Source organism: Canis lupus, chromosome 16 (genome assembly GCF_003254725.2).
Source record: "Canis lupus dingo isolate Sandy chromosome 16, ASM325472v2, whole genome shotgun sequence".
NCBI lineage: Eukaryota > Metazoa > Chordata > Mammalia > Carnivora > Canidae > Canis > Canis lupus.
Window position 1 is genome coordinate 14,626,277 of NC_064258.1, and position 211,224 is coordinate 14,837,500.

At 42.3% G+C, this 211,224-nt stretch overlaps 2 protein-coding genes and 1 pseudogene across 4 annotated transcripts; 1 reads left to right on the forward strand and 2 right to left on the reverse strand.

Annotated features, from left to right (window-relative positions):
* Nucleotides 1-378: 378 nt before the first annotated feature.
* CREB3L2 (cAMP responsive element binding protein 3 like 2) lies at nt 379-120,378 on the reverse strand. Its single transcript, XM_025464118.3, has 12 exons — nt 119,888-120,378; nt 52,583-52,799; nt 37,289-37,464; nt 35,788-35,875; nt 31,537-31,721; nt 29,227-29,373; nt 28,184-28,242; nt 26,804-26,872; nt 9,377-9,476; nt 8,970-9,096; nt 7,422-7,638; nt 379-5,765 (listed from the first exon to the last, which is right to left on the reverse strand). The coding sequence occupies exons 1-12, from the start codon at nt 119,987-119,989 to the stop codon at nt 5,690-5,692; spliced, it is 1,563 nt and encodes a 520-aa protein (XP_025319903.1). The 5' UTR covers nt 119,990-120,378; the 3' UTR covers nt 379-5,689.
* Nucleotides 24,159-24,634, forward strand: LOC112670437 (60S ribosomal protein L17-like; annotated as a pseudogene).
* Nucleotides 120,379-121,262: 884 nt separating the features above from the next.
* LOC112670435 (ral guanine nucleotide dissociation stimulator-like) lies at nt 121,263-129,969 on the reverse strand. 3 transcript variants are annotated; one of them, XM_025464115.3, is made up of 6 exons: nt 129,775-129,969; nt 129,268-129,396; nt 127,534-127,727; nt 126,885-126,941; nt 125,984-126,177; nt 125,540-125,751 (listed from the first exon to the last, which is right to left on the reverse strand). In XM_025464115.3, exons 1-6 carry the CDS (start codon nt 129,904-129,906, stop codon nt 125,594-125,596), a joined length of 864 nt encoding a protein of 287 aa, XP_025319900.1. In that variant the 5' UTR covers nt 129,907-129,969; the 3' UTR covers nt 125,540-125,593. The 3 variants fall into 3 exon arrangements, with proteins under 3 accessions (XP_025319901.3, XP_048951003.1, XP_025319900.1); XM_025464116.3 differs by lacking the exons at nt 125,540-125,751; nt 129,775-129,969 and adding an exon at nt 121,263-121,393 and having other exon boundaries at nt 129,268-129,738; XM_049095046.1 differs by lacking the exon at nt 129,775-129,969 and having other exon boundaries at nt 125,538-125,751; nt 129,268-129,737.
* Between the last annotated feature and the right edge of the window lie 81,255 nt (nt 129,970-211,224).

Below are 211,224 nucleotides of genomic sequence, written 5' to 3' on the forward strand. Positions count from 1 at the left end.
CTCCTGGCTCAAGCCCAGATCATCATTCCCCAGCATCCGAGACGGGGGAAGCAGAATCAAATTCGAAGAATTCCGTAATCTAGTTAGTGAATAGTTGTAGTAGACAATGAACACAGCAGTCGGGCGGCAAAAATCTCTAGAGAATGCTGTTTCTCTTCCTGTGACTGAAAAAACAATTAGGTTTCTCAATATTCCTCCAGCGAAGGCTTGGATTTCAGGGCTAAGATATCAGACAAACTGCCGGTTGGAGGTTCGTCTGTCAGTTCAACTAGATAATCAGAAAAGAATGGTTAGGTACACATGTATAAAAGCCGTGCTCATAAGAAAAGCAAAATGCTTTTAGAACCATATGACCAGGATTTTAAAGACGGGACCACATTTTACTATTTAAGAAAAAAATATTTTTATTTGCAAGAAATGGAAATACAAAAGCGTAACAATTTCAATTCATTTTTTTCCCAAACTAAGTACAAGTATCCTACAAAGCCTTTTTTTTTTTTTTTTTGAAATTTTTGGTATTTCCTTAGCTATAATAAAAAATAAAAAGCCATTAAAAAAAAAAAAACCCAAGCACAATACAACAGATGATAGACTCACAATCTATTAAACACTGCTGGTCTATAGAACTATTACAAGAGAGAAAGCAGTCCAGCCTGTCAGCATAGACATTAAAGCTCATGGTTGATTATAGTCTAGGGTCTGCTCAGCGTTGTTTAAACAGGGTCCCTCATGCTTTGTCAAGGTGTGCTGGTGTTTTCCATAGACTTGTAAAGCATTTTATCTGGAAGGGAGAGGTTCTAAGCAGTGTAGACAATGGGTTCATGGTGCAAAAAGTTCATGTTGTCACCTAGCTGGTGAGCAAAGGACAGGAGCAGAGGAATGGAGCTAAAACCCCTGGTTTTTCTTTTCCAGGATGCAAAGCCTGCTAGCTGGAATTCACAGAACATTGGATGCACAAGACCGGAGAGGAACATCTGGTGGATACTTCCAGCAGGAAGCACAGAACCGAAGGTTGCACGGCGGGGCCAGCATAGGGAGCAGACACTGTGTTTCCTGCCCAGAGAACCTTACAAGTTCATAGAGAGGAATCTGCCCAGCTGAACCCACGAACTGTACTTCCTTGTATCCCTCAGGGGTTGATCTATCTCCTGGTAACTAGTTGCCATTTTCTCTGTCCATAAAATTAAAAGTCAATTTATGACGCACAATACCCAGCACTGAATAAGGGCTCAAGAAATATTATTTCCCACTCTTCTCAAAACACAGACAAAAATAAAGCTTTCCTGAATTATGATGCCCAAAATGACAAAATGAACCCACACCTCGATTTTTTCCTGCACTAAGTATAGGCTCTGTGGCCACCATGAGATTGGGCATTAATCATCAAATGGGCCAGGTTCCTTGGCCCTGAGAAAATATTCTGCTGTGATGATTTATGATAACTTTGATCCAAGCTTGCTGTTGTTTTGATGTGACTGCAGCTTTGCAGAGTGGGATTTTCCTGATGGACCGAACCCTATTTCTTTCCCCCTGATGTGCAAATCTGACCATGGCTCACTTTTAGGAAACCATTTTTGGGCCTTTGGAAAAAGTCCTGTCCCCACGCTCACTTCAGTCTAATACTGCAAGGCTAGCTGTAAAATCTCCCAGGGATGAAGGAGGCCTCGGTCATCCTGGAGGATACGCATAAAGTACATGTAAGACAGGGTTTAGAGCCACAGGGGGACTGTGCGTATGTGTCAGGAGGGGAAGAGAGAGACCCGGTATTTTGTCTTTGGAATAGCTAATGATTGATGAAATCTCCTCAGCCCCCTTAACTCCCCAACAATCGCTAGGGCTCCAGACAGCACTCTTGCCTCAGTAAACTGAAAAGTCCTACGACTGACTAGCTGACTGCGTGGGAAACCTGAAATCCGCTCCGGCTGCTCCACTCAGTCTCTCCTGTAACTGGCCTCCCAGAGGGGCTCAGGCTATCACCCTTCCCCTAATTGCCTCAGCTGAAAAGCATGCAAAGGCAATAGCTCTGAAAGCCTTCTCCTCCATCTCCCCATGTCAGCAAGACCAGCACCGATGGTCCATTGATTCAGCCAAGAGCGGGATGTCTCAATTTGTACGTCATGCTCAAGTACACACCCTACAGGACATGTGTGTTCCAGAGCCGTCCCCAAGAGGCCTCTGATTCTCTCTTTGTGGTTTTGCTTGATCTGAGGACATGGAAGAAAGGAGCCATGAAGTGTTGACAAATTTTAATGAAACACATGTGACCAGAATTCTGGACACCGCCTTGTTGCCAGAATAAGGATGAATCACTTCAACACTCCTGCTCTATGGGCGCATGAGCTTCACCGCCCTCCTTTGGCATTCAGGCTCAACTGTGAGATTTAGGAAGGAAGAAAAACGTGGTAATTATAGTTGGTTTGTAAATAAGTTGAGCTACAAGCTTCTTTCACAACCTACAAATTAGTTCTCCGAATCAATATCATTTTTATTAGTGAAAAAGTTATCTAATTTTGCCTACGCTGGTGTCAAACCTCACCTCCCCACCCCCACCCCACCCCCACGCACACAAAAGGAGCAACCTAGTTCAGCTGTCAGATTTTTACATAACACTCTCTTTATGTGATCGAGGCTCTAGAGTCCTCACACTTCACAGAAATTCCTTCTTAAATTGGCACTGGGGCCTTTCATCTCCAGCATCCATTTTTAAGTATAGGGTCAAGAGCTGGGGAAAGGGCCAAGCTGGGGGGGCTTGGCTTATTGGGGCTCAGCCAGTGAAAAGGTGCTTGTTCTTTGAATGTTTGCAAGACACCTCCTTCACCGGGGTAATCAAAGAGAGGCAAGAGGAAACGCTGTTCACATGACAGAAAATATAATTAATGTATTAATGAGTAACCTATTTATTATTTATGGTTCATAGTGATGCTAACAGTCTCATGCCTTTCAAAACTCGAGTCTGAAAGTCTGCTTGAACTCTTCAGGGCTAACCAGGTATTGCCGACTGGTCTATTGCAGGGCTTCACCCCAGAAAAGCCAACGAGCACACAGCCCTTAATCACTTGGCATTATCTGATTCCTCTACATCGTCCTGACCCCATGGCATCCTCCTAAAGGTAAATCTTTAGTTCCCTTGATTTGCCGAAGCAGGGAGTGCAGGGCAGAGGTTTTTCTCAAAACAGAGCAGGGTTGGCTCTTGGAACCCCCTGAACATGGCCATCTGAGCACCCAAGTGGATGTCTCCTGTCTCTAGATACAGATTCAGTCCTGGAAGAACGGCTTCCCAGAGAGAACACCCTGCCGTGTGGAGGTCTGCAGAAGGGGACGACAAGGAAAGGTAGGTGGGGCAGAAAATAAAATCCTCAGGACACTAAGGGCAGAGACTGGAGGTTGGCCAGCCTTTCCCTTCTCCGGCCTCATTCGGAAGAGCAGCTCTCCCACCCTGGCTGATCCAGGAGCCTTCAAAGCCTGATCTGGTTCCCTTGCAGCAGGTGGGTAGGATGACCCATTCTCACATGTCTGCCCTTACTTATAAAACCTTTCCTTTCTCGTTGACCAAATACTACTTGAGTTCATTCTTTTTACCTTCTTAGGGCCCCACAGGCTGCCTTTGCCTGGTAATTATATGGTATTTTAAAGAGAGGGATGGGTCGGCAGCAGCCCATGGCTACCTGACAGCAGCCAGGCCCAGTAAGATCTAGAGCAGAAGAGAAGGAGGGAATGGAAAGGAGAGAGCCAGGGGTGGGGGGCACGCTGGTAACCCCCCTTCCCGCACAGCTCAGATGGCCTCTGCTCTCCGTGGCCAAGGTAAGGGGTTGTGAGACTGCAGACAGCTGCCCCAATCCAGCTTTACACACGGCCAAGAAGACACAGTTGGCATCTCCCCTGGTCTGGAACCCTCTCTACCACAGCAGAAAAAGAGAGAGCGCAGAACCACTCCCAGGGAGCCCCAGGTGTACCAAGGCAGACAAAGCAGGGATCTGCTTATGAGGTATGATGGCAAATGCTTAATGACACCAAATCCTGCATCTGATATGGAATGGAAGGCCCAGGTAAGGGCTTAATCCTGTGTAAATGCAGGTTTCAATGACAGTGTAGACCAAACACAGAGTGAGAGAGAGCAAGCGAGGAGTTAAAGCTAAAGGACCTTCAGCTACTACTAAAAATAAAATACAAAATAATAAGCAAAGATAAAATAAGCAAAAAAAGATTACACAAAATCTTTCACAAGCTAGGGGAAAACACTGAAAGGGAATCTTCTACACTATACAATAAAAAGGCAATTTCCATTTCTTATTTGTATGAAAGAGGAAAGAATTCTTTTTTAGCTACAAAAGTTACTTTTAATCATTACAAAAAAAAAAAAAAAAAGTAGGTTGGGGGGTTTAGGTTGTATCTCTTTGGGTAAGCTGCAAAGTAGCCAAACCTGACCACAAAAGGTAAGACTGTGACTAAACAAAGTCACCTGCTCCCACCCCAGGCCTCAGACCCACCCCCTGTGTTGAGGCAGAAGGAGGGTAAAGCAGAAGTGTAGGGGGCTGGGGAGGAGGGCACTAGGAGCAGGTGTGGAGAGGCAAGCCAGCCAGGTTGTCCAAATCGCCTATTATCAGGGACAAGGATTCCCTTCTCTTATGGGAAGATGACAGAAAAAGCATCTGACCCTAGAGCCACAGACCTGATTAAGGCATCCCTCCATCTTTCCCTCTGACTCCATTCTGTAGGAGGACAAGAGCTTAAGGGGATTTCCCAACTAGAATTATAGGCCTCCAGCTGTAGAAGGGGGAGGAGGAGGAGGGAGGAACAGGAGGAAGAGGGGAAAAAAAGGCATCTGGAGGATTGGGGATCCCAGGGCTTAGGGTACCCTCCAAGGTCCCAAGGCCAACAGAACACTGCCAGTTTGGAGGGAGGCGTCAGATCTTTTCAGCGTGGCTGCTAGCAGGAAGCCTCAGCGAGCTAATAAATACTATTTACAAATGGGGAGGAGAAGCTGGGGAGGCAGACCTATGGGTGTGTGGGGACGCAGGTTGTGGGGATGTCCTACAAGCAACAAGATGGGGCAGGTTCGCCTGGAGTAGAGAAGCCTGATTCCTTCAGGCATTGCACTTGCGGCCTGAGAATGGGGAGGGGAGCCCTCGCTCCAGTGCGGGGAGGACGATGTGCGAGGGCTCGGGAGGGGCCCAGTGGCAGGGGTACTCACTGAAGGGGCTGTGGGGGGCAGACACATGGGAGATCAAGGCCAAGAAGGCAGGACGTCAGTCAGTGCTTTGCCAGATCCCAGCAGGTATCCTGGTGTTTTTGTGGCTGGAGTCTGGGGTCTCATAGAAACAAGAGTCATCTCATCTTCAGAGAGGTGGTCACAACCCACAGTGAAAATCAGGCTGTATATTTTTGGCACTATTGGTAGAAATGAGCCTGCTCGTCCCATCCCAGCCTCGATCCTAAAATAATTTCCTATGTCAGTAAGCAAGAGGGAGGGAGGGATGCCACGGGCTCCCCTGTTCAGGGGGGCATGTGATGGAGGGGAAGGAGCTCTCTCACTGCAGGTGGAAATCCCAGGCTATCCTCTCATCCAAAGCCATGACTGCTCGTCCATGTCTTCGTCCAGATAAAAGGCAAAAAGGGAAAGCTTATGACAAAGGTGATTTGGGGATGTGAAAGCAGAGTGAAGAGAAAGAGGGAGGTGGAGACAGCCTCCTCAGAAGGTGGCGTTCACTCTTCTGTCGAGTTCTACAACTTTTAGTGTCTCATTCCCCTCCAGTTTGGCGCTGACCCTGGAAAGATACCAAAAGGAGAAAAGAATCTCAGTCACCAACTAACAACTCTGATTCTCACGCTTGGGCATATGACACAATCATTCCATGACTACAACTTTGCGGGCGAGCCCAAGTGGGTTCTCCTCTTTTTCCCACCAACTAGCAACCCTCTGTTCCCAGTCTCCAGCTACCAGCCCATGCGCTCGGTCGTGTTCCTCCCTTTATCCCAACCCAAGAGGAGACATCCCAACCCAGAAGATAAGCATTGTGGCTTGATGCTGATTTGCCACAAATTGCTTTAAGTGAATGTATCTACTGATGATGGCGAGCCCTATGCTAGGCTCTGGAAAGAAGAAAATAAAAGGATAGAGTCCAATTCCTGGTCTAGAATACTAATAATTCAGATAATTTTTTTTTTAAAAAGCTAACCTGAAATAATACTAAACATGTAACAGAAAATAAATGTAATCAAATTGTACAACAGCCTAGAAAGTCTCTAGGTACTCAGAAGAGGGCTATGAGGGCTTTGGTATCCGGGAGACACCCCAGAACAAGTGAGATTTTCAGTGGGCCCCTGAATATTGAGCCAAGAGGGGAGAAGACTTGTGGTATGAGCCATGTAATCAAGCAGCTAAGTCTTCTACAGCTCCCAGTGGCATCTCTACAAATTTCTCTGTGATGGAAATAAATAATAATGCCTAGACTCTTACAGTATTTAAAAGGATTTATATATCACGTCGGTACAGTACTTAAGGGAGTAAGTGCTGGTAAATGTTAAATATGCATGTATAATGTAAACATATAAAAGTACATGCAATTATAAACCTTCCCCACAGCTTTAGGGGAAAAAAGCTGAGGAATCCAAAGTAGAATCTTCAAGCGGGGGAGCACTTGCTTTGGAATAGCATCATTTCTGGGAAGCACAAGGGGGAATTAAGCTTGATCAGCAACCACAGCATGTGAAACCAGGAGTGTGCATGCAGACCCTCCTTCCCATGCTGTTTGGCATTTTCAGGAACCTCCCCCAGCACAATAACAATATCTGGCCATCCTATAAGCCTTTATGTTTACAAAAAGACTCCCCCCGACCCTGCAACTACCTAAAGAAACAACTCATGGAGAATTGGAGCCCAGTCTTATTTTCAACATGGAAACATGTTTATGCGCAATGCCTCTCAAAGGATGCCCCTCAATAAAAATATATAATTAATACATGTTATTTATATATGTCATAAAACTGTATATGAACATATAGCATAACATATATGTATCTCTAGTTCGAAGGAAGGTAGGGAAGGTGTCCTAAGGCTGTACCTGCATAGCAAGCACACTGCTAAGGTGGGCTCTGTGTTTACTTATGAGGCTTTATGGGGAGGAAGGTGGGAGTCAAGCCCTTTGCCACTCCTTGCAGGCACCACGGCCAGCTCCCCAGTGACAAAGCAGACATGGGGGCAGCTCACCCTAGGTTTTTCCCCTCACCCCCACCCCATGTCTACTAAGAGCAGCTGTTGGCAAGTAGTAAACTCTTCAGAGTCCCAGGTCCTGAAAATAGGTCCTGAAAGAACCCAGGGTTTGGACTGGGCCTATGGGAAAGTCTACACCCCACATTCCGGGTTGCTGACTCACAACCCATCATCATTAGAGGAGTTGCATCTGTGTGTGTTCTTGACTCACAAGTGCTGCTGTAGCTCCAACAGCACCGATTTCTCCAGGCTGGTCTCATTTGAGATAATGAAATGGGGAAGATCCACATCAGGCCTGGTCTCCAACCCTGATGCCCTGAGCAGGGAGGACCCTCTGTCCCAATGCCCAAGTTCCCCAGCCGAGGCTGGGCTCAACGGCTCCTCCAGGGGAGAATGTTCCTCATAGATCAGCAGATTCCTGGATCTCACTGAGGACAGAGCAAAATAAGAGGTGTTAGGGAGAGACCACAGGGTTTATCACATCCCCTCACTCAATGCCTAGGGCTGGAAGCAGATGACAATTTGTGGGTCCTTTTGCCCAGAACTGAGGGTGCCAGCTAGAGTTGACTTTCCATAAAGGCTTCAGGGTTTCAGAGTTTTGTGCATTGAAAAATTATACCAATTATACAGTGCTGGAAGAACAATAGAAAAGCAAACAAACATGAAGCAAACTGCCACCCCCATTGCTTTGAAAATAAAACTCCCCTCCTTGTCCACCCATAACCATCTGGGGGAAACAATTCATGAAGAATGGAGTCAAATACTTGGAGATGTCCAGACCAGCTAAAATAAGAAACATTTCTAATGAGTTGGTCTTGCATGGAGAGAAGGTACAAGGGCGGAAAACTGCATTTTCATTTAGAAACCGGAGAGAAGCCACAAAACCAAAGCCATAAATCAAATGACAGAGACAGTTTCTTTGTTTTATAGTATAGTTGCATAGCTAGATGGCTCTGTAGCAAATTTTCTACAACACAGAAACTCTGCTCTCATTGGCTTCCATCTAAATTTACAGATACATTCCCTTAGGGAAAAAAGAATTTCCCAAGAGATCACTGAAATTATTTGGTTGAAATGCTAGCATTTCTGTCATAAACCTGGCAGGGCTACAACCACCTGGTGAAGACCAGAGACCTTTCAGAACTGTAAAAAGTGTGCCAGTATCCCCAATCCCACACTCATTATTATTAGTGGATATGTGTATTCGCGTATATATAATGGTCCCCAGAGGCCACTTCATTATTTCCTGCACGCTTGGATCATCGATCTAGGTGAGGCTATCACACACTTCTTCTCTAACACCTGAGTCTGTAAATCTTGGCCATACTGTTGTGTAAGACGGACAGATTCATTTCACGAATTCTTACTACGGTAACATATAATTCCACTGAGTGGAAGTAGAAATACAGGAGGTCCTTTAAAATGTCATGGAGAGCTTAATGTCCCCCTCTATTTACTCATCCCCAAATTCACATCCCTCCCCCTTATCAGAGCTCAAAAAGGACACCTCAGAATTTGCTAGGGAACATAGAGCAAGAGTTTGTGAAGTGACTCTGCCAAGCTCTAGAGAATTCCCACTGGTGCCTTAGGGACCCCGAAGCCTGGGCACCAGACCCCACCCCTTCAATGGAGAAGCTACGCTTTGACCACTTTTTAAAGATTAGACTTTCTCCTCAGACTTCCTTCAGAATGTTGAGCTTTCAGAAAGCTCCAGAGAAATTCAGCATGGTACTTTACGAGTTGCTGAGTGCTATCTTACCAACAGAGGCTGTATACGGCTCCTGCACAGAGTGCTGGCTGGGCAGAGCCATCTTGGTGGCAGAAGGATAGGGCCCGTAGCCCTGAAAGAAGCTGCCAAATGCAACAGCAAAGCATAGCACAACCACCTGCAGGGGGAGGAGAGAACACAGGGAGCTGTCAATTCCAGGATCCTCAGAGCAAACCTCTAGCCCCGCAACACCCAGGAGGTCCAGGGAGACAGGCTCCCCTTCACCAGGCTGGACTAAGCCAACAGGTAAACCTCGGGAACGTCACAGCAAAGAAACTTCCTCTCAGAGTGAGGTGCACGACTCCTCCAACCTCGCCTGGACTAGGCAAGCTGGGGACAGACTGGAGACTAGGAGGTAGGCCAGGGCATGCGTGGTGCTGTCCCTTTGGGAAACTCACCATGAGGCACGTGCCAGTCTGTGTGCCGGCCAACTTGCAGGTGCGCGAAACCTTGCCCATCACCAAAGTCTGAAGCTTTTGCAGCTGCTGCAGGAGGGTTCTGCATACATGACAAATCAAAGCCATGAAGAGAATTGAGATGGAGGTGAATGCTTTTAGGTGACCTCTGCCCCCATGCTCCAGTGAAGCTGCCATAGCTTCGTGTCTGAATTTGAACACAGTACCGAGGGGAAAGTCTCATTTGGAGGGAGATACGGACACCAGTGCCTTTGGGCCCCCATGTTGCAGAGCTTCCCAGAGCTTGGAATGAGCCCACTTTAACAGCCTGGCCAATTCTTGTGCTGTTCTGAATAAGAGGTCAATGCCCTGAATTATCCCTGACATGCTGCAACTTGTCTGTCAGCCACTGAGAAAGAAAAACCAAAAAGAACATTTTGATGGACAGGTAATGGTGGTACAAGGAGAACTCATTTACCCACTAGACATAAGAAGATGTAAGAAAAGGAAAAAGCAAAGAGAAGAAAACGCCCCAGAGACCTGAAGGAGTGGCCACAGGTGGTGGCCATCATTGGAAATGGAAGCAGTATCAGTGAGCAACAGTCACTCAGATGGCAAATCTGAGGAGAAAGAGAGGGAAAACAAGAATGGCAGGGAGGCACAGCCAGAGGCACCTCAAGCCCCGGGTCCTTGAAGGCTCACAGCATTGCTACAGTTAGAAATGAAGCCCAATAAATGCAACAGAGCAAAGAAGCCTGCTCAACTGGATTTATGCTTGGAGCCAGGGAGCTCGGCAACCATCCTCCCATACAGACTCTGATCCTTCTCCAGAAAGAGATGAGGAGCAGGAGGAAAAAAAGAGTTATCCTCTCCCTAAAATTGGACAACCGTGCATACCCTTAAAAGGAAAGGGTTTGGGATGAGAGTACGATATTCTGGTCTGTATGACATCAGGTCACAGAGAGAGCAGATGGTGACATTCTTTGCAAATTCTGAACACTCCAAGCCGTAGAATAGGATCTTACAGCCTCCTGAATCAGAGGCTCAGGGATAAATCGTTGTGAGCAGCCTAGAGCTGAAGCTTCTCCTTGCCTCACCCCTTTTCCCAAGCCCTATGCACATAGCAAAGTGGAAAGATTTTATAAGCAGATGCTTCTTCTTGAGTCTCAGAAATTTTCAAAAAATTCATGCTGTGATGTCACATCAGAAAGCCAGACAAGTTCATTGGGAAACATCAGCAAATCACTCATTTGCAGAGTTCTGGGCTCTTCCAGAGAACCTGCCTCTTGATACAATCTACCTCCTGAAGAGCCTTCAAGCGCTAGAAGGACAAGCTGGTCTTCCAGAGTTTGCAACTTGCAACCTGACAAGTGCCAATGAAAAGAATTGTCCCGGGGTGTAAGCGAAGCAGGGACGGCTTTGCCATAGGATGACACTGCTTTCAACAGCTAGCTGGCTAAGACTGGGGGCAGAATTTGGGGCAGTCCACAGCACATGGGGCAGAGGCCTTCTGAACTCAAAAGCAAAATAAAACAAAACCAAAAAACCCCCTTGTGGTCCTGGTGAATTTAATTTAAACAAAACAAAACCTTTCATCCCATTAACCAATATTATTAATTTAAATTCTATTAAAATGAAGGTCTTTTTAGTACCTTGTTCATTTTTTGTTGTTGTTCTTTTATTATTATTATTATTGATTTATGATAGTCACACACAGAGAGAGAGAGAGGCAGAGACACAGGCAGAGGGAGAAGCAGGCTCCATGCACCGGGAGCCTGACATGGGATTCGATCCCGGGTCTCCAGGATCGCGCCCTGGGCCAAAGGCAGGCGCCAAACCGCTGCGCCACCCAGGGATCCCTGTTGTTGTTCATTATTATCTAGAAGTATAACCACATGTAGTTTGGACCTGGTTTATATATATTCAGGGAACATGTTCTCTAAAGGTGTTCTGTATATTACTCAAGGCTGAGACATATGGAGAGTATGATTATTTTAAATTCCTCTTACATGCCTGTCATTTGTGAAAATATGGGTGATGAATCTGGAGGGCACTGTGCTAAGTGAAATAAGCCAGAGGGGGAAAAAAAAACACCGTATGGAATCACTTGTACATGGAACCTTAAAAAAATTATTATTATTATTATTTAAAGATTTATTTATTCATGAGAGACACACAGAGAGAAAGAGGCAGAGACACAGGCAGAGGGAGAAGCAGGCTCCATGCAGGGAGCCCAACGTGGGACTCAATCCGGGGTCTCCAGGGTCACGCCCTGGGCTGATGGTGGCGCTAAACTGCCGAGCCACCTGGGCTGCCCCCCCAAAATTATTTTTAAGTTGAAACAGAATAGAAAAGTAGGTACCAAGGGCTAGGGGTTGGGAGAACTAGGGAGAGGTTGGTAAAAGGATACAGACTTTCAGCTATGAGATGAATAAGGTCTGAGGATCTAATGTACAACATAATAACTATGCTCTGTAACACCGTAATGGATGACTGAAATTTGCTAAGAGAGTTGAACTAAAATGCACTCACTAGAAAATTAAAAGCAAAAAAGGTAAATATGTGAGATGACGGATGCATTAATTAACTCGATGCGAGGAATACTTTCACAATGCATGCATATATCAAATCATCATGTATACTTTATAAATAACAGATTTGTCAATTATACTTCGACGAAGCTGAGAAAAAAAAAGGGAAAAAAAGAGCTCATAACTAAATGATCACATAACGCAGCAAGTTTTTTCCTCTTCTCCCACCACTTCTCCCCCATTCTTATTTGCTAGCATAAGACTTCCAAGACTGGGTGCTAAGTGACCTCATGCATGCACCCACTTCCTGGGTGAGCATTCATGCTTGTAGACCTAAGAGGGGGCTGGCAGTAGCTTGTATTTTATTGACCACCATCTGTGGTGCTGTCCCCAAAGCCTTCACTGGGTTCTCCTTGCTGTCTTCTGGGATTCCCAGAGCAGATATACAGGTGAGCCCACAGAGAAGACTTGTACTTGACCAATGGGCCTAAACCCTTTTCTCTCACCATCTGGCCTCCTCCTGTGGCACTGATTAATGTTTTTACTGCCTGCCACACTATGGAAAGGGGCCTCCCAGTTTCCTAGCTTGCTGCTGAGAAGTCATGTCTTGAAGCAACAGCTGCCACTTTGGGTGGGAGGGTGGTGCACCTCAACTCCCACGGGACACTCCTGCAGCCTGAGCTAGCAGCCCGAGGTATTCAAGCCCAGCTGGGCTCTGTGCACCTCTCCATCCAGGCTTCGGTTAGACAGCAGCTTTCCAGATGTTAGCAAAGCTATCTCCCTTTGCTCCCAAGTCCTAAGGTGATTTTTTTTTTAATTTTTATTTATTTATGATAGTCACACACAGAGAGAGAGAGAGAGAGAGAGAGGGAGAGACACAGGCAGAGGGAGAAGCAGGCTCCATGCACCGGGAGCCCGATGTGGGATTCGATCCCGGGTCTCCAGGATCGTGCCCTGGGCCAAAGGCAGGTGCCAAACTGCTGCGCCACCCAGGGATCCCCTAAGGTGACTTTTAAAGTGAAACCATTTCCATATTTTACCAACCAACCTTATTCACCCATGACCATCCTACACTTCCTCCCTGCCTGTTCTGGCTGCTTGCCCTGCCTTTACAGTGCAAAACACCAAACCAAACCAAACCAAAACACCACCACCACCACCAACAACAAAACAAACAAATTACTTGGAATCACTCCTTCCTTTAAATTTCTGGCTGAGAACACTAGGCCTGATACTCCCTTCCCTAGGCTGAAAAGTCTCCCAGAAGGCTCCTTTGCATCCCCTGAAAGCAGACCTTTAACATAACAGACACACTGAAACACCAGTGATAAAGTGTCTGAGCCTCAAGTTGAGATCTCTTGCTACCGGGACAAAGTGCTATGGGTTCGGAAGAAGAGCTGCTTAAGTCTGGCTGGGGGAGAAGGAAGGCTTGATGTTTTCCAGTTGTATGCGTTTACTTGGCATTCAGCAGCACATCTTCTCCAAACTCAAGATAATTATATTCTGAATCTACTGCAAATGAAAATAGTTGTTTAGGGCAGCTCTGGTGGCGCAGCGGTTTAGCACCGCCTACAGCCCAGGGTGTGATCCTGGAGACCCTGGATCGAGTCCCGCATTGGGCTCCCTGCATGGAGCCTGCTTCTCCCTCTGCTTCTCTCTCTCTCTGTGTCTCTCATGAATACATAAATAAAATCTTTAAAAAATTTTTTTAAAAAGAAAGAAAATAGTTGTTTAATGGTCCCTGATTTCTAACAGTTTATAATCCAACTCTTTGAGATGAGCAAACATGTAGTTTAAAAATATAATTTTTAGGGACACCTGGGTGGCTCAGCGGTTGAGTGTCTGCCTTTGGCTCAGGGTGTGATCCCCAAGTCCCGGGATCGAGTCCCACATCAGGCTTCCTGCATGGAGCCTGCTTCTCTCTCTGCCTATGTCTCTGTCTCTGTCTCTCTCTCTGTGTCTATCATGAATAAATAAATAAAACCTTTAATAATAAAAATAGAAATTTTAGCTTGAAATTTTGGTGGAAAGGAATAGTGACATAATGTGCTATTTGCTGCTGCTTCTCCTACTCAGATCAGTGAAGGTGAACTGAACTGATGGTGGAAATGATGACACTCTGAAGCCCATCAATCAGCAACTCCGAGTGACTTCACCCAAGGAAGGTGATTGAACTCATCCATCCCCAAATCTAAACAGATTTCTATGATCCAATCAAGTCTGGGACATTCATATATATTCATTCATTCAAGAGAAACACTCATTTTTGTCATAAGGAAAGGAAATTAACAGTAACTGAACATCCACTGATTGAGCTCTAGGAACTCTATACACTGAGATACTAAAAAACTGTCTCAAAGACATGTAACTAATACAAGCATCCATTCAAAAACTGGAAAGAACTCAAATACAGAAGCTAACCTTACACATAAAGGAGCTAGAGAAAAAACAACAAATAGATCCTACACCCAGCAGAAGAAGAGAGTTAATAAAGATTTGAGTAGAACTCAATGAAATCGAGACCAGAAGAACTGTGGAACAGATCAACAGAACCAGGAGTTGGTTCTTTGAAAGAATTAAGATAGATAAACCATTAGCCAGCCTTATTAAAAAGAAGAGAGAGAAGACTCAAATTAATAAAATCATGAATGAGAAAGGAGAGATCACTACCAACACCAAGGAAATACAAACAATTTTAAAAACATATTATGAACAGCTATATGCCAATAAATTAGGCAATCTAGAAGAAATGGATGCATTCCTGGAAAGCCACAAACTACCAAAACTGGAACAGGAAGAAATAGAAAACCTGAACAGGCCAATAACCAGGGAGGAAATTGAAGCAGTCATCAAAAACCTCCCAAGACACAAAAGTCCAGGGCCAGATGGCTTCCCAGGGGAATTCTATCAAACGTTTAAAGAAGAAATCATACCTATTCTACTAAAACTGTTTGGAAAGATAGAAAGAGATGGAGTACTTCCAAATTCGTTCTATGAGGCCAGCATCACCTTAATTCCAAAACCAGACAAAGACCCCACCCAAAAGGAGAATTATAGACCAATATCCCTGATGAACATGGATGCAAAAATTCTCAACAAGATACTAGCCAATAGGATCCAACAGTACATTAAGAAAATTATTCACCACGACCAAGTAGGATTTATCCCTGGGACACAAGGCTGGTTCAACACTCATAAAACAATCAGTGTGATTCATCATATCAGCAAGAGAAAAACCAAGAACCAGATGATCCTCTCATTAGATGCAGAGAAAGCATTTGACAAAATACAGCATCCATTCCTGATCAAAACTCTTCAGAGTGTAGGGATAGAGGGAACATTCCTCGACATCTTAAAAGCCATCTATGAAAAGCCCACAGCAAATATCATTCTCAATGGGGAAGCACTGGGAGCCTTTCCCCTAAGATCAGGAACAAGACAGGCATGTCCACTCTCACCACTGCTATTCAACATAGTACTGGAAGTCCTAGCCTCAGCAATCAGACAACAAAAAGACATTAAAGGCATTCAAATTGGCAAAGAAGAAGTCAAACTCTCCCTCTTCACCGATGACATGATACTCTACATAGAAAACCCAAAAGCCTCTACCCCAAGATTGCTAGAACTCATGCAGCAATTTGGCAGCATGGCAGGATACCAAATCAATGCCCAGAAGTCAGTGACCTCTCTATACACTAACAATGAGACTGAAGAAAGAGAAATTAAGGAGTCAATCCCATTTACAATTGCACCCAAAAGCATAAGATACCTAGGAATAAACCTAACCAAAGAGGTAAAAGATCTATACCCTAAAAACTATAGAACACTTCTGAAAGAAACTGAGGAAGACACAAAGAGATGGAAAAATATTCCATGCTCATAGATTGGCAGAATTAATATTGTGAAAATGTCAATGTTACCCGGGGCAATTTACACGTTTAATGCAATCCCTATCAAAATACCATGGACTTTCTTCAGAGAGTTAGAACAAATTATTTTAAAATTTGTGTGGAATCAGAAAAGACCCCGAATAGCCAGGGGAATTTTAAAAAAGAAAACCATATCTGGGGGCATCACAATGCCAGATTTCAGGTTGTACTACAAAGCTGTGGTCATCAAGACAGTGTGGTACTGGCACAAAAACAGACACATAGATCAATGGAACAGAATAGAGAACCCTTAAGTGAACCCTGAACTTTATGGTCAACTAATATTCGATAAGGAGGAAAGACTATCCACTGGAAGAAAGACAGTCTCTTCAATAAATGGTGCTGGGAAAATTGGACATCCACATGCAGAAGAATGAAACTAGACCACTCTCTTTCACCATACACAAAGATAAACTCAAAATGGATGAAAAATCTAAATGTGAGACAAGATTCCATCAAAATCCTAGAGGAGAACACAGGTAACACCCTTTTTTAACTCGGCCACAGTAACTTCTTGCAAGATACATCCACAAAGGTAAAAGAAACAAAAGCAAAAATGAACTATTGGGACTTCATCAAGATAAGAAGCTTTTGCACAGCAAAGGATACAGTCAACAAAACTAAAAGACAACCTACAGAATGGGAGAAGATGTTTGCAAATGACGTATCAGATAAAGGGCTAGTTTCCAAGATCTATAAATAACTTCTTAAAGTCAACACCAAAGAAACAAACAATCCAATCATGAAATGGGCAAAAGACATGAACAGAAATCTCACAGAGGAAGACATAGACATGGCCAACATGCACATGAGAAAATGCTCTGCATCACTTGCCATCAGGGAAATACAAATCAAAACCACAATGAGATACCACCTCACACCAGTGAGAATGGGGCAAATTAACAAGGCAGGAAACCACAAATGTTGGAGAGGATGCGGAGAAAAGGGAACCCTCTTACACTGTTGGTGGGAATGTGAACTGGTGCAGCCACTCTGGAAAACTGTGTGGAGGTTCCTCAAAGAGTTAAAAATAGACCTGCCCTACGACCCAGCAATTGCACTGTTGGGGATTTACCCCAAAGATACAGATGCACTGAAACGCTGGGACACCTGCACCCCGGTGTTTGTAGCAGCAATGTCCATAATAGCTAAACTGTGGAAGGAGCCTCGGTGTCCATCGAAAGATGAATGGATAAAGAAGATGTGGTTTATGTATACAATGGAATATTCCTCAGCCATTAGAAACAAGAAATACCCACCATTTGCTTCAACGTGGATGGAACTGGAGGGTATTATGCTGAGTGAAGCAAGTCAGTCGGAGAAGGACAAACATTATATGTTCTCATTCATTTGGGGAATATAAATAATAGTGAAAGGGAATAGAAGGGAAGGGAGAAGAAATGTGTGGGAAATATCAGAAAGGGAGACAGAACATAAAGACTCCTAACTCTGGGAAACGAACTAGGGGTGGTAGAAGGGGAGGGTGGTGGGGGGTGGGTGTGACTCGGTGACGGGCACTGAGGGGGGCACTTGATGGGATGAGCACTGGGTGTTATTCTGTATGTTGGTAAATTGAACACCAATAAAAAATAAATTTATTAAAAAAAATGACATGTAACTAGTAGGTTGAAAACCTATTACGTAAATAAAACCTGATTCTGTAGTTTCTGTGCTTTCCAATGCTCTACATCATGGTACCCAAGTTTATAACCTAATAGAATCAATAACCAAAATACCTCTTAGGTAGATTTCCCTTAAACCCAGTGAATTAACATCATATCAACAACAGCTCGATGGAGAGATACATCCACCATTAGATAAGAAAAGGTTACTATGAGGGTGCCTGGGTGGCTCCGTTCGTTGAGCATCTGATTCTTGATTTCTGCTCAGGTCATGACCTCAGGGTCATGAGATCAAGCCTCACATTGGGCTCCATGCTAAGCTTAAGATTCTCTTTCTCTCTCTCTCCTTTCCCCTCTGTCCCTCCCCACCACACTGATTCTCAAGCTCTCTAAAAAGGAAGGAAGGAAGGAAGGAAGGAAGGAAGGAAGGAAGGAAGGAAGGAAGGAAGGAAGGAAGGAAGGAAGGAAGGAAGGAAGGGAAGGAGGGAGGGAGGGAGGGAGGGAGGGAGGGAGGGAGGGAGGGAGGGAGGGAAAGGAAGGGAAGGGAGGGAGGGAGGGAGGGAGGGAAAAGAGAAAAAAGAAAAAGAAAAAGAAAAAGAAAAAGAAAAAGAAAAGAAAAGAAAAGAAAAGAAAAGAAACAAGAAGAGAAGGAGAAAAGAGAAGGTTACTATCAACAGGGGCCAAGCCACAGATGGCAGAGCCACAATAAAAATCAGCCCAATGGCAAAGACATACATACTATAACAAAGTTTCCATGATAATGATACAAATAAAAACAATAAGGGCAAATGAATATTTATTTCCTGACACACCTCCAGGTATGCCAAAGATAAACTGCTACGTGACAGGTAAAAGAATCAAGGGTGCTCCTTGTGCCATGTCAGGTGTCTGAAGTCAAATCTGCACTTTGTTTAGGAAAGTGGAAACTATAAGACCTGTCGCTCTGTGAGACAGTAGAAGAGCAGACAGGATGGCTTAGGACTGGTGCATCTGCACCAGCGCAGGAGATTGGCTGAGTTCAGATCTTGATACCACTGTTGCATTACTTTAACCCAGTTATTTTGGTCCTGAGTTTAGGCGGCTAATCAAAGTTTATTCCTTTGACCTCATCAGCTCACAAAATAGTGAGAGAATCCCCCCCTCTTGGTGTCCTCTGGGCTTCTTAGAAGCAAAGCCACCTTTAGAGAGTGCTTGCTGTCTCTTTCCACTGATGACGGATGAAGCCAGCCCTTTCCAGGGCAGCCTGGGACCTCCTAACTGAAACACTGGTCAGAGATGATGTGCGATTCTCCCTGGAGCCACTGGGACAGATGCCACGGCCTGCAGCAGTGGGAGTGTGGATGACAGCTGTTACCCTGCTTGCACGAAGGGCTGGCTGAAGAAGAGACAGGCATCAGAAGAAATGGAAGAATTATTTTAAAACTACAGCTATAAAAAGCCACCCATAGGACAGACCCAACAGTGCATTCAAAGCCCAGTATAAACTTTCCCTTTATTACTGTATTTTAAATCATCAGTGACCGTGGCTAATTATGGCTTAATGAATTCGTGGGCTTCCGGGAGCAAGGTCTCAATTTAGAGAAAGGAGTACTCTTAGCAAACATTTATCTGGGCCAAGAGATTTTTCACAACTTGTTAAATTGGAGTATCCAATTCTTGATTGAAAATGTGGATTTTCTCTTGTGGTGAGATGTAAAAATAAACTTAGTGGCTGTCCTCATACACTTTCTTGCAAAAGAGCAGTCAAAGGCAGCTGCCAGCCTTGCCCAAAATAAAGTATCACCCTGGATCTCGGGAGGCATATCAAGAGAAATTGGGCAAAACATTCAAAAGTAGCCAGGAGGCCAAGACATACTCTTATAATAACTGGGAAATACATCAACAGCCTCATGGTTTTCTTTGTCTTTCACTTAATTTTGTATTCTACTGTTCCCTTTCTTTATGAGAGATGGCGGGGGGGTAGTGGGAAAAGGTCATAGAGTATTGCATGTTATACTTTTCAGGTATCTAATTTCCCACTGGAGTGACAAACCAGAACCCAGGAAAAATAATAAAGTGAGGGTTCCCAAATACTTGCTGTGCCAGAAGCTCCAAACCAGGAATTCAATAGACATACTTTCCATGAAATCTTATAACACGCCTTACTGAGAAATGGAACTAGCCAGGCTACAGTGTGTGGTGCACGTGTGTGTGTGTGTGTGTGTGTGTGTGTGTGTGCACATGTGTATGTGTGTATAAAGCACTCTCTGGATAAGTCAGACTCTTACAGAGATGCAGGAACTTTTTTTCATATCCTTACGTTACTTTCCTTTTTTTTTTTTTTTTTTTTTCTTACGTTACTTTCCAAAGTAACATAATATTTTCCAAATTCTCCATGATGAACCATGTGAACCATGATGAACCATGAGCTGTAAAGACACTTGGATTGCCACTGGTATACTTTTTTTTTAAGATTTTATTTATCTATTCATGAGAGAGATAGAGGTAGAGAGAAGCAGACACACAGGCAGAGGGAGAAGCAGACTCCATGCAGGAGCCCAACGTGGAACTCGATCCTGGGACTCCAGGATCACGTCCTGAGCCAGAGGCAGATGCTCAACCACTGAGCTACCCAGGCGTCCCTGCACTGGTGTATTTTTTAATGAAACAATCAACTAGAACACATGGTATCAGAGGACATCATGCATAGTATATAAGCATTCATTTGTGAAACATTCATACTAGTTATGCATGTGATGTACACGTTCCTGTGGTATGTCTGGGTTACTACATAAAATGCAAAATGATTACAATCAAAAAAGTCTAAGTTTGGGCAGCCCGGGTGGCTCAGCAGTTTAGCGCTGCCTTCAGCCCAGGGCATGATCCTGGGGTCCCGGGATCGAGTCCCACACTGGGCTCCCTGCATGGAGCCTGCTTCTCCCTCTGCCTGTGTCTCTGCCCCTCTCTCTCTCTCACTCTCTCTCTCTCTTTCTTTCTGTATCTCATGAATAAATAAATAAAATCTTAAAAAAAAAAAAGTCTAAGTGTCACTTAGCTAGTGCACACGTGGAAAGCAGGTGGCTTTGTGATGGAAGAGCTAAGCATCCGTGTGCTTCTGAAGAAAAAAAAAAATATCCCACTTGAATCCCTTCCCACCCCATCTTGGTCTTTTAGAGTTTAGAGAAACTCTGAGGGTTAGGTCTTTTAGAAATTTAGAGAAATTTCTGAGGGTTAGAACAAGGGTGACCAGAAGCTAAAATATCTACCACAAAGTCCTGGGGTGGAGGTGGAGAGGTCCTGGGATACAGGGAATACAATTCAGAGTTCCACACGCTGCATAACAATAGTAAAGAGACTCACCAACCATCTCCAAGACTTTTCAAAACTGAAGTGTCACATACGCAAATAAATGACAGTCGCACTGTGCTAAAATACTAATTTTTGAATAGATCATTCAAAAATGATCTATTTGTCATCTTTTACTTAAGCTTTGAGGGTTGTTCATGGGGCTTTGGCTTAAATGGGGAAAAAAAAAAAAAAAAAAACAAGGATGAATTTTCTCCTCCTTCTTCCTGTGTAATCGCTGTGTCACAAAGGGTTGGTTTTGCAGGGACCAGAGGATACTTCTGAAATATTCTATTATCTCCTTGCCCAGGAACAGGAACAAGAGAGCTCTAGAATGTTCTCTGGGGCTGAGGAATGGCTGACTTAACCACAAAATTATATTAAAATGCCCTTCCAGTCTCTCTGGGGAACTTTGTCTAGTACCCAAAGATCCACTGAAGTCTGAAATATGTTCACGTAAAAAGAAAGCTTGTACTCTTCACACAACCAGAAGTTACAGAAAATGGAGAGATGAAAGTGAATTAAAGCCAGATAAAGTTCTGCAGAGGGGTAAGCTGCATCTTTTGCCAGTACTCTAGTGGCTTCTCTGTGGATGGCAGCAAGCAGGATCGGCAGCTACAGTCAGTCCACAGAGTAAAGGGGAACCTGTGGGAGAGGGTAATAGTGTATAGGGCAAATGGGCACAGCCTCAGGGGTCACGTGAACAAATGAGGAGAGGCAGAAAAAGGTGAAAGCCCAGGGCACTCAGCTGGAAAGACCTCTACCAGGAACTGTATATAGATTCAAAGAACAAGAAGAGTGGAGTTAGAGATTAGAGCTGAGAGGACCTGATACACCATGGAGGATTTCAGACACACACCAGCCAAGGTTCACAGTCCTGACACATCCCATCAGCTTAGGCCCTCTGGTGGCTTGGTGTACTTTTTGGAGAAGACGGGGTAGAGATCCACACAGGCCCTGGAGATAGGCCCAGGTGGTTGGGGCAGGGAATTCCAGAATCCCAGGTACCAGGGTGGGGTCTGGTGGGGTCTGAAGGGGTCCAGTGAGAGCACCACATGCAAGCATCGCGTTGGGCCTGCTGACTACTCTTCTCTTGGAGAGACATGTGGCCAGAAGGGAGCCAGAGCAGGGTCCTTGGAAACACAGGTCCAAAGCAAGGCCCTCTTCAGCAGGTTTAAGTTAGCCCCAAGCTGGGAAAAGGCAGTGGTCCTCGAGAGAGAAAGGGGCACAGCAAAAGAAAAATTAAGGTTTGGACCAATTTAAAAATTAAGTGGCTAAGGTCTAGTCCCTGTTCTAGCTCTAGATATCTGAATGACCTGAACCTCACTGGGGCTCAGTTTCCCCTTCTATAAAAGAAAGTGAGTAGAAGGCAAATTAGATGGTCTCTGCTAAGGAGCAATTCAAGTCGAAGCTCCCCCGGCTCCACACATCAGGGTGGGAGGAGAGGACCTGCAGCTCACAGCCCTACAGATGCAATAGAGCAAAATATGGAACAAGAGGAGCCAACTGAACTGCCAGCACTCAAAACTGCCGGGCTGGGCAGTGTGCGTGTGTCACCTGCACAGGATTTCTCTGGAATGGGACAAGGGCAGGCCTGTCCAGAGAGCCTGCAGCTTAGAGGGGTGAATGATGAGCACAGAAGAGCCAGCACAATCTTCTAGCAGCCACACACACACAATACACACACATACACACACACACACACACACACACACACACACACACGGACCTCGCCCAGACTTTGTAAGTGAAAATGTATTTCCTGATCGAGCGCAGGAAGACAGGCCCCCTGGGAAACTCTCATCTCTCATCTCACACATTTCTTGATGGCACGCAATTAGTGGATCACCTTAGCAGAGCAAGAGCGAAGGTGCTTTCACACTGCTTGGCTCTGCCCCAAGAGGCTCCCGGGTGAGCCTACAGAAGTGTTAGCAGCATTCTCTCCCATCCTCATCCTCTTGTAGCTTCCTGAGCTCAGATAAAAGGGTCTCTATACCTAGAAACCAACAATAAGCTCTGCTAGGTGGCTGCTGCTAAGTCTAGTGTAAACCAAAAGAGTCAGGATTGACTCATAATCTGAGAGCTCATTTTCATCTAGAGAGATGGAAAACTCCCCCGAGGGGCAGGGGGAGTAAAAATAGTCTTCCTTTAATTTGGCCAATGAGGATATATCCACTCACTTTTCCCACCCTGTCATGTCATAGGACACAATGGCTTCCAAAGGGCTCCCACCCCACTCTAGTGACACAGGATCCTGTTCATGTACAGCTGTCCTATGTCTGTCCAGCCTCCTCCAAAGGATAATAAATGCTTATTTTTATTTGCATTTATTCTATGCAGAATTTACTCCCGGGCCATAAGTTTTTGTTTCTTCAGTTTCTCTAAGAAGCATGACCAGGAACACAAACAGAGGTGTGTGTTCACCAGGCCTAGTCTGTATTTAGTTCAAACACTGTGTCACTTACGCAATGTTATGTGACCAAAGGGACCAAAAGTTTCCCCTTGTGACATGGCCAAACCACCAACACCTTATGACAGGTGCAGGGTGGGAGATTACCAAGTTTACATTAGAGTCACTGCAGTTGGTGCCTTGTCCTCTGAGCAAGGTGAGGCCCTTGAGATGGGGTAGGCGCTGGAGGGAATGCAGACCCACCTTCCCCGCCTCAATGAGAACAGCACTGCTTTTATTTCTTGATCTCTCAGGCTAAAACATATTAAAAATTGCTTAGAAATTATGACCCCACGAGTCCCCTGATACGATCATCTGTGGGAAGACTAAGATCAGTCAAGTATCAGCCATCAGCACCATGAAAGAAGGGCTGTCTGCCAGGAGAGGTAAGTTTTGAAGAGGGAACACACACACAGGGTGGGCAAGGGGCAGCAAGGCACCAATATCATGAGGTAGGTTGTTTCTTCAGTGGAGGTTTCACTAGGCTAGATGCTGGAAAAAACTTCCACATGGTCCATGAAGAAGAAAAGAGGAAAATCATCATTGACTCTCTCAGGGAAGAACATATCTCTCAGATATGCTGACCCCAAGCTCAAATATGCCATATGTTCCCATAACTCATATCCTATAATAACAAATAGTGGGTTGAAATCACCATGGCCATTATTTATAAAGATGAAAATAACTGGCAAAACACAGATTGTTGTTACACAGAATCAGATGTACCTTATGTCAGTGTTCCTCACATGATAGCTCTTCATTAGAATCTGATAGAAATAAAGATTCTGTAGAAATACACAGGTACAGGAGTGGGCTGAGGTAACCTCCAAAAATGGTTCTCTACTGCTGGACCCAGAAAACCCTACAAAATCATACAAGTCAAGAGGTTCAAATCTTCGTGTTCACTTTAAGAACACACATCAAACAGCCCAGGCCATCAAGGGTATGCATATCTGAAAAGCCACCACGTATCAGAAAGATGTCACTTTGCAGAAGCAGTGTGTGCCATTCCATCGCTACAATGGTGGAGTTGGTAGGTGCACAGGCCAAACAGTGGGGCTGGACACAGGGTCGGTGTCCCAAGAAGAGTGCTGAATTTTTACTGCACATGCTTAAAAATGCAGAGAGTAATGCTGAACTTAAGGGTTTAGATGTAGATTCTCTGGTCATTGAGCACATCCAGGTGAGCAAAGCCCCCAAGATGCAACGTAGAATTTACAGGGCTCATGGCCGGATTAACCCATACATGAGCCACATCGAGATGATTCTTACTGAAAAAAAGCAGATTGTTCCTAAACCAGAAGAGGAGGTTGCACAGAAGAAAATGATATCCCAGAAGAAACTGAAGAAACAAAAACTTATGGCTCAGGAGTAAATTCTGCATAGAATAAATGCAAATAAAAATAAAAACAACAACAAAAAGAAAAACACAGATACGGAAATATGTCCAGAGTATTCTGTTAAGCAGAGAAAGTTCCTAACAAAAGAAGATGCATATATGCACAAATACATATGTATAAAATATTACAAAGTATAAACATTTCTGAGTGAAAAGATTGCAATTTTTTTCTTTTTTAACTGTAGTTTCTGATTTTTTTTTCTGCAATGAAAAATATATTACATATGTGGGGTTCTTTTAAGTTAAAAAGTATAGGGGTTCCTGGGTGGCTCATTTGGTTAAGCGCCTGCCTTGGGCTCAGGTCATGACCCCAGGGTCCTGGGATCCAGCCCCATGTATGGCTCCCTGCTCCAAAGGAGTTGATTCCCCCCCCCCCCCCCCGCTCCTACCCCCTCTCTGCTTGTCCTCACTCTCTGTCTCTTAAATAAATCAATAAAATCTTAAAAAAAAATAAAAAAAGATACAGCACAGTCAGCCTAGAGAGGGGAGGAGAGGCCTTTCTCAGGATGGGGGCAGCAGAACCCTTCTAATGCCAAGCACCCTGCTCCCCAGCACAGCCTGTACTGCACCTCTGCTGCCCCCGTGCGGTTTGGGGAAGACCTGGCACCCAGAGCCTAAGGAGGAAACCTGAACCAGACTCCAAGGTTATCTTGGACAAATTCTTCTTTCCCCTTTCACCACTTCATGGTGCGCATTTGTCCCACTCATGAACATGGGACATGGGGCTTCTGCAGCAGCACGTGCCAAGGTGGGCATTCAGGATGCTAACAAGATGGATACAGACTCTGGCAGGGGTTCAGGACCCAGAGATCCACTATGGCAGGAGAGAAGGTGGAGGTAAGACGGGGCCCAGCCTCTGGAGTCGAATATCCACAGGCAACCATGAAACCAGAATCCTAAGGCGGTACTGGAAACTGTCTCCTTTGCCGCAGAGGCTTGAGGTGCGAGCACACAGAGCTGGTAGTTGCACTTATTTCTGCCACCTGTCTGTGGAGCACCTCAGGTGACCGCCCTCGGCCTGCTATTTGAGCATAGACATTCCCAGAAATGCAGAGGGAAGCCCAGTGGGCTTGTCCAGTGTTCCCAACGACGGTAGTTTTAACTTATGAGTAGGAAAGCCTGCTGCCTGGGAATCAAACCGTGAAGATGGGAGCCAAATTTAATGTTATTATCAAATGACAGGCAAGTGGACTTAACCTTAATAACTGCAAAATCATTATTAAGCATTAACGCTAAGCCTTAAATGAACAATATTTTTCTTATCTAAAAATCTATTCTTCTCTACTTGAATTGTCAGCTCTATAACAACTAAGGGCGACAGGATCCCTTGACTAATGAACATTTTAATTTTTAAAGTATAAGTAGGCACTGTGTACACACACACACACACACACACACACACATTCTGGATTAAATTCCCCACCCTTTAACCCTGTATCTTAACTCCTTTTTCCTAACTCTATGCCTCAACCTCTCTTGCATATGATGCAGGATAACGTTCATTATGCTTCTCCTATTCTAAGGCTGCAGAGCCAGATGGCCTGCATGACCTTGGGCAAACCACCTACCATTCTGAGTCTCAGTGATCTCCTCTATAGAATGAGGATATTAATAGGACCTCTTCCTAGGGCTGTTGGAAGGTTAAATGAGTTAATATCTGTGATGTGCTGAAAACAGTACCTGGCAAGAAAGTGCTAGAAGAGCCCATTAACTCACTCTGTCCCATAGTTATTTTTAAAAGTAGCCTTGAAATGTAATTAATTAATTTTTATAAAGAGTAATTTAAAAAACAAACCTGGTTTCTTCTTTTCTTCTCACTAATAGCCACCATTTGTTACCAAAGTTGGGTGACGATGAAGTGGCCAGTCCCTCCCTGCCCACCTCTAAAGTTGAGTGTCATTTTCAGGAGAATCAAACTTATCAGCCTTATTCTCCAAGCTTTCTCCCATCTATTTGAGGAAAAGTAAAGAGAACACACATGCGTGTGTGAGTGTGTGTACAAGGGCATGTGTGTGGATAAGGTAAGTGGATCACAGTCGCCCAGAGCCCCTGGGCACAACCATACTTTCAGTGTGATCTCTTCCACTTCCCTCCCGCTCTGGTCCTGGACCTGCCCCCTCTTGTCCCCACCTTCCATCAGGCAGTTTGAGCAGCATCTCACTCTAGCGACACTCACCTGTTGGTATTCTCCAGAACCTCTACTTTCTTCCGAAGCTCCAAGTTCTCCGTTGAACAAGACTCCACCCTATAGGGGAGTGAGAAAGAAGAAAATTAGTTGTATTTTGAGCAAATGCCAAGCTGGGAGCTAGAGTGGAGGAAGATGGGGCTCACAGAAGGAGGACTGGGCATCAGCTACTCTAGAGAGGTGAGAGAGAGAGCCTAGCCAGCCTAGGTCAGGAAGAAGGGTAAAAAGACAAAAGAAAAAAAAAAAAAAAGAGATGAGTAACACATGCCTCAGGTACAGAAAATGAATAGGGATGGGACACAATGTAAAGCCTCCTAGAGTGTTCCAAACTTGATTCCTCTCACCTGCCCTATTGCTCTCAATGCCCATCATTCACCTCCCTCATACTATAGGAGCCTGGATGCTGCCAGTTGGATTCACGCCCAGAAAGACTAACAGGAGACTTGCTTGGGGCAAGAGGGGAAGACAAAAACCCAGCCCCTCAAGACAAGGAATCCAGCTGCAGGAGCGTGCATGCCCGGAAGAGGCAAGAGAGGCCATCTTGACCCTGGAAGCCTACAGCAAATAATGGAATAGAGTGGGACCACTTAATGGAAAATTATCAGTATCGAAAGTAGGATGCAGAGACACCAATTTTCAATAGCAAAGTCAAGAGCCAGCCAGAATGTTCCAGAATGTTCTGTTCTTCTCTGCAGACCCACAGGAAGATTCATTTCTGGACTCCATTTCCATCTTAAGTGATACTCCTTTGTCAGCTGGAGAACTATATTCTAAGGCCAATATGGAAATTGTATTTCAATCATGTTTTTTTAACAGCCCTCCTGAGATTTTGGGCTATTTAGAAGAACAAAAGGTGCCTTCCAGTGTTTTTGTGGGAAGTCACTAGCCAGTGGCGTGAATTATAGTGGCTAGAAAGTAAGTAATGCCAGCCCGACTTTCTGCACTGCCTACGTGCTTTCTCTAGGATGTGAGGGATGTGGCCAAAGAGACTGATTAATCAGCCCCGGTCCTTTCAGCCGAAACAGTGCCTCTCCTCTGAGGAAAGCTCCAGGAATGTGAACGAATGTTAATATTTGCACTTGTTTGAAAGGAGACCTTCAAGGACTTGCTTCCGTTAGAAACGGTGTGGTCCAAATGCCTAAGATTGAGTGTACTTTTTACTTCTGGCCCTATTTATAAAGCTTCCCCCCACCCCAGCCCCGCCCCCAAAAGCCACTAGGTGGCAGGCAGCACACAGCTGATGAACCAACGGGCTCTGACGGTGGCCAGAATGAACTTCACTGGCTTCTCGGGGAAAGCAGATGCTTTGCGCACACCCATTTCCCTATGTCTATCACCCAATAAACACACCCAGTTTCGCAGGAGGCTTACTTTTTCTCCAAGCTGTCCATGTATTCTTTCTTCTTTCTTCTACTCTCCTGGGCAGAAATCTGAGATATAAGGGGAGAAAGAGAGATTAACCTCCTGCTCTGTCAGTATGTCAGTTACGAGTAAATGGAAGAGAGGAGTCTGTTGGTGCAGAAATCACCAGAGCTCCCCCTCATTTTTGTGGCCCCTCTTCATTTACTTAACCTGCTGGCTCATCTGTGAGTCACTTCTTCTGACCTCCCTGGTTTCAACCAGCCTGTGTTGTCACCAGGTCCCATCAAACTGGGCCCCGTGTGGGAAGCATGGCAGGCCTGAGTCAGAACAGAACATGTGGTTCACAAGCCATCTATATGGTCTTAGATAAATGATTTCAACTCCATGGGGCTCAGTTGGCTCAACTTAACATATAAACGAAGATAGTTGGGCTCAGTCATACATAATCCTCTACTGCTTCTGTACATGGGCCAAGAGTCATAACTGACCTCTTTTTCTTCCTTTTCCTGCCACCTTCCTTCTGGTCTGCCTGTGCCCGAGCCATGCCCTGGGGCCTCACCAGCTCTGATCTGCACTGTAGGGGCCTAGGGCTAAAGAGACTCCTCAATCCAGGCATAGAACAGTGGACAATAGAATTTTTTTTTTAATAAAAAAAACCCAGTGAAAAGTTAAACAAGCACCCATACTGCATTTATATTTATTTATAAATTATATACACACTCACTAGAAGGAAATAATGTATATATTATAAAACAGAAACTAAAAAGGCTAAGATTAAAAAAAATTAATGAGAGTTCTGATGTTTTCCTCTCAGCCCCAAATGGATCCCCTCAGGCACCAAGGAGTATGCACACCCAGTTTGGGATCCACTGACCCAGAGGATGGGCAAAGGGACCAGAGAAACACAGCGATCAGTGTTCCAGTTCCCTGCTGGGGAGCTCTCCATGGCTCCATGGGACGGGCCAGTGTTGGCCACAGGGAAGGGGGCAGTGGGAGCACACAGCCTGGTCATGGTCTCTGCTCCTAGAAGCACCTAGATTTGAAGGGGTCACCTTGTTCTTGATTTTCCTCCGAATTTTCTTCAGAGCCTTCTCCTCTGATTTTGTTAGAGGCAATTTGGTGGGGATGGGATAGCCCTCGGCGATCAGGGTCCTCTTCTCCTCTTCAGTCAGAACCAGTGGGCCTGATCCTTGCAGTTTCTGTGCCGAACAAGGAGCAGTAAAGGGTCAAAGCGGGGCAACTGGGCACACTGAAGAAACTTGCAAACATCTGAGAGAAAATGATGCTCACCTGCTTTGGGTGAGAAACGAGTAGTTGGAAATGGAAGCAAAGATGGAGAACACTCATGTGTTCTCATGTGTTACACCCGAGGATTATCACTCAAGGGAAAGGGTAAAGAAACCTCCACCCCTCAGTTCTCAGAAAGTACACCACTGGCTAACACATCAAAGGTAAAATTACAGGAGTCATTTCCCACATCTCCCAAGATTGCATGGCCTTGGAGTGATGGCGGATTCACTTGGAGCTCTGTTTGTGAAAGAGTTTCCTTGTTCTCCTGAAAACACAACTTTGCAAGATGCTCGCCTCACACCAAGGGTCACTTCTTTCCCCCACTGACAGCTCAGGGGCCAGGGTTCCCAGAAATACACCTGCAGGTACATCCCATGGAGGTCTCTGGCTTGAGGACAGTCCTGGATTGTTCATCATCAGTGAAGATGAGAACTGTAGCTCATCCCATTCAGCCCATAAAAAAATGATGTATTTATGTAGTCAAACAAGCTGAGTGCCAACTGTGTATGAGGCCCATGTTAAATGTCAAACACTCAAAACAAACTGCCTCTCTCAAGCTATAGCTTGTGATCAAGACTAAGACTGAATTAACACCTATTAAAAGCTGAGGGCAATTACGTGCTACGCTGTAATATCAACTCACGGTGCACTCAAAATCCAGGGAAAGAGACACACGAGTGTGTGTGACAAGCAAAGCCTTAGGGTAGGAGAGGAGAATTGCACTGGGCCTTTTGAAAAGACGGGGATGACTTACATAGAGGAGGGCATTCCACGCAAAAGGCAGTATTCTGAAAAGCACTTAAAGATGCTACTCTGCCTAGAATGTAGAAGAAGTTCTTGAAACAGTGAAGAGTCAGGGCACCTAATACAGAGTAGAAGCATTAGGGCTTGATACTAAGAGCCAATTGAGCAACACAACACGCTGTGGAGGTGTGATATTGGGAGGATTTCCTCCATAAATATGTAGACTGGACTGATTGTAGGAGGACTCACAGATAATAAGGATGAAAGCTATTCTAGTTACCAAAGGGGTAAGGAGTTGAGTTAGAGTTAATTCCCTCATCCTTGGTAATGGTGAAAGAAACAAACATGGTCACAGATCGAGAACTTTGTGAGACACACTGAATTTAAATTGCCAAAAATATATTAATTGAGAGATGGTTCTTACGGAACTCTTAAACATCTCACCTCATTCAAATTTTCTCTATGTGATATAAATTCAATAAGGATGATTATAATTTTATCATTTTTCAGATTTCACAGAAATCAACGAACACCTCAGAACAGTAAAATGTTAAGTATCTGTCCCTATTTTTATCTGGGAATAGGTGCCCTTATATACGTGAGGGATGAATGATGACTCATGCTTTCTAACCTGAGTCTCTGGATTAGGAGTTGGACCACAGACAAAAAAAGTTTAAACTATATTGTTGAGCTTTTGACCTCAAAACATTTGATCTCAAAGTTTAAAGATCATCAAATATTGTCTATTTGAAAAATAAGCTATTTCCTGTTGTAGGCCATAGGACCATCCAAACTGCTGGTAATATTTGTGACATGACTTTGAGGAGGAAGGGAACACAACATTTTTACTATTTGTGCTTCTGGTGATGTCAGAGAAACATAGGAGTAATAACTGAAGGAGGAAAAGGAGGAGAATTGTGTTAGCATGGTAAGGTTATAGGCAAGTCTTAAAAAATGTTCTTTAAGGAGAGCCTGGGTGGCTCAAGGGTTAAGTGTCTGCCCTTGGCTCAGGTCATGATCCTGGGGTCCTGGGATGGAGTCCCGCATTAGGCTCCCCGCAGAGAGCTTGCTTCTCCCTCTGCCTATGCCTTTGCCTCTCTCTCTCTCTCTCTCTGTGTCTCTCATGAATAAATAAATAAACATTTTTTAAAAAGAAAAAAAAAGTTCTTTAAGATGGTTATCACTGGTTTTAGCAATTAAGCCTACAATTGTCTTCCAAGAACAGAAGTCCAGCAGCCTTGAAGAGCACCTATTCCTAGTGAAGTTCCAAGTGACCAGAGGGAAAGGACTGGTGTCCAGAGCTGCAGATGGGGTTCTAGAATACTCACGTGAGGCGCTGTGAGGAGAGGAGAGTTGGACAGGGCAGAGGGGGCCCGTGCCACAGCTCTGGCCGGGCTGTGGGTCTGAGGCAGGCTGAAGGGGTGCAGGCGGGGGTTGGGGCTCAGGCTGCCCTCTGAGTCACTGCTGTGGCTGCTGGGAGGGGTGGGAGGTAAGTGCAGGTGTTCCACGGAGGCTGAGGGAAAGAAAGTGGATGGCATCTATCAGACAGCAACGAAGCAGAACTTGGGGGTGACTCAACAACTGTACATCCACATAGCGCAACTCAGGTCAGCTGAACAAAGAAAGGGATGAGGGTTCTGCGTGTGCAGATATGGAAAGATCTCCAACATCTATTGCTCAGGGCGGGGGCATCCAAGTGCAGACCAGCGTATAAAGTAGCCTTCCTTTTGTATGAAAAAGGAGAGGAGGACAATACAGACTCATATTTGATTGTCTCTGCATAAAGAAACACTGGGAAATATATAAGATACTGATAAAATCATGACCTCATGGGAGTTGGGGTGGGGAATTAGAGTAGACGGTGGTAGTGCCAGCACAGCTTCTCACTGTGTTCACTTCGTATCATTTATATAGCTTGACTCATCAGCAATGTTCATGTATTAGGTCCTTGAAAAAAAAATCAGCAGAACCTGGGGCCCACGAGGTTTCCCCATGGCTGCTTTGAGAAAAGCTCATTTGTTTCCAAAGGAATGTGCATGGTAGGGCCTGCGGGCAAGATGCCAGGCATTCTTCCTTCAGAAAATACTAAAGCCATCTGTAGATAGGTAGGTAGGCACTGGAAAAGAAATCTGTGTGTGTGTGTGTGTGTGTGTGTGTGTGTGTGTGTGTGTGTGTTGGGGGCCTTTCTGCTCCATAGTCCCCTAGCATCTGAAAGCCCACCTCTTGCCTCTCCTCGGGGGGTCCCAGACATGCTGTCTGCTGGAGCGTGGGCCTCAGTTGGTGTGACCAATCACACATCTCCAGGGCAGCAGGGATGGGCTCCAGAAGGGAGAATTCACTGAGTTCGACCTTTCTGACAAAAGAACTCTGCTTTCTCTGGTCTCCGTTCTATTCCCACCAAGCCCAAATGCCTTGAGAGCCGGCCACTGCCAGTGAGCCAAGGGGCGTAAACTTTGGGTAAGCCTTTCTCCCCACACCCTTCCGGGGACCCAGAACAACAGAGCCCTCAGTGGCACAGCTCAGCCAGAGAAGTGCTATGAGTGGGGAGGGCCTTCTGAGGTACCACTGACCTATGAGATACCACCCAGAGCTGCCTTTGGTGGTGACAAGCGGTAACTAGGTGGCTCTCTCTCTCTCTTGAAATACCTGAATATCCAAGATAACAGGTAATGTGCCTCTCAGCCACCCTTCCTGCCACCCTCCCCGCTATTCACAGCAGAGTTCTTCTCTCTTTCTTTTCTCTCTCTCTAACTATAACCTTCTCTTTCTCTTTTTCTAACATAGTGCCTTGCACTATGCTACCCTTTATCTCTGGCAAAGTCTTGCCAGAGAGCTCCCTAGGTTTTTTAGTGTCTCTGGGTACTCTCAAAGCTGAAGAATATTCTAGAATAATCCTGCATCTCCCCACTGCCAACATCCCTGCCGGCAGTCCTGGGGCCTCACATATGTGTCCACCTAGAAAGACTCCTGAGAGTGTCAACCAAAGAGTCCAATGACTTAAACGAAGAGGCTGTTGGACCGAGGTGGCTCTAATGCCGTGTGGCCTACGTGAGCAAACCAAAATCTACGCCTCTAGATGCATCAAGGTTACCAAATTGAAACCTAAGGACAACCAATTACAAAGAGCCAACAAGGCTTTACACCTTGGCCAATCAATAATTTCCTGACTTTGCTTTGGCAAAGTAGAAAAGTCTCTCCCTGAGCTTCCCGTTGGTGAAACACTCCTAACACCAATCTGCTTTGGCACTGTCAACGTGAATACATTTTCACTCAAATAAACTCCTAAAACAAAATTTTAATATGTCTCCGCTTATCTTTTAACAATGGTGGAAAAAAAAAAAAAAACCCAAAAGCAAAATGTATTAGGGGCTCCCACTGTCCGCCACACTATGCTGTTCAATTCCAGAGAACCAGCCAAGTGTGCCTAGAGCTTACTCGTCCCGTTCACATAGCACCGTCCAAATTAACCTAATATTTTTCTCCTTTCCAGGTAGAAGGTGCTCCACAAAAAAAAACAGAAATGGCATGACAGGAAAGGTGAGGGAAACTCAAGTCCCCTCTTTCCTACTTATTAAGAGCTACTGACCTGGCTCTCAATGGCTCAGTGTCAGATTTCTAAATATCATTTGAAATGCCAGTTTCAGATTACTTAAAAGGTCTGGGAACAACAAGCTACTTTGCCTAGAAGCTCCACTGCATACAAGGATATTGAATTTCCCCCTCTCTGTTTATCTAGGATAACGAGGAAGGACTGCCCGCCACTTACTTTACTGTGAATGTTTCTCCTCCAGTGATCCCAGCATCTGAGGCCACTAGGGGCTTCATTGTTATAGTTGGGACACTTTCTGAAGCATATTGCAACATAAACTAAAAGACTAATATGTGTAGCTTTCATGAAAATGAAAGGAATTACTTTAGAACAGTATATAAACTGAAAGACACCAATGGAGAACACTCAGTGGAAAGAAATATTGTCTCTATATATGGATTCTAGTCAACATTGTTCATTTTAAGAATGTAATCATTTCTTACTGATAATAAAGGCAAATACTAACCCTGATTAAATTGTCACAGACAAAACCCTGAATTTGTTTCTAGTGGAATGAAGAAGGTTATGCTTTCATGAGAACTATTCATTTGTAACACCCATAGATTAAGTATACACAGAAGCCTTTTCTATGACAATTGCACAGACGAATTTCTTATTTGTTGACCACACTAATGAACTGTCCTTCTAACCTTGTCCCAAAGACATAGATGAAAAGGAAGATGATGGCAGGTCCAAAGGCACAGAATTAAAAGCACAAGGCCCCTGCAGGGATGTCTCAGTTAAAAAAAAGGCAAAGAAAGCTTCCTTCGACTCTATGACATTTGACGGTCAGTGTTCAGGATTCCTAATTATGGGCTTTGTTCAAGAACAGGAGGGAGAAGTCAGAAAGAAACTGACATAGAGGGGCACTTGGGTGGCTCAATGGTTGAGCATCTGCCTTCAGCTCAGTTGAGATCCAGGGTCCTGGGATCCAGTCCCACACTGGGCTCCACACGGGGAGCCTGCTTCCCCCTCTGCCTATGTCCGTCCCTCCCTCCCTCCCTCCCTCCCTCCCTCCCTTCCTTCCTTCCTTTCTTTTTTTCACTTCCTTTCTCTGGATGTCTCTCGTGAATAAATAAATCAATTCTTAAGAAAGAGAGAAAGGAAGAGAAGGAGAAAGAAAGAAAGAGAGAGAGAGAGAGAGAGAGAGAGAGAGAGAGAAAGAAAGAAAGAAAGAAAGAAAGAAAGAAAGAAAGAAAGAAAGAGAAAGAAAGAAAGAAAGAAAGAAAGAAAGAAAGAAAGAAAGAAGAGAGAGAGAGAGAGAGAGAAAGAAAGAAAGAAAGAAAGAAAGAAAGAAAGAAAGAAAGAAAGAAAGAAAGAAACTGACACAGAGAAGGAAAAGCGAAAAGTGTGACAACTTTGAATATGACATTACTTTGTTATAAATGGATGGCAAGACACCCAGTGAGATGCATGAACTAATTATAAATAATGAAGAGTCTCCTTACAACTACTGTCATCTAAAATTAACATTTAAAAACTCTGAACGACCAAATTGTGAATTTACAAAGAGTTTAGACTAGAGTTGCTTCAAACAGGCAAGGCAAAGTGCCTCTATGCATGTTTGTTTATCTGCCTCTACTGATCACCACCGCAGCACAGGGAACCAGGCTTGATTCACACGTTCACACCCAGAAGGGCAGCACTTGCCTTGTGCATCAGCAACCAAGTCATAGCTGACTATGAAGGTTTTGGAAACAAAACAAAACAAAACAAAACAAAAAAAACCCACCTCTGCTAGGAGTAAAAGTAAAACAAAAGATTTAGCATAAAAGCCTGAAGCATAGACATATTTAGAGAAAAGATTTAAGCATATACATATACGGGAAATTAAAATTTAGCTTTCAAAATGTGTCTTTAGAATCAAGGTTTTAAAGAGCAGACTTCTTGCAGAAAGCAAGCTCTAATCCCGACACTTTCTCCCACATTCGCTTTCTCTGTGCCCTGACATCTGGTCACCTGAAGGAAGGCAGGGAGAGAGTAAACAGACCTTCTCTAGGAGAGAAGTTTAGGAACTGATCCACTTCATGAGGCTCCAGCTTAATCTTAGGAATAATTGTCTGGCACGAGGAATCAACCTGGAGGAAGAATTTCAAACACAGTTTTTAAAACCCAGTAACAAAACTTTAGGGACACCAGGGGAGTTATTTGTCATCAAACTATGTGTCTTCCTGTCCTGGCAGCTCCACTTCTCTCCGCTGGCAGAGGCAGGCTCCTTCTTTGACGGGGAGGTGGCTTTGTTCTTGACCTTTCTCTCCCTGCCAAACCCAGCACTACAGCTGATGGAACACTCAGGATGCCAAAGCCAAAAAACCAAGACTCATCTTTCTATTGTTTTCATGATCATATAAGGCCTTTTATCATGAAATAATCTAGTAAATTTGTAAAGGGCCACAGGCCTCCACTAGTTTGTCCTATAGCAGGAACTAAACAAACCCTCCAGGCTTCCTCGGGACCCACAGCATTTAATAATAAAACTTTCAGTGCAGGAAGGACAAAAGCTCTCTGGCCTATGAGTGGAGCAAGGCTGTGACTGATTTTTCTTAGTTACATACTAAAAAAATCAACTGACCTAACATCTCATGGAACAAGGAGACTAATATACACTCCAGGAGCCCAGTGCCATGAAAAGATCTAGGCAGAGAATGAGAAACGAATTCTACAGGACAGCTGCCGAGGTGCTCTGTCCAGAGTCCCCCATCTTTTCCAAGATGGACTGTAAAGAGCAATAAGCACAAGTACACACCGAAGCTTTGGTGACTCTGCTGCTTCTAGGTGACCTCTTCCTTAACACGTTTGGGTAGATATGACACTTTGCTCAGAGGAGACCTGACTTAGCATCAACAGAGTCAGTGTTTATATGTAACCTCTGGACATTGGAAATGCCGGGAGAGAAGGTGAAATAGGCATGTAGGCATGGAATCAAACAAGGAAGAAATGCCCAATTTTGTATGTTTTTCCATGCATAATACAATAAAACTTGGTTGGTGGGAGATCCCTGAATTGGGTCAGGGCACCTCAACATTGTACTAGGAAAGTAAAACGTCACACGGGAAACAACACTTCCATCAGCCCCAGCATGCAAGCCAAGGATCGCATCATTAGTTACTTCCTCTCTTTCCACTGGTCTAAAAGGCAATCCCATGGAGAGTTTGGCATTTTTTAACTGTGGATATCCATCTATTTATCATAATTTTGTAACAGCAATCATTGGAAAAATAAAATAAATTAATCAAAAAATAAAAAATAAAAAATAAAAAATAAAATCAGACTTGCTACCAATTTTCTGAACATAAACTTCCTATAAAGGAAGTAGTATAATCAATGCTGATCCCAGGTCAACATATCCTTACTATACACCTACATATAGGCAATTATATATCTTGAAACACATATAGGCACTAGCTCCTTAATAGGTTAAATGCCGTATTTGAGAATGAGAATCCATGTCTTTTGAGTCATGTGTGTGTATAGAAGAAAAGAGAGCGTACCCCAGGATTCATTTCCAGAGGGGGTTCCTCCTTTTCACAAGGGGTGGAGATGGCTGTGATGGTCAGAGTGACAGAGGGAACAAGTCCTGGGGGCGGCTCCTCTGTAATCGGCTCTGTCTTGATGGTTGTTGATGGAAAGTCTGTAGACAGGTACCATTTCTCACTTTCCACTTCATCTATGGGAAAAAGACAAGCAGACGTATGAATCTGTTCACAGTATCGGACAGAAGTAAAACAAATGACCACTGATCTTGCTCCTCAAAAAAATAGCTCCAACAATAAGCTACTGAGAGTAGAATAAGAGGAAATAAAGTAAGCGTGTGAGAGAGGAGATAAATGGATAAAGAAATGAATGGTGAAGTAAGAATCTATACTTGTGTTCGCTTGAGTGTAAGTAAGTATGCCTACGGAAACCTCGAGAATACACATAAAAGAAAGAAACCTGCCTTTCCTGGTCAGAGTAGGAAGGAGACTAGGTGGATGGGAACAGAACAGGAAGGAGAATCTCAACGTGTGACGTTTTACACTTTTCGGTTTTCAAACCAAGTGACTGGGTTATCTATTTAAAAATAAATAAGTACATTTTTAAAAAAGATTTCTTTATTTACTTGAGAGAGAGTGAGAGAGTGGGGGGAGGGGAGAGGCAGAGGGAGAAGGAAAGAGAATCTCAAGCAGACTCCCCACTAAGCATGGAGCCCTACACAGGCCTGGATCTTACAAGCCTGAAATCATGATCCAAGCCAAAATCAAGAGTCAGATGCTTAATCAACTGAGCCACCCAGGTGCCCCAATAAGTACATTTAAAATTAAGAAACAGGGGCGCCTGGGTGGCTCAGTGGTTGAGCATCTGCCTTTGGCTCAGGACGTAATCCCAGGGTCTTGGGATTGAGTCCCACATCTGGCTCCCTGTGGGGAGCCTGCTTCTCCCTCTGTCTATGTCTCTGCCTTTCTCTGTGTCTCTCATGAATAAATACCTAAAATCTTTATTTATAAATAAATCTAAAAATAAATAAATAAACTAATTAATTAATTAAAAAATTAAGAAACAAATGGCATGTAACCAGAGTCTCAGGAGAGAGGACTGAGGACCATGGTTAGGTGGGCGCTACTCTTCTGTCAGTGGACAGTTATTTGTTCTCTTTCTTTTTTCTTCTCACTCCCTGTTTTTGTACTCTGGCTTCCCTACAACCCCACTTATGCCTTAAGCCTGACCTAGACTTCCAGAACTTGACCGAGCCCTCTGCAAAATTTCAGAGTTTGTAACAAACATCAGCCTTTGCTGAAATGGACCAAAGGTCTAGAGAAAAGGGCTGGATCTTGGCAAGTGTGGATCTTGGCTCACTACTGGTTTTCATGATTATTACTGGGGGTTGTGACAAAGGAATAACAGACAGACGCACCTCTACATTCTTCTAGAAGCTTACATCCACCTGTTTCTTGCCAAACTACTTCAGAGCTACTAGCAGAACACAGACCTGAAAAGGAGGGAGATGGGCAGGATAGGAAAAGACCAGGAGATTGCAAACAGGTGCAGAACAAGAAAACAGAGATTCCCAAAGTCAGCATTCCTTACCTGAAGCCATGTTTACTGGTGAGACTAAAATAAAGCAAAGATATGTTCCTTGCTTTATGAAAATGTTTAAACACACGTGCACACCCCGCATGCTTAGGGAACCCTGTGTACAGAAGAGCAAAGTTGTTCCCATTAGGAAATGATTTTACCCTCAAGAATTGGACTCAAGCTTTCTTAAGAAAAGGTACATGAAGATCGTTTAGAACTGTTAGAGGCGGGGAAAGAGCAGGCACAGAAGCTAAAAACTAAATTTCACAATAATTAAAATTGTGTTTCCTAAACAACTTCCTCAAAACCCAAGAAAACGTTAGATTCGCATTTACAAAGAAAATGATTCCCCCTTTCCCAAATCCAGTTTATAATTGACTTGATTAATTATCCCAGCCCTGAGTTCTTTCCTAAGGCAAAGTAAAGATGGGCAAAACTTCTGTGGGTTGAAGATGTTTTGCTTTTGGAACTGGTTCTATAAAGCTGCTGAGTGCAATGGTGTGATGGGAGAATTTCCATCATTCATGGGGTGCACACCACATCCTGGCCGAGGGGGAAGGGTAGGAAACAAAGGGCCTTTTGATGGCGGCCAGGGGAGGGAGACCACACTGTACTTGACACCGAATTCTGCTGGCCAGATGGGCGCCTGGCTCAACTTAGGGAAGCAAATGGTTGAAGAGCCAATAGACGAGTCTAATACCTCCCTCAAAATAAGCTTAAGAACTAGAAAATTCTATCACCAGCAAGGAAGACACACTCAGGACAGATCTGAGGAGGAGCTGGAGAGATAGAGTACACAGATCACATTTTCTCTATTCAGCAATGACATATGGATGCCTTTGCTTTGTGAAGGCAACACTTGCAGCCTGTCCACACTGCATGGTATTTATCCCTGCCAGAGGCTGGAAGTGAGATAGTAAGATGCAATACTGCCTCAGTGTATTTAAAAATCAACAGTAAGGAGGCATTGCTGAGAAAAGGTCCCACCAGGAAGTTGTGAGATAAGGCCAGATCCCCTGGCCATGCGCTTATGACTACTTTAATGAAGCTTAATTCTTGGGGGGAGGGGGAGCGGGGACGGGTGAGCAAAAATAAAAACACAAAGCAATACAAAACTATAAGACAAAATGAAGACAGGTAATGCAATCAGTTCTTCCAGTGTAGCTAAGCCAACCTCAAATATAGGTCAAGATAGTTTATATTCTTTTTTTTTTTTCTTAAAGATTTCATTTATTTATTCATGACACAGAGAGAGAGAGAGAGAGAGGCAGAGACATAGGCAGAGAGAGAAGCAGGCTCCATGCAAGAAGCACGATGTGGGATTCGATCCCTGGACCTCAGGATTACGCCCTGAGCTGAAGTCAGACACTCAACCACTGAGATACCCAGGTGTCCTGATAGTTGATATTCTAAATGCTCAGTGTCCTATAAGCCTATTTTAAAATCATATATATATATGTGTATATATATATATATATATGATTATGTATACATACATACATATAAAATTATGTGTATATATATACACATTTATATTTATACTAGATACAATTTATATGATCATATATATACTATATATGTGTGTATATATATAATCATTACTGTGTCAGGAATGGAGACTGAAGGACAAACAATGATACTTGAATTCTGAAGCAAAACCTCCTCTCTCAAAGACGACTGAACTCTTCCAAGTGAGAAGCCCAAGGAAGTTGCCTGTCTTCCCATGAACTTTGTTGAGGACAAAATACCAGCATTGCCTTTATGCTTCCACTTCAATAAAGTGACTTATTACTCCAACTTAAAGATGATTTTGTTTAAAGATTTTATTTATTTACTCATGAGATACACAGAGAGAAGGAGAGAGGCAGAGACACAGGCAGAGGGAGAAGCAGGCTCCATGCTGGGAGCCTGATGTGGGACCCCATCTTGGGTCTCCAGGATCATGCCCTGGGATGAAGGCAGATGCTAAACCGCTGAGCCACCCAGGGATCCCCATGATTTTGTGTGTGTGTGTCTGTGTGTGTTTAGAACACAAAGTTTGCTTTAAATATTTTTTTAAGTGAAGGGATACCAACCATACTCCTACTCAATTAAGAGAAACACTTTTACAATCCTGAGGTCTTTTATTCTCTTTACAGTTACCATGCCATGAATTCATAGGGAATGGGTTCCAGCAGTTCAGGCTCCCTTCCATTGGTTCTCACAAAGTGTGCTTCTTTGGTGGGGACCCAAGTACCTTGCTTCAGTTGGACCCAGGTACCTTTCTCTTTGGCTTCCTTCTTTTTCTGATCATTTTCTTTCACACACTTCAGGAAGCTATCTCAGCTCTTTGAGTGTTTAATATGCTCAATGTGGACATTAATTCTCTTGGCAAGAATCTTGCCCTTAACTTGTTTGTTTACAACAATGCCAACAGCATGCTGAGTAACATTTAGACTCTTCCAGTTTTGCCATGGTAACATTTGAGGGGCATTCCTTTTTCAATAGTGCCCATTCCCTTGATGTCCACAATATCACCTTTCTTATAGACTCGCATGTATATGGCCAAAGGAACAACTCCATGTTTTCTAAAAGGCCTAGAGAACATATAGCGGGTACCTCTCCTCTTTCCCTTTGTGTTGGTCCTTTTGGCAAATTACTGAAAGATGGTGGTTCCGGCCGAAAGGTCCCCATGGTTTTTGAATTGGAAAGAGGTTTAAGGTCATGAAGCTCAAATACATCAATTTTATTATGAGGAAATTGACATGCAGGTCCAGATCACACAGTGAACAAGCGGCAGATCCATATCTCTGCACTCCTGTAGTCTTTCCATTAAAAAAACAACTAAAAATGTAAATAAATATTTGTGCACAGATATGCTTACCGTACCATTATTTATAATCACAAAACACTGAAAATAACCAAAACAGTAAAGAACAAAGGCCAGTTGAATGAACTATGATGCATCTACACATGGAACATTTATATATACAGTAATAGTATATATACAAAGTCTTTTTAATAACACGTCAAAGAAAGATTTATTGTAGAATATTTTTAAAATCTGGATATAAATTTATATACTATTAATGAAGAAAGTGACAGGAAAAAAAGACGGAAAGGAAGTATGTCAAAATAGTAAAAATGGGATCCCTGGGTGGCTCAGTGGTTTAGCGCTTGCCTTTGGGCCTGGGCATAGTCCTGGAATCCCAGGATCGAGTCCCGCATCAGGCTCCTGGCATGGAGCCTGCTTCTCCCTCTGCCTGTGTCTCTGCCTCTCTCTCCCCCCACCACCCCCCTCTCTATCATGAATATATAAATAAAAAAATCTTTTAAAAAATAGTAAAAATAACTCTGGAGAAGAATTCAGAATATGAATGACTTTTTTTTTCTTTAGATTTTATACTATTTTAAAATTTCCTGTACTGGGAATACACTGTCCCTGGATAATCACACATGGTCATGGCCTGTTTCTACCTGCTGTATTTTACAATGCCTTATGATGGTAATTATTAAACAGAAGCCCCGGTTGCTCAAGGGGGTCCCTTTAGAGTCCCTTGACTCAAGAAAAGTCAATGAGTACTTTCATATTTGTTCTAAATTGCATAATTGGCTTCAGGTCTATACTCATCCCTCTATCATGTCCATTTTGCCATGTAATTTCTCAGTGCCCTCCCGCTGTGGACTAATCCTCACCTTGGATTAGCTACATGACTTGCTTTGGCCAAAAGGATATTAGCTTCCTAACACAGGTAGTGTCTTAAAATGTACTTGTACAACTGGACTTACAAAACTTATAATTTTGCTATCCTAATTAAAAGGATATGCCAGGACAATCCAGTGACCCCAGGAAAAGGAAGGCAGCCATGTAAAACAGATTTTGTCCCCCAATGAGCCTGACCAAGATCAGCCAACTCCCATCCTTAAACATGTGAGTAAATCTGGTTGAAACTAGGAAAATCACTCAACTGGGGTATCTAGAGTAGTCAAGCTCTGGCAAGGCAGAGACATATGAACTGTAAGAGCAAATGATTATTGTTAAAGCTAAAGAGTTTTGGGGTGATTTGTGACATAGCAATATAGCTAGCTTATACAATATAGCTGAACGTATATACAGGAAATTAAATCCATTACATCAGAACCCACTGCAACAAAATAGCTGTACCTATTTGCCATAATTCCTCTAAACTATCATTTGTGAACCATACCAATAAATCTGTAGATCAACTGATTAGATCTACCAGTTACATCATAAAAGAAATGACATGATATGAACAAAGTCAGCCAGTACAAAGTTTGGTGAAAATAACATTCCAGTGGCAGTTGACAGTAGAGTTTTCATCCTAAAAACTACTTAAGGGCTTGTACTCTCTCTCTCTCACTGGAAATAAATATCAAATCAGAGAAAACAAAAGGACATATGTAACCTATGAGGCAGGGAATTAGCAAAGGGCAGAGTGAAAGGGAGTAAGTAGAACATATATCACAATTTTCCACATAGACTTATTTTTGTAGTTTTATTTTATTAGAAAAAGATCAGTAACGCCACCCGGGCTCAGAGCTGAATTATCCTCAGATGTTTGAATAAAAACAAGAATCAGTACACTCTACACCCACTAATTTCTAAAACCTGAAGCTCAGATATGGAGGAGAAAAAAACCCTTTTTTTCCTAAATTATGCTTACACGCCTTTTAGGTTTCATTTCAGAAGGAAAACATCACCCAATAGGGTCAGTAGTACATACCACCAGGCATAAGAACAACCCCCATATCATCTGATTTTATTTATAAACAGCTTCCTGTCAAAGGTCAAACTCAACTGGCACATTTCCTCAGCATCCCCTTTTAGTTATCAGCAAGGAAATAAAAACAAGCCAGTGTCTCCTAGTGGTGAGCAAGTCCTTCCCCTCCAAGGACAAAATGGAGCTGCTGTGAGAAATGGGGCTAGACTCTAAATAAGATGACTCACACCGCAGGGTGCACGGGAAGGCCAGGAAAGACAAAATTGAAGCCAACGTGGAAGCAACACCACAGTGCACATCCTCAATCACTTCCATATGCAATGCATAAATAACTTCATCGAATAGATCCTGATTCCTTGGGAAGGAGGGGAGGAGATTAAACTCTAAATTAGCAGGAGCCAGGATCTTTGCAAATATGTTACACACATACTTATATATGTATGTGCACATATGTATATAGTGTGTGTGAGTATGTATTCTTAAAAAGAGAAATCACATGGGGGCAAATACCACTTATATGATACATACACCCATATATATCCATTTGCTATTTATACAACAGGACTAACGTGAAAAGGAAATTTTTGTAAAGTATGCCTCATCTAAATACCTCAGCATTTGATAACTATGTTTGCTCTTTGAAATTTTTCAAAGGAGTTGGCAAATCGGGAGTGAGTTTTGCTGCAAACAGCTCTTAAAGGAAGAAATGCTACTAAAGCTGGGTTCTGGAGCCTGGGAGAAGGGCAAGAACTCAGCTGAATGTGTCAAAATCCTATTAAACTAGAGCCCACCACATGTTGGAATGGAAGTTAGAGGCCAGTCTGTCCATGGTCCCCTCCCCGAGAGCCTTCACCCTGAAGTAACCTTCGGTCATGAGTGACATGATGAAGTGTGGAAAACAGTAAAAATAGCAAATGCTCCACTGTGAGTGTTTACTATGCGCCAAGTATTGTTCTAAGAGGTTTACATGTATTAACCGAATCTTAAGAGCAGCTCTGTAAGGCAGGCAGGCACTACTGCTACCCACATTTTCTAGACAAGGAATCTGAGACTAAATAACTCATCCCAAGTTACCCAGCTGGTGTGGGGCAGATCTGGGATTCACAGCTGGTTCTCTTTGCCACTTCAGTATACCGTTTTTCAACAGACCAATAATTAAATAGGTCTCTAGCCAAAAGTGATTTTATTCAGTTCATGTGTTTTAAGACCATAATTAGCCCCTACAAAAGGTGCAATATTGGTTCTTGCTGTCTTCTCAGCTTGGTTTATATAGAATCCAATGCTCCCGAAGATCCACAGATTAAGATCAATGAATAATAGCTAAAATGTTTTGAGTGTTCGCTACATGCCAGGCACGTTCACTACTGTTCTCAATGTTTTTGTAGATCAGATGGACCTCTGTGATCAGCACAATTTCTCTCAGATGCCTCCCTGACTCCGTGTCCTTTCAGTGCCTGTATGGAGAACCTCTTTCCCTTACTCTGGTCATTCCTACTGTGGCCAGCTGGTGCGTTATAAATTTAATTCTGCAGTAATCTGCTTAAAGACAATAATATTTATTTAGTGCTTACTAATTGACTTGCCCTGTTGTGAATATTTAATACACATTAATTCATGTAATCCCTACCACAGCAGTATGAGGTAGGTACTATATCATTATTTTCATTTTAAAGATCAGGTAAGTGAGCAACTTGCCTAAACTCACCCTATTAGTAAGTGGCAGGGTCCAGGGTCAAATCTGAACAATCTGACTCTAGAGATTAGCAAGTGTTCTGCACTCAGCCTCTCAGGTCCTCCTATAGGATAACATGTTTAGAGTATGAATTAAATACCTATAGAACAAATGGTTGACTTCGAAAGATTTATTTAATACACACAAAAAAATCTCTCCTGTATACTTCTTTTCCTTAAGCAAAGTTATGTCTCTCATGCATGAATATCCAAAGTAACTTCAATTGCCAGATAGATGTGCACATTGTTTTCTTCTGCTATTCTAACATTGTAATGGTTGGGCAGACAAAGAAGTCATTCATTCTTTTTTTTTTTTTTTAAAGATTTTTTTTAAAGGGGAAGCATCATTATTCTTTTTGCCTATTATAAAAAGAAAGTAAAGGTGATACCAAGAAAGGAGGTGAGTAGCAAAAGAGCATCTATCATAAACCCAGGCATCTGACTCAGAGAGGACAAATGCTCCTCTGCTTGTCCAACCCACCTCTGTGGCTCCAGCCCACCCACGTCAGAGGATGGGTTCTATCCTTGCAGATGACTTAGGAACTATCTACCTTTCCTACCTTTTCCACCCCCCCTCTATAATGGCTCTGACCAACTGATGTTCTTGTCACCAGCTCAAATGAAATGTGATGAAGATTCAGCTGTTTATTGTCTCTCTGTGACTTTCTGTCCAGTCTCACCTCCTTGGAACATCTCAACATCACGATGTCTTCAACATGTCACACTGCAAACTCAAGTCACCTATGACTCATCTCTACCTTTTACTCCACATACTGGATCATGGGCTATTCGTGCTACGGGTTTCATCTAATTATTTCAAAACCCATTATTTCTTTGCCATGCATGCTACACACCCTCCCTTTCCTCCCTGTATTACTGATCTATGTCCAGACACACCTTCCATGCCCTGGCATCATCAGCCATGCAACATTATTTTCTTCTAGTCTTCCCCAAAACACCATCGTATTTTCCTAAAAATCTGTTTCCCCAAAAGCCGTGAGTCTTGGCTCCTGCCAGGCTTCTCATTTACCAGCAGCATTGCTCATCTTTAGCTCACAGTCTATAGTTTTCAGTCCAACCTGTGACAATAGCTCCATAAATTTAGGGTCTCCATACCAAGCAAGACTACCCAGCCATCCCTCACCCTTGTTACTACTAAAAGCCCAACTGGCTTAATCAGAAGGAAGATGATTATTATTTACGTCCCTGGTCCCACCTTCTCTAGAACCTGAAACAGCCATAGTTACAATCCCTTATTTCATCCAAAATAAAATTACTTTGGCTTGTGCATCATAGAAATATTATATCAGATCACTTCAGTACTTGTATATTTTATGCTGGGTCTGTTGGTATTTTATATATGTTCTAATTTTGTTCCTAAGTCATCTGCAAGGATAGTGGCCATGTCTAGTTCTCTCTGAACAGACTTAACTCCAGTACGAAGTTTCTTCTTTAGGAAGAAGACTGAAATTGAAGAACAAAGCAAATGAATACCTAGTGTCCCAATTTAATTACAAAGGAACATGACTAAAATAGAGTAATTCATGAAGATACCTACCATGTGGTAAGGCACAAGACTTGGACATCCAAATATAAGCTTTTTTCCCCCCTAAATCAGAGTATAAAAATATCCACAGACATTTTACTTGAATGTTTCTGCTTATCTCTTTATAACCTTCTCTTTCTCTCTCTTCCTCTCTGTTTTTGTAGACAGAAAACCCTGCTTGGCGTATGGTTAACTGCCTTAATCATGGGGAGAAATCAATGAACTGGATGCAGGATGTCTTTCTGGTGGTTTGGAAGGCCAAGCCCACATTCTAAGGGCTGGCTCTTGTGGATGCTGAGCCCACATGAAATTCTGTAGCTCTAGTGTTTCACAGAAGTCTATAGTCAAATTCAGCCCTGAAGATAGATGACTCCTATGTAATCTTAGATCAGATTTTCTCAACCTCTTTTTTTGGAGGGGAGAGGGTGTGCAGGCTCTTCTGAGGATCTAAAAAAAGGTGTAAATGTTCTCAGCAGAAAAATCGACAAATGTAGATAGCCCAAAATGTTATATACAATTTTAGGGGTCTACAACCCACCTGGCTCCATGATAAGTTAATAGGATAAGAGCACCTACATATACCCTATATATCTGGCGTGGGGTTCAAGGAGGGGGGAAGGGGAGAAAAGAGGAGGGAGAGAACAAGGAAGGAGAAGATTAAGGAAGAATTGGAAGATGGAAGAGGAGAGGTTTTTAAAAGGGAAGAAACAGGGACAAAAAGAAAGAGAAAAATCCTAATAAACTAGGACAGGGTCTATTCAAACTATTTATCACTTTCTTTTAGGCTTAGGAGCAACTACAGAAGAACTCCACTTAATCTGAGTAAAATTGGACAAGGAGGGATCCCTGGGTGGCGCAGCAGTTTAGCGCCTGCCTTTGGCCCAGGGCGCGATCCTGGAGACCCGGGATCGAATCCCACTCGGGCTCCCGGTGCATGGAGCCTGCTTCTCCCTCTGCCTATGTCTCTGCCTCTCTCTCTCTCTCTCTCTTTTTCTCTCTCTCTCTCTCTGTGACTATCATAAATAAATAAAAATTTTTAAAAAATTTTAAAAATTGGACAAAGAGATCTGAATTACTGGCTTTTCCAGGTATAATGAAATAATTAACTCACTATCCATCACTAGAAACTGGGACTCCTAGTTCTGCTTAAGCTCTTTTCCCAATGCAAGAGAAAAAGAATATAAAATTTAACGTGAACAGCAATTATTAAATACGTATGCATTGCCCAAAGAGCAGGTCCCCTTCTCCAACAGGGAGGGGACCTGCTTGACAGAGCACATGGTATAAGAGGGATCCTTGGAATTGATCCTCCCTCAAGGCAGATGCAAAATCGGGGTTCAAATGAATAAAATAATTCTGCGCCCATTCACACAAAACTCAGGAAAATACTAAAAGTTCCCCATCTACTCATGTCCACTGTCTTAACTTTGATTTCAAAGTCCCAGTGGTTACTCTCCTTGTTCATGATTCCCTATTTATTGTACAAGTGTTTTTTCTGGCATAGGAAAGTGGCTTTAATTCAGAAAAATACCAGTATTTGAATATAGACTGTGGATCAGAAACCCTTTGCAAAATATATTTGATCCACACTACCTGTCCCCAGCATATCATTAGCACATCCCCTATTGCAGCACAGGATCTATAAATAGAACAAGGCCCGAGGTGAGGGAACTGAAAGGTGTGTGCTTTGGCCTAATGCTAAGAAAGGCTTCCTGTAAGATTCATGGGTTCTTTTTTCTCCAATACTCAACTACTGGCAGAGGTGGCACTCAGGAGTTCCCCTATGCTGCATTTCTATCGATTACAATTAAAATACAAAGAAATCGTTTCATCATGGAAGAGAAAGAGACCTTGAACTTTTGGAAACCTGCTTATTTGGAATTATTCCACTAGAGATCTTGTTTTAGAGAAATCCATGACCTCACCCTCGGAACATCAGCTTCCACACAGCCAATGCCACTGTCCCAGCTCTACTCAAGGCTTTAAGATTTCAAGATTCCCCGCGCCCCACTGAACCTCCCCTCTCCCCCCACCAACCAAGTTCTGCCTCATTCATGCAACATTTCCTATGATCTTCCTTGGGCATGCTCCCTCTGCTCTGAACTTCTACAGTTTAACTCCCCTTGAGACATTGTTTATATTCCATCTGGGAAAGTATTGGAGTATGTGGCATTTTCACCAGACTCTGAGTTACTTAGAGGTGGGATCCAAGTTTCACTACCATGTCCTTTAAGTATGACACACAGCAGGTGTCCAACAAACACACATGGAATTGAAGAGGAAAGTCAAACTGCCTAGACTATTTAGGCCTTCTCTACCTGCATATTCTAGAACAGCAAGGCTGCAGAATGGCTGATGACTGCACAGATGCTAATGGTCTCAATGGAGACTAGCACTCCAGCCACACAGCCTGTGCCCTGGGCTCTTGCTGTTTCCTCTGCCTAGAAGCCTCTTTCTGAGACATCTAGCTCTTTCCCTCATCTCCTGCTGACCTTTGTTCAGATGTTACCTTCAAAGAAGGGCCTTTTCTGTCTATCCTATTTTTTTATAAATTTATTTTTTATTGGTGTTCAATTTGCCAACATATAGAATAACACCCAGTGCTCATCCCGTCAAGTGCCCCTCTCAGTGCCCGTCACCCAGTCATCCCTACCCCCCGCCCACCTCCCCTTCTACCACCCCTAGTTCGTTTCCAGAGTTAGGAGTCTTTCATGTTCTGTCTATTCTATTTAAGATTTCAATTCCTTGGACAGCCCAGGTGGCTCAGCGGTTTAGCGCCACCTACAGCCCAGGGCCTGATCGTGGAGACCTGGGATCAAGTCCCTCGTGGGGCTCCCTGCATAGAGTCTGCTTCTCCCTCTGCCTGTGTCTCTGCCTCTCTCTCTCTCTCTGTGTGTTCTCATGAATAAATAAAATATTTTTTAAAAAAGATTTCAATTCCTCCTCTCCTATTAGGATGTGAATGTTTATGCTCCCCCCAAATTCTGATGTCCTATATGATGATATCAGGAGGAGACCCTATGAGAGGGTCTGAAGTAATGAGGGTGGAGCCTGCATGAATGGAAACAGTGCCATTATTAAAGAGACCCCAGTGAGCTCCCTCACCCCTTCCACCATGTAAGGGTACAACAGAGGTCTGAGACCAGAGAGGGCTCTCACCCAACCGTGCTGGACTTCCAGGCTCCAGAACTATAAGAAAGAAATTTTCTGTTGTTTATAAGCTACCTAGTCTGTGGTATTTTTGTTCAAGCAGACTAAATAGGCTATGACCCCTGCCCATCTTCTCCAGCAATTCCCTATCCATTTTTCTGATTTTTTTTTTCTGTGTATCACTCATCACCATCTAATAAACCATGTATTTTACCTCTTTCCTTTTCTTATTTTCTACTCTACCCCCATCTCCTAGAATGTAACCTCCACAAGGGCAGAAATCTTTGTTCATTGTGTTCACTCTTTCACTCTCAAGGACTATGCTTAGGATAGTCCCTGGCAGGTTAAGTACAAGGTAGTGACTCAAGATATTGCTATGAAGTGAATTTTAAGGGTGAATCATAAAGCCTTTATAAAATATCTACTTCTCCTTGGTACTGTTTGCTTCTATACAAGACTGCTACTAGAAGCCAAGAAATACCACCTGATCTAATGCACAAAGCCTAGTGTATCTGCATCATTAGAGAGCTAGCAACGCATGGAAGAGCAGAACAGGTGTCTCCCCTGATGCCAGCACCAGAGAGATTAGGAAAGTGCTTCACTTCCATACCTTCTCCCTTAACAACTTGCTGCACAATTAATTCAATGAAATAACTGTTTAACAGATACCTTCAAAGTGCCGAACACAATACTAGGTGTTGGGAACACATAATCACACTTGCTCACAGCCAGCTCAAAGTAGAGAACAGAAAAGAGAACAACAAAATAAATAGTGACTGAACTATAAGGACAAGTGTAAGAGTCTCCACAAAAATGGCAAAAACAAAACAAAGAAACAAGCAGAAACATGTTTTATATGAAAACATATAGGGTGACAACTTCCAGATGGGAGAACCAGACATTGGATGACGCTGAGTTGAATCTTGAGGGATGAGTGGGAATTTGACTAGTAGAGTTGACAGGAGTGTGAGAGGAAGTAACAAAAACTCAGAGTAATGAAAGCACTGTAAGGCATGGGGTGGAAAAGTCAATGGCAGAGCCATGCAGACAGGGAGCGATGGGAAAGGGAGGTAGGATCAGCCCACAAAGGGCCACAAAAGCCATGCTGTGAGGTTGGCTTCCTTCTACAGAACAATAGAAGACTATTTGAGATTTTGCAACAGGGAGTGAATATGAACAAAAGTGAATATCTAACATTCTTCTTGAATCTTTTAATATCTTCATCCCATATAATTCCTTGGAGTCCTAACTTTATGAGTATCCTAACCACCATCCAAAGAAAGATTTCCTTCCCTTAGTCCTAAGCAACCATCTCCATCAGATTTATAGTTTATTCCTACCCTCTTAAAGATTATCATCTAAAGCAAATTCACTGAATCAACAGAAATATGAAGAATAAACAATAAAAAACAAAATAATCCAATAGTAAGTTTGATGGGTAGGAACCCACTATCGTATTTCATTGTGGTATAGGGCCTGGAAGTTGAGAAATCCTCCACAAAACCTTCCCGATCACCTAAGGTCCTGCCATCCTCTCATAGTTCCTGGTTTGGAATAATAATGATTGCAACAGCAGCTAAGAACAATCACCTTACTATGAGTCAGGTCCTGGGCTAGGCACTGGCATAGATTCTCTTGTTTAATCTTCACAACAGGACATGAAGTAAATGCTGTTTTTATCCTATTTTAACACATGAGGAACTTGAGGCTTGACAGAATTAAGTAGTTTGCCCCTAACTAGTCACCGACATAAATCTTAAACCGAGGTCGGACTACAGAGCACATAACCTTAACCACCACCCTTAGTACATGTTCGACATTTTTATTCTCCATTGTATACATTTCTAATGTTCCCCACATGGGTAAGTTCTAGGAGACAAATGTGCACATTTTTTTCTTTATATATCCTTCAATGTATCACCTGTGAACTGGAGAACCACTAGTGAATGAATGGCTACACTTTAAGGCACTGATAATATATGATAAAGGAGTTCAGACATCGAAGACAGTCACTTTACAGACAAGTGGTCATACAGCTTAATACTCTAAGGCCAAGAAAACTAGACCATCAACAAATACCATTCTGATGGCATGGATGATGGGCAAGAATCACCAAGAAAGCTAGGGGACCTAGGAATGCTCACCAAGATCTCATCTATGTGTGGTCAAGGGAACATGCTGAATATGGGTTAAGAGAATGCCTAAGAAGCTTCTGTGGAGAAGAGTGGTCATAAAAATTCTTTCTCAGAAAAAAATGACATGACCTCTTAAAACAACAGACTTAGTGGAATTATCAACCAGATGGGCCAACCTGATTTGCAAAAGGATGCTCTGCCCAATCCTTAGGGGCAAAGAAACCAATTACTACCATTCTGTTATAACAAGCTCCCAGAGCACCCAGCCAGGGGTGAAAAAAATGTGTCCGATGCCCCTTTCCATTTCCCCACAGCCCAAACTCTAGGCTTTACATGGAGTAGATATGTGGTTAAGTGGGTGCTGACAATAGTGTAACGTACTCCACACCCTCGAGAGGTTCAGAAGCAAAGGTGTCACAATCCCAGCTGCTGCCCCTGCTCTGGGCTTACCGTCATTGACACTGTCACTGGTGGTAACATGGGTAAATGGTGACTGGGCCCGAGGCTCCTCACACAGGGAGTAGCTGTGTTCAGCCTGGATGAGAGGTGCTGGGGATGTTGGGGATGGCTCCACCTCCATCGACACGCTCTTCTCTGAGAGGAAAGGGTCATTCAGGAGCTGACCCAACACGTTCTGGGAAAACTCATCCAGGAGTTCTGAGAAGTGCTACAAGAAACAAAGGAGGAAGAACTTTAAACCATAATCTGAAATTTACACATTATCCTGAGGCAAATACATCATCTAATGCCTCAGATGGAGTCACTTACATACAATGTCCAGTTATCTATTGCTATGTAGCAAACTACCCCAAAGTTTAGTGGCTTAAAATAACTACAATTTATTATTCCTTATTACTCTGTGGGTTGGCTGGGCAGACACGCTTATTTCATGTGAGTTCACGGAGCTGCTTCACCATCTCCCTCTGCCCACTGACTTATGCTCTTTCTTTCACTCTATCTCAAATTTTTAAAAATCTACCATTACAGACTACATTAAAAATAATAAAAACAAAATTTAAAAAAAATTGAAAGTCCATTTTGGCACCAGCTGCTAGAGCCATTTCTTTCCTCTTAACATTCCTGAGTCACAGACTAATAGGTGTCATCCTTACTGATTTAAATTTCGGGATATTTCTGGTATAGAAAGAAAGTTACAAAAGCAGATACGGCAATAAGAAGAACTGATCACAAATGGTGATGCTTAGGGTAAGCAAAGAAAATTCTTGAGATCCACATGGATACTAAGTTCTACCACTGAAGTGTCAATATCACACTCTGAACATGAATTCACTTTGGGGATGGGGAGGCAGGAGGTTAGAGTTCTAAGATTATGCTAGTCATAGGACAGAACTTCTTCTTTAATAAAGGAGAGAAGTAGACAAAAGGGAAGAAGCCCTTGTAGGTTAGGTCCTCAAAGTAGAGTTGAGATTGTGGTTTCGCCAACATCACCAACATGAGAAGTGGCTGCACCTCATCAGGATAAAATAGAGGGAAGCAACAGGCATTGGGCATGGCCTGATAAGCATCAGCCATCTACAAGAATAAGAGAGGTGCTTGGGGAGAGAGAGTTCTCTGCACACAAATATGTTTAGAACTAAGTCCTTAGGAGCATCTAAGGCAAGAATTACAAAGAATTACAAAGGTGTGTCTACATCACAATTACCAGGAGAGTTTTGTTTTAGTCATTTTATAATGAAATGTTTTAAACATTTTTGTTTGTTTGTTTGTTTGTTTTAAACATTCAGAGAAATTATAGAAATGGTACCATGAATAAGTATGTATTCATTCCTTTGGGGAAAAAATCTCATTTTTCCATGTTTGCTGTTGCAACCTTTTTTCTTTACTCTTTCCCTTTTAAGAAATAAAACATGAAGGGATTTTTTTAAATAAATTTATTTTTTATTGGTGTTCAATTTGTCAACATACAGAATAACACCCAGTGCTCATCCCATCAAGTGCCCTTTCAGTGCCCGCCACCCAGTCACCCCCACTCCCCGCCCACCTCCCCTTCCACCACCCCTAGTTCATTTCCCAGAGTTAGGAGTCCTTCATGTTCTGTCTCCCTTTCTGGTATTTCCCACTTATTTTTTTCTCCTTTCCCCTTTATTCCCTTTCACTATTTTTTATATTCCCCAAATGAATGAGACCATATAATGTTTGTCCTTTGATTGACTTATTCATGAAGGGATTATTAAAGCTCTCACCCATTTCCCTTCCTCCTTCCCAAAGCTAACCAATACCCTGGACTTGGTTAACATCCCCATTCAGGTCTACATTCTTATTATATATGCATATTTCCATTACATACTTGGTATGAACTTGGTAAACTTTAAATAAATAGTACCATCCCTCACACATCCTTCTGCAACTTTATTGTCTCCAAAAACATTCTTTTAGATTTCTTTATGTTTATAAATAAATAAAAGGCAGCTCAATTTCATTCATTTGAACTTCTGGCTTGTATTCCATTGTATTTATCTTTTTCTTCCTGAGAGATATTTAAAGATTTTATTATTATATGTGTGATATTATAATTAACATTCTTAAGTATGATGGGAAATTAAAAAATGTATATATAAACCTTGTGACTCACTTTCAAAGGGTTCTGAGATGTTCAAAAGCGTCTGTATGAAAACCATCACCACCACCTGTACTTCTAATGCTCATTTCAGTTTTTCAACCACTGAAGATCAACCCCATCCCCAGTCACTTCCCCCACGCCCTCACACCCCACTCTACACCCCCAGTTACAATTAGTTCCCTAGAAGCTTACAATGTCCCTAGAGGTTGAGATATGCCCAAGTCTTCCAACTCATAAACATTGCAGGCACCATGTGTTAAACCTGAAATAGGTAGTGGGGACATGAGATAATATAGAAGAAAAGAGACACGCCTGTGCCTTTCCTGAGCTTGCTGTTTAGAGAAACCAGTGGTTCTCACACTCTGGTGTCTGTATGAATCCCCTTAAGACCCAGATGGTGACTCGCAAGGCCAGGTGGGCCTGGGGATCTGCATTTCTAACCAGCTCCCAGATAATACTGCTGGCCCCCAGACCACATGCTGCATAGCAAGGAGAACACCTGCAAAGCTAAGATTAGGATACAGGTTTCCAGACTGTAAGACAACCTGAAGTCAGGAGTTGACTCCCTAAGCAGGTCCTCAAAGACAAATTCACTGGTTGCCTGAGGGTGGATATTCCGCAAGTATCTACCAGAGTTCCTCTCAAGACCAACATTCAGACAACAAAAAGAGAAATAAGTAACAGATAATTAAAATGCAAACTCAAGAGCTGAACGCACAGTCCCTGTATTTCCCAGCCACGATTCTGTCCCCTGTGCTGTAATATCAACTCTGGCCAGCTGTGCTGACCCTGCTAAACCTCTGGAATCCTGTTCTACCCTGAGGCAAGACTCTCTTTGATTGTCCTGCTTTCCCAAGGAAGCTGCCAGGTTGGGTTAGTCCGCTGACACCATTTTCTTTCTCCTGAGCAGCACTAATGAATGTTTTCATGAATGTCCCCCCAAATAACCAATAATAAACCTTCTCTAACTCTGCTAATCATCTCTAAACTCCCCCTACTTTGGGTTTTGTAGTAATTATCATGTTGCCAAACAACGTAGCCCTAAATGATAGGCGGTCCTGGGGAACTCGCAGTTGTTACTGAACGCATTATGAACCTCCTCAGAAGAAGGGACCATCTGTACCCGACCTCCACCCATACCTAGGAACTTGGCAAGGTGGTGAGCACTGAATAGGTCCCAGGGGGATACTTGTGATTGAAAAGATATTGTCCCAACTTGTCCCAACAGATGCTGTGACTCAGCCCAGCAGATCAGCTTTAGCTCAGTCTCCTTGGCAGCTGTGGGTTCAGGCACTCGGCATACAAGTCAACATCCTATTGCTGGTGCAGGGATGTGGCCCGAACTGGTCCATCATTACTGGCAGCCAGTGAGGGGAGATGGTATATGGTCTTGGAGACCAAAATCCAGACGAAGGGACAAAGTGAACCTCCTCAAAGAGAGAGCCTTCCCGGATCCTGCAAACACTCTAGCAAAGGACTATGCATGTGAATCTAAGGATTATGAAATTCTAGTTGACATGGCATCATAGCACTTTATCATTCTGCCTAATAGTCTAGTCAAGGTCTCTGGGTTTGTAAAGTATTTTCATAGCTTTCCACTCAATCTACGCTCAGAAGACCTCAGTCACCTACTGCTCGAGCTAGGGCTGGAACTAAGGTCCTCTTATTTCAAACTGACTTAACTTTCCCACAGTATTTCTCCTAGGAAAGAGGTGTTTGAGCTTCATGATCCAACTGCATGGTGAAGTTCCATCAAGTATAACACCAGGAAGCTGCTGATGATCATGGATGATGATGGTGATAAGACCAGGTCATCTGGTGGAGAAGCGCTTCACATATTAGACTTGCAGGAAGTGAGGGAGATGCTCTCCCCTAAAAGGCAGACACATGCCCATTTGCCAGTAAGAAAATGGGGGTTTGGGACAGGCAGGCACATTGCCCAGGGTTGGAGTCACAGATTCCAAAGTCCATGCACTTTCTACTATAGAATGCTGCCTTATTTAAGTCTATCTCCAAAACTGACACATAGTGGGGGCTGGAGTTTCAAAATTATTTATATAGATTTCACCAACAGCCCGCCCACTTGTCTACCACAAACACAGTCTTCCATATTCAGTGTAGAAACGTGCCAGGGAGTCATCAGACGGGGAGGCTCCTCGCATCACTTCCAAGGGACACCAGCAGTATCGATGATATAGACATGTGGCTGCCCTTAGTACATGGTTCTTCTGCCAAAGGTTTCACGCTTCCAACATAGAATCTCCGAATGGGAACAAACCTCCTGACAGGATTGAACCCCTGCCTCGTGACAGGAGGGTTCCTCACCCACCTCAGTGAAGAAGACCCTCGGTAACTTGCTTTAAGAACTCATGTCAAGGTCTCATCTCCTCCTTATCTAAGACCCAACATTTAATATCCTCCAGCCTGGCCCCAGCTGTCCTGCAAAGTCTTGCCTCTTTATTCTAACACATGAAACTCTCATTCCAATCCTAATCATTTCCTCATGACATTGGGTGATATGGCGTTAGAGCCAGACAGCTCTGAATTTGAATCCTGACTCCTAGCTGTAGGGGCCTGTGTAAGAAGACCTCAAATCTCTACATTCCAGTTTGCTGCTCCGGTACCAGCTTCCTGTTGTGAGGATTGAGATAAATAATGTATGCACTACACCCAACACTTCATTGGCATCACAATCAATTTTTTAAAAGGCTCTTTAGGGGGAAAAAAAACCTATAAAAATGAAAACAATAAAATGTCACCATTTGCACTTGCACCTAGCTTCTCACATTGTTATTTCTAGAATATCCTTTCATTTTCCTGTCCATTAGAAAACTACATAAAAAAAAAAAAGAATCCATTTCTTGTGCAGTTAGCTAGACAGACATGGCTTGCAAGAGATGTTTTACTTCCCCGACCAACTTCAGCCCTTGGGAATAAGTATCTCCTAATTTGACACCTTTTTACTCGTCCTTGATGTACCTCTCATTGCCAAGTTACTTAAATCCTTTGCCCTTGTGCCTTACAAACTCCATAACCAAGATATAAACATTTTTTTGCCAGCCCTGAGCCCAATACAGACCACAGATCATATGCACTAACAACTGTCTGGTCTCAGTTTATTACCATTCTACAATTTCCCAGCCAAACAGTAAACAAATCTCAATTAAAGCCAGGGCCTCCCTACAATTATAAAGAAGTGCTATCAAATGTTTAAAACATATATCCATGTGTACAAATCAGATAAACTGAGAGAAATTCTTAACCTTCCATAAATTTATTTTTTAAAAATTGACCATGGTTCTAAAGCACTGGCACTGTGTTTGTAGGTCATTTACCAGTTGTCAAAGGAGTGAGCAAGGAAAGAGTGGTTTATAGTCTGGGCTGCTCCTGCTGCTAACAATTGCCCCAAGAACTGAGGTCATGGGGCTGAGGAAAAGGGAGGAGGAGAAAAACAAAGGATTCATAATTCTTGAGCTCAAATAACTAGTCACATAAAGCTACTGAGCTATTTTCCTTGTACTAAGTTTCAATCTTTCTTTTTTTTTTTTAAGATTTATTTTTATTTATTAGAGAGAGAGAGAGAGAGAGAGAGAGATCATGAGCAGGGGGAAGGGCAGAGGGGAAGGGAGAAGCAGACTCCCCTGCTGAGCAGGGAGCCCAACGTGGGGCTCGATCCCAGGACTCTGGGATCATGAGCTGAGCTGAAGGAAGATGCTTAATTGACTCAGCCACTCAGGCACATCAAAGTTTCACTCTTTCAACAAAATATAGTGAGTGGCTACTCTGAGAACAGTACTGTAGTACTGGCCTTAGTTATAGGATGAATAAGGGTCGTTTTACAAAGAGATCGCTGTCCTGAGATGCCAGATGAGTTCCCCAAATGGATGTCCTGTGCCCCTATGGACCAACATGTTCAGAGAGCGTGTTCAAAGCAGCTTTGCCCTCCCGAGGTGGGCCTGACAGGCATCTTTTGTGCTCCAGCTAACAGGAGTAACCAGTCCCAGCCCTGGGCTTCTCTGGCTGGCACACTAGCTCTTCTGGATTCAGTTTCCTTGTCAGTAAACTCTGTGTGTGTATGTTTAGGGGGTGGGAAGAGTGAATGGACTTTGGTCTTGATTTCAAGACTTTGAAATCTCTCCTATTTTGAGCTCTGGACCCCATGGGGAATCTCATGAAAGCTTCCTACAAAAACATGCCCACAAATGCAGATTCCTGGTGGCTCTCCATTTCCTCAAGCCTGTCCAAGGACAGGAAAGGAGGATTCCATGGATCTCCAGTTTAAAAAAACAAAACAAAACAAAACACCCTAGTAGAGATAATGCTAACACAAATAGTTATAGGTCATTGAAATCAACCTATTCAGCTCTAATACCCTATAATTTTCTGAAATGTTGCAGGCAAGACAAAATGCAAAAGCTTTTCAAAACTTTGGAAAAGGAGGGAAATGCCCCCTTTCTGCTTCTTGGGTTTGTTTGCCCCCTTTTATCCTGAGGAGCCACAGGAGGTACCCACTGGACAGCAGTACCCAGCAGCTCCCTCAAGAGGCAGGGATCCCCAAGGCCTGCCACGGATCCAGCAAATGTGCCCAACAAAGATTCCATTTTCCAGGCCTACTGCCTGGAATGGGGCTGCCTTTGCTGCTGCATCTGGCTCAAGGCTAGCTCTCAGGCTGGGGAAGAAGGGTTTTTAGTGAAAAATTGCAGCTAGGAGCCTTGCCCAGAGCACAGAAGGCTTCAAAGACTTGGAGCCACGGACAGACAGAGGGGACATGGTAGGGGCAAGTTGACAACTCCCAAAGCCTGAAAGAAATACAGAGAAATAATTTTGAGAGCACACCTCAAATTCACTTTAGAAACCAAGGTTTCCCTCCTGCAAAACACACAGTTGGCCAGTATCCCACAGGAGGGAGAGAGGGGGGAGGGAGGAGAAAAGAAGGGTGGAGAAAGGTGGAGAAGGGAGGGAAGAGGAAGGTGGGGAGGAATGAGGGGGGGTAGGGAGGAGATGCCCTTCCCTCTCCACTCTCCCAGGGGCCCCCTCGGAGGAGAGCATTCCTTAGACCCCAGTGGCTCTTGCCCTGCCAATGTGCCCTGGGCATACACCACACAGGACACAGCCAGACGCCTAGTGGAAGAGAAAAAGACTATTCTGTCAAAATCGCTAGGAAAAAAATGGCTCACAAATCAAACATTCATACAGTGAAACTTCAAGGGAACTCAATTTTTTGCTGGAACCAATATTTAGGTATAATACATACTTCTCTAAATAAAGAAATGTGGGGTTGAGCTTTAGAATCCCTTATTATACAGGCAACTGGAAAGTTTTTTTGGGGGGAGTGGGGGGCATTTTTGGTAAAGTAATACATGCTGCACTGAAATTTCACAAGCAGTAGCAGAAATTGTTTCTTAAAGAACCCAAACATCCAACCATTGGTTTGTAGTATCCAGATATGCCTTTCTTTGTAAAAATTAAAAGGTATATGAAATAGGTTAATCAGATTGTAAAGGCACTGGGGGGTGTGTATGTAAAGAAAGCCTTATAAATCCATTGGTAGGATGTATTTTGTTTTTTTTTTTAAAAAAAGAGTCACCCGTAACTTATTTATTAGGCAAATATGAAGTTTTATGTGGTATTTGTTTCCAGGGAGACACACCAATACTAATTCCTTTTAAAAGACATGATTTTTCATCATCAAAACAAGTAATGGTGCATTTTTTCCAAATGCAATACAGTCTCGACAGTCTGTCGCAGGTGTTCTTGCTCAATGATTGAGGTGAAAAAATTCACTATTTTATACAAACAAATCAGCTAATGAGATGAAGGGAGATACACCCCGTGGGCGGCTCCTGCTGGGGAAGGATTGCTCAGAGATTCAGAGTTAACCGGCACAAAGAAAAATTCAATCTGCCTATTTTTTGGTTCATTTATAAGTATAGCTGCAAACGCCCCAAAATGTGCTTCTTAGTTCTCCTAGAATCCAGCCTTGTAGCTGGTAGAAGGCCTCTCTTTCCATGGCTTACCAGTATCTAACCAGTCCTCACAGGAATCAAATATGATGAGAAAACATGACAATAGTAGTAATAATGCGCCATGTTGGATGCACAGTGCTCACAGGACAAACACTTCCACGTCATTACGGTTCCTGATCCCCACAAGATTAAGAAATATCTAGAAGGTGGGGACAGAAACTATAGAGACTCCTGTCAAGGTCAGGAATCCTGGTTTTCACCAACACAGAGAACTCAGCAACCAGATTCCTGATTGTCAAAGGCTTTTTGATTTGTAATTTGGGCCTTAGACCAGGACATCCCCTCCTACTGTGGGAGGAAATTCTTAGGATCCTTTTAGAGCAAGCAGAGCTGTTCCAGAAATAACATATAATACATGTCAGATGGAGTAGTCCTCTTTGATTTGTTTTAAGAAACTCAAACCATCCCCCTTGCCTCTTCCTTCTGCCACAACAGGCCGCTGAATCTCCCCAACACCAACTTCAAGATCATGGTCAAGCCAACCATCCAAGGTGGAGGGCAGTATAGAACCTGCCATTCTGTTCTCTCCAGCCTCAGTGGAGCCACCGACCTGGGACGTTGAGCTGCAGCCATCTTGACAACCATTTTGTCTGTCAGTCGGTCCCTATGTCCAGATTCCGTCTTCACATCGCAGTGGGAGCACTGGTGACCCAGCAAGGGCTCTCTCCCTCATCTATACCACACGCCAAAGCCAACAGGTTTACTTTTAACCTTCCCTAACTTAAAATCCCCACCATAACTCCCTCTAAGTCCAAACTCCCCACAGAGTTAAAGCAAATTTAACTTTCTTATTTGCCATCTCCCAAACCTCTGAAGTTTTTTCCTAATTGATGTTTTGTCCCTTGTTGATAATTCTCCTTCTGTGTTTTACCTTCAATTTGCAGTTTTTATCCTTTTACATTCTCATTACGTAAGCCAGGTGGGAGGCTTGTTTTGGCCAGGCTCTTCTGTGTCTCCTGCCTCCTCCAAAGGCATAACCTCCTCCTCTTCTCACTGCCTTCCCCGTCTCCCTGCCCCATCATATACCTTCCCGTCTTCACCAGGAAATACTCCGGGCGTTCCCTCATGGGAATGGCATAAGCTCTAAGGAAGGCATAAGCTAAGATACTCATTGTTTCTATTCTCTTCGGTCCTACCCTAAAACAACTAAAATCTGGTATTTTGCTGTTCCAGAAAAACTCCTGGTTATGATAACAGGCTCCAGATCATAGACTGATGAAGCTTGAAGAAGTATTGGGGATCATCTGGGCCTACCTGGTCATTTTAATTTGACAAAATTGAGGTTCAGGGCAAGATGTGAAATCTTTATCCTGTTGGTTTTGGAACCAGAAAGATGGTGATTCCCACAGGGATCACCAAACAAATGCCCGAAGAGTCTCACAGACTTCCTTCACAGAAGTCTTTGAATAGGACAAATGTTTTGCAATGGAGACAATTCCATCTCAAGTTAAGAGCCAATGCCAAGGATGTCAGGTGTGAAAAATTAAAGGAGCCATAAAGTTTTCACAAAAAAAAAATGGCATACTCCTTTGAACTCTACTTATTTATAAGCCAGATATGTCATCAGATTACCAAGATCACTTTATCCCTAGAATGCCACACTAGAAAAAGGAAAGTGCTTCAAGAGTATACATTACTATCTGCCTTGTTGTTCAAATGCACAGGGAGTGACTCACTGCCAGGAGGTACCCCTTCACCCCCAGATAAGAGCAACAGGAATCCCACGTGTTGCCAAACTAGGAAACCCAGACAAGTTCTGGCTTAAAACCACTTAGACTTTTACTCTGTTAGATCTCACCTAAGTGCCCCACCTCCCTGGAATGCTGGCCTGCTGAAACATACCGGAGGCTCTTGACCATGCAAAGGAGTGTTCCATCCACTGGACTTATGAGTCAGAACACATATATTCTAGGTCAGCTCTGCCATTTTTAGCAGTAACCTTGAGCAAATCACTCAGGCTTTCTACTCCATCTGAAATTAGGAAAAATACAATCTGCCTCTCAAAATTGTCACAAAGATAAAATAAATTCATAGATAGTCTGATCCAGATATAATATGGCACTATGGCAGATAAAAATTGGCTGAGAGGGGCAGCCCCGGTGGCGCAGTGGTTTAGCGCTGCCTGCAGCCCAGGGCGTGATCCTGGAGACCCTGGATCGAGTCCCATGTCAGGCTCTCTGCATGGAGCCTGCTTCTCTCTCTGCCTGTGTCTCTGCCTCTCTCTCTCTCTACAGCTCTATGAATAAATAAATAAAATCTTTAAAAAAAAAAATTGGCTGAGAACCATTAATGGGCTATGACCATGAAAGCTACAGTCACCAACATAGTTATTTCTTATTCCTCTTGACCGGCCAGTTAACAACTGCAAATATTGGGAGCATGACACCTATTGGATATCTGTTCCTGCATGTTCCTTCCTCTTCTGAAACCCAACCAGCTGAGATAATAAACTTCCTTCTATTTCCAAATGCTTTTAGAATCCGAGAGTTCAACAGCTTGGTCAGAACAGAAATCTTAGGATTGTGAGGAGAAAAGAACCACCAGTTAGTTAGCTCCCTGTTAACTGGAGGAATTGGAGGGAGATTGGAAAGGTAAGCTCTATTATTTTTTTTAAGATTATTTATTTCTTGGGCAGCCCTGGTGGCTCAGCTGTTTAGCGCTGCCATCAGCCTAGGGCCTGATCCTGGAGACCTGGGATCGAGTCCCACATCGGGCTCCCTGCAGGGGCCTGCTTCTCCCTCTGCCTGTGTCTCTGCTCTCTTTCTCTCTCTCTCTCTCTCTCTCTCTCTCTCTCTCCATGTGTGTGTCTCATGAATAAATAAATAAAATCTTTTTTAAAAAGATTTTATTTATTGGAAAGAGAGAGTAAGAGAGAGAGCACGTGCAGAGGGGAGGAGCAAAGAGAAAGGGAGAGTCTTAAGCAGACTCCAAGTTGAGAGCAGAACCCCTATGAAGGGCTCAATTTCACCCTGAGGTCAAACCAGAGCCAAAACCAAGAATCAGACACTAACTAACTACATCACCCAGATGCTCCAAGCTCCATTATATTATTCACTTAACTTTTAAAGATTTTATTTATCTATTTGAGGGAGACAGAGAATATGAGCAGGGGAGAAGCAGAGGGAGGAGGACAAGCAGACTCTGCACTGAGTGCAGAGCCTGGTGCAGGACTTGATCACAGGACCTTGAGATCATGACCTGTGCCAAAATCAAGAGTTGGAGGCTTAACCAACTGAGCAACCCAGGTGCCCCAAGTTCCATTATTTTAAATGAAGAAGCTAAAGTTAAGAGACACCAAGGCACACCCTTAGAAGCAAAACGTGATTTTTATTCACTCTGAACAGTTTCTTTCACTAATAAGAGCTCAATAAGACCTGTTTTGTTATCACTACTACAAACTTTGCCGAAATTGGGAAAAATTACTAAGCATTTCTCTGCTCTATCAGCCTATTAACACAATAAGAGATTGTGAGGCTTATTTATTCCTGGTGATCTCATACTAGATTCTAGTTTGTTCTTTCGGTTACCAAGGGGCTCAGTATTCAGTTTATCAATTCCTAATTGATAAATTTTCCTCTTCCCCTTTTGAAAACCAGGTCCACATCTCCAGTCTTAAACCCCGATAGTCCTCCATAGATCATCACCTCAATTACATCCATGTTTCTTAAAGTGCTTTTTCATTGTATCCAGCAAATTTTTATGGAAACTCTCCACTCAAACTTTTATGACTCTGGTCACAGCCAAACTGGATTATCAAGTGCTCACTTGGTGGCACACCTGACAAAAAAGGCCCAGAAAACCCAAAGTAAGCTGATGAGAAGAAAGAGATCATCACCTAGGGGGTTACTGAGAATCCAAGACAGAGGCAGCAGAAAGTGAGAAATATAGAGCAAGTTGGTTGTGAAAAAATGTCCTGGACATGTTCAAAGATACCTGGCCCTGACAGTGAATAGCAGCCGGCCAAAGCTTCCCCAAGATGGCTGTTTTCAGATTCTCAAGTCTTGCTCTGGAAGTGGAGTTCAGGGGTTCCAAGAGGTATTCATCTGTGTGCTTTGGTCACCAGGCTGATACTCCCAGTCACATAGCTACAACCCTGCCTTTCCTCTTCATTTGACCTCGGAGGGCTTGGACGATGTCTAAAGAAGGTGAAAAAGGAGAGGCTGCATTCTCTTTCTAAGAAAGACCATGCATGGAATGTAACAATCTCAGGGTTGTCATGAGAATAAGCAAACTGAAGATATTTTGCAGTCCCTCTGGAAAACAATGTGCAAACACCATATTTGAAAAGTTAAACATCTTAATTGTGTATTTTCCTCCCAAAAGACAATGCAGAACAATGCTTCTACAGTCTTTCCATTATTTAACGGGAGTGGATACTTGCTTCCTGAGTCACAAAGAGGGAGCAGTTGCTCTCTGGTCATAAAAGGTGCTTTTCCCTTATGCCTGAAGCCAACGGTCTCAGAAATTACATAAGGTTTGACTGTAATAATGATGCAATGCTTCTGTGGGGGCAGGGAATGTTTTGGAAAGAAAGTCAGCAAAGTTTCATTAATAAATAAAATAAGTCAAAAGGGCAGCTGCTGGTGTAGCAGAAGGAACTCTCTATTTGGAATCAAAAGGTCTGGGTTTAGACCTAGCTCTGTCACAACCTGGCTCTGTAACTTCAGGCAAGTATTTAACCTCTTGGGTCTCTTTTCTTAGAATACAAAATAAAAGAGTAAAACCAGCTGGTCTCCCAGGCCTCCTGCAGCTCTGACATTCTGAGATCGGTTATGATGTAGGCGGCCTCTGCTTCCCCTCACCAAGGGGAATAAAACAGTCTGAAAACAAATCTTAAGCCTGAGTCAGTGTTCCCTGCAACTCCTTCTCTCTGGCCTTTTCTGAGGCTCTTTTGGCAAAGAATTCGTACCCCTGAGGATGACTGAGCTAACAGCTGGATGGTACTTGGCTAATTTCTGCCTTTGAACAGCTGGCCTAGGAGACAAACAACCAGACAGGATTTTAGTAGAATAAAATGACTCAACTTTTGCAGGCCAAGTACAGATGGACAGAAATATCCAACCTAAAAAGTGCTATACTGCTTTTCCCTGGCCCACAATCCCTCGCCTGGACCAATATCCTTCCAGCCTTAGCTATGCAGAACCACTATGAGAAATGGGGGAGAGAAAAAGGGTTAGACAACTTCTAGGAAGCCCCAGAAAAATTCACGGCTGTAAGTTTCATGTTTTCTGCTCTGTCCCTTAGAAGAAACCAAATATTGTGAAGTGTTTAGAAGTTCTCAACCAGACCATGTTGTTATTTTAGGTAAAAAGAATCTTTGATTGGCATTGTCCTGCATGTACCGGGGGGCCCCCAGACACTAGATGCTAGTAGCTTCTCACCCCCCATCACAAAGACAGTCCAAAATCTACCATGTGTGTCAAAAAGCCAAAGAAGAACACTTCTGATATGTAGACTCAGCTGGATCACACGGATGTTTATGTTAATTTGGGTTCTTCCATGGGTCTGTTTTCATTATTCACGAGAAATGCAGCAAGAGGTCAACAAGTTCTCTGGATGGCTGTCTGGGTCACTGAATTGTTTTCCCTCCGCTGCGTAACCACCCACCAATATCTGAGGGCCCCTCTACCCGAGAAGCCTAATATACTCAACATTTGTGAAGCTTGGTTTTCTAAGAGGCTCAATCTCGCAGTAACTTTTAAAGTCTGATCCTTTGCTCACCTTTGTTTAAACAGATTTTTGCCACCAGCAGGGAGAGAAACAGAGCAGCTCACAAAACCGCACACAGAGTCTCTGTGTGGAACCAAGGGGCCGCTGGGGCACGTCACTGGCTCGTGATGTCTGCAACGTGCGGTAAAATTAGTAAATCGTGCCGGTGCTAATACCCCAGTCTCAACAAAGTGGTTTGTTTATTAGGGCTTCTTGCTCACAAAAGAGGTATTTAAAAACTTTTACAAGGAAACTTGGGGATGGACTAGGGGAAAACTAAACATAAAGCACAAGTTCTGCTTTTGCAAGCAGCCAGCGCTCTGTCAGTGACACTGGAGCACCCAACACCCACAGATGGATGAAGCAAGCACTGGGTGGCATCACCAGAATCACAACCACTAAGACAGATTTACTGCTTAAAGGTGGATAATCCTGACTTGATATTTGCCATCCATATGAAATGTAAAATAGCCCATATGAGATTGTTTTCATAAACGAAGGTAAGTAAAGAATCTAAGTTAAGTAGACTCAAATTTGAAACCTAAGTAAATAGATTTCAAATGCTATTGTAGAAAGCTGTTTGTGAACATATTAAAGTGTAAATATATATATAATATATATAATGACATATTAAAGTGTAAATATATAAATAATATATATTATATATATATATATATAATCTCAAAGAGAAAACATTACAACAGCTGAATTCCCTCTACATTTCAATTGTAGAGAATTACATACAAATGCTATAACGTACAGGGAGATATCTGACAAAATGTTGACAAGTTTCTGCTTCATAACAGATGTGTAACTAGTCATAGGGTGCAACAGATGCGGGGTTGTAATTCCTATTTATATTTTCGACACTGAAAATCTAGGAGTTACAATGGGGGGAAAACTGTTTTTAAAAACAGACTCCGGAAAAAACAAAAAACAAAAAACAAACAAACAAACAAAAAAACCAGACCGTTTAATCAAATTAAGTGAGACCTGGATTAAATAGGCCTCAGGGAACAAAGAACAGCGAGGAGAGCTGACTAGAAATAGCATTGTCTGCCCAGAAGGCAGATTTTCTATATTTTGTTCCTGATAAAAAAAATAAAATAAATAACCCATTGGTAGGCACAGGCTTACAAGACAATAGGACAATAATAACCCAACTCACAGAGCTGGGTCCCCGTCCACCCTCCCACCAGCACTTTAAATGTTAACACACAGAAAGCTCTTCCCGACGGGGCCTTTCTCCAGTGAGCGTGGCTACCACAAATGAACAGGAAGGGTTTGTTTTCAAAAACGGTTTCAGTGGGGGGACCCGTAAGCAACAGAATCTCTAACACTGGAAATGAGTTCCCTTTTATTTACCATCCCCTCACTAGGGTGGGCCTCAGAACATCTCTGGACTATGGCCCCAACAATAACACTTTTGTAAATCAAATTTTCCTCCCTGAGCCACTACAATTAAGCTTTTATCCTTAGATTGTAGTTTCTCTTCTCTCGTGAGTTAGGGCCACCAGCCATAAATCCCTAAAATAATATCTTCCATCCTTTCTTTCGAACTCCACTTCCCAAATTATAGAGAAAACAGACCAGCACTGGCCACTCACTCTCTCTTAGCCACTGTGGGAGGCTGAATTCTAAGATGACTCTAAGACTTCTGCTCCCCAGTGTATACACCCTATAAGATCCCCTTCCCCTGAGTGTGGCCTGTATGACCTGGGAAAATGATGGTGCTCCGGTGAGGGCCAGGTTATATTATGGTGAAGGCAATTTTGCAGATATAATTAAGGTCCTAATTCAGCTGACTTTGAGTTGATCAAAAGAGAGATTATTCTGAGTGGGTCTGACGTAATCAGGCAAGCCATTACAAAGAAGTTCTAGAAGTCAGAAAGAAAGAGATTTTGCTACCGGCCTGGAAGAAGCAGACCACCGAGAGTCCTACAGATACAAGAAACTGAACTCTGTCAACAACCACATAAGCCTGAAAGAAGACCCCAAATTCAGAGGAGACTGTAGTCCCACTTCACACCTGACTACCGTTTGGTGAGACCTTGAGCAGGGGACCCAGCTAAATCACAGCCAGACTCCTGACCAAGGGAAATTGTGAAGAATATATTGTACTGCTCTAAGCCAGGAAGTTTGTGGTAATTTGTTACATAGCAATAGAAAACTACTACTCCCACAAACTGGCCACGCGTCTCTCTATTCCCTCACCCACACTCTTCTTGTCCACATCTCCAAAGATGTTTTTGTGGAGGAAAAGTCAATCCTGAGGACAAATGTGGAGGCTGGAGACTCTATGTGCCTTGTCGTCAGCCTCAAACTGAAGAGTGTGGCCCTGCCCCTTACTTGTCCAAAGCACTCCACCCCTATTTCTTGAACCTGATGCTTTGCCTCACCTCCCTCTGTTCACTCCTTTTGGGAAGTCTGGCCAAGATGGCGGCTATGACTTCATACCTGGCCTCCTAGACCACAGATCTGGGTTTGGATAAGTCTCTTTTTCCTGGCCAAGACGAAATTGACTTTTTCCTTTTAAAAAAAACTTTTACAATAACACCAAGAGGGGGAAGGAGAAAGAATTTTTGAAATTAAAAAAAAAAAAAGACACATTTACTTAGGACCATTAACTTGCTCTATGTTAACTAAAGGCTAGTCATAGCCTGGGTTGGCTGGTATAGCTTCTGGAATATTAATCACCACATCCGCTTCCCTCCCCTGCCCTGTCATTGCAGGAGGTTTACAACTGTGCCAGTTTCCCTCTGGCCCGACTTGCATTTGAGTTGGCACCTTGACTAGCTCCAGGGCCCTTCCACCCTGCGGCTTCCCTCCCAGGTCCTCCTGCTCTGGTTTCTGGCTCCGTGGATAACCAGGTACCACCCATCTGATTTCAACAATTCCTCTGTTAGGCCTCCTACTGGGGACCTCACAAGATAACACTTTTGTGTCACTCACTGCCTTTAGGTCTCTTTGCTCCTATTCTTACCCTTTTCTCTGAACTCTTCAAACTCAGCTAAAATATATTAAGAATTCACTGTGTCAGGCAACTGTGCTGAATGCTGGAGATACAGAAATGCTGTCATGCAGCTCAAGGCCTACTAGGATTGCCTAAAACATGCTCAATAGTCCATGATTGAGGCTGGTGCTATACTATGCCAAAACTCAATTCATGGTCAAACTATTTTTCTTGGTTAGTGCCTAAGCTTTGTCTTTTTTTTTTTTTTTAAAGATTTATTTATTTATGATAGACAGAGAGAGAGAGAGAGAGAGAGAGGCAGAGACACAGGAGGAGGGAGAAGCAGGCTCCATGCCGGGAGCCTGACGTGGGACTCGATCCCGGGACTCCAGGATCGCGCCCTGGGCCAAAGGCAGGCGCTAAACCGCTGTGCCATCCAGGGATCCCAGCTTTGTCTTGCTAATAGCCAGAAAAGCAGCATGGTGGCAACCGAAACTTACCTGCAGCTTCTCTGTCTCCTATAAATATACACTTTAGAATTGGGGGGGAAAATGTAATAGGATTTCAGTGTCTAAGGTCCCTAATGGACTTCTCACTACTAGACTGTCTACTTGTAGGTGATCATTACCAATAACAGAAGGAAATACAATACTGACTCGCCTTGGGGCAATATGAACCAGTACAGGTAAATATTACCTCTAAGAGGGTTCTCTTGACTATTCAAATGTGTGCTGGGCTCAACACAAGAATTCCTTAGTTTGAATTTTCCTATTGAATCCACAGGCATGAATATTAGCATATTACTGAAAAATAACTTCATGAAAACAAGCTGAACATTTACCAACCATGTATCTGTCTTAGACTGTCAGCTCCTAGAAGGTATATCACGTGCATTTTGTTGTCTTTGTTCTGTGACCTGCACAACATGAGGAGGAAGTGGCCATTCACATGAGTTCTACAGAAGACAATGAAAACCAGCCTGATCCTGGGAAATTGCCCATGTCAGCTTTGTTACTCTGTCCCAGGCTTAAGCATGACTGTGTATGAGTCATCAGAAATATAATGAGACATTCACACAAGAATGGGAAAAATCTCAAACCAATTATACAAGAAGGTATCCCTCTATCTAGCTGAGAAATCAGTCAATAGCTCACATCAGTGTCCAAAGATCACTGGTCTCAAGCTGATCTCAAAGGCCAAGCCAGCAAAAACAAATGTTTTCCTCAAGGGAGATACCTGATGTCAAAGTTCAGAAAGAAATAGCCAACTTGCACCAGTAGTTTAAAATTCAGATTGCTGACCCAATCACCCCTACCGTTGTCACACAGGAGTTAAAAAAATAATACCAGAAATGTACACCTGTACTATACAGGTGTGAAACTAGATCTCAAACATTTTATTGGACTCAGACATTCTCATGAATCGTAAAATTATCAGGATAAAGGGAATTTTTTTAGACTACCCTCTAACCCTAGTGAAATTAACTCACAGGCTGGCTGCTTAGGAACACCTTATCTAGTTTTGGGGATCTTATTGTGCAAGTCACTTATTTATATTTCACTTTTCCCATCAACAAAATGGGTGCCTGTGTTGCATTAATCTCTTCCCACACCACTTATTTTACCTTATGCAAGCCTCTTCTATCACTTCAGCTCATTCAACAGTCTACACACACATAAAGCTTGTCAACATCCCAGTCAAGATTAGGAAGAAAATCTAAGGAAGACTTCATTGTTTATTTTGAAACATTTATATTTCTTATATGAGGGGAAAGTCATGAGTTACAGGAGATTAAAACTAAATAGCTATGTGAACTTAGACACTTATTGATGCAGAATCCAATGTACACTGTTTATTTGATAATGGTGCTGGTGAAGGTGGTGATCTCCAGGCAGAGTTGCCAGGAAGCAAAGGTCACTGTCAAGATTATTTATTGAAATAAATCTTAAAAAAAAAAAAAAAAAAAAGGGATCCCTGGGTGGCTCAGGGGTTTAGTGCCTGCCTGCCTTTGGCCCAGGGCGCGATCCTGGAGTCCCGGGATCGAGTCCCACGTTGGGCTCCCAGCATGGAGCCTGCTTCTCCCTCCTCCTGTGTCTATGCCTCTCTCTCTGTGTGTCTATCATTAATAAGTAAATAAATAAATCTTTAAAAAAAAAGATTATTTATTGATTTTCTCTAAGGATCTATCTCCTTGTCAACACAGTTCTTTTTTTTTTTTTTTCAACACAGTTCTCATCATCGGAGGCATAATGAGGAGAGTGGCTAAATACATTATTTTGTTAAATCTTCACAACAAACATATGGGTTACATGATATCATTATCCTCATTTTACCAATGAAAACATGAAAGCTAAAAAAAAAAAAAAGAAAAGAAAAGAAAACATGAAAGCTCAGGGGGGTTCTGTAACTTGGCCAAGGTTGCACAGTTGAGGAAGGGGCAGAGTAGGAAACCAAAATCAGTTTCTCTGTGAAAACCACATTTTTTTTCCAACATGCCTCTTGATCTTCCATGGTAAAAATGTGAGTGGACGGTGTCATGCATTTATGGGCCTTATGACTACTACCGTCTTTTCCAATGGGGATATCGACTCTCACCAAGCAGGCAGCATTCACAGAAAGGAACAAAACTCATTACCTGGGCCTCTACTGAAGGCAAAACACCTGATAGTCATTTCAGAAAGACCAGGTAAGGTTAAGTGTGCTTACCATCAATTCACATTGGTCTTTTTCTGGGAAAACTAAGGTAACAATTCCATCTCCGTCTGTGGGACATTGTAAAGATCAAATTACATACACAACATCAAAGAACTGCGCAAATACAAAAGCCCTTATAAATGGAAGGTGGAATTATCTCCCTTATCCCCTACTGAGACTCAGAGGGCTATTTCCTACTGCATGCTTCTGAGCTACTCCCTCGTGGCACTTGTTTCAGGATTTGGTTTGTTTGGGGTAGGGAGTGAGGAAGGATTATGAAGATTTCACAAACACCAGAGAAGCATGTTGGTACCTTTCCAAAGTGAGTCATTTAGGGTTCAGTTAATCACAGCAAAGCCAGTCAGTACAATAGTGTACACAGCCAATCCTCATTATAGACAGATTCCCTATTTGCAGATTCGCCTACTTGCCAACATTTATTTGTAACCCCTAAATCAATACTTGTGGTACTTTCACGATCATTCACAAATATGCACAGAGAGGCGACACTCTGGGTTTCCTGAAGTGCACATTCTCAGCTGAGCCTGAAGCTCTGCCTTTTTGTTCCAGCTGTCATACCATAAGCAAGTATCTTTTTCATGGGCTATTTACTGCCACATTTTTCACATTTTTGTGCCCTTTGTTGGTGATTTTGTTGTTTAAAATGGCCCCCAGGGCAGCCCCGGTGGCACATCGGTTTGCCGCCTGAAGCCGGGGGGGTGTGATCCAGGAGACCAGGGATCGAGTCCCCCGTCGGGCTCCCAGCATGGAGCCTGCTTCTCCCTCTCCCTCTGCCTGTGCCTCTGCCTCTGTGTGTGTGTGTCTCTCATGAATAAATAAATAAAATTCTAAAAAAATTAAAATGAAAATAAAAAAAATAAAATGGCCCCCAAAGACGGTGCTAAAGCACTGGCTAGTGTTTCTAAGTGCAAGGGAGCCGTGATGTGCCCTATGGAAAAAAATATGTGTTAGGTAAGCTTCGTTCAGGCATGACTTACAGTAAGGTTGGCATGAGCTCAATGTTAATGAATTTTTAAAATATATTAAATAAGGTGTATTTATACAGAAACACACATAAAACAAAGTTACATATTAATCAGTTAATGAAAATATTGTGACCTGAGGCTCACAGGAAACTAACCCTGTCTTTCCTCCAGGGGCAATGACTTAGTCCCCATTGACTCAGTGCTCAGAGCAACTTTATAGAACATAACTACCCCCCAAATAAGAATGGGCTGTATTTAGTCATTAAAATTTGTAGGCACAGAATATAAACATGAGGAGGTGTGGGAAACTGCCTGCTATGCATTTAGAGAGCCACATATTAACTATCTAAAATAATATATTACATAAAAAAGATTGGAGGGGAATATACAAAGTAGGTAATGGTGCCTCTAGGTTAAGAGAATTAGAGATTTGTTTTTATTTCTCCAGCTTCGCTTAAAAATAAAATTCTAAATGCAAAATAATTCCCACCATTAATATCAGTGAGAAAAATACGGAAATCCTCCTCGTCAATTCTGATTAATCCGACATTAGGCAACACTTCCAAATGTAATTAAAACCATCTGAGGGACTGGGGAGGTTTGATTCACTTTTCTGAGAAATTTGAAAATGATCTTCCTAACATGGATCAGACTTACTGTCCAGCATCATCGAAGATTCTTTGTGGTCTGAGTTCTATCCCTACCATCTATTCAGCCTCCTGCCCTACTTTCCAAGGGCTGATAAGACACGGCTTCAAGGCCCTCAGATTCTCAGCCCCTCACCTCAAATGTCAGCTCAGATGGGCAGTGCCTGTGCCGCTCATTGTAGTCACAGACCCTATTTTATCATCTTCATGGCATTTACTATTCTCTTAAGTTATCTTATGTATTCATCTGGTCCAGCTTTTATTGCCTGATCCCTGCCCCCTCCCTAGAACGAAGTGTCTGTGTCTGTGTGGCTCACTGTTTCCAGTCACCTCACCCCACCCACCCCCCCGGAAGGGCCAGCCAGGAGGAGCTCAATAAATATTTGCTGACTGACTCTCAGGTTTTCCTGATTTCTTTTTCTCCTTTGACCCCAAACCAGTGTTTATCATTTATTGACCCGTTATCTTATCCCAGGGGTCTGGGAATATGTCGGTCTTTTCGATGTACATTCCTCTGTGTCCCTTGACTCTGTCCCAACTAATTTCCTGTGAGACAGCAGGGTTCAGAGCTAGAGATTTAGTCTGAACTCAATACAGTCAACTTAAGGTGGGATTGGCCACTGGTGGTGTTTGGTTGAAGACCTGCTTATCACTTAGCTGATTAATTGCTACTCCACATCACACATTCCTTCTTCATGACTAAATTCCTGCGACAGCCTCCTAACCTCTCTGCACACACGCCAATCTGGCTGAGGTTGAGGGGCTGATGGAAGAGCAATAGCACATGAGACTCACCTGTTGGTTTAGTAACGTTTTTCCATGAGGGCCAACAATCCCCAACACATGACCCTCCTGAAAGGGAGGTGGGAGTGAGCTTGTGGAGGAGGGAGATTTGGGCTGGTGCTGAGCCCCTGCAAATATGACTATGGAAAAATCATTTTCTCTCTATTGAGAAATCCTTTTCTCACTCATCTGTGTCTTAAAACCGCAAAGGTGTATATACACTGAGCTATTTGTAACATAGCATCTTAATTAGAAAGCAGCTGTAATAGAGAAAAAATTCTTTACCTAATCCTGTTTTCATGATGGTTTCCAGGCAACTGCCTGATGCTCAGTATGATCCTGGGCTTTCACACAGCCCGGTAACATCACATAGTCATGTAACTTCGCCAGGAGGAGAAAGAAGCAGTGGTTTGTGAAGAATAAATGAATAAAGAATAAAGCACCCATGGAAGAATAAATGGAACTTTCTTGATGAATCATAAGGAGCAAAAAAACCCAGTCACTCTTAATGGAAAGAAGATCAGACTCTTCAGAGGCCCCCTGCACGGGCTTCTGTCTGGGATTCTGAGGTTCCACGAGCATAATGAGAACTGCCCTTGGATCTTGAGATACAAGCTGTGTGTGTTCTGCTGATGCAGGAGGGATAGCTAAAATGATAACTAAAATTATGAAATGACTTGCAGCATTGAATAACTTCTGGGGACAAAAGTAGAGGGTGTCAGAGTTTACTTAATTTGCTCCAATTGTATATTAGTTTCCTGGGGGAGGAGGGGAGACCAGCAAACTAAGCTAATCCCAAGGACACAATCCACAGCTTACAAGGACAGCTCCTTTCCAGGTGGGGGCAGCCATAGCACTCAGGAAGAAATAGAAGTGCCAATGGGAAGGGTCATCTCAGGGGGGGTGCCTGTGTGCTGCACCCCACAGAGGGGACCTTGCAATGGCCTCCACCTGCAAGTTTCATAAATGTTCAGGAAAAGCAATGCAAACAATCAGGACATTGCAGGGTGGTATCACCCTCTATAAAGATAGTAAGTCATATTTCAGTCTGAACTATTTCAGGAGCACCTCTGTTTTAAAAGAGATTGTTCTGTTTTGCCCAGCTCCCCATGCCTACCGTGTGTGAAGTTCACCTAGAATGCTGCGGAAAGGTGTTTGGGATGCTCAGTGTTCTGTGTGGCAGGGAGAGGAGGCAGCAGAGAGAGAGAGACAGGCAGAGAGCCAGAGGGAAGGTGACCAAGTGCCCCAGTTTGCTCCAAACTTCCCTGGTTTTAGCACTGCAAGTCCTACATCTTGAAAAACTCCTCAGTCCCAGGCAAATCGGGACCATTGCTAAACCTACAAAGGAATAGAAAGGAAACTGCAGACATTGTCTAAACACAGGCATACTTAGTCATTCAACACCCTGAGTCATGAGGAACCCAGACTCAGGAAACCCTGCTCTGCATGTCCCTGCTCTAAAATTGCAGTGAGCCAGCGTCTGTGACGCTGGCATTCCCCTAGCCTGATCTCCGAGCCTGGGTTCTTCTTTGACATCAAATAAACTCTAAAGGGCAGCATTCCTCTGACAGCCACCAGCAGAGACACCAGTCCTCCACCTCTTCACCCTCCATTCGGAGGTTAATTAATGGATGGCCATGGTAAACCAGTTACTTTCTTGACCTGTAATTCTTGCCAGGTGAGCCTTTTGTAAGTAGTGAGTACATACACAGCCACTCTATCATTAGAAGCCCTTGCTCATTTTCCATTTTCATAGAGGAAGCCATTAAATGGAAAAAGCATGCATTCTAGACATTTCCTTTAAGAAGCAAGCAGCAAGGGATCCCTGGGTGGTACAGTGGTTTATCGCCTGCCTTTGGCCCAGGGCGCGATCCTGGAGACCCAGGATCAAATCCCACGTCGGGCTCCCAGTACATGGAGCCTGCTTCTCCCTCTGCCTATGTCTCTGCCACTCTCTCTCTCTCTCTCTCTCTCTCTATCAAAAAAAAAAAAAAAAAAGAAGCAAGCAGCAAGGGCATGATGGACAGAAGCAAGTCACATCCTCGTTTGCTAAGAGCCACAGGAGAAGAGTGACAGTTTAGCAACTTTAGGATTCCTTCTTCAGGGCTGCCGCCTCAAGCCAACATAAACATCCAAATTCTTAATGAACCTAAAAATACGTGAGAGCACCTAGCCCTTTCTCTTACAATTTGTGATTAAAATTCTCTTCTAATTAGGAAATAATGTGAAATAAAGAGAAATTCAGACAACAATGTGGCAAAAACCCCTGAATCTGCCACCCAGACTTTTTTGAATGTAACTCTGCAACATTGGTCTTAGATTTTCACAAAAAATGAACTGAACTGTTACAGATAAAATTCAAAGAGGCAGATACCACAAGAAGATGGCAATTGAAGCTCAGTAAGATTAAATCACTTCCCAAAGCTGCATCGGGAGTGTCTATGGACCATTCAAATCTCCGTCTTCCTTGCTCCAAGTAAAATTTCTCTTCTCTCATTGGGTACCTTTCAGTGCACCGAAAATGATTCTTAATTTGATGCTTAAAAAAGAACATGAGCCAAAGCACTTGATTCCAGGACTCAAATTGTGCTGCCACCAAGTGCTCGTAGATGGTGCACGTTTAGAGAACAGTCAAGTCTCCAGAGGAATGTAAAACTTCAAATCAGAAAAAAAAAAAAAAATCCACAAAAAAAAAAACTTTAAAAGTCTCTATAATTGCTTATAAATAGTTGTTCCCTGCTTAGAAGTATAAATGGAAATGAAATAAAAAAGCAGCAATTATATGAAGTGCATAAGATATAACTAGAAATGTACAATTTCAATATAGTTGAACATTTTCAATTATAAAACATCAGATCAAAACAGAGCACCGGGATCCCTGGGTGGCGCAGTGGTTTGGCACCTGCCTTTGGCCCAGGGCGCGATCCTGGAGACCCGGGATCGAATCCCACGTCGGGCTCCCGGTGCATGGAGCCTGCTTCTCCCTCTGCCTGTGTCTCTGCCTCTCTCTCTCTCTCTCTCTGTGACTATCATAAATAAATAAATAAATAAATAAATAAATAAATAAATAAATAAGTAAATAAATAAACAAAAAAAAATTAAAAAAAACAAAACAAAACAGAGCACCTTCCTATTCACATAAGCACTCAAGACCACCTCAGCCCCTTTCAGACTGTAACTTCCTTCTATACTTTCCGTCTTCGGGGCCTTAACAATCTATCCGCGTGCCAGGCTGAGTGCTTCTAGAGAAGCCAAGGCTCAGAAATGCCAGATTGAAACAGCACAAAATCACAATGACAATTATTTTTATTTGTATTTCACAGTCCAGGTTCTAAATGTTATGATCAGTGCAGAGAATGCAGTGCTTTGCCTGAAAAGTCAAACCATTCTGAAGTTGAAAGAACATTCCCCAGGCTAAATGAACCTTGTAACCTTTTTTCTAGGAAGAGATCTGCCACTTGCAGGAAAGTGGCAAAATTTAATTAACCCAGTCGTTGAATATGGTGCTTTTAGAGAAGAACGGGTTCCATTTTATAAAATGGAGGCCTTTCTAAAACCAGTGTGTATTTAATCTCCCACTGGTATACTTTCAAATTCTCAGAATGTGTGTCTTCCTATCTTCCTGCCTGCACACTCACTCGGCTGCTGCTCTGGTCTAGCCAGACATAACCACATGGATTTCCCCAAATATGCAACTTTCATCACTCCTCCCTGCCTCTGGACACAAGGTCTAGCATCTGGGATTCCCTCCCTCCCTCCCCACTTCATAATCCAGTCTCTTCCCACTCACCCCGACAGTCAGGTTGCTATGCACTCAATGCACACTTGGAGTCATGAGATGTTCTCCTCCAACTGCATTTATCACTTTCTTTGTGCATTTTTTATCTATTTCCCACTCTTCAAGGAAGTGACCACAGGATCTCACCCAGTGCCTAGATATGCCAGGAGCCAAATAAATGTTTGATAAATCAGTGAAAGCCATGGCCTTGTTGCCTTCCCTGTCCTCCTGCACCACATCCTGACAGTCCACGGGACTGCCTGGTCACACCATTCTGTGGTCACTCTTCCCACTGAAATTTTCAATTCAGTTCTGACTATCTCCCATGAGGTAGATAAATAACCAGGCCATTCCTTCAACTAATAAAGAAGGCTTAAACCCAAGAGAAGACAGATAATTTTTATTTTTATAAAGTGAAGAAGATTTTGATAGCCTAAAGAATTCCTACTCCCTCCACTCAATTTACCCACTTTGGGAGTTTCCTAAAGGAACATGCCTAGAGTAAGATGACTGGGTATAAAAGGAGAATGGTAAATGCAATGACCTTTACCTGTTTCCTCTGCCAAGGTAATAACTGATTCATAAGTCAAAACACTTCAGCTCTTACTAATTTTTGCTGTAACACAGGGTAAAATAATGATCATGATGCACCATCTCCTCTCATAAAGTGAAAGCATCACGTCTGGCAAGCTCTGGAGTAGGCCTGACCCATTGGCATCTTAAGGAGCTGAAACCAAACCAGTCACTTGCCAGTTTTCTCCTAAATCCACGTTATCACTGTGCCTAACTTCCATGGTCACTGAGAAGCAGGCAGCTTCCGGACCCTTTTTTTTTCTTCCCTAATCATGCAGTTCCCCAGGATCAGTGGGAATATAGGTGAGTTTAAAATTCATAAGCCAGAAGACAATTCAGAAAGTTCCTGTTACCCAAGGCATACAGACCAAGATGATGGCTAACACACTTTATGATCTAACAGAGATCAGAAGAGCATTCATATTTTAAAAAAGGATCCCATTAAGTTTAGGACTTATAGAGAAACCATGGAGATCTCTGGTGTCTGTGGAAGATGACTAGAATTTCTAGTCCCTGAAAAAAAATCAGAAAATGAATCCTTAGCTACTTAAACCCAGCCACTTGAGATCATCAGATAGATTAAAAAGAGTTCAAATAACTTTATTTAAGGAACTACCTTATCTGCCTAGCTTTTGCTGCAATACAATGTCTAAACGTTCCAAGAGATCCAGTTAATTAAGTGGAAAGGCTCATTTTCTCATTCCATACCTTCTGTATCAAAGGACGATGAATAAGCTGCTCTTGAGCCATGGCCTCAAACTTGAGCTCTGACTGAAATATAAGGGAAGTACTAACTTAAGCATCTCTTTTCAGTCTGGAAAATACCCATTTATAAAAAAACAAAACACAAGAAGGATGAAAATTAAAGCCTAAGAGAAAGAATCTGTTGACTCCAAGGAATTACAATTAACTAATCAATGAGGATCCTAGAGTCCTCACCTGGAAAGGGTTGTAAAATGTTCTCCATATTGTGCAGTTCCTTACATTGAGAGGTGGTCTCTATTTCCCTGCTTGTTGATTCTGGAATAGCCTTTTGAGTTGTTTTGGCCAATGGATCGTGGGGAAAGTGGCACTGTCCAAGTTCTGAAGCTGGGCAGAACCTGACCTAAGAGTCTCACAGAAATGAGCTGCCATGGGAATAAGCCAAGGCTAGCCTATCGAGGATAAGAGATCTGAGGTCCTGCATCCCCACCATTTCCTTCCTCCTCTGCTCCAGCTGAACACCAGCCAACCTCAGGAACAACTAGCTGACCAGCAGCTGACCACAGACTCATGGGTAAGCTCAGCTGACATCAGCAGAAGAACTACCCATGTGAGCCAAGTCCAAATTGTTGGTCCACACAATTGTGGTTGTATGTTTTGAGTCACTAATCTGTTATGCAGTAAAAAGTCATACATCATCCTCTAAAACTTTCTGAAAGAGAAAAGATAATCATATGTCTGAACGGCTTTCAACTCTTGAAGACAGAAAACCAGGCCAATAATTTCACAGATATTCTTCAAAGTAGGGCAAGTGAATTCATGATGAAAAACCAAAGTCCTAAAGACCAAATGAAATTATCATTTGATAAATTTCATCCTTTACCACTCGATGAGGGAAGTGGGTACCATATATAAAAATTAATTTTATTACTGAGCTTACCAGTGCAACAGAAAATAGAATATAAAATCCTTGCCCCAATAACTTTCACTTCCACTCTCTTGCCTTTCTTAGAAGAGACTACTTGCCCATGTTGCAGGGTCCTAATTATTATAATTCCCATTACTTTGTATCCCCATTGTAGTCCTCTAACAAAACAACAGAACAGCAGTAACTTCTGCTGATAGAGACCCTTTACTAGGTCCTTTATACATTATACTGTGAATTTTCACAATCACCCCCATTAGATGAGATGATTAGACCCATTTTATAGAGCAGTAAACCAGGGCTCAGGGAGGTTAAGTAACTTGCCCTGGTCACATGGTTTGAATGTGCTGGAAACAGAATTTAAACCACCACCTGTGTGATTTCACAGCTCATGAATTTTCCATTATGTAACAGCCTCTATGGAGTAGTAAGTGCTGAGCTCCTGACATAGACTTCTCATGAGAACACAAGCTTAAAATACAGTGACTATAAATAAGTAAATAAATAAATAAATACACACACACACACACACACACACACACACAGAGGGTGGAGAGAGAAAAAGATTCAGCTGTAACTCTGCCCCAAAAGTTGGAACTTTATTGACTTTGGCCAAAGCCTCCCCAAGACTTAGAGTGAGAGAGAGAAAGAAAGAGAGAGAACAGCAAAAATGTAAGATGGTAAGGATTAGCTTGTTATTTAATTATCTAATAAAAGACATCACTGGAACAATGGTCTTGGAACCTAAAGAAGACACTTGTGAAGGCATCAGGAGGGGAACTATCTGAAATTCACAGAAATGCAACCTAGGCTAATTGTGTATATCTATGAACAGTTTTGCCATAACACAACCACTACTAAAGTCAAAGATGGGTTTTATTTAAACGAACAAATAAATGTAATCTTATTCATCGATTACTTTAAACTCAGAAGTAAACTATTATTTGACTTTTAATTAAAAAAGAAACGGAGCCATAAGAAGTACACTTACTGTTTTCGTAAGAAACTTACATTTTCAAATTAAATCTTTATGCTTTTCACGAAATTCATTTCCTTCTTCTAAATTATTTATAAACCAGAGGAGAGAGAGAAAAATTTTTAAATTTCAACTGCCCTTAATTGTTTTGATTTCAATTAATTCATCCAGTGTCCCTGAGATCTAGATATAATTAGGCAGCAGTTCAGGCAAAAGTGTGTTAAGTCCCCTGAATCAAAACTGGGGAAAGAACACATCCATTTTTTGCCAAAGCAAAGCAAAGTCTGATTCCCTCTGATTGGGTCACTCTCCGCACCCAAGAGCCCCAGAACTGGGGGACTGTGTGTGTTGGGGCAGGGGGCGGGGGTGTCTCTCAGCCTTTTCGTATTTGCCCTCTCTGAAGGAGATCCTTTCTTCCCACCTTTGCAATAATGGGACATTCAGATACTGGGGCTAGACCTCACCTCTGGCTGTGTGGCATTCTAGAATCACTCACCTGTCATGTCACCCCTCCACCCTCCATTTCTACACTAGGGGTCCTGCCTTTCTCTCTGGTGAGCTGGTCCCTGGAGAATTGATGCTTTTCCTTATCTTGCCCCGGGGCACACCTCACAAGACTCTGGATTGCCACCTTGACTGCAGTCTCTAGGCTCTGTGCCTGGAAATTCTCAAGCCCATCCTTCACTCTTTCCCCCTGCCCCCCCATTGCCTACCCGCCAATACACTGTCCAGGCCTCTGTCCCTTGATCTCAGGATGACATCCTCCTCAGGCTCGCCACTGCCAGCCGCTCATCCCCCAAGGTCAGGCTCCCTCACTTTTCTGGGTGCTTTCCTCCAGACTCAGATTGTTTTCAGTCTTCCTCGTGTCTCCATGAACCTATAGCCAGCCCTTTGTTTCTCCTTCCCATTACCCCCTCTCACCGTGATGCCCCTGCCTGGCTTCCCCATGAGCCATCCCACTGAAACTCCAGGCCAAAGTCAGGAGACTCTTGTTCTCCAAAGGGGAAGAAGCAGAATGTTCACACTGAAAGGGATGCTGGAGATTTTTAAATTTACACCTGTCCCAGTGCATGGATGCTGCCTACAGCACCTCTGAAGGTAAAGACCACACCCCATAGCTCAGACCACTGCCTAGCAGCTTGATCACTAAGCTGTCATACGCTGAGCCAAAAGCTGCCTGCTTTGTAACTTTTGCTCGATGGTTGTGGTTTGGACTTTGGAACTTATTTGAAGACTGTCAGTAAGGACTCTTGAGTGTTTACTCTCAGATCTTGTTGCTCATTTGGATGAACAGCTGGCTCCCAGCCTCTCCTTCATGGGCCTTCCACCCTCCATCTCCTCCAGCATCATTATCCCCTCTTCCCCTCCACTCACTCAACTCCAGGCACACCTGGTTCCACGGGGCTCCCTCAGGACCAACTTTCCCCAACTTCCTTGGGCTGAGTGCTGCCTTTAGGCTCAAATGCCATAATATGTGAGGTCTTCCCTGACACCCCAGGTAAACGAGCCACCCTACCTGTTTTACTCCCCATCACACTATCACCTCCTGAGAAATTACCAATGTGTTTGCTTTCTCCCTCACTAGCATGGCAGCTCTAGGAAGGCTGGACCTTTGTCTGCTTCATTCCCTGCTGCATCCCCAGCACCCAGAATATAGCACCTGGCACCAAATAAGTGCTTGATAAATATTTAGTCAGGAAATGATTTCCTACGTCTTTCATGCTCACCATCCCCGTAACTCACGTGCTTGCCAGCCCTACACTGGCCTGCATGTCCTACTCACAGGGTGATTTTGAACATGAATTCTGACAAGATTAGTCCCTTTCTGCCTTGATTCTTTGGGTTTTCAGCCCTCCACCTTCCTTTCCTTACTTCCCTTCCTCACACCAGCCCCCTCTTTCCTTCCCCTTCCCACTCCAGAAACTTCTACCCTAAAAAAGCCTGGATAAGTACATGGCATATGCCATCTTCTAATATGCTGATAAGAAAGATGAACAGAGATAACCAAAGACTCCACTCTTCTTCAGTTTTAAGCTAGAATATACATTCTCTTGACTACCTCTTAGCAAACCCATGCTACCACTAGGCCAGTACTGCTCTCTTCCTATTCACAAAGAATCTATTCCATAATAAGCTCTAGATGCTTTCCAGACATGAATGTCAAGCTTTTCACTTTTCAAAAATCTATACTGTACTCACTTATCTCTAGTTTTCTTGGAATACACGCTTCACTTTGGAAATCCTTATACTGTGTTTTTTAAAGATTGATTGATTTGAGAGAGAGAGAGAGAGAGTTAGGAGGAGGAGCAGAGGGAGAGGGACAAGCAGACTCTGTGCTGAGCACAGAGCCCAACGTGGGGCTCGATCCTATGACCCTGGGATCATGACCTGAACCAAAATCAAGAGTTGGATGTGCAACCAACTGAGCCACCCGGGCACCCCCATATGCTGATTTTTTACATCACACACAACTTTTATATTTATCTTCCAATAGACACCAATCCATCTTCTGGATACATTCTTTTGTTTCATTGTTCATGTATTTTTATAGGTTGGATTTATATTCTTTTCTAACTTCATCAACTACATTTATAGTAGACTCCTTGCTCATAAAGCATATCTAATTTTTTTCCCAGGATCTAAATCTTTCTCCCCAAATTTCTGGTCCAGGGATAATTATGTTCAGGTGTTACTAGGTTTGTTTTGATAACCTTAAAATAGAAATGGTCATTCCCCTCTTGGTTTTGGTAGGGTTTTTTTTAAGCCTATTTTTTTGTGTGTGGCACATCTGTTGAAGAAAGAAAGAAAAAATAAATATGAATCAATGATGGCAGCACCTAAGTAAATTTACCACAATCTGCTTTCAGCAGAAATAGATCCCGAGAAAATGTAAATGTCCCCTATCCCCTTTAAACTTACCATGTTAAAGGAACCCTCACCTAGTCTACCAGGCTCCCAAAGTACTTGTCACAACCAAATCCATCATGTATGTCAACAGGGGAATGTTTTCCTCGGGTATTTATTCTTCCCACCACAAACACAAGAATTCTAAGTCATCCAGAAAAACCAGATCATTGGAAAGAGGGGAAGGGGGTTCAGCGGTGATATGCAAGGTAGTTGGACACTGAATTATCTGGACAAACTGCTCCCAATTCATTGAAGGCTACACTTCCCTTGAGATTATAGCAATTCGCAAACCAGTAGTGAGTAAAATCTAGTTCCACCACAGGGATTACCCACTAGGGGAAAAAAAATCAATAAGGAAAAGACCTTTGTGAAGACACTGGAAATGCAATGGTCTCCAAAATCAGAGGCAGATCAGGGGGCACTGCCATGCCCGGTGCCCCACAAGAGTTCAGACTGTTGCTGACTCCACCAAGGACACCCTCTTCAGATAACTCAGTTTCCCTATGAACAGAAGCTTCGTTCTCCTTCCTCTCTCTCAACACATATCATATACACACAGCACACAAATACATTTATATTCATTACAGGAAAGCAAAAGCCATAAAAAAAAATATGTGGAACTGTGCTAGTGTAAGCAATTGGGGTTTTTTCCTCTAGAATATCTAAATGAAATCAGTGACAAAAGCTACATGATTCTGAGGCTTTGGAGTCCACACTTGCATTATTAGAATATTACTAATATTAAAATATTAGGAGAATCCACAAGTGATTAGGCCAATTCAAGTGGCTATTCCAAGAATATTTCCTCAGGCCATCTTACAAAGAATCCTCTTTTCAGAAGGCAGTGATTAAACAGTCTTTAGAGAAGGAACATGGCTCATGTCAGGAACAAGTTGCCCAGAATAGGAAGCCCCAGTCTCCCATCTGAATGATGTACTCTCTGCAGAGCTTTGGCATAGGCCACGAGCTCTCTTCTATGGGGAAGTGAAGTCACCAGAATGACCTTTAAAGTCTCACTCCACCAGCCCTGTCTGATTCTACATCTGAGGAAGAGCAAAATCAAAGTCCTGTTACTTAAGCCAAAATCAGCAATTGGGAGATAAATCCACCCAATCTAGAAACCTAGCCTACAGCAGAAATTCTGCATTTAGCCATTTCAGGTCACTATAACAAAATACTGCAGACTGGCTGGCTTACCAATATCAGAAATTTATTTTCCAAAGGCTGAGAAGTCCAAGATCCAGGTGCCAGCAGACTCAGTGAGTGGTGAGACCCAGTTCCTCACAGACTACAACTTATCACTGCATCCTTACAGGGCAGAAGGGGCAAAGGAACTCTCTGGTGTCTCTTTTATGTGGGTGCTAGATCTTTTTTTTTTTTAATCTTACTTACTTATTCATTTTAGAAAAACCCACACAGGAGGGGCTGAGGGAGAGGGAGAGAGAATCTCAAGCAGACTCCACACAGAGCACAGAGCTGGACACCTGGTCGATCTCATGACCCTGAGATCATGACCCAAGAGGTAACCAAGAGTTGGATGCTCAACAAACTATGCCACCCAGGAGCTAAATAGCACATGGGTGCTAAATCTTCTTGACCTCTGGAAGGCTCCACCTCCAAATACCATTACATTGGGGGTTATGATTTTCACATATGAATTTTGGGTAGACATAAATATTCAGTCCATTGCAAGTATCTATCGGAATCACCTGGAGGGTCAATTAAGACCCAGACACCTGGGACTCACCCCTGGAGTTTCTAATTCAGTTGGCCTGGGATGAGGCCAAGAAATATGCATTTATAACCAGTTGTCAGATGTTGTTGTTGTCTATGGAGCATATGTTATGAACCACCGGTTGCTAGGAAAGGCACATGATGTTCTCTGATGGGAATGGAGACTTAGGGAGCTGAGGTTGAGAGGGGTATAAGCCAACCAAGGCAAAGGAGCCAAAGGAGACACAGAACAGAGAAAGGTACAGCCATGAAATTCTTCCAGAAAGTGAAGACACAGGGCTAGTTGCATCTTCTTAAGTTCTATCCTAATATATATTACCTTATAATTTGTAAAAATATGTTATTTTCATTGTATGTCTTATTTAAGTATTAAAAAAAAAAAAAAACTCAAAATCATGTCCTAATAAGATTAGGTTGTAATTTGATGCTCTTTCAGAAAGCACGAAAAAACAAAAGTAAATTTGATCAACAAAAAAAACCCGGAAATTCCCTGAGGCTCAGTCAGTGCACAGAAGAAAGGAGGGGCTATGTACTTGGTTTGAATGTCAATATTTAAGAGGTGTATGTTGATTCTAGTTCCTGCTCAGATAGAGAAGAGAAAGCTTGGAACAAGCTAATCTCTTGGACAGAAGAGGGAAAATGTCTCATTTCTAACAGAAAGTTCAATGTGGAGATTTCACAAAGAGCAATAACATATTTTGCCTCAGTTTCATGCCTCTAGAGTAAAAAGTAAGAAAAGGAAAAAGAAAGATTGGAGGCAAAAGGGAAGCACCTATGTAATATGACAGTTAATTAGAGCTCCCCTGAAAAAGCTTTTCATTGACAAGCTGCAAGAACTATGGCTTAGTGTCATTTTCCTGCTTCTAGATACTACATGTGAGCAGCACTCTCTTCGAGGTGACACCTCTCCTTACATACAGACTCTTAAGTGTCTGGGAATGGGAGCATGGAAAGAGGTTGTCATGAACTGAATATCTATATCCCTATAAATTCCTATGGTAAAGCCCTAACCCCCAGTGTGTTGGTATCTGGAGGTGGGGCCTTTGGGAAGGGCTTAGGTTCAGATGAGGTAACGAGGGTGTAGTCATCCTGATGGGATTAGTGTCCTGCTGAGAAGAGACCAGAGAGCTCCCTCATGGGTGCATGGAGCATGCACTTTCTCTCTCTTCCTCTCTCTCCCTCTCCCTTGACCTATCTCTTTTTCCCTCCCTTTCTCTCTCCCTCCCACCATGTCCACCTCCGGCTCTCTTTTCCTCCCTCCTTTCATCTTGATCTCTCTCTCCTTCTCTCTCTCCTCATCCCTCCTCCTCTCCCTCCCTGCCTCTCTCCCTCTCTGTCTCCCACCCTCTCCACCTCCCCGCATCCAATTGGGAGAAATGAGTTTCTGTGGTTTAAGCCATCAGTCTACATATTTTGTTATGGCAACTGGAGCTCAATCAGAAGGGGAGTGAATGTAGGTCAGCTCAGCAGTTTGGGGCTCTGAACTCATAATCAAGGTGTAATCACCTACCTAGTGACAATTTATCTAACTTCAGGCCAAGTATCCAAGAAGAAAAGAGCCTTTTTAGGTACACCTGGGTGACTCAGTGGTTGACCATCTGCCTTTGGCTCAGGGCATGATCCTGGGGTCCCTGGATCGAGTCCCTCATCAAGTTCTCTGCAGGAAGCTTGCTTCTTCCTCTGCCTGTGTCTCTGATGAATATTTTTTTTTTAAAAAGAGCCTTTTTCATATAATAATGTCATCACACCAATAGCAGATCTAAGACAGAATAAATGCCAGACTTGGTTGGAGTCCCAGCTCTCCTCCCACTCCCTACCTGTAGTTCCTCCCTAATGCTGATATCAAACAAGAGATACTCTCTACTTGGCTCAGCAGCAAGTCACCCTTGCCATTGACTTGAACCTGATGGGACTGTTTGGTTCTGGCACCTGGATTCTCTTCAGATCCCAAACACCATAGCTTCTAACTGGAGTCTGGCTTCTGATCAGTTAGCTGCCTACAAGTTCCCAGTAACAGGAGGCCTGCCTGAACTTCATTCCAAAGGACCTTCTTCCACTGACAGATCAGCCTCATGCTGGCCACCTGCATGAGCTCACCACTGTCAACTACCTGTGATTCCCATCCATTTGTTGCAAGACCATGTGAATACCTAATGGCTACTGTTGATTGAGCACCAACTGTGTTGAAACAAAGGATTTTTGTTTTAACATGCATTACACCTAATCTTCAACACAATACTGCAACATAGATATTACTCTTCCCAGTTGTAGGTGAAGAACCTAAGACTTAAGTTAAATAACTCAACTATACTAAAAAATAAATACATAAAACAAAAACCAAACAAACCAAAGTTAAATAATCTTACCAAAATCATACAGTCATTAAATACTTGCCAAGTCCTAATCTTCCCACTATGCCATAGGGGCATTTTCCCTACATCTTGGTACATTTCTTCCTTTCCCTATCCTCCATGGCTGATGTTTCCCTGGACCAGAGCTGGACATTCCTATATCCATCCTCTTAGCCTCATGCAGTGCCATCTCAGCCTCCTCCAATAAGGTCCACAACTAGGTCAGTGCCCCCCTCCATATTCCCCATACAGCCCCTTAATCTCATCACCTGTTCCAACCTATAAGTGAATCCAGTTTGGCAGCGCCCACCCTCCACACCCCCAATTTCCAAGCTGGAGCATAACATCATCATCATGCATAAGACCAAGTCTTGTATATATCATATGGGGTGGGGGAAAAGGAAGAATAAAGGAGAGGAAGAGAAAAAAGAAAGGAAGGAGACGAGAGAATTAAAGAAAAATAGTGCTGGAGAGAGAAAAGGAAGAAAAAAGAAAGCAGACGACGTGGTGCCCAATAAAACAACACATGTCAAATAAGGACATTGGTGAGGCTGCTTAGTCAGGAGGGATGGGAAAGTCTGGACCTGCAGCACAGTCCCTGGTCTTCCCAGTTCAGCCAAAGCAAACTGTTCCTAGTCTGAGAAGGGAATGTGCCTCATATCAAGAATTACAAATCATAAAAGCAAGGTTTGATCTTTCATCACATCCTGGGTAAGAAAAGAATCCAGCTAGAAAAGACACTTGGGGGCAACCAGGGTGATCTGAACACCGACATATTAGAAAACTCAATTGTTCTGATAGGAAGTTGTTCAGGAGCATGTCTTTGTTCCTCAAAGAGCACCTGCTAAAGTACTTCAAGATGAAATGGTTATAACATCTCAACTGACTTTTAAAGGGTGAGAAACAAAACAACACATACAGACACACACACAGAAGGACAGAGAGAGGCTAATATGGGAAAATGTTAACAGTTGGTGAATTTAGTTGGAGGATATATGTATTCACTGCACTATTTTTACAACTTTACTCAGGTCTAAAAGTTTTCTAAATAAGTTTAGGGGAAAAAAAATATAAATTAGCCCAACCAAAGAAACAAAATTTCCATTAGCCTCAGGACATTTCCATTGACCCAATAAGTTCCTCCCACTGATATTGGAGGTTGTTATGTGAGGATTAAGGTCACTTGGAGCTCTGGATTCAGGCTGCCTGTGTGGAGACGCCATCTACCATGGATGAGCAGTACAAGTTCCTTTACCTCCTCAAACCTCAGTCTCCTCACCTGTAAAATGGGGAGAAAAATAATACCTAACTCAAGGGGTTAAAGAGTTAAATGAGATAATTCAAGCAATTATGAAAGATAATTCATCAGCATCATCATAATATTATTACTGATTTGAGAAAGGACAAAATAACACTATCCTCACTTAGACTGCCCAAATAGAATCCCAATGGATAGACCAATTATTTTGTTTTAGTTTTTTTTTCTTTCTTCCTCCTATGTAAAACACAGAGAAGCAATTTCAGAAAGATGGCATGTGCCAAAACCCACAGATACTGGAATGGATCCATATGTCACATCTGTAATGGGAGAACAGGGTGATGCCTCTCTACCAAACAAAGCTTCCTATAAAGGCTGTTTTTAACTTTACATTCAGGCTAAAGCACTTGCAGTGAAGCAACCAGAACTGTAAGAGAGAAAAATGAGCCTCCTTCTGTAAGCAGGGCAGTTCATGGAGCAGGGGCAGGGGCTAGGTGGGAAGCCCAAAGTCAAACCAGATTCCTCCTTTTGGCAAGAAAAGCTCAGGCCAACGACCTGGAGGGCTGGCTTCTCCCCTCCCCACAGTAACTGCCCTTGATGCCTGGGAGTGTGGCCCAGACACAGCACATTCCTTGGGGCTGGAGAGCGGGCGTGGGGCCAGCAGCCGTTAAACACCACTCTTGTATCCTCCAGCAAGAATGTCTGGAACCAACAGCATATGCCTTGTTCTAAGAACACATTTCTCCTCTAGCTATTTCTTCAGCTTACAGAAGAAGTGTTATACAGCGCACATCCACCTATACTGCACTTACTTGGAAACTGTGGGCCTCAGTTTGAGCTACTTCAGAATATCCGTGTTTTGGAAAAGCCGAGAATATGACATGCTTCCAACATCGGCAGGAACGTTGTCCCTGAATTAAGTTAGCAGGAATACCGAAATACACAAATTGAAAAGAAAACAATTAAGTCTACACAGAGACCCACAGATGCCCGTAGATTCCTGGAATTTGAGTTATATGTTAAAAAAAAGTTTTAGAAGACATATAGGCAAAAAAAAAGAAAAAAAAAGAAAACATATAGGCTGTTATGTGGGACGCCAATGGGAAGCCAAGGGGGAGCTTCAGACACTGCAGAACCCAAATTCGCTCCCTGTGGGGCAAAGCTCTGAAGTGTGGGTGCACACAAAACCAAAAGCCTTATGCTGTGCATTCAGAATACCCGGGCCTCCTTCCCCATTGCAAGCCACTTGGTCATGTTCTTCTGACCTGACTCATGGATTTCTCTCGATAGTCACAGAAATCCATGAAATGTTTATGTATATCCTGGCTCTTCTCACCTTTCTAATATCATTAAGTAAAAATTAAGTAAACAAACAAAAAAAAAATTTAAGTAAACCTGGGGCACCTGGGTTAAGCATCTACCTTCCACTGGGGTCATGATCCCAGGATCCTGGGATCAGGCTCCTTGCTCAGTGGGGAGCCTGCTTCTCCTTCTTCTCCCTGCTTGTGCTCTCTCTCACTATCTCTGCCACTCTCTCCCGAATAAAAAAATAAAATCTTTATTAAAAAATTTAAGCAAACTATTTAAAAGAGGGGGGAAAAAAAGGAGGAAAGATACACCAAAATTCTAACATTTGAATATTAAGAAATACATAACACATGTACAGTGAATACTACCTAGGCATTAAAAAGTGATAGGTATGAAATACAAAGAATAAACAAGTGGTTGCCAGAAGGGAGGTGGGTGGGAAGATGGGTGAAAAGGGGATGAAGGATACATTTATCATGATGAGCACTGAGTAATGGATGGAATTGCTGAATCGCTATAATGTACACCTGAAACTAATATGACACTATGTTATTTATAGTGGAATTTTTAAAAAATAGGTAAATGTTTAAAAAAGAAAAAAAAGTCTATCATTGGATGTAAGAGTATGACACAAAAGTTATATGAAGAATATAATTACAGCTATGTAAAAGAAATATTCACAGAAAAATGTCTGAATGCAAATGCAATAGAAACTTACAGCAGTTTGAGGGGGATATAATGAGTTTTTGAGAGATGTACTCTTCAGTTTCTGTAACGGGGTAATATTCTTTTTGTAATAAACAATAATAAAAGTTATTCTTGATTTTAAAAAAGGAAAATAATGAATCTAGAATAACAGCAAAGTTCTGATTATGAACCTATAGTTATCTAAGGGAATTAAATACTTATAAATTAAATTAAATTAAATAACATTTAATACAATCAATAAATACACTGTGCATCAACCCACACTTGTTAGTGTGAAAATATGCACAACCTGGCAACAAAGTTCTCTTATTTGCTTTGGGGAGTGTCCCCACTTACCAACACAAGGATAGAGGCTTGAGGGTCTCTGCAAAATATTTATGTATGAGAATATATGCCTGCATGTGCGTGCGTGCACACGTATACTCACACCAGAAAGTTAAAGAAATATCCTATATGAAAGACTAAAATGATTTGAAATTCCCCAGCTAAAGGTGGATATAGTCACAGAGAGGCCTATTACCATTTTTTGCCTTGTGTAAATGTGGGTCCTCAGGGATAGAGATCCTGGGTGTTTTCTAAACCCACAAGCTCACAGTGAGTGTGCTCTCAAAGTTGATAAGATTTTAACTAAATCAGCTTAGTACTACAGCAAGGAACACACAACACAGTTTCCTAGACAGTGACGCATGGGTACCCATTCTCTTTGAACACAGTGGAGATCCACGTGGCCCTGGGAAGCCAGAAGAATGTACAGCTAGGGCAAGTTAGTCTCCTGTGTTCCTCAGAAGGAGTAAGCAGCCAAATGTAATAGGAGATGTCTTATGGCCAAGAGCATAGTAGCATAGGAGAACATCTGGCACAGATATGTCATTATATTTGTCATTTCTAATGGCTGAGTAATATTCCATTGTATACATAGACCACATCTTCTTTATCCATTCATCTTTCGATGGACACCGAGGCTCCTTCCACAGTTTGGCTATTGTGGACATTGCTGCTAGAATACCCACCATTTGCTTCAACGTGGATGGAACTGGAGGGTATTATGCTAAGTGAAGTAAGTCAATCAGAGAAGGACAAACATTATATGTTCTCATTTATTTGGGGAATATAAATAATAGTGAAAGGGAATAGAAGGGAAGGGAGAAGAAGTATGTGGGAAATATCAGAAAGGGAGACAGAACATAAAGACTCCTAACTCTGGGAAACAAACTAGATGTGGTGGAAGGGGAGGGGAGCGGGGGGTAGGGGTGAATGGGTGACGGGTACTGAGGGGGGCACTTGACAGGATGAGCACTGGGTGTTATTCTGTAAGTTGGCAAATTGAACACCAATAAAAAATAAATTTATTATAAAAAAAAAAGAAATAAAATAAAACCTAAACTCAACCACAAAAAAAAAAAAAAAAAGATATGTCATTATACCCAAACACTATAAGAAATACCATAGGAGACAGGTTATTTTTCTAATGCCGTGCAGGTGAAAAGTGAGAATGGCAAGAGGGTCTCAGTCAGCTGTGGATTTATCATTCAGTCTCAAAATCTTCCCCTTGGAAACCCATTTCATTGTTTAATTATCCATACAGAGCTTCTAATTAATGACTCTCCTATCCATATTCACAGTTTAGTTCTCCAGTAGTTAATTATGCAAGTTTCCATAAGATTACTAGCAATCTAAAAACATTTTATGAATTGGCATTGTATGTTCTACAGAGCACTTCCAGGCCAATGATTGCTCATCATTGACTCTACTGGAGCAATGATAGAATCAGCTAGGAATGAGAAATGATAGCAGAAGGAACTGATGAGAGGCAGAAATACCCATATCAAAGAATTAAAAATAAAAGAGAAGAAATAAAGAAATGGAAGTAATTAGAAAGAAAAGTAAAAGGCTGAGCATCTACGTTAAAAAATCCTCTTGTGTTAAAAAAAGAAAAAGTGAATAAAAAGACCTGTTCTATCTACCCCATTGGGTTCATCCACTGAACAAATATTTCTGCATGCTGGGTATGTAGCAGAGTATAATGGTGATGAGAAAAAAATAGATCTTTGCTCTACTGAAACTTATACTACTGGGTGAGAAGGTGTCCATCAATCAAAATAATGAAAAGAAAATATAAGGCACCGGGGTGGCTCAGTCAGTTACGCATCTGACTTTGGCTCAGGTCATGATCTCAGGGTCCTGGGACTGAGCCCTACATCAGGCTCCACTCTCAGTAGGGAGTCTACTTGTCCCTCTCCCTCTGCTCCTCCCCTTGTTCATGCTCTCTCTCCATCTCTCTCTCAAATAAATAAATAAAATCTTAAAAAAAAAAGGAAATATAAAAATGTCCTAATACCTCTGAAATAAAGGGAACCAGATCTCCAAAAGCAGGGAGTTTCCATAAGGTTCAAGCTGAATCTAACAGATAAGCAGCAGTTAACTGGGCAAAGGGTGAGGGGAAGAGTGTTCCAGATAGAGGAATAGTATGTATAAAGGCCTTTTGATAGAAATAAATAGATTTTAAACACTTAAAACAGGGAATGGCATTCTTAGGGCTGTAGCACAGATTGCCAGGGAAAAGTCACATAGAAGTCAAACCACAAGGAGATGCAGGATTTTTTGTTAAGATTTTTTTTAAATCAGGGATCCCTGGGTGGCGCAGCGGTTTAGCGCCTGCCTTTGGCCCAGGGCGCGATCCTGGAGACCCGGGATCGAATCCCACATCGGGCTCCCGGTGCATGGAGCCTGCTTCTCCCTCTGCCTGTGTCTCTGCCTCTCTCTCTCTCTCTCTCTCTCTCTCTGTGACTATCATAAATAAATAAAAATTAAAAAAAAAAAAAATTTAAGATTTTTTTTAAATCATAACAGCAATATAAAGCCATTGAGGGGCTTAAGGAATGACAATGACCCAGTTAGATTTGTGTTTTGAAAACATTTCTCCTAGATTTGGAGATAATGGGAAGGAGAAGACAAAATAGATGTGAGGAGAGTGATTGATAGGTTATGCAATAGGTCCTGGCAAAAGATGGGGGGCAGCTTTGTCCTAATGAGGTAGCCAAGGAGACAGGGAGTGGAGGGAGTCAAGACATTTAGGAAGGTCCGCAGGAGACTGAGTGACAGGCTGAATATGAGGATTTAGGGAAAGGATGTCAAGGATGGCTCATAGGTACCTGGCCTGCCTGAGCGATGAGTGCCTGTACCCATCACTGAGACAGAGAACAGGCTTTAGGTAGAGCCCAAGGGAAAGAAGCATCACAAGTTCAGTGTTTGACATATTTCATTGAGAAATCTTTGAGATAGCCCAGTGGAGAGACAAGCTGGCAACAGGACAATCAGGTCTTAGAGAGAGATCCAGGCACAAGATATAAATTATAGGCCTATTGTAATGTAGATGGTAATTGAAGCAACAGAAGTTGCTCTAGGAAAGGTTATAGAGTGAGAAGAGACATTTAGGCATCATGCCCTGAGATGCTCAAGCCCTTTCAGAAGATCATCTGACTCAAAGAAGAGAATTATAACAACGTATTTTATAAACCGTAAAGCATTAGTTGCTATAAAAGCTGAAAGGCTTGGAGACTAATATTTCTCAGTATTTTATAGGTGTAGAAACTAAAAGAAAAGTTATATATCAGGCTCAACATGGCAATTGGTTGTGCAGACAGATTGGGCAAGAGTTTAATTCATATCAAAGCTTCAAAAAGTCCAGGAGAACAGACTGTCTGAGTTCTCTGTGAGCCCCAGAGGCTCTGGGAAGGGGGCTGAGTGTGACTCATAATTGGCAGGGCATTTCTTTTCGGGAACCCACAAACGAGTCCCATACTTTGGCCTCTGCAACAGGCTGGCTGCAGCTCCCAGGGGGCTGGCTGACACACTGTAACCTCACATCTGCAGGACTCTTGCCCCATCTCCCTCCCTTAAAGGGCCTTTGTTGATTGTTCCTCGACCCCACAGGCGAGACAGAAGGGTCTTTGCTTCTGCACTCTTTAAAAGCAGCGAAAATGTGTGGGAAATATCAGAAAGGGAGACAGAACATAAAGACTCCTAACTCTGGGAAACGAACTAGGGGTGGTGGAAGGGGAGGAGGGCGGGGGGTGGGGGTGAATGGGTGACGGGCACTGAGGGGGGCACTTGACGGGATGAGCACTGGGTGTTATTCTGTATGTTGGTTAATTGAACACCAATAAAAAATAAATTTATTATAAAAAAATAAAAATAATAAAAGCAGCGAAAAGTTTGGGAAGCAAGGAAATAAGAAAGAGACCTCATTCTGCACATTTCAGGGAGGACCAGGACTCATGCATGACTCAGCGGGGAGTAAAACACAGGCAGCACACAGCACGCCCTCCTTGAGGCACTGTTCTTCTCCCACAGCCTCAACACCCAATTGTAAAATAGCAGGAAAGAGAGAAGCGATCAAGCCTTGCACATAACAGCTTTTATTTTTCTCTTAGGAAAGCTGTTTTAAACTATATCCATTTACCAGAATTAAAAGTGATGTCACCCTCAAAACAGGGACCTTAGAATCACTCTGCCCAGCTGCACAAATCAAATGTAATTCAGCTCAAGCCATTGAGAAAGACACAGAGTGGGAGGCTGGACCAGATGACCCTCAATGGCTTCTCAACTCCAAGATGATTTGGCTCACACGTGGAAGAACCAGATGTTCTTACAAAAGAATCAGCATCTTTCAAAAACATCTATTTTTTTTCTCTGCTAATAAATGAATTAATGGCACTCAGAATATCAATTAATCAAGTCTGGGTTCAATATGGATGTTTTATCAGACAGGAGATTGCTCTCATCTACTTTCTGCGGCATTCCTGGGGTCCCTTTCCTAAAAATACAATGGTCACCCAGACACCAGGCCTTTGCTCAGAGCTGGTGACCCAACACTCTTTTCCCAGAGCAGATGCAGTCTCTCTCCACACAGCTCAAACATCAGGCTTTGGGTGGCATCGACCCCAAATTAATCATCTGGAGAAGTGTGGGAGGTTTGGTTTCTTTTCCTTCAACATTCTAATTTGAAAAATGTCAATCAGAGCAAAGTTGAAAGAATTCTATACTGAACACTATATGCCTACCTCCTAGATCCTACCATTAACATTTTATTTTTCTTGCCTTATCAAAAATCTATCCACCAGTATATTCATCCATCACCCCATTTTACTTTTTAGGTGTTATATAATAAATTGCAGACCCCAGTATAAATACAAATCTGATCCGGGGACTATTTTAAAAACTCCAATGCTCTATCTTCAAAATATTTGACTCAGTGAGTCTTGAAGTAAGGCTCAGTCATCTGTGATTTTTAAAAATCTCTTCAAGTAATTCAAATATGTAGGCAAAGGGATAGGCAAGAATGCAACTGCTTGCCATGAGCACTGACCAGTGGGAGTGGGACAGGCCAGAGGGTGGAGACAAAAGAATTCCACAAGCTATGCAGCTTGCAGTGCTCAGCCTTCCTATACGCGCACACCAATACACACAACAAACACGAAGGGCAAAAGTGCAGAGGTGGGTGTTGGAAAGATTTGCTTTTACTCCCTTAGAACCAAGGCCACAGCAGGAGGTGGAAGGGGCTGAGGGGGAGAATTCATGTCTAAAGCCACTCCTTGAACTTGCTTACATACTGGTTCATCAACCCTGTCTCCCTCCATCCTTGCCACTGCCTCCTTACACTGCCTCTTATCTAGAGCAAAAGGCTGCATGGAAAGGGGGTTGCAAGTCTTCTCAAAATCTAGCAAAAAGAAGAGGATTAGCAATGAATCCTGCCTAGGTTTCTCAGTCCAGACAATCCAGAAGGAGAATGCTTTGGTGGAAGCAGCTACTGAAGCACCAATATCTCCCTTTTTGCTCAGAGAGTCAGAGTGCACATATGAGGTGATTATGCAATAATTTCAAGATAAAATTGTGAGGAAAAATAATACCCATAGGAGTTGAGAAAAGGGAATAATAAATAGTGATTAAGAGAAGAACCTTGGTATAAACCATTGGGCATCTAATCAAATAATTAGTGGCAATATCATAAAAGACCAGATATTAATTTCATGTTGAGACAATAGATAAATCAATCATATGCAGCAACACCAATAAACCTTCTTGTGTTTTAAGAGATGTAGAAGCAGTATCCTGCAGTGCCTTTTAGTTGAAACTTAATACTTTACAATCAAGGAGCACTCTTAACATTTTCTAAAGTGATTTCACATTTTTAAAAATCTCATTTATTCCTCATACTAACCCTGTGAAGTCAATGGTTTGTTTTTTTCCTTTTTTTTTTTTTTTTTGTCAATGGGTATTATCATTCTACTTTACAAATGAAGCAAATGAGGCCAAGATAAATAAAATTAAATCAGAGATTACTGAGCTCCACAAACCCAGAATGTAATTACCTGACTTCTAGCCACATTTTTGTAATCTAAAAGTACTTTACAGAAAAACTGAAATCAAGGTCAGATAGAATAATCTCTCTTAAAACAGACTGAGCAATGGAAAAGATGAGCTTGAAGCAGTCAGGACATAGCAAATAAAATGTCCTATTGCCATTTCTGGTTCTAATTCCAGCAGCATTTCAGATGGATGTAGAAACAGCACTCTTTTTATGAAATACATATAAACCAGAATGCCATGCCTTGATCAGGACAATCTCAGCACAGTTGATGTGGGTTGGAGCATTTGCTAGATTTCTGTGGATTTGGAGAGTCTACGATTTGTCTCTGAATGGCTTATAAAGACATCTACTTTGGGAGCATCTCTCTATTTGCTAGATGGAATGCTGCCTCAGTCATGAATCACTTAATAAAGCCAATTAGATCTTAAAAAAAAAAAAAGACATCTACTTCACCTTTTTTGCTTTAACTCATTGGTAGGACATGGGAGTGATTTTTAAAAAGCAAGAGATTCACTCGAAAGTCTATTATCTCTGGCTTCTTTTAAAGCCGGGTACCTGCGAACTTTGGGTCTAAATTCCTGTCAGTCTGTTGGGGCTGAGTGACAGCTGCTTCCTGTGAACAGGTTCTGAGTTCTCACAGTCTCTCTAGTCCCTCCTGCTCACTATGACCCCCCTGGACCAGCTTCACTCCTTGACAACTTTCCTATCCACCTACTTGACCCCTGAGCTCAAGTCAACATGAAGGCTGATGGTCCAAGAAGGTATTAAGGGTCAGCCCTGATACTATATGAAGTTTACTAAGTCAGGTCACATTGTTTTCCAAGCAGGGAATAGGCAATGAATGGAGGACACTGGTCAGGCCTTAATACTGGGAAGCAGGAAGCCAAAGGACCCCATGCACTGCTAGTCCCACCAAATGACAAGGAATGACAGGAAATGAGGCTGTCTGAGGAGGGCTGCAGGGGTGATGCACTGGCTGGGTCCCCAGTAATCTGTGCTTCCCTAAGTCCCAGCCCATTGCAGTACTGGCACAGAGTGCTGCTTGAGAAAGACATGTGGAATGGAGACATGGATGAAAATCTCAGAGACATGTGCATTTGGCTGACCAGTTGCCTGTGAGGGCCTAGAAAGGGGCAAAATGAGGAGAGAGGTGCTGGTGGTATTTCAGAGGTTACTGAGAACTCAGAAGGTGTGCAATGAAAATGAAGAGTGAAAATAGAAGTAGTAACTGATACTACTCTGGGAAAATGGAAATTCAGAATAGTTGTATCTTAAGTGCAAAATCTGAGGAATCGGCAATGTCTGCCTGGAATGCCCTTTTGAGAAGGGCTAGGACCAAGTGCGAGCTGGGAAGGGAGTACAGTGAGGTTCAAAACAGGTGTCTGCTGCAGGTAAGCAGGGGGAAGACCACCATGGGTGCTGTGCACCCATCATCTCTGGTCCAGTGCTAGCTCTAGTGTGTTTTATTCATTATCTCAAAACTTCAGTTTTTATTCTCTTACTTCCACCCCAGGGTTAGGGCAGGGCAAACTCTGCCAAGGAGACTAGGCAAAGAGGTCAAGCCCTCAGGCCAAGAGCCCCCAAAGCACAGATTGCAGCCAGTCCCGTTGGACCTTAACTTCAGAATAGGATTACTGCCCAGACCCTTGTACCCAGGTGTAGAACTGACCCCCAAGGGGCACGTGGGGCGGGGGGGAGCCAAATCAGTTTCTTGGGCTCTATCTTGTTTGACCTGGCATCAGCACTTGATGTGGTTTGGCAAGGTCGGGGTCCAACCAGCCTCCCAGGAAGGGCGGCAGGACACCTCCTCACCTGTGGTTCTCAAACTATAATGTACATGAGAATCATCTGAGGAGCAATAGATCTTCAGCATATCATCCAGAAAGTCTAGAGTAGGGGCAGAGATAATGGGTCAGTGACAAAGTCCCAGGGATGCTGATGCTGCTGGTCTATGGACCACACTTTGAGTAGCAAAGCTCTAAGCCAGCAGTTCTCAACCTTCATTTCATTTTGGAATCACTAGGGAAAGCTATTAAAATTTCCTGATGCCCAAACCTCATCCCAGAACCAATCAGATCAGAATCTCTTGGGCTAGGATGCACACATCAGTATTTTTTAAACTATCAGGTAATTATAACATGTAGCCAAGATTTAAAAAAAAAAAAAAAAAAAGCATTGCCATAGGCAGTGGGTTGGTCACAGCTGGAGGCTCATAGTTCCAGGATATTCATCTGGCCTGAAGCAACTTGAGGGTGGGGTCAGCCACAGAAGTGACCAGAGGCCTAGTTAAAGTCTCAGCCTAGAGGCCACACCCCTAGGCCCTAAAAAACACAACTGGAGAAAGGGTTGGGAGGGGTTCCTGGTGCCTAGGGCTTCCACCAAGCTTTACAGACACTTGAAAATAGAAAACCTAGATCCAGACTTCCCAAACAATGGATCAGCTTCTAAATTAAAATACATAACTGGCTAGCTCATGTTTGCTCCAAAACTGGTAGAGCTATGGGCTAGAAGTCTTCAGTATTTCAACTGCAGGGACAGGAGACAAGAAAGCGTAGAAATTTTCCACTATTTACCAAAACAATTAATTCCTCAGGGACATGTAAGAGTGACCAGATCGTCTTTTTTCTTTTTTAAAAAGTTATTATTTATTTATTTGAGAGAGAGCACAAGCAGGAGGAAGGGCAGAGAGGGAGAAGCAGCTGAGCAGGGAGCCAGACATGGGGCTCAGTCCGAAGACCCTGAGATCATGACTTAAGCTGAAGGCCAGATGCTTAACCAACTGAGCCACCCAGGCTCCCCATGACTGGCTCTTCTCTTGGCTACTCCTGCTCTTTAGTTATACATTAGCCTGGTTACTCCACGTTGTAACCTTTCCAGGGTCCCTAGCCACCCCATACATTTGGAAAGTCAATTCTGAAGTTTCCAATCCCCGTCAAAGACCCTACACAATGTACAGCATTATTGTGACCACCTCCTGAATGCCATCATCGGCCAGAGCCCACAAGTCCTTGCCATGAGGCAGGAGAATCTGAGATTCTAAACCCTGTATGGGTCCTCTTGGCAGTCAGGACTGAGCAAAGCTGTAGGAACAGTGGCAGAGTCAGAACACAGAGTCAGAGAAGAAGGGAAGAGCCCAGAAAAGAGAAGGAAAGAAGGACAGCAAAAGACACTAGAATGGAAAAAGAGAGAAACAGGAAGGAGAAAAGAGGATGCCTGGATGGGGAAAAAGAGGAAATGCCTCTGAGGCTTCAGGGACTGTGCCCAGGTCAGGAGCAAGCCAGCCTTAGGCTAAGCCCAGTTTCTAGGAAGGTCTGTGCTTCCAAAATTTCCCCATGTTTACCACGTTTCAAAAATGATTTCAATCGCCTAAAGGAAACCTATAACATTAGGCCAAATAAAATTCTAAATGGACGTAGAGAAGAATTTATGATGTGGGAAAACTAGGAAGTGGAGAACAAAGTAGGGGTGAGCTAGCTTTAGCCCTGGGTGCTATGAATGAATAGGTGGGCAAGAACCCTCCATTTATGGTCAGAAAAGACAGCTTCAACTTTTGTCTGCTTTGAGTCAGTATCTTGAGAATCCTACAAAATCTTTAAAAAGTAAGATTTTTTTTTCGTATGATGTAAACCGCTCATTTTTCATGCATTCTCCAAAAAAGTGTTGGGAGGTGGAGGGGGGAGTTTGTTTCCAAAAAGACAAAGACAAAGGGTTAGGTTTAAGAGACAAACAGTGGTGCTTGCAGGTAAAGCTCTCTTTAGGGCTTGGGTGGTAAGCTCACCTGTCAGCGATCAGGGTCTAATTAGTGCACAACAGCAAGAGGGAGCAGGGCTTCCTTGGAACATTCTGAGGAATGGAGAGCAGCACAGCAATGGTTCTCCGTCATGCACACAGGATGCTGGCGATAGGCACCACTATGCACAGACCCGATCCCTTTCAGCCTCCACAATCTCCAGGACACTAGCTCTTAACATCTGGAGAGTCATAAATAACTTTTGAAAATGTGATGAAAAACACACATTGGCACTACACCTCAATATCCTGGAGAGCATCTCAGGAGGTTCCCAGACCCACCTGGGTCTAGGATTCAGCTTTAGAACCGCCCACCACTCGACAGGTACTCACTTCTCACAGATGTCTTCCAGCTGAAAGCACATTGCTCTGGTCACCACCACTTGTCACATGGGAGCCTCATGAAGCTCTAGTGAACCCTCATTGCCATGGACTGTGTCACCCCAAAACTCATATGTTGATGTCCTAAATACCCAATGTGATGGTAACTAGATGTGGTTATAAGGGTGGGACCCCTCCCATGATAGGATTAATATTCTTTTTTTTCCAATATTTTATTTATTTATTTGAGAGAGACCATGAGCAGGAGAAAGAGGCAGAGCCCCATGTAGGGCTCAATTCCAGGACCTTGAGATCATGACCTGAGTCAAAGGTAGACACTTAACTGACTGAGACACCCAGGTGCCCAAGAATTAATGTTCTTTGAAAATGAAACACCCAGAGCACTCTCTCTCCACCAGGTGAGGACACAGCGTAAAGAAAGCCAGGAAGAATTTGCTTCAACGTGGATGGAACTGGAGGGTATTATGCTGAGTGAAGTAAGTCAATCAGAGAAGGACAAACATTATATGTTCTCATTCATTTGGGGAATATAAATAATAGTGAAAGGGAATATAAGGGAAGGGAGAAGAAATGTGTGGGAAATATCAGAAAGGGAGACAGAACATAGAGACTCCTAACTCTGGGAAACGAACTAGGGGTGGTGGAAGGGGAGGAGGGCGGGGGGTGGGGGTGAATGGGTGACGGGCACTGAGGGGGGCACTTGACGGGATGAGCACTGGGTGTTATTCTGTATGTTGGCAAAGTGAACACCAATAAAAAATAAATTTATTATAAAAAAAAAAAAGAAAAAAAAATACTGGTCTAAAACAAAAAAAAAAAAAAGAAAGAAAGCCAGGAAGAAGGCCATCACAAGCAAGAATTTGCTAATCCCTTGATCTTGGACTTCCCAGCCTCCAAACTGTAGAAAATAAATGTCCATTGTTTCAGCCACCCAGTCTATGGTATTTTGTGATAGCAGCCCCAGCTAAGATACCTAGAGACTCTCAATGCCAAACACTGTCCATCTGATCCATACGGGACATAAGAGCCTAAGACACCTGTCCCCTCATTTTTGCCTCCTCTGCCACATGGCCCAAGGGTGGAGAATGCCCTCCAGAGCACTAGCAGGCACAGACCCAGCACTGAGGAAACAGACTGGCCCCCAAAGAAGTCGGGGGGGGGCTCTCAATTCACAGCCCACTCACATTCCAGGCACAGGAGAAATAAGGGCAGAAATGAAATGTCAGGGCTCCCAGGCATTCCTAGGAGGTGGGGGAAGGGAAAAGGACCAACACTGAAAAATCAAAGGGAAAGCTGGTACAGAGCTAGTGGTCCTTCAGATATGTTCCAGTAAATCTGGCTAACTTCACACTCCCTCTGTAAGGAAGGAATCCATAAACAAAGTCACCTTCAGCCGCTCTTCTAAGAAAACACACCAGGCTTCAGGCAGCTGTTAGTAAAGGCATCCAACCAGGCAAACTGCTTACTCTCAGACCACTGTTTTTTACACCATTGGTCTCCACCAAATAATAAGTCTTTACAAATCCCTGCTCATGGCCACTTCCTGAAGCCACCTTCCTGGCCTGGCTACTCGGTCTGCCAGGGATTGTCTTCATCGTCAGCCTGCGTCTCTGCTTGGTCTTACACATGTGACTGTTCTGGAGGCCTTGTTAGGCTTCGCTCCTCAAGGGCAGGGCTGAGCTTCTATTTTTTTGTGACCATTCCAGGAGGCTAGGTTCCAGGTTCTGTACTCAGAGGCACCCATAATTTCTGTTGGCCAGTGGCTTTTCCTGAGAAAGCATAATCAGACCTTTTGATTCCCATATACAAACCGCCTGTGTCCCTGCCACTCTATTCCCTGGTGAAAGGCACTTCACAGCCCACTCACATTCTGGGTGCAGTTTAGTAGGGTGAGCAGCTCAGCCCAGGAGTGCCAGAAAGTGCAACTGGGAGTTTTGGGCACACTGAGCAGAGAAGTAGAAAGGAAATAAAGCAGTTCCCTTATCTGTGAGGTGAAGGGGTTGTGCTCAGCCATTTTCAAAGGTCCCTATGAGATCCATGACCCTAATAAGTTTGGGAAAATGTTATTTCGTAGTGAGGCAGACACTGCTGCTTGGCCACTTAATATCCATCCTGCCCTCTGTCCTCACCATCAGGTATGTCCACCTTGTTCAGAGTGGCAAGGTATCCGACTAAACCATTCACCTTCCTGGACACTCTGTGACAGTGAGGGATAGCCAGAGAAACCTAAAAGGAATTCTGATTGGGACCTCAGGGCAAGCCTTGGCTTTTCCAATACAGCTTTGCCCTCTGCTTTGCCCTCCCAGAAGGTGATGTCTTGCTGGAGGTGATGTAGTTGTCTTGGAGTCATGAGGCAATGCCCAAAAGGACAAAGGTCTACCTGCTATAGATGGCAGGATGAAAATGTGAGACAGCCCGGGGACCCACTGTCCAACCACTACACCAGTCCTGGAAAGCCTAGCTCAGGACTTCTTGGTTCATAAAGCTAAATAGACCCATGCATGTTTAAATCAGTGTATTTTAAAGCTAAGTGACATATATAGTTCCACCCCTCAAACTTTGGTTCTTGTTCTTTTTTTTTTTTTTTTTTTTTTTTCTAGAAGCAAATTTGGCACAGGTAATAGTTTTTCAAAAGGGCAATGAGGAAAAATAAATCTACCTACCAGGATATTTTTCTTTTGGTTGGCAAATACCAAAGAACAAACTTGTCATGAAAGCCATCTGCATCTCACGAAAAACCAGCAAAGGGCTAACCAGTCCCCGAAACCGCCAGCTGCTTCGCAGTAGTGCAGCTCCACAAAGGAGAACCATAAGGTAACTCATTAAAATTTGTTAGCCTCCATAGCAAAGGATTTTCTCTCACTGGCATTCAGCCCCATTTCCAGCAACTTGTTGTTGTTCTTATTTAAAACAAAGATGTATGCCTTCCAGAGAGGGTGGAGATTTGGGCACAGGTTTCTAGCAGCAACCCCACCAAAGCCTTATGGAAATTGCCAAAATAATAACAAGGCATTATGGGAGTAGGTCCTTTCACTTGACAAAACCTCTGTGGAGCTTCTACTGGATGGGATGCTGGTTTAGTCCAGATAAAAGGCAGGCAGAGAAGACCTATATTAGTGTGCATCAGAAGCTGAAAATTATACTCCCAATGATCAACATATTTTCTTTTTTCTTCTTTTTAAATCATTGAGGCCTTTTATAGAGCAGCAAATTCCCAACGTGGAGTATTTTTCTGCCAAGCGAATCTTTTAAAATCTAGCTCTGTGGTTGTTTAGATGTCCTGGAATCTGAGAGTTCCAGATTTGGGGTTTTTTCAGGTGCTTAGAACCTGCTCCCCAAGAAGGAAGACTCAGGGCAGGTTCTCTCACTCAATTGTCTTTACATCAACTACTTTGGAAGATCAAAGGGTGAATGCGGTCAGGCCCTGGATCAGAAAGAGAGCCTGTAGTTTATATGCCAGGTGATGCAGCTTATCAACAGCATTCAGGGGCACCTGGGTGGCTCAGTGGTTGAACATTTGCCTTTGGCCCAGGGCGTGACCCCGGGATCCCGGGATCGAGTCCCGCGTCGGGCTCCCTGCGTGGAGCCTGCTTCTCCCTCTGCCTGTGTCTCTGCCTCTCTCTCTCTGTGTGTCTCTATGAATAAATAAATAAAATCTTTAAAAAAAAAAGAGCATTCAAAATTGCTCTGGTGGGGAAGGTCCAGGGGACAAGCAGAGAGCCCTTCAGGCTTCTCCCTGATGCTACAGCAGGGCCCCACAGGGCTGCTCCACCATGCTTCCACTTCCTTTCCCACTCTCATGCTAATGGATTCCTCAGCATATCACAATCAGCTCCAGAAATCTGATTCATATTAGATAAACACTGTAAATGATCTAAATGCCCACTCAAATCGTCGTTTCAGGGGACAGCAGGGACAGAGAATAAGCCACACCCCCTCTTGCCTTCCTTCTTGAGACTGGAAGAATGTTAACACCTGCCACCAACCCAGCCCTCAAAACCTCCAAACAATTTCAGTTTTGTAGAAGCAGGTGCCTGAAAAATCCAAGCACGAATTTAGTCATGCAAATCGATACCAGGCATTAGGGCTAAAAAGATTCAGGTAGGAACTAAAAAAAAAAAAAAAACTTTAAGATTCCTGCCACCCTCCAAATGTCTGGTCACAACCAATCAGGCCACATTAGGGTGAAGGGGGTCAAAGGTACAAATTTCCAGTTATAAGAGAAATTAGGTTTTGCAGATGTGATATACAACATGATGACTATAGTTAACAATATTGTGTTACATATTTGGAAGTGGCTACGAGAGAGTAGATCTTAAAAGTTCTCATCACAAGAAAAAGAATCTGTCACTGTGTGAGATGACAGGATGTTAATTAAATGTATTGTGGCATCATTTTGAATATATACACAAACCACATCATTATGTTGTATGTCTTAAACCTATACAAGGTTAGATGCCAATTATATTTCAATAAACCTGGAGAAAATAGATAAATGAATACATACATGCATTTATTTAGGTCACATTAGAAAGGCTTTGTTCTATTTATATTTTTTTTCCCCTGAAGTTTACAACTCAGCAAGGTTTTTCTTCCTACACATTCCTGAAATTACTGAAGCAAAAAAAAAAAAACAAAAAACAAAAAAAGGATCACAGGAAACTAATATCTCCAAGGCAGTGGCCACACACCAGGCAGACAGATAGACACATTATTCATATCATGTCACTCATCCTCTCTCATGGCCTTGTGAAATAGCCTCAGAAGGATACCCAGAGTAGGGAGGGCTAGCACCAGGCTGTATGCCCAGAGTCACTGATTCACCCACTCAAGCATCAGGTATTTCTTTGATTACCTGTGCTGTGCTCAGCACTGTTCTGGTAGCTTCCCAACCAGTGTGCCTAAGGAGTGCCAGAGGCTGGAGCTGAGGGCCCCTGGGGCTGTGAGCAGCCTCACCCACAGCTTCAGTGCACCCAGCAGATAACAGCAATGCCTACGAGTGCCATGCCAACAAGGCTTGGAAGCACTGAATGAAATAATTGCTTGCTGGTGACAAGGGCTATGAAGTTTGTGCTGACTCCGAACCCCTGCCTTTTCTACCGACCCCCTGCTCCCAGTGGTTGAGCCATCAACGGACATGGGGACATGTCCCATGCTCAGAGTCCCACACCGGAAACAAGAAGGGTAGGAATAAGAAAGCTGAACATTGGTCGGGCTCCATCTACTCAACCATCCCATCTCTCAGCTGGGCCAGGCTTAATTTCAGTTTCCTCCTATAAGTGTGTATTTAAATCAGAAGGAAACACTGGGTTTCGACCCACCTCATGTTCCGACTATGTAAACACAGCTGAAACACCAAATGGTTTTCTGGCTGCTATTTTTCTGCTTCTCTTTTTGATCGCACACGAGCAAATGCCCACGTTAAAGACTGCTGGGGCTGGTGGGCGCCTTCAGTTACAACGTGATGCCCTGGAGCCCAAGGGGAGCAGGGTGGTGTCCATCGAGGTTCAGTCCTCCTCCACCTCCTCAGTCCAGAGCACCAGGCCTTCCAGCTGCTCCCAAATGTGGGTCATGGGCTGCCCAGAGCCCTGGAAAGAAAACTTGCAAATCCAGAGCAGAACCAGAAAAACAACTCCTGGCAGTGCCTCAAAAATGAATGCCATCTCAGGGTAAGAAGTTAAAAGTCACAGCTATGAAGATGGGCTTGGGCGCTTTGGTTACTAAAAATATGGTATTTCCCCCACTCGATCCCACCCTGCTTTCCAAAGGATGGAGGCATCTAGTGCCTATGCCATTCGTAAATGGAAGGTTGGAGGTGGGGGTACCATATTTTAACTTCATCATTATATTCCACTGAAATCCATAGGTCTGCTCCCAAATTGTTTGAAGTAAGTTTTTATTACAACAAAAAAAACTGCCTACACACACATATATTTAAGGCTCTTGAGGACCAATTTGGCCTCTTGCTGGACTACAAAGGAAGCTTGTCTGTGACCAATTTTATTTTTTTAAGCTCAATTAGCCAACATATTTTTAAAAAAGAAAAAAATGTTAAAAGCAAAAGCTGCCACAGGTAACCCCAGCTTACAAATCCATATTCCAAAGGTAGTAGCAGTGGGATGTGGGCAGTGGGGGTCGGCTGGGTGTGGTGCGGGGAGTGGAATTCCAGGGGGTGTCCAGGAATTCCTTGCACATTCTGTTCCATTTTACTGTGAACCTAAAGCTATTCTAGAACATTAAGTCTTTTTTTTTTTTTTTTTTTTTTTTTTAAGTTTCTAAATGTAGGTGCTTCCATCGAAATAATGGGGAAAAAAAGAAAGCATCCATTTCCTGGTCAGCTGAGAGACCACTCAACCCACACAGTAGCTGAAATTTGGGGTGGCTCCTAAATTTTGCATCTCCTCACAGGTGTCTGCTCTGCTGCAGGCTGAGAAGCACCAGGTGCCTGCTTCCTGCTTACCCCCACCCCCTCTTCTTTTGCCCCCTGGGCCTCAGCCCACAGGCCTGTAGACCTGGCTACCAAGCCCCCCTACTCCCATGCCTACTCCTCATCTCCGGAGGGCCAGAGGGCCGAGGGCCCCAGCAGCCAGGCAAAGAACATAGGGAGGAGCCAGCCTCAGCAAGCAGGGGATACACAGAGGATCTGGGGATGACCACAGGATGTCCCACCAGACTCCCTGCTCATTTTCTTTGAAGTGGCATCATTTATTTTAATGTTCCTTCCTCTGGAAAACCCTTGGGCTCATATTCTTATAATAAAACCATTTGTCCTTATCTGCTCCTATTATCATATCATACAAAACTGGAGCCAATTAGGTGTCTTTTTTTTTTTTTTTTTGCCTACTGAATATTGTTGATGTATCTGTGATCAAACCCATCTTTGGCCATCGGTGGGTCTACTTGATATTTTTTCATGGGAAGAGTCAGAAGAAATAAAGGAAAAGCCTCAACCCTTACAGGCATTTGGTAAACCCAACACTCTCCTACAGGGGTCAGAATCCAGAGACCAGCCTTTTGCATGCCTGAAGGCCGGAAAGGACATATGCCCAAAGGAACCCAAGCTCAAACTCCGGGTGGCCAACCAGAAGGACATCCAGGGACAGATGAACTCAGCCTGGAGAGAAGAATGAACAAAGTACCCTCATAAAAGTGCAAAGGCGCTGTGACCATCTCCAAGGCCAATTTTAAGGATTGCTTTTGGGTTTGTACTAAAACACAGGAAAGAAAGAGGCAGTGTTGTCTACATGCCCCACCATGCATCTTTACCCCTAGTTTCTGTCCGTCTGCCCTCCACTCCGGAAGCCAGGCCTCCACGCCCTGGGCGCAATGCTGCCTAGCATGCCTCATGCTCAGACCACAGGTCCTGCACTGAGCTGACATACACACGGTCCTTGAAGCCAGGTGAAGTGCAAACTCAGCCTTTATTTATCTTAAGCACTGTGTAGCAACTCTCTCTTCTCTTGGAACCTGTGATGGGATTTTCCTGGATTTTCTCCACATTTTCCTGCCTTGTCTTTCCGAGTTCCATCTGCAGATTCCTCCTCCCTGGCCAACCCCTCTAGGGCCCCCAAGGCTCTATCCTTAGCCTTCCTCTCACTCTTCACTCTCATCTAACCTCCCTGGACCAGCTTCTGTGGGCTATGGGCTTCACTGATCCCCACAGACTTGCAACATCCAAGTCTACACCTCCAGACCAGACTTTTCTCCAAACTCCAAACACAAGTTCCCAAATGCCTTTTAAGCAGAGCTCCTGGATGTTCCATGAATGCATCAGACTCACTATGTCTCAAACTGAACTCATTATTTTCCCCACCACTCTTCTAAATATCCCCTTTCGGGGGCACCTGAGCAGTTGTCAATGAAGCATCTGCCTTCAGCTCAGGTCATGATCTCAGGGTTCTGGGTTTGGGTCCCAAGTGGGGCTCTCTGCTCAGCAGGGAGTCTGCTTCTCCCTCCCTCCCTCCCATCATGAATGAATGAATGAATGAATGAATGAATAAATAAATAAATAAATAAATAAATCTATCTTTTAAAAAATTGTTTTTTAATATCCCCTTTCAGATCACTGGAAGCATCACCAACTCAGTCTGCCATCAGAAAACAGGAGGTCTCCCACCCCCCACCCCACCCCACAAAGTCACTAAGTCTCCCAGTCTAGCTCCTAGCCCTTGCTGATTGATGTGCTCCTCTCTGTCAGGTTCAAGGCTCTCATGGTATCTTGTTTAACCTCAGCGATGAAAAAGCCAGCCACAGATCATCTTGCCACCATTAATTCTACCCTCCAATCCATCCTTCACAACCACTAGGGTTTCCTTTCTACAAGACATTTTTGCTCCTGTCCCTTTCTCGTTAAAAGCCCTCCCACTCTACTACCCACAAAAGAACATCTGAATGGTTAACAAGGCATGCAGACTTTTTTTTTAAGATTTTATTTATTTATTCATGACAGGCACACAGAGAGGCAGAGACACAGGCAGAGGGAGAAGCAGGCTCCATGCAGGGAGCCCAACCTGGGACTTAATCCCGGGTCTCCAGGATCAGGCCCTGGGCTGAAGGTGGTGCTAAACCACTGAGCCACTCAGGCTGTCTGGCATGCAGACTTTTTATGATCTTGTCATATCTCCCAATACTCCCCATAGAGTACTCTCAAAGTACCTGAAACTATTTGGGATTCCTAGAATCAACCATGACATTTAACACATTTCTACTCTATACCTGCCACTCCTACTGCCTAGAGAATTCCTATTTATACATCAGGACCCGTTGTGAATATCATCTGCTTTGTGATCTCCTTTGGAATTGTGGTTCCATCCTCTGTGCTCCAGGAATATCTTGAATACAGCTCTGGTGCAAAATGTACATCAGGTATTTAATGACTTGTTTATATATCTTCTTTCCCACTCTACTGGGAGAGCCACAAGGTCAAGATAATGTACATCCTCCTGCCTAGAACATGCACAGGTTTAGAAAAGCAGTTCATTAAGTTCCTCAAATTGGAGGAAGGACCAGCTGTGAGATATGCTTCCCCAGGATGCATGGACAGGAAGCCAAGGGAAGGAAGGAGTTAATAGTTCAACCTTTACAATGCTATGATTGGTAACCTTGGATTTGAATTTCTGTTTAACACAATTGGCCAGTGAGAACGCATTTTCATCACAAATCCTCATTTCCTCCAAGTTTTCTAAAAACATCACCCTATCAGTTTGAATCCTGCAGTCTCTTTCTCAGCCAAAAGGAATTTCCCTTTAAACAAAAACTATTCAGACATTTCCAAGATATGAAATGTTAAAAACCAGGATTTTCCACTCAGACAACTAGGAAACTGTTTGTGGATTTTTTTCCCCAGACTCTTCTTAAGTGCCAAGAAGTCTGAAGAGGATTTTTTTTTCTGATGTTAAAAAAAATGTTTCCTACCTCTGTGCCTCTCTGTTTTTCCATTCTTTATATTGTCTGGGTTTTACAGAAGCAAGGTTTTAAGTCAGGAAAGAGAGGCTACAGAATGCAACACAACAGCTGCCAATTGAGCTGTTCCAACTATACAGGCAATCAACTAAATCTTGTTGGTGTGTTAAATCATTTTTTAAAACTGAAAGGCCTTCAAAGAGCATGATACCCAGAATAGAACTATGGGGTTTAAAAAAATAAAAAAAAATAAAATAAATAAAATAAAATAAAATAAACAACCTTGGTGGCCGTGTGATACAAATAGAGTATTTTAGTATTTTACAAGTTGGATAAACTGACACCCAGAATGTCAAGTACCTTGTAACACAAATTTACAGATCAAAACAACATGCTCCAAAGAAAAAGTCTCTTCCAAGAGCCATCATTGATACTTCTGACAAGAAGCAGGCATAGGAATTTGGGTGGCTCAGAGTAACCCATCTCTACTCTTAAAAACACCTCAAAGCTCTTCAGTAATGTCAGCACGGTTTGGGTAAATAAATTACTCCAGAATAGAGCAAGTCAAAGGCAGGCAGTTCAACAGGAGGCAATTGCAACTGAGCTTGACAGCAGGTATACACAACGGAGGAAATATACGGTACACGATTCTAAGAAGTTATGTCTGATTTTTGCTGACCTTCCACACAGTCCTAGAAAAATTTAGACATACCACCTCAGAACACCACAAAGTGTTTCCCAACCCAAAGAGTAAGCACAAGCCCAGCTAAAACACAGCTTGCATCTGACGAGTGACACTGACTCTAGAAACAACTGTGTCCCAGTAATGACCTGTGAGTTTCTCATGGGTCTATACTGCAGGAGAGCTAAGTCAGTAAATATTCCCTGAGATAAATGGGGTGCAGTGATAAAAGGAGTTCAAAGTGTCCCCTACTCTTCTCAGAATAATGATCATGAAGATGCAGGATTACCCAGTCACTGCCCTTCCAGAACTAATGAAGGCCCAGAAGAATCTTGGGTTATACCAAACTTTCCATCAATAGGCAAAAAAATAGATACAAAGATCTGAGAACCGGCTGTATTGAAAGTGATAGAGGGGAGCATACAGAAAGAATAGAAGGCCAAGTACCAAACACGCACATTTAGGAGGTAGCAAGGAAGCCAGTGAAAAAGGAAAAGCTGAGCCCCTCAGACTGTCACGGAAGCCGATCACGAATGAGTTATGAGATGACCTTGTAGTCAATGCTGCCAAATTATGTCCATGAGGCCTAGTAGGTCAGGACAGAGAAAAGACTAGGTGTAGTGGTTATAGAGAAGTTGGAGGACCTTCTAGCAACAGTGGGTACCAGAACTGACAGGGTGCAGAAGTAAGTAGAAAGTAAGGAAATGCAGGCAGTAGGTATTGACTACTTATTTCAGAAAAGCTGGCAGTAAACAAAAGGGGAAAAATGTGAGCAAGAAGGAGCAACAGCATCTGGCAAACATGTGTTCAAGGCAGAGACCTGTGTTTACAGCAGAAGGTAGAAGCTGGGGAGGGCAGGAAATGAGGATGTGTGCGAGAAACTAATAACAGGCTCTCGTGCTTCCTGAGTGATGTCAGACTCCTAAGGTCAGAGCATCTCTGCCTCAGAGAGAAGATGTTAAGTCAGGGGAGACGGAGGAAAAGCCTATCTATTATGGGCCAGGCAGTGACATGTGAGGTAACTTGCCCATGGCCCTTGACGTCGAATCTGCCTGACTTTGCCAAAGCTCACCCTTTCCACCATGCTGCCCTCAGCTCCACACTAGTGGAAACCAGGGCTGTTACACAATCACCCACACTCCCACCTTGTTCTCCAAACTAAAGAAAAGATCATTGACACCAAATTACCCATGTTGCTTTCACACTAAATTTTCAGATTTCCAGAAGCATTTACAAGAATTCAGAGTTTAAAAAATATATGAACGAAAGAGGTCAGGGTCACCGAACTTAACCATTCTCCGAGAGTGCCTCACTCCACTTTCTTTAGGCATCAAGCAATTATTGTGTATCTCTGAGCATCCTGCACTTGGCTAAGTAAGCATCATGAGAATACAGAAAAGCCAAAGTTGTGTCCCCTGTCCTCAAGGAGCTTATGTTTCAGCTAAGCCAATCTCTTGACTGCTCTAGGCCTCAGATTCTCGGTACATAAAACAAGCCAATGCCTCCCATGCGCCCCGCAGATGACCTATATGTTTCAATTCAGGAAAAATCTAGGTCACTTAGAACTTCATTTGGAAGAGATGGAAAGCATGTGATGAGCAGGGAGGAAGAGGAGGAGGCTCAAGGTTGATCCAAAGATCATGCTTTTCATCATTTTCTTTCAATCTGGACTCTGCAGTGGCAGGGAACATGAACACTCCCCCTCATTCATAAAATTACTCACTTGGACAATTGAGACATTCTATAGCCGTAGGCCCAAAATCCTACCAAATAACCAAGCAACACCTAGGGCCATCTGCCTCGAGACAGCAGACAGATCAGAGCCATGCCAGGCTGAGGCAGGCAGTTCAGGATGCCAATAGGTACACCTGGGCTTATCACTATTTGAATAGCCACGAGCAACCGAAAAAAAAAACAGAAAAAAAAAAACAAAACAGCTTCCTTGAAAACTGACATTCAGCTTTCCACCTGCAGATCTGAAGTTGTGTGGACCTCCCAACAAAACAAGTCATTCTTGTCTTACATGATAAGCATGATTGTAGGCTTAGTTACCTTTAGCCCTGATATTTGACCCTGATACAGACAGTTCAGATAATATAGTCAATTCTACATTTCCTAGCTAGTGAGTTGGGACACAGCAGCACACCCTCCCTGATCACCTTTGTGTGCATTTCCGAGAGGCCAGTCTTGTCTCTGTGGTCTTCCTTCATTCGCTACTATTAGCACAGGTAAAAAACACTCTAAGAGCTTTGCAAGTGGCACAGTACCTGGTTTGATCTTTTATTTCCAAGGCTAATTATTGTGGATTATAAAACATTTTCCATCTGCTAGCCCACCTCTGTGAGGAAAACAGCCATTGGTCAAACAAACACACTAATGAAAGGACTGCCAACTCAGACTATTTTTCCAATGATCATGCTGAGTGAGCTACCGATAGCTCTTCAATCCCCAGATGACTAATCTGAGCCAGTCATGTAAATCCCGTTCTAGCCATTGGTTTTAAAATGGTTAAATGACCCCATCTTTGTTGATGAAGCTCAAAGAGAAATTAGCTGGTGGACTTCTGAGAAAAGTTTTTTCCATTCTAAAAAAGGACACAGCAAGACTCAATCTCTCTTATTCCTCTGAATATTGCCATTTTGAATCAAATACCAGAAACTCATATGGCAATGAGTTGCTTTCTCATTGCATCAAGCCGAAAGATGAAATTTGCACATAGATGGATGGCTGTTAGGACCATAATGACACGGAGGAGTTGCCCAGTCAGTCAAACAAGGAGCTATATACTTACAACGTGACATAATAATTTACTTATTGTATAAGCAATCTGAATCAGGTTTCAGTTACTTAAAGCTGCAAAAATTATAATTTAATTCAATTAAATTAGATGCAATACCTTGTTTCTCTTGCAAGACCAGCTTTACATCAGACTTCCCTAGATGCAATACCTCGTTTCTCTTGCAAGACCAGCTTCACATCAGACTTCCCTGCTTCCATAGAACATTCTTACTTGAGGGTCTTGCAAGAAAGAGGACAAGCACAAAACCCAGTAGTGCCCTCTCAACTTTCAGCAGTATGCCTGAGTCCACCTGCCCCCAACCTGTGTTATCACCATGAGAACAATTTCAGAGACAACAATCTAATAGGTCAAACAAATTTCACCAAGATCACCAGGATCTATGATCACTAGATCATAGATATATTAGCAACACATGTACCTGGCTGCTTTATGAATAAGAGCCAAGTATATGGAATAGTAGAAGAATAGTGAGTGCTCCCCCAACTCCCCAAATATTCCTCCCCTACAACTTGGGTATTGCCAGAAGTTCTCCATTTAGAGATCCACCTTTTTGAGTGGAAGTAATTACTGTTAAATATAAATGCCCATTTAGGGGGTCATATGTTAAACCTTACTAATATTTAAATTTTCAGTGTAAGCTCATCAAATCTTTCATAAGAGCAAAATTTAGGAGTTAGAAAGAGAACATCATTACAGTGAGTACTTGAGGGCCAAGAAGGGAGGAAAACATGAAAACAAAGGTCAAGAAAGGTGAAGTGAGGGCCTTGAAGACAAACTATATTTGCTTTGCAATTCGACTAGAACTCATTACTTATCTTTCAGTGCATGACGATCAGGTGACAAGCAATGATATCCTCAAGCCAGCAGGACCCCGGGTTCCACCTCAGAACCTGGTCAGGGGCCAATAACAGGAGTTGTCCTCAAGGTGGTACATCAGCCCCAAATCTTCAATATCCCTTTGGAGCCACATCAGTCGCTGGGCCAGCCAGGAGGAAGGGGAAACCACCAGCCTGTGAGATTAGCCAACTCCATCCCAGAACTCAGTGATAGATGTGGAAGCTAGATGGCCTTCACATCCGGACACAGGTTTAACAGCCCCTTAACTCTCTACCCCACACTGTCTGGTATTGGTCATTTCACTTGAAGAACCAACCAGATATAAAAATTTAGTGCACAGTCACTAAATTACCTTACAACTACTAGATTGATATGAACAGCATTGAAAACAAAACGGACCATCATTATCTTTGCAGACTCCATTGTATAGTTTTCTAAAAAGATTAAAATAAAAAAGAAAAGATTAAAATCATTGCAAAAATTGAAAAAAAAAAAATCCCAATTCTCCAGATTGTTAAACTGAGATATAAGAAAGTTACCAAGATCATAAAGTTTATCAGACCCAAACTCACAGTTAATCTTCCACCCGTAGAGCCCCCTTCCACCTAGGATTCCGGCCTCCTCCTCTCTTCACCAAGGCCTCCACTGACTTGGAAAACGTTGAGCCTTTTATTTCTTTTTAAGATTTTATTTATTTAATCATGAGAGACACAGAAAGAGAGGCAGAGACATAGGCAGAAGGAGAAGCAGGCTCCCTGTGGGGAACCTGATATGGGACTCAGGACTCAATCCTAGGACCCCAGGATCACGACCTGAGCTGAAGAAGGCAGATGCTCAACCACCGAGCCACCCAGGTGCCTCAGGAAGTGCTGAGCCTTAATGGAGCACCAGATCTCCTCTCCCCCTAGGGAGACTCAAGTTAAAATCACCTCTAGTCCAGTCTTACATGGTGCCTTTAAGCTTTAATTTTACATTTTCTAAATACATTCTGGAGGTAAAAAAATAGAACAGTATAAAAGGGGTAGCATATAAATAATTCTCTCACCCCTACTCCCTCTGTTGACCCCCCCAGTCCCCAGATTGCCGTGCCAGAAACAATTATTCATTTCTTGAGCGTCCTTCCAAATATGAACTGTGTCTATATAAGTAGATAAAATTTATAGCCTGTTTTTCTCTTTAAATTACAAAATCCCACAACGAATGCCCAGAAATATAATTTGCACCGAATCTTAGAGGAACACAACATATGTGTTAGAAATGCCCAATATCCGGGCAGGTTTGGGGGAAGGAACAAGGTTTCTCACAATGCTTTCAAACCAGAAAAGAGACACACTCTCATTTTTAGATCTACCATCTTTTCTAGGCCCACTTTTAGCCTATACACACTCTGGATACAACAGCATCCATAAAAGTACTACTCACTGTTTTAAAATAATATGTTGTCATCTGTATGGAAACTACTTTTTAAGCTCCAAGAGGAAGCCCAAAGCTCTAAAAACTTGGGATCTAATAAGCAAGTGCATATTCATCCTATCCATGTACTTCATTATTTTGTAAGCTTGGAACCTGTCCCTTCTAAGCCTTTGTCCTTCTGAACCGAGAAGTCTTCTCCCCACTGACCATATGAGAAAAACACTGCTCCAGCTGGTTCACAGAAGGCGCCAGAGAAGGTACAATCCCAGCCTCAGGCGATATGAACCCTCTACGTTTTTAAAATCAGGTAGGTGACAGGTTTGCTAAAACAGGGCATTAGCAATCATGCATGTGGTAACTAAATCCCTATTTAGGCCTGGGGGTCAGACTATTCCACATTTTGGACAAACAGCAATTTAAACCAGTTCTGCAATTGGATACCCAACAGAGTTCAAGAAACAGATGGGAAAGTTATCTATATTCACATCTCTGCCAAAACTCCCCTTAGTTTAGAAGCAATACAATCCAGTCGTCTGTTGCTACTAAATCCAATACCTCTTTCAACACTAATTCATATACATAGTGTATTGGCAAGGACCCTTAGTAATGATGAGTGGCATTTTATAGGAGTGAGCTGCCCAGAAGAGAGACACATTCCTAAGTGGCAGACATAAAAGTCATTTTAAAAAAATAAAAAATTAGAGGAAAAATAATCACACATCACTGCTTCATCACAGTTTCATAGAAAAACTGAGCTCTTGGGGGATCCCTGGGTGGTTCAACGGTTAAGCGCCTGCCTGCAGCCCAGGGTGTGATCCTGGAGACCTGGGATTGAGTCCCATGTTGGGCTCCCTGCATGGAGCCTGTGTCTCTGTCTGCCTCTCTCTGTGTCTCTCATGAATAAATAAATAAAATCTTTAAAAAAGAAAAACTGAGCTCTTAATACCAAAAGGAATGTAAGGTCTCTACCCCTGACACTCTTCATAAAGATCTTAATTAGAGCCAGTCCAAACTGTTCTGTCTGGAGTTAATGTCATAGTCACAGGTAGCATCTTAAATCCTATCTGTGATCTCACAAATGCAAGTCACAGGCCGAAAGGGAATGTGTATGCCTGTGCACTATTCATGCCACCAGCTGAAAGACAACCCCAAAGCTGTGGCATTACAGCTGCTGGATGAGATATTTTCATAGTATGTTTAAGAACAAAAGAGAAGAACTGTCTCCCCCCTCCACCCCATGGTTCAAATGCCGCCCATGTCAGTAGAAACACCTGGAGCACCCAATTACCAGAAGATATTTGAGGGCCAATGTGTTCTAAGTCCTGGACTGACAACAGGAAGTTCATCTGGGCCCCCAAACCAAATGCAGCCCAAATGGTCTCCTCGGGGAAAGCCTCAGTGAGCAAAACCCAAATCCCACTACACATCTGGCTTTTGCCCCAGCATGAACTACCACTCCCTCTCCGCCCTGCACTCTGCATTTTTCCAACAAGCCATTCTCAGCCATCACAAATGCTTTGGTGGGAATCACAGGGAGGCCCTCATCCCTTTTCCCAAAATAACGTCGACCAGAGGCAAAGGCCAAGGAGGTGGGGCCTGCAGGCCATTTTGCAAAAGTTTCAAATATCCTGGCACTGACCCCCTTAAAAAAAAATCATGAAGGGAAAACAGCCAAGCTTCTCGTTTTCTCATTAGTTCTCTGTCTCTGTCTCTCACTCATTACTAACTTCTGCATTTTTAAGAAACAAGCAAAAAGTAGATCTCACATAAAATCATATTAACATTGCTGGCTGTTGGAAGCAGGAGTTTATTTTGCAAACTCAATGCCAAACACTTGAACCTGACACCTTTAAAAGAAATGTGCAGTGTTCTGTGACAGTTCAATCCCCAAACGGGTCCCTGAGGCATAAGACGGAACAAAGAACTGGGGAGCCGTTCCACCTCCTCCAAAGCCTTTCTGACATATGCAACTGCCTCAGATTTCCATACTCTGCTGATCTTTCCCCTGAAGAAGAGAGAGGAAGCAGATTTATTGGCTGTCCAGTTAAAGAGACCAAATAACGTAGTCTCTCTCCTACATGTCAAAGAAGCTTTTCCAATACACACACACACACACACACACACACACGCACACCCGTGCAATTCCTTCCAGAAACATAGAAAAAGTAAAGAGCGAGACTGTGACAGCGAAGGGAAGAAAATGCCACTTTGTTTAGTTCTCCAAACCTTCCCAGGGAACAGCAGCAGACTCAACAGTGGCACCGAATTCTCCACCACCTACCCCTTGGGCTCTCCCCTGCCCCCCAGCAGGGGTGAAACAGGCTCGGGAACAGAGCCTTCCTTGCCAAAGGAACACAAACTGTCACTGCGATCACGGAAGCCCGAAAAGGGCCAGGGGCCCACCCTCGTCTGTCCGGGGGGCAAAAGCACACCTGTCGCTGGGTGTCTGCCCCGGGCATGCCTGCCTCCTCCCCGACACTTCCTCCGCAGCCCCCGCCCCCCGTGCCCTTCAGGTCCTCACCGTGTGGTACATCAGAGCCTCGGTTTCCCCGGGCTCCGACAGCTCGCTCAGCTTGCGGTCCCACTGCAGGACGCTCTGCTCCCCGCTCTCCAGCACCTCCATGCCGGGCGAGGATGCTGCGGCCGGAGCACAGCGGGTGGAGATGCCTCCGCGGTTAGGGTCCCGCGCGGGGTGTGCGCGTGCGCGTGTAGCTTAGGCACCTAGGAAGGAAGCGCGTCCTGTGCTCTATCTACCTGCCGGAGAACCAGCTGCCAAGTGCTCCCGGCCGGTGACCTCGGAACTCTGAGAACTGCCGGAGGAGACAGGCTGTCCAGGGACCCGGCTGAAGGCTGATGGGGCTACAGCAGGGCGCGCATCCAAAACAGAGGCAGATCAGGTCTCACCCCAAGAAAATCCCTTTGCAATAAGCCCACTTCCCACTACCGCCCCAGACGCAAACTTTGAGACTTCCCCAGGGCTCCTCCGCACGGCTCCAGGACCCCAGCTAATGACTCCACCCCCCTCCAGGGCAGTGACCAATCGGATGCTCACCGCGCCCGCCCGACCCAATCAGAAGTCAGGCTTCCCGCCCCGTCCCGCCCCGAAAGGCTGGGCAGCGGGAAGGCTCAGCCCAGGCTTTGGAATGTGGGCGGGGAGCGCCTCTGACGTCACCGGGGAACTCCCTCTGCCCCGGCGCGACCAGCCACCGCTCTCTGAGGCAGCGGACCAATGGAGTGCCCGGTCCGGGCGTGATGGACGGGGGGTGTGGCCAATGAGAAAGGGGCGCCTTCAGGGGCCAGCCAATCAAGTAGCGACAAGAATACATTTTATAAAAGAGGGAGGGGTGGGGATCCCTGGGTGGCTTAGCGGTTTGGCGCCTGCCTTGTCCCAGGGCGGGATCCTGGACACCCCTGATTGAGTCCCGCACGGGGCTCCCTGCGTGGAGCCTGCTTCTCCCTCTCTCAATGTGTCTCTCATGAATAAGTAAAATTAAAAAAAATAAAAATAAAGAGAGGGAGGGGTGAACTCAGTACCTTCGCTAGGAATCCACAAAGTTAGCACGCCCTTCGAGGAAAGAGTCCCTGTGTGGGCAGGTTTATATCAGGTCTTTAATATTATATATTTATATACGGTCTTAAATATTTTATTAATATAGATTCGTTCATTTGAGTTTCGAGAGTCTGAAAAAAAATGAATTACATATACACAAGCATAAATATTTCCCCTCCTGCGTGAATTTGTTATTAGCACAGTCATAAAACAAATGGTCACTGCTTGCTCCTCAAAATTTTCGCCCTTGTTCTGCTATGCTCTTCTCCTGACATGGTTTTGGGTTGTTTTTTGGTTTTGGTTTTGTTTTTTAAATGCGCTTCACTTATTTTTCCCTTTCAATTCACTCCGCAGACTCTACTGAGAAGAACCAATGGCTTGCTGAAGAGCTCTGAGTTGAGACCTTGAATTCATAGAACTTTCATATCCGTGGAGGAGCCGGGCAATAAACAAAGAAAATAAAGGCATAATGTAAACCTAAAAAAAAAAAAAAGAAAGAAAAAAAAAGTTTTTATTTATTTATTTGAGACGGAGAGAGAGCACTCCCGGCAGGGGTGGGGCAGGAGGCTGGGGAGCAGAGGGAGGACAAACAGGGTGCACAGCCGGCTCAGAGCAACCAGAGTGACCTGAGCTGAAATCAAGAGTCCCATGAATCAAGGCGTGATGTAACTTCAGGGACTGGTAACTGGTATGAAGTGACATTGGAGCAGGGACCTGAATGAAATGAGGTTTGTGGAGGAGCCGGTGTTTTGCTGACTGACCAGCCGACCAATAGGGCAGCCGCAGGACTTGCCAACGCAAGTGGCAGAGGGGGCCTGAGAGGTGGGCAGGGACCGATCACCAGCCTGCCTACACCAGGGAAAAGAGAGCCTATCCTAAAGTATTTGTCCTCAACACGTTTTTCTTCCTTTTTTAGACTCTTCCGTGTAGGGATGCAAAGTCATTGAAAATATAATTTGGTCATTTTGTCTTTGATATTTTTAATTAGTTTGCTCATTTTAAATATAAAGGAGTCTGCCTTGTCTCTAGAAGTTTCTTACAATAGCACATTCAGATATTGGGTATTGCTTCCTCTCCTTTGCAAGCATTTCTTGGTGAGTGGGGTCAGTCAAAGGTCTCGGAACTCTGCATTGTCTTTAGGCAGTAGATTATCATGTGAACTCTTCCATTTGTCTGATCCTGTCTCCTGGGGCTTTTGAGAATGTTTTAATACTTGAGTAGAAATTCCAACTTATGGGCATGTAGCTTCTTCGTGGAATAGGTTTTCTCATTTTCTCCTGGTCCTCGATTTTCATTTTTCAATCTGCTACCTCCTTCACCATATCCTTTTAGCATAACATTCAACATGAGTAAGTTAGAAACATGTATATCCTCCTTAATGTTGGAATACAAACATTTATCTGTCAAACATTTCTTCTTTTGACAAAGTCAGTCTCTGGTTATGCCCCAGGTGGTAGGCAGCTTCTAAGATGGCTCCAATTATTCTGCTTCCTGGTGTTTACATCCTTGTGTGACTCCCTATCCTTGACTCTGGACTGGACTTCCTTCAATCACATAAAATATAGCAAAAGTAATGGCCTTTCAAGGAAGTTTCTGGCTCCTCACTTGCTTGATCTCTCTTCCTCTCTTGCTTGCTGGCTCCAAGGAAAAATATATGCCATGTCGTAAGCTGCCCTATCGAGAGGCCCACATAGCAAGGAACTGAGGAAGATGTCCAGCCAATAGCCAGCGAGCAACTGAGTCTGTTGATCCAACAACTCTTTAGCAACCGCAGCCTGCTAATAACCGTGAGTGACTTTGGAGCAGATTCCTGCCCTCCTCCCACCAAGTTGAACCTGGAGATGACCATAACATTATGAGAGACCCTGAACCAGAGGACTCAGCTTAAGCTGCACCCAGATTCTCAACCCAGAGACACTAAAGGTAAAACATGTATGTTGTTTTAAGCCACAAATTTTTTTCTTCACAAAATAATATAATAATTGGTACCCTAAATATTTGTTGAAATTTACCTGTACTCCAAAAATACTGTCACAATCCCTAATGGTGAGTCTCTTCATCCTCCTTTGTTCCATGTTTCCTTCTCCCATTCAATGTACACAAGACTTCTCACCAGTTTATTTCTTGTTCTACACTGGAAGTCTAGCATCTGTCCCTTTCCCTCTCATTCTTAGGACTTAGCAAGTGAGTTGACTTTTTTTCCCAGCTTCTCTGGCATCCTTAAAAAGTAACAGCACTTGCTCCCCTGTCTTTTTTCTTTCCTTTTTTTTTTTTTGAGATATAATTGACATATTACATTCTTTTCGGGTGTACAACATAATGACTCAACATTTGTATATATTGCAAAAGAGATCACCACAATGTCCAGTTATAGGCAACATGATGTACATTACATTCCCAGGACTTATTTATTTTAAAACTGAGAAGTTTATGCCTTTTGACCAACTTCATCCTTTCTGCCTATCCACCCCTGCCTGTGGTAGCCACCAATCTGTTCTCTTTATCTATACATTCAGGAGTTTTGTTTCTGTTTTTATATCCCACGTATAAGTGAGATCATACAGTATTTGTCTTTCTGTCTGATTTATTTCACTTAACATAATGCCCTTAAAGTCCATCCATGTTGTTGAAAATGGCAAGATTTCCTTCTTTTTTAAGGATGAATAATATGCCGTGATGTATATATACCACATTTTCTTTATCCATTCATCCACTGATGGACCCTTGGGTCACTTCCATGTCTTGGCCATTGTAAATAATGCTGCAATGAACATGGGATTGCAGGTATCTTTTTTAGCTAGTGGTTTTGTTTCCTTTAGATGACTCTCTACATGTGGATTTGGTGGGCCATATGATAGTTCTATTTTTTTAATTCTTTTTTTTTTTAATTTAAATTTTTTTTTAAATTTAATTTTTAAATTAAATTTAAATTTTTTTAAATTTAATTTTTAAATTAAATTTAAATTTTTTTAAAGATTTTATTTATTTATTCACGAGACACACACACACAGAGAGAGAGAGAGAGAGAGGGAGAGAGAGAGGCAGAGACACAGGCAGAGGGAGAAGCAGGCTCCATGAAGCCCGACGTGGAACTCGATCCCGGGTCTCCAGGACCACACCGTGGGCTGAAGGCGGCGCTAAACCGCTGAGTGACCCGGGGTTGCCCTGATAGTTCTATTTTTAACTTTTTGAGGAACATCCATACTGTTTTTGATAGTAGCTGCACCAATTTACATTCCCACCAACAGTACACAAGAGTTCCCTTTTCTGCACATCCTCACCAACATTTGCAATTTTTCATTCTAATAGGTGCGAGGTGATATCTCATTGTGGTTTGCATTTGCCCCTCCCTGATGGTTAGTGATGTTGAGCACCATTTTATATAGCTACTGACCATCTGTGTTGTCTACATCTTCTTTGGAAAAATGTCTATTCAGGTCCCCTGCCCATTTTCTAATTGGATTATTTGTTTTTATGCTATTAAGTTATATGAATTCTTGATATATATAAGTGAGCATGAGTAGGGGGGACAGAGAGAGAGGGAGACAGAGAACCTTAAGCAGGCTCCACACTCAGTGCAGAGGGCTCAATCTCATGACCCTGAGATCATGGCCTGAGCTGAAAGCAAGAGTTGGAGGCTTAACTGACCAAACCAACAAGGTGCCCCAGTTCTTGATATATTCTGGATATTAATCCCATATCAGATATGTGATTTGCAAATATTTAATGCCATTTGGTAGGTTGTCTTTTCGTTTTGAGGATGATTTCCTTTGCTGCATGAAAGCTTTTTGGTTTGATGTAGTCATATTTGTTTATTGTTGCTTCCATTGCCTTTGCTTTTGGTGTCAAATCCAAAAAATCATTGCCAGTACCAATGTTGAGGAGTTTACCACCTCTGTTTTCTTCTAGCAGTTTTTTGGGTTTCAAGTGTCACATTCAACTTTTTATTCCATTTTGCCTTACTTTTTGTGTATGGTTTAAGATAGTACTTTTGTCTCATTCTTTTGCATGTGGCTATCCGGTTTTCACATCAGCATTTATTAAAGAGACTGTCCTTTCCTCATTGTATATTCTTAGCTCCTTTGTTATAAATTAATTGACTATTTGCATGGGTTTCTTTCTGGGCTCTCTATTTTGTTCTAGTGATGTATCTGTTTTTATGCCAATATGATAGATTTGTAATATAGTCTTAAATCAGGAAGCATGATACCTCCAGCTTTGTTTTACTTAATCAAAATTGCTTTGTCAATTTGGGAATTGTTTGCTCTATGTCTGTGAAAAATGTCATTAGAATTTTGATAGGGATTACATTGAATCTGTAAAACACTTTGAGTAATGTGGACATTTTAACAATATTAATTCTTCCAATTAATGAAGGAAGAAATATCTTTCCATTTATTTGTATTTTCTTAAATTTCTTTCATCAATGTCTTAGTTTTCAGTTACAGGTCTTTCACCTCCTTGGTCAAATTTATACCTAAGTATTTCATTCTGTTTGATGCAATTGTGAATGGAATTATTTTCTTAATTTCTCTTTCTGATAGTTCATCATTACTGTATAAAAATGCAACAGATTTTGTATGTGGATTTTTGTATAACTGCAACTATTTTGAGTTTGTGTGTTAGTTCTTTTTATTATTATTATTAGAATTCAGTAAGTGTCCCGCTCAGTGCCCATCACCCAGTCTCAGCTCCAGCCAAGCCCTCAGCTTCAGCAGCCGGGACCAGCTCCGTCCCCTGGGACCCTGAAGGTGCAGCAGGCCCCTCCGTCGAAGCTCGGGCGCGCTCTTGGGGTGGTTCACGGTGTTGCTCGCGGTCCGAAGACACAGTATCATCTCCAGGAAGACAAAGTATCATCACCAGGACGGACTTTCCACGTCCCTCTCAAATCAAGGACCCTCTTCCCACCGCTCAACGTGTGTGAGTGCAAGAGCCCTGGGAGGTCTCCCCAGACTGCAGCCCGTGGGGATGGGGTGTGAGCCTACCCAGTGCTCCTGGCCCAGCAGCACGGAGGCTTGATCTGTGTGGCCCACCCTGTCCCCACTCGGCCACCCCAGTCCTCCTCACCTCCACCCTCAAACTCCGCTTGATGGAGGTTTCTTAAATATTCAGAGTAACTGTTGACTCGACGGTCCAGCGTTGAGTCTGGCAAGTACTGCCCCGTGAAATTCATCAGCTTTGTCAGGGCAGGAAATTCTGGGGGATCGTCGAAGTCCTCCTCGTAGTAGGTCAGCCAGATGGTCAGGAAGGAGGTCATGGTGCTGGGGAGGGACAGGTGGGCAGAGGCGTCAGAAGACAGGGCTCCCTCACACAGAGGTGTCCCGGGGAAGCCCGGCAGGAACCGGGGCCCTCGGCCTCCCGCACGGGGCTGTCGGAGGCAAGTGCTGTTCCTTGTCCACCTGCCACCTGGCGGTCCTGCCTGCCACAGGCCTGCTCACTGAGGAGGGGCTGGCACGAAGCCTCTGTGCGTGGGAGCCCATGACCAGCGGTGTGACCATCACTGTCTTTCCCAGGGAACCTCCCTCCCGTGGGTCTGCCCTGCCTCCCTCACGAGGGGCCCCCAGGGGGTGTCCTTCCACTGACTCTAATCTCCCCCGGGGCGGGGGCCGTCTGGTCCGTGAGCACTCACTGGCTCTCCTGAGCACCTGCCGTGCACCCGGGTCCAGGTGCCACCAGATTGGTGAGGGTGACGCTCCCCACACCCTCTGCTCTGCGTCCCAGGTGTGGGGCAGACAGGGTTGGGGGGGATGGGCATGAAGGAGTCTCCCTTTGGGGTCCCAGTGCTCTCCCACAAAGCCCGCACCCCACCCACGGCTCTCCTTTGCTCTTTTCCTGAAGGGGCCTCAGACCTTTACCCTGCCACAGGAATTGCTGACGGGTGAGGGTCCAGCAGCCCCTCCGACCCACAGTCCCCTCGCTGCCCTCCTGGAGAGGGAAGGCCCTCCTGCATGAGCCAGAGCTCACTCACCTTTCCCAGAGCATCTGGATTTCTCCTTTCTCGGGGGACGCTTGGATGCATCGATACCTAGAGGAGGGCGGGGGGCCTCACATGAACCGTCCTGTGGACCCGACCTCTCCTCATAGTTGCTGTCACCCTCTGAACCCCAACTAGTCCAGAACCCTGGGAGGCCATCAGCTCTGTGCGTGGGGCCACGGGCAGCTCCTAGAGAAGCGTCTGCACCTGCTGGGTCCTCCTGAATGCTTGAGGAATGAAAGGGCTCTGGCCAGGCCCATGGCCTACATCCGAGTGGGCCAGGGCGCCCCGGTGTCCCCGGGGACCCCTACCCTGAATGCCCCAGGACACAGACCCCAGATGGACTCAAACCTCCCTTTCAGTGGCAAAACAGGCCAGCTCAAGACCCTGGTGACGGTGGGGAGGCGGCACAGGCTTCGTCATGGGGAGAGAACGACGACTGCTGAGCACAATCACAGCCCCTCTAGCCGACCTGCCACAGGCCTGGCCCCAGGGGCTTCCCTACAGGACCCAACAAGGCCCTGTGTGACTCAACTCCAGTCAGAGGAGCAGCCCCAGGGGCCGGGAAGTTCAGGAACATTCCCAAGACTCCCAACCAGTAGGTGGCCCATCCCCCTGGGCTGTGGAGGGTCAGGGTGCTCACTTTGCAAACAGCAGGTCCAGGATCTCTTCGGTGGTGCCAAATTCAGGATATGTTTCCATAAATTGAACAATGGAAAGGTCGTCCAAGCACAGCAAGGCGGGCACCAGTTCTTCTACCTGCTTCTCCAGCAGCTCCCTCCGGCTGGGGGTGGTTGGGCAGATCCGATTCTTTCTCAGGGCTGAGGCCCTTTCAGCCTGAGGTGGGACAGAGGGGACGTGCAGCCTGCACTGTAGCCTCCAGACCACCTGGCAGTTGGAGCGCAGACCAAAGCCCGAGCTCTCAGTGGCTGCGGGGGGCGGGGGGGGCAGGAGTGCCCACAGCAGGAACACGGGGCTTGACGCCTGCGGCTCAGTCACTTAGCATCTGACTCGGGTTGTGGCTCAGGTCATGGTCTCAGCATCCTGAGATCCCGCCCCTGGCAGGCTCTGCGCTTGGGGCAGAGTGTGCTTGAGGAGCCTGTGTCTCCCTCTTCCGCTCCCTGCTTCTCTGCCTGTCTCTTAAACAGACAAACTATCCAATAAAGAAATGATCTTAGAGGATAAATTTTCAAAAAAATTTGGATCAATACAAGGATCTCAAGTGGGAGGGGTGAGTCTCCCAGGGCCGCTTGTCAGCTGTTTTGACAGCACCTCCCTGCATTAACAGCTTCACCCCTTGAATTTGACCACACGTCCCTGTCTCGAGGTGCCCACACGGAGACCTTTCCTTGGGTGGGAGGGCCCAGGGCGTGAGGGCTGCAGGATGTTCAGCGCCACCCTGTGATTTGGCAACAGAAGGGAATCGCATCGAAGTCCTGCATCAGTGAAGGGCTCAGTGGCTGTTGGGACCAATTGGCCTCTGACATGTTGTGCAGCACACGAGGCCCCTGTGCCTGACCCCGGGGGGACGGGGGGCAGGGATGCGCTCCTTCAAAACCTAACTGCAGAGCGATAGACATAGTACAGTGAGCCCCGTGTCCCTTTGGGCAAAAGTCTCCCAACTCACCAGGACCATGCTCAAGCCTTGGAGAAGGTGGGGAAGGACGTCAGGCCAATGGGGCCTCCTGGGAGCACCAGTTAGGAGAAAGCATAGCACAGTGGAAACTACTGGAGACCGCGTGTGATGAGACACGGTGTGTCTCTTTTTCAAAAGTTTTTATGGGCAGCCCGGGTGGCTCAGTGGTTTAGCACTGCCTTCAGCCCGGGGCGTGATCCTGGGGACCCAGGATCCAGTCCCACATCAGGCTCCCTGCGCGGAGCCTGCTTCTCCCTCTGCTTGTGTCTCTGCCTCTCTCTCTCTGTCTCTCGTGAATAAATAAATAAAATCTTTAAAAAGATTTAATTATAAAAAAAGTTATTATTCATTCGTGACACACAGAGAGAGAGAGAGAGAGGCAGACACACAGACAGAGGTAGAAGCAGTCCCCATGCAGACAGCCCGAGGCGGGACTCGATCCCGGGTCTCCAGGATCAGGGCCTGGGCGGAAGGCAGATGCTAAACCACTGGCGACCAGGTATCCCCTGAAGGCTCTATTCTGATATTCCTACAAATCTGTGCCCAGGGACTCTGCATGCATCTGGCCCAGGGAGGGGCAGGGCCATGGGGGCAAGTTTGGGGAGAAGGGGAATCCAGACTCCTGTAGCAGCAGAAGTCTAGGGGGGAGCCCAGGGGAGCACAGGCTGGCTTCTGGGACCCGGGGCCCTTCCTGCTGCATCGGGGCCCTGGGTGTCGGGTGGCCCCAGCCCCTGCACTCACCTTCAACCCTTGCAGGTCTTCGGAGGATGTGCTGGACCCTGGGGTGTGGCGGATTTTCGCTTTCCTCTTCCACCGGCACTCATATTCCCGCGTGGCACTCCATATCTCCCATGTGGAGCTCTGTAAAGACTGCAGGGCAGCCAGGCAGGAGGCCTGAGCGCCCGGTCTGGCCGCCTCGGCCGGGCCGCACACCCAGCTGACTCCATTGCAGACCCACCAAGCACAGCCGGCACACACCTCCCCCAAGGAGAGCAAAGGGATGCTGCTGCAGGGCCTTGGGTTAACTCCGAGTCGGTAAGAGGCGCCTCGGGAATCCTGTTTCCACCCTGCCCACCGTGACATCAGGGTGACCCTGAAGGGATCACCGGGGAACCTGCTGCCCTGCAATGTCCTCCAGCCTGGATGCGACCTGCCCACACATCCCTGGTTCCCTGAAGAGGAGGGGGTGGGGCTGCCCAGGATGGCTGGCACAGGTGGCCTGGCCTGGCCTGGCCTGCTCTGTATTACCCTCCAGCACCTCCTGAAAAACTCCCTGAGGTGTTGGATTTGACGGTGGCACCAACGTCTCCAGCATTCGAAGCAGCTGCATCCCTGGGGTTCCTGGGGGTCCTCGAAACTGGGACAGCAGGAAGAGAACATCTTTCAATAGCAGAAGTCTCCTGAAAATGAGCCTGAGGTGGGGCTGCACTAGAATGTAGCCCCGGGCAGGGGTTCCAAGTTCTGTTGGCCTCTGTTGTGAAAGAAGTGACCTCACTGCCTGGGACCCCCTCCCTGAGTCCACTCCTGGAGGAAGCTTCAGGAGCAGCGCTCGGGGCTGCCGATGCCCCCCCCCCCACCGCAGGCAATGGCCTGTGTGCACACAGTGACACAACCGCACCCCTCTCCACAGGCCCCAGGGAAGGACTGTGTGCAGCCAGGGCCCCACCTCAAAACACACCTGGGTTCAGACACAACTTTCCATTCTTCCCTGGTTTCCACCCCGGAGAAGCCATTGTGCCCGTCGGGGATGGTCTGCCTCTTGCCTGTGGCATAGGGATTATCCTAGCAGGTGCTTCCTCCAGACGTCCCCAGGCCACTGTGGCATCATATCTATGACATTGGAGGCGGGTGTCCCATGCAGGAAATACCTCCCACCACATGTTCTTCCTTGGTGTGTCCATGCGTCCAGGCCCACAAGGTCCCTGTGTGCACACACGTGGGCACCGGTACCCTCATTCTGGAGGCCCAGAAGATGACAGTGCCACCGGGGCAGGGATGGGCAATAGCTTCCCACGATCCTAGGCTCCTGAATCCAAGGCAAACCCTACAGTAGGTGTGGGAGTCTTGGCCTAGAAGGTGTGAGGCCGTCCTTATCCTGAAACCCTGCCTGTCGTGTGTTACGGGCCATTCCCTCGTTTCCACTGGGTGAGCTGTGGACAGTGGTGCACCCAGTGGGTCGCCCTGACCTGGGCTCTTCCTCAGACTGGAACGTGCTGGAATGCCTCCCGTCTGGGCTGCCAGTGCCCACCCCCACCCCGTCACATCTCCATGTCTGTAGCCAGTTCCATCCACACAACCTTTCCCCAGCCCCCTCAGGAAGGGGAGGGGCAGCCCTGGCCCCCAACGGAGGGCACAGAGCTGGCTTCATCCCTCCTTCTGCCTCCTTCCCAGGCTGTGATCCTGGCGAGGTAGTGGCCCTGCTGGGATCTTCACCTCCTCCCCTCAGTGGCCCCCTGGAGCCGCTGCGTTTGTCAAAGCCCCACAGTTCGTCACAGCCTCACCTCCGGAGCTCAGGACCCAGGGAAGCACCAGGCTCTCTTTCTAGGGAGCAATTGCTCTTTCCATTCCTGATGTTGTTCCGTATTTTGTCCATCTTCCCCCCTGGAGCATGAGCTCTGAGAGGGAGGATCTGGTCTGTTTATCAGCTCTGGCACCGTCTGTGCTCAGGGCTCAGCGGCTGAAGGAGCAGTTGGGAGGACCATCCCACCACGGGCCAGCTCAGTGGTGGGAGCCTTATTGATTTGGAGCATTTTTAAATACTTCTGCTTTTCTTTTTTTTTTTAAGGAAACTCTGTGCCTGATGAGGGACTCAAACTCAGGACCCCAAGATCAATAACCACACGCCCTTCAGGCTGAGCCAGGCAGGCATCCATTGGTCATTTGAAAACTAGTAGACTGATAACTATTTCAGTTAATTTGGTGATCCCCATTTTGTAGGTCTATCCCATTATGCTGAATTACCAAGTGACTCCCCCAATGTCAGTACCGCGACAGCACAGATTGCCCCAGCTGACAGCACTGAGTGGCTGTTCAGATTGGAGACTGAACTCGTTCACGGGGTCTTTCAGGAGCCAGGGTGGCTCCTCCATGGGCCTCCTCCCTCCCCGGGAGGTCATGCACCTCTGCAGCCAGCAGCACAAGGGGAAGATGACAAACACAGGCACGAGGGAGGGGGTCTCCAGCCAGGTCTAGCAGGCCTGCATGTCCACCTTTATGCTCACTCTGTGTGTTATTTATTAGAAGTAGTATTAATTTTTAGGATTTTATTTATTTGTTTAAGAGAGAGAGGGAGAAAGAGAGAGGAGAGAGCATGATCAGTGGAGACAGGCAGAGGGAGAGGGAGAAGCAGGTGTCCCGCAAGCAGGGAGGCACAAACCCAGGAATTCTGAATCATATCCCACAAAACAGAGGAAACGCATCACCAGATCTGCTCCACAAAACAAACAAAAGGCATCTCCTCAAGCTGAATGAAAATTTTCTACTTGAAGTACAGACCGTATGAGTGAAATGAGAGCAAGATTTGTGTGCGTGTGTGAGTGTATATATATATATAGAGAGAGAGAGAGAGAAATAATTCTGCCTATTTGAATATGGATATAAAAATGAACATGACCATTTATGAATATACATGGACGTAAAAAAGAAGAATTAACATTGACTTAAAAATAAGAATTAGTGTGGTTGTAGGCATGTAGAATTGAAACATATGAGGGTGATCATCAAAAGGCAGCGTGATGAATCAATCTAGTGAGCCTTAAGACTGAGTGTTTACAAGTAGGAAACCTGCTGTCAGCCACAGAACTGTAAGTAGACAGGAGGCACTGACTCTCCAGCTTGACCACCAACTGAACTGAAATCAGGTTGTGTATCCACGCGCACTGACAGAGAAATGGATATAAATGTAGAACTAGGAAGATAGCAGAGGAGAAGTAACCTTATTGAAGATAATTAAATAAAAAAAGAAATAAAGCTGAATCTTGAATGGAGAAAATGGAGTAATTAAAATGGAATAATGTTTTTAAAATCGTTTGTATTTCCTTGGTGTTGGTGGTGATCTCTCCTCATTCATGATTTTATTCATTTGAGTCTTTTCTCTCTTCTTTTTAATAAGGCTGGCTGATGGTTTCTCTCTCTTCTTAATTCTTTCAAAGAACCATCTCCTGGTTTTGTTGATCTGTTCCACAGTTCTTTTGGTCTCGATTTCCTTGAGTTCTGCTCGGAATCTTTATTAACCGTCGTCTTCTGCTGGGTGAAGGTTTCATTTGCTGTTCCTTCTCCAGCTCCTTTAGGTGCAAGGTTAGCTTGTGTATTTGAGTTCTTTCCAGTGTTTGGATGGATGCTTGTATTGCGATGTATTTCCCCCTCAGGACCGCTTTTGCTGTGTCCCAAAGATTTTGAACGGCTGTATCTTCATTCTCATTAGTTTCCGTGAATCTTTTTAATTCTTCTCTAATTTCCTGGTTGACCCTTTCGTCTTTTAGCAGGATGGTCCTTAACCTGCACGTGTTTGAAATCCTTCCAAACTTCTTTTTGTGATTTAGTTCTAATTTCAGATCATTATGGTCTGAAAATATGCAGGGCACGATCCCAATCTTTTGGTATCGGTTACGACCTGATTTGTGACCCAGTATGTGGCCTATTCTGGAGAAAGTTCCATGTGCACTTCAGAAGAATGTGTATTCAGTTGCGTTCGGACATAAAGTTCTGTAAATATCTGTGAAATCCAACTGGTCCAGTGTATCTTGTTTCTTTGGAGATGTTGTACTTAGAAGATCTATGGATTTTAGAAAGCGCTATGTTCAAGTCACCAAGTATAAGAGTATTATTATCTAAGTATGTCTTAACTTTGGTTATTAATTGATTGATATCCTTGGCAGCTCCCACATTCAGGGCATAAATATTCATGATTGTTAGGTCCTCTTGTTGGATAGACCCTTTAAGTGTGATATAGTGTCCCTCTTCATCTCTTACTACAGTCTTTGGGATAAGCTTATTTATCTGATGATATAAGGATGGCTACTCCTGTTGTCTTGAGGACCATTTGAATGGTAAATCGTTCTCCAACGTTTTATTTTCAGGCTGTAGGTGTCCTTATGAGTCTCCTGTAGACAGCAAATAGATGGGTCTTGCTTTTTTCTCCAGTCTGAAACCCTGCGTCTTTTGATGGGATCATTTAGCCTATTCACGTTCAGAGTTACTATTGAAAGCTATGAATTTAGTGTCATCATGATACCGATTCAGTCCCTGTTTTTGTGGATTATTTCTTTGGGCATCCTCTTTGTCTTACAGAGTCCCCCTTAATATTTCTTGCAGAGCTGGTTTGGAGGTCACATATTCTTTCAGTTCCTGCCTGTCTTGGAAGCTCTTTATCTCTCCTTCCATTCTGAATGAGAGCCTTGCTGCATAAAGCATTCTTGGCTGCATGTTCTTCTCATTTAGGACCCTGAATATATCCTGCCAGCCCTTTCTGGCCTGCCAGGTCTCTGTGGAGAGGTCTGCTGTTAACCTAATACTTCTTCCCATAAAGTTAGGGATCTCTTGTCTCTTGCTGCTTTAAGGATCTTCTCTTTATCCTTGGAGTTTGCAAGTTTCACTATTAAATGTTGGGGTGTTGAACAGTTTTTATTGATTTTAAGGGGGGAATCTCTCTATCTCCTGGATCTGAATGCCTGTTTCCCTCCCCAAGTTAGGGAAGTTCTCATCTATGATTTGTTCAAATACACTTTCTGGTCCTCTGTGTCTTCAGCGCCCTCTGGAACTCCAATTAAAGGTAGATTTTTCCTTCTGAGGCTGTCATTTATCTCCCTTAACCTTTCCTCATGATCTTTTAATTGTTTTTCTCTTTTTTTCCTCAGCTTCCTTCCTTGCCATCAACTTGTCTTCTATGTCACACACTCTTTCTTCTACCTCATTAACCCTCATCGTTAGGACCTCCAGTTCAGATTGCATTTCATTTACTCGATTTTTAATTTCGGCCTGATTAGATCCAAATTCTGCAGTCATGAAGTCTCTTGATTCCTTTATGCTTTTGTTCCAGAGTCACCGGTAGCTTTATAATTGTGCTTCTGAATTGGCTCTCTGACATTGAATTGTAATCCAAATTCTGTAACTCTGTGGCAGAAAGTACTGTTTCTTTTTTTTTTTTTTTTTTTTTTGAAAGTACTGTTTCTGATTCTTTTGTGGTGAGTTCTTCCTTCTAGTCATTTTGCTCAGTGCAGAGTGGCTAAAAACAAGTTGTACTGGACAAAGGAAGGAAAAAGGGGAAAGGGGGGGACAAACAAAAAACAAAAAACAAAAAAAAATGAGGGGTATCCTCTGATTCTATATACTGTAAGTCCCTCGACTTCCCCTGGCGCTTTCCAGCACTGCTTGGTCAAGAACTTGTTCTTCCCCTTCCAGCTGGTCTTCTGGGGGAGGGGCCTGCTGTGCTGATTCTCAGGTGTGTGCCCCTGGGGAGCTGCCCCGCCCCACCAGGTGCCCAGCTCAGTGGGAGCTGTTTAAGCTGTGAGGCCCCTGCTCAGTCTCAGGTACAAGGTGACACCAGGAGGAGGAACAACAGTGGCGGCAGCCAGCTGTCCAGCCCTGGAGTCAGCTCCCGCAGTAACTACTGCAGCTCCCAGTGCGCAGGGGCCTGGATGCTCCGGGGCAGGGCACTGATCTGCACAGCTCGGGGTGCCCAGTGGCAGGAGCGTCCTGGCTGCCCTGTGGCCTCCCAGCCTCTGCCTGTCCCAGGGGGAGCACGAGATCCTGGGCTGTGTCCCCAGCGCCCTGGGCTCCGGGGCCTACACGGCCCAGGCTGCTCCCGGGGCCCTGCTCCAGCCCCTTAGGGAGCTCGGTGGCGGGGTGCGGCGCGCTCTCCCCCGGGGTGCCCCTCCCCTGTTAGTGACCCAGGAGCCTGGGGGCATCCCCGCCCCTCCCAGGATCCTGCCCGAGCTCCCTGCCAGTGCCTGTCCATCCAGGACGGTTGGTAAAGTTCCTGCTTTTCCAGGCCTGGGCTCTCCTGTCCTGGGGGCTCTCCTGTGGCCTTAGCCCGGCTCCTCGTGGGGGCCCCTCCCCCTTGGAGGCTTTTTTATTTGTTTATTTTTCCATCTTCCTACCTTGATAGAAGCCCGAACTCTTCTCACTGCAGCATTCCAGCTGTTCTCTCTTTAGATCTCAGGCCAAATGCGTGGTTTTCAGGATGATTTGAAAGTTATCTAGGTGAGTTGGTGGGGCCAGGTGACTTGGGGACCCTACTCCTCCACCATCGTGCCCCCTCCCTAATCTGTGTGTTAGTTCTTACAGTTTTTCAATGAAGTCTTCAGGATTGTCTATATAAAAGACTGTGTCATCTACAAGTGGCAATAATTTTACTTCTTCTAATCTGGATGCCTTTTCTTTTTCCTGCCTAATTGCCTGGGATAGAATTTCCAGTACTATTTTTAATATAAGTGGTGAGAGTGGGCATCCTTGTCTTGTTTCTGATCCTAGAGATTTCCCCCACTGAATATGATGCTGGCTATGGACTTTATTATGTTGAGTTATGTCCCCTTTATAGCTACTTTGTTGAGACTTTTTCTTATAAATGGGTGTTAAATTTTGTCAAATGCTTTTTCTGATTTATTGAGATGATCATATGATTTTTATCCTTCATTTTGTTAATGTGCCACATCACATTGATTTATAAATGTTGAACCATCCTTGGAATAAATCCCACCTGATTATGGTATATATCATCCCTTTAATGTATTGTTGGATTTGGCTTACTAACATTTTGTTGAAGATTTATGCATCTGTGTTTATCAGGGATATTGGCCTGTCGTTTTCTTTTCTTTGTGCTGCCCTTATCTGGTTTTGGAATCCGGGCGGGTAATGCTGGCTTCATAAAATGAGTTTGGAAGTGTTCCCTCCTCTTCTATTTTTTGGAAAAGTTTGAGAAGGATTGATACTAATTTTTACTTAAATGTTTGATAGAATTCAGCAATGAAGCCATCTGGTCCTGGACTTTTGTTTGTTGGGAGATTTTTGATAACTGATTCAATCTCTGTACTAGTAATTTGTTCATATTTTTCTTTTTTCATGATTTAGTCTTGGCAGGTTGTATGTGTCTAAGAATTTATCCATTTCTTCTATGTTGTCCCATTTGTTAGCATATAACTGTTCATAGCAGTCTCTTATGATCTTTTGTATTCCTGTGGTATCAGCTATACTATTTCCTCTTTCATTTCTGATCCTTGCTTCCATTGTCACATCCTCCCCTCATGTGTCAGTGTCTTCATGTGGAATTCTCCTTTCTGAACGTCTCTCTCATCTCTTCTCTTAAGAACAATCATATTGGATTAAGGGACCACTCTACATAGTATGAACTTAGCTTAACTAAGTAGATCTGCAATGATCATATTTCCAAATAGGATTTTATTTTAAATTATTGGCACTTAGGAAGGACTTCAACATATATTTTGGGGGGACACATTTCAACCCATAACACCCATCAAGCCATGAACATTAATCCATGAGTTCCTAGTGCAAACACATCCTTTTCTTGATCATTTTAATACCTGTAAACATGTCTTTGATTCTTTGGTAAAACCACCATAGCCTTAAAAAAAAAAAAAAAAAAAACTTCATTACATTTAGAATTTAACATCCCTGTTGTTACCCTTCAAGATGTATGCCATGCCCTTGTACCCCTCTTCTGTCTTCTTTTCATACATATTCATTCAAGAACTTACCCTAGTACTTCCCCAACAAACACCAAGTTCTCCAAGTACCCTCTTGCTTTCTGTATTGAACCATTTGTGATTACATGATCAGATTTGCATTTTTGAGAACTTCTCATTCCTTTTAAACAGTTTCCTCTCATTATAACCAACCATGTGATCCCATCTATCCTGTCTCAACATTGTTTTAGTGGATTCTAAAGATGCACCTATTTTGTTCTATAACAACAAAAATGGCTTTCTACCATCCGTTGAGAGTTTTCTTTCTATTTTAATGTTTCTTTAATATTTTTTTCATGAGAGACACCAGAGAGAGGTAGAGACGTAGGCAGAGGGAGAAGCAGGCTTCATACAAGGAGCCTGAGGCAGGCCTTGATCCCAGGGCCCTGGGATCACACCCTGAGCCGAAGGCAGATGCTCAACCACTGAGCCACTCAGATATCCCTTTTTTAAACATGTTTTATATTCTGATTCTAGTTTGGAATGAAATCAAATCTTTACTATCACTTGACATTCCTTCTTTTAATTTTTCTTGTTCTGTCTTTGGTATAACAAAGGAGAGTCCCAGCTTTTTGGCATAACAAAAGACATTCCCAGGAATTTCTTTAAATTATCATTATTTAAACCCAGAAGTGGACCCTGAACTTTATGGTCAACTAATATTCAATAAAGGAGGAAAGACTATCCACTGGAAGAAAGACAGTCTCTTCAATAAATGGTGCTGGGAAAATTGGACATCCACATGCAGAAGAATGAAACTAGACCACTCTCTTGCACCATACACAAAGATAAACTCAAAATGGATGAAAGATCTAAATGTGAGACAAGATTCCATCAAAATCCTAGAGGAGAACACAGGCAACATCCTTTTTGAACTCGGCCACAGTAACTTCTTGCAAGATACATCCATGAAGGCAAAAGAAACAAAAGCAAAAGTGAACTATTGGGACTTCATCAAGATAAGAAGCTTTTGCACAGCAAAGGATAAAGTCAACAAAACTAAAAGACAACCTACTGAATGTGAGAAGATATTTGCAAAGGACGTATCAGATGAAGGGCTAGTTTCCAAGATCTATAAAGAACTTCTTAAACTCAACACCAAAGAAACAAACAATCCAATCATGAAATGGGCAAAAGACATGAACAGAAATCTCACAGAGGAAGACATAGACACGGCCAACATGCACATGAGAAAATGCTCCACATCACTGGCCATCAGGGAAATACAAATCAAAACCACAATGAGATCCCACCTCACACCAGTGAGAATGGGAGACATTAACAAGGCAGGAAACCACAAATGTTGGAGAGGATGTGGAGAAAGGGGGACCCTCTTGCACTGTTGGTGGGAATGTGAACTGGTGCAGCCACTCTGGAAAACTGTGGAGGTTCCTCAAAGAGTTAAAAATAGACCTGCCCTACGACCCAGCAATTGCACTGTTGGGGATTTGCCCCAAAGATTCAGATGCAATGAAACGCCGGGACACCTGCACCCCGATGTTTCTAGCAGCAATGTCCACAATAGCCAAACTGTGGAAGGAGCCTCGGTGTCCATCGAAAGATGAATGGATAAAGAAGATGTGGTTTTTGTATACAATGGAATATTCCTCAGCCATTAGAAACGACAAATACCCACCATTTGCTTCAACGTGATGGAACTGGAGGGTATTATGCTGAGTGAAGTAAGTCAATCGGACAAGGACAAACAGTGCATGTTCTCATTCATTTGGGGAATATAAATAATAGTGAAAGGGAATGGAAGGGAAGGGAGAAGAAATGTGTGGGAAATATCAGAAAGGGAGACAGAACATAAAGACTCCTAACTCTGAGAAACGAACTAGGGGTGGTGGAAGGGGAGGAGGGCGGGGGTTGGGGGTGAATGGGTGACAGGCACTGAGGGGGACACTTGACGGGATGAGCACTGGGTGTTACTCTGTATGTTGGTAAATTGAACACCAATAAAAAATTAATTTATTAAAAAAAAGAAAATGTGGTTTATGTATACAATGGAATATTCCTCAGCCATTAGAAATGACAAATACCCACCATTTGCTTCAACATGGATAGAACTGGAGGGTATTATGCTGAATGAAATGAGTCAATCAGACAAGGACAAACATTATATGTTCTCATTCATTTGGGGAATATAAATAATAGTGAAAGGGAATAGAAGGGAAGGGAGAAGAAATGGGTAGGAAATATCAGAAAGGGAGACAGAACATAAAGACTCCTAACTCTGGGAAACGAACTAGGGGAGGTGGAAGGGGAGGAGGGCGGGGGTGGGGGTGACTGGGTGATGGGCACTGAGGGGGGCACTTGACGGGATGAGCACTGGGTGTTATTCTGTATGTTGGCAAATTGAACACCGATAAAAAATAAATTTATTATTAAAACATTATCGTTATTTAGCCAGAAATGGTATCACACTCATTTTTCTCTCTTACCTGTAGAGCAAAGAGGATAGAAGATGTCTGGGAGAATCTGCAATCTCTCTCTAGGAGATCCAGTGTTATAAGGTAGACTCTCGAGTCCTTTCAGCCCTGGGGGATCCTGAAATAAATGGTAATGAAAACTCTGAGCATTGAGATAAAGAATCAAACAAAAGGAGGAGGTAAGCATTACTGTTTCTGACTTCTGAGAAGTTGCCTTGGCCAGATAGTGAGATGGAAAGGGCTGGAAGTCATAACAGCCTTGGCTATAGATATGATTGCTTGCTAATAGAGAATAGCCACTGAAGTGGGCCACTCTGCCTGAAGCCAAGGAAACATGTCACTTTCTCTCAATTTCTGAGAAAAGGGACTATAAAGACCTAGAGAGAAAACTAGTAAAAATAATACTGAAAATATAATTTAAAAAATCTCTTAACCTCTACCCATCTTGGGAAGATCAGAGATGGTAGGAGCCTCCATGAACAATAGGGGTCGCCCAGGTGCGAGCAGCTACAGCCAAATGTCACACTGGCCCTGCCCTACCATTGCTGTCTTCAGAGATCTTGATCCCTACCCTTCCAGTGCCATAAGGCAGCTTCACAATCATGTTCTGAATCCATACTCAACACTGTTTTGCCACTGAGACTCAGCCTGCCAATATGCTACAGCTCCTTTTAGAAAGTTAGAGGATAGGGACGCCTGGGTGGCTCAGCAGTTGGGCGTCTGCCTTCAGCTCAGCTCGTGATCCTGGGATCCAGGATCAAGTTCCACATCAGGGTCCCTGTGAGGAGCCTGCTTCTCCCTCTGCCTATGTCTCTGCCTCGCTCTCTCTCAGCCTGTGTCTCTCATGAATAGATAAATAAATCTTAAAAAAAAAAAAAAAAAAAAGAGGATATCTTCTCAGGCAACTGACTTAGAAAATAAAATTTTATTCAATCTCTACCACACAACTTATATGGAAATAAATTTCAGATGGACTAAGGACAAAAGTATAAAATAAGGCAAAGCTATCCAGAAGAAACAGCAATAAAATACTTTTATAATTTTAGTGTGGGCAAGGTCTAGACATAGTATAAAAGGCAGAAAACAGGGGATCCCTGGGTGGCGCAGTGGTTTGGCGCCTGCCTTTGGCCCAGGGCGTGATCCTGGAGATCCGGGATCGAATCCCACGTCGGGCTCCCGGTGCATGGAGCCTGCTTCTCCCTCTGCCTGTGTCTCTGCCTCTCCCTCTCTCTCTGTGTGACTATCATAAATAAAAAAAAAAAAAAAAAAAAAAAAAACTTTTAAAAAAAAGGGATCCCTGGGTGGCGCAGCGGTTTGGCGCCTGCCTTTGGCCCAGGGCGCGATCCTGGAGACCCGGGATCGAATCCCACGTCGGGCTCCCAGTGCATGGAGTCTGCTTCTCCCTCTGCCTGTGTCTCTGCCTCTCTCTCTCTCTCTCTGTGACTATCATAAATAAATAAATAAATAAAAATTTAAAAAAAAATTTAAAAAAAAATAAAAAAAAAAAAAAGGCAGAAAACATAAGAAAAGCTAGATTTGGGCAGCCCGGGTGGCTCAGCGGTTTAGCGCCACCTTCAGCCCAGGGCATGATCCTGGGGACCCCGGATCAAGTCCCGCATCGGGTTCCCTGCTTCTCCCTCTGCCTGTGTCTCTGCCTCTCTCTCCTCTCTGTGTATTCTCATGAATAAATAAAAATAAAATCTTTAAAAAGAAAAGAAAAACTAGATTTATTTATACATAGATTGATGTATATATATGTGTGTGTACACACACACATCCACACAGAATATATAATTCAGGTAAATGGAATTAAAGTATTATCCATGCTGTTGTTAACCTGAGTCTTTTTGGTGAAGGTCTTTTTAACTGATTTTCCTGGTACTCCCATCTCATCCCAAGTAAACAGTATTAACAGCCTGGTATGTACCTTTCCACACTTTTCTTTTCTCTTTAAGATTTTATTTATTTATTCATAGAGACACAGAGAGAGAGAGGCAGAGACACAGGCAGAGGGAGAAGCAGGCTCCATGCAGGGAGCCCAACGGGGGACTGATCCTGGGTCCCCAGGATCAGGCCCTGGGCTGAAGGCAGGGCTAATCTGCTGAGCCACCCGGGCTGCCCTCCCCACTTTTCTTTATGTCTGTATAATCCTATACAAATACACATACAGGGAAGCTCAATCATTGTTGAGCTTGTACACTTCCCTGCATTTTGCTTTTCTTACGTAACAACAGAGCTTGAAAATCCCTAAAGTCCTCCAATATAGATCTAGTGCATTCTTGTTCATGATGACTGAAAAAGGATCATTAAAAGATAAACTGAGACATACTAAACACTTTAAGACTTTATTTAAGCAAACACTGATTGAATTGGGCAGCATCCAATTTAGCAACTACAAAAGAACTCTAAGTGGCAACAGAAAGTGAAAGGTTTGCATAGGCAGAATGGAGCAGGAACAAGGAAGTTTACAAAGCAAAAAAGCCCATTAATTATGCAAGCTTACTGTCCTTTGGGAGATGGCAAGGGTCTATCAGACAAATTACCTAACCAGTGCTGGTCAGCTGATTCTTGATTGGTTCCATTTCTGGGAGCCCTAAAACTGTACTTACATTACATCTTGGTTTGGGTGATATGGAGCTTAGCATAAGCAACTCCATTTTGTACCTATTGTCCTGGCTTAAACAGAATAAAGCACTTTTTGTTCCCAATTGACAAGCATTTAACCCATTTCCAAACTTTACTTCTGGAAACATAAATTACATAACAGGGGGATGATACGCCTTTATCTTTTGAATTTTCCTGTAAATGCCCTTTTCCCAGTAAAGGCAAATTAGGCTCAGGTCATTGAATTTGACAGCCTAAGAGCCTCAGGTGCCCAAGAAGTAGACCTTAGGAAGGGAGCTGAAGTGGCATGAAGGACCAGGGAAGGAACACGGGCTATAAGGATATTCTTTGTCATACCACAGCTTTGCCTCTGACCAATGTGAGGTCCTCACCTTAGGGTATTGTTCACGCTGTGTCACAAAAGAGGCCATAAATCACTTAAAGGAGAGTGGAAGACAACCTGAAACTAAAGACCTGAACTAGAGAGAACAGGAACTTAAGTTTCAGGGAGAATTTTGGTCAGTTCTACAACACTGCCACCATGTGGCTGTAGAACATTGCAGCTAGCAAACCTAGAAGTGATGGGTTGGAAGCAGTTATTAAATAGAACCGGTTCTCGCATTCTATCTTAATTTGCACCTCCCACGTCAGGATATAAACATTTCCATCAACCCAAAGAATGTCCTTATACTATTTCCAATCAGTACTTCCCCACCATCATTTTTCCAACTTCCACTAGATTCGCTATTCTTACACATCATATAAATGGAATCCTATAGTTCATACCCTTTTGTGTATGGTTCACAGTATCTATAAGTTTCACCCATGTTGTTGCATGTAGTTAATCTTTAGTTGTTCCCAGTAATGGTGTTTTATAAATTCTCCACAAACACTGAATTAGTGAATACTGGGCCATTGCTTCTGGGAGAAATCACTTATAGGGGAAATACAGCAGTAGATTCCTGTGAGTCTCAGTCTTAACTCACCTCATCGATACATATAAACAAACATACCGATATTTATATATGTATGTCAACTGATTAATACATGTAAACAAGCAAAATCAAAACAAATACTTTGCCTTATGTGTGTTTCTATTTAAAGATGCCTTATTTAATACATATTGTTGATTCATTAGCTTTGAACTCACTGCCAACAGCACTATATGAGCCATGTGCCTGAAAGAAGTTTATCCAACACATGTATTTTCTCTGTAAGGAGCACCAGTCTTGGGTAGCCCTGGTGGCGCAGCGGTTTAGTGCTGCCTGCAGCCCAGGGTGTGATCCTGGAGACCCAGGATCGAGTTCCACGTCAGGCTCCCTGCATGAAGGCTGCTTCTCCCTCTGCCTGTCTCTGCCTCTCTCTCTCTGTCTCTCATGAATAAATAAATAAAATATTTAAAAAACAAAAGGAACACCAGTCTTCTTGCACTTAGAAGCACTTAGGAACCTTCAGCACTACACTTGGGCCACTTTGAACAGTGAAATCATCATCAAAAAGCATAAAAATATGACAAACATAGAACTAAATAGACCACAAAAATACTACGTGATTATAGTATGAGGGCTGAGACAGAAAGAGACAGCATGACTTTATTCATCCTCACTGGAAACCTGCATACCAGGCAATTCAAAGTTTTTGCTACTCTGTGCATGTCCATGAATGGTCATGAGCGCCATATTGCTTTTAGGCTTACACATACATTTCAGCAAATAGGGAAATGCTCAAACATAGAATCCATAGATAATAAGGATCGATTGTATCTATTCTTTGTTCCTTTTAGTGCTAAGTAATATTCCATTGTATGTATATAGCACTATTTGTTTATCCATTCACCTATAGATGGAATTTGGAGTTGTTTCCTGTTGAGGGCTACTATGAGGTAAGGCTCTATAAACATTCCCGTACAAGCTATTTTGTGAAAATGCACACATTTCTCTTGGAGGAGTGAAATTACTGTACATGTTCAGCTTGATTAGAAACTCTTAAACAGTTTTCCAAGGTAATTTACCATTTTATACTCTCATCAGCAATATGAGAGTTTCAGGCATTCCACGTCTTCACACCTGCCACTGATAGTCTTCTGAATTGTATTTGTTCTGGTGGGTGTGCACTGGTGGTTTTCATTTGTATTTCCCAATGATTAGTGATGTCACACACCTTTTTATACATTTACGGACCATCTGGATATTTCTTTATGAAGTTCCTTTTCAAGTTTTTGTCCATTTTTAATTGGGATGTTTATCTTTCTTATTACTGATATATGGGAATCCTTATATTCTGCATATAAATCCTTTGTCAAATACATGAATTGTATTGTAACAAGTAATGTTTCTATTTTCTCCTACTGTGCGGTTTCCCTTTTCATGTACTTAATGGTGACTTGTGATGAGTAGAAATTTTACGTTTCAATTAAGTCCATTCTGTAAATGTTTTATTTAGGGTTAGTGCTTTTTGTGTCCTATTATTCCTAAAAGCTTTATAATTCTACCTTCTACCTATAGGTCTATAATCCATCTCAAAATAAATTTTTCTGCATGATGTGAGGCAAAGATCAAGGTTGTCTTTGTCCATACAGTCATCCAATTGCTCTAATACTGAAAACCCTCCTTCTTGAGAAGAAACTTGCATCATTAATTTGAGATCTTTCTTCTTTTCAATAAATGTCTTAGAGTTATACATTCTCCTATTAATACTGCTTTAACCGCATCCTATATATTTTGATATGTTTTGTGTTCACTGTTTAGTTCAAATACCATCTAAGATCCATTGTAAATTTTCCTTTTACCTACAGGTTACTCTTCATTTCCAAATACGTTGGAAATTTCTGGGTTATCTTTTAGTTGTTGATTTTTAGTTTAATTCCATTGCAATCAGAGAACTTATTGTGTAGTATTTCAATCTTTTGAGATTTTTTGAGACATGGCTTATTTTGGTGAATGTTCCATGTACACACGAAAAGTCTGTGTTCTGCAATAGTTGGATGTTGTATTCTATAAATGTCAGCTAGAATTTATAATCAAATATTCAATGCCCTTCATGATTTGTATCTACTTGGTTTCCTCCTCTTTCATCATATGTGTCTCTCTATGTGTCTTCTCTTCTCTATGAACACCGGTCATAATGGATTAAGGATCCACTCTACATAGTATGACCTCATCTCCACTTAATGAATGGCATCTTGGTGAATGTTCCATGTGTATTTGAGAAGCATGTATGTTCTTTTTTGTTGTATCATTAATTAGGTCAAGTTGGTTGATCGATAGTGTTGTTCAAGTCTGCCATTATCCTTGGCAATTTTCTAAGTGTGCTGTCGATTACTGAATGAAGAGTTTTGAGACCAAGACTGTAACTGTGGATTTGTCAGTTTATCTTTGCTGACTATCAGTTTTTTGCCTTATGTATTTTGAAGCTCTCTTAGTAGATGCACAAATGTTTAGGGTTGTTATGTCCTCCTTTCATTATCATTGTGCTTAGAGTCTGTTAAACTTCTTGGATATATAGATTCCCAGTTTTATTTAAATTTAGAACAGGTTGGCCATTATTTCTTCAACTATTTATCATTTCATTTCTCTCCCCTCCATCAATAAATCCAGTTACCCATATATTAGGGTGACTGATGTCCCACAGCTCACCAGTCTTATTTTTATTTTTAAAATTCCTTTTATTTTTTGTTTCACATTCAACAGTTTCTTCCTCTATGGCTTTGAATTTACTGACTTTTTCTTCTGAAATGTCTAATCTATTATTAACTTCATCCAGTGAATTCTTCATCTCAGACATCTACAAACCTGATTTGAGTCTTTTGTATATCTCCCAAGCCTCTATTTAATCTTAATGTAACATTGAGAAAAATTAAGTTTTAAAATTATTTAAAAGTCAAGGCATTGGGTAAATTAATTAATTTAGATTATTGTCATTATCTCATTGATCTAGAGATTTTGTTTAGCTTATATAATAAAATTTAATACTTTTCTAGAAAATACATCTTTTTCCATTCTCTTTTTTCTCCTCCCTCACTAACATCACCATCTCTTGCCTTTCAGGTATCCTTATTAACAACCTGTGTGTAAATTTCTTTATTCAGATTCACACTTGCTTATCCAAACACAATCACATGCACACATACACACATACCCCACACACACATGCTCATATTTGTAAACATGTATATACGGGGTATTTTTTTTTTCTGAAAAGATGGGATTATATTATACAACTTCTCCCTTATCCTTGCTTAACAATGAGAGGGGCACCTGGAAGAGTCTGCCTTTGGCTGGGGTCATTATCCGGGAGTCCTAGGATGGAGCCCTGCGTTGGGCTCCCTGCTCAATAGGGAGTCTGCTTCTCCATCTCCCTCTCCCCCTGCTTGTGCTCTCTCTATATATAAAATAAAAAAATAAACAAAACAAAGCATGTATTACTACACACCAAGTTTGATTATTTCATTAAGATGGTAGGTAGTTCCTAGGGGTGCCTGGGTGGCTCAGTCAGTTAAGCATCTGACTCTTGATTTTGGCACAGGTCATGATCTCAGGGTCTTGAGATCAAGCCCCACATCGGGCCCTGTGCTCAGTGCAGAGTCTACTTGTCTCTCCCTCCCCCTCTGCCCTTCACACACTTGTGCTCTCTCTCCTATGTCTCTAAAATAAATAAATAAAATCTTTTTTTTTTTTTAATGGTAGTTCCTAGGTCACATTGATATAAACTTCTCCCTGGGTTGATATTTTGGCACAGTGCAAATTATCTTGTTGCCCAATATATTTTGAAGTAGAGGTTTCACAAGCACTGTGATATTCACCCAAATTGATTATTTAATGGGAGTTTCAAAATGGTTCTATTGTAATTCTTATATGAATCACCTGCATCCTCCATCAAGAAGAGTCATCTCTCATCAAGTGGACATAAACTGTCGTTCCTTGCCAAAGGCAGAATGAGAATTTAATTATCTTTCTTTAACTACTAATTTCTGTTGTATCTTATATAATAATTGTCTGCAATGGTCATCTGTAAATCTTTTCTGCTCTTTTTTTCTTTTTTCTTTCTTTTTTTTCTTTTTTGATAGTTTTTATTTTTTTATATAAATTTATTTTTATTGGTGTTCAACTTGTCAACACATAGAATACACCCAGTGCTCATCCCATCAAGTGCCCCTCTCAGTGCCCATCACCCAGTCACCCCCCCTACTCTTTTCTAATAACTTTGTAACTTTGGACTTGTAAAGTTGTATTTCTTCAAAGTTTTTATAATCACTAATCTTTTTGATAATCAAATTGCCCCAAATTTTACCAGTGGCAGCTTGAGCAAGTTGACTTCTGTGTCTTTTTTTTTTTTTAAGATTTTATTTATTTATTCATGAGAGACCGAGAGAGAGAGAGAGAGAGAGGCAGAGACACAGGCAGAGGGAGAAGCAGGCTCCATGCAGGGAGCCCGACATGGGACTCGATCCTGGGTCTCCAGGATCACGCCCTGGACTGAAGGCGGTGCTAAACCCCTGGGCCACCTGGGCTGCCCCCCTCTGTGTCTTTGATATCACCCCAATAGTCTTTGATGCTTGCTTCTCTTTGGTACATCCAGAAATGATGAGCCCACCTTATCCTTTCCCAGCCCCGGTCCATATTCAACCATTTCTCCGAAGAGCCCTAATTCCCTAGAGTGGAGAAAAGTACGTAAATACATAAATCTGAGCTCCAGCAAGTTTCACGCTGGAATGTCTTGCTTTTAAATTCTTTCAGTATGCAGAATATATGTATATATTTTAACTTGAATTTATATTGGTAATATCCAACTCAGATTTAACATGATTTGGCATGATTTTGTATTTATAGTTCTTCAACACTAAAAATCTTGGTTCCTAATAACTTTAAGATATTCACTGACTTGCTTTATCTTAAAAAACATAAAATACTTTCAAAATTACAATACCAGTATCACTCCCAAAAATAAAACTATTAACAGAGGGAAAAGGTTCATTTGCAGTTCCCAAATTCATTCTTTTTTAAAAATCCTTAATCTATATCTCACTAAAGATGAACAGAGTTCTGTGTTCAAAGCTCACTTGGAATAATTCTTTTTTTCTCTGAGATCATGTTATCAAGTGGACATATGTTCAAGTTCATTTGTTTCCTTTTTTTCTATTTTTAAGGCTTCCTTTTTTCCTTTTATGATCTAATTTTTTTCAAACATGAAAAATACGTACTTTCAAGGTGGCAATTATGTAAAACATATATACTCATGGATTTGCTTTTATTCCAAAACCTTTCACCAGGATTCCAAACTACCACCATCTCCACTAGAGGGAACTATTTTTATTCATTTCTGGTTTGTCATTCCAGTGTTTCTCTTTCAAAAATTTTTCCTCAGCTTGCATCTTACAATCCATGAAATGTAGAATATCTGTGCCAAGCAATACACATTTTAGTTCTGATGACTTTTGAACTTCATAGAAAAGATATCTTACTATTTGTTTTTTTTTTTTTAAGATTTTATTTATTTATGAGAGAGAGAGAGAAGCAGAGACAGGCAGAAGGAGAAGCAGGCTCCACACAGGGAGCCTGATGTGGGACTTGATCCCAGGTCTCCAGGATCATGCCATGGGCCAAAGGCAGGCCCTAAACCACTGAGCCACACAGGGATCCCTATTTGTTGTTTTCTAGGACTGTTTTGGTCAGTCAATATTCTATTATGAGATTTGTGCAAGTTGTTTTGTGTAGCTGTTATTCACTCATTTTCATTTAGGTGTACTGTTCCATTGTATAAATACACTACAAATCATTTATCCTTCTGTCAATGGCATTTGGTTGTTTCTGGATTTTTTTTCTAATATGTATATACTCTCACAAATATTCTATATCAGACAAAGTGGACTTGAGAGCAAAGAAAGCATTTTATAATAGTAGAGGAGTCAATTCTCTAAGAAAACTTAATTCCTGATATGTGTGTACCTAACAACAGTTAGACTAAAGTTTTTAACCAAAAAAGCCACAAAATACATGTTGTAAAAGCTGATAGAGCTGCAAGGAGAAATAGATGAATCCACTATTATATTTGGAGACTTCAACATCCCTTTATCAGAAGTGAACAGATGGAGAAGATAGAAAATCAGTAAGGATATAATTAATCTGAACAGCACCGTCAAACACCTGGATCTAATTAATGTCTATAGACTATGTCATCTAAAAATAGAAGAGTACACATACTTTACAAGCTCACATGGAATATTCACCCAGAGAAATCACATTCTAGGGGCACCTGGGTGCCTCAGTTGGTTAAGCATCTGCCTTCAGCTCAGGTCAGGATTCTAGGGTCCTGGGATTGAGTTCTGTGTTGGGCTCCCTGCCCAGTAGTGAATTTACTTCTCTCTCCCCCTCTGCCCCTCCCTCTGCTCATACTCTCTCTCTCTCTTTTGTGCACTCACACTCTCTCTCTCAAATAAATAACTAAAATCTAAAAAAAAAAAAAATCACATTCTGGGCCATAAAACATACCTTAACAATCTTAAATGAATAGAAATTACACAAAGTATGCTCTCTGACCACAATGGAATTAAACTAGAAACTAATAACAGAAAGATAACTGGAAAACCTCTCAAGTGCTTGGAGATTAAACAATACATTTCTAAATAACACATAAATCAAAGAAATCTTAAGAGAAATTTTTAGATACTTCAAAATAAATGAAAAGGAAAATACAGCTTATTGAAACTTGTGAGATGTAGCAACAGCAGTGTTTCAAGGGAAATTTATAGCATTGAACACAAATGTTAGAAAAGAAGAATGACCTAAAATCAATAATCTAAGCTTCCACTTTAGGAAACTAGAGAATAAGGAACAAATTAGATTTGGGGCACCTGGGTGGCCCAGTTGGTGGAGGATGCAGCTCTTGATCTTGGGGTCATGAGTTTGAGGCTCATGTTGGGGAGTGGAGATTATATTAACTAATAATAATAATAATAATAGAATAAATAAATTTTAAGGAGAACAAATTAAATTCAAAATCAATAGAATAAAAGAAATAATAAAAATTACAGCAGAAATCAATGAAATTGAAGACAAGAAATCAGTAGAGAAAAACAATGAAACCAAATGCTGATTCTTTAAAATAAAGTCGTTCACGACTTTAGAGTGATAAACCTCTAGCCTGCTTTACTCAGACAAAAAAGAGAGAAGACACAAATTGCCAATCTCAGAAGAGGGACCATCACTGCTGATGCCATTGGAGTAAGTACACTAGACCTAGATGATTTCAGTTGTGAATTCTACCAAACATTTATTGAAGAAATTGTACCAATTCTCTACAATCTCTTACAGAAAATAGAAGCAGAACAAATACTTCCTAATATATTCTATGAGGTCAGCATTACCGTAATACCAAAACCAAAGCCATTACAAGAAAGAAAAAATACAAGGATGCCTGGGGGGGCCCAGTGGTTGGGTGCCTGCCTTTGGCTCAGGGTGTGATCCCAGTTTGGGGATCAAGTCCCATATTGGGCTTCCTGTGAGGAGACTGCTTCTCCCTCTGCCTGTGTCTTTGCCTTTCTCTCTCTCTCTGTGTGTGTGTGTGTGTGTGTGTGTGTCACTCATGAATAAATTTTTTAAAAAAAGAATGCAGCCATCATAAGAGATGCCAAAATCACTTTCTGTTTTCTTAAGACATCACTAAAAGTCTTCAGAGGCCAAAGTTCAATCTGCATCCTTTTGACTGCAGCTGGATTAATTTCTTTAAATTGGAGCACCTGGGTAGCTCAATGGTTAAGCATCTGCCTTCGACCCAGGTCATGATCCTGAGGTCCTGGGATGGAGTTTTGCTTCTCCCTCTGCCTATGTCTCTGCTTCTCTCTCTGTGTCTCACATGAATAAATAAATAAAACCTTTAATAATAATAATAAAAAATAATAATTTCTCTAAATTGACTCTTCATAAAAATCAAGAACAGCAAAGAGATTTGCACTCTCACCCAAACATTTCTACTACATTTTCTCTTCAAAAAAGGAATTTACTCAGGGAGGAGTGACTTCTATTCCAAGAGGGTATGCGGCCAAAATCAAATAAGCATATGCCTACTACCTGATTCTAGAACAGGATTCCCTTCACCACCACAGTCCCCCACCTCATACACCATAAGCATAACCTTACACATCCTTTGAATCGTTATCACTTACCCAAATAAAAAAGAAAGCCATAATTTGCAATTGGTAATGCATCTGACCTCATGCCCATTAAACAGGTGAGCAAGCTTTGAAAACTGACATGTAGGAGATAAGCTGCCTGTTCATCCGTTCTTGTGATACATGGAGCCAGTTGTTCCCTAATATCCAATTTTGCCTTCTTTAAAAATATACTTAATTTTAACTGAGAAAAAAAAACTCTATTTTAACTGAAGTAAATATATTTCCCAATCACCAATGCAGCTAGGTATGGCTATGTACCCAAGCTGTAAAGTGAACTACAAGCATAAATGTAGGTGCCTTCCAGCACTGTCCTTAGAAATCAGGGTGGGATCACACTCTTCATTTGACCACTCTTTCCTATTAGCTGACATGTAGTCATGACCACCAGAGCTTCTGCAGATGTCTTGTACAAGAGATAAAAGCCAGCAGATGAAGAGGGCAAATTAACAATATAGAAGGAAACTGAGTTTGTGAAATCTTGGAGCTAATCTACTGTTTTGTTTTCGGCACTTACAGTGAACCTAATCCAACGTCCTTTCACAAAACAAACATGACAGGAAGAGAACAGGCCCTTTTTGTAGCACGAGAGAAATTACTGTGTGGCTCCAGATTGCTGGAATGCTGGAAAAAGCTTGCTGAAAAGTAGGTTCAAGTGGATCCGAGGAGGCACACATCACAATGCAACATGGAGACTATAAAATCAGTAGCTATGAGATGTGATCTACACACAGAAAAAATGACAAACTCCAATTAGATCTGGAACTTACTTAAGAAACTCAGAATTTCCAATTTATAATGTAAGCCACAATTTATTTTCTTTATTTTACTAGAACCTAAAACCATGAAAATGGAAAGATTCTAAAGCTGAGTTCTGAGGGGACAAGTGACATGGTGAAGCTTAGCTCTATTAGACATGAAAGATACCAAATGAAGTGGAGAAGCTCAAAGCTAAATTTCAGGAACAATGAGGGCAGACTCTAGCATTGTAGAAAACATTTTTGCCTGAGAAGAAGATGGAAGAAGGATAGTGACAACTCAGGAGAAAATGACAAAAGTACCTAACATTTACTAAATCCTTCCTGAGACAAACAATGTTAACAGCTAATGGATTGCAAACTTGCCCATCATTTACTCCTACCCTTATCAAAAGCCTTCATTTATGCTCCCTGTGTGAAATCTCCCCTTGGGAATATACTTTCGAATTTGTGAGTGCAGTTGATGAGACAATGGGACAAATACAAGTTGTCTGTACACATTCTCTTTACAGCCAGATTTTCTACATGCACTTAATAAGGCAAGACCTACCTAGGGCTGAACTTTTGTCTGTTTTTTTTTTTTTTTAATTATCTTCAATTGGGATCATCCTGGATCATAAGAGGTAATAGATTATTATTGAATTAGTTTAAATTATCTGCCCAGTTTTTATTATCTTTTTAAAGACTAGATTGGAGCTAATTCTGAATTACAAAGTCCAAGATAACACATATTCTATAAATATACAATCCAAAAGCACTTTACTGCTATGAAAAATAATTTGTGGCTCCTCAAAAAAGGTAAACTTAGAGTTACCTTATAACTCAGCAAGCTAATTCTTGGATATATATCCAAAATAATTGAAAAAAAGTGTGTCAAACAAAAACTTGTACATGTATGCTTCATCATAAGTCCTATACTGTGAAATACATTTCGTGTGAAAGCACAGATATGTCTGTAATTCTCATTTTCCTAGTATATTCTTTAATTTCTCCTCTAAGCACACCCTGGTAAATTATAAAGTGGCTAAATCTTATAGTCTTTGCATAAATCTATATCCATTTCCATATCCATATTTGTGTTCATGTTTATATCTCTATTCTATCACCTTTGGAGTGATAGAATTACAAAATTTTGAAAATCATACAGAATTGTATTATTTGCATGTATAAAGCTTACAGTAGTTCAAAGCAAAAGAAACATATGAAAGGTAAAGAAGAGCATTACATAATCATACAGTGGTCAATTGCCAAGAAAAAAATAATTCTTAACATGTATGTGCCTAAGAGCATTAAGCCATATGAAACAATAATAATTTTCCCAAATTATTGTCAGACCCCAAACCATAGAACCAGGAAGATCAGAAAACATCAAGTAAGATAGAGACCATAAACATAAAATGAAAGTTAAAGAAAAAAAATCTTGAATCAGGACAGAGGAACAAAGGTAGAAAAACACTACTGGTAGAGGAGCAAAGAATTATATCTGACTTTTGCTTAGAAACAATGCAAGCAAGAAAGTAATGGAATGAAATATTTAGTATTGGTGCGGAGGAAACTGGCATAAAAACAGACACAGAGAACCTAGAATTCTGTACCCTGTGAAATTATCCTTCAAGAATGAAAAAGAAATAATTTTATAGGTAAACAAAATTGAAGGAATTTATTGCTAGTAGACCTGACTTGCAAGAAATGCTTAAAGAAGTTCTTCAGAGAGAAGGAAAATTACATAGGCCAGAAACAGAGCTACACAAGCCAGGTAAAAGTACCAGAGAATATGCAAGTAAAGGTAAAATCAACATTTGTGTATTTCTTATTCTTAATTGTTCTAACAAATTGTTTCTTCAAAATAATATAGCAACAATGTATTTATGTATGTACTTATATATACACATAAATGTTTATGCATGTTTATGTATAAGTAAAATGCACATCAGAAATGGTAAAAGGAGTGGATAGAAGGAATTAGAAATATTTTGTTATTATATGGTATTTTCACTACCCATGAATTGTTACAGTGTTATATGAAGTGAAATTTGCATAATTTATATAATAAGCATTATATAAGTATATTGCAAACTCTAGAACAACCTCTTTAAAAGGTTTCTAAAAACTGACATGATGAGAAGGAAGAAAAAACAAATCATATAAAATATTCAATTAAAATTACAAAATGCAGGAAAAAAGAGTGAAAGACAAATAGAAACAACAAACTAGGGAAAAAATAGTGGTAACCAAAATGTTAGATATAATGACATAATGATACAGTGATCAATTTTCACTATATCAATAACATATAACAAATCAATAAACTATATCAATAATTATTTAAATGTCAATGACTTAAATATGCCAATTAAAAAATGGGGATTGTCTCCTAAAATTTGTTGGGAACCACAAAAGAGCCTGAATAGCCAAAGCAAACTTGAAGGAAAAAAAAAAAAAAGCAGAGCAGGAGGCATCACAATTCCAGACTTCAAGTTATATCACAAAGCTGTTGTGATCAAGATAGTATGATACTGACACAAAAATATATAGATCCATGGAACAGAATAGAAAATCTAGAAGTGGACCACAACTATATGGTCAACTAATATCATAAAAGTAGGAAAGAGTATCCAATGGGAAACAGTCTCTTCAACAAGTGGTGTTGGAAAAAAAAAGAAACAAAAAAAACAAGTGGTGTTGGGAAAACCGGACAGCCACACGCAAAAGAATGAAACTGAACCACTTTATTACACCATACACAAAAATAAATTAAAAATGGATAAATGACTTAAACGTGAGACAGGGAACCATCAAAATCCTAGAGGAGAACATAGGCAGTAACCTCTTTGACATTGGCTCTAGCAATGTCTGACTAGACACATCTCCTGAGGCAAGGCAAACGAAAGCAAAAATAAACCATTGGGACTTCATCAAAATAAAAAGCTTCTGTATGGTAAAGGAAATCATCAACAAAGTAAAAGGCAGCCTATGGGATGGAAGAAGGTATTTGCAAATGACATATCTGATAAAGGGTTAGTTTCCAAAATCTAATAAAGAACTTGTCAGACTCAACACCTCAAAAATAAACAATCTAGTTAAATGGGCAGAAGACATGAATAGACATTTTTCCAAAGACATAAGGATGTCCAACAGACACTTAAGTGCTCAGCATCACTCATTATCAGGGAAATGCAAATCTAAGGACAATGAGATATCATGACACATCAGTGAGAATGGCTAAAATTAACAACTCAGGAAACAACAGGTGTTGGCAAGGATGTAGAGAAATGGCTACCCTCTTACGTTGTTAGTGGGAATGCAAACTGGTGCAGCCACTCTGGAAAACAGTATGGAGTTTCCTCAAAAAGTTAAAAATAGAACTACCCTACAACCCAGCAATTGCATGACTAGGTATTTATCCAAGGGGTACAAAAATACAGATTCAAAGGGGCACATGCACCTTAATCTTAGATAATAGCAGTATTATCTACAATAGCCAAATTATGGAAACAGCCCAAATGTCCATTAACTGATGAATGAATAAAGAAGATGTGAGATTATAGATATAGATATAGATATACTCCATTATATGTAAAATGGAATATTACTCAGATTTAAAAAAAAGAAATCTTGCCATTTGCAGTGACGTGCATGTAGCTAGAGTGTATTATGCTAAGTGAAAATATCAGTCAGAAAAATACAAACACCATATGATTTCACTCATATGTAGAATTTAAGCAACAAATAAACGATCATAGGGGGAAAAAAGAGAGGCAAACCGAGAAACAGATTCTTAACTGTAGGGAACAAACTGATGGTTACTGGAGAGGAGTGGGGGTGGGTTAAATAGGTTTTGAGGATTAAGGAATACAACTGTGATGAGCACAGGATGTTGATTGGAAGTTTTGAATAACTAAAATGTACACTTGAAACTGAACATAGAAATTGTCAGAGTGGATGAAAAACAAGACCCCAGGATGCCTGGGTGGCTCAGTGGTTAGGCGTCTGCCTTGGATTCAGGGCATGATCCTGGAGTTCTGGGATTGAGTCCCACATGAGGCTTCTCACAAGAGAGCCTGCTTCTCCCTCTGCCCATGTCTGTCATGAATAAAAACAAAAACACACATACACACACAAAAAAACCTCAAGACCTTACTAATGTGTTGTCTGCAAGAAATTTACTTTAAACATAAAAACATATAAATTAGGGGCACTGCTATGGCTCAGTTGGTTAAGCCTACAACTCTCAATTGCAACTCAGGTCTTGATCTCAGGGTTGCAAGTTCAAGCCCCACATTGGGTTCCACGCAGGGCATGGAGCCTATATACATGTAATATATGTACCATGCTATAACTAATCAAAGAAAACAGAAATAGCAAAATTAATTCCAGACAAATTAGACTTCATAGCAAGTGTTATCAGGAATAAAGAGAGGCATTACATAGTGATAAGGGGGCCAATTCTCCAAGCAGACATGGCAATCTTTAACATGTATGTGTCTAAGAACAGTGTCAAAATACTTGAGAAAGACTGATAGAACAGCATGGATAAATATTTGAATCCACCGTTATCATTGATTATTTTAACACTAGTCTATCAGAAGTAGAAGCAGAAAATCACTAAGGACATGGCTGACCTCAACAATACCATCAGCCAAATATAATTGGCATCTATAGACTACTTTCTCCTACCAGAGCAGAATACACATTCTTCTCAAGCTCACACAGAACATTCACCAAGATAGACCACATTCTTGATCATAAAACACACCTTAACAAATTTAAAAGAAATCATATGATATCTGCTTTGAGACTATAATGAAATTAAACTAGAAATCAATAATAGATAACTGAAAAATCCCAAAATATGTGGAGATTAAAAAACACACTTCTAATTATCAAAGAAATCTCAAGAGAAATTATATATATATATATATATATATATATAACTAAGTGAAAATGTAACACAATTTGTCAAAACCTGTGGGATACAGCAAAAGCAGATCTTATTTGAAAATTTTATGGTACTAAATGCATATATTAGACAATAAGGAAGATCTAAAAATCAATAATACAAGTGTCCATCTTAGTAAACTAGACAAAGAAAAGCAAATTAAATATCAAGTAAGCATTGGAAAAGGAAGGAGATAGATATAGATCTTTTGATATGTAGATGATAGATCTATAGATATATCACATATCAAGATCTAGATAGATGATAAATAAATAGATAACTGGATAGATAACAGGTAGATGGTACATACATACATGATAGAGTTCTAGAAAGATATAGATCTATCTCTAGATACAGATGTAAATATATCATATAAATATGTCACATATATATAGTGATAAATAAATGATAGATAGATGATACATGCATACACCTATGATAGAAATGAAGGGCCCTTGGGGGTCCATCTGTCATGAGCACGCTATGAAGGCGAGTAGTGTCTTTCTACAATGTCAGCTTTATTCAAGCATAAAGCAAAGTTAAGTCACAATTATAAAGCAGGTTCAGGATTCCAACCTCAATGACAATTCACCATGTGATTAAACTTGGCTTCTTACACACAAAAGCAGGACAGAAGACAAGCCACACAACAAGATAACAGAAGGGTGCAGGAAGTTAATGAACCAAACACAAAGTCAGTCTGTGGGCACCCAGTTGAGATAAGGCCTTAATCTGATCTGGGCCAGCTCTTGGCATTTACTGCTTCCAACGTTCATGCAACAAAGGATCTCAGTTCTGTTTGGAGATCAACTGGTCAGAGCCTTCAGTGGCAGTTGCCTTTTTGAAGTGGTCAGACATAGAGGGGTCAGGTCTAAAGACTCTGATACTTTGCTGCCAAAATCCTTCCCTTTTTAAAGGTATTTAATGAGTTTTGGGTCTCTGCAGACCTCCTCTGGTTCTGCTTGTTATCAGTTCTGGGGTGTCAGCTGATGCTGGTCCTGGTGATATCTCCTAGGTGCAATACCTTAACTGCTTGCATCATTGCTTGACACAGGCCCTTGCTTGACAAAGGCTCCTGCTTGACATGAGAGAGTCCATTTTGCTCTCTACATTCAGATTTGTTGGGGAACTGGGAATAGAAGTTAGGATGACAGAGTTAAGAGAAGACACAATCAATGGGACAAGTGGAGCCAGTCATCATACTCTTGAACCATAGTCCATGTAATGCTGAGATACCATGTTGGAGTGAGGGAGCTCCCTGTCCCTTGATATGAGGGTAAACCCATCAGGCTCCTACTAGAGTTGGAGGCTGGACTGGCACTGACCCTCCTGTGCCCCCATTACCCTAATTGTGATCTGTCATTCTCAATAAATCATTTAATTCCACTCTTACTAGGTAGGTTCACCCAAAATGTTTGTATTCATTCTCTTCATTTTAATACATATAGAATTTCCACTCACAGAATGCTAATCTAGAAAGAGGCTTTTTTCAGTACAGTAGCTATTAGCCATGTGTAACTAGTGCTTCTGAGGACCTGGTATTTTATTTTCTTTTAATTACTTTAAACTTAAAAAGTAATAATTTCCTCAGTAATTGAGAAAAATTTTAGTCTGTTCGAAGCATCTTAGGTATGTGAATCTCCTTTTCAACTATAAAGTTATTTATTTATTTATTTATTTATTTATTTATTTATTTATAAAGATTTATTTATTTATTTGGGAGAGAAAGAGCAGGCATGTGAGTGGCGGAAGTGCAGAGGGGAGGGAGAGAGAGAGAATCTCGAGCAGACTCCCTGCTGAGTGCAGAGCCCAAAGCGGGGCTTGAACTCATGATCCTGAGATCACAACCTGAGCCAAAATCAAGAATTGGACACTTAACCAACTGAGCCACCCAGGTGCCCCTCAACTATAAATTTTATAAGATCAAAATACAGATTAAGGATTTCCCCTGAAAACTAAATGTTCCTGTGAAAACTGGAATGTTCTCTAAGTGTAAAGTATTCAATTTTGAAGACTTAGCACAAAAAGAAAGAAAATGGAAACTATTTCGTTAACATTTTCCATTCGATTATATATTGAAATTGTATTTTGGATATATAGGGTTAAATAAAATATATTATTAGAGTCAATTTCACTTGTTTCTTTTTACTTTTCTTAGTGAGGCTACTAGAAAGTTTTAAAATACGAATGTGGCTCCCACTGCAAGCCCTTGGAGATATTTACCTTAGACACTTTATACTTTCTCCCTCGTAAGGTGGTATGCTGGCTTTCCACTTAACATTTTATGTAGTGTCACTCTTAAAATGTCTTGAAAACAAAGTTTAAAGCTCTCCTTGTTTACTAGAGGAAAGGAACCAGAAGGGATCCACGTGCTCAAACACTCTGGTGGGAACAGAAGTGAGAATGGTGAAGAGATCTGGAGTGGGAGTTAGAGCACTAGAAATGGCAGGTCCTGTTCAGGAACAGTTGTCAGGGAGTCAGAAATTTTATTGTGTGACCGTGTGAGAGTGGAGTGCAGGCAAAGGGCACAGTAGAGCAACTCAATATGATAGCTCCTGGGTTTGGGCTATTTGAGTTTAAATTAATTAAAATTAAATTTTCCATTCCCCATTCTAATAACCATATTCCAAGTGTGCAATTACTTCAAGAACCATAGGAGTTACTTGTATTATTTCCCTAGGGCTGCTGTAACAGATTACCACAGACCCAGTTACTTAAAACAACAGAAACGGACTTGCTCACAGTTCTGGGGGCCAGAAGTCTGCAATCAGATGTTGGGAGGGCTATGCTCACTCTCAGGCTTTAGGGAAGAATCCAGTTCCTTGCCTCTTCCAGCTTCCAGTAGCTGTCAGTCCTCCTTGGCTCGTGGCTACTATATTCCTACAGCTTCCAGCTCCATGGTCTCATAGCCTCCTTTCTTCTGTGTCTTTTCCCCTGTATTTGTCTCAAAACTCTCTCTGCTCCTCTCGCAAAGATGTGCGTGATTGCATTTAGGGCCCAGATAACCTAGGATAAGTAGAGCAACTCAATATGGATCTTTAACTTAATCTAGGATAAGTAGAGCAACTCTTCTGGATCTTTAACTTAATCACACCTATTGCCATATAAAGTAGTATTCACAGGTTCTGGGGATTTAGATGTGGGCGTATCTTTGGGGCCACAATGCAACTCATTATAATATGTGTTGGCGCAGATATACAACATTTTCACCATTGGAGAAATTTCTTCTGCACAGGGCTGTAGAGGAAAGTTACGAAACAAGGGTCAAAACACTTGATGATACAGATGCAATGAAACGCCGGGACACCTGCACCCCGATGTTTCTAGCAGCAGTGTCCACAATAGCCAAACTGTGGAAGGAGCCTCGGTGTCCGTCGAAAGATGATGGATAAAGAAGCTGTGGTCTAGGTATACAACGGAATACTACTCAGCCATTAGAAACGACAAACACCCACCATTTGCTTTGGCGTGCATGGAACTGGAGGGTATTACGCTGCGTGAAATAAGTCAATCGGAGAAGGACAAACATTATATGGTCTCATTCATTTGGGGAATATAAAAAATAGTGAAAGGGAGAAAAGGGGAAAGGAGAAAAAATGAGTGGGAAATATCAGGAAGGGAGACAGAACATGAGAGACTCTTAACTCTGGGAAACGAACTACAGGTGGTAGAAGGGGAGGTGGGCGGATGGGGTGGGGGTGACTGGGTGATGGGCACTGAGGGGGGCACTTGATGGGATGAGCACTGGGTGTTATTCTATATGTTTGCAAATTTAACACCAATAAAAAATAAATTTATAAAAAAAATTTTTAAGACATTTGTGCCACTCTCAGATAGCACTCTCTAGTTCTCACAGCTTTTCTTGAACCCTGTGTGAGGTATTCACAGGTCATGACATTTTTGTTTAATTTCTTTAGTATTCACAGGTTATTTTTTTTTCTTTTTTTTTTTTTTTTAATTTATTTTTTATTGGTGTTCAATTTACTAACATACAGAATAACACCCAGTGCCCGTCACCCATTCACTCCCACCCCCCGCCCTCCTCCCCTTCTACCACCCCTAGTTCGTTTCCCAGAGTTAGCAGTCTTTACGTTCTGTCTCCCTTTCTGATATTTCCCACACATTTCTTCTCCCTTCCCTTATTTTCCCTTTCACTATTATTTATATTCCCCAAATGAATGAGAACATATAATGTTTGTCCTTCTCCGACTGACTTACTTCACTCAGCATAATACCCTCCAGTTCCATCCACGTTGAAGCAAATGGTGGGTATTTGTCATTTCTAATAGCTGAGTAATATTCCATTGTATACATAAACCACATCTTCTTTATCCATTCATCTTTCGTTGGACACCGAGGCTCCTTCCACAGTTTGGCTATAGTGGCCATTGCTGCTAGAAACATCGGGGTGCAGGTGTCCCGGCGTTTCATTGCATTTGTATCTTTGGGGTAAATCCCCAACAGTGCAATTGCTGGGTCGTAGGGCAGGTATATTTTTAACTGTTTGAGGAACCTCCACACAGTTTTCCAGAGTGGCTGCACCAGTTCACATTCCCACCAACAGTGTAAGAGGGTTCCCTTTTCTCCGCATCCTCTCCAACATTTGTTGTTTCCTGCCTTGTTAATTTTCCCCATTCTCACTGGTGTGAGGTGGTATCTCATTGTAGTTTTGATTTGTATTTCCCTGATGGCAAGTGATGCAGAACATTTTCTCATGTGCATGTTGGCCATGTCTATGTCTTCCTCTGTGAGATTTCTGTTCATGTCTTTTGCCCATTTCATGATTGGATTGTTTGTTTCTTTGGTGTTGAGTTTAATAAGTTCTTTATAGATCTTGGAAACTAGCCCTTTATCTGATATGTCATTTGCAAATATCTTCTCCCATTCTGTAGGTTGTCTTTGAGTTTTGTTGACTGTATCCTTTGCTGTGCAAAAGCTTCTTATCTTGATGAAGTCCCAATAGTTCATTTTTGCTTTTGTTTCTTTTGTCTTCGTGGATGTATCTTGCAAGAAGTTACTATGGCCGAGTTCAAAAAGGGTGTTGCCTGTGTTTTTCTCTAGGATTTTGATGGAATCTTGTCTCACATTTAGATCTTTCATCCATTTTGAGTTTATCTTTGTGTATGGTGAAAGAGAGTGGTCTAGTTTCATTCTTCTGCATGTGGATGTCCAATTTTCCCAGCACCATTTACTGAAGAGACTGTCTTTCTTCCAGTGGATAGTCTTTCCTCCTTTATTGAATATTAGTTGACCATAAAGTTCAGGGTCCACTTCTGGGTTCTCTATTCTGTTCCACTGATCTATGTGTCTGTTTTTGTGCCAGTACCACACTGTCTTGATGACCACAGCTTTGTAGTACAACCTGAAATCTGGCATTGTGATGCCCCCAGATATGGTTTTCTTTTTTAAAATTCCCCTGGCTATTCGGGGTCTTTTCTGATTCCACACAAATCTTAAAATAATTTGTTCTAACTCTCTGAAGAAAGTCCATGGTATTTTGATAGGGATTGCATTAAACGTGTATATTGCCCTGGGTAACATTGACATTTTCACAATATTAATTCTGCCAATCCATGAGCATGGAATATTTTTCCATCTCTTTGTGTCTTCCTCAATTTCTTTCAGAAGTGTTCTATAGTTTTGAGGGTATAGATCCTTTACCTCTTTGGTTAGGTTTATTCCTAGGTATCTTATGCTTTTGGGTGCAATTGTAAATGGGATTGACTCCTTAATTTCTCTTTCTTCAGTCTCATTGTTAGTGTATAGAAATGCCACTGACTTCTGGGCATTGATTTTGTATCCTGCCACGCTACCGAATTGTTGTATGAGTTCTAGCAATCTTGGGGTGGAGACTTTTGGGTTTTCTATGTAGAGTATCATGTCATCTGCGAAGAGGGAGAGTTTGACTTCTTCTTTGCCAATTTGAATGCCTTTAATGTCTTTTTGTTGTCTGATTGCTGAGGCTAGGACTTCCAGTACTATGTTGAACAGCAGTGGTGAGAGTGGACATCCCTGTCTTGTTCCTGATCTTAGGGGAAAGGCTCCTAGTGCTTCCCCATTGAGAATGATATTTGCTGTGGGCTTTTCATAGATGGCTTTTAAGATGTCGAGGAATGTTCCCTCTATTCCTACACTCTGAAGAGTTTTGATCAGGAATGGATGCTGTATTTTGTCAAATGCTTTCTCTGCATCCAATGAGAGGATCATATGGTTCTTGGTTTTTCTCTTGCTGATATGATGAATCACATTGATTGTTTTACGGGTGTTGAACCAGCCTTGTGTCCCAGGGATAAATCCTACTTGGTCATGGTGAATAATTTTCTTAGTGTACTGTTGGATCCTATTGGCCAGTATCTTGTTGAGAATTTTTGCATCCATGTTCATCAGGGATATTGGTCTGTAATTCTCCTTTTTGGTGGGGTCTTTGTCTGGTTTTGGAATTAAGGTGATGCTGGCCTCATAGAACGAATTTGGAAGTACTCCATCTCTTTCTATCTTTCCAAACAGCTTTAGGAGAATAGGTATGATTTCTTCTTTAAACGTTTGATAAAATTCCCCTGGGAAGCCATCTGGCCCTGGACTTTTGTGTCTTGGGAGGTTTTTGATGACTGCTTCAATTTCCTCCCTGGTTATTGGCCTGTTCAGGTTTTCTATTTCTTCCTGTTCCAGTTTTGGTAGTTTGTGGCTTTCCAGGAATGCGTCCATTTCTTCTAGATTGCCTAATTTATTGGCGTATAGCTGTTCATAATATGTTTTTAAAATCGTTTGTATTTCCTTGGTGTTGGTAGTGATCTCTCCTTTCTCATTCATGATTTTATTAATTTGAGTCTTCTCTCTCTTCTTTTTAATAAGGCTGGCTAATGGTTTATCTATCTTATTAATTCTTTCAAAGAACCAACTCCTGGTTCTGTTGATCTGTTCCACAGTTCTTCTGGTCTCGATTTCGTTGAGTTCTGCTCGAATCTTTATTAACTCCCTTCTTCTCTTGGGTGTAGGATCTATTTGCTGTTTTTTCTCTAGCTCCTTTATGTGTAAGGTTAGCTTTTGTATTTGAGTTCTTTCCAGTTTTTGAATGGATGCTTGTATTGCGATGTATTTCCCCCTTAGGACTGCTTTTGCTGCATCCCAAAGATTTTGAACGGTTGTATCTTCATTCTCATTAGTTTCCATGAATCTTTTTAATTCTTCCTTAATTTCCTGGTTGACCCTTTTATCTTTTAGCAGGATGGTCCTTAACCTCCACGTGTTTGAGGTCCTTCCAAACTTCTTGTTGTGATTTAGTTCTAATTTCAAGGCATTATGGTCCGAGAATATGCAGGGGACAATCCCAATCTTTTGGTATCGGTTCAGACCCGATTTGTGTCCCAATATGTGGTCTATTCTGGAGAAAGTTCCATGTGCGCTTGAGAAGAATGTGTATTCAGTTGAGTTTGGATGTAAAGTTCTGTGAATATCTGTGAAATCCATCTGGTCCAGTGTATCATTTAAAGCTCTCGTTTCTTTGGAGATGTTGTGCTTAGAAGACCTATCGAGTATAGAAAGAGCTAGATTGAAGTCACCAAGTATAAGTGTATTATTATCTAAGTATTTCTTCACTTTGGTTAATAATTGATTTATATATTTGGCAGCTCCCACATTCGGAGCATATATATTGAGGATTGTTAAGTCCTCTTGTTGAATAGATCCTTTAAGTATGATATAGTGTCCCTCTTCATCTCTCACTACAGTCTTTGGGGTAAATTTTAGTTTATCTGATACAAGGATGGCTACCCCTGCTTTCTTTTGAGGACCATTCGAATGGTAAATGGTTCTCCAACCTTTTATTTTCAGGCTGTAGGTGTCCTTCTGTCTAAAATGAGTCTCTTGTAGACAGCAAATAGATGGGTCCTGCTTTTTTATCCAGTCTGAAACCCTGCGCCTTTTGATGGGGTCATTAAGCCCGTTCACATTCAGAGTTACTATTGAGAGATATGAGTTTAGTGTCATCATGATATCTATTCAGTCTTTGTTTTTGTGGACTGTTCCACTGAACTTCTTCTTAAAGGGGAATTTTAAGAGGCCCCCTTAAAATTTCTTGCAGAGCTGGTTTGGAGGTCACATATTCTTTTAGTTGCTGCCTGTCTTGGAAGCTCTTTATCTCTCCTTCCATTTTGAATGAGAGCCTTGCTGGATAAAGTATTCTTGGTTGCATGTTCTTTTCATTTAGGACCCTGAATATATCCTGCCAGCCCTTTCTGGCCTGCCAGGTCTCTGTGGAGAGGTCTGCTGTTACCCTAATACTCCTCCCCATAAAAGTCAGGGATTTCTTGTCTCTTGCTGCTTTAAGGATCTTCTCCTTATCTTTGGAATTTGCAAGCTTCACAATTAAATGTCGAGGTGTTGAACGGTTTTTATTGATTTTAGGGGGGATCTCTCTATTTCCTGGATCTGAATGCCTGTTTCCCTTCCCAGATTAGGAAAGTTTTCAGCTAGAATTTGTTCAAATACATATTCTGGCCCTCTGTCCCTTTCGGCGCCCTCGGGAACCCCAATTAAACGTAGGTTTTTCTTCCTCAGGCTGTCGTTTATTTCCCTTAATCTATCTTCATGGTCTTTTAATTGTTTGTCTCTTTTTTCCTCAGTTTCCCTCTTTGCTATCAACTTGTCTTCTAGGTCACTCACTCGTTCTTCCACCTCGTTAACCCTCGTCGTTAGGACTTCTAGTTTGGATTGCATCTCATTCAATTGATTTTTAATTTCTGCCTGATTAGCTCTAAATTCTGCAGTCATGAAGTCTCTTGAGTCCTTTATACTTTTTTCTAGAGCCACCAGTAGCTGTATAATAGTGCTTCTGAATTGGCTTTCTGACATTGAATTGTAATCCAGATTTTGTAACTCTGTGGGAGAGAGGACTGTTTCTGATTCTTTCTTTTGAGGTGAGGTTTTCCTTCTAGTCATTTTGCTCAGTGCAGAGTGGCCAAAAGCAAGTTGTATTGGGAAAAAGAGAGGAGAGAAAGAAGGAAAGAAAAGAGAAAGAGAAAAAAAAGGGGAAGAGAAAAAAAAACGAAAGAAAAAAAAAGAAGAAAAAGAGAAAGAAAAAGAAAGGAGAAAAAAAAAGGGGGGGTGGGGGAAGGAAACAAATCAAAAAGCAAAACAAAACAAAACAAACAAAAAACAAAACAAAACAAAACAAAAAAAACCCCCCCCAAAAAAAAAAAAAAAGAACCACAGGGGAGTATCTTCTGATTCTGTGTTCTTTAAGTCCCTTGGCTTCTCCTGGAAGTTGTCCGTCTAGCTGGTGTTCTGGGGGAGGGGCTGTTGTGCTGATTTTCAGGTGTTAGCAGTTGGGGGAGCTGCTGTGCCCCTGCCTGGTGCAGGGCTCCGTGGGGGTTGTTTACCCCGTGAGGCCGCAGGAGGAACAGCCCCAGTGGCGGGGCAGCTCTGGAAACCTGGATTCAGCTCCGGCAGGAACTCCGTCTGCAGGGCCTGGAGGCTCCGGGGCGGGGCCGCTGATCTGCTCAGCTGGGGCAGGAGCGTCCTCGCTGTCCTGGGCCCTCCCGGCCTCTGCCTGTCCCGGGGGAGGCGGGATCCTGGGCTGTGTCCCGGCGCCCTGTGCTCCGGAGCCTGCGCTGTTGGATTCGCGCTCCGGGGCCGCGCAGCCCCCTCCGCGGAGCCGCCGCCCGAGCCCCTCCGAGCTGCTCCTGGAACCGCGCAGGCCCCTCCGCACGGAGCCTCTTCCTCGGCCCGAGCCCCTCCGAGCTGCTCCCGGGGCCGCGCAGCCCCCTCCGCGGAGCCGCCGCCCGAGCCCCTTCAGCTGCTCCGGGTCCGCCGGGTCCCGCCGGTTCCGCCGTGCGCGCTGCAGCCCTTAGGGAGCTCGGCGCACTCTCCTGGGCGCAGGTGTCTGTTAGTGTCCCCGGGAGCCCGAGGGCATCCCCGCCCTCCTGGGTCCTGCTCCACCTCCCCGCGAGCCCCTTTCCGCCCGGGAAGGTCGGTGCAGCTCCTGCTCCTCCGGGACGGGGCTCTCCTGTCCTGGGGACACTCGCCCCGGCCTCAGCCCGGCTCCTCGCGGGGCCCCTCCCCCTCGGAGGCCTTTGTTCCTTTATTTCTTTTTCCCCGTCTTCCTACCTTGATAGAAGCGCGAACTCTTCTCACTGTTGCATTCCAGCTGGTCTCTCTTTAAATCTCAGGCCGAATTCATAGATTTTCAGGATAATTTGAAGGTTTTCTAGGTAGTTTGGTGGAGACAGGTGATTTGGGGACCCTACTCTTCCGCCATCTTGCCTCTATCTCGTATTCACAGGTTATTTCAGCTTCACAATTTTTAAGTCATCATCCTCTTTTTTTTTTTTTCCTTTTCCTGACGTTTGAATCTTAAGGAGATCATGTGCCCTGTGGCTAGTGACTACAAGCATGCATTTAAAGCTTCTGAGATGTCCAATTTTCCCAGCACCATTTATTAAAGAGACTGTCTTTTTTTCCAATGCATAGTCTTCCTCCTTTGTTGAATATTAGTTGACCATAAAGTTGAGGATCCACTTCTGGATTCTCTATTCTGTCCCATTGATCTATGTGTCTGTTTTTGTGCCAGTACCAACTGTCTTGATGAGCACAGCTTTGTAGTACAACCTGAAATCCGGCATTGTGATGCCGCCAGCTGTGGTTTTCTTTTCTCATATTCCGCTGGCCATTCGGGGTCTTTTCTGATTCCACACAAATCTTAAGATGATTTGTTGCAACCCTCTGAAGAGAATCCATGGTATTTTGATAGGGATTGCATTTAACGTGTAAATTGCCCTGGGTAACGCTGACAATTTCACAATATTAATTCTTCCAATCCATGAGCATGGAATATTTTTCCATCTCTTTGTGTCTTCCTCAGTTTCTTTCAGACATGTTCTGTAGTTGTTCGGGTATAGATCCTTTATCTCTTTGGTTAGGTTTATTCCTAGGTATCTCATGATTTGGGGTGCAATTGTAAATGGGACTGACTCCTTAATTTCTCTTTCTTCAGTCTCATTGTTAGTGTATAGAGAGGCCACTGATTTCTGGGCATTGATTTGGTATCCTGCCACGCCGCCGAATTTGCTGTATGAGTTCCAGCAATCTTGGGGTGGAGGTTTTTGGGTTTTCTAGGTACAATATCATGTCATCTGGGAAGAGGGAGAGTTTGACTTCTTCTTTGCCAATTTAAATGTCTTTTATTTCTTTTTGTTGCCTGATTGCTGAGGCTACGATGTCTAGTACTATGTTGAATAGCAGTGGTGAGAGTGGACATCCCTGTCTTGTTCCTGACCTTAGGGGAAAGGCTCCCAATGCTTCCCCATTGATAATGATATTTGCTGTGGGCTTTTCGTAGATGGCTTTGAAGATGCTGAGGAACGTTCCCTCTATCCCTGTTCTCTGAAGCGTTTGGATCAGGAATGGATGCCATATTTTGTCAAATGCTTTCTCTGCATCTATTGAGAGGATCATCTGGTTCTGGTTTTTTCTCTTGCTGATCTGATCAATCACATTGACTGCTTTACCAGTGTTGAACCAGCCTTGCATCCCGGGGGATAAATCCCACTTGGTCATGGTGGTTACTTCTTAATGTACTGTTGGATCCTATTGGCTTGTATCTTGTTGAGAATGTTTGCATCCCTGTTCATCAGGGATATCGGTCTATAATCCTCCTTTTTGGTGGGGTCTTTGTCTGGTTTTGGACTTAAGGTGATGCTGGCCTCATAGAACGAGTTTGGAAGTATTCCATCTCTTTCTATCTTTCAGAAAAGCTTTAGTAGAATAGGTATGGTTTCTTCTTTAAACGTTTGATAGAATTCCCCTGGGAAGCCACTGGCCCTGGACTTTTGTGAGTTGGGAGGTTTGTTTGTTTGTTTTTATTGGAGTTCAATTTGCCAACATATAACATAACACCGAGTGCTCATCCCATCAAGTGCCCTCCTCAGTGCCCATCACCCAGTCACCCCCACCCCCTGCCTACCTCCCTTTCTTCCACCCCTTGATCATTTCCTATAGTTAGGAGTCTTTCATGTTCTGTCTCCCTTTCTGCTATCTCCCACTCATTTTTTCTCCTTTCCCCTTTATTCCCTTTCACTATTTTTTATATTTCCCAAATGAATGAGACCATATAATGTTTGTCCTCTCTGATTGACTTATTTCATTCAGCATAACACCCTCCATCCAGTTCCATCCACATCGAAGCATATGGTGGGTATTTGTCGTTTCTAACGGCTGAGTATTATTCCATTGTATACAAAGACCACATCTTTTTTATCCATTCATCTTTCGATGGACACCGAGGCTCCTTCCACAGTGTGGCTATTGTGGACATTGCTGCTATAAACATCGGGGTGCAGGCCTCCCGGTGTTTCACTGCATCTGTATCTTTGGGGTACATCTCCACCAGTGCAATTGCTGGATCATAGGGCAGATCTATTTTTAACTCTTTGAGGAACCTCCACACAGTTTTCCAGAGTGGCTGCACCAGGTTACATTCCCACCAACAGTGCAAGAGGGTTGCCCGTTCTCCACATCCTCGCCAACATTTGTTGTTTCCTGTCTTGTTAATTTTCACCAACTCACTGGTGTGAGGTGGTATCTCATAGTGGTTTTGATTTGTATTTTCCTGATGGCAGGTGATGCAGAGCATTTTCTTATGTGCTAGTTGGCCATGTCTATGAAGGACAAGTTTTTTTGAACTATTGGCTTGCTCTTGATAAGAGATTACAGAGTTTTTAATTAATTATTTTTTTACCTTTCAAAATTAACTGCCTGGAAAACAGGTATTTTATTAAAATAATATTATGTGCTTAATGATATCTTTATCATCAGTCTTTAAGAAAACAGGAGTCTTTTTAATATTAAAAAAGCTAAATTTTACTCACGATTATGTAACTTTCTGTATTTGCCTGCGAAGTCTTTGTCACTTTGGTTAAATAGAACTAAGCCACCTATTATCCTATTAGCCAAGTGTCCAAAACCTTTTGATATTTTTGACAAACTTCTTCAAATCAAATTTAAAATGAAGTCCTTTGACCACAAATCAACTCTGAAATTTCCAGAGAGTCATCGGAACATTCAAAGGGTTGTTCTTTCTCGTTATAAAAAGGGAGAGACTAAACTATAATGAGGCTTATTTGGCATGTTAAATTACATGGGAAGCTATTGTCAAGTAGGTGAAGCTAAATCTTATATAGTTTATGTAAATATTAATATGTGTACTAGACATTGTGTAAAATATCTAAAATTGTGGTATGTCCTGATGTAATATTATCAGCCATAACTCTAATTATTATTTTAAAATGTTATACGTCACAAGAATGACCAAATTTGTTCATCACTTGCATTGTAATGAGCTCTAATCAGACCTTTATGCTGTATTTAAGACTTTTAAATAAATAAACAGTAACTTATAGACAGTTTTCAATGGGGATAAAAATGTGTTTTATTTTCAAATAAATTCATAAAAATCTGATAATTACTCTAGAATACAGTTTTCTGATCCTGTCAGCACATAAAACTGAACTGGGTAAAAATTTCTAAAACTAGTGGAAAAACTGGATTCTGACAGAACAAAATTTAATAATGGGACCAAATGAACTGAATTTTAATTTTTATGACTTAAGACATTGATGATTCTCTAATGTTGTTTCTCTAGATTTTGAAAAAGTGTTTTTCTGTTTTCTCTTAAGCTATCAACAGTTTGGTAAGATATACCTTGTGAACAAAGATGAAACATTTACTTTTTCTCCCTACCTGATTTCTCCAAAATTCAAAAACTCTTTGAGAATTCTTTTTATGGCAAGATAATGAATTGTTTACGTAAGTTCAATGAGAATCTGTTTTCCTCATAATGGGACAGTGATTATATCATCAAAACTTTGACTGGAATATCATCTTCAGAAGAGAGGTACATCAACTTGAATAAGATCATGTCACAGATAGACCCCAGGACCTGGCCTCTATTGCCCATCTTCTTGGACTCACCAACTTCATCTTATATTTTCACCTAAGCTCTTCTTTCTGACTTTCCTCTTGAGTCAGGCAAAAGAAACCAGAAACTACTCCCCAGGTGATGGTGATTGCCCTGACAAGTCCTCCTGCCCCAGACCATGCAGACCCTTTGAGCTAAATCTGACTCATGCCTGTGCAGATGTGGACCATGGGGGGAGGTCTAGAATACCTGCAGTTACCTCTACTTCATTATAATACTAAAAGCTCTGCCCAAGGAGGAGCTTCAGCCTCATTTACTAACATACAGTGTATGTATAGGCTTGTGTCTGTAAGTTGCATGTGTGACCTTACCTGCCTCTACATAGGGTGAAAAGGCTTCCCTATCTAAATATTCATCCTAATCTTAAACAAAAGGAACACATTCACCCACCCTCTGGAAGTCATAGCTTTGGAAGCCATACCCTTGTGATTTCATTATCTGCTGCAAATAAAAATTTTCCTTGTGTGACGAACAACTTGATGCATTTTCTGACTCACCATGGAGTGAACTCATATTAATTAGTTCACAATCAGTCAGTTTTAGGAACTAAACATGAGTTTACTGAGCTAAAAAGCCCCATGAAAAAAAATCAACCTGGTACCTTGGCTTAAAAGCTTCCCAGTAGAATTTATCTCAAAGATACAGATGCAGTGAAACTCTGGGGCACCTGCACCCTGATGTTTATAGCAGCAATGTCCACAATAGCCAAACTGTGGAAGGAGCCTCGGTGTCCATCGAAAGATGAATGGATAAAGAAGATGTGGTCTCTGTATACTATGGAATATTACTCAGCCATTAGAAACGACAAATACCCACCATTTGCTTCGACATGGAGGGACATGGAGGGTATTATGCTGAGTGAAATAAGCCAATCTGAAAAGGACAGTCTTCCTCAATTTCTTTCAGAAGTGTTATTCTATATGTTGGCAAACTGAATACCAATAAAAAATAAATTTATTAAAATAAAAAAAGAAAATATGGTACCTCATCCCAAGCAATTATTAAAATTTCAGATATGTCAAAAAAAAGAAAATATGGTACCTCATCCCAAGCAATTATTAAAATTTCAGATATGTCAAAAAAAGAAAATATGGTACCTCATCCCAAGCAATTATTAAAATTTCAGATATGTCAAAAAAAAGAAAGAAAGAAAATACAGTACCTCATACCAAGCAATTATTAAAATTTCAGATATGTCAAAAAAAAAGGAAAAGGACAAACATTATATGGTCTCATTCATTTGGGGAATGTAAAAATTAGTGAAAGGGAATAAAGGGAAAGGAGAGAAAATGAGTGGGAAATATCAGTGAGGGAGACAAAACATGAGAGACACCTAACTCTGGGAAATGAACAAGGGTTAGTGGAAGGGGAGGTGGGTGGGGGTTGGGGTGACTGGGTGACAGGCACTGAGGGGGGCACTTGGTGGGATGAGCACTGGGTGTTATGCTAAATGCTGGCAAATTGAACTCCAATTAAAAAAAATTGAAAAAAAAAAAAAAGGCTTCCCAGTAAATCAGTTTTAAAAAAACCAACAGAAAACATCTCATAGAGTACTCCATCACTATTCTTGTTGTACTTATGTAATAATCAGGCCAAATTTAATACAGAAAAATTAGTTTTATTATTAAAAATGAGGGTCATTTCAAATAAAAGAAATTATCTCCACATCTTTATTTATATTAGATTGTAATCCTGTTAATTGTCTTTGAGGTTGTGTTATATACCTGTAAATTGGACTGGATCCTGAATTCTAGTTTTCTAAAAAATCTGGTTACAACTCTCCAAACTAATGTTTCCAATTTTCTCTCACCCTTCTCATTTGGAAGTAAGAACAACAACATCCCTTGAATCTCCTTGGAAAGGACATACCAGGGCTTCCTCATGACCCAGATGACACTACTCAAACTTCAGGGATAAGCACCTCACAGCTGGAAAAGAGTCTGCAGGACAAGTGGTCCTGGACAAGCACTGGAGACCTCCAAATCAAACTGACCAGGAACAGACATTGAGGTAAATGGCTTCTGCCCAAGATCTTGGATCAGGACTTTATACTTTAACACAAATCCCTTTCTTCTCTTCCTTTGCTTTACTCTGATACTGGCCTGGAAAGATGATGTCATTATCTATATCTCCCAGGCCTTTCTAAGAGGAAGTGGGTGGAAACTTTGTCTTTCAGACTGCTGGATTTGTCATTATTTAAAAAGAAAAGAAAGAAAAGAAAAGAAAAGAAAAGAAAGGAAAAGAAAGGAAAAGACCAAAAATCAGCAAACAAACAAAAACAGAGGCACCTGGGGGGCTTAATTGGTTAAGCATCTGCCTTCAGCTCAGGTCATGATCCAGCCCCACACTGGGCTCCCTGCTCAGTGGGCTGCTCCTCCCTCTGCCCCTTCCCCTGCTTGTGCTCTCTCTCTCATGCTCTCACTCTAATAAATAAATACAATCTTTTTAAAAAAGACAAACACTGCCTTGATAAACACAGCTTTGTAATACAACCTGAAATCTGGTACTGTGATGCCCCCAGCTTTGGTTTTCTTTTTTAATATTCCCCTGGCTGTTTGGGGTCTTTTCTGATTCCACACATATCTTAAGATAATTTGTTCCAACCCTCTGAAGAAAGTCCATGGTATTTTGATAGGGATTGCATTAAATGTGTAAATTACCCTGGGTAGCATGGACATTTTCACAATAGTAATTCTTCCAATCCATAAGCATGGAATATTTTTCCATCTCTTTGTGTCTTCCTCAATTTCTTTTAGCCATGTTCTGTAGTTTTTCGGGTATAGATCATTTACCTCTTTGGTTAGGTTTATTCCTAGGTATCTTATGCGTTTGGGTGCAATTGTAAATGCGATTGACTCACTAATTTCTCTTTCTTCAGTCTCATTGTTAGTGTATAGAAATTCCACTGACTTCTGGGCATTGATTTGGTATCCTGCCACACTGCCAAATTTGCTGTATGAGTTCTAGCAATCTTGAGGTGGAGTCTTTTGGGTTTTCTATGTACTGGCACAAAAACAGACACATAGATCAATGGAACAGAAGAGAGAATCCAGAAGTGGACCCTCAACTCTATGGTCAACTAATATTTGACAAAGCAGGAAAGACCATCCACTGGAAAAAAAGACAGTCTCTTCAATAAATGGTGCTGGGAACATTGGACAGGCACACACAGAGGAATGAAACTGGACCATTTTCTTACACCATACACAAAGATAAACTCAAAATGGATGAAACATCTAAATGTGAGACAAGAATCCATCAAACTCCTAGGGCAGAACATAGGCAACACCCTTCTTGAATTTGGTCACAGCAACTTCTTGCAAGATACAGCCATGAAGGCAAGAGAAACAAAATCAAAAATGAATTATTGGGACTTCATCAAGATAAGAATCTTCTGCACAGCAAAAGAAACACTCAATAAAACTAAAAGACAACCTCCAGAATGGGAGAAAATATGTGCAAATGACCTGTCAGATAAAGGGCCAGTATCCAAGATCGCTGAAGAACTTATGCAACTCAACAGCCAAGAAACCAAAAATCCAATCCTGAAATGGGCAAAAGACATGAACAGAAATTTCACAGAGGAAGACATAGACGTGGCCAACATGCATATGAGAAAATGCTCCGCATCACTGGCCATCAGGGAAATACAGATCAAAACGACAATGAGATACCACCTCACACCAGTGAGACTGGTGAACATTAACAAGACATCTTCTAGTGTACTTTTGATATTAAAACTCATTCTTCAATAAAATTATCTTAATCTTAGCCAGCTTGACCACATATCAAAATTCCTTTTCAAAGAATCTTTTTTCACAAATCCTCTATAGCTTTTTCATTTTCTTTTTTAACATTCAAATTTTATCCTAAGTTTTCCCTCTTTAAATAATCAGCCTCATTTTAGGACAAAATTATTTTTTAATCGCCACCAACAAAATGCACTTCCATTCCTTATACCTTCTTTTCCTGAAAGCATATATCTTACTTTACTTTCATATAGAGATGAACGTCTCTTGCTGTTTCTAGTTCCTTTAACCACATACATTAATTAGAATTCTTAACTCTTAGAAGATTAATTTCTAGCAAATACTAAGTAAGAAATTGTGAACTGTTATATCACGAATCTTTAAATTGGCAAATTTATGAATACATTTCATGATTTTTTTTATATTTTATTTATTTTTTTCATAAATATGAGAGAGAAGAAGAGACATAGGCAGAGGGAGAAGCAGGCTCCCTATGGGGAGCCCGATGTGGGACTTGATCCTGGGATTCCGGGATCATGACCCGAGCCAAAGGCAGATGCTCAACCACTGCACCACCCAGTCATCCCACATTTCATAATTTCTGGAAATGTGCTTTCTAATAGTACAATCTTTAACTAAAGCACAAAAAATGTTTGCTAAGAGATCCAAATTTATTTTTAATTTCTGTATAATAAGGAAGCCAAAAGTTCAGTAATTAATGCTACATTATCTTATTTGGATAATAAGATAACTTAGTAAAACTTTAAAAGTTTCAAGTTGCCAAAAAGATTTTGAAAGCTGTTTTTAAGTGAGAGTTTCGTTATACCAAACTATTATTGGCATGTTTTGTAACAGAGATAACATGAGCTTATTTTATTTTATTTGTATATTTTTTTATTGGAGTTCAATTTGCCAACATATAGTATAACACCCAGTGTGGGGATCCCTGGGTGGCTCAGCGGTTTGGCGCCTGCCTTTGGCCCGGGGCGCGATCCTGGAGTCCCGGGATCGAGTCCCACATCGGGCTTCGTGCATGGAGCCTGCTTCTCCCTCTGCCTGTGTCTCTGCCTCTTTCTCCCTCTATGTCTGTCATGAATAAATAAATAAAATCTTAAAAAAAAAAAAACACCCAGTGCTCATCCCGTCAAGTGCCCTCCTCAGAGCTTATTTTATTTCAGTAAACCTAGATAGAATAAACACTTTATATTGAATGTTGATAACTCTAAAGACATCCCTGTTTTAAGTAAACCCACAAATTTAAATTAGCTTTATTACCAAATAGTTTCCTAGATCACATGAACCTGAAATTCATTTTAATTCATTGTTTTTATTTTATTTTTGAGAATTTTTATTTTTAATTTTAATTTTTATTTTTTTAAGATTTTATTTATTTATTCATGAGAGAAAGAGAGGCAGAGACACAGGCTGAGGGAGAAACAGGCTCCATGCAGGGATCCCAATGTGGGACTTGAACCCGGGACCCCAGGATCATGCCCTGGGCTGAAGGCAGGGGCTAAACTACTGAGCCACCCAGGGATCCCCTATTTTTGAGAATTTTTAAAAAGTTGTATTTATCTATAAGTAACTTCTACACCCAATATGGGGCTGGAACTCATGAACCCAAGAACCAGTGTGTGACTGGTTCATGAACCCAAGAACTGAGCCAGTCTGGCTCCCTTATTTTTAAGAATTTTTGTGAATACTAAAATTATGTAATTGCTTACTTTTCTTTAAACTGACTTAAAGTTGCTTTACAAGTTAATTTTAGCAATATGTTAGAGATAGAAAATGCCACATATTCACAATAGACACAATTGACATAAATATACAGATAGAGAGATCTTGTCATTATCAATATTTGTGGAGAAGATTTTTGAGATTTGTGTTCGTCCCTGGAAGAAATCTTGAGGCTGAGGTGTTGGGTTTGTCAGGTGAGTCCTTTTGGCAGTTCATATTTTTAAAAAGCCTCTGTTCTTTCTTTTTTTCTCCTTTGGTCTCAGGTGGTCTGGGTTTATATTTTAAAGACATGATTAGATTTATAACTTAAGGGACAGATAAAGAATGTAAGTTCCCCCGTGAGTGACTTTGGTTTTCTAAGGCCAATATTTTAAAAACCTTTTGAGATAAATTGAGGAGGTTTTGGATTTGGTAAAGGAAGAGGTGAACTATGAATTGCTTCTAGAATTACTTTTCTAGTTTTGTGATGGTTTGTAAAATAAGGACAGTTGCTTTTAATTACACCAAGAATTGAGTTCCAGCCAGAATGTGATATTAAAGGAAGAACATATAGCTACATATGTTGATTTTTTTAGTTGTGTTTGTTTATTTTTTACTTCTGGTTTTCCCTTGACTGATTAAAAGAGTAATGTAGAAGTTTATCAAGAAATCCTTTAGTATCTCACCAACTCTGGTAGGGACCCATCAGGGGCCCTCCTCTAAAGGTAGACAGAACTTTTGTTTATGGTCATGCAAAGACAATTCAGAGGATAACTGGAATGAGGATTGAAATAAAGGAGGGTACAGGGAAGCAGTAAGATTATGTCAGTCTTCCAGTCTTTTGTGCTAGGTATGTCTTATGTCTTTTTAAATTTTTATCACTTTTTTTTTTCCGCTGTGAGTTTCAGTGAAGTTATTTTTGGAATTTTGAAGCCTTTGCTTTTAAGTAGACTTCTTAAGTGACCTTATCTAATTGGAACATTCCTCATAATGGCCATTGTAATTCTGGGTTGTAATTCCCCTGAAGGCTGGCAGCAGTTTGATAGGACCCTAACTTCAAATGAAGTTTAAACCACATTTCTGTCTGGCCATATCTAGTCATGAATAGAGCATAGCTAACATTTCTATCTGGCCTTATTTTGGGGGACCCCAGCCTGACAGTTACCAAGCCACGTTCTTCAGGACACAAAACAAGCTTGCAGATTTTTATGGCTTCCAGGACCATAGTTCTTAGATACAAAATACGCCAGTGTATGAGAAGATGGATCACTTAACTCTTTGGATTTTAAAAATCCCCTTCTCTTATTATTTAGTTTTTCTTTTTTTTTTTTTAAGATTTTATTTATTTGAAAGAGAGAGCACAAGATGGGGGAGGAACAGAGGGAGAGGAAGAAACAGACTCCCCACTGAGCAGGGAACACCACGTGGGGCTCAATATCAGAATCCTGGGATCCCAACCCAAGCTGAAGGCAGGGGCTTAACCAACTGAGCCACCCAGGCGCCCCTAGTTACTATTTTTCTTTTACCCAAGCCTTTGCATCATGCGCACAGTAACAGAATCCAGCAGTACTGAGGAGATAGCAGTGTGGATGCCAGCAGTAGCTAAAGAACTAGGGGCTGGGGCAGGATTGAACCAGCACACCTGCCACCGCCATTCCCAACATGGACTCTGAGAACAGAACCAAGGACGGACTGAGCTTGAGAAGGGGCCAACAGAAGACCCTGTGTGCACCACCAGCAGTCCTCAGAGTGGACTGACCCAGGGGACTATAGTAGGTGGGGCCCTACAGACTGGAACGGGAAAGGAATTAAGCCGGCAAACCCCACTAAATGACTGAACTAAGGGCTAACAACTGGCACTCTGTTGGTCCCTTTTCTCAATATAGACCGATCATTAACTCTGGCCTGGAGAACCAATTAGATCAGGAGCTTGGAGCAAAGACAGCAGAGCTCCGAGTAGTTACCATAGCCCTCAGAAACTCAAAGACAGTGAACTCAAAAGGGTTTTCAGGGTGCCATGCCTGTGTTTCTCATGTTCCCTGAATCTGTTAGAAACACACACAAATTCAACCGAGTAAATTGGAAGGTCTGATTGGCTTCTGTAAACACTATAAATCAGACAGCATCCCATATAATAAGTAGAGAGGAGCTCTGCAGAGCTGCAGGAAAGGAAAGGAAATGATTTTAAAGGCAGAGAGAAGGCATTACAAAAAGGGATTCTGTATTAGCAAGAAATGCATTGTTTCAGCAAGGTCAGCCTCTAAAAGGGAAGGAGTCTCTCAGGTGATGGCCTCCTCGTGTTGGTCAGAAATTTCCAATTTTTGGCTGGTTCAAGATTTCCTTGCTGAACAGTTGAAACTACAGTTATGTTGGGTATAAAATCTTGGTTTACTGATGGGGCCTTAATCTAAGTGACTCCATATCTCCATTTTGGGCCTGTGGATTTCTTTTTTAACAGTAGTTCTATTTTTAATTTTTCTAAGGATTCTGTATATCGTTGTACACAGTGGCTGTGCCAATTTATAGTCCCAACAGAAGTGCACAATGGCTTCTATTTTTCTACATCCTCAGCAGCATTTGTTATTTCTTGTCTTTTTGATGGAATTCTAACAGGTGTGATGTCATGGTGATTTTGATTTGCATTTTCCTAATGACCAATGATTTTGAACATTTTTTTGTATACCTGATGACCATTCTTATATCTTTGAAAAATGTCCATTTAGGTTTCAGGTTTTTTTTTTTTTCTGTTTTGTTTTGTTTTTGTTTTTTTTTTTTTTGCAGGTTTCCTTCCCCATTCTTCAGGGGCAAAAGCACATTTTAGAACATATTTTTTTCCTATTCCTTCTCATTGTTTTTATTTACTTTTATTTATTTGTTTTTAGTTGTATACATTTTTAAGTAAGAATTATATGCCCTGTGATCTTTATAATACTGAATTATTCTGCACAAGCAAATGGAAGTAAACCTGTTTTAGGCCTCCGTTTTAGCAGTTACCCCTTTGGGGCACCTGGGTGGCTCAGTTGGTTGAGCATCCAACTCTTGATTTTGGGTCTGGTCATGATCTTGGGGTCAGGAGACCAAGCCCTGAATTGGGCTCCACACTCAACAGAGAGTCTGCATAGAATTCTCCCTCTGCCCCTCTTCCCACTCAAGCTCTCTCTCTCTCTCTCTTTCTAAGATAAATAAATAGATAAATAGATAAAATTATACTTTCAATGAGGCCTTCCCTGACCACCTTAAGAATTACAACCACACCCTGTACTTCCTATCCTTTCTGTTTCTCTTTCGAGTATTTATCATTGTCTTACATACCACATATTTTCCTTCTTTCTTTCTTTTCATCTATCTCCCCCACCAGAAAGCAAGCTCTATGAAGGCAGGGATTTTTGTGGCAACTCCTCTGTTGAGTCTCACCTCTAGAACACTGGAGAGGGGTGTAGGAGAGGGTGAAGAGAGCAGACCCAAGTTCTAAGTCTGCTTTGTGAGCATGGGTATGTTTGCCTGTCTGTGACAAATAGCGAGCGTGTTTTGTTTTGTTTTGTTTTTAAACAGCCTCCTGGGAGATTAAGATGAATGACTTCAAAGAGAAGGACGTTGATGAATTCAACTCCAATGGTTTTAAGTGCCCAACGTGCTTTGCAGTGATGGAAAGTGTGACAATGAGCTCAAGTGGTGCACAGCAGATAAGATCAAGTGTGTTGAATTTTCTGGCATCATAAACACAGGTACTTTTCTAGTATGCAATATTGTGTAGATACAGTACAAGTGGTACTCTCTCATAAGCTTAGGGGTATGTGTCCCAAGGCGGGTGTTGAAGAGAAACGAGCTTTTGTCCAAATTTCTTAGAAACAAAGATACTATAGTAGCCTCATGCTGAAAATGTGTCTAATTGACTTTCTCACATTCTATCATTTATTTATAAATTTTTACATGGTTTTATCAACAATCTCTGCTAGCTTTGAGGAAGTTGGCTCAGCATATTGGATGAACCTTCATTCTTCTCTAACTTCCATTGTTTTCTTTTTAAACATGGGTAATTTGTGTTCTCCACTCCACTGGGGTTTTTAATTTTCAGAGTAGAAGCTTTGGAGAAAGGCAATGAGTAAAACATAAACTTGCTTCAGAGAGACTGTAAAGCTTAATTTATTCTACTTGCTTTTAAGAAATCCAACACAAAATTCTAAATTGAAGATACAAATTAGAAATGAATTAGAAGCAGTAATATAGTTTAGCATGAAGGGCAGGGGGAAGAATTCCAGGAGGGCTGGATTATTTGCATGGTTATTCTTTACCTTCTCACTTTCGCCTGCTGACTCCGGGAGTTTAGCTTTCTTGGCGTTCATCCTAGGTGTTGAAATTAAAGGGGCTAGTCATGGCAGTTAGTCTCTTAGATACTTATGTTTCTTTTTTCTATAATTTAAGTAGAGTGATTCTTTGCTTTAAAATAGCAATCTTTGAATGGATAAAGATGTGGTTTATGTATACAATGGAATATTCCTCAGCCATTAGAAACGACAAATACCCACCATTTGCTTCAACGTGGATGGAACTGGAGGGTATTATGCTGAGTGAAGTAAGTCCATCGGAGAAGGACAAACATTATATGGTCTCATTCATTTGGGGAATATAAATAATAGTGAAAGGGAATAGAAGGGAAGGGAGAAGAAATGTGTGGGAAATATCAGAAAGGGAGACAGAACATAAAGACTCCTAACTCTGGGAAACGAACTGGGGATGGTGGAAGGGGAAGAGGGCGGGGGGTGGGGGAGAATGGGTGACGGACACTGAGGGGGTCACTTGATGGGATGAGCACTGGGTGTTATTCTGTATGTTGGTAAATTGAACACCAATAAAAAATAAATTTATTAAAAAAATAATAAAAAATAAAATAGCAATCACTGGGTATGGATATGGCGCCCACCCAGAGGAAGTAAAATGAAATTACGGAGAACATAGAGCTACTGCCATATGTTAGGATGTTTCTAAAGACACTTTGAAAGAGAGGGAAGCCAATCAGAATGATAGCTTTTAAATGGTTATTGTTAATTCTTAAAAGATGACTCAAACCAAGAATAAAAGGACATTAGATTTATATTTCATCATGGAGGGTACACATAACTGCAACACAGGTACATGCAGCTCCTCACAAAGTCATTTGAAGATTAATAAGAACTAAGGACTAAGAACAAGTTCTTACTGCATCTGCATGAAATGTCTATAAAGACATGCTAGACCCACAATTGGTAATATGGATTGGAATTTTTTTTACTTAAAGAAGGTTTGGAAACTATTAACAATATTTGATTGAGATAGGTTGTGAGAGAATTTAGGCACCTGGAGGCTCTGTGGTTGGAGGACACCATTCCAGCCCATTGTCTCTGCCAGAGACAGTTGTGTTGGATGACACACACAAGTATGGCCTGGCTTACATCTTACTCTAGTCCAGCCTGGGTGGGTCAAACCTGGTGTATAAGAAAGGAGGAGGAGAAAGGCAGTCTTTTTTATTTTATTTTATTTTTTTGTAGGTCTTAAAGACATCGCTATTGAAATGAAGAAATACATACAAGCACACCTATGCAAAGAGACGATAACTTATATGGGTGTTCCAATTGCTAATGGGAGTAAAAATTGCAGATCAGCCATCAGAAATGGGGCCAGAGTCAGACCCCCATCCCCTGTCTTCTTTGTTCTCTTCCTGGAGAAGATGCTTCATTGAGCTTCTGCAAGAGCCCAGCCATCTCCATTTGTGGATTAAATGTGGTTCTGTGTGGGTTTTTTGTTTTGTTTTGGTTTGGTTTGTGTTTTCCTTCATGTCTATTAGTTTCTTGATGAGTATATAAAGTTGTCTATTTATTTACTCATTCAGCAAGATGTGTCTATTGTGTGCCCAGTCTCACTGGGTGAGGATGAGACTCAATCAGTATTGGCTCCCTGTCTTTGAGAAGATCCAGGGCCTTTAGAGAATGAAGACATGTATAGGTGACATGCTTCAAAAGCAATACAAGAAGTGAGAATACGAGTGATACTTGTGCCCAAATAGCCCAAAGTGATTGCTCTAGATGCAAAGTAGAAGTGGAAGAGTATGGATTCTACAAGGGAAATCTTAAGATTCTAGATGAATTTTGAGGAGATCTGTATCTGTAGTATTTGGCAGCATGGATAACGTGCATTGGAGCCTGGGGTGGGGGAAGTGGGCCTATGCTAACGTGCATCAGCTGAGGTGTTAGGGGGAGTGAGGGAGAGGAAGGTATCAATAAATACATGGTTCTGGCTAGAAGTCTCTTTCTGTGAGTGACAGAAGGTGCCACTGCTCCCACCATGCTGGGACACTATTCATCTCAGTCCACTGAAGACATGATCCAAAGGATGATTTCTCTCAGTGGTTCTCACCCATGACTGCTCATTACAATCACCTACTGGCTTTATTTTTTTAATTAAAGTTTTTGTTTTTATTCCACTTAGTTAACATAAATGTTACATCAGTTTCAGGTGTAAAATATGATTCAACACTTCTGTACACCCCCTATGCTCATCATAAGTGGACTCCTTAATCCCTACATCTGTTTCACCCATCCCCCCAACCCCCTCCCTTCTGGTAACCATCAGTTGTTCTCTATAGTTAAGAGTCTGTTTCTTGCTTTCTCTCTCTCTCTTTTCCATTTGCTTGTTTTGTTTCTTAAATTCCACAGATGAATGAAATCATATGACATTTCTTTCTCTGATTTATTTCACTGACCTTTATACTCTTTACCTCCATCCATGTCATTACAAATGGCACGATTTCATTCTTTTTTATGGCTGAGTAATATTTCACTGGTAATATACCACCTCTTCTTTACCCATTCATCAATTGATGAACACTTGGACAGCTTCCATATCTTGGCTATTGTAAATAAAGCCGCTATAAGTATAGGGGTGCATGCATCACTTTGAATTAGTATTCTTGTAATCTTTTGGGTAAATACCCGGTAGTGTGATTACTAAATAATAGGTCAGTTCTATTTTTAACTTTTTTGGGAAACTCGATACTGTTTTCCAAAGTGGCTGTACCAGTTTGCATTCTCACCAACAGTGTAAGAGGTTTCTCCTTTCTCCACATCCTTGCCAACACCTGTTATTTTCTTGTGCTGTTAATTTTAGTCATTCTGACAGGTGTGATGTGATATTTCATTGTAGTTTTGCTTTGCATTTTCCTTTTTTTTTCCTTTTTATTTTTTATTTTTTTTGCTTTGCATTTTCCTGATGGTAAGTGATGCTGAGCATCTTTTCCTGTGTCTGTTGATCATCTAGATTTCTTCTTTGGAAAGATGTCTATTCCATATCTCCTGCCCATTTTTTAATTGGATTTTATGTTCTATTTTTGTTTTATGTTTATGTTGCATGTTATAAGTTCCTTATATATTTTGAATACCAGCCCTTTATCAGATATGTGATCTTCTCCCATTCCAGGGGTTGCCTTTTAGTTTTCTTGTTATTTCCTTTGCTGTGCAGAAGTCTTTTATTTTGATGTAGTTCAAATAGTTCATTTTTGGGACTAGCCTAAAGAGACATATCTAGAAAGAAGCTGCTGTAGCTGATCAAAGAAGTTACTGCCTGGGTTCTCCTCTAGGATTTTAATGGTTTCAGGTCTTTACTTCATTATGAATTTATTTTGTATATGGTGTAAGAAAATGGTCCAGTTTCATTCTTTTGCATGTAGCTGTCCATTTTTTCCAACACCATTTGTTGAAGAGACTGTCTTTTCCCCATTGGATACTCTTGCTTTGTCAAAGATTACTTGATATGATCATTGTGGGTTCATTTCTGAGTTTTCTATTATTTTCATTGATCTATGTTTCTGGTTTTGTACCAGTACTGTACTGTTTTGATGGCTACAGCATTGAAATATAACTTGAATTCCAGAATTGTGATACTTCCAGCTTTGCTTTTCTTTTTGAAGATTGCTTTGGCTATTCAGGATCTGTTGTGATTCCATACAAATTTTAGAGTTATTTGTCCCAGCTCTGTGAAAAATGCTATTTTGATAGGCACTGTCTCAAATATGTAGATTGCTTTGGATAGTATGGACATTTTAACAATATTTGTTCTTCCATTCCATGAGCATGGAATGTTTTTCCATTACTTTGTGTCATCTTAAATGTCTTTGATCAGGTTTTGTAGTTTTCAAAATACAGGTTTATCACTTCTATTTTTTCTTAGGTATCTTATTATTTTTTTAAGATTTTTATTTATTTGAGAGAGCAAGAGCAAGCACAAGTGGGGAGTCAGAGGCAGAGGGAGAAGCAGACTTCTCAGTGAGCAGGAAGCCCAACTGGGGGGCTCCATTGCAGGACCCTGAGATCATGACCCAAGCTGAAGGCAGATGCTTAATCAACTGAGCCACTCAGGTACCCTTTTTCATTCGTTTTTATGTACACTTTTATTTCTTTGATTTCCTGGTTGACCCATTAATTGTTTAATAGTATATTGTTTAACCTCCATGTTGTCTTTCCGGGTTTTTTCTTATGTATGACTTTTAGTTTCATAGAGTTGGTCAAAAAGTATGCATGGTATGATTTCGATCTTGAATTTGTTGAGGTTTGTTCTGTGTGCTAATGTGTGATCTATCTGCAGGATGTTCTATAAGCACTTGAAGAGAATGTATATTTTGTGGTTTTAGGATGGAATGTTCTGTTAAGTTCATCCATCTGGCCCAGTGTGTCATTCAAAGCCATTGTTTCCTTGTTGATTTTCTACTTAGATGATTTGTCCATTGGTGTAAGTGAGGTGTTAAAGTACCCTACTATTATTGTATCCATGAGTTTCTTTATGTTTTTTATTAATTGATTTATATATTTGGGTGATCACAAGTTGGGAGCAAAATTATTTACAATTGTTAGATCTTCTTGATGGATAGATTCCTTAGTTGTGATATAGTCCCCCTCTTCATTCTTTTTTTTTTTTAATTTTTATTTATTTATGATAGTCACACACACACAGAGAGAGAGAGAGAGAGGCAGAGACACAGGCAGAGGGAGAAGCAGGCTCCATGCACCGGAAGCCCGACATGGGACTCGATCCTGGGTCTCCAGGATCGCACCCTGGGCCAAAGGCAGGCGCCAAACCGCTGCGCCACCCAGGGATCCTCCCCCTCTTCATTCTTGTTACAGTCTTTGGTTTAAAATCTAGTTTGTGGGGCAGCCCAGGTGGCTCCGGGGTTTAGCGCCACCTTCAGCCCAGGGCATGATCCTGGAGACCCAGAATCGAGTCCCACCTCGGGCTCCCTGCATGAAGCCTGCTTCTCCCTCTGCCTGTGTCTCTGCCAACACCCCCCCCCCCGTGTCTCATGAATAAATAAATAAAATCTTTTAAAAAATAAAATAAATAAAATAAAATCTAGTGTGTGTGATAAAAGTATGGTTACTCCAGCTTTCTTTGACAACCATTAACATGGTAGATGGTTCTCCTTCCCTCCACCTTCAATCTGCAGGTATCTTTAGGTCTAAAATGAGTCTCTTGTAGGCAGCATATGAATAGGTCTTTTTTAAAAATACATTTTGATACTTTATGTCTTGATTGAAGCATTTAGTCCATTTATATTCTAAGTGATTATTGATAGATAGGAGTTTGGTGACATTGTATTACCTGTAAAGCTGGTGTTTCTGGTGATGTTCTCTGCCCCCTTTCTAGTCTTCTAGTCTTTGTTGCTTTTGGCCTTTCTTTCTCACTGAAAGAGTCCCCCTCTAATATCTCTTGTGGGGCTGATTTAGTGGTCATGAACTCCCTTAGTTTTTGTTTGGGAAACTCTTTATCTCTCCTTCTATTCTAAATGACAGCTTTCCAGGGCAAAGTGGCCTGGCTGTGTGTTCTTCCCATTCAGCACACTGAATATATCCTGCCACTTGTTTCTGTCCTCCCAAGTTTCTGTGGGCAGATGTGCTGCAAACCCACTTGTCTTCTCTTGTCAGTTAAGGACTTTTTTCCCCTTGCTCCTTTCAGGATTCTTTCCTGTCTGTGTATTTTGTGAATTTGACTATGATATGTCTTGGTGATATGTGGCTTTTGTTAAATTTAATGGGAGTTTCTCTGTGCTTCTAGGTATTGACGCCTGTACCTCCCCTAGACTAGCTAAGTTTCCAGCTATAATTTGCTTCCAGCTATAAGTGGCTCAGATAGGCCTTCTGCCCTTTATCTCTCTTTTAATCTCTGGGACTCCTATGATACTCCATTTTAATAAGTTACTGAGTTTCCTAAGTCAACTTTCAAGACCCATTACCTTTGTTTCTCTCTTCTTTGCAGCTTCATTATTTTCCATAATTTTATCTTCTATACACTGATTCATTCCTCTGCTTTGTCCATCTAGGTCTGCATTTCACTTATAGCATTTTTAATTTTAGCCTGAGCAGATTTTAGTCCTTTTATCTGTGCAGGAAGTGATTCTCTAGTGTCTTCTATGCTTTTTTTCCCCAAGCCCAGCTAGTACCATTACAATTGTTGTTTTAAATTCTAATTCAGACATCTTATTAATTAAATCCTTGGCTGTCATTTCTTCCTGCTCTTTGTCTTTCTTTTGGGTGAATTATTCTGTCTTGCCATTTTGGATGGAGGGAAAAAAGCAAAATAAAATAAAAATTTTAAAAATCAAAAAAATTTTAAGATAAAATATAATGAAATACATGAAGGAAGCTAGATCCTAGGTGTGTTTTGGTCTTCTTGTTACAAAAAGCTTGATAGAATAAAAGGTAGGAAGAAAGAAAAGGAAAAGAAAAAATTTTTGAAAAATGAATTGTTCTTTCTGTATCCAAAAAAAAAAGAAAAAAAAAAGAGAGAAAACCAAAAAACAAAAAGAAACAAAAATTTAAAAACCTAATGGAAAAAAAAATAAAATAATAAAATAAAATAAAAACCTAATGGATGCTTGATTCTGTTTCCCATAGAGCTGAAGCTTTGCAGCATTCTGTGATCAGTAGGCTTGTGCTGGTGTTCTAGGGGTTGGGGGAAAGGCCTGCCCCTGATTCTCAGGTGGAGTTGCCCTAGTGGGGATGTGCCTGCAAGGTGCAGGGGGCGGAGCTCGGTGCACCTGCTCTGTTCTCCACTTGGTGGCAGTGTTTAGCTCACTGAGGTGGATCAGGCTGACGGGCACTAGAAGAGCATGGCCTTGCCCCATCCTCTCTGCTTAGGAGCAGGAAATGCAAGCTACCCTTCTTCAGTAAGCCTTCACAATGTGCAGACAATGACCCCTCCTCTTTCTATGACTTCTGTCAGATTCCTGCCTTCACCCTGTGTCTGAACTGTTTGCCTGCCAAATGGCACAGCTCTCCTGTTTTGTTTTGTTTAATCATTTAAATTCGGTTGGCCAACATAATCATTCCAGATGTAGAGCTCTGTAATTCATCAGTTGTGTATAACACCCAATGCTCAGCACATCACTTGCCCTTCTTAATGCCTATCACCTAGTTACTCCATCCCCCACCTCCCTCCCCTCCAGCGACCCTCAGTTTGTTTCCTTCAGTTAAGAGTCTCGTGGATTTATCTCAGGCACAGCTGTATTTGAAAACCCCACACTTCAGGTACCCCCACTGGTTGGACCGGCACTGATCCTCTGGGGAAGGGTCTCCCTGTGCGGTGACCAGTTCCAGCTTGTCCCTGAAGACAGTGGTGGGACTGTGCAGCAGTTCTCGGTTTATGCTAAGTCACAACACACAGTCTGCACTGGAGATTGCTGCCTTCAGCTGGCATCTTTGTTCCTATACCAGTGAGCTGGGCAGCTCAATGAGCCTACAGGATCCTTTGTCCATGGAGAGGCCATATTACCACTGGCATATGCACTCCAAGTGGGGAACCACTTCTTCCCTGTGGCTGTGGGGAACCTCAGAATGCCCAGTGCTGGGGCTCTGCCCTGGTCTTCCACTGGAGCACCACTCAATTCCCCAGGTGCAAACCTAGCAATGTCTTGGACTTCTGAAGCTTCAGACTCTGCACTCAGCTGTATATAGAAAACTGGTGGTATTGTAAACCTCACCCTTTTTTTTTTCAGTGATTTTTCTCTCTCTCCTTCTCTCTGGCTACTCCCTCCCCTGAGCAGCACTCATGATTCTTTTCTCCCAAGAATCAGCTCTAGAGTTCTTACCTTCCACACATCATTTTTCTAGTTTGTAGACATGCAGCTATGTTCTCTAAGACTTCCAATCAATGTCTTGGGTGTTCAGAATGATTTGATAGTTAGCTAGCTGTGTTTGAGGGAGGAGGAAAGCTGAGGGTCACCCTACTACTCCACCATCTTATGTCTCTCCAAGTTTCATGACTTTTTTATATATTTTGTGTATTAACACTTTATCAGATATGTCAGGCAAATATCTTCTCCCATTCTGTAGTTTAGGTTTTTAAAAATATTTTATACATTTATTCGTTTGAGAGAGAGCGTGCAAGAGAACAAGAGAGAGCACAGAGGGAGAGGGAGAAGCAGACTCTCTGCTGAGCAGAGAACCTGATGTTGGACTCAATCCCAGGACTCCAGGATCATGACCTGAGCCAAAGGCAGACACTTAACAACTGAGCCACCCAGGCACCCCTGTACTGTTTGTGTGTGTGTGTGTGTGTGTTTTAATCTTCTTTTTTATAAATTTATTTTTTATTGGTGTTCAATTTGCCAACATATAGAATTACACCCAGTGCTCATCCTGTCAAGTGCCCACTTCAGTGCCCATCACTCGGTCACTCCCACCCACCTCAGTGCCCGTCACTCGGTCACCCTCACCTCCTGCCCACCTCCCCTTCTACCACCCGTAGTTCGTTTCCCAGAGTTAGGAGTCTCTCATGTTCTGTCTCCCTTTCTGATATTTCCCACTCATTTTTTCTCCTTTCCCCTTTATTCCCTTTCACTATTTTTTATATTCCCCAAATGAATAGACCATATAATATTTGTCCTTCTCTGGTTGACTTATTTCACTCAGCATAATACCCTCCAGTTCCATCCACATCAAAGCAAATGGTGGGTATTTCTCATTTCTAATGGCAATATTACAATGGTAATATTCCATTGTATACAGAGACCACATCTTTTTTATCCATTCATCTTTCGATGGACACCGAGGCTCCTTCCACAGTTTGGCTGTTGTGGACATTGCCGCTATAAACATTGGGGTGCAGGTGTCCCGGCGTTTCACTGCATCTGTATCTTTGGGGTAAATTCCCAGCAATGCAATTGCTGGGTCATAGGGCAGATCTATTTTTAACTCTTTGAGGAACCTCCACACAGTTTTCCAGAGTGGCTGCACCAGTTCACATTCCCACCAATAGTGCAGGAGGGTCCCCCTTTATCCACATCCTCTCCAACATTTGTGGTTTCCTGCTTTGTTTATTTTCCCCATTCTCACTGGTGTGAGGTGGTGTCTTATTGTGGTTTTGATTTGTATTTCCCTGATGGCAAGTGATGCGGAGCATTTCCTCATGTGCTTGTTTTTTAGTTTTGTTGATTGATTCCTACACTACACAGAAGGTTTTTATTTTGAATTAAATTCCAGCAGTTAATTTTTGCTTTTATTTCCCTTGCATCAGGAGACTTATCTATAAAGAACTTGCTGTGGCCAAGGTCAAACAGGTTACTACCTGTGTTCTCCTCTAGGATTTTAATGGTTTCCTGTCTCAGATTTAGGTCTTTCATCCATTTTGTGTTTATTTTTGTGTATGGTATAAGAAAGTGGTCCAGTTTCATTCGTTTGCACATTTCTGCCCAGTTTTCCCAACACCATTTGTTGAAAAAACTGTCTTTTTCCCATTGGATATTGTTTCCTGCTTTGTCAAAGATTAATTGAACATTTAGTTGTGCATTTGTTTGTGGGTTTTCTACTCTGTTCCACTGACTTATGTGTCCATTTTTGTGTCACAACCATTCTGTTTTGACCACTGCACTTTGTAATATGCCTTGAAGTCTAGAATTGTGATGCTTCCAGCTTTACTTTCTTTTCCAAGATTGTTTTAGCTATTGAGGCTCTTTTCTGGTTCTACACAAATTTTAGGATTGTTTATTCTAGCTCTGTGAAAAATGCTGGTGATATTTTGATAGGGATTGCCTTAAATGTGTAGATTGCTTTGGGTAGTGCAGGCATTTAAAAAATATCTGTTCTTCCTATCCCTAAGCATAGAATGTCTTTCCATTTGTTTGTGTCCTCTTCAGTTTCTTTCAACATTGCTTATAGTTTTCAGAGTACAGTTCTTTTAACTCTTTCATTAGGTTTCTTCTTAGATATCATATTGGGGTTTTTTGGTTCAATTGTAAATGGGATTGAGCTTTTAATTTCTCTTTTTGATGCAACATTATTGGTGCATAGAAATGCACAGATTTCTCAATGTTAATTTTCTATCCTTTGATCTACTAAATTTATCAGTTCTAGTAATTTTCTGGTGGAGTCTTTTCAGTTTTCTATATATAGTATCATGACATCTGCAAATACTGAAAATTTGACATCTTTGACAACCTTGCTGGTTTGGATGTCTTTTGTTTCTTTTTGTTGTCTGATTGCTCTGGTGAGGACTTCTACTACTATGTTAATTAACAGTACTGAGAGTGGTGGACATCCTTGTCTTTTTCCTGACCATAGAGGAAAATCTTTCAGTTTTTCTCCATTGAGGATGATATTAGCTGTGGGTTTTTCATATATGGGTTTTATTGTTAGTTATGTTCCCCCAAAATCTACTTTGCTGTGGGTTTTTACCATGAATGGATGTTGTACTTTGTTAAATGCTTTTTCTGCATCTACTGAAATGATCATTCCCACCAGCAGTGTAAGAGGGTTCCCTTTTCTCCACATCCTCTCCAACATTTGTGGTTTCCTGCCTTGTTAATGTTCCCCATTCTCACTGGTGTGAGGTGGTATCTCATCGTGGTTTTGATTTGTATTTCCCTGATGGTAAGTGATGCAGAGCATTTTCTCATGTGCATGTTGGCCATGTCTATGTCTTCCTCTGTGAGATTTCTCTTCATGTCTTTTGCCCATTTCATGATTGGATTGTTTGTTTCTTTGGTGTTGAGTTTAAGAAGTTCTTTATAGATCTTGGAAACTAGCCCTTTATCTGATACGTCATTTGCAAATATCTTCTCCCATTCTGTAGGTTGTCTTTGAGTTTTGTTGACTGTATCCTTTGCTGTGCAAAAGCTTCTTATCTTGATGAAGTCCCAATAGTTCATTTTTGCTTTTGTTTCTTTTGCCTTCATGGATGTATCTTGCAAGAAGTTACTGTGGCCGAGTTCAAAAAGGGTGTTGCCTGTGTTCTCCTCTAGGATTTTGATGGATTCTTGTCTCACATTTAGATCTTTCATCCATTTTGAGTTTATCTTTGTGTATGGTGAAAGAGAGTGGTCTAGTTTCATTCTTCTGCATGTGGATGTCCAATTTTCCCAGCACCATTTACTGAAGAGACTGTCTTTCTTCCAGTGGATAGTCTTTCCTCCTTTATTGAATATTAGTTGACCATAAAGTTCAGGGTCCACTTCTGGGTTCTCTATTCTGTTCCATTGATCTATGTGTCTGTTTCTGTGCCAGTACCACACTGTCTTGATGACCTCAGCTTTGTAGTACAACCTGAAATCTGGCATTGTGATGCCCCAAGATACGGTTTTCTTTTTTAAAATTCCCCTGGCTATTCAGGGTCCTTTCTGCTTCCACACAAATCTTAAAATAATTTGTTCCAACTCTCTGAAGAAAGTCCATGGTATTTTGATAGGGATTGCATTAAACGTGTAAATTGCCCCGGGTAACATTGACATTTTCACAATATTAATTCTGCCAATCCATGAGCATGGAATATTTTTCCATCTCTTTGTGTCTTCCTCAATTTCTTTCAGAAGTGTTCTATAGTTTTTAGGGTATAGATCCTTTACCTCTTTGGTTAGGTTTATTCCTAGGTATCTCATGCTTTTGGGTACAATTGTAAATGGGATTGACTCCTTAATTTCTCTTTCTTCAGTCTCATTGTTAGTGTATAGAAATGCCATTGATTTCTGGGCATTGATTTTGTATCCTGCCATGCTACCAAATTGCTGTATGAGTTCTAGCAATCTTGGGGTGGAGGCTTTTGGGTTTTCTATGTAGAGTATCATGTCATCAGCGAAGAGGGAGAGTTTCACTTCTTTTTTGCCAATTTGAATGCCTTTAATGTCTTTTTGTTGCCTGATTGCTGAGGCTAGGACTTCCAATACTATGTTGAATAGCAGTGGTGAGAGTGGACATCCCTGTCTTGTTCCTGATCTTAGGGGAAAGGCTCCCATTGCTTCCCCATTGAGAATGATATTTGCTGTGGGCTTTTCGTAGATGGCTTTTAAGGTGTCGAGGAAAGTTCCTTCTATCCCTACACTCTGAAGAGTTTTGATCAGGAATGGATGCTGTATTTTGTCAAATGCTTTCTCTGCATCTAATGAGAGGATCATATGGTTCTTGGTTTTTCTCTTGCTGATATGATGAATCACATTGATTGTTTTACGAGTGTTGAACCAGCCTTGCGTCCCCGGGATAAATCCTACTTGGTCTTGGTGAATAATTTTCTTAATGTACTGTTGGATCCTATTGGCTCGTATCTTGTTGAGAATTTTTGCATCCATGTTCATCAGGGATATTGGTCTGTAATTCTCCTTTTTGGTGGAGTCTTTGTCCGGTTTTGGAATTAAGGTGATGCTGGCCTCATAGAACGAATTTGGAAGTACTCCATCTCTTTCTATCTTTCCAAACAGCTTTAGTAGAATAGGTATGGTTTCTTCTTTAAACGTTTGATAGAATTCCCCTGGGAAGCCATCTGGCCCTGGACTTTTGTGTCTTGGGAGGTTTTTGATGACTGCTTCAATTTCCTCCCTGGTTATTGGCCTGTTCAGGTTTTCTATTTCTTCCTGTTCCAGTTTTGGTAGTTTGTGGCTTTCCAGGAATGCGTCCATTTCTTCTAGATTGCCTAATTTATTGGCGTATAGCTGTTCATAATATGTTTTTAAAATCGTTTGTATTTCCTTGGTGTTGGTAGTGATCTCTCCTTTCTCATTCATGATTTTATTAATTTGAGTCTTTTCTCTCTTCTTTTTAATAAGGCTGGCTAATGGTTTATCTATCTTATTAATTCTTTCAAAGAACCAACTCCTGGTTCTGTTGATCTGTTCCACAGTTCTTCTGGTCTCAATTTCATTGAGTTTTGCTCGAATCTTAATTAACTCTCTTCTGCTGGGTGTAGGATCTATCTGCTGTTTTTTCTCTAGCTCCTTTATGTGTAAGGTTAGCTTTTGTATTTGAGTTCTTTCCAGTTTTTGAATGGATGCTTGTATCGCAATGTATTTCCCCCTTAGGACTGCTTTTGCTGCGTCGCAAAGATTTTGAATGGTTGTATCTTCATTCTCATTAGTTTCCATGAATCTTTTTAATTCTTCCTTAATTTCCTGGTTGACCCTTTCATCTTTTAGCAGGATGGTCCTTAACCTCCACGTGTTTGAGGTCCTTCCAAACTTCTTGTTGTGATTTAGTTCTAATTTCAAGGCATTATGGTCTGAGAATATGCAGGGGACAATCCCAATCTTTTGGTATCGGTTCAGACCCGATTTGTGACCCAGTATGTGGTCTATTCTGGAGAAAGTTCCATGTGCACTTGAGAAGAATGTGTATTCAGTTGAGTTTGGATGTAAAGTTCTGTGAATATCTGTGAAATCCATCTGGTCCAGTGTTTCATTTAAAGCTCTCATTTCTTTGGAGATGTGCTTAGAAGACCTATTGAGTATAGAAAGAGCTACATTGAAGTCACCAAGTATAAGTGTATTATTATCTAAGTATTTCTTCACTTTGGTTATTAATTAAGTATTTGGGAGCTCCCACATTTGGGGCATATATATTGAGGGTTGTTAAGTCCTCTTGTTGGATAGATCCTTTAAGTATGATATAGTGTCCCTCTTCATCTCTCACTACAGTCTTCGGGGTAAATTTTAGTTTGTCTGATATGAGGATGGCTACCCCTGCTTTCTTTTGAGGACCATTTGAATGGTAAATGGTTCTCCAACCTTTTATTTTCAGGCTGTAGGTGTCCTTCTGTCTAAAATGAGTCTCTTGTAGACAGCAAATAGATGGGTCCTGCTTTTTTATCCAGTCTGAAACCCTGCACCTTTGGATGGGGTTATTAAGCCCGTTCACGTTCAGAGTTACTATTGACAGATATGAGTTTAGTGTCATCATGATATCTATTCAGTCCTTGTTTTTGTGGATTGTTCCACTGAACTTCTTCTTAAAGGGGAATTTTAAGAGTCCCCCTTAAAATTTCTTGCAGAGCTGGTTTGGAGGTCACATATTCTTTCAGTTGCTGCCTGTCTTGGAAGCTCTTTATCTCTCCTTCCATTTTGAATGAGAGCCTTGCTGGATAAAGTATTCTTGGTTGCATGTTCTTTTCATTCAGGACCCTGAATATATCCTGCCAGCCCTTTCTGGCCTGCCAGGTCTCTGTGGAGAGGTCTGCTGTTACCCTAATACTCCTCCCCATAAAAGTCAGGGATTTCTTGTCTCTTGCTGCTTTAAGGATCTTCTCTTTATCTTTGGAATTCGCAAGCTTCACTATTAGATGTTGGGGTGTTGAACGGTTTTTATTGATTTTAGGGGGGGATCTCTCTATTTCCTGGATCTGAATGCCTGTTTCCCTTCCCAGATTAGGAAAGTTTTCAGCTAGGATTTGTTCAAATACATATTCTGGCCCTCTGGCCCTTTCGGCACCCTCGGGAACCCCAATTAAATGTAGGTTTTTCTTCCTCAGGCTGTCGTTTATTTCCCTTAATCTATCCTCATGGCCTTTTAATTGTTTGTCTCTTTTTTCTTCAGTTTCCCTCTTTGCCATCAATTTGTCTTCTATGTCACTCATTCGTTCTTCCACCTCGTTCACCCTCGTCGTTAGGATTTCTAGTTTGGATTGCATCTCATTCAATTGATTTTTAATTTCTGCCTGATTAGATCTAAATTCTGCAGTCATGAAGTCTCTTGAGTCTTTTATGCTTTTTTCTAGAGCCACCAGTAGCTGTATAATAGTGCTTCTGAGTTGGCTTTCTGACATTGAATTTAATCCAGATTTTGTAACTCTGTGGGAGAGAGGACTGTTTCTGATTCTTTCTTTTGAGGTGAATTGTTCCTTCTAGTCATTTTGCTCAGTGTGGAGTGGACAAAAACAAGTTATACTGGAAAAAGGAGCAAAAGAGAAAAAAAGAAGAAATAAAAAAGAATTAAAAAAGGGGGTTGGGAAACAACAGAAACAAACAGAAAAGAAAAAACAAGGGGGAGTATCCTCTGATTCTATATACTGTAAATCCCTCAACTTCCCCTAGAACTTTCCAGTGCTGCTTGGTCAATAACTTGGTTTCCCCTGTCCTTCCAGCTGGTCTTCTGGGGTAGGGGCCTGCTGTGCTGATTCTCAGGTGTGTGCTGCTGAGGGAGCTGCCCCGCCCCCTGCCAGGTGCCTGGCTCAGTGGGTGCTGTTTATCCAGTGAGGCCCCTGCCCAGTCCCAGGCACAGGGTGACACGAGGAGGAACAGCCACACTGGTGGCGGCCAGCTGTCCAGCCCTGGAGTCAGCTCCCGCAGTAACTACCGCAGCTCCCAGGCCACAGGGGCCTGGATGCTCTGGGGGTGGGGGGCGCCGATCGGCCCAGCTCGGGGCAGCCCAGTGGTAGGAGCGTCCTTGCTTTCCTGTACCCTCCCGGCCTCTGCCTGTCCTGGGGGGGGCGCCGGATCTTGAGCTGTGTCTCCCAGTGCCCTGGGCTCCAGGGCCTGTGACACTGTGAATGGACCTAAAGTACCACGATGTATAATTTAAAAGCATCAGAGTAAATTTTCTGCCGTTAACTTATCTTTTTTTTTAAATTTTTTTTATTATTATTCATTTATGATAGTCACACACAGAGAGAGAGAGAGGCAGAGACACAGGCAGAGGGAGAAGCAGGCTCCATGCACCGGGAGCCCGACGTGGGACTCGATCCTGACTCTCCAGGATCACGCCCTGGGCCAAAGGCAGGCGCCAAACCGCTGCGCCACCTAGGGATCCCTGCGCCACCTAGGGATCCCTCTTTTATTACAAATAAAATTCATAAGCCATTATAGAGGTTAAAGAAAAACAAAATATGGAAACAGCACAATGACGAGGAGGGAAGCCTCCATTGGGCTGCAGCCATCACGAGCCCCGTGGTAGGAGCTGGGGTGGCTCCTGAGGTGGTTCAGGGGGTTGTTCAGGGGTCGAAGCCAGTTGCTCCAGAGGCAGGTGGTGGCCCTGGCACTTTGGGGACCCCGACTGCAGGCTCCAGGGCCTACTCTTCCACCGGGTGACCAAGGGTGCAGGTGGCTCCTCATCAGGGTGGGGAATCATAGGTGCCAAAACCATGTGCATTGACTTGGACTCAGTAGCCAGCATCTCAGCTTGGGCCAAGCCCTCACCTCCAGCAGCCAGGACCGGCTCGGTCACCTCAGGCCCTGAAGGTGCCACAGGCCCCACAGTCGGAGCTGGGGTGGGCTCCTGAGGTGGGTTAGGGTGTTGCTCCGGGGCCGAAGCTGTAGCCCCAAGAAGACAAAGTATCATCACCAGGACGGACTTTCCACGTCCCTCACAAATCAAGGACACTCTTCCCACTGCTCAACGTGTGTGAGTACAAGAGCCCTGGGAGGTCTCCCCAGACTGAAGCCCGTGGGAATGGGGTGTGAGCCTACCCACTGCTCCCGGCCCACCTGCATGGAGGTTGGGTCTGTGTGGCCCACCCTGTCCCAAGCTTGGCCACCCCCAGTCCTCCTCATCCTCATCGTCTAATTCCACGAGCTCCAGGTAGCTGAATCATTCCAGGTAACGCTGGGCCCAGTTTTCCAGGTCTGAGCCTGGCATGTTGAGCCCCATGAATGCCAGAAGCTTCCTCAGGAAGAGAAATTCTGGTGGCTGATGAAAATCCTCCTGATAGTACTCCAGCCAGATGTCCAGGATGAAGGAGATGGCCCTGGGGAGGGACAGGTGGGCAGAGGCATCAGAAGACAGGGCTCCCTCACACCAAGGTGTCCCGGGGAAGCCCTGCAGGAATGGGGCCCCAGGCCTTCCGCTCAGGGCTGTCGGAGGCCAGTGCTGCTCCTTGTCCTGCCTGCCACAGGCCTGCTCACTGAGGAGGGGCTGGCACGAAGCCTCTGTGCATGGGAGCCCATGACTAGTGGTGTGACCATCACTGTCTTCCCTGGGGAAGCATGACTCCCTCCTCAGCCTGGCTCCCTGCCCACTTGCCCCTTGAATCCACTGGCAGGCGTCCGGGGAAGGGGGGTGTCTGGCCTGTCATTGCCCTCACTGCACACACTGTCGCTCTGGAAATGTCCGAGTGGGGAGGGTTTGGGCTCTGTGTCTTGCCAGGCCTTGCCAGGAGCTGCCCGGTACTGCCGCCTTCCCTCCTGTGGCTCAGCGCTGCCTCACTCACGAGGGGCCCCCAGGGGTTGTCCTTCCACTGACTGTAATCTCCCCCGGGGCGGGGGCCGTCTGGTCCGTGAGCACTCACTGGCTCTCCTGAGCACCTGCTGTGCACCTGGGTCCAGGTGCCACCAGATTGGTGAGTGCGATGCTCCCCACACCCTCTGCTCTGGGTCCCAGGTGGGGGGAGACAGAGGACTTTGAAAGGGGCAGGCATGGAGAAGGACTTCATTAGGGCTCCCACAAAGCCCGCACCCCATCCACAGCTCTCTTTTCCTCTTTTCTCAAAGGACCCATTAGACCTTTACCTTGTCACAGGAATTGCAGATGTGTGGGGTGAGGGTCCAGCAGCCCCTCCAGGCCACAGCCCCCTCGCTGCCCTCTTGGAGAGGAAGGCCCTCCTGCATGAGCCAGAGCTCACTCACACTTTGCACTGCTCCACGGATCCCACGATGTCATCATTCAGATATTTGTTGCATCCATATCTAGAGGAGGGCAGGGGGGCATCACATGAAAGTTCCTGTGGACCCGACCTCTCCTCATAGCTGCTGTCACCCTCTGACCCTTGACTAGCCCGGAGCCCTGGGGGGCCATCCGCTCTGTGTGTGGGGCCACAGGCAGCCCCTGGAGAAGCGCCTGCACCTGCTGGGTCCTCCTGAATGCTTGAGGAATGAAAGGGCTCCGGCCAGGCCCATGGCCGACATCCGAGTGGGCCAGGGTGCCCCGGTGTCCCCGGGGTCCCCTACTCCGGTTGCCCCAGGACACAGACCCCAGATGGACTCTCAAACCTCCTTTTCCATGGGAAAACAGGCCAGCTCAAACCCTGGTGACGGTGGGGACGCGGCACAGGCTTCGTCATGGGGAGAGAACGACGACTGCTGAGCACAATCACAGCCCCTCTAGCCGACCTGCCACAGGCCTGGCCCCAGGGGCTTCCCTACAGGACCCAACAAGGCCCTGTGTGACTCAACTCCAGTCAGAGGAGCAGCCCCAGGGGCCGGGAAGTTCAGGAACATTCCCAAGACTCCCAACCAGTAGGTGGCCCATCCCCCTGGGCTGTGGAGGGTCAGGGTGCTCACTTTGCAAACAGCAGGTCCAGGATCTCTTCGGTGGTGCCAAATTCAGGATAGGTTTCCATAAATTGAACAATGGAAAGGTCGTCCAAGCACAGCAAGGCGGGCACCAGTTCTTCTACCTGCTGCTCCAGCAGCTCCCTCCGGCTGGGGGTGGTCGGGAAGATCCGATTCTTTCTCAGGGCTGAGGCCCTTTCAGCCTGAGGTGGGACAGAGGGGACGTGCAGCCTGCACTGTAGCCTCCAGACCACCTGGCAGTTGGAGCGCAGACCAAAGCCCGAGCTCTCAGTGGCTACGGGGGGCGGGGGGTGGGGGGGCAGGAGTGCCCACAGCAGGAACACGGGGCTTGACGCCTGCGGCTCAGTCACTTAGCATCTGACTCGGTTGTGGCTCAGGTCATGGTCTCAGCATCCTGAGATCCCGCCCCTGGCAGGCTCTGCGCTTGGGGCAGAGTGTGCTTGAGGAGCCTGTGTCTCCCTCTTCTGCTCCCTGCTTCTCTGCCTGTCTCTTAAACAGACAAACTATCCAATAAAGAAATAATCTTAGAGGATAAATTTTCAAAAAAATTTGGATCAATACAAGGACCTAGTGGGAAAGATTAGTGTCCCAGGGCCGCTTGTCAGCTGAGTTTTGACAGCACCTCCCTGCATTAATGGCTTCACCCCTTGTCAAACCCCAAATCTTAAAACTTCTCTGTCATATTTTTAAAAATATTTTATTTATTTATTCATGAGAGACACACACACAGAGAGGCAAAGACACAGGGAGAGGGAGAAGCAGGCTCCACACAGGGAGCCCGATGTGGGACTCGATCCCAGGACCCAGGGATCACGACCTGAGCCAAAGGCAGTGGCTCAACCGCTCAGCCACCCAGGCATCCCATCTGCCATATTTTTTAAAGTAAAATTATTAGAGAAGGGATGAGCTTGGATATAGGGCAGACAAAGCTGTACAAAATAAAAGAGAACTTTTGAAAATACACCAAGGTAAGTTCTTCTCACATCCAACTAAATGTTTTGATATTTTACATGTCTCCTCCCACTACATCTTTATAAATCAAGCGACATTGATAATCCTTCATCTCAATTGTAAACTGACTCCCTGTCGAAGCATTTTCAAAAAATACAAGAACTTTCATAGTGGTGACATAGAATATCAAATGTCAAGTTGAATTTGAACACTATGTGCCTCGTAAGTGGAACTTCACAACAATATTCTAGGCTTGATTATTTATTAAGAGAACTTAGGATCCCATATAAGGCTAATGTTCTGGTCATTGCCCTACAAGTCATCACTACACTAATGTCCCTTTTTGCTCCAAAGTACATTTCAATGTGTGTGTGTGTGTGTGTGTGTGTATGCATATGTGTGTATGTATGTTAATATATAATTTTAAAAATCCAGTCAACCCTTAATTTACTCTTCATGATGATGTTAAGTTAAAATGAAAGGAATGTGGTCTGTTCTTGACTCTCAATGTGTTGCTATTTCATAGTTCCTAACACATTAATTGTACTGAAATGAGCTTCCCACATTACTTAAGAGGGCGAATATTTGGATCCAGATTACCTTAAAAATTTGCAAAATTTATAAAGGATATATAAAGCTTGTTAAAATAATTTGTAAATTATTATATTTCATAAAAATACAAATTCCAAAATAAAAATATAGGCTTGAAACTAGAAAATAGTGAAGAAACTTTTGTCTGCCTTGATACTTATAGTTAGAGAACATCAAGCCTGATATTGCTAGGACTAATAAACAGCTGGATCACCCAGCTGACTATTCCCTTTGAAAGGTTATCCTGACTTTGGAATGGCATGAGTCAGACTCTAAAGGAGAAGTGGTTCTGAGGACGTTCAGATATGAGCACCAAGAAGGTAATGAGCCTGGAAATCCTCTGATACACAGAAAAGTAATAAGAATTGGGGAAATTTTTAAATGAAAAAATTATGTGTATCCAACCTGAAACTATTTAAAAAGCTACCATCTAAAGAAAATTTATAAAGAGCCTCATTCAGTTTATGAAACAAAAATAGAAATGATGGCAGGGATTTTATGAGAAAGCACATTCTAATCAATCTAAGAAATAACATTCTAACAGCAATATTTTATTTTTGGAGTTAGTAGTTTATTATCCCCCAAATCAGATGAAGTTAGTGGAGTTGGCTTTCAGTGAATTTGTGCTCTTGGTGAGATGCTGGACTCAGAGAAGTATTGAGATTCCTTCCATTTCTAGGGTTTCTTTTTTAAGTACTGATACCACAAAAAGTGTTAATGAATTTCCATAATTCTCTCTAACTTTCAAATAAAGAACATATCAGGCTACATGATACCTACTTACCATTAATATTTTATATGTGTATCTTATTTTTTTTATTAAGGTTACAGACCAGAATATGTCATCTATCTCTATGTATGGAGATATAAAGATACATTCATATACTATATCTATCTATAGACCAGTATATGTCATCTATCTCTATCTATAGATAGATATGGTATGCAGCTATATCTATATCTACATATCTATATCTCCATACATAGAGATAGATGACATATTCTTTTTTTTTTTTTTTTTTTTTTTTAGATGGCATATTCCGGTCTATATCCTTAATGCCAGAAAAGCAGGATTAATTTATTCTGATAATTTTTTTGACTTTGGCAGACAATAAAGAATGACCTTAAAAAACATTAAATAAAAAAAAAATTAAATATCTCAAAAAATATAATAGAGAAAAATAAAAATAGCTCATTATTCCACTTCCCAGAGATAACCACTATTAATATGTTGGTTCATATTCTTTTCCCTCTTTCTGTTGATACAGACTAGTCAAAATATATTAGTGTCTTTTCACACACATGGAACAATACTATTAATACTAAAACTTTATGTTTTTCAAAGTATTTCTTGCCTCTACTTCCACATAGATTGATCTTCTTCTTTTGAGTGACTCTGTTGTATTCTATTCAATGAACCTAAGTTTATTTAACCGATATCCCAGTTGAATAAGGGGCTTGTTTTGAGACCTTAACTATTATAAATGATGCTGCATAATATTTATAACAATATTATCTTCATTACAAAGACTAATAAACATCTCTCAAGTACTTATGAGGTGCCAAACACTTTCTTACACACTTTATAGACATCATTTCATTTAATTCTCAAAGGACAGTGAAATCTAGACATGCTATGTAACTTGCCTAAGCTCACATATCTAGAAAGTAATGCCATTAGAAACGACAAACACTCACCATTTGCTTCGACGTGGATGGACCTGGAGGGTATTATGCTGAGTGAAATAAGTCAGTCAGTGAAGGACAAACATTATATGGTCTCATTCATTTGGGGAATATAAAAAAATGGTGAAAGGGAATAAAGGGGAAAGGAGAGAAAATGAGTGGGAAATATCAGAGAGGGAGACAGAACATGAGAGACTCCTAACTCTGGAAAGGAACAAGGGACAGTGGAAGGGGAGGTGGGTAGGGGGGATGGGGTGATGGGCACTGAGGGGGGCACTTGATGGGAGGAGCACTGGGTGTCATACTATATGTTGGCAAATCAAACTCCATTAAAATATATATATATATTTAAAAAAAGAAAGTAATGAAGTGGTAATTGCAACTCAGGTCTGTCTGATTCTAGAGCTAAAGCTCAACACTCACTCAGCAAATATTTCTGTGCATACATTTTTGTATGACTCGTGTTAGTACACACATGGTACATTTATAAACATAGTATCGCTGAGTCAAAGGTTATGCAATATTTGAACTTCAAGATGTATTTTCAAATTAATTTTCAAAAAGTTTTACCAATTAGCACTCATTATTGCAGAAAATCAGAGCACTACTTTCTCCATACTCTTGCCAGCATTGTGTAGTATTTGTCTTCCCCCCCATATGATAGACAAAATAATTAGTGTTATTAGTGTTGTTTCAATTTTCATTTCTTTAATAATTTACTGTTTTAGTAATAAAATGTATATATTTAAATATCATTCTTGTCATCAGCTGTTGCATTATACCTCATATGCCCATCATATCTGTTTTGGAGAAGTGGCATAAAATTCTCAAGGAAGTTTTTTTTTTTGTGCGTTTGTTTATGTGTGTGTGTGTGTGTGTGCATGCAGTACATTATTCATTCTCTGTATCACCACATATATCCAAATTCCTTGTTTTTTGTTTTTTTGTTTTTTGTTTTTCTGTTCTTTGGAATTTGTTTCTGGGTTAAGCACAGTCAGTTGCCATGCTGCCAGCAAGTTGCCATTATTCAATTCAACAATCAGTTAAGGTTTCTTTTTTTTTTTTTTTAAGAATTGTATTTATTCATGAGAGACACACACACACAGAGAGAGAGAGAGAGGCAGAGACACAGGCAGAGAGAGAAGCAGGCTCCCTCAGGGAGCCCAACCCGGAACTTGATCCCGGGACTCAATCCCGGGACCCCAGGATCATTCCCTGGTCCAAAGGCAGCCGCCCAACCGCTGAGCCACCCAGGGATCCCTCAGTTAAGGTTTCAGGACTTGGGCAAGGTAACTGACTAGAGAGTAGGAACACACCATTTAAAGTTGCTTTTTTTCTCATAAAAATGATGGCAGTTATGGAAAGAGAGAAGAAAAACTTTTTGAAAACTAACGTGATATGAATTAATACATGTATACACACATGCATATGTACATGTTCTTTTAAAAGAGCGAAGAGTTCAAGGGAAAAATAACATTAAAAGAAGAGCTGTTCAAAAATTTTCTTAAATTTTAAAAGTCCTTCAGAAAATAAAAAGAGATTAAAGAATTTGAGGTCAAGAATTCTTAGAAATTAAGAAATCAACTCACCATTTACATTTCTTTTTTTTAAATAGATTTTCTTGAACAAATCTTTATTCACTTGCTGTGTGCCCTTTTTTTATAATAAATTTATTTTTTATTGGTGTTCAATTTACCAACATACAGACCATTTACATTTCTTTTAGAGTCCCTCTATAGGAGCACCTGAGTGGCTCATGGATGACCTTCTGCTTTTGGCTCGGGTCATGATCCTGTGATCCCAGGGCCTGGGATTGAGTTCTGGATGGGCCTCCCCATAGGGAGCCTGCTTCTCCCTCTGCCTGTGTCTCTGCCTCTCTCTCTGTGTCTCATGAATAAATAAACAAAGTCTTTAAAAAAATAAAATAAATAAATTCCCTCTATACACTCCAGCAAGTGTATATCGCATTGCAGAAAAATGCACCAGAGTCCAAATGCTACCAAGTCTAGGAAGCAGTCAGGGTTAACATTTATTCCAAGTGGAAAAACATGGCACTCAGCTACATCTAATGGCATGAAGATCAACTAAGGCACACAAAAGTACTTGTTTTTTGTAATCTATTCAAAGGTACAGCCGTTTGCTTTGCTTAGCATTCTCAAGACGATAGTTTTGTCAATGGTGATAAGAGTAAGTATGATTATGTTATAGAATTATCATCAATAAAAACAAAAGTGTCATAAATGGTATCCTTAAACTTGGAACCAATTAGCAGCACCTATAATCATTCTCCTTAATTATTCTCATTTTCTTAGAGGAGAAGAGAGGAGAACTTAATGTGTATCAGGTTAAGTGTTTCCTCCCTAAAGTTAAATACTTTTTTCTATAATAATCTCTAATGAATGCATGTTTGATATTTTATACTTCTTTTCTTTTGCATGAGCAGACCTACTGACGTTTTCCACCTTGTTCAAGCAAAAATGAAAAAGAATGCTAAGTCATTACAATGTGAAACTAGCCTATTTCTTTTTCTGAGTGTTACTTGGAAGAATGCATCTTGCTATAAAGCCAGTATTTTTTCTTCAATTAATATAAATAAGAAATGGGACAGATTAAGGGATTGGGTATGTGATTTATCTCTGGTCTGTAATTTGTTTAAAAAGCAACTCCTATTTCTTTTCTAACCTGTTCATTTCTCTCCTCTATGCAGCTTAAAAAAAAAAAAAAAAGGAGAGCGACCACCTACATCCACACAATATCATGTCCCCAAAGCCAAACTTTAAAAAAAAAAGGAAGCATCAGTAAAATATTTATTTAACTTTTCTGCTCTAACAGGCAAATGTAACACAAAAGGCAACAAAATCTACATTATGATTTCATGATTATTAATTTGAATATGAATGGAAATGTCCGATTCCAAAGCTGGTTTGAACTGCAAAAGTAATATACTGTGCTGTAAGTCATTTTTTTTCCTAATTATATGGTGAAATCATTAAAAAATAATGATTAACTTCACTCAAAATGACATTGTAAAGCTTGTAGAAATATAAAAGCAGAATCTTTACATATATGTGCATGTGTGTGTATATATATATATGTATTTCACTTTTAATTTTTTTTTAATTATAGTCACAGAGAGAGAGAGAGAGGCAGAGACATAGGCAGAGGGAGAAGCAGGCTCCATGCACTGGGAGCCCGATGTGGGATTCGATCCCGGGTCTCCAGGATCGCGCCCTGGGCCAAAGGCAGGCGCCAAACCTCTGCCCCACCCAGGGATCCCTATATATTTCATTTTTTATCATAGTTCATACCGCAAAAATTTTAAGGAGATTGACTTTTATCTTAGAATTCCTATTGATAAGGAGGATAACTACCTAAAAACAAACTGACCAATCTACCAATGGAATACTACATATTAATTTCATTATTGGTTATGTACATTGTATTATGAACATGTTTTTTTTAATTTTTATTTATTTATGATAGTCACAGAGAGAGAAAGAGAGAGAGGCAGAGACACAGACAGAGGGAGAAGCAGGCTCCATGCACCGGGAGCCCGACGTGGGATTCGATCCCGGGTCTCCAGGATCGCGCCCTGGGCCAAAGGCAGGCGCCAAACCGCTGCGCCACCCAGGGATCCCTGAACATGTTTTTTCAATTGCAGAAATGTCTCCTTTACAATGAGCATTGTTTATTTGAAAAAAGAGAGATTAGACAATCTATAGCTAGAAAAAAAATGAGTGAGAAAAAATTTGTTTATTTTATGGTTTATATATCTGATTTATTTATTTATTATTTATTTCAGAAAGAGAGAGAGAGAGCATGAGCGATGGGAGTTGGTGAACAGAGGGAGAGGGAGGGAGGATCCCATGTGGAATCCTTGCTGAGCACAGAGCCTGTTCCGCAGCTCAATCCCAGGACCCAGAGATCATGAGCAGAAATCAAGAGCTGGATGCTTAACACACTGAGCTTGTTTACTTTACTCCATTATCCTATTATAATAGTAAATTACCACTACCTGTTCACATGTTATGGCAGAGAGTCTAACTCTTGAGTCCATTTTCTCTCCTACCTGGACACATAGCCCATACAGCATTCCCCAGCCTCCTCTGCAGCAAAATGTGTCTTGTAACTGAGAATAGACACGATATGATCCAAACCCAGGCCTAGTGATCCTCCATGTTCTTTCCCTCAATACAGCAATTCTGGAAGCTACATTGAAAACAGCAGGGCTGGGGCACTTGGGTGGCTCAGTCTGTTAAGTGTGGATTTCAGCTCAGATCTCAGGGTTGTAAGATCAAGCCCTGCATCAGGGTCCATGCAGGGTGTGGAACCTGCTTAAGATTCTCTCTTTCCCTCTATCCTCCCATGCCAAAAAAGAAAGAAAGAAAAGTAAAGAAAACAGTAGAGCCAAAATACGAAGACAGAACATGGGGGTGTGAATCACCACTTGGAGGAGAGCCCCTGACTGATAAGGAACATATGTTGCACAATTTACATGACAGAAAAACAACTATATTTTGCTAACTGTTGGGATTTCTGGACCTATCTATTATACACAATAATGTTATTTTTATTAATGCAAATTGCTCTTTCCCCTTTAGTCTATGAAGACTCACCAATGCATTTTACCTCAAATCGGTGCTGGTACTGTTTTTTGTTTGTTTGTTTGTTTGTTTTTTAAATTAGATTTTATTTATCTATTCGTGAGAGACACACAGATAGCGGCAGAGAGAGAAGCGGGTTCCCCACTGGGAGCTTGATGCTGGACTTGATCCTAGGACCTGAGGATCACACCTTGGGCCAAAGGCAGATGAGGCTCAATCACTGAGCCACCCAGGCATCCCATGACACTAGGTTTTATAACCAGAAAGAATTCAGTGTGGGAGATCAAGAGAAGCCATGTAAGTACCAGAGGAGCAACAGGCTGAAGAGAACACTGCTAGCTTCAAGTCCCAGTGCCTGGTACTATTCATTCATTAGTGAACAAATTGAAAAAGGTAGAAGAAAACTTTCAGACAACCTAGTTCTATGGAAAGACTGATGAACAGAGGAATTAAAATAGAGGTTTTTCCCATCTGAGAGATATGTAGAAGAGATTGTGGTATTTAAAAATGAAAAACCTCTAGTTTACTAACTAGAATTGAAATAAAAACTTTAAAAAAGAATACTATTTTGTATAATTGAAATTTGTTAAGAGAGTAGATCCAGTGTTCTCACCATAAGGGAAAAAACAAAACAAAAGCAGAACTACATGAGGTGATAGATATGTTAATTAGCTCACTGTGACAACCATTACAAAATACACACTTGATACAAAATATATCAAGTCCCTGAACACGCCCAATCTTGTCTGATCTCGGAAGCTAAACAGGTTCAGGCCTGGTTATAGTACTTGGATGGGAGACACATATATCAAAATACCACATTGTAGGGACCCCTGGGTGGGCAGCTGCCTTCGGCTCAGGTCATGACCCGGGGATCCCAAGATCGAATCCTGTATCGGGCTCCTGGAAGAGCCTGCTTCTCCCTCTGCCTGGGTCTCTGCCTCTCTCTCTCTCTCTCTGTGTCTTTCATGAATTAATAAATCTTAAAAAAAAATACAACAAAAAACCCAAATACCACATTGTACATCACAAATCTAAATGATTTTTATTTTTCAATTATACCTCCATTAACTTAGAAACAAAAATGAATGAATGAATGAATGAATGAATATTATATGCCAATGCACATAAGTACTATAGCAGGTGCCCGTATCACACCTTCCTATAATGCTCTATACAAGAAAATGAAACACAGCTTATAACCTTTAACTCAAGAATTCTTTTTTTAAAAAATATATTCTCAGGAACTATAAATACGATATGTCCAAAGTTTTACCAACATAGCTGATTAAAGTCGTATTATGTGTCTGTAGATGTAGGTGAAAATAAATATATATTCCCTCTGAATATAACGCATATGCACACGCAGTAAATACTATAAACTATATTATATTTAATGAAAGCATTCAATAGTTAAAGATTTCCTATACAAAAGTATTTAATGATATGGAGGATGTTCATATTATTATCAAATGAGAAAAAGAGATCCTGGAAGAATGTTCCAAAATAGCCCATTTCTATAAAAAATTAAGTTCCATGATGTACATGCCCTTGTCATCAGTGAAGATTAGTAACGATTCATTAGATTAGAAGAGCTTTTACATCCTTTCTTTAGAATTATCTGCATTTTCTCAATCAGTCCCTTGCCACATAAGATGATTTCAGCCCATATTAATCAGAAATGTGGCTTCAGTGAAGAGAGACACAACTTGCTGTGACAGTGACAGGAACAAAGTAAAGTCAGTAGATGCTGGTGGCATGAAAAAGGAAGGATTAGTGTTGGGTGGAGTTCCTGAAGGAAGGAAAGCTTCTCACTGTACATAAGATGAAAAACAGGTAGATCACCCATAAAGAATTATGTTTTTTTTTCCCCAGCTGGAAAGTTCTTTCCAGGAGCTTCAGTACAACTTACAGATAAGGAAAACATTTAGTAGCTGAGCAAAGACAAGTAGCAAAGTCTTTGGTTTCTTTTTAGGAAAAAGCAAATTCCTATATTAGTATAAAATGTTTGACTTTGTTTTCATTAATCGTCCTTCAAAAATATTGCACACATCTATTAAGCTAGGGCTATTCTTACATACAGTAAGAGGTTGTTTGGCACATGTTAGAGTCATAAATGTTTCCTGGAAACAATTGGCCCAGCGTTTAAAGTGTTCGCTGAGGTAATAAATAATGCTGAAATATGAAATTACTTCCTTCTACATTAAGAATGAGCTTCCTCATTAAAAGTATTTAAAAGACCCTCATCTTGCCTAATAGCCTTAGTTTGAGCTTTAAGTAGGAAATCCCATCTCCAACCTCTGCCTACACTGCAAAAACAAACAAAACACAACAAAAACTTTGGAAGCAAAAGCAACAATTTAGGCTGTCAGCTGCTTTGGGAAGCCCTCTGTAAAGGCACATTGCAAGTAGAAAAATGGTCATTTTATTTATTTTATTTTAGGATTTTACTTATTTGAGAGACAGAGCATGAGCAGGGGGAGGGGCAGAGAGAGAGAGGAGAGGGAGAAGGAGACTCCCCACTGAATGTGGCCTGGCACAGGGCTCTATCCCAGGACCCTGAGATCATGACCTGAGCAGAAGTCAGATGTTTAATCAGCTGAGTTACCCAGGTACCATAACAATGGTCATTTTAAAGAAGCCCCTTACATAGCCTAATACTTAATATAAATTGTTCCTAAGATACAAAACGATAAACTCCCAGCATTTGATCTATCATCACACCTATGATTCACCAAGTTTGTGAAAATATACCCATTTTACCCACCCCCTTACCCCCTGCCCAGCATAAAGGGAGAGAGAGCTTGAGGTCGTGATCTACACTAATCTTCGAGCAGTAGCTGACAAGTTGGGCCACTGGTAAGGGACTTAAAAGAACCCAATTGAAAAGTTGATGACAAGAAGTTCTGATGAAGTATAGGAGTGGTCCCCTTTGAAAGAGCATAAAATATGGATATTCATGTCCCATTTAATCTTCCAGAGAAGGCTGACACTTTAGAGGGACCTCAATAATCAGATGCACAAAATTACCTATTCTATAGCTATTAGTCTTCATTTTCATTAATCCAAGCGTTTGCTCAATGGGAAAGATACTAGTAGGCCAGGATAACACAAGGGGCCAGGTTTGACAACATGAAATTCTCTTCACACACACACACACACACACACACACACACACACACACAAAGAAAGAAAGAAAAAGAAATTCTCTTTACAGTTGATACGGTTATGGCCAACCAGTGTCTGATAGCAGAAGACAACACAAAGCCATTCATATGGCACCTTCTGCCTAACTGGTATGGCACTGGTTCTACTTGACTACTTTTAGCACTATGGGAAAATATGTTTTCTTGCAGGAAGAGACATATATGGAATCTTTCTTCTCTGGTCACAATTCTGTCAGCATCATGACTCGTAGGCTTACAAAATCCTTATTTTCTTTGGATTCTGACATAATCTTACCTCAGACAAAGGTAAGTAGTTTGCAACAAAAGAAATGTGTCCATGGGCTCACCCCAAAATCCACTGGTCTCAACATCTACAAGTAGCAGATCTGATAGAATGGAATAATCTGCTAAAGACTGCTGTAGCATCTTTCAAGAGACACAATCTTGTGGATTTGGGATGGTGTCCCACCAGATGTTACAGACCTTACACCATTATCCAACACATGCCATCTCTCCTGCTGTCAAAATGCACAAATCCAGAAACTAAGGAAGGCAGTGAGAGTAGCTTCTTTCAGCAAATAGGTAGAAGTGCCCTAGTTTACACAGAAGAAATGCTTCCCCTAGACAACACAATCTCTGTTAAATTGGAAAGTAAGTATGCCCTCGGGCCATCATAAACTCCTCAAGCTCTTAAACTTACTGGCAGAGAAAGGGACTACAATCATAGTTGAGGTGATTGATGTTATTTAACAATAGGAAATCAGATTGCTGCCGCACAATGGAGGCAAGAACAATTTCTAGAACTTAGAGGTTTCTCTGGATTGCCTCACTTCTATAAAAGGTCAGGTAACAGAATAATGAAGCAATTCAATCAAGGCAGAAGCAATCAAAGGCTTATACCACAAGATCATATCACCAGATAAAGAATACTATAGCCCAGTCACTGACAAGGCTTAGAATACACATTGAATGGATGTAGCTAAAAGAATATATAATTGTCATTTAAGGTCATATGAGAGGTTACACAAGTTACGGGACTATGGCAGCTATATTTTATGTTAATTGAGAATGTCTTCCCTCATTTTTTCCCCTAGATTATCTTACATAAAGCGGCATACTGAGGTTTGCCAACATTATAGATTTTATTTGGGAATATGACTAAACTG

Coding starts and splice junctions, on each gene's coding strand:
- CREB3L2 (XM_025464118.3), bottom strand. CDS start 119,989: ATGGAGGTGCTGGAGAGCGGGGAGCAGAGCGTCCTGCAGTGGGACCGC. Junction 52,800..119,887: donor AGGCTCTGATGTACCACACG/GTGAGGACCTGA, acceptor TGTTTCTTGTAG/CACTTCTCAGAACTCCTGGA. Junction 28,243..29,226: donor GGAGGAAAATCAAGAACAAG/GTGACCCCTTCA, acceptor CTTATATCTCAG/ATTTCTGCCCAGGAGAGTAG.
- LOC112670435 (XM_049095046.1), bottom strand. CDS start 129,609: ATGTCACGGTGGGCAGGGTGGAAACAGGATTCCCGAGGCGCCTCTTAC. Junction 127,728..129,267: donor AAGACCTGCAAGGGTTGAAG/GTGAGTGCAGGG, acceptor GTCCCACCTCAG/GCTGAAAGGGCCTCAGCCCT. Junction 126,942..127,533: donor CTGGACCTGCTGTTTGCAAA/GTGAGCACCCTG, acceptor GCCCTCCTCTAG/GTATCGATGCATCCAAGCGT.